Below are 241,347 nucleotides of genomic sequence, written 5' to 3'. Positions count from 1 at the left end.
TAAAAATTGTATACTCAATTTATATTTACCGATATAAAGACTGCATTTGATAAGTAATCTTGTAAATATTCCTACAGTCAATCTATAATTTTTGTGACTTGTAATGGTGCGCAAGATTATATTTGAATTTTTCAATAAATAATTTTAAAATTATTTTATATTAAAAGAATTTGAAATTTATTATTTAAACAAATATTTAATATAATTTACCTCCACGTGGTATTGCAAATAAATAAATTACCCTCTTATAAAAAAATTAATAGCAATTTACTCCCATGTGTTTTTTGAATAAAACAATTTATCCAAAAACTACAGGGAAATAAATTGCTATTTGTTTTCATAGGAAGTAATTTGCGCATTTGCAATATTATAAGGGGATTGTTTGTATTTTTTTCATTAAAATTTAGATGTGCAGGATTTGAATTTAAAGTATCCAAACAAATTCAAAAAATTTATGATCGGGAATTTGAAATTCATCGATTTAAAGGTAGATAGATGACACTCGAAATGAAAGTCATCTGTAACTTTTTTTTTTTTTGTTATAACAAGAAATGGTTATCATAGATTGAACAAAGCTTCCCAGTGGTGTCAACTTCTTGCATCATTAGAGTTATTGACCGGTGGCTCAAATGTGGGGAAGAGTCATGTTGCACTCAAAAATTAGGTCACGGAACAAAGCTACCTAGCCAAAAAAAATTAGGTATGCACATAAGTACAATTAAAATATGTAGTTGAATGGCCCATTGGAGACAAAAAATTAGGTCATTCAAAGGTAAGTGAACATTATAAAGTATTATTTTTTATTCTAAATTCTTTTGTTTCGTCTTACTTTGATTACCTCATTTAAAAATTTAAATATAATATCATATTTAATAATTTTAAATACATCTTTGAGTTTGTGTCACCTAGCAACATTAATTGTACTTTATGAAGATTTTCAAACAATATCTTTTTTATTTATTTTTTTTTTTGGTAAATGTAAATTTCATTAATAAAACAAAATCATACAGTATAACAATGCTCAACTAGTGATTTATTTTTATTTTTTTCTAAAGCATTTTGTGCTGTGAAAGGAGTCCAATTTTTTCTAAATATGGAGATTCACAAACGTGGAAGAACGGAAAGTTACATGATAAATAAAAAAATTAAAACAACAGAATAAAAATAGGTGAGACACTCAAAGACCCCTTTCTCTCTTAGTAATAGAGTACTGACAAAGGAAGATTCAACTGAAAGGGTAAATTACAATAGGCTCCCCTAAAATTTTTCATAATTATAAATATTCCCTCATTGTTTAAAAATTTATAAATACTTCTGAAATTAATGATTGTGTAACAACTACCCTCTGAAATTAATGATCGTATAATAAATATTCCATCATAACACAGGAGAAATATTTGTTAGACACTATTAATTCTACAGAAATATTTGATTTTCAAATAACGAAAAGATATATATAATTCAAGAAGCCCGTCGTAATTTATTCTAGATTGAATTATGATCTGCAAATGGCGTGAGAGTTTGAAGCATGAGTTGCATGGATTTATAACAATTAATTTATTATTGTCAGCTCTTTTAATTTCCACCAACTATTCTGCCTCATAGGCCCACTTTATTAATGATAAATGGATAAATGATACTTCTAAAAAATTAATATTTTGATCCCAATAATGGATTATATAATTATATATATATATGGGTCCAAAAGTGGCCTTGGGGCCAACTTATATTCTCCCATTTTGGACTCTTTTGTGACCTAATCAATTTGCTATTAATTAGCAGACATTGATGTTTTACCAAATTATTAATATATAATTTATATATGGTTTACCAATATTAGGGTTTCTTAATTTAATTCACCGCCCCAACCTAATCTAAAAGCGTGATTTAGATAGTAATCTGTAATATATTATATTTTTAAATGACGAATACGTTACTCATGTTTGACGCTCATGCACAAAATAAAAATTTATATGTCAACTTATTTTTTTATTTTTCTATGGAGAAGATGGATCAATGCACATCGATCTGTGGAGATGAGGGATCCCATGAATAAGTTCGAGGTTATGGGTTTGAGTTTCACCAAACGTGTGGGTATTTATCTCATTTTATGTGGGTTATTGTAATTTATTTATCATTATTAGTCATATTAATGTATTGATTGCAAAGATATTGACGTTATTAGTCGAAAAACATATGTTATTTTTATATTCAATTACAGATACATTAAGTAAGATAAAAAATGGTATTTACAATAAATATCAAATGCCGATAGAGACAGTATTGCGACCTTCCAAACGTCGGGGTCTCTTAAAGAAGTGGCAAATCCCACCCCAAAAAACTTAAATATATTTTTGGTCCGATAATTTAGGTTATTTGATATTTTTATTTTTTAACTTTCTATGATAGTATTTGATTTTTGCATCTTTTAATTTTCGTGATTTCAATTTTTTTTATTGGAGTTCATCCTTATCGCCGTGGAGGTGAACTCTAGCGAAATTAAGGACTGGATCATAAAAATTAAAAAGATTTAGGACTAAAATATTATTCTAAAAAACTAAAGGATAAAAACACCAAATAACTTAAATTACGAAACCAAAAAATTTAATCTAAAAAATAAAATTAATAAGATGATGTAGCTAGCTAGCATAGGTTTATCTTTAATTATGAGATATTAGGGGACCAATTTGCTATTTAAATGGCTCATAATTTCTCATCCATAAAAGGATGCAATTAAATCATTTTCAGCCCTTTGGACCACAATATTCAACAAGGTGATGGATCAATTCCACAAACAAACAGAGAAACACACACACACACACTATATATATATATAAATATATATGTATGTATATGTGCAAATAAGAAAGGTTTGGCATGAAGAGGGGAAAAAAATGACATTAAAGAAGCAAAAACAATAAAATAAAATAAAAAAATAAATCAAAGAACACCTGTCTTTTCATTTTCTGGAATCTGATCAAACTGGCATTAATTGTTATAAATATTGAAATTCTAGATGTTTCACTTATTATTTTTGTTTTTAATGAATTAATCATAATTATATTATGAATTTCCACAGGCAATTTATTTAGGGATGATGAGCGTAACGATCCTCTTTTATTGTAATTATAGAGATTTTCGGATTGATAATATAAAATATAATTTGAACCATAACTATTATTTAAAGCCTGAGATTTTACGACAGTCTATGAAATGCAAAGTGGATCAAAATTTATTATTTATAATCAAATAACGAGTCTACTACTATGGGCTAGGTCGTGTTTAAATTGATTTGATCTGCCAACATTGCTTTAGTCTAGTGGTTAAAATTAAGGCCTCATGTATAAGTTTGAGGTCATGGGTTCAGGTCCTACTTGATATGTGAGTATTTGTCTCGTTTTATATGGGTTTATTGTAATTTATTTCGTATTTCTTATCGATGTACTGATTGAATAATTTATTTCATAATTTTTTATTATATTAATGTATTGATCGAACTAATGTATTGTCCGACCACTCAATTATTGAAATATTGATCCAATCATATAATTACACTTCTATTAAAAAAACGAAAAAAATGATTTAATCCTATAACTTATCTTATGAGAAGGCGCAATCTACTAATATAGCGGTAGCAAAAGTTCATTCCATAACAATGATAAAATCATATAGTTGTTTCTTGATCCTCAATGGATTGTACGGAATGAGTTTGAAATCAATACTCTGGCGATCGAATTACTAATGATCTAAAGATCGTTTATAATGCAAGAGTAAAATAAAGTCTACTCTAAATTTTATACCTAAATACTTATGTCGGGATATTATTTATAAATTCTGTCAAACATACATCATGCATTAGACATTGCAGAATGTGGCACGTGGGCCCCATCTTATGACCTAGATTTTGGGTTGTTGGGTCGATCAAGACCCATTCCGTTGTAAAAAATTTGACTCGTTTGATAAGAAAATAATTTAAATATTTTATTCTTACAGTACTCAATATTATTATAGTGATAGCATAAGTTCATTGTACGTGGAGAAGATTTCAACACCTATGTAGAGGTCCACATATTTTTGCAACTTTGATTCTTCAACAAATTAGGTAAAAACTCCTTGCAAACTGCACTCCTACTTGTGTTCAGGCTATTGCAGTACTTAAAATTTAGAGAATAGTTTGAATTATTTTGTATTACGATAATTAGGAGCGATAAAATAAATATAACAGGAGTCAAATAAGATGAATTTTTAAAGGACAAAAATATCTCCACAGGAGCTCAAAACATCCAAATAGAACAGGAATCCATGCACTTTTCAATATTTTCACCCTGCAGCTCAGATGGCAGCCGATCCGATCCCGTAACCGGCAACCACAATAGCCGACTACCCAATACCCAAGAGGCTAAGATCACAATACATAGATTCAAATACAAATATTTGACCCCATAAATACTCTAGAACTATTTTTAGGTTGTAAGTAATTTATCCAGAGAATATTCTTCTTTTTTTTTTATCTTAATTTCGCACCCGACTAACTTAAGCATCGAATAATTTAAATTGAAAACCTTCCAATAAACTTGACGTACTTTTATTTTCTCAAAATACAAGCACTTATCTGATTGGACTATCCTTCATATCGTAGAGATCTTTTTGACTATTTTTTCAAAAGTCCCTGTGGAAAAGTATAAAAATAAATTTGTTGTGGACAATAATCTCTGGGGATGGGAGAAATGCCGGCAATAATATAATACGTTTCCCAAGTAATGAATCTGCAAAATAAAAATAGACTGCAACATTACGTGAATGTCTTCACAAATTAATGATCATTCCAGACGACTAAATTAAATACAATTAAACTTTAAAATTGTCAACAAAACGTAAACTATAAGTAAATTAATTTTGTTGAAAATTTTGGTACCTTCTAGCTATTTCAATTGAACATCTTATGGATTTCTATGTGCATAAACAAATATTAATCATTACTTTCTCATTTTGATCAACATTGAATATTTTTGACAAAATTATAAGTACTTTGTTTAAAATTGTATTGTAATTATAAATATACCACCTATTTAAGGACGGAATTCTACAAATACACTCTTAAGGTAAATTATATGATTTTTTTAGAAAGTGTATCTGTAATTTTATAAAGGTTATAAAGTGTTTGTATAATTACAGTAAACATAAAAACTGATACATTCATCCGCATAAAAATAATAAAGGTTATGAAGGTCATGAATAGAAATCGAACAACTGCTCGGGCATTGAGATATTTATCGCATCACACGTTTCATCATTTGGAGTTGCGTATGGGAACGAGGTCATGTACTCATCTTAAATCCTTCGTTTTGAGGGCTGATAATGTAGACATGTGTGTTGCATCAACCGACAAGAAGTTTGAGTGGCTTATAAGATCTAAGGGAGTGTTTGCAAAAATTTCTGCTTTTAGAGAAATGATTTTAGTAGAAAAAGTTGAAAATTGTAGTAGAATGAAAAGTGGGTAGTGTTTGTAAAAAAAAAATAAAAAGCAGATAAAAGGTAAATTGGATAGCGTTTGGAGAAATATCACTTCTGACATAAACTTAATTGATGAAAGACTGTTTTGTCCTCATACGTTGAAAATATACTAGTTTTTTGCTTATTATTTTAATTGTTGTTTATCACTAATAATTATTTTTTCACAAGAAAATCATTAATTTTATTTCGATTTGTATTTCATATTTATGTTTCTAAAAATACTAAAAAATATATTTAATTTAATAATGCTTCCGCTAAGTAATATTCATACACCATAGTTAAACTTACATGATTGCAAAAAAAAAAATTTATTTTATTAATTAATAATATAGTAATATATGAACAAAATAATATAATTAGATAATATAGCGCATAAAATATAAACTATTTAAAATATTAAATATATAAAAGTGTAAATTTAATTCTTGTTAAAATTTAAATTATTAGAAAACTTTAAATTTATAATTTTCAAAATAAATTAAAAATGGTAAAGTTGAATTAAGATTATTATAATAAGGGTAAAATAGTTAAAAATAAAGTTGTATTTATTTATGAAAAAGTCAAAGCAACTAAAAGTACCCCAAAGGTGCTTCTAATTTTTGGTCTAAAAGCACTATTTTTAGCCGTTTTTAAAACATAATCAGACATTTCGAATACTTTAAAAGTACTTTTAATGCGCTAAAAGCTGAAAGTGCTTTTCTCAAGCGCTCGCAAACATTCCCTAAGCCCTCCGAGAAGCTCTTTCAAATTGTCCTCTTTGATTTCATATATATGGGTCTTACTTTATTATTTTATTTTACAAAAGCACCTCAATAAGAAGAAAAGCACTCCAAATATATAAACCACTGTAAAACACGTGTCTACCTTAATAATGTCTACATGTATTGTAGCTTTGTCAGAGTAATTAATTAATACTTAGCTAAACCGTGTTTAATTTTTGCGAACAATAATAATACTATTCACCATTGGTCAAGTGCAAATTTAATAAATTATAATTATTACTTTCTTTATAAAATCAAAATTTATAATAATTACTTGACCTTTTTGTAGTGGGGGGGGGGGGGGGGGACGTAAAAAGCAACATGGGTCCCACGTTTCCAATGTCTTTTCCTTACGTTTGGGCAAGCAAGCTGTTTGAAAAGCGATTTTCAATGTTGAATTTTTGATAAGTGGGAAAAGAGCAAACTGTGGAGAAAAGCAGGGTCACATCTTACATAGTGAGTAGTGATAGTGCATATAAAGCTACGCTAGCAGAAAAGAAGAATGACATCTTTCCTCCCCTTCACATGCTTTTCAAGTCCAATGCAATTAAGCTCAATGGTTGATCCGGCTCTTTTCGTGTGATCACATCTTGCGACTGTGATCACTTACGTCAACACTCCGAATTTGATAATACTGAAGATAAGACAAAAAATTAGTCGGGTTTGTCTCCACGACAATACTCCGATGCTTAAGTCAGTTGAGGTCGAAGAAAAATTTGATGATTATATTTGCGAGTAAAGTGATAGAAATATGAAGTACATTTTCCTTTTGCAGATTGGAGTATTTATAGAGGAGATTTTGGGTTCCACTATTTGACATGTGTTGCTTCTAGGGTCATTCATGCAATGACTAAGCACCTTTTCTAGGCGATACCTATTTGGGCCGTTTTACGGGTCGGTCCGGGATTAACTTGACCCGATTATCATAATCTTAACCCCCAGCGACCAACGACTAAGCCTACGACCATAACACCTTTGCGACCTCACAATTTTTACAGAATCCTCATCAGTGGTTAAGGTTGAAATTATATTAATAAACCTGAGGCTATGTGTTTAAATTTTATTGGACGTGTTGATATTTATCTCATTTTATGTGAGTTTATTGTAATTTGTTTTATTATTCTTAGTCATATCGGTATATTAATGGATTATTGATGTGTTGATTTAATGATAGATTGTTCGATTTATTAAAATATATATATAATCATATAATTATTGTTCTTGTGCAACCCTATATTTTTCATTCCCAACTTATCGTACAATCCTAAGATTTTGCTAGCTTAGATCTCCAATTACACAAAATAATTTGAATTTTTGAAAAGAAAAAAAAAAACTTTTTTAGGTAAAATTGCCTGTTATTCTTGTAGCACCCCCTACTCGTTACATCTAATTATTACTATTTCATCCTTTCTTTAATCAGAACTCATTTTATAAGTAATTCTCTTTCAACCCGTAAAATAAATTTTAATTTATCAATATAATATATATATATATATATATATACCACAAAAGGTAATAGATACCTCCGAAAGTTTATATTCGCCCTCACTAGATGTCCTCATGTACATAACCTCAAGAAAAATCATACCACAACATAAAACACAAATCCCGATAAAAGACCAAAATATTTAACAACCCAACAATCAAAACTCTGGCTTCAGAAGTCACGGCTGACCCACCTAATAAAGACGACGGCACCACTCAAAGTCCAATGTGGCTAATTAGTGTAACCTATTTCCTGAAAAGTACATAGCAATGAATGAGCTGCCTACTCAATAAGTATAGCCAATCAGTTTATATATACACAGGCAACAATACACATACATGCAGTTACATTTACTAACAGTCATTAGTCATATAACAACATCAGATATAAGCATGTAATAATACATACTCATAACTATAAATCAATCTATGACACAATATTCGACATTATCGTTTATTAGTTAAGAGCCCCACTTACTCTAATTGGTATACATCAGTCAATGGTTTCGCCGGCCATCATCATATCATATACAGTACAGGATATCCGTTGTGTGATATTCCCACACTCTTTTACTCCAGCTGTGCAGCAATATAGCACAGGACATCACAAGAAATATGGTACCCCCACACCACCCCAGTGTGTAGCTAACAGCACAGGATATTCCCCGCTGCCCGGTATACCCCGGTACCCTACGCCCCATGGTACCTAGCTTAAATCATATATTTTTCATATCTCAATATCAATCACATTATCATCAATCACATTTTTATGAACCATTGACTGTGTTCCCAACTACGTAAGCATCATCTTTTATTTCAACTCACAATCGTCATTCTATTCTTTGTAATAATCTATTCCTCAATAACAACTCCCAATTTGATTTCATCAACAATCAATTATATGATTATTACATAATCATATCCCGCATATCTCTACATTACCATCACATATCACATAGTAACAATTTCACCAATATTATGGTAATCTAACAAATAATCCACAACTAATTATATAAACAATCAATATACGAAAGCCACACATAATAATATAAAGCCAAGTCACGTTCGCATCCAAGAAACCAACGTATATAATACAATACTACACATATAAATATATATAAATCCAATTAGCTATACTTACCTTATATCCCAAAATACTTCGATTCACGAGGGACTGCTCAACCCTTTACTTTGTCGTCACGTCCTATAATAGAATGTTATACGTATAATCAATATATTTAATTTACCAAATAATTCATAAGAATTCACTTAATCAAACCCCTTATATATTTATAACTATCATTTGTAATAACATTCGTAAATTATATTACCACTGAAACCTCCTTTTCCCTCATTAATAACATAATATTTCTAAAATATAACTTCCGAAATATTTCTATCAATTTATCGTTGCTATACAATTTAATTAAGCAATAATACATAGAATTACATATTTGGTTAATTATTCCGATGGAATTATGTAAATTAGCTATAATAATAATTAAATCTAACAAATCTAATATTTTAATTACCCAACAATATCATTTTTATATCAAATGTGATATTTAATTCGACACTAATTTAAATAGTCAAAATCATAAAATACTCCGATTAAATAGTACATTGCTCAATATAATCAACATTTAATAAATGATCCAATTAAATAAAATTATAATTATAATTTCATATCTCTGTTTTCTGGTTCGGCCGAGAGAGGAAATGCAATTTAGAATGTGTGTTGTGTGTGTAATTGTGCATGTGTGTGTGGTAATTGTAAAACAATTAACATATATATATATATATATATATATATATATATATGTTTAATTGGTGAGGCGGTGGCAGCACATGTCACTCCCCACCCCTTTTTTTTTTCTTTTTTTTTTAATAATTACTATTACATTCTTCTTAATTTTCTTAATTAACATGATTTGCTTTAAAATATTATAACAAACTCCAATTTACTCCGTTCAAATTTTAATATATCCCAAATTCAATCTATAATTTACTTACTAATTAAATTTAAATTCTTAATAATTACCAATTAGTCTTCCAATTACGTACAAAATTCTACGGATGTCACAATTTTAGTGGTTTTCTATTTCTTTTTTCTAGTTTTCCTTTTTAAAGATTTCTTTTTTTAACAAAAAAAAAAGAAAAAGTGTTGTGAACTTTGGTCGGAAAGATTTTTGTTTTTTAAACATCTTTGTTCGGAAAGTTGATTATCAACATTTGATGACTACGACAGAAGAAATTGCACGTAAAATGGTGGCAAGTTAGCTATTTCAAACCATTTTTTGACTTTATATTTTTGCATAAAATATTGGTGAAAACTACTCTAATTAATTGTACTTAATACGGCTGTTGCTGGACGAAATATAATTTTTTGTCATTATTAATTATCATTATTAAATAAGAAATTAATTCACCATGATTGCACAATAATTTTTTATTATTGTTTTTGCAGGCGAGGTTGAAAAATTAGTCATACTTAAATATTTCGATTATAGAATGTGGTTAAATTCAATTTTAATTTATCATGACTTTTAATAAATCATGATTAATTATAATATAGAAAAAAAAATTTAACTTTATTTGTGGTTATTATTATTTTGGTAGTTGGTTGATTTTTTAAAGGTTGAGTAAATGTCTAATAGATAAATACCAATTATAATGTTCAAACCCCCTCGTGATAAGAAAAATGAAAAAATAAATGTGACAAAAAAGCCCCCTCATATTAATTGTTGAAACAAACAAAAAACACTTAGTCCCAAACTGTCGAGACATCAACCAACAATGCCCACACAATGGCGAGAATCGACTAACAAGATGCCTTGCTCTATATGATTTATGTCATAATTAAAAATAAAAAATCATAAAAAAATATTAATTAATTGTTGTTGCGTACTGTCAGTTAGTTATTGTTTCTATAATTACAATTAGAGCATTAATTACAGTTGAAAAGCATGACAAATATTAATTAATTATATTAAATCTTAAATTTTCACATTAGTTTATTTGATCATTGATGGTATATAGTATAAATTTATTATGACTTTTAAGCTATGATCATTTATAATATAGAAAAAATTAATTTTTCTTTGCAGTGTCCGAAGATACTCGAGATCAATTTTTGTTAAGATAGGTTTTTGTGAAATATAATAAAAAAACACATAGAAACTATTTATATTAGGGCGCATGTAAAGTATTATAAAATTATAGTTTTACCCATAACAAATATATATATAATACTAAATTTAAGTGTAATATTGGGCCAAAATCAATAGTTTAATATTAAATACAACACCTAAGATCCGATACATAATGTTGCACTAATTATGGATCAGAAAGACATATAATTTTTTTTTTTTTTTGGTAAATGTAAGTTTTATTAATAAGACAAGATTGTGTAGTACAACAGTGCTCAACTGGTGGTTTCTCCCTCGACAGACGAAGGGATACCCTATAATTTATATAAAGCACATGAACTAACAGAACAAGATATAGAAAGACATATAATTAAAATACTAAACAAACTGCAGATTTAGATCTCATCAACAAATAATCTGTTTGTTTATAAGATCCCAATTAGTTTATGCTTACTACTTTAATTCAAATTTTTAATTAAAGATTCATTATATTTAAAGAACTTCAAACTTTTAGAGTAAAAACAAATGTAAAAGGTCATACATATATAAAATGAAGAAATATTCTAAAGACAATTGCATTTGCCTCCTATGCCTAATTTTATTCCAAAAAAAAAGAATATTTTTTTTGTGTTTTATATTTTTTGAATAAATTATATTAACGCGTTTGATGTTAGATTTAAATATATTTTTTATTTTTATTTTTGTAAAATTACAAGTACATTTCGATATGGGTGTTAGTATAATGTATTTTAAAAGGTGTTGGTATAAATTTTTATCTTAATAACGAGCGTGTACTTGCAATTACAACTATAATTTCAAATTGTATAATTATAATTTTATAAAAAAAATAGGAGGTGCATGTTTGTGTACTTGGACATAACTTCGAGGGGTTGTCAGGGTAATTTATTTATTTATTTTTTTTTTGAATATTTTCTTAATTCATTGCTCGATAAAATTTCATAAAGCAAAGAGCATAAATGGTGAATAAAAAAAATTAAAAATGTAAAAACACTGAACATGAATATCACACACTAAAAAAATATAATTATTTGATATGATTAATTATACCATGATTAGAAATAAAAAATTATAGAAAATACTAATTAACAGTGGATACTCGACCATTATTAGCTGTTGTTTTGGCAAGTGAAGTAAATAACTAGCCATAGTTAAAAAAATTATAGCCAATATTTTGGTAACAGCTAAAATTATGACAATTATTAATTAATGATTGTCAGAACATAAATTTTTTTGTTAATTTTATTTGATTATAATAGAAAGTATTGATGTATCTTGAATTTTAAACCGTTATTTATAATATAAAAAATAATTTATAATTTTATATAGCGACGACGCAACATTAGTATAATATAGATTCCATAAAATTTAATCTTTTTTCAATAAATACATTTATTTAAAAATTGAAGTAAATATGAAATGTCATTTTATATTATATATCATTACATCCAATGTAGGGTCATTGCATCTACTTATGTCTATTTTGGTGTAAACACATAAAATCAAACGACAAAAATCCGTAAAAGAAGTCATAATTGTACTATAAATCTACCTAATCAAATATGTTTGACGTTCAAACCATTGAAAAGCCACCCAAGTAATACTTAATTCCTTGTTCACATATATAAAATTGTACTACAAATCTAGGGTTCATGAATCCCATCACTTCTTCCTCTCTCAAAATCCTAAAAGTTTGCCGATAAGTCTTACTTGATTGATAAGGTTTAGGCCTCTTAATCACAAGATTGTGAAATTCGAGTCCTATGAATGTGAATGTATATATACTTTTATAGTAATTTATCTTGAACGTATTTTGTTAATTGGAATTATTGATGTATTGAATTATCTTTTTAATTTTGAATATATTGAATAATATAATGCATAGCACACTATCACCAGGGAAAAAAAAAAAGTTCAATAAGGTCTGGCTCAATTGGTGAACTTGAGACCCATTAGGGCTATAAGGTCTTGGGTTCGAACCCTATGACGTGTGGAATGTTATTTTACTTTAATACTAAATCTCATTCTACAGTAAAACATCTATAAATTAATACTCTATAAATTAATAAACTCTCTAAAATAATAAAATCTTCCGGTCCCGACTTGGGTCTTTGTAAAAAACATCAAATTCAATAAGATAATAATTTTTCGAAAAATTCCTTTATAAATATTAGGTCCCATTAAAATCTAAATTAATAATTCATAAATATTACAATTATAAATATTATGGTAATTTATTAAAATAGAAGTCTGTAATGCTTTACGCATTTGATCATTCATGGATGATTTTGCGATGCCTTTTAGATGAGAAGACATGAGTGGGTGTTATGAATTATTTTATTTTCATGTTGAGATTTATATAGTATATGTTTGATTCATCATGCATGAATATATTCAATTAATTATAATAGTTATTTAAGTACAACGAATTAATATAAACATGTATATTCAAGTAATTCCAATGAATTGATACATACGTCTGTGAATATAATAGTTAATTGTATACAATGAATTGATATTATACATGAGTATATTTAATTAGTTACAAAGAATTGATTGATGCATGAATTTAATCAATAAAACATATATGAATTCATTTATTTTCAATGTATATGTACTAAATTTGCTGAATTTAAAAAGTCTCTCTTTTAATTAATAAAATATTAATTTATTGATAAATTAATATCTCTCTAAATTAATAAAATTTCATGGTCCCGTGGTTATTAATTTATAGAGGTTTTACTGTACTTTAATAATAATTGTTGATTAGATATAATTATCTGATATTGATAATTAGTATATATGATTGTTATAGTTCTCGATAGTTGTTAGGTATAAATATTTGACATTGATAATTGTAATTAATTTATTAAAAAAAAATAGTTCAGTGCTTTCATTTTAAAAAAAATAAAAATTAGTTAATAGTATTTTGTTTTTAAATGGTTGCTCGGTACATTGAAATCGAGTTATTTCTGAAACACTGTATTCGTGATTAAAATTTCTTAATAATCTTTTTTCTTACATACAAAATAATTAGTATTTGCCCCGTACGAATTTTATGAGAAAAAAAATTATATAAAATCAATGTTATTTTAAATAAAAAAAATGAAATAAAACAATGTCATTTATCGAGAATTATTATATAAATCTCAATAACAAGTTTTTTCATATTTTTATTCTTAAATTGGGCAACGCATTACTAATGATGTCTTAACCTAGTGGTCGAGGTTAAGGTTGATATTTCATAAACAAGTTCGTGGTCATGGATTCGAGTTTTATCGAAATTGTAGATAATTGTCTCATACTATGTGAGAGTAGGTAATTTGTTTACGATCATATTAATATATTGGTCGAATCGAGAATTATTATAATTTTTTATTTATTGTTCTATATATATTGAATCGATATAATGCTAAAAAGAGAAAAAACAAAAACGGTCCGCACATTATAAGTGACACATGGTTTTACTCAATTCACTTTTTTAAATAATGAAAGTTAATTATATTATCTAATATATCAAAAAAAATGAGACGAATTAAATACATCAATAATTTTGTATCAAAGTGTAAATTACAAAATAATAATTAAAAATTATTAGTAAAATAGATAAATATCTATACATAAGTGAAACTCGGACACGGGACATTTTCATTAAATGAAAAGTCCTGCAGCCTCAATTAAATTTCTTAAATAGTTAATTATATAAAATCTAAAAGCCATAGTTTGAAATTTATTTAAGTGGAGACAAATAAAAGTACTAAATATATTTAAGATGTTTATTTAATTAATTATAGGCATGATCTCAATAAAAATAGCCTAAAACTTAGATGATTAATGATTAAAAAGACTTTCCACTTCTTTCACATCTTAGTTAATTTGCACTTTATTATTATTATTTCTTAAAGTAAAAGGGATCAACTATTATTTATTGAATAATATTCTCGAACATAGAACTAGGTCTTCCATTACGTCAATTAAATTAAATAGAACTATTCTAATTACTCATCAATATATCAATTTTAAACTTATATAGTTAAATTTTACTAGTCGTAGCTCATGAGTGTTAGGTAAAGATTATTTTTTTTTTCTTTTTAACATTACGTCGATTTAACCAATGTATTATTATACTAAGAACAATAATAATAAATTACAATAACTCTTAATTCTATCAATACATCAATATGACTGTAAATAAATTATAATAGTCCACATAAAATGGGATAAAACCTCACATAAAGCGACACAAATACCTACGCATCCGTTGGGACTTGAACCCATGAACTCGAATTCAGTCATGGGATCTCAGCCTTAGCCTCAACATCATTGGTAGGTAAAGATTTCTTTTTTTAAGTGAATCTGTTAAATTTACATCATGAATTTCAACGGTCAACAATCAATATATCAGTTGTCAATATATGCAACTGATCAATAACTACTATTACAGCATATCGAGACCTATATAATTTTTTTCTTTTATTTTTGTCGACTAAAATGGACCTCATTAATATTGAGACCAAGTCTCTCTCAATGAATCATAATTGATTTTCATACATGAATAGTAGTTGACTAGTCGCGATCAATTACTATTATTGATATCTTGATGTAAATAAATATTTTACTAAAAAAGTTTGAATAATTGGTAGTGTATATTTTGTATTGAGTAAGTCTAAATAGTCCCATTATTTTTCAAGATAGATATAAATTAGTTACAATTTTTTTTAAAAAATTTTAAATATATAGATCAGATAAAACTATACAACTCCAAATATGGTAAGAAACAACCAATAAATTTTGTTCAAATTTAATAACACAAGTCTCCATATTTGAAATTTTTTTTTGAAATAACTCCAAAATTATGAAATTTATTAGTATTCAACAAAATATAATTTAAAATTAAAATTAAAAATTTTAAATTTCCTTTAAAATTTTAGAATTGTGGAAACAAATATAAAAAAATTATTATAGGAATTCAAAATCCATAATTTTGAAGTTCTGAAAAATTTATAAACGGACAAAAACATGATAGGCCACAATGTTTTTATAAAATGTTGTCAAGAATTTATGAAAAGAGAAAAAGATGGCAAATTGAGTAAGGTGGTAAAGAATTCAGCGCTGTAACATTACAATTGCTAAACAAAGAAAAGAAAAAGGAAAAAAGAGCAGTAATTCTGAGCATCACTGTCATTACTCGGAAGGGTCAAACCACCTGGAAATTATTACAGTTTTAAATTATCAAGAATCGGAAAAATACTTTTCAATAATTCAAACCAAAGATCTATATCTTAATCACCTTATTGTCTGCTTGATTTCAGAGCACACGATTTATAAACTTGCTATGTGTTCTCTCTCTCTCTCCTCTCTCTTTTTCTTTCTCTGCTCTCTCTTTCTCTCTCTCTCTCTCACACACACACACAGAGTAAGCAACGAAACAAGTGGAATAATAGTATGCGGTGTGATATGTGAGATCAGCCCAAGAAATTTAACTAAACTCCAACAAAACGAAAATCACACACATACAAAGAAGCGTTCAGCAAGAAACGTAAAAGACTACCTACTCACATAAACCGTATCTCACTCACTTTCTTCAACAAAAATACATAAACTCTGAGTGTTTGGGAGTAATAAAAAGTGGGGACTCTCTCTTTTCACTGTCACAACCAAAATATTCCAGTCTTTATGCTCTGATTCCCAAGTGCCAGCCATTGTGTGTATTTTTTTTGGGTTATTACAGGACTTGTCTGAGTTTTTCGTGTTTGTTCAGTCTCTGTGGAGGTTGTTGACCTGCTGTTTGTGGCACATTTTAGGTACCGTCCCAATAAATTATCCATTTTCTGGGTTTATATAGTATGTTGCGTGTGTCAATATGTGTTTTTCTTGAGACTAGTTCTTTTCTTGGGTGGGCGGTTTGGCCAAAGGGTCATGGTTAAAATTCTTGAATTTGCAGTGGGCATGGTTTTCTTGTGTTTCTGAGGGCATTTTCAATGGATCTTGAAAGTGGGATTTATCAGAATCATGTAAAGGTGAGTTCTTTTCTGTGAGTATGTGTGTGTGTTTGGAGTTGTAATCTTTGGATAATTTAAGCATATTCTTGTGGGTTTTTATTTATTTTTTTCTTATGATTGGATTCTTTGTTGGAGTTCTGCAGCAGGAGTCTTGGAGAACAGTACTGACATTGGCTTATCAGAGTTTGGGTGTGGTGTATGGGGATTTGAGTACATCTCCTTTGTATGTCTACAAGAATACTTTTGCTGAAGACATTGATCATTCTGAGACTAATGAAGAAATCTTTGGGGTTCTGTCCTTTGTCTTTTGGACATTAACCTTGGTTCCTCTTCTCAAGTATGTGTTCATTGTGCTTAGAGCTGATGATAATGGTGAAGGGGGCACATTTGCTCTGTATTCACTCTTATGCAGACATGCCAAAGTGAATTCATTGCCTAGTTTCCAGTCAGCAGATGAGGATTTGTCAACTTACAAGAAGGATATTTCTAGTCCTGCGCCATCAACTTTTGGGGCAAGGCTTAAATCTACTCTTGAAAAATATAGAGTGTTGCAAAGATTTTTGCTTGTATTGGCTCTTCTTGGTGCTTGTATGGTGATTGGAGATGGTATATTGACTCCAGCAATTTCTGGTATGCTTCTACTTCTAGTTATATTTGGTCAAACTCTAAAACTTTTTGAGTTTCTGAGCTTCTATATGAGTAATCTTTCTGGTCTTGTTGCAGTTTTTTCCGCAGTTTCTGGTGTCGAACTTGCCATGGAAAAAGAGCATCACAAATGTAAGATTGTGAATTTCCCATCTGAGATTTTCTAGTGCATAGTCTTTCTGCTCTTGTATTTGTTGAAAAATTTTCAGCTTTCATTCCTGTTGAATATCTGAAAGTTCAATAGAATGCACTATCCTTTTCTGTTGTGCCACAGAAGTTAAGTGAATTAGTGCATATTCTTGAAAGAGTAATAACTTATCTCGAAAAACAGTTCCGGTTGCGTAAATTTTCAATCTAATCTTCCTTAACTGCTTGGTGAGGTTGATTCCTGTTTCAAATAGAGGCTTTCCTATTCTTTTACATGGGCTGGAGGAAGTGCTTTTATTGTTGCTCATAAATGGTCTAAAGCTATCTTTATTTTGTTCAAATTTCAGGTGTTATATTCGACAGATTGCTTGTGAAAGCAATATAGTCTAAAGTCGTTGCTTAATTTTCCATTTTGTCATTAATATAATGAGACGGTTCAATAAATATATTTGCAAAATAAGTTCTTCGAGAGCATCATATTATTCTTCATTAAATCTATGCCTGACTGTTTACTCATCAAAATTTGGCTGTATAAACACCCTTTTGCAGGCACTTCACACCATCATATTTTCCTCAATACTAGTGGTATTTACTTTGTATCGACTGCTCTTTGCCAATGACAATCATTTATAAAAAATTCTACTTAGCTTTGGTAGTAGGAGTCAGTGTCTTGACTGTACCTCAAGAAACCTTCATTGTTCTTTCTCTTGGCTTAACCTCTGAATACCTGTATATTCAGTTGAACATGTAGCTAGTCCGTCAAGATGAATCCTTGAGCTCTTTCTGTCACAAGTAATTTGGTAATTTCAGTTAAAACACGCCCTACAAATCGAACGAAGCATGCACTTGACCAAATCGGACAGTGGAATTATGGGATTAAATGATAGACATAAGTTGTTGCCTGTAAGATGCTTAATTGTTAGATCTGTTTAGCTGCATAAGCAATCAATGAAGTCTACTTGAAGGATTAACCGCTGAGCTATTTTTCGATTTGTTAACCTCCTGGCTCTTGTCTTACCTCATATGGTTATTGAATATATTTACCACTTAACTTGGAAACACTGTGTTGACGGGTTCCTATGCTACATAATCGAATAATCCTGCAGACGTAGAAGTCCCAGTTGCTTGTATCATACTGATAGCCTTGTTTGCCCTTCAACATTATGGCACCCACAGGGTCGGATTCTTGTTCGCACCTGTGGTCATAACATGGCTCTTCTGCATCAGTGCTATTGGTGTATACAATATTTTCCATTGGAATCCTCATGTATATCAAGCCCTATCTCCGCACCACATGTACAAATTTCTAAAGAAAACCCAACGAGGAGGTTGGATGTCCTTGGGAGGAATCCTACTGTGCATAACGGGTAAGTCGAAGCACTTGATTGACACGTGGAGGACATTGGGCTGTTTTCTACTGCATATAATAATAATTTTCTTTCCGTTACAAGATTCTCTCTAACGCTTGGTGTAACAATTCCAGGTTCAGAAGCAATGTTTGCTGACCTTGGGCACTTTTCGCAGCTATCGATAAAGGTATAGGACATTTCTTTTATCTGATTGACGCGCAGGAATTTTGATCTGATTTTAAGTTACACGTGCATTTATTTGAGATTTTTGCACAATGTGATTGCATATCCATGAACTACACTGGTGCTGGTGTTAGTTGATTGTTTGAAATTCTGGATTTCATCATCTATACATCTGAGCACTATGTCGCTCTACCTTGGAAAATTTTATCCTGCTAAATCTCATTCTTTTCCGTTTTCAGGAAGGACATCCCCGATGTCATTGTCTAGCTTATAGTCGAGATTATTTCTGATCTTGATCTTGACAGCTTTATTCTGAGAGGTGTAAAAACCCCGATGACTTATTCCGTTTGAGTTTGCTTTTATCTAATTGATGCTTCTCATGTGCCACAAGATCACTTTAGCAAATAAAGAGGTGATGTTACTGTCAAGAGATATCTTCAAGAAGGAAGAAAATGTCCTCTAGCAATTACCGAATGCTGTTCCAGGAATCTGTACAAAATAGATTAGAAGAAAAGTCTATTCAAATATAGATATGGTTTCCGACGTTACCCTAAAATTAGAGTTCACTCAAGATGAGTGGAATGATTTACTCTCGACAACTTTGCTTAACTTTTTAACATCTTGCTGTTAGTCTGTTTGCCTTCCTTCTGGGGTTCGAGATAGAGACTCCCGTTGGAGATCTTGTATTGTTCTTAATACTTGTATCACTTCTTGGGCTAATCGCAACAGAACCTTATAGATTCATTTCTTAATACAGAAAATATGTGGTCATCCCTAACATTTGCTTGTCATGGATTTGCAGATAGCCTTCACATCCATTGTTTATCCGTCGTTGATCCTTGCATATATGGGACAAGCTGCATATCTTTCTAAGCATCACGATATTCGAAATGATTACAGTGTCGGATTTTACGTTTCTGTACCTGGTATGCACCTTTAATTCTTGATCTTTAAAGTAAAAGAATATGCAGATTAAGTGAATTTCCTCCAATGGAAACTATATCTTGTATTCTTTGCGTCAGAGAAATTAAGATGGCCGGTTCTGGTGATCGCTATTATGGCCGCAGTGGTCGGTAGCCAAGCCATTATTACTGGAACCTTCTCTATCATAAAGCAGTGCTCTGCCTTGGGGTGCTTTCCAAGAGTGAAAATAGTGCACACGTCATCAAAATTTCATGGCCAGATATACATCCCTGAAATCAACTGGACTCTAATGCTCCTTTGTTTGGCCGTTACTATCGGTTTCAGAGACACCAAACGCATGGGCAATGCCTCAGGTATGACTCAAGTAAAATCACATGTAAAGAGAATAATTCTTACAACAGAAAGTTCTCAGTAGTTTTTTCTTATCTCTCGTAAAGAAATGCCGTAAAAATGCCATATATTGATCTACTTACCTTGACGTCTTAGACTATTTCTCATTTTCCATGGATACTATTTAAGTCCGACCATATAAAGTCTCGTTTGTCCATTCAGGTCTTGCAGTTATAACTGTCATGCTGGTCACTACTTGCTTGATGTCTCTCGTTATAGTTTTATGCTGGCACCGGAGCGTACTCCTGGCAATCTGCTTCGTCTTGTTTTTTGGAACCATAGAAGCATTATATTTCTCCGCTTCCCTTATCAAGTTTCTCGAAGGAGCTTGGGTGCCTATCGCCCTTTCGTTCATCTTCATGGTGGTGATGTGTGTGTGGCACTATGGCACATTAAAGAAGTATGAGTTTGACGTCCAAAACAAGGTCTCCGTCGACTGGCTACTAGGCATTGGCCCAAGTTTAGGCATCATTCGGGTCCGTGGAATGGGCCTCATCCACACCGAACTTGTCTCCGGGATCCCAGCAATCTTCTCCCACTTCGTCACCAATCTTCCGGCCTTCCACCAGGTTCTTGTTTTCCTTTGCGTCAAGTCTGTCCCGGTTCCCCACGTGAAGCACGAAGAACGATTCCTTGTCGGACACATCGGCCCAAGAGAGTATCGTATGTACCGATGCATTGTCCGGTACGGTTACCGTGATGCACACAAGGACGACCTCCAATTCGAGAACGACCTCGTGTGTAGTATAGCGGAGTATATACGCACGGGAACAAACAGTGCGGACAACGACTCGACAAAGCTAAGTGAAGACATGTTTGTGGTCGGAACACCTTCAACTCATCTAGACGGGATCCAAATGTGTGAGGACAACGGACCAGACGGGGAAACATCCGGGCCATCAGAGCTCAGAGAAATACGGTCTCCACCGGTCATTACTCCACGGAAACGGGTTAGGTTTGTGATCCCGGAGAGCCCAAAGATCGACAAAGGTGCACGAGAGGAGCTGCGAGAGCTGATGGAGGCTAGGGAAGCCGGAATAGCGTACATATTGGGACATTCTCATGTGAGAGCGAAGCAAGGGTCAAGTTTGATCAAGAAGGTGGTAATAAACTTGGGGTATGATTTCTTGAGAAGGAATTGTAGGGCTCCCACATATGCTTTGAGTGCCCCTCATGCTTCAACATTGGAGGTGGGAATGGTGTACCATGTATAATGATGTTGCAGAGGTTGTATGATCATGTGTTCCTGTACATGTGGCTTTTTTGTGATTTTGCAAAGATAGATTTAAAGTTCTTACAAAGGTTACTGATGAGGATGAGATTAGGTGTTGTAGTGATGACTGATAATGTTATATGTTCAGCTTCAGCTTAGTGAATTAACTGTAGCTCTCCATCTACATACAAGTTTTGGGCTTGCACCGTCCATTTAGGGTTTTTATGACCTATCTTGATACCTTAAAAATTTTAATATGTATGGACTCATCTTAACTGTTCGATCATTTTGGAGTCTGGAGTTACATGGAATCATCCAACTGCTGAAAATTTCTAAATAGTCGCCCTCTATGCCTCAGGTACAAGGTTTATTGCTCTAGTGTTCTTACAAACTTAAGTACTTTTCTCTCTATGACTTGTCTCATTTAGGTATCGGACGACTATTACCAAGGTCTTTTTGGTGTGGTTCTGACGGTGATTTTGTTTACTGGTTTCCTACTTGAGAGATTTGAGGTGTCCTTTGCTCATTAAATGCAGCACTCTTATAGATTCATTCTAAACATCCAAATTGAAAAAACAAAAACAATTGAGAAGATTTTATTGGCATGAAAAGCCCAACTAAATGTAATTGAGCCCAATTAGAATACAGTTATTGGGCTCAAGTAGTTGTGGGCCTGGGCATGTATAAGAAAGCCTATGAATTTTGTCTTGGGCCTGATCATTTTCAATTTAGCTTATTTTGGGGAGACTATAAAATGCAAGTATAAGAACAGTAAAAATTGATGTACATATAAGAAAACACAAGAAAAAAAAAAAAAAAGATAATATTTGGTTCAAAAGAATGAATGTAGAGAAAGTAAAATTCGATGTATGTGGAACTCCTTCAGGACTTAATTTTATTTTCGTCCCAAGTTAAATGAGAATGTGAAAGTACGGGGATAAAAGACAAATAGATATCAATTTTATTTATTTATTATATTATCTATAAACATACTTCTCCAAAAAAAAAAATTCATGTAATTGAGATCTTTATTTATATATATATATATATATACTCATGAACACACCTAAAATTCGAACATGAAATCTCCTATAGAGAAGTCTTGTATATGCACTATTAGGTTGTTCTAGGAGGTATTTATAATTTTTCAAACAACGTGAAGGTATTTATAATTATGTCAAATATCAAAGGAGGTACTTGTAATTTACCCCTAATAATATATTAATGAAGACAGAGAACCACACAGTAAAAAAAAAAAGAAAAGTGTCTAAATATACTAATAATACAGTACAAATTTTTAAATATTAATATATTTTTCAGGGTCAGTATAAATCATTTTCAATCGCTTTTTCGAGGGCATTTTAATGAAAGAAAAAATAATAAAATGGGTTTTGGGATTATAATCAAATTATAATTCAATCAAAGTTTGGGTCTTGTTTAACTATCACAGACTTTCACCTAAAAAACTAAATAATAAATGACTACTATATCCCACCCAATCACCCAAAATCAACATAGCTATGCATTAACATGCATACCAATATGTTTGTTTAAATGGAGGAATGTGCCATCCTACAAAGTGGACTGATTAAAATTTAAAGCCCCACTTTCATTTTCTTTAATTTTTTTTTTAAAGAAAAAGAAATTATAGCCCCACCACTTTTTCCTCAAATGGGAAAAAAGAATAAAAAAAACAGTGGTAGGAAATGACAGGCAATTTACAGTTAATAAGGTCAAGAAATGCGGCGGCTCTTCGCATTTACCAAACAATTTTAATTCTCAACCATCCAAATTCTGCCAATTACATCTTCCAAGCACTAAAATTGAGATTTCATTTTTGTTTTCTTTTAAAAATGTTATAGTCAAACTAAAACCCAATTTTTCCTAACAAAACTAATGATATGGTGGAATTATACGTAAATTTTTTATGATCCGAAAAATTCCATGTGGTATCCGAATATTTATTTTTATCTAACAAATAGATCCCTCTATTAGTAAGATTTCATCGAATTTGCTGATGTTAGCCAAAAATTGTATGGAAATTTAGATTTATCCTCGATTGACTTATTACTAACCTATTGTAGGTTAAATAAATATTTTATGATCAAACTATCATTATACATTTTCACACGTTAATATATGTGAGGAGGTATATCTTCACCCTTATAAGAGTATTTTGGTCAGATGAAAATTTGTTTAACCTACAATAAGTGAATCATAAGTCAGTTGAATCTTCACCCTTATAAGAGTATTTTGGTCAGATGAAAATTTGTTTAACCTATAATAAGTTAATCATAAGTCAGTTGGAGGTAAATATAAAATTTTATCCAAATTTTCTATTAATTTTACTTGACAGCGGGGTCTATTTTTTAGACAAAAAAATAAACTTTAGGGGTACTATAGCTAAATATAATTGTTCAAACTATACAAAATTTATATTACATCAAAATTAAAAAATAATAGTATAATTATTCCTAATATATATGTATATATATTTATTCCTGATTAATTTATTTTTGACTTATTGCATATTAAATAAATTTTTTTATAACCAAATATCCCTCATACGTCTTTACCAGTTAATGCATGTGAGGATGTATATTTTCACTGTTACAAGGGTAGTTTAGTTTGAAAAAAATTGTTTAACTTGCAATAAATCAGTAATTACTCCAAATTTCAGGGGACATGAATGTAATTATCCCTATTTTTTTATAAGCTCGAGATAAAATACAACATGATAGAAAAGAAATTAAAGAAAATGAAAGGTTGACATATACAAAAAATGAAGGTGTTGAGGAAAAAAATAAATTTAAGAGAAAAAGAAAGGTTGACATTATCAGAATAGAAAAATATTGAAGATTGAAGGAAATCAAAAGAAAAAAAAAAAAGAAATGTTGACTTACCAAATTAATTCGAATGTAGCAAATTACTAAAATGACCTTGGCTAATTAATTATACCTCATTCATCATTGATATAAGAAAAAAGAAAAAAAAACTTCTATGAAGCTCTAATGTAACGATGTTGGATTGCACCCCAATTAATAAAATTTAATTATCTTATTTTTTTATACCATCATATCGAGATTATAATCTGATTGTAATTCCGCTCAAGGAGGTGGGATTAATAATCTTCGAAATAGTTTAATATCTGAAAAATCGAATTACATTATTTAATATATTGCCGACACCTTTCTGGTTATTTTCGTATGAAATTTCTCTGTCCAAATAATCCTCATTTTCGTCCTTCCAAGTGAACGAAATATAAGAAAATCACTATTAATGTCACAAAAGGCAAAATTGATTAAATTTTATTATTGGGGTACGATTCGACACACTTACACAAAGATTTTGATATAAGCCTTTTCATAATCCTTTGCAAATGAAAATTGCAAGTGTATACTAATGCTATTTCATGCTAATTAAAGTAGATAAGATTAAAATACTACTTTATCCCTCACATACTCCTATTACACTGCTAAGATTGATTGGAGAAGGTTAACACAGTAATTCGCTCCATCCGCACTGATCTGGTATGTTGATCGTCTATCGTCTTCTTTTGAAAATATCAATTTTGTTCTTTTATTTTTCTTGATTTCTATTATCCATCCATTATTATGATCTATTTCTATTAATCCCATCTTAAAAAATAAAGTAGAGGTGAGTAATTATGGTGGAAACAAAATGAAGTCACATCATCTTTTCACAAATAAAGAGAAGGGTATAATTTAGATGTGATATTTATTGAGTGGATTTGGATAGTAAGTTGTGGGAGAGAAAAATGCTTTATTTTCCCACCAACCATTATTTAATGTGCCTATTTATTTGGTTGCAATTTGCATGTCTTTGTTTGTTGTGAAGCAAACCTAAAAACATGGAATGAAGATCAATTGTGGGGTAGAAAGAATCTCTGATATTTTGTTACAACACTTTGCAAATTGGGCATATTGAATGTAACAGGTCAATATGGTTCAACATTCATGCATCTATATGCATTATCAATGCCCTAACTTCTTTTTTTTTTTTTTTCTGTTTATTATTATTATTGTGGGTATATCCATTGGAATTTGGAATTTCATAACCATTGGATATATCTGAAAAGATAATAAAAAAAAATATTTTGAGAGGATAAGAATCTGCGTATTTTTTACTTGACTTTAAAGTATAAGTCTATAACAGTTGCTTGCTTAATGTTTGGAAGACTAAGGTCGCGTTACATGGATCCGCACCCGTACCAATAATTGACTTTATAAATCGTTTAAGTTGTTTCGGGCTAAAATACGTCATTCACCTTCCTCCTCGATTTTGCATCCAACTAAAGAATCAGAAGGTCCTAGTAGCAGTCCTTCCAGCAAGCTTGATGATATGTTAGTTTTTCTTAAGTTCCAAACATCTCTAGTTTGAACTACCCTCGAATTCATGAGCTCGACCTCCAACCCGAATCACATAGTTATTTAAAGAATATTGTTGTCGCTCCTCCTTTATATAATAGGCCTCAATTGTACTTCATTTTACACACACACACACATATATATATAAAAGGAAAAAAAGAAAGAAACAACATCTTCCTCTCTTGCTATGCTATCTTTCCTTTTAATTTTTCGAGTGATAAATCTTAATTCGTTGTTTCAAACTCTCTCCCACAACTCCACTTGTTAGAAAAAAGTACAATTCATGTGTTAACCTTTGGAACCTAACTATTTTTACTATTGCACATCGATAGTGCTTAAATTTTGCTTTTCGAACAATAACATTTTTTACGAAACAACTTTACAGATTCATATATTCAATAATTAACCCATAAATTAAAATATATATTTAGTTCCATCAAACACCTTAATAAAAATTTAAACTCAGATCATGAACACGACAACGTTTGGATGTGAAGGAGTGAGAGAGGAGAAAGGCAATGAACTTTGTATGCGTCCACAAGAAGATGACTTTTGCCCACCTTTTCATCACATTAAGTTTTATTCTCAGTTCATGCAAGTCAATGTCAAGTGTGTGTGTGTATATATACAAAGATGAAATTTCTTACTTTCTTTTCCAACCAATGAAAATTTCCATTAGAATAGCAGAAAATAAAATTATTAATAGTCTTTTCCTCGTCGGAGATCTAATGAAGTACGAATATATATTTGCAAATAATTTAAATATGTTACCTTCGCAAAAATATATATATATATATTTTTAAAAATATTAATGCATGCGATATTAATAACTTTTCAATCAGATGACACGTATAAAACTTTACCCATTTGTTTATCTTTTCATTTTTAGTTTTTCGATTTCAATTTTAAGTGAAAAGATATGTGTTTTTAATTTTATATGAATTTTTGTGTGAAAATAAAAATATATTTGGATTAATTAATGACGTTGTGGTTTATATTGGATTGTGTCGTTAAATCAATATATTTTCATATAAACAAATACTATTCACTATAACTATTATTTTAAAAATTAAAAATAAAAACGTAAAAAAATAACACTTGAAAATTATGAGAAAAAAAGTTAAGGAGATGAGATGAGATATTAAAAAACAAGAATTACATTCATATCCCATATTTTATGAATTATTTATATATATTATCCATATCTTTTTTATAATTATAAAATTCACCTTTATCAATCGAAAATGAATGATAGTTTGTATGATGATATTGATGTTTTGAAGAAGAGTAATTTTTGGAATGATTTGTAAATATCAATTTTTGAGATGGATGTCTAAATAATTTCTTTAAAAGAATTATATAAATAAATAGATTAGTGGGCATTAATGTAATTCTCCCCGGAGGAAAGAAAATATCAGCCCGAACTCCAAAAGTCACGTAGGAAGATGCGTTTGGAACATTCCACATTTAAAGAACCAAAAAACTTAAATTTTTTTTAAGAAAAAAAAGAAGGCGTGGGACCCACTAAATGAAGTTGGGGGTTTATGGATAGGGCCGGAGAAAACTCCGAATACATCAGCGCACACGCTATCTTTTCCTGGAACCTGCCGCAACATACGGTCTTTTAGGATAAAGTAGGGCCCACCATCCCATCATCTCACCACGTGCCTTTCACGTGCCGCCTCGGCTCTCGTAGACCGGATATTGGGTTTTGGAGCGGGTCCACCCCAGTGGGTACGTGGGGTAGGTCGATTGGGGCGGTTGGCAATGAAGTGGGCCCCATTGAGGTCGGCCCATAGCGACACGTAGTTGTGGGGCCGTCCGTACGATGGGGGTGGCTGGACGAGGAAAATGGAAATTGCCAAGTCAAATTTTTATCCAATGTGGGCCTCTCCATCATAACTATCCACTTTCAGCCAAATCAGGCCCCATAGTTCCCTTATTTACACTTATGCCACTAAATGTTTTTTTTTTCTTTTGTCTTTTTTGGATTTTTAATTATTTTAGTTTTTAAATTTTGGATTAGGTAACAGGATTAGAACCTTAATGACATATTCTTGGTGATGTCTCGTTCAAGCTTACTTGTGTTTTCGGCCGTTTCCTCCTTTGCGGATGATATATGCATGCCTTCAACATTCACGAATTTGGGTGGTGTATAAATTTTAAATTTTTTTTATAGTAAATTTTTTTTAAAATAAAATTATGAGACTCATATAAAATCAAAATAGATAATAACTCAAACAATGGGATACCAATTATGTTGCACGTCGCATCAATACGGCATTTGAAAACACTTGTAACAGTTCGCATGTTATTTGAATTCAATTCACATTTAATTAATAATGATTTTGTGCAACATCACATCAAATGTAAGTTATTTACACTCAACAAAATATAAATAAGTGAAGAGTCACTTGAACAAATTCGGGCTGGATTCAGAACTAAATATCGACATATACTAAGAACTTCCACAAACCCCCCCCCCCCCCAAAGTATAAAAAATAGGGATTATTACATTTATACCCCTAATTTATAATTTATTTACATAAATCATCGTATTTTTAGAAGTATATGTGTAATTTTTCAAAAAAATAGGTAGTTTACGTAAATGATATTGATACTTTTAATAGGTGTATGTATAATTTTTAAAAAAGTAAAAATAATTTATATCTCTGAGAGTATAAATATAAAAAAAAAATATATGTGTGCATGAAAAGATGTTTTGGTGAATAATAATAACTTATAAGCAAAGAAATGAATATATATAATAGTAAAAAGGAGTTGCATGCACTTCATCATGCACTCACCTTCACATGATTCCCTTTAAGTGCATGGCTCAAATTATTCAATAAATTAGATTTAAATTACAATTATTTTAATTGGTTAAAAAGCATTAACATTTGTAAATGCATCCCCAAAATCTTTATATTTGCAGCTTGTTTAGAGATAGACCTAACTTTTCGTCTGATTGATTTGATTAGATCGGATTAAATTTAAAATAAAAAGTAGCATATGATTATTAGTAATTACCAACCATATAATAATATAATTTTTTATGAATAAGTTTGAGGTTTTGAGTTCAAATTCAATCGAACTTATGGGTTTATAATAATTTATTTCATCATTCCTTATTATGTTGGTGTATCGATCGAACTAATAAACTGTTTGATATTTTGAAATTTTATTATAATCATATAATGTCTTGCAAAATTAATTGCAACGAGTTGCCATGTAATTTAGCATGATTATAAATATCTTCTTATTATTTGAAAAATTATTAATACTCTTGATGTTTATAAAATTATGTAATTCTTGAATGGATGCATGGGCTTGTCAACTTTACCCTAATTATATTTTTTTTATAAAAAAATTGAGAAAATATATAAAAAAAACAGACGAAGTGGATGGAAAATTTTGAATATTCGTAAAAAAAAGTATCCACTTAGTCGTTTAAAATATTTTTTATACAAGGAAATTTTGGTCAAGTCACCATAAAAAATTGATAGAAATCTAATAGAGACTAACGGATTGGACTAGTTCTTAGACAACTGATAGAATTAGGGGAAGTTTGATATTTTAAATAATAAGAGAATATTTATAATTATGATAAATTTTAAAAAGAATCTTTATCCTTGATTTTAACAGAACGTAGAGAAAAATAATATTTTGTAACATCGAAAAAAACATTAAATAAATAACATTTGATTTGATTCCAGTGAATAATAAAAAAATGGAAGCATCCTCATGTACTTGATTTTTCAATAAATGGATCTTCGTAATTTGACATAAATTTGGCTTCCAGATACTGAGTGATACCTAATTGGCCTAAACTATTTAAATTACGCAAATAATTCATTAATATTAAACGTAGTCTGTTCGTTTTAATATTTTAGTAATATATATGAGAATATCTGTAAAAAGTTAATTATGAAATATACTACTTGAAATGAAATCTATTATTTTTTAGGAAAAATAATTATTATTAACATACGACAAGTGCAGATTAAATATTAAGCAAGACTAATATCTTTTTAACATATGGGGACAAAAAGATTATTCGTAAATTAAGTTTTTTTTTAAGTGATTTTTCCTCAACCACTACTCAGTTTGGCTTTATCTGTTTTTATTTTTTTTACATACACTGCTCACTTTCGATTCTACTGCAAATTTCAATTTTTCTATTGTACAAAAATTACTTTTATAAAAGTAGAAGTTGTCGCAAACACTCTCCTAGTTTAGTTGATAAAATTAAGATCTCATAATCAAGAAATTATGAATTCGAGTCTGAGCAATTTGTGGGTATAGTTTACTTTAATAATAGTAGGTGGTCTCCTATGATAGCAGTTATTTGTTATTATACATATTTCATATTGGTAATTGATATATAATGGTTGTGTGAAATTCATTACGCAATTGTAACTGATTCATTAAAAAAAATTATAAAATGATGCCACATATTGTATTTTGTTTAATATATACATATTAGATATTGTGATTATAATTTTATTATTATTATTTTTATTTAAAAAGAACGATCAATCACATCATAAATGACATCAAAATACTCAACTACATCAATAATTTCATATCGAGCAAAGTACCAAAAATAATAAGCGCTCCATATTGTCGTTCTTACTATTGAATTGAAGGCCGAGTAAAATATTTTTTAAGTATATAGATAATATAACTTTTATACGTATCATATGCATGTGTTAAATAAAATTCCAGATGCAATATTATTTTATAATAAGTCGAACGCGATTTTGATTTTCTATTGCAAATCGTATTCCATCTCTTACTCCATTCAACATATACAAGTTATGTATAAAGATGATATTATGCATTTATACACATGGCTTGTGCATGTTAAATGGAGTAGGAGATAGAATATAATTTACAACAAAAAATCAATCCCAATTGAGCGACATCATGCCCAAGATGTGGGTTCGAATTCTTGCTAAGGGTTTAATAAGGCTAAACATACTCCGTGACATGTGCATCGATTTCCACGTGATCAAGCTTTGGCTCTTTGGAACAGTAGATCAGCTATAGAGCCTATGATCAACACACATGACACATGCACAATCTATCCTGCACGAATTCTATGGGGGCCCACCTTTGTTGTCCCATTTAATTTGAGATTTAATGCAATTTATCCCTTATATTTTTTAAAATGAAGCAATTTACCTCATTCCTGTCTAGGAAGGTAAATCACTTAATCTATACTATATAAAAAGAAAAAAGTCTTTTTTCTCTCATAAACGGCGGTTATGACACGACAATACCAATTTTATTACTATCCCAATAATATCCCTAAGTTGATTTTCTTTTTGTCTTTGTTGCTTTCTTTCTTTCTTTTTTTAGAAATATGGTGTTTTCGTATATATATATTTTTTATTATTTATAATATATTTTAAAATATAAAAATATGCGCACAGGGATGTCGTGCTAGAACGACCAGTTTTAAAAAACATATGAGGGTAAATTGGTGCATTTTAAAAAACACAGGAAGATAAATTACATATTTACAATATTACAAGGGGCTAAATTGTTTTTTTTTCATTTAATTTGTGGAACAAATAAATAAATAAATAATAAAATTTTCAAAATTCTAAGTGGAGTTGGATTTCAATAAACGATTTTTTCCAGAGATAAGTACAAACAACCCAATAAATGCGTGTGAATCATCATGAACAATAATTAATCAAAAGATTAGGATAAGTCCCTAATAATTAAATTTGTTATTAGACATAAACCCTACAAGACACTTGCTCCATTAACATACTGCATGCTATTTATTTAAATGTTAATGATCATCATCATCACTTTATTTTATTTTTTTTCTTTCAATTAATCCCTCCCTCCAACTTAAAATATTTCCGAAAATTATGCAATGATCATATGATAAATAGGATAATCTACGTAAATTTCTTCAGGTCTAATTTACACAAATATCTCTTATCTGTTATAAAATTGCAGGCACGTTTCTTAAGGTTATAGTCATAATTACAAGTATATCCCTATTAAGTAACGTACACTAATCACTAACACGTCCTCAGGAGGTGTACTTGTAATTTTACAAAGAGTAGGAAAAAATATTTGTGTAATTAGTCCTAATCTCGGAAAGCGTCGATGTAATTTATCATAATAAATATAACACGCTAGTCGTGGGTCTCGCCTCACTATACATTATTCCTCTATGCTGAAAACTTTTAATATTATTATTATTATTATTTTATCTCAAATTGAAAATAATCTTTTAGATGAAGAAGAAGAAACGATATTTTTTTCTTACTAATAACTCAGTTTTGATAGCAGTACCTCAATACAGTTATTGTATCAATAAGATCAATGATAAATAAATTACAATAATTTATATAAAGTGGGATACATACTCACATATTCGATGAGACACGATACATGATCTCGAATTTGTTGATGGGATCTCAATTTTATAACTATTAGATTAAGACATCTTTGAAAAAGAAAAAAAAAAGACGTTTTTATGGTCAAAAGAAATGCGACTAGTGTTTGTGGGAATTCTTATCCGATATTGGGAATTGCCAGGTAGGAATCGCAGATGACCTTTGGAGCAGCGGCGCGCTGTCTTAGCTTATCCCACCCCCACCCAACCCACACACAAACTCCAAAATATCTGTTTGGCCCCCTTTCTTTAATTTATTCATAATTGACCCCAAATAAATAATAATAATTCCTCCTTCTTTGTAATATAATGTTATGAGGTGGCAATGCCCAAGTTGACTAGTCCACCAATTGTGAGCTGTACTTTACCCAATTCAAGAATAAATAAATTAATTAATTAAGAGGGTGTTTATATGTGTTTATAATAATTAAAAGAAATATCATTAATAAGATTTTATAAATTTTATTTTATTTAAATATTTTAATAATTTTTTAAAAAATAACATCTGATATTTTATGAACTTTAAAATATCGTCTGAATTATATGATTTAGTCGCGTTCCCTCTAATCTGGTTTTTTCTTACAGACACTAACAGTGAATGCACTTATTAACGCACCGTATCGATCAAATGGCAATTGGTTCTTGAAAAAGTTTAATCATATCAGATTCAATAGAATCAAGTCAATCACATAATGAGTGAATTACAACACAATATAATCAGTGCACAATCTCTATAACTGGTATAGTCATTAGTCGATCCAGCTTGATTCCCAACAAAAGTCTTTGAAAAACTATATACTTTCTAATAAGGGTAAAATATATCAAGCTCCCATGAAATTTGGTACAATTACAAATACATAATCATTGTTTGAAAAATTACCGACCCTCCTGACAATAACGTACGTCCAATAATTGACATGTTCTGTTGGCTTTCATTAAGATTTCAAAATGCCCATTTAGACCCTAAATTCTTAATTTTTTTTAATCATAACGCCAATTCAATATCATTTTTTTCGGAAAAAAAAATTAAAATTTCAATAAGGACAAAATTGAAATTTCTACCTTATGGTCCGATTGTTATAAAATAATATCACATGTTACATGGTATCGAAATAATTTCTTATATAATTTATCAATATTGATAAATTTAGGCTTATAATAAAACGTAATTGCATTGAATGAATAGACAAACACATCAGTATTTGAGACATCCTCATTATACCAAGTTGAATTTGGTAGGTCTTATCCCAATCCACCTCATCAAATTTTACTACAAACAAATGTTGCCGACTGAGGTAGTGTCAGCCAACCAAACAGAGCATTGGGGGGGGGGGGGGGGGTGGGGGGGGGGGGAGGGTAGGACCATTATTTAATTGCTAGGATTGATATTGCCTATATTGTTGAAGGGAAATAAATAATTTTGACATGAGCCTAAATGCTTATAATTAATTAATTCCATAGGCAGCAATTAATTGATGAAAATGAGATATAAATGGTTTGATCAGAAAAAGCCATCCCATTTTAATGAAATCAACCACATGTTGTTCTTCACATTCCAACCCCCCCCCCCAACCACACCACATACTACTTCTAAAAATGTGAAATTACACATTTAAAAAAAAATAAAATTACACTTTTACCCCTTAAAAATTTGTACCTTTTATACTAGCATTTTATTTGAAATTTATCGATATCAATGAAAAATTAATAAATTTTAATTTTTACCACTTATTCAGTGTTTCGTATAATGTAATATATTTATATTAGTAAGGGCAAGATGTAATATTATGCATAAAGTTGAAGAGTGATTGTAATAAAATATTACTCGAATTATTGCAGAATATACAAAATATTGAACGAGGGGTAAAATTCGAAGTTTGTATTCCTCTTTCTTTTTTTAATTATTGAGTTAGCATTCTCTGTGAGAATTTTTAGAGGGGTTGACATTTTAATTTTATATTTTTTGAGATAGTTTAAGTGTAATTAACTTTATATATATTTAGGCTCCATTTACTTCAAGGATCGTATTAAGTGAATAATAGGATTATCCTTTACTAAATCAATAATAAAAAAGCTCTGTATAATTAGTCAAATGTTTACTTATATATATTACCAAAATAGGATACATTCTATCAATTATTTACTTTAATATATCCACATGCTCAGTATAAATAGTCAACTGGATATTACTATTTTACTCTTGTTAACTTTATTTTTCAAAATATTTGAGAAAATATAAAAAATGAAAATGAGGATAGGTAATTTTTTTCGATTGATTGACTCATTATTTTCTATTAAAAAAAATCCTTTAATAACTAAATGTAAAGTTATGAATATGAATAAAAAACAAATATATATATATATATGAATATCTTACTATCCTAAATTTTGTACCGCATTTAATATATTAAGTGGTGTGATAAAATGTAAGGGGCTGAAATGAAATTATCAAACAATACACGTAGTATGAAAAAATAATATAGATTAATTATTTGTCCGACATATATAAGAATATAATTTAGAATAAGCATAATTTTTAAAACCTCTAAAGAAAACAAATTATAATTTAATGTATGATAAAATTAACCTATATAAAACCATATAAGCGAAATTTGGCTTTTAGGACCACCAACCACTAAAGGATTTTTGCTTGAGTAGCACTATCATGTCTTATTCACAATAAACAAGTTTAAGGATGTCTTTATTTAGTATCTTAATTTAGCGATTAAAATTGATGTTTGAAAATAAATTAAAGGTTATGAGCCCGAGTCGATGTGCTGCTCAGTTTATTAAGATATTGATGTCATTATGTACCCACCACTTAAAAAAGAATATCTTTATTTGGATATCTTAGTAATATTAAGAAAATTGTGCTTTTTTATTTATTTACTCTAATTTCACCAATGATAATTGTTCAAGATTTTTGTTACTTACATAAGTAGGTACAATTATGGTAGCACCCCACAAACCCGTCAAAAAAACATGTTTTTACACCAACCAGACGTCAAAAATCAAAGTCTGTCCATGTGGAACTCATCATACACTGTCAAAACATACATTTAATTCCGCCAAGTACTCTAATAAGAATTCGAGCCCACATTATAAAGGTGATAACATTTGATTTTAACCATTAAAACTGCACGAATGATTGATGATTGTTGAAGATTGTGGGCAAAGGGTGTTGTTGTACACTTTTTTTTTTTTTTTATAATAATTAATTTCTTGTCTTGGAGTCAAATTGAATAAGAATTTGGAAACAATGAGTGATTTGCTTATCTAAATTTGACCTAAATTATCCAATTAAAATAATTGAAGGGACTACTTCCACACCTTCTTCAATAAAGGAGGTGTGATAATGAACTGCTTCAAGGATAACTTTTTTAATTAGTACCAATCAACTCTTTTTTTGTTTTTTTCTAATATTATATATTTATTTATTTAAGCAGCTAATTATATGGTGATTAGGTGACCTAAGTACCCTCACTTGTAGCTACATTTTACATTATTAGCTAATTGTCCAATATTTATTTGACAAATAAATACTTTTTGTTTCCTAATTATATATTTGGACAATTACTTTGTGTTTGAGTGAGGTTTAAACTCTTTAAAATATTTTATGAGATATCTGAAAATTTATAAAATATTGTAGAAATATTTGATATATTTAAAACAAATTATAAAATTAAGAAATAAAATATTAGCAATTCCTAAGCTCATCTGAAAAAAAAAATTCTAATTTATTTTTAAAATTTTAATAAATTTTTTCAATTTAAATATAAAATTATTACTATTTTATTTTTTATTCAAGTACTTTTAAAGAAAATTTAATATCTTATTAAATATATGGGTTCGTAAGATTTTAAAATAAGTTCAGCCAAATACAGCCTTAGATTATATTTAAAAAGAAAATTTTGAATTACTTCTTATTAAAAGAATTCGAAATTAATCAATATTAGATAAAATATAATTCCCCCCCCCCCCCAACAATAAATAAAATAACGTGGAAATAGAAAGGAAAAAAAACTTTTTTATTATTTTTTATTATTTTTAATATTTTGGTAAGTAGAAAGAAGACTTGTTTAGAGAAAAAGTAAAAAAAAAAAAAAACACATAATTACAAGAATGGCATTCTGGTAATAAAGTGTAGGGAGAGGGGCAGTTGTGAAAAGGAGGAAAGAGAAAGTGGAAGTTGAGATGCAAACCTTAACCAGGGTTAGTTCAAAGCTAACTTTAGTAAAGAGTAGAAAGTCCGCTCGTCTCTATCCTCTTCTTCTTACTGTATTTTCCACCTCATTTCTATTTATTTTTTATTTTCTTCATTTCAAAAGTCCATCCACGTTTCAGCCTCTTGTACTCTACCCCTCTTAGAGTTGTACCTTTTATCCATCTCGCTGCATTCATTAATTATCCTTATCTCTCTCTCTCTAGAAAACTATATCACTCTCTGCAAAATTCTCATTCGTATTCTCTCTCTCTCTCTCTCTCTTGTTCGGTGCTCTTTGTTATTTCTCTCTCTCTATAACTTCGCGGAGGAAGCAATTCTGGACCGGTCCGCCGGTGCTGACGTGGACGGCGTGTCCCGATCTCCGGTGAGTGGCTTTGTGCTTTGATTTGTGGAACGTTGGGGATTAATTGCGATGTAGAGGTGGAATGGAGATGGAATTAGATGGAAATGATTCGTTGTTGATGTTGTTTTTTATTTGTTTGTTTAGAGTAATATGTTTGAGAATTGGAGTTTGTTCTCCTTGTTCGCCTTGCTTTTTGGGTGTTTGTGTGTATTTTAAAGCGGTGGAGTGAGTTTTGGATTTCCTTTTGATGATTTAAGGTTTTGCTGTTGCCTGTTTATAGGAGTTGGAGGGTTTAAGCTTCGTCAGAGTCTCTCCAGGTTGATTAGTAATCGTTGTGATTTGTTGTTAAGGTAAAAGATATCTGGTCACTTTTTGGTGCAGTTTTAAAGCCATAAATGTTTGTTTGACTTGTTGATGAGTCTATGGTTTCTGGTAAATCTTGTCATAGAATTGTGAATCTGTCATTTTTGTATTGATTTATGCAAGGACTTTGGCGCAGAATCCGTGTTAGATACACACACGCACGCGTACAGTTGCATATAAATATATTGACACATACTATTATGTACTCTTTTCTAAATTTAGTTGGAACTTGGGGAAATGTAGCAGTATAACTTCTGATATAATCCATTTTCTGGCTAAAGCTTAAAGCTTTAGCTTCATTCCTGTGTTATAAATGTATGTGGAAGGCTCTTATGATTTTTGCTGATGTCTGAAGAAGAGAACACAAGATACTGCATGCTGATACGACCTTTTCATTTAAGTGTAAAAGTAGAAATGTTTAAGCACGTCATCAAAAAGATCATCCGTGCTGCTATGATTCTGTTACATGCTCGTGCATCTTTTGCGGCGATGGTTGGATTTTTGCTGCTAAGAAGATTGGGTACATGGATTACACGACAAAGCTTACGTAGTTATGACATTCTTTATTGGCTGAAAATCATTTGCTATTAATGATTGTGTGCCTATTGTTTGTTTCCAGGTATTATGTCAGTCCACTGACGACTTCTGAGTGTGCTTGATATGTTAATTTGAAAACTAAGATGCTGTTTTAATAATTTCCTAGTATGATTGCAGCTGCTGAAATATCAAATTACGAAAGTTAATAATCTATAGTTTGCTTTTTAAATTTACTTCAGCGAGTTTCATTGTCCTGAAGATCTTCAATTAGACAACTATATTGTGCATGGATAAAATAAATGTGGATTCACTGATAATCCAGGACAATATGATGGGGTTCAACTTCACAATGTTTTTAGTTCACTTTGGTTGAACTTACTGATGTTAGGGTGCAAATTTAAGAATTTCAGTGCTCAATTAACTTCTTATATAATAATTTCTCTAATATGGACAGGAGTAGATACACTAATGATAATCTAGGAAAGATCGGACGTCACACCTGTTGCACACTACTTGGAATTAGTCGTGCCCGTGCAATGCTCTTAAGCCAGAGGAGACTTGAGAGTCAAGTGCCTCTCTGGATATTGGTTATGCTGCACATTAGATGTGCATAATCTTACTTTGATACTTGAAACCTGTTTTTTCTCCCTGCGCGATACTTTTAACTTCTATATATTTTAATGAACCTCAGCTGTTACGGACCTGAACCCTTCATTGGGGTGGTTCATTTATTGGCTTTCATATATCATCTTCTCGTTCTTAAAAGTTCTGAGGCGTATCCGGCATTGTATTGGTTTAGCCCATTCACGTTTGTTCACATGTATGCTCCATGCTCCTCTTTGCGTTTCATTCCGTACTTGTGCATGTTTCATGACTTTCTGTGCATGACATCAAATGGCAACTTGTTTTTTCTCTCTACATCTTCATTTCATGCGAAAAGAACATGTTTCACAAGTTTAGCTGTTTTGATTTTTTCTTTTTTCACGAGTTTAGCTGTTGTTTAAAGTGCTTTAGAAAGAATCGTCTCTGTTTTCGTATCTTCTTTTCTTTTTCGTTTCTTTTTGTGCTGTCTCTGTGTCTGTTTTGTTGGTTCTTTATTGCTTCTAGTTCATTTCACACTCTCATCTGTAAATATGTGGTGGTAACTTTTGCAATTGAAATGGAAAGTCATTTGTGGTGACTCCATGCAACATCCAATTTTTTCTTCATTTTGTCATGTATGGTTTTTTTTCTGAATTCTCTTGCAGTGCATTTGCACTAATGAGATCAGTTGGATACTTGACTTTTATGTAACTCATTTTAATTATGATCTTACCTTCAGTGATCCAGACACTGGACCCCGTTTTGCTTTAGGCCTGTTGATACATTTATTCTGGCAGCTCTTTACTTTTTTCCTGGAAGTGCAGTTGCTTGGAGTCCAGTGCTTGAAGAATTTTAGTGAGAGTAACCCCTTATTATGATGGCATCAAGATCATGTGGAAATTTTTTGGACTTGGCTTCTGGCGGAATGCTGGATGTTTCCCAAACTCCTAGAGGTCTTCCAAGGGTCATGACTCTTCCTGGCATTATATCTGATGGTAATGGGAGCAGTGATGCAGACTCAGATAGCACATCGACTGTATGCCGGGAACGGAAAATCATAGTGGCAAACATGTTACCTTTGCAGGCCCAAAAGGATCCTGCAACTGGTAAATGGCGCTTTAGTTTGGATGAAGATTCGATATTGTTACAATCAAAGGATGGATTTTCACCTGAGACTGAGGTCATATATGTTGGATCTCTCAAAGTAGAAATAGACCCCAATGAGCAGGAAGAAGTTGCACAGAGACTTCTAGATGACTTCAACTGCGTACCCACTTTTCTTCCTCTTGATATCCAGAAGAAGTTCTATTATGGTTTTTGTAAGCAACAGCTCTGGCCTCTGTTCCATTACATGCTTCCTATGTGCACGGATCATGGAGATCGCTTTGACAGACAGCTCTGGCAGGCTTACGTGTCTGCAAATAAGGTTTTTGCTGATAAGGTCATGGAGATAGCCAATCCAGAGGATGATTTCATCTGGATTCATGATTACCATCTCATGGTACTCCCTACATTTCTAAGGAAGCGCTATAATAGAGTCAAGCTTGGGTTTTTTCTTCACAGCCCATTTCCTTCGTCAGAGATATACAGAACACTGCCCGTTAGAGATGAAATTCTGAAAGGATTATTGAATTCTGATTTAATAGGTTTCCATACATTTGACTATGCTCGTCATTTCCTGTCTTGTTGTGGTAGAATGCTAGGCCTGGACTATGAATCTAAGAGGGGGCATATTGGACTGGATTACTTTGGCCGTACAGTGTATATAAAGATTCTCCCAGTAGGTATTCACATGGGTAGACTGGAATCTGTGTTGAATCTGCCCTCTACATGCAATAAAGTCAAAGAGATCCAAGAACAGTTCAAGGGCAAGAAAGTGATTCTTGGAGTTGATGACATGGATATATTTAAAGGCATCAGTTTGAAGTTGCTAGCTTTTGAACAGCTCTTGGAGCAACAGAAGGAGTTGCAGGGAAAGCTAGTGTTGGTTCAAATAGTGAATCCGGCGAGGAGCTCTGGAAAAGATGTCCAAGAAGCCAAAAAGGAAACATACTTAACTGCTAAAAGAATTAATGAGGTTTATGGGTGTGATGATTATGAACCTGTGATTTTGATTGATCGTCCTGCACCTCGCGATGAGAAGACTGCCTATTATGCTATAGCAGAATGCTGCATAGTTAATGCAGTGAGGGACGGAATGAACTTGGTCCCGTATAAATATATAGTTTGCAGGCAGGGTTCGTCTAGTATGGATCAAGCTATGGGTATAAAACCAGATTGTCCAAGGACTAGCATGCTTGTTGTGTCGGAGTTTATTGGTTGCTCACCATCTTTAAGTGGGGCAATTAGGGTGAATCCGTGGGACATTGATGCTGTTGCTGAGGCCATGAACACAGCAATCACCATGCCTGATGCAGAAAAGCAATTGCGGCATGAGAAACACTACCGTTATGTTAGTTCTCATGATGTAGCTTATTGGGCTCGCAGCTTCATGCAGGACTTGGAGAGAGCTTGCAAGGATCACTATGATAAGCGTTGTTGGGGCATTGGCTTAGGCCTGGGTTTCAGAGTCCTATCACTTTCTCCAAGTTTTAGGAAGTTATCAGTTGATCACATTGTCTCAGCATATAAAAGGACAAGCAGAAGAGCGATATTTCTGGACTATGATGGTACTGTTGTATCTCAATCCTCCATGGTCAAATCCCCTAGCCCTGAAGTGGTGAATGTGCTCAATGCTCTGTGTAATGATCCTAATAACACAGTGTTCATTGTTAGTGGGAGAGGAAGGAGTTCATTAAGTGATTGGCTTGCTCCATGTGAAAAATTGGGACTGGCTGCTGAACATGGATTTTTTCTGAGGTAGTCAACACTTTCAAATTTTCTGCTTATATTAGCTTCTCTTTGTAGAATTCTTTTCTATCTTTTTGGGTTCTTTTTTTTTTTTAAAAAAAAATGTAACTCATGATCATCATGTCCTTTTATTTCAGGTGGGACAAAACTTCTGAATGGGAATCGTTAGCTGCTGATCTTGATTGGAAAGAAATTGTGGAGCCTATTATGAAACTGTACACAGAAGCAACTGATGGATCCAGTATGGAAGTTAAAGATAGTGCATTGGTGTGGCATCATCAGGATGCTGACCCTGACTTCGGCTCCTGTCAGGCCAAGGAACTCTTGGATCATTTGGAAAATGTTCTTGCAAATGAACCTGCTGTTGTTCGGAGGGGACAGCATATTGTAGAAGTAAAACCACAAGTATGTTCCTCCATCCCCCTCTCTCTCTCTCCCCTCTCTACCCCCCCGCGCCCCGCGTCCCCCTGCTCTCTCTCTCTCTCTCTCTCCCTCACACACACACACACATACACATATGTAGAGGCATGCTTAGATTTCCATTGATGCATCTTTATCTGTAGGGAGTGACCAAAGGCTCAGTTGCTGAGAAGGTTCTCTCAATGTTGGCCAGTAATGGGAAGGCACCAGATTTTGTTGTGTGTATTGGAGATGATAGATCGGACGAAGATATGTTCGAGAGCATACTGAATGCTGTCTCTAGTTCATCCCTTCCTGCTGTTCCAGAGATCTTTGCTTGCACTGTTGGGCAAAAGCCAAGCAAGGCGAAATATTATCTTGACGATACTGGCGATGTCGTGAGACTGCTTCGAGGTCTCGCCAATGCCTCGAACCCGAAGCCTCGAGACAGTGCCCAATTCCAGGTTTCATTTGACAGTGTCTTCTGACAAATGTAAGGTAGGTTTATGTAAATTGTTGTGCTTTTTGGGAGACTCCTCTTCTGCTGACCAGGAAAAAGAAAATTTGACCAAAATATTAACTTAAATAGGATGTGGAAACTGGACTACAGTTGTTTTTTGGTTCTCTCCAGGTCCTCGGTGGGCTGTGGATCTTTAGTATAGTGTCTTTAAAGTGTAGTTTTGCGGATATGTCCATATAGTGGCTGCCTTAATTTGATTAGTTGGCACCATTACATTGTATAGTCAACATTGCTTCTCTAATGTAATTCTAATTTGAGTCGTGATTTTGGCTTGTTTATATGCTAATTGTGATCGATAAAGTAGACCTATTTTGCACATTAGATGATGAGGATACCTTCTTAGTGCTGGTATATATATATATATATATATATGGATACTTATACCATAGAGAACTCGCTCTATGCTGCTAGATCATGTAATTATGATGTAAACCATAGCAGTGAAAAATAATCTGTGGTGTGCATCATTCCTTAACAATATAAAAACGGTCATTCAACTCTAAAAGGGGGTTAGGTGGATGTTCCAGGGTCGAGAAGTGAATGTATATGCATGATAGATCTTGCATGGATGATGGTTTTGCAGATTGATATATCTTGTTTTTGAGCGAGTAGATTGTGTAGTTAGATGAGTTAAGAGTGTAATAATTAATATTCATATTAGACAGCATAATGACCCATAGGGTCGGATGATTATGGTGCACTGAAATTTCAAGTGAGAATTACCTAAAAGTTGGAATCTGGTTGGATACAGCTGTGAGGACTGAGAACATGACTGCCCAACTGGGCATCGTTATCTCAAAATTACATATTGTTGATTTGAAATCCGTGATATGCAAGAACTGGAAGTGGGCGAGGGAGTCGCACGCACAATCATTCCACCCTATCTTCAGGGTTGAGATTTTCCGACCGGGATTGCATTGATTGATAATTATTTTTGAATTGCAAATTGATTGCAATCATTAATGTAAAATATCTGTATTTAATAACCATTAATGACCATAACAATTATAACACTTACTATTAAAATAGAATAATATTCTACATGTTGATGAGATTTGAATTGAGTCTCAACTTCGAACTAGCCATCATTGGTGAATTAATTGATAATTACATTCATGAAGTCTGTATATAGGACTCAGATGCACCAATAACAAATCATTAATTACAACGAAGAACCTTGTTGTATTGCTTATGTAATATATATAGTCTGTTAGAATAAGAGTACTACATTACTGATAATAAGTAACATACAATATACGAGACAAACAACCCTTTACACCACACGATCTCCTCAAATGTGTGTACGCTAACAAAATCAAGAAATGATCCACACTCACTGTTCACTCGTCCATTGGGAATGTATTTGGGAAAGATATGTAAGAAAATCTGCCAAGCACTACTATTCACTGGGAAAATCTTTTTTCGTAAAGTTACGAAGTTACCACATAATTGGTGGACAAGCTGACGAGGACAGCGGCGGGGGCAGACGGAGTGAACCGTTTCACGGCGCCCTGGCTGTCTTTCTCTCTTGTCTGAGAAAGGAAGAAGCTGGGAGGAGGTTACAGTGTGAGACAAAAACTATCATATTATGATGATCCCATCCATCACATGAAAAGGGGATGAAATAAGGGTGCAATGTTTCTTTGTTACTTAGATGTCCTTTTATAAAGCAAGTACTGCATCCGGACCACTACCACTACCACTACCACTACCAACCCGCATTCAGTACTTGTACTAGTTTGAGTTTTAAGTTTAGATATGCCATTTGTGTTTACGCAAAATTCTTATTCAAATAAAATTTGATCTAATCCAATTAATTATATACTTATTATATTATTATTCATTTTTCTTGAATTTTATATTAATTACATAATAAGTCTATTATACTTATCATATAATTAATTTTAATTTTGCTAAATTCGATCGAAATTAGAATTTTTTTATGTTCGAATGACTCTGCTAAGTCAACTCCCCTGTTACGTGTTCGTAACAAAATCGGAAAGTTTTAATTCGAATCAAGTCTGATCATACTATAGTTTATTATATGATAACATATTTCTTGTTTATTGTTTAGTATTCATATTATGTATATATATGAAAATAATGTGTATATTTCATGTGTATTCATATATAATTCTTAAATATAATATTTGTTTATAATTTAAATGATAATATAAGATGATTAAAACTTTTTTAATCTTTTTAAAAATTGAAACATGTAGATATAAAATTGTGAAGGCCCAATACAAAAAGTCGATGCTTTTAGTAGCACGTGAGTCCTCCATTATTTCACCAAATAAAAAACACGCAATCTTCCAAAAATAAAATTAATTTTGGATCTACATAATTGGACATTACCTCACCCTCCATCCCATATGACATTGACAACCAATAATTTCATGCCAACAACAAAATAACATGGACGAATTTCTCAAATTCCTTTGTTTTTATGTCGCATGTTTTTTCTAAAATTTGATGTAATTATATGCGGATCTATTGTAGTTTAAAAAATTATATTTAATATCCGTGAGTCTTTTTTTGCGTTCAGATAAATTTAGATCTCTCAAAATTTGCAAAAAAATTGAATAAAAATTCATAATTACCCCCCAGTTGACTTATTCAGATTTATTGCATGTCAAATAAGTATTTTATGACCAAAATATCCTTATTTCAACAAAAAAAGTTAAATGAAAATTCATTTTTACCTTGATTGACTTGTTCAGACTTATTGTAAGCCAAATAAATATTTTATGAAAAATTGCACTCATAAGGGTGAAGATACATCTCTTTGCATGCATTAGCGTATAAAAGATATATAAAAATAGTTTAGTTAGAAAAGATTTAGTTGACCTACAATAAATTGGTAATAAGCAATCGAGGGTAACATGAATTTTCATATAATTTTTTTGTTGATATTAGCAAATTCAGTAAATTTACTAATAGATGTACCTATTTGTTGGATGTAAACAAACGTCAAAAGTATTAAATATAATTTTTCAAATCACAATAAATTTACATATAATTACATCAAATCTCATAAAAAGACATGTACTATCCCAAAAAAAAAAAAATCATTTCTTTCTAATTTCTACTAAATTATTAACTTTCCAACCCATAATTTTGAACTTGTTTCTTTTGAGGCTTCCTACATTTGCCTATTTAGCAACAGAAAGCTAAAATAGGCAGTGAATGAGTAAAAATGGGCCTATCCTTGACCCAAACCAAAAGGTGAGATTGAGAATAAAGTAACTGGGCCACTGTCTGTAGGCCCACTTTCTTTCAATGTTACCTTGTCCCTCTCTTGGTGGGGGACTCCCTCAAATAATAATGCTCAATATTACTAAATTATTATGTTCACAATCAAAGTAAACTTTTTATTATTTTTTATAGAAACAATGGGTTGTTGAGAAATTATTGCATTATTCATAATATTAATTGAAAAAATTATTTGTTAAGTTGATTTAATTTTCCATATTCCATAACCTCTTAATTGTGAAGCAATTCGAATTTTCTACTAAATTATATTTCATGTTTTATTTAATATGTACACGTTGCATGTCCAATACTATGTCAATTGGTATATTTAAAGGAATATTTTTATATGCATAAATTTTATATCTATACTATTTATTAAGTAGCAAAGCTTTAAAATGACTTATTTTTTATAAGTGAAATGTGTGTTTACGTTCACTTGATTTTCTCAATAATTTTCTATTTACATGCACAGATCGAGTATATTTCAATCATTAATATTAAATATAATACGAGACATAACAGAAGATTGGGGCGAAGAAAGCGAGAGGAATTTTACCATTTAAGATTCTTGTAGATAATCATTGATTAAAGGCAAATTACTGATAATAGATCCTTGGAACTATTGCCCCACCTCATAATTATTGATTCTTGCATATTTCTTAAGGTAATAAATGATATTTTGGACAAACATAAATAAGCTGTATTTTTCCTTCTTTTTTTTTTTCACTTTGTTGGAATGTTAATAAAAGCACCTAAATTTGAGAATTTATTTGAAATTGCCAAAAAAGAAAAGTGGTGCTTACTGTATTTAGTATAGAATCTAGTCTACCTGATCACTGTACCACCACCCATGCCTTCCTATGATGTAATAACCACATTTTCTTTTTCTATTATTTCTTTAATTTGGTGGGATTTAAATTTAATTTAATAATTTTATACGCCAGTACATTAAAATAATAATGAATTATTTATTATCGAAAAAGTCGTGTTTTTGACTCACTCTTGCTGCATTAGTAGATAATTTGCAGGTATATATGGTTTCAAATGTTTTGCCCTGCATTTTTGTATTAATACGAAAATTGTATTGATGAATAATTTGTAAATAATATTATGTGTTCTGATTTATGATTATGAATGAAATCAAAATTACTTTTTTTTTTTTTGGAAAAAGTAAAAATATTATTTGCATTTTATGTTGCAAGATTTATAGTTCACCCACCAACCATTGTGTAAGATTACAACAATTTTCACACACATCACACACACTGTAGCAGCATATGATTCTGTTGGCTGTTAATCAGTGGCCCTCCACCACTCCACTCTCCACACCACCCAACCACTGTACTCCTTTATTTCTCTCTCTCTCTCTCTTGTCTCTTTCATTTCTCTCTCTCTCTCTTCTCAACCATTTCTCACTCACTCGCTTCTTCACTCCCTTCAAAAAAATCCATCACTTTTTTTTTTTTTTTTTTCTTTCCTTCGGTCTTCCCTTTTCTTTTGCTCTTTTTCATCAAGAATCTCAAAAACCCACGGAAACCTTTCACCCCTTCTTCCTTTTTCTCCTAGGGTTTTGATTTCGGGCAATGCTGAGCTCCAGCCTCCGTTTTTGAACTGGTTTTTTTTACTTCCATTTTTTTGCCTTGAAAAAGAATCTTGAAAATGGCATTTAAAATGGGGAAAAACGTTCTTGTGCTGCTCTTCAGTCTTCTTCTCCTTTTTGGTGGTGTTTGCTCTGTTTCTGTGCCGTCCTCACCTGCCAGTAAGTGTCTATACACATACACATTGTATGTTTGTATGCTCTTAACAGACGCTGTGTTTCTGAGTTCTTGAATCTTCTCCCATTTGATCTGTTCTGAAGATTGTTTGTATTTATGTTTTGGGCAGGAATTGTTAATGGGTTTTTCTCAAATGCATTTTCCATGCTGATGAAATGGGTTTTATCGCTCAGGGCCACAACCAAAACTGGTAAACATCTCATTTTCTCATCAACTGTTCTTGAAATTGTCTTTTTTTTGAAAAAAAAAATCCTGTCTTGTTCTTTGAATTTAATGGAAATGTGATTCATTGTGGTGGCGGCACACGTGATTCTGCAGCAATAACAGGGCGTCCAATGATGAAGTTTGAAGGTGGGTATAATGTAGAGACTGTGTTTGATGGCAGCAAGCTTGGGATTGAGCCTTACTCTCTTGAAGTTCTTCCTGATGGGGACCTTCTCATTCTGGATTCAGCTAACAGTAATCTTTACAAGATTTCCTCCTCTTTGTCCTTGTGTAAGTTTCTAGGACTTGTGTTCTACTTTTTGTTCTGTTTCCTGTCTGTGCTTCCTCAGATCATGTAGTTTTGGTTGTAGGATATTAAAAATTGAGTGGATTTTTGATGTGTTTGTCCAGAATTAGAGGTTCATCTGCTGATGCTGATACTAAGCTGGGCTATTCCGGAATCCCACGTTAATTATGTTACTTTTGGCTGCATGTTACTGAAAATGATGTATGATGATGAACTAACTTCAGTTCTAGTGACATCACTCGTGTATTTTTGGAATTCCTGAACTGAAAATGATTCTGTATTTGGCATTTTGTAATATGCAGATATATCCTTTTAGTCTCTTGGAGCCTGACTGCTTTCCAGTGTTGCTTCTTTGTGAAAACAAAGAACCAGCAACTCCATCATATGGAAAGGTGTTATAGGATAGAGTAAAAATTGGTGATGAATATAGGTTTACGCAGGGAACAGAGTAAAACTGGAGAATGGTTTGATTCTTGATTGTGAATTGCATGAATATATTGCCACAGATTGTCGTTTGGCATAGAAATCTCCTCTGTTTTGTAGTTCCAGTGTTTGAGATCTGGTGGTTGTATTTTCGGTGGAGTCATTTTTCTCCCTCTGTTTCGTTGCGTGTTATTGAGGTGGATGCTAACTTTAATAATACTTTGAAATTGTAGACAGCAGGCCGAGGTTGATTTCAGGGTCTGCAGATGGATACTCTGGACATGTGGATGGGAAATTGAGGGAAGCAAGGATGAACCATCCAAAGGGGCTCACAGTCGATGATAGAGGAAACATATACATTGCTGACACAGATAACATGGCAATCCGGAAGATTAGTGATACAGGTGATTCTTCTTCATTCATGTTTGAGCCGATATGGGAAGATAGTTCTTCAACTTGCTCATTTTGATACCAAGAACAACTTTGAACATTCTTGCATTCTTTTTTTTCCTTATCTTGTTGCCTTAATCATGATGCTGCGTATTCTTCAATTTTGGGTCTTGTGAAACCTTATCTTAGGGGTCACAACAATTGCTGGAGGCAAACGGGGTCGCGGAGGTGGGCATGTGGACGGACCAAGTGAAGATGCAAAGTTTTCAAGTGATTTTGATGTTGTATATCTTGGAAGCAGCTGCTCCCTCCTTGTTATTGATCGTGGAAACAAGGCAATTAGGGAGATTCAACTCCACTTCGATGATTGTGCTTATCAGTATGGAAGTGGTTTTCCCCTCGGTATGATAAGCAACACAATATTTCGTCTTCATTATGTTCTAGCACTCATACTCATTATCCTATGAATGTGCTGCAGGAATTGCTGTGCTTATAGCTGCTGGCTTCTTTGGCTATATGCTAGCTTTGCTTCAACGTCGGGTTGGCTCGATCATATCTCCTCAAGATGTGAGTTAATCCACTTTGCACTACAACCTACTGTAAAGTTCATCTGGGAGTTCTTTTTACCGATGGTTTGATGATCTGGTTTTTACCTCATCTTGTTTGTTCTGTAGGACCAGGAAGCAATGAAAGAGAGCGTTTCCCCGAGCCCGTATCAGAAGCCATTGAAGTCATCACTGCGGCCACCACTGATCCCAAACGAAGATGAGCAGGAAAAACAAGAAGAAAGCTTTCTGGGATCTTTAGGCCGGCTGGTCGCACAAGCCGGAGAATCTGCTGCAGAAATTTTGGGAGGAGTGTTTCCAATCTTCAAGAAGAAACCATCAAACCATCAATACCGAAGCCAAAATCACTATCAGCAACAGTCCAAGTATTCAAATACTTGGCCGGTTCAGGACAGTTTTGTTATACCAGACGAAGATGAACCTCCTTCCATCGAAACCAGGACTCCTACTCCCAAGAAAACCTACGCCTTCATGACCAAAGACTCTGAAAAAATGCAACAGCTTCGACAGAGTCGTGCTTTCTACTCTGGATGGGACGGTGAACTTCAAAAGCACCAACAAACCAAGAAACACCAACACCATCACCAGTATCATTCATCGCCACCACAAACTTACTACGAGCAAAGCTCTGAGAAAACCAACGAGATAGTGTTTGGAGCTGTGCAGGAGCAAGACAAACAGCGAGAAACTATGGTGATAAAGCCTCTGGACCACGGGATTCCTCTGTACGACCATCAAAAGCTTCGTTCTCGAGCCAGCTGCATGCATGGACGTTGATCCTTTGTGATTAAAAACAGTTCTTTAATCTCTCAAGATTACTTGTTGATGATGGCTTAAACTCAAGAATTGTGGGGTATAGCTAGCTGCAAATTATATAGTATTAATACATGTTTGGAGAGTGGAAATCCTGTTTTTTTTCCATTAGGACAGTGCCATATTCACCTTGTAGCTGTTGAAACATATTGTCACCAGTCCTACGAAAATGGGCAGAAACAACTTCAATTTTCCTCTCTCAAATTCTCTTTCTTACTTCATATCTTCTCTATTTACTTGAATCTCTTCTTCCCATTTTCCCATTTTCAAATATGGCTTTTAGACATCATCTGCAGCCACTGCTTCCTAGAAACTCCTTACCCAAAGACAAGAACCTTAAAAGCTGTTTATTTAAACACAACTTGCTGGAGAAGGTCAGCAGATCCAATGTTGCTACGCAATTCAATATTGGCTGCTAAGTAAATAAAAACTGCCTCTACAGCGTGGATACAGACATTCATATATTAAAAATATTGTTGTGCAAGAATGTCTGCAGATTTCAATTTCTGTTTGGTTTATTTGAGATGAGTGGAGTATCGTGTTGTACCAAAATGAGGATCCGAGGCACATGTGCACGTGACCATGTAACGGCAAATAAACTAACGGTAGAGACACACTAAGTGTACTGTATTATAATATAGTCCCGTTTGGTTGAGTTGATTACACTGTATATTACATACGTATTGTATAATCAATTAATCGCGCGGATTGTTTAATTTCTTGCAATTATATGTGGATGGCCGAGGACGGATCCTGCTTTCTGCTTCAACTTAAAAGTGATGAATTATTGATGGTTTTGGAAAACGTAATTATAATGACGATTTTTTCACACTCGTGTGCTTAAATCTTTGAAAACTAAAATTTAAAAAAAAAATTATAACAAGGTCTTTTGAAATTTAATATAATTATAAATATTTTTAATTATTTAAAAATCATTAATACTTCTGATGTTTGACGAAGCTATATAATTCTTGAATGAAAGAACGAACTTATCCACTTTGCCAAATTGTATATTTTTAAAATAAGAATAAGAAATTGTAAACAAGGCGAACGAGATGGACTTGAAACAAGTCCCGAAATAGTATCTCAAAATTGCAAAAACCAAGAAGCTGAGAAAGATTTTGATATGGTTTTTTCATCCTGCGTCTAATTTGGACTTGAAACATCAAGGACGAAGCAAGCTGCATAGAGATACATTAGAAACCATCAATTCTATTCATTACAAACAAGATAAATACTTACACGAATATGCAGCAGGAAATAAAAATGCTGACATCTTTTTTCATCTCCGCTTGACTAAGCCCAAGCCGGGCTGTGTCGACCGCGGTGAAAAAACTCTAGTCGCTTCCTCTTCGAAATTCATGAGATTTGCTAATATCATTTTGTCTATCTTTTCGGGCTTGCCTGAGGAAACATCAGTGGTTTCTTTTTCCTCCTCCTGCTCGACTAGTTCGTTAGCATTTACAAGTGAAAACACCCCTCCATCAAAAGTCAGTAAATCTTTTAATTGATCATCTGCCTCCGACGACATGATTACATTACTACTACTGCTGCTGCTTACTTCATCAAGGTCTAATAAAGATACTGATTTTTCACAGGTCCTACGAGATTCCATCAACATAGGTCTAACCATGAGAGATAAATAAGAGAGGACCAACAAAATGATCTGATGGAAAAGCAAGTACGCGGTTGATTTAACAACTGCGTTTCTGATGTCGGAGCAGAGCATCACTATTTGTCTCTCCAGACTCATTAGGCAAGGTGTCCATGTCCAGGTGGGATGATGAGGTGCGAGCCCTTCCTGTCTACAAAGTATCATTAGATGATGGTGGTTATTCATGTTGCATATTTGACAATAACATATTAGGCACACTTACATATGGGATAACATATGGGTGAATCACAAAACCAACAATTAGGCCAAATAAGCAAGAAAGTCCGAGACCAAGAAGCCAAGCCGAGGTGCTTCCCAGAACTGCATGAGGATAAGAATTACATATTACTTCACATAAAATCAATACCTTAAGGCAGAAACGAAAGTCTTTACGGGTTAGCGAGACTACACCACTAATAACAGTTTGGAAATGTGCATGTGTTAATCATGTACAGCACAGAAACAAGAGTTGGAGAACTTGTCTGTGTCATGTCGTTTGAGGAACAATTTAATAAACTCAGCAAAATTCTCCTCAAAAAGATTCCAATGCTTACCAGACCCAGAATGCCTTGTGCAATCTGCTGTTTTCAAATTTATTTGACGGACTAATCTGTTACCATGGTCAGAGATCATTAAAGCACATCTTTGGGCAATGAAGGTCAGCTCAAAATCATCCGAAAATGATGCATCCTTTCCAGGTCCATCCGTACGACCAGCTTTTTGTGAATAACCTCCAGCAATAGTGGACACACCTACCAATACGTCATCAATCAAGAAACAGAGTTTGAGAACGACTTGCAAGAGAATAATTCTAATAGTGCAGCAGTTTTTTTTATTTTAGAATGGAGTGGTGCTTGTTGGATGCTTGACAACAAGATATAGCAACAAGCATATCAATGAAACCTTATACAGACACCTACGCCTGGAGATGTGGTCCAATGTCCAATGCATGAGCGGTTATTGGGAGCTTTTCCCAAATAAAGAACCTTTCTCAATGATGGTAAACCAATGTACATTCAACAGCAAGATAATTAATTGGAGATGGGCAACGGTTAGAGAAAATCGAAGGACTTGACCCGGCGTGAGCACTCTAACACTCAAGTTAGATCGTTATATAAAGTAGGTTGTATATCTGAATGAATAGTAGAGATGAGCTTAGTGATTAATTAACTTAGCCATCTTAAATGCCGGGGTCTTTATACTTAGGACCAGTTTTACGGATCACACTGGTTTGTCAAGGCGATACTGCCATGTGTCCTTCATCCCTTATTTGCGTATGTGCCTGGTGGGCCTTTACCTCTGTAAGCCCACATCACCCCCAAAATATTTTGGGCTCAGTTTAATGTGTTGGGCCACGCTTATTTTATCCACATCATCTACTCCCCCAAGTTTAGATATTCTAGGTCGGGACATCGTCAGAATACAAGGTCCATGTATTTATAGACTTAAGAAGGAAGCAAAGAGTGACCTCAGCAAAAGGTACAAGACAAGACGTTTGAAATTCTGACTAGGTAAGCGAAAAGACGCCAGCCGCAAAACTTAAAAGTTCAAATATTCTGACAATGTCCCGATGTAGAATATCTTAACTTGGGAGTAGATGATATGGATAAAATAAGCGAGGCCCAACACATCAAACCAAGCCCAAAATATTTTGGGGGTGATATGGGCCTGCAGAGGTAAAGGCTAAGGAGGCCCACCAGGCATATAGACTAGCAGAAAAAAGGGTTGAAGGACACATGGCAACATCGCCTTGACAGACCAGTGTGAAGTGTGATCCGTATAACTGGTCCTAAGTATAAAAACTTTGGCATGTAAGATAGCTAAGGTAATTAATCCCTAAGCTCATATCTACTATTCACTCCAATATATGACCTACTTTATAACGACCTAACTTGAGCGTCGGAGTGCTCACGCCGGGTAAATCCGACTCGTGCTTCTCTGCGCAGGACCCAAGCTCGTTCCCCAAATCCCGAGCCCAGACGTCAGACACTAGCAGACCTCTGGAGATCGGCCCCGTCAGTAATTATCAAAACATAAATAGTTAGCAATGCCTCGTAAACTTGTAACAGTACTATGAAGTAAATGCTTGGATATCACGTGGAAAGCAGCTCTTTTTAACTAACAAGTAGGTTGAACTTTAATATGGGTGAAACTATGTACTGTTTGTTTAAATACGCTTCTGATATACTTACGTGACTTGGTGATCTTCCTGATTGCATGGTTACGCTGGTCCGCAACATAAACATTACCACTGAAATCCACCGCAAAACTCCTGGGCTTATTGAACCTTGCCAAACCCAACTCACCATCCGTATAACTATGCTCGCCATTTCCCACCAGCCTCTGCATCTCCGTCTCTAATCACAGGTAATATATACTGTGTAAAGTTCAACTTCTTTTTTAAGCACTCAGAACCCAGAAGCATAAAACTGATTATGACATAAAACTTCCTTATTCATCTATCACTATCACAAAACACCAGGACAGACCCCCACCACTCACCCCCCCCCCCCCCAAAAAAAAAAAATTATACATTAATATTACTTTTTATATATATTGGGCCCCAAATGTTGTAATTTTTTATTGTGATGTGAACCTAATGCATAAGCATAGTTTTTCAGCCCCTCAAACTTCTACTTCTAGATACGTGTCTCTGCAAAACACAGAACCAAACACACCAAGAACTCCAAACAAAACACGTACACTAATCTTTATGTTTCTCTCTATCTCACAAAAATAAAGAAAATTACTTTATAAATAAAACCAAACAAAACCTGAAGAACTCAACTTTACCACTTAAGCTTAAGTCCCAACCGCACCTTTCCCACATCTCACTGAACGCAAAATACAAATTTCCAACCTCAAAATTTCCCTGTAAGCTGACTCACTATGAAACCCTACTCTACTTCACTTACAACAAAACAAACATTAAAATTAAAAAGAAAAAAAAAAGAAAGAAATGTAAAGAGAAGTACATACTATTGGAGGTCGTGGGCAGTGATACAGTGTAGAAAGTGCTGGCAGCGGAGTCAAGAAGTACGAAGAGATCGGAGGGCGTAGATTGATGTAGGAGGGAGTGAGGGTTGACTTTGAGGTTAGACTTGTCGCCGTCAAGGACTGTGCTGACTGTGTAGCCGTCTTCGTAGACGAGTTCCCCACCTGCTGCAACTACCGCTGTAAATGCAACAAACAACAGATCATCAAATTCGCAATAATAAATTGAATTAGGTTAAAAAATTTACCCTTTTGTTTACCTTGATGGGCTGGGTTTAGGTGAAAGAGAAGAAGGAGAGAGAGGTAAAAGATGGGAGAAGCCATGGATGGTAGATTTGCAGACCGCGAAATGATCGCCCACTCGCCTACATCGCTTAGCACTGAAGTAAAGAGGAGGTGTGTTATTGTAATTTTCGTTTATTATTATTATTTGGGGTGAATATCAATTTATCCCCATGTGATATTAAAAATGAGCATATTACCCCTTATGAAAAAAATATAGCAATTTACCTCCCTATATTTTTTAAAATGAAGCAATTTACCTCCTTATATAGGGAGGTAGATTGCTTCATTTTAAAAATCATAGGGGGGTAAATTGTTGTATTTTAAAAAATATAGGGAGGTAAATCGCTATTTATTTTTTCACAAGAGGGTAATTTGCTCATTTGCGATATCACAAGGGGGTTGCTTGCATTTTTCCCTTATTATTTGTGTAAATATTTTCCTCAGTTTTAATTACAGTTAAAATTATATTTTTAGCCTAAAGTATTTAATATATTCATATTTGTTTTATAAAATTTTTAAGATATTTTTAAAATTAGAAAAACTTAAAATATTTAGTTTTTTACTTTACGCGAACTTAAAATAGTTCCAAAATTAAAAAAAAAAAACCGACATATTTAATGCTCTGTCTTACAAGATTTTTGTTCAATTTTAAAACCATTTTGAAAATTACGTCAAGCAAATAAGTAAAAGCGTTGAACTGTTGTCCTATGAGATTAAAACTGTAATTTCGCTTGTAAGCTTTTATTTCTGGATAGGGGATTACAGTTGGAAGTTTGCAAAGAGCAGGGATGTTTGGGTATTTGGACTCGACATTAGGGGCCATTAATGAATTTACACTATTTATTATTTGTGGTGTTTTTTTAGTTTCTGCAACTATTTAAAATATGTGTTTATCAATTTATTGATTAAAAATAAATTGAAGATAATATTTTGAGCTGATTTAAACAATTATTCCCTACTAATTTTCAGAATTTATTGATAAAATTATAAATATTAAATTATTTTTTAAGTATTTCAACTTCAATGTTTCTTTTCATTTTTTGTCAAACACTCACGAATTTCACTATTATTTAACATATAATTTTTTTATAATTTAGTCAGTACACAAAAACAAAAATTACATACAAACACCCCAGTTGGAATAACTAATTTTGATTGAAAATATATATTTTGATTAAGATATTACCGAATTATTTACTTATTTTTACATTGGAATAATCACTTTTTTAGTAATTTAATCGGCCAAAATAGAATTTTTTTCATCTATTTCAATTCTTAAATCCTCAACTAAAATCATATTCAATTTCTTCCCAAAATTCAAAGTTAAATGTCTTTTCTCCCTTCCCAAATATATGCAAATGAAGACGACTCCAATTGAGTTGATTATCATGTTACAAAATTATATTATATTTGGCTATTTTTAAATAATTATTTATCTATTTAGTCAAGATTTATGTTGAAAGTATGCACTTATTACGTTGAATTGAATGTATATTTATTTTAAATTTATTTTTATTTTTTTTCATCTTTTTGCTTAATTAATTGATATAATATATATATATATATACATATAATAGGGCCCTGGTCAACTGATTCTTGGACCAGTTCTTAAAACATTGGATTTATCAATAAATCAATTGAGGCATATTAAAATTAAAATGTTTTAATAATTTTGATAAATTATTTATTTCATTACATTTTATATTTAATATATTAAAATTTTAAATCATATAGGAATATCAAGTGTGTGAGGATTTTCATAAAAATGTAGAATTAAAAATAAGGACAAATACCAATAAAGTGCTCACCCCTTACCCTACACAAAACCCTAGTCCTTGTTTTACATTTTGTACATGATAGTAGTTTTTTTTTTTGTGTTAAGTGTCATTTGTGATTGATGTGACTTGTGATTCAATTGATGTTCTGTTGCGCAAAATATTATCTGATTTGACTTCGTATAAGTCTCACGCTTTTGTTTCGGAAAGGCATCTAGCTATAGAAATGAGGTATTAGAGTTTGAAGCCATTCAAATTCATTGTCTGCAATCCATGTGAGACAACTATTTACATCTTCACACCTGCAGACAAGAAGCTTGGGACGAGTATATGGCGCTATTCTCATAGACGCTGGGAAATGATACGATTTGCGACTTAATTGGTGCCTCGTTGCCTGAAGTAATGTCCACTCTAACTTCGTATGAACCTCATAGTTTTGTCTTGAAAAGACCCATCACTGTAAAGGGAAGACCTTAGGGCTTATAAGTGACTCAAACTCTTCATCTGTAATTAAGGTAGACATTTGTCTATGTCAGTAGTAGTTTTTATTCTGTAATGTGAATATTTTTGGACAAGATTGTAAAGTTAATAGTGAATAAAACTAAAATTGCAGGAAAATAAAAGTGAAGGGTTGTTCAAAAATAAAAGTTAAGTAGAAAAAAACTTGAAAATTAGAATATCTAAAAAATAATTTAAAATAAGTTGTAGAGATTGGTAAGGCGCTACGTATCATTCTTTTTCGTTGCTCAAATCAACTTACTTTATGAAATTTAAATTGTAAGCCAATTTCTTTTCCCTTTTATATTTAACAACTAACTGATAAACATTAATCTTGAACAATTTAATTTGAAATAAGAAGATAAAAAGACAAAGATTAAAAATTTTATTTTTTTTTCTTAGAACATCTTGTTATAGATACAATCTAATCTCATTCAAATTAAATTTATATCAAATGAATTCCAAGATAAATAAAATTCTTAACGTGAAATATTAATCTTTTGCAAACCGTACTTCCTCATCTGTTTTAATAACATACAATTTACTGTATCATTAAATACATTCAATTTATCTAATACATTAATAATTTCAAATCGAATCCAAACTAATACATACGTATAAATAATTCAAATTATTAATAGATTATGTTAACAAAAAAAAAAAAAAATCCACTACAAAAACATACATATAACCATATTCATGAAACTCGAACTTATAAAAATTTTGATTATAAAACTTAAGCTTCACCAATCTAGCAACAGAGCCGGGCAAGTTACAGTTTGTGTTTTCATTTTCTGTTTTCAATGAAAAATATATATTTTTTATTTTGCATAAGTTTTTACTTAAAGTGATAATACATTTGAATTAGTTAATTAAATTACATTTCATATTAAATTGTGAATATATTTGAATTAGTTAATTAAATTATATTTTATATAAAATTGTGTTATCAAATCAATACATTTTTAATGAGATACGTATAAATAAATATATTTTCACTCTAATTACTACTTTAAAAATTAGGATGCGCAAAGGAAAACACAATCATAATGTTTGGTTTCAATTTTACTTCATTTCTGAGATGGGCCAAAATATGGACAATGTTTGTCTTGATTTGTTTTGGAAATTTTGATGGTGTTTTGAGATGTTTTGAAATAGTGCCTCATTTGTGTTTTGTCAAAATAAGACTACATTAATTAGAGGCCCTACAACTAAAAAATTATATAAATACCGATACATATATAAATATATATAAAAGAGACATGATTTGACAATGAACAATAGTTTTTGTCTCCTACTAAACTTAATTTATATTATCTCAAAAAATAAATCCAAACATACACACTATTTCTAATATATACTTGTTTATATTTATTTTCTTTTCCTATCTTCACAAAACACATTAAAATAAATTAAAAATAAAACCAAATATAACGAATGGTCCCCTCAAAGAATTCCATAATCCCAATTATATGCCCCGAAAAAAAAAAAAAAAAGGAGAATCAACAACAAAGAAAAAACATTTGTCCAATGAGTTCATGTGGGCTGACACCACAATCCCACACCCGATCACTCCTCCCATGAAAGAAAAAATTTCTCACTTTGGGGCATTCCATTTTCCCCAATTTTCACTTCTTTACATTACTATCTCCCACCATTAAATTGACTTATATTTAGTTGATTTCACATACTATAATTCTCCTCCAAATCGAAACATTTTTCTCACTTCCCCAGTTCCAGATCCAATTTTTGATCTTCACCTCTCCAGATCTCTGCATCGGTTTTTTTCTGATCGTAGGCGTTCGGGGATTTTGCTTCTGCGGTTGAGCTGTTAGCGTGAGTGGAATTCCACAAGAATTACAGCTGGATCTGGTAGAGCTATCTCGGAGCTTCAAGACGGACCCAGTCATGAATCCCTTCTCCTCCGGCACCCGCCTGAGGTTAGTGATGAGTTTCTGTTTTCCCTCGTTCTCTCTCTCTCCTTTTCCTTTATTCGGATTTAATTTCATGACGCTTCTGCTTCAGTTTTGTTAGGTTTAATTGCTTTTTGTTGAATGTTTGGCAATGTCGCTCTCGAATGTAGCTTTTTCGCTGGATTTGTCAGGTTGCTAGTACTATGTTTAATTTCCTGCTGTGGATTATCGTCTAATTACTCAGAACAAGGATGGTTGATCTTTCTCTTGAGAACTTTCTAATTAACGGCTTAATGCTACAAATATTAGCTTATCTGGAAGTTGGCGGGGAAGAGAGGATAATTTTAGGGAGCATCGGCGAACTAATCAATAGAATGATAAAGGTTCATCAAAACTGACCGTAGTAAAGTAGCATTATGAGACATTGAGATTGATATAGAATTCACAGTTTGTGCAAGTACAACTTAATGAATTATTAATTTATATTGCTGTTGCCAGAAGTTCTTGTAGCCCTAGTTTACTTGGATTCTGAGATTAGAGAATTTTTTAGAGAGTAGTGTGTTATTATTGTGTACTGTTGTTTTGTATTTATGAAACCAGTTCAGGAAAGTTTGCTCTCATCTCCGAAATAGTCCAATCTGCATGAACCAATTTCATCAGCCAATAGCATTTCCTGCTAATGAATCATGGAAGATTTGAAAAGGCGATGTTGTGTGCTAAGTAATGCTAAGTGATGCTGAGAAATAGATTAATTTAATATGGAAAATGATCAATGTTCAAGGACTTTGGAGAAAAATGTTTTCATGCTATTTGGAGATATTTTTTGATTAGCGGTGAAAATTACATAATTCTTTTGGTAGATTGCATTCATAATACCACACTGAGTTGCTGACTACTATTTCTCTAAGGAGGAGGTTGAGGGGGTTTGTAGGGTGGCGCTCTATAGACTGTTTCTGAATGTTAAGGAAAGATGTGATGGTGAGTGGGTAGAGGAAGAGGAAGTTATTCTTGTCTTGAGAGAGATCTAATGTGCATAGCTGCAAATTCAGGGGATAAAATATGAGTAAAGGATGAGTCAAGGGATGGGAACAGACTTGGACATAACTTAAACAATTTTGGGGAATTTATTGGATAGCTTTCGATATTGATGAGTAAAGGGCAATGCAATTATGTTGGTTTATGTGAAAGAACAATATGATCCAGAAAACATTCAACTAAGAAAAAGATCTGTACTTAGCCAAGTTTCTGAACTTACGAATATCAGAAGCTCAATTAAAGAAACAGAGCCTGAGGGGAGATAAGGGTTTTGAACAAGCATCAAGAAGTTTTTCCTTGATATTTGTCTCTTTTTTTTTTTTTGAAAGGAATAAAATGTTATGATGCTCTTTTTTGGCATGTCAGTTTTTCGGCAGGTTGACACACAAATATAAACTGTTGTGCCCATTTCAGTAACTATGGCTAAAAGCTTTACTTAGGAAGAAGAAGAGGATCAATCTCAACTGTCAACTTTGTTAAAATTATTTGGTTCCTTAAATTTCTAGCAAAGACCTCAAGTTTGTTCCTGGAGCATGAGTGGTGTTGCTGGCTTCCAACAATTTCCATAAATTAAAGCCAGGTCTTTTATTTGGCATGTAAGGGAAAAACAAGAAGTTAAGAATCAATTTGCTTTTGGTATGTCAAAGTTTCTAGTTTGTTGACTGTTGGAACCTTGGTGGCTCTGTTCTACATCTATAGATGGGTGTTCCTCTTGAAAGTGACACAATGGTCTGCCAAAAGGTGTTCCATCAACTTTTTTGTTCCAAACAGAGTCTATATGCCCATCATCCACAACTGAGATGTTAAATCATATTCTTTTCTTTTTGCACTGTGTGTCCTCAGTAATATCCAACTAAGAGACATAGCATGGTCAAAGTCATTTAACCATTGCCTATCTTGTCAAATTTCTTGAAAGCTATCATTCTTTTTTGTGAAATCAGTATATTGGTCCTCACAAGGATATCATGTTGCTATCTGCCATGTTTTGGATTTCCCAAGAAAGGGAAATGCTCACTCTAATTGGATATGAATAGTACTCCTGTTAACAGTAATGAATGAAATATATTATGATTGTAAAACAATAATAATCTTCTGATGCTTGCTTGTTGGATTATCTTCTTCATAAAAAATTGCTTTCGGCTGACGGTTTTCTAATCCATTAGTCTCTGAAAGTTTCGGAACATCTTTCATGCATTTCCTTTAAACTTCTGAACTCTGAAGTATCCTCTTGGTTGTTAGAAATGTTGGTTATTTGTGGCTACAGAGCATCATACTCTGCAAGAACTCAGAAATAAAATTCTACCTGCATTTTCTTCTTTAAAATATTATTGAGCTCCTCTTTATCATTAAAATTCCAAGGTCAAGGCATGTTCCTTGTCATGCATCATATTCTGTTTTCTTTGTGCTGACTATTTGACTTGAGATTATAAGATTGCGTTATACTTCACTAAACTTGCTATTTTCTGCCAGGGACATGATTCGGGCTATTCGTGCTTGTAAAACTGCTGCAGAAGAGCGTGCTGTTGTAAGAAAAGAATGTGCTTCTATTCGTGCTGCTATTAGCGAGGACGACCCAGATTACAGGCATCGCAATTTGGCAAAGCTCATGTTCATTCACATGCTTGGTTACCCTACACATTTTGGTCAAATGGAATGCCTAAAGTTAATTGCATCTCCAGGATTCCCAGAGAAGAGAATAGGATATCTTGGCCTTATGTTGCTTCTTGATGAAAGACAGGAAGTTTTAATGCTTGTTACCAACTCAATTAAACAGTATCCTTTTGAAGCTTAATTATTTTTTTGTTATCGTATAACAAGTAAATTCTTGCATACCGTATCTGCATAACCAAAGAAGAAGAGTGAATTAGCATACAAAAGAAAGGGTTAACAATTCTGTGGTTTTATATGCTAGTGAAATCATTACTTGTGGTTCATTTATTTGCTAGAAAATGGTTTCTGAGTTTAGATACCTTAACATTTATACAGAGATTTAAATCAGACGAACCAGTATATTGTTGGACTTGCTCTATGTGCCTTGGGTAACATCTGTTCTGCAGAAATGGCTCGTGATCTTGCTCCAGAAGTTGAAAGATTACTTCAATTTAGGGATCCTAATGTCAGGAAGAAAGTAAGTCCTTCTCTTGAACACTGATCAAGAATTTTTCTGAGTTATAATATTAGGTTGAGTTTAGGGATCTATGTGTAGAGTTTAACACTATGTTATGCAATTCTATTTGTGTTTCACTATCTGAAATTATTCTTTGAACATTAAGTACGTAATACTATTGTTTATGATGCTGGACACGACCGTGAAAAGTTTGTAATATTTATTATTCAGAAAAAGTGACCAAAATTTCAAAAAGTAGGTGAATTTTTCTGTGGCAATATAGAATGTATTTTAATGCTCAAGCACTCTATCCACCTGGAAGAAAGAAAAGTTAGTTGTAATAGGAGAGACTGAAATTTCAATTTGCTAGGTTGCTGATTTTTGGAAGAGTTTTCAGTCACTTGGCTTGGCATTCTCAATATTGTACATTTTTTTGCCATTGATAGTACTAAATTCATAGCTTATAGCCATTCTAGAAAAGGTAAAGGGAAAACTTGCTCGCTGGATCCTTACTTTATGTGTTTATGAGAGGCTTGCAGTAAGACACCAGGAACTCTTAGTTGATACTGGACCACTGTAAACTTATGCAGATATACCTCATTTTATGCTGAGAAATTCCCTTGTAAGAATTACCACCTTATTCATCTTTCATTCATGCTGATTTAGCTCTAGAGCATTGAATCAATCAATAGCTTCAGGATAGCATTTGCTGGAATGATTCAAGGATAGGTGGAAAGGAAAAATGGGTGTCTTTTGCCACTAGTAAAACACTATAAATTGCATTTCTTTATTCTTTATTTTTGTTGCTTATGAATCTAGAGGCTGCAACAAAATTATTGAAGAATCTCAAGAATTGGTCATGTTGGCAGTCATAATACTATCTGCACGGAACAGAGGAGCATTTAGCTCTTCTAGCTGAGAGAGAATGATACTAGTAATTACCCTACTTTTGAACACAAGCATGTAAGTTATCTTATTTTTGAAGTAAAAGAGTGGTGAGACATCTGAGAAGTGATGTATGCTTCTGGCATTGATGTCCTTAAGTTATCAATGTTGCATTTTACATCAAAACTGACCAAATATGTGTTTCCTACCCATGCTTGGACTTGGGTATGGATGATTGCAACAACTATGGATCTAGGAGTAAGGATGAGCAATATGAACTTTCACAGGAATCTAGTAAAGATGATACTTGACTTCAGAATTGCCTGTGTACATACATTTCCAGATGCATTTAGAAGTTCAAAGGCGTTTACACAAGTAAATGTTTACTGATGCATTTTCAGTCAACAATGATGATTCATGGAGGAACCTTAAGAAGGCATAATATGTTTGTAAATTGTATTTGTAATTTACTGTATGTACTTGACTCAGATCTGAGAAAGTTTTGCCATTTTGGAAAGTTGTTTTCCACTTGTGTACTGCATTGCAAAGTGAAGTTGGTGCTGATGATGGGAGTTGTTCAATACTTCTAGTGGTTGCTTAATAAACATGTAAAGTTAAGAATTCTGCCTATTATTTTTAGAAGATCTGAAAATTTGTTTTCTTTAAGGGAAGATAAACTAAAAAGCTGTATGAGGCCTGCTGCAAAGCGCTGGATTTAATTTTCCTTTATAAACTTAGTTGACTCCAACATCTTCTCTTTGTTGTTTTCCTATAATGTGCATCAACTTGATTGGTCATTTGTAGTTTCAAGTGGTATCTCTGGATCAGTATTTCAAACTTTTATGTTTCTTTTGTGATTGTCTTTCGAAAGAAAACTGAAACTTATTTACTTCTGAGTCATTAAAATAGTAAATATGTACTTGGTGATTGTCATTTATTTTTGTTTAGCTTTATCTTAGAATACGAAAGACATGGGACGTTTCATTGCCTGTAGTAGACCTTACATTCTGTGTGACAATGTAGGCAGCATTATGCACAATAAGGATAATAAAGAAAGTTCCAGACTTGGCAGAGAACTTCATAAATCCTGCTGCTGCCTTACTGAAAGAAAAGCACCATGGAGTTTTACTAACTGGAGTCCAGCTATGTACAGAGATATGTAAAGTCAGTACAGAGGCTCTTGAATATCTAAGAAAGGTAATTTTGCTCTGCCAACTCTGGTGTGTTTCCTTGAGATTAGTCAACAGAAGTCAAAACATGAAGAAATCCTGTCAACTTGAAAATATTTTGATCTTTCATTTTTCTCTGTCATGTTCTAGAAATGCATAACTGGCTTGGTCAAAGTTCTAAGGGATCTTACAAACAGTCCATATGCACCTGAGTATGACATTTCTGGAATCACAGATCCTTTTCTTCATATTAGATTACTCAAGCTTTTTCATGTGTTGGGCCACGGAGATGCTGATGCTAGTGATACTATGAGTGATATTCTTGCCCAGGTAAGCTGTTACATTCTATGCCCTACCTTACTCTAAACCAAAAATGAGAAAGAAGCAAGAGTTGAATGTGATCTACTATCAGTCCTGGACTTTTCACAGTAATGCTCCCTTAAATAGACATTAGATATTGATGATTGGCTCTTGAAGTTTTCAATTCAATGCTCTAAAAGGGATATGATGTACGGTATAACAGAGTGTCAGTTATTCTGTTTCCCTGATGCATTTTAGGTGGCAACCAAAACTGAGACGAACAAAAACGCAGGCAATGCGATCCTCTATGAATGTGTTGCTACAATCCTGAGCATTGAAGATAATGGTGGGCTGAGGGTGCTTGCTGTCAATATTTTGGGAAGATTTTTGTCGAGTCGCGACAACAATATTAGGTGATTTCATTTATTGGTCTGACCACTTTGTGTACTCGTCAAAAACACGATCTCTCTGTTTATTTTTGGTTCTTTCGTTTGGCTTCTGAGGCTTGAACTTTTAGCAATTGCCAGATTGTTCCTAAAACAAAAAAAAATTGATCAATCTAAGAGTTTCTCTAGTTTCTTCATTCACTTTCCTGGTTAAACTGATGGTAATTCAGAGCCATATTTCTTGGCCTTTCAGCTACCAAATTTTCATTCCTTCACTAAATTAGATCAATAGTCAGTGACACCCTAACAACTAGTCCTTGGACCATGAAAAAGTCAAGCAAGCTGTCCAATTTGGTGCTTGTATCATGACATTTATCTGATGCGAAGGTTCGTTTTCTCAGAAGTTGATTTTTTGTTCTGCTGCATATTGATCTGTTCGAATATTATTATTTTTGCTTAAAGGTGTTTCTAAATTCTGCAACATTTCAGATTAAAGTACTGGTCAAAATCTGTTGAATTGAAGCAAATTGATTACGAATACTGCTGCTTCATACTGTCAATGAGGTCCTGTATGCCCACAGAACTGATTTCTTTAAGTGAAACATTCACCAAATAATGATAGATACTTACACTTTTTCTTCAATCCTGCTTAGGAAAATATTGTCCAACAGTGTCGGATCACTGTTTGTGTAAGACCCTTCCACTCAGGGCACCTCTAAGTGTTGTGACACTTAAGTTTGCCCCATGGACCAACAACATTTAAATATTTGCTCAAATGATGAAACTACTGCTGTTTTGTTCTCTCAGGGACATATATGTTCAACTCTTCTGTTCATACTGCATCTTTTAATTTACTTTGGTTGATCCAGTCTACTTGGTTCTAGATTGTGTCTGGATTTACTGCAGTTTCACATTATGTTTGCTTCACTGTGGCTGACATGGATTCATTTATTATAGATGGAATCTTAACTAACAGAATCATGTGTTCTTTGTATACAAAAGATGCTTTTGGTTCTTTTCATGATTTTACATGTTGACTCGAATCTAGTAAATAAATTGCACTTACTATTGTTAAACTGTGATTTCCTAAGGTTTTCATAAGTTGCACTGTTGTGTCATTAAACTATACCCTACCAAGATCCAGTAGACTAAATCATCTGTAATTATGTTTATTATAATCAGATTAGCCAGTATTGGATACCATGTACTATGGTAATGTTTTTGGAGCTTTGAGAGCAGAATCTTAATATTGTTTATTGTTCTGGAGTTTTGGATTTCATGTTAGTAGATCGTGCCCATAACCAGTTTATTTTTCCTTTCTACCTGATAATTTGAAATCCATTTTCTCAGATATGTAGCATTGAACATGCTGATGAAAGCTATTGCATTAGATAGTCAAGCTGTGCAGAGGCATCGTGCAACCATTCTGGAATGTGTAAAGGTACCATGTGGCTTCATTCTATTTTTTCTCCTGAACTTGATAATGTTTAGCTTGCTTTTCTAAGCTTCTATTGTTCTATTGGTTTCATATGTTCCAAATATGATACCATTTACTTCTGAGGAGTTATTAAGCACCTTATCATCTTAGTTATGGCTTTGGTTCTTCTAGATTTTAGTTCACTGGAAAACATGTTGTGTCCTGGTTGGACATCAGATATTAACCCAGAAAAGTAGACAATACAATTTTGGTCCTTTGTTGTTGTGCTTCTTTCCTTATTTGACAAAACCAGCACTGTTAACCAAATTTTGATGCAGACCCAACAATCTTGACATGTCGGTGTAGTTTTTTTAAAGTTCCTCATGTTTGTGGCTAGGGGGTTTAGATTAAAACCCAAGTGCTGTATTTTCTTTCTTTTTGTCTCTGATTATTTGCCTAACTACCTTCTGACAACATTTTTTTCTATAGTATAAGAATCATAGTAGTCAGTGGCGCACGGCGCACAATGGCGCCAAGGGCTCTAGAGTCATGGCGCATGGCACACGGTGCGGCGCGCGCCTTTTTGAAGGATGGCTCAAGTATAAGAAATAATCTATATATTTATATAATTAGTATTAATTTGACTAGATTAATGTATAAGGAGTTAAATAAGACATAAAACAACAAATTCAACATAACAAAACTTCATAAACTAACAATACATACAACCTTATAGTTGAATTATTGAAAGTCTGAAACTGAAATTTCATAGGATACTTATATCATTAAAACATATGAAAAACAGGTAATTTTAATTTATATTTATATTTAATTAAAGAAGTAAATAACATAATCATAGACTACTAGTCTACAAACAATTACATAATTAAAGCAAAATAGTAACAGTCTAAAATTAAGAAGAGAATCGAAGAAAGAAGAGGCAGGAATGAACAGGTTACTCATGCATGCAGAATACTTATTTCTGCTGAAATTCCCTTATTTATTAGGGTTTTTTTTTATTGATGGGCTGAGGCCGCCCAGGCCCGTCTTCATAAAGGTGCGCCTGGCACGTGCCTGGGCAATGCCTAAATGGCGCCCAGGTGCGCGCCATAGGCTGCGAATGGCGAGAGGGCTGCGCCTCTCGCGCGCGCCATTAACTACTATGATAAGAATAGAATTAGCTGCTTATGGATTCTTATTTGATGGCAGGATCCAGATGCTTCAATCCGTAAAAGGGCCCTCGAGCTTGTTTATCTTCTAGTAAATGAAAGCAATGTGAAGCCTTTGACAAAGGAGCTTGTTGATTATCTAGAAGTAAGTGAAGCGGAATTTAAGGGAGACCTCACGGCCAAAATTTGCTCAATTGTGGAGAAGTAAGTTGAATGATCTATAGTTTGTCTATAAGGTTTGCTCACTTTCTTGTCCAATTAGTTTTATAATATGATGTTTGATGCATGCTATGTTCATGACTTCATGTGAATGTGTGTCCATGTGTCTTGAAGCAGCTCATAAATATCGAGTACTTTACAAAATATCTTCTTGATTTGGTCTCTGGATGAGTTGTTTTCTCCAACTTTCAAGGTTTAAGAAAGTTTGGTTATTGATTGATTTTGCTTTGTCTGATATTCTGAACAATTGTTTCAGTTACAGGGCATTTAAAAGATCTTTCTTCTTTTTCCCTACTAGTGGCCCCTCTAGCTCCTCTACTGAAAATGTATTGCATGTCAAAGCCTTATTTTGCTCTCATTATTGTCTTTCACCGCCACATATTTCTCAGTTACCTCAATTCTATGCCGTCACATATTTTTTCTCTTCTTTTCCATGTTGTGCTGTGGCCTGTGATCACCCAAGTAGTAAAACATGCGTGACCTGCTATATAGGTTGACAATATAAATAAATTGGTTGAACTTGAATTATGATGTATCTTCCAGTTTATTGTAGTTATACATAATCTCATTCATCTTGCTGTTTGGTGCCAGGTTTTCCCCTGAAAAAATATGGTACATTGATCAGATGGTGAAGGTTCTAACACAGGTACAATTTGTACCTTTCTGGATTTCTTATTTCACTGATTTTCACTGTAAGGCAGAGATCTGCCATGATGATTGATGAATTAGCATCCATGTTAAGCTCGAGGCATGAAATCATATTTATACGCTTCTTATTTTATCATGTACCTAGGTATCAAGAAAAATATGCAACTCTAGCTTGTGATTTCATTCTCATGTATACTATATTTTTTAGGTTGAGGGGTGTAGAACAACCACCTTGGTGTGCACTATATGTATGGACTATGAACTAGATTAACCCTAGATCAATAGAAATGACAAGTCAATTTTTCCCTTCTCTCATTGCTCTCTCTCTCTCTCCTCTCCTCTCCATTGTATTATACTTTTTATCTATCTAAGTTTCCCAACCATTTTTGTAAAATACATTGCAGTATTCACGATAACTATCATTTTCATTTATTTATTTTTGAAAAAAAAATCATAATACATTATGTATAACAACAAATCACATTTATCCCTTCTAATTAATGTTATATACTTATATAGGTATTAAGTGAATTTCGATCCATTTTGCACGCACATTGAGTGTGCCACGATCACTAGTTGTAGTTAATATATTGGTGTGAATGCAGTATGTCAGAAAGTCAAGAAGTTGGTTACTTAGGAAGTGGTTGTCATGGATCACAGAGTTAAAATGATGATCACTTATCTAAATGAAATATAGCTCTTTCCCTAGTACTTTCTTGTGATTATTGCGTCAAATGCACAAGTTTGGTTGCATTATAATAAACCAGATTGACTTTTTGGTCCAGTTATGATACTTAACCTTTATAATTTTTGATTTTATTGTCTTGTCGTCATGAGCTTTTCGCCTGGTAACAGTAAATGATTTTGCCTTTAAGCAAAGATAGTTTAATTTTGATGGTAGTAAAATTTAGATTTTCAAGATTCTCTTATCGTCCATATATTATCCTATGACCAATGAGGTCTCGGAACATGATATTTTACAATTCTCTGTAGGCTTGGGCAGAGGGTGACCTGAGCATTTTATGTTGATCTTTTGTCTCACTGAAAAAGAGAGAATTGATTGTTGTGATAGTGTTGCAGGCTGGGAATTATGTGAAGGATGAAGTCTGGCATGCCCTTATCATTGTAATTACTAATGCTCCTAACCTCCATGGATATACTGTTAGAGCACTGTACAAGGCTGTACAAACAGCAGGCGGACAGGTATGTTATGGCAGCAGCAATGTAAATTCATTGTGAAATTTGATTAAGTTTTCTTGTATGCATGCACTCAAGTCCTAAATATATGCTATGTCTGCACCAGGAAACTCTTGTTCGAGTTGCTGTATGGTGCATTGGAGAATATGGGGAGATGTTGGTTGGTAATTCTGGCATGCTTGATGTGGAGGAAAGGATAAATGTATGTTCATGCTTTTTGAAAGTTTTCTTAATTTTCTTTTATCATCAGAATTCCAGACTTTTGTATTAATTGGGCATGTGGAATGTTAAAGTTGTCCACAAATTTGTGGTGGATGTAGGTAACCTTGTCCATTAGACACCAAGAACTAATAACTTTTTGACAATCATGATACTACGTGTTAAGCATTCAGTAAGGTTAAAAAATTGGGAAGGTGCTTTGCTGAAAAATGGAAGGTTCTGGCTTTGTCCGGTCAGGGTCAACTAACTCTCCTTGACAATGCGGAAGTCTTTACTCCGTCAAGGAAAAGATGCTTATCTCAATTGGAAAAGTTAAAGGCTGGCACTTCCCTCAATCTTATTCTTTTATGTGAGCAATAACCGAAGTGTTTCAAGTTATGGTTTGCAATACTTTTGTTTTAGATCCATTTTAACCTTCTGCTTCTTTTTTTGGGTCTAGAGAGGAGAGAACAATCTGAAATGCATCACAGTAACTTGGTTTACATACTTGATCTTGAGCAGGATGGAAATAGTATGTCTCATAATGAGCATGATGTTGGTACATGAGTTTAGGTTTTTGTCAGTCCCTTTTGGTAGGTACTTCATTTACATGTTCTCTGGCATGTCTTAAGTACTTCTCTTTACATGTCTTCGGGCATGCCTAGTTCATTAATTATAATGTGAAGTTGGTTGATATTATCTGTTAACTGACAAGGCTCTTTGCTGGATTATCAAACTTGATAAACATTGTACTGCGGTGGTTTTAAAGTAAAGCTAAATGTCTGGGCATTGGGATTGACAGTTTAGAAGATTTCTTCATGTTATTCTTGTTATAATCATCTCCATCACTGATCTTGTCACTCATGCTTCAAAGTGTTCATTTTCATAGACACCTTTGGTTACTTGTTATCTTGAGCAGGTAACTGAGGCTGATGCTGTGGATGTTATAGAAACTGCAATTAGATGCCATTCCTCAGATCTCACAACTCGAGCTATGTGTTTAATTGCGTTGTTAAAGCTATCAAGTCGTTATCCTTCCTGTACAAAGTATGTTGTCATCGCTTCTCTCATATTTCCTCGGGTTTGCCAATGTATAAAGTGACTACTGATTAGAACTATTTGCATATGTATGTGTAGTCTAAGTTCAATGTATCTTTTCATCTGTTTTACTGGTGTGAAGAAATACTTAAAAGTTTGTAATTGCCTGTACTTATCCTTATTACATTGATAATGTCATTTCGGATTTTAAATGTTTCTTGCTGCTTAATTGTTGTTGTCAAGTTAGGGATCATTTCTACTCTATTGCAGGAGGATCAATGATATCATCCTTCAGCAGAAAGGAAGCCTCGTGCTTGAGCTGCAACAAAGAGCCATAGAATTCAACTCTATTATTGAGAGGCATGAGAAAATCAGGTATAGATCCTGGATATTGACCTTTTTTAGTAAATTTTTGCATTCTTTTATTTGCTTCAATGTGATGTGGTTTTGAGAATGCTGTATGCTTTTGTTCAGGTCTGCATTGGTTGAAAGGATGCCAGTACTTGATGAGGCAACTTATAGTGGGAGGAGGGCTGGTTCCGTGCCAGCTGCTGTTTCAACATCACAAGGAGCTCTGCCAAAAATTCCAAATGGTGTTGTTAAACCGGCTTCAGCTGCTCTTGTTGATTTACTTGACCTTAGTTCAGATGCTGACCAAGCGCCCAGCTCGTCTGGTGGAGATTATCTTCAGGATCTTCTTGGGGTTGATTTGGCCCCAGCTTCACAAGGTTGATTTTTCTTGCTCATAGAAGTAGAAATATAATTAGCTTGGAATGCTTAACAATTGTCTTCATTCTGTGGCTGTTTGTATTATGCCAAAACTTGAAATACATGCCTTTCTGATACTGCTATTATGTTCTTTATTGAGCAGTGCTAAAAGTTAATGTGTTGTGACAGGTTGATTCTAGTACAAAAACCTGTTTTTTTGACAACTAAATTGCAGAGTTTTATGGTTGATTACTATTCTTACATGATAGAACAAAAACTGTTGAAATAACTAGGCTGGTTGTCTCTCTGTCTGCTAAAATCTGCATGTCTTCATTTGGAGGCTGTTGGTTTATTGAGCAGATATTAATATGGGATAAAACTCCTTCCTGGGGCAAAACGTGAGCTTCTAAGCAGTTTCCTTTAACATTTCAGGAACTAATCAGACCGATAAGCGTGGGGCAGATGTCTTACTTGACCTTCTGTCAATTGGAGCTCCTCCAGCTCAAAGTAGCTCATCTATGCTTGATATGTTGTCATCTGGTCAAGACAACAAAAGTGCAGTGGGCATGTTAGATAATTTAGCCTCCCCTTCTGCACCGTCAGCGCAAGCCTCTTCCCCTGGTGCAAGTTCTTCGATGATGGATTTGTTGGATGGTTTTGGACCCAGCCCCTCAGTGCCTGGTATGATCCATCCCCATCAATCTTATCTATCATGTTGTCATAATTACTTTATTCTTAGTACTTTTACTTGCTTTCAGTTGCAGAAACCAATGGTCCAACCTATCCATCAATTGTTGCATTCGAGAGCAACTCCTTAAAAATAACTTACAAGTTCTCAAAGGAGCCTGGAAATCCACAGACCACAATAATTGAGGCTCAATTTGTTAACAAGTCGCCTGATATCTACTCAAATTTCGTATTCCAGGCTGCTGTTCCCAAGGTAATTTAAGAGTGCAATGTCAACTTTCATCTTCTTCAAAGTTATGTCTGGGAGGTGTAAATCTATAGGTGATGAATTTAGGTCTTTGTCTGCTCAGAGTAACTTCAAGGACAAATTTATCTCCTTGCATGAACTGGAAATTTCATTACCCAATATTCATGCATGATGTTTTCTCATTTGTAACAACAATTTCTGATTTAATTGAAATGCTAATGAGAAAAACCTCGAAGAGGATCGTTAATTTTTTAGCCATTGCTGTCACTACCTATATGCATCCTGCAGAATTGCTGTTAACAGTATTTTATCATGTGATGGTTTCCTAGGTGAACCTTCTTACATTTTATTTATTGTGCTGGGGGGTTTCTTCTTATTCCAAAATGCTGCCTTGTCCGTGTGGCTTTAGATTTGGTCTGGCAGAATGTAGCACCTAATTTTTGTTCTTCAGTATATGGGCTCCATCATGCTATTTTAGTCATCATTCATGTCCTATCTGCAGTTTCTTCAACTGCACATGGATCCTGCTAGTGGGAATATACTTCCAGAGAGTGGCAATGGATCAATCACACAGAAGCTACGAGTTTCGAACAGCCAGCATGGCAAGGTAAAAAAATCTGTGTGCATGTATATTTTATCTCTTGAAATTCATTTTACTAAACAGTGCATATCATGCCTGCTGTTGCCCATAATAAACTATATAAGCCTCAGACAAACCAGCTATATCTGCCTGTCTTTCTCCATTCATGTATTTAGCATCTTGTAAGACAGAAACCAAGACTGTGATAGCAGGGGATTAGGATGACTCCCAGCCTGTTGTTAGTGACACACTCATTCTTAAATATTCTTAACGGATGTCAAGAATTGTTAGATGCAAAGTGTGTAGATATTGATGTGATGGCTCTTCTGGTTTTCCTCCTTCAATGGGACAATTTTGTTTTAAATATTTAGCCTCGTAGATTACCATCTCATCTGCATATTATGCATATTACACAATTATGCTATGGCTTCTAGAAATCCCTGGTCATGCGGATGAGGATAAGCTATAAGGCGAATGACAAAGACGTTTTGGAGGAAGGGCAAGTCAACAACTTCCCACGTGGTTTGTGAAGTGGACGGCGCTCTTATTATTCAGAGGATGTAGAAGCATCTTTCCCCCCTTGATTGTAGTTTTCAGGTGACATTTTATAATATTGGTTTTGATGATCCGGCGTGGCAATTGGTCTTGAGTAGCTTCAGCTAATACCATTTTGATATCGCTCTTTGCTTTCGGTTCCTTCCCTGAAAGGGCAGTTTATGTACATTATTACAAGAAAAATTCGTGTAAGCAGTCAAATTTTGCCTTTGAGGCACGTATAGAAGGAGCTTGCTTGTGTGTCGATTTTTCCTCGTTACTGAGTCTAGATCTTTAGTTTTGTAAGGCAAATTTGTTATACATCATTTTGTATTGGAATCAAAATGTTCATTTGTAATATAGATTTTCCTCTTGAATGTGTTAATCCCTCATTGACGTGATATTCGTAATAGATAGAATCCTATACTCGTTCCACTCTCCCTTCATGATTCACGGATGAATTTGTAGTGCAGCTGCAACATACATTTCTTGGTAATAAGAAAATGAGGAGTAATAGAAAAAGTGTTTGTGGTCCGCCAGTCAAGATGCAAACACATTTCTCCTCCTAACTTTATGCTTCTAGTGAACGTCAGAGTGTTGGTCAGGTTATGCTGTCATCTCATGTCCTATGAACCAACTCTCAATTAATATTTTTTCATTAATATTCTGTTGGGGATATATGAATTTTGAAGAAGTTGATTAAACTGAAATTTGCTGTGATTATAAGATTGTTGTGGGGTTAAACTAATTCACTTCTAAAATACGAAAAGACCAATCAATGCTTGCCTAACAATAATTTTCAGAAGACTTCTTCAAAAAATTAAAATATAAAGTGAAAAAACTTATAGTATATAATCTGGCATTTCATTTCATCTTTATATAGTCATTTTAACACCTTTTCAGAAAATATGCATTTATTCAATTGTATGTACCTATTTAATACAAAAATAGCAACATTTTAGAAAATTGTAAATGTTTTTCCTGATCAAATGCTTCTGGAGACCAGCTTTTTAATTTTTCAAAAAATACACATTCTTTCAGCAATGTTTTTTTTTTTTTTTGCAACTTTTTATAGGACTTAAATTCCATTATTTTCTTAATTATATCCCTCCAATTTTCATTTAAACTTTAGATTTGATAATACTTCATCTGTACTTAAAATTGAATGGATGTTTTCATATGTAACATAGAATATACAAGTGTAAGCTATTCCAACATATTCTTTATTTTCATATGGTGATATAGCATTATTATTTTTCGTTCATACGATCTCAACTTTAGATTTATAGTGGTATAGCATTATTTAGCTCAATTTCAGCTTGTGCATTTCTTTCCTTTTTTTTTTTTTGTTTTTTTGAGTCAATAAGTTACAATTAGATTATGAATTTTAAATATGTATAACTAGTCAATAGCTACTATTACAATAGGCCGACAATTATTATTAAAATAGATAAATATCCATATATTAATAGGACTCGAATTCACAATTTATGACCTCTTAATCATGAAACCCTAATTTTATCAACTAAACTAAACATGATTGGCTGAATAGCATTTTGTCTTTAGTAAGTTGAGATCAAGCAATTATGTACTACTATGCATATGAATACATACTACGTTGTTGTCCAAGATTTTTTTTTTTAATTAAAATCGCATATATATATATATAAGTTGAATGTCTAATATAATCAAATGCCATAATCGTTAAGTATGTCTGTATACGGCTGAAAGATCGAGTTCGTGTTCATCTTTTATTTTTGGTTTGACTGATTTTCGGTCTTTTCTGCCAACTCTTATTGCACAATAATTATAATTTCTTAATGTAGTTTTCTTGGAATTTAAAAAAAAATAATTTCTTAATTTGGGCAAATATAAGTATTGCCTGTCAGAACCTAGGATAAAAGCTGATTGGATTTTTGTCTGTCAATTTGTGTTGTATCTTGTATTGCATTTCATATATAAATTCCATGTATAATTTTTTAAAAAAAAAAAATAAATAGAGATATAATGTAATTTTTATTCATACCACGTCTATTATTAAAATACAAAACAATTCCTAAAAAAAAAAAAAACTAAATACGAACAAAATATGATAAAAATTGTAATAAAAAATATTTAAGCCATGTACAAAGGAAGGGAAGTGGTGGTTGGCCAACCTCCACATCCATTAATGTAGCTACGAGTACTTTTTTAAATATAAATTATTACATTTCCTATAGGTTTAATTGCATTTTAGTATTATAGTTATAGTCATTTAGCATTTTAATTTTGTATCTTGTTAGGTTATAAAATAGTTTTTTTCACATTTTTTAATTTTGTGATTTAGGACAAAATTGTGGAAATTTTCATTATAATTCTGGCCAACTTTAAAATTTTCAATCACTTTTCTCCCAAAATTGCAAATTAAGAAAATCATTTTACAACCTCAATAAATTAGAGGAGAAAGTGCTGAATGACTATAATTATAGGAAGAAAAAACAATTGGTAAGCCTTTCTTTTATAGTTAATTTCAAGAATAGAATTAAAACATGAATGTTAGAAATTTTAATAGATGGAAATATAATAATATTATTATTTAAGCCTTGAACCATAAATTGGGAGACTATTATTTTACTCTTTGACCATCACTACTACTGCAGTATAAAGGTATGTTAGCATAAAGTGATTGATTTTATATTTTTTATTTATTTTTAACCTTCCAAAGAAATTCTTTATCCTACACTTAATTGCCTATTTAAGAAAGCCCCTCGTTTTGGGATAAAGGGATGGGAATCTTTTCTCTTCATATGATGTATAATTTTTCTTTATAGTAGAAACGGTCGAATATATTAGATATATCAAAATACTTGAAATTTTATTACATACAGTGATAATTTCATAATAAATAAAATAATATATATATATAATAATTAAAAAAGAAACTATTATATATATATAAATCGACAAACAATATTCAGATAACGTGGAGTTCTCTCAATCAAACCTCTTTTAATGAAAGATTAATTAATTTATTGGAACAAATGGTATACAGCTTGAGTTATGTAAGTTTGAACAGATTTGATCCTGTTTATTTTATTTAATTAGTCCTGTAATTTGTTCAGTGTTAAGACATATATATATATAGTTGGAAAAGACAGGTGAGTTCCCAAAAGAAACCCTCTAGCTGCTAGCTGGAGAGAATTGCAAAAGAACAAGTTATGAATTGGAAGATGATCCTAGCTAGGTACAAGGATTCATTTCCACCTTTATTGCAACATTAACGAACAAATTAACATTCTTGCCCACAATTTCCCAGTTGAAAATCCCATCCTCATGCATTCATTCTCTCCATTATTAATTACTACAACATCATTCATCAAACAAAGTTTACACATCAAACCACTAAACCTCCAACCTTGTACTACATATAATACTATATATGCAAGAAGACACTCAACCCCACCAAATTCAACCCTACAACGTTAGATATATCATATATATAAACGATCAATTATATATATTAACTCTCTCTCTCTCTCTCTATATATATATATTAATTTAATGTCATCGATCATACACCAACAAAATAACAATAACTCATCAACACCCATTGTTGTTCATGCTGCTACTTACATTTAGATCATGATGATAAGCAAAATGCTGCTGCTGATGGTGGTGGTGGTGATAAGAAGGCCGCGGCGCCACGGAGCCGCTAGTCTCTCCGGCATCATTCTCATGCCCATCCTCCTCCTCATACTCTTCTTTAGCCACTTTCTCCTCCCCCATCAGCTCCATAGGCCTGGACGCTGACAAATAGTGGTTTTGAGCTTCAAAATGGGCGGCCGCCGGCACCACGGAGGGTAGTTTGGAGAGGAGGGCTTCAAGGCTGCTCATTGATGGGGTTATTTTCATGGGCTGGTGGGCAAAATGGTCATAGTAGTCATTCGGTGGGAGCAAATTGTTGTGGAAATTATGCCAGGCTTCTGGTGCTACTGCAGCACCATATGCATGATCAATCTTGAAAGGGTATGCTGATGAAGATGGATGTGGCAATAATACCCCTGGAATGCTTTCAATGTAGCTGAACTTCTTCCTCAGCAGCACAACATAGCTCAGATCCTCAATCACCTTTATAAATTCCTCGTATATATATATATACACACCCCAAGTTAGTTCATTAACTTCTTGTAAGAACAGTTAATCTAGCTACCTACATTAACGATAATGTTGTCTGTAAGAACATATATATATAAATTAATTAGTCATGTGTTGTACCTTATGAACAGCTCCTAACTGAATAACACCTTCTCTTACAGCAATCAAAGCAATTGTCTGAAGTGTAAATTTGAAAACAAAGTATAAACACATAGATACATAACAATTGGTGCAATATATATATATATATATATATATATATACAGTAGCAGTAGTAGTAGTAGTACCTTTATACCAGACTGAAACTGAGCTTCCCAGGTCCTGGGGTACTGTTGTGTGGTTCCAAGAATACATTATGTAATTAAATGATTTAATAAATCTACATAATATATAATTATTTATATATACTGTTAAAATTAATGAAATGAACTGATAATTGTATATATATATATATATATGACTTACAGAATCAGCTGAGTTATGCCATGCAGACAGGAAGTTGATTTCTTGATCATTTGGTTCTTTGTGGATCCATTTGTGGCTGTGATCAGCAGCTACTTTTCCAATCAATCTGAAAAATTAGATAATATTAATTAAATTAAAAGGGTATTTAAGATAAAATTTATGAAATCAAGAAACAGTGAAAGAGGGTAGATTTTTGTTTGCTCTTACATACCCTTCACCATAATTATAGATTTCATGGGACATTTTGAAGAAGAGCTCAGGCTGCAGGCCTTGATAGTGTTGATACTCACAGTTGCCATATACCGAGGACGAGGACGAGCCGGGGCATTCCCCGCCGTTTATCTCACTTGCTGACGCTGCAAAATTACAGAAACCATCCTCCCAAACTAGTATCCTGATCCATAATTCATGCAAAAAATAAATAAATAAAGTAAATTATGCTTGCGAGGATCGCTTGCGTGCGGCAACAGCTACTACTGTATGTAAATATGAACCCTAAAATCATACCAGTTTCTCCTGTTTCCTCTTGACCTGTCATATACTCCTCCTTGGCTATCCCACCTATACCATCATTGCGAAGAAACATCACATGAAATTAAGATATATGATTTCACCCCCCCCAAAACAAAACAAAAAGAATGGGTATATTTGCAGCAGCATAGTTGATTACTTGGGAGGTGGGTAATTTCTGGGCAAAATCCTCCAGAAAACAGCGTAGACCCAGTGAGAATTGTCATGAATGCAGAGGCTCCTGAGGGTGTGTTGAAGAAGATGAGTGATTGCCAGAGAGTTGAGCTGCAGCTGCTCTTCCATTGCTCTTTTCTTCTTTGATGATGGATTGGTCTGGACTCCCTCCCTCTCTCTCTCTCTACTCTTTTTCTCTCGCCAATTTCAAAACAAGTAAAACCCCAACATCGCTTTACTCACTTTATATAAAGCCACCACCAATCAAATCTCTTATACTCCTCTTTCTCTCTCTCTCTCATTTCATTTTTATTTTTTATTGCATTTTATATTTCATTTACAAAAATAATAATAAAAAAAATGTATGTGACACACACACAACCACCTTAATTAGGTGTATTTTTTATTTACCATTTTTAACAAATTCTGATTAGTATTGAGTGAAATATTAGAGTAAAAAATTGAAGGAAAAGAATATAGAGAGGGCCCACATATGTTTCGTTGGAACAAGTATTTTCAAAGTTGCATTAAAAACTACCCTATGGTCCTATATATGCTTTTCTTCCCCAATGCTGAATAATTATGAGGTGATGAGAAGGACCAAAAACCTTCATAATTCCACACACACAATGAGTAGATCCTCTGAGCTGAGGCTCCATCTGTTTCAAGACCCATATCTTTCTCTTTCTCCCCCAACCCCAACACCTTTTTTTCTTACCACACACACTACTGACACATTACCACTCCTTTCAGTCCCAGGATAATAATATATATATCTATATATCTATCTCCCCCATACTGATTTATTGGTCTTCTCACAGGAGATATATCGAATTTTTTAGATCGAGTATGAAAATATCAAACTGTAAAATTCAATTTTACATTATACTGATAGACCATATACAATTTATAATATATTTTTGGGTCGAGCACGTCATTGAATCAAACCAATCATATAGCATTACACGACTAATATATTATACTTATTATATAGTTGATTTAAATTTGACCAAACTATATAGGTGTGAGAAGATGCATGATTTAGTTACAATCAAAACCCTAATATATATATATATATATCAGTGATCAATCACAAAAAGCAAAACCTAAATAATTTTGCTAGAACAAGTCAAACTCAATGTGGGGATACACTCTATCATAGCTAATCAATGTTATGTGTATATATATGCATGATCATGGTATTGAATAGGGTAGAGGAATTGAGGTAGAGAATCACGTGATCTTGCCTCTTTCTCATTCAAATTCTTTCTTTTGTTGACCAATCCAAGCTTCTTGCAACCTAAATCCTGATGAATACAATTTTAGTCGAAAAAAACATAAGCAAATATTAATTTTTAACAGGAGCCCATGATTTCTTTTGTGGAAAAATAGCTTGAAAAATTAATTAAAAAAATTAAAGGGTGTGAATAAATACATATACATACACATAGATATATGTAAGAATTAGGGTAAAGTACGTAGGTAGTGTGTCTTTTATTACAGTTTATACATCACTCTCAATCACTGACCGGTCGTGTGTACAAACAAACACATCACAGTTTTAATGAGGAGTGGTCGAATTCCTCAGTGTACTTTTTTTGCTCAGTCTTGGTAACTTCTACTGTTTTTTTCCTATACACGTAGTAGTACTACTGCTGCATGATGATAACAGCTGATATATATATATATATATATGTACATATTGTGTGTCTGTGTATGTATATATTCACACACACACGCACGCACACATGTGTATGTGTGTGTGTGTTGGAAAGAAAGCTATATATGGTGTGAGTGGTTTTATATGTAGCAGGCTGACATACAAGGAAGTTTTGGCAGGCCATTAACAAGTCCTTTTGACCATTCATTAACAAGAAAATGCACTTCTTTACACTTCCCACTCATCGTACTTTTATGGGGTAGTAATACGTAAATTTTTTATAATTTAAAAAATTATATTTATTGTTTTTGAAATTTGGTTCTGTATAATAAATAAGTTCATTTGTTAGTCAAAATCTACTGAATTTGTTGATATAATTAAAAAAAATTGAATGAAAAATTAATATTTACCCCCAATTGACTTATTACTAACTTATTGCAGATCAAACAATATTTTCGAACTAAATTACCCTTATAATGGTGAAAATATACTTTTTCAAATGCATTAATATATGAAAATATATGAAGGTAATTTGATTGTAAAAAGATTTATATGACATGAAATAAGGTAATAATAAACAATCAGTGGTTAATATAACATTTTTTTTTCTGATTTTGATCCGGGTCGAATTATGCTATCTCGAGATTCGATCTCCACTAAGAATGCCAATTCGTCCAAGACCAGATTTTGGGTTCCCTGAGAATAAAACACGAACCGTGAGCTCGTCGGGCGCGTCCCCGACAATGACCCTCCGACGCTCAAGTTAGGTTGATCGAGAGAAATATATTCTATCTCAAAGTTCGATCTCAATAAATGTGTAAAAGGTACCTCAATAATGGCGTATCGGGGTCTATTTATAGAGCACAACTGGGTATCGGGTACTGGGCCACGTGGCCTTATCCTACTGGCTCATGTTCTGATCGAACGGCTTCCATTGCCGGGTCTTCAGTCGGTTTGTGCGACCCGGGTCGGGTCCTCCGCGACCCGCCCGTTACAAGAGGCGCGGATCCTGGTCGCGAAATGACTCTAATGCCCTTAATGAAGGGTAATCTAGTCTTATTGTAGGGGTTACAAGTGTATACCCATCATTACTCCCCCACTTTTTCAAAGTGCATGACCGTTGCCTTTGAAGAAGTCGAACAGTCGCGTCCGTCGATCGGTTACCCAGGCGGACATGTGGCGGCATCTCGACGGTTGATCTGCGGCGCGCATTCCAAGAGGGTTCTGCTCTCTTTCATGTAGATCGCGGTCTCTCCAACACCGGGTCGCACCTTTTTCAGGTCGCGTATTTGATGCTTCTTTTTCAAATGGCAAGACGAATGCATCTTTTTCAAATCGCATGTGTTGATGGTCTTTTTCAGACACCGGATCGCACCTTTTTCAGGTCGCGTGTTAGTTGATGGTCTCTCAGATACCTGATCGCGTCTTTTAGGTCGTGTGTTTGTTGATGGTCTTTTTCAGACACCGGGTCGCGCCTTTTGCAGGTCGCGTAGTTGACGGTCTTTTGCAGAAATACGGGGTCGCGCCTTTTCCAGGTCGCGTAGTTGACGGTCTTTTGCAGACAAGGGATCGCGCCTTTTGCAGGTCGCGTATTTGTTGATGGTCTTTTTCAGACACCGGGTCGCGCCTTTTTCAGGTCGCGTGTTTGTTGATGGTCTTTTTCAGACACCTGATCGCGCCTTTTTCAGGTCACGTGGTTGATGGTCTTTTGCAGACACAAGGGATCGCGCCTTTTGCAGGTCGCGTAGTTGACGGTCTTTTGCAGACACCGGATCGCGCCTTTTGCAGGTCGCGTAGTTGACGGTCTTTTGCAGACAAGGGATCGCGCCTTTTGCAGGTCGCGTATTTGTTGATGGTCTTTTTCAGACGCCGGGTCGCGCCTTTTTCAGGTCGCGTGTTTGTTGATGGTCTTTTTCAGACACCTGATCGCGCCTTTTTCAGGTCACGTGGTTGATGGTCTTTTGCAGACACAAGGGATCGCGCCTTTTGCAGGTCGCGTAGTTGACGGTCTTTTGCAGACACCGGATCGCGCCTTTTGCAGGTCGCGTATTTGTTGATGGTCTTTTTCAGACACCGGGTCGCGCCTTTTTCAGGTCGCGTGTTTGTTGATGGTCTTTTTCAGACACCTGATCGCGCCTTTTTCAGGTCACGTGGTTGATGGTCTTTTGCAGACACAAGGGATCGCGCCTTTTTCAGGTCACGTGGTTGATGGTCTTTTGCAGACACAAGGGATCGCGCCTTTTGCGGGTCGCGTAGTTGATGGTCTTTTGCAGACACACGGGGTCGCGCCTTTTGCGGGTCGCGTAGTTGATGGTCTTTTGCAGACACACGGGGTCGCGCCTTTTTCAGGTCGCGTAGTTGACGGTCTTTTGCAGACACACGGGGAAAGCTATCTATTTCACACGCACATTTATAGATGCAAATACTCCCAAATATGGTATTTATACACATGACCCATAATTCGTAATTGTAAGTACCATAATATTATTCCTGCAAAAGCTAAAATCCGCTATGAAAATAATAGAGGTACACGCATACCCTATCCTCCGAGTTGTTGCCCTCACTGAAAGCGTTGTTCTCCCTTTATTCTATCTAGCTCTTATTTCTTTCTGCTTGATGTCTTGGTTCACGATCTGCTTGGGGATATTCTATCTCGATGTCCTTTCCACTCTCTGTCCTTGATCGCATTCATTTCCTCCTCGTTGATATACTTGTGGGCTAAGAGCATCAATTGTTCTATATCACCGGGAGGATCTCTAGCTAATGCCGATGCGAATGGTCCTTTCTTTAACCCGTGTATTAATATACTCGTCATCATTTCGATCCGCAGATCCTGCACCTCCAATGTCTCGTTATTGAATCTACCCATAAAATTTTTAAGAGATTCATCACTTCCTTGCCGGATCGCGAACAAGTGGGTCGCTGATCTTTTTGATTTTCCTTTGTTGGCGAAGTGGTACGCGAACCTATGTATCAATTGCTCATACGATTCGATGGTCCCACTTGGCAAGCTGGTGAACCACTCTTGTGCCTTCCCTGTCAAAGTAGTTACAAACAACTTTGCGTTAATAGAATCCGTTTGCCTATATAGATTCATTACCATTTCGAACGCAGTGATATGCTCGCGTGGATCCTTCGACCCATCGTATTTGGGTAGGTCGGGTAATCGAAAGTTTGAACCAATAACTTCGGATAGAATTTCGTTAGTGAAGGGCGAGTTCATATTCCGCCTCGCCAAGTCGCCTCGCTTCTTCAGGTCGCTTCGCTTCTTCAGGTCGGCTCGCTTCTTCAGGTCGCCTCGCTTCTTCAGGTCGTCTAGTTGTTGTTTCAATTTTTCTATCTGCCTGCCTACGTTTTCCACTTCTGCTCGCGAAATCACGGGTTCTCTTCTCTTTGACCGAGCATGACTACTGGATCCCGCGTCTGATGAGACCAGTTTTTTAGTCCTGCGCTCTGGCTCGCCATGCACCCGCGACTCTCTTTGGGGCTCGGTATTCTCGAACAATTGCCTTCTTGCAGTTTCTTTGGCCACTGGGGTCGCAGTTCTTCTCTCGTACTCCACAATGGCATTCCGACTCGCTTCTTCTATCATTCTTTGGAGCTCCTCTTTTGTTATCTGGATTATCGTTCCTCCTTTTCTTGGTGTATCTTCTTCCCCGGCGTTCCTTCTCGATGAACCTTCCATGATGTAATTCTCAGATGTTCCCACAGACGGCGCCAACTGATCCGGGTCGAATTATGCTATCTCGAGATTCGATCTCCACTAAGAATGCCAATTCGTCCAAGACCAGATTTTGGGTTCCCTGAGAATAAAACACGAACCGTGAGCTCGTCGGGCGCGTCCCCGACAATGACCCTCCGACGCTCAAGTTAGGTTGATCGAGAGAAATATATTCTATCTCAAAGTTCGATCTCAATAAATGTGTAAAAGGTACCTCAATAATGGCGTATCGGGGTCTATTTATAGAGCACAACTGGGTATCGGGTACTGGGCCACGTGGTCTTATCCTACTGGCTCATGTTCTGATCGAACGGCTTCCATTGCCGGGTCTTCAGTCGGTTTGTGCGACCCGGGTCGGGTCCTCCGCGACCCGCCCGTTACAAGAGGCGCGGATCCTGGTCGCGAAATGACTCTAATGCCCTTAATGAAGGGTAATCTAGTCTTATTGTAGGGGTTACAAGTGTATACCCATCAGATTTTTTTTATTAATATCAATAAATTCGATGAATTTTGATTAATTGAGGAACTCATTTGTTACACATAAGCAAACTTTAGAGGTGTTAGGTATAATTTTTCAAATAACAGGAGATTTACGTAATTATACCAAATTTTCGAAGAAGAAATTATAATTATTCTTATATATATTCACCACACGCACTGCATACAGGGAGAGAGAGGGGAGAGAGAGAGAGAGGAGAGAATCATTTGTTTCTATTTTTAAGTTGTTTTTCTTTGTTTTTGCAAGATAATGAGAGAAAGATAATGTAGAGATTTTAGGTGGAAAAATTGCGTTCTATGTCCCACAAATTCGATCATTTACGATTTTGGTCCCATTTTAAATTGATTTTCACTACATTAATGCATCCCATAACTCAAAAAAAAAATATATATATATATATATAATTTCAGTCCCAAGCACTATTTCAGTTGATGGGAATATCGCTTGCAGGTCATGTCGAGCTTCGTCAATAATAGTACTATCAAAATCGAAAAAGAGTTAACTTGTGAAATATAAAATGTAGTTTTTCCAAATATTTTGTAAGGATATGGACAAAATTTTAAATATATATAGTTATTTTGTAGACAATTTAATGAAAAAGCAAACAAGGCCGGTTCTTGAAATCTTTGAAAATGTAATTGTACATATTCATATTGTCTTAGTGCATGAACGTAGGACTGCACAAACAGTGGAAAATGGGACAAAATCTGAGGAAATGATGTAATATGTAAGAAGGTTGGAAATAAATGGCAAGAATTAATTTCTTCTTCTTCTTCTTTTTCAAAAACAAATCGTGGATAGTGATGGTTCTTGGGTTTTCTTCTTATTTCCGTATTATTATTAATTATTAAATTTCTGAGGATTTTATTTATTGGTTGTTATTTTATGTATCTACAGATGATGATAAAATTGAAAGTTGTGGGGTGGGGTGGGGTGGGGTGGGGGGGAGGGGGTTGAGGCATGGAAGAGTGGGAGAGAAGTGTTGGGTGAAGATAACAAAGTGTGGGAATGGCCCATCCCTTTCGCCCATTAATGAAGTGGAATCTCTGCCCTCCCCATCCTTTTCAATGTTACTTGTCTCACATTTTTATATATTTAAATACTCATTCTCTTCTACCAATAATATCTCAGTCGTACTGACATTTTACGAATAAATTCGAAATCGTAAATTTTAGTTTCATCAAGTATTTGAGTATGTGTCTTATTAAATAAGGATAATCATATTTTTTAATCCTGAAGTTTGGTATAATTAGATATAGATTTTCTCTAGTTTGAAAATTATATTTAGTACTCATAAGGTTTAGTTTCGTCCAACAAATAAGTTCCTATGTTAGTCAAATTCACTGAATTTATTGATATTAACAAAAAAAAAAAAATTGAATGAAAGTTGATATTTATACTCGATTGACTCATTACTGACTTATTGTGGATCAAATAATTGTTTGGACTAAATTACCTTTATAATGGTGAAGGTATACATTTTCAAATGCATTAACATGTGAAGGCTATGAGGGTAATTTGATCGTAAAAAGATTTATATGACCAGCAATAAGTCAAGCACGAGTTTAATATAGATTATTTTTTTTTATTAATATCAGCAAATTTGATGAGTTTTGACTAACAGAGGGACTCATTTGTTAGATGAAAGCAAATATCAGATATACGAGATATAAATTTCCAAACCACAGAAAATTTATGTGTAATTACACAAATCTCAGGAGAAGATAGTGTAATTATCCCTATTTAATAAGAGTTCAATTATAATAAATATTTGTCCCACATACATAAATTTATTATAATATTAATTTATTAATTAAATAGATGTATTTATAAATTTATAAATAATAATATAATAATATATAATCACCGTTTCTATTTAAAAAAAACAAAATATTCATTCCCCTCCAACATATCCAACACTTCAAATCTACACCAAAAATCATTGTCATCCTGCACACAAATACCTCATTATTAACCACTCTTTCTTGTTATTTACTTATCAAGAATGAGTAGGTCGCGAAATCAGCTTTCATCTTCCTTAAACAAAGTAAAATTACTTGTTTGAGGCCCCACCAAAATCTGTTAGTGTTTTTCTATTATTATATGAAAGATTATTAAAAAAAATTATAAAATAAATTATTACGATAACAAAATATAATATTAACGACAAGATATTAAGTAATCATTTTAAAATTGCACTTAAAACATATATTAAATGATAATAATTTTGCTTTTGTCATTATATATAACTATTAGTAACATACATTATATATGTATAAAGTTATCATTATAAATAATGAGTTAAAAAATATACATAGAGCGATAATAAATATTTATCGTTGCTAGATTATCACTATACACGTGTCATTAATTATTTATAGTATCCAACCGTTTGTTATTAATTCTTACTAATTACAATTTTTATAAAATGGTTATTACAATAAAATCAAAATTATTTAATTATTACATTTAATTATATATAATTAGTAAAAATATTAAAATAATATCCATTTTTAACGTTAATTTTCTATATATTTCTTTCTTTTGTAGCGTTCACACATAACCAAAAAAAAAAAGCGATTTAAGACAGTCGTAGCTATAAGGTTGCATGTCATGGAAACGTCCAGGCTACCACAGAGGAGACAGATATTGCTCTTTTTCCTTGATTTCCGCTAGACTTCTTCCTAAAATTTAATTAATGATGATCGATGATCTGACATGTTGCTTATATATATATATATATATATATACTTTGCATAAGTTTCAAATAAATTATATATGATTTAGAATGTTCCGTAAACAATTGTGTTTTGCCCTTTCTGCTCTGACATTATTGGATTTTAAGGATTATTAATATGCATTTATCAATATGGATGTTGTATTGAAAATTCGGGACGAGGTCTTTAACAATGATAGAAGTTCGATGCAAAAGTCATACCTGTTGTATGAAAGACGACTATTTATAATTTTTTTTAATTGTACGATTCCATGTGAATCACGGACCAAAAAATATAAATCTAAAACTTGTCTAAAGATTTTGTTACGTACACTGTTGTAGGTTCTGATACGATCTTCAAAAAATATACCCCACATCAGATGTAAAGTTAAAGTTACGTTTACAATTAGGCGTCGTATTCATATATACTCGTTATTAAATTTTATTTTTGAAATAATGCAATTTTAAGAAACTTTTATTGGGCCAAATAATACAAAAAAAATAAATCTAAAACATCTTATCATATATTTTAAAAAAAATTATATGTACAACCAAACATCACATATATATTTTCAGAATGATCTACTATTTATACTTGGGATAAATCAAAGTTGTCCCATGATGTCATACATACATACATATATATATCTATATATATTAGGTATAATACAAAGATATAAAATTTAATGCTATGTTCCTAAATAAACCAAAGTTTGGAGGGAACTTAAAAAGGGAAATTAATGTTTGTTTGCTCAAAATTTGCCAATCATATCACGAGACCTTAAGAATAGGATTATGTTTTTATTACAAAAGATGGGAGGCCGACGTCCCATCAACAAATTCGAGGTCATGAGTATAAATTTTATTAAATGTGTAGGTATTTATCTTATTTTATGTCAATTTATTATAATTTAACAAAATGATTTGAAAATGATATTTGGGCATTTGTCTTATTATTTCGTGAAATTATAATAAATTCTTATAAAGTGAGATAAATATTACACATAATTAGTGAAATTCAAACTCATAATTTCAAACTTTTTAATGAAATTTCAAACTTAATCATTAAACTAAAACATCAATGATGAAAAATCAAAATCTAAAAGCCACGTTTTGATACATTATGTTATTCTTTTTTATTTCTTTTTTTCCCCTACTCATATTCGATATTCTAATTATGTAACAGTACTTTTTTTCCTCCTTTAATAAAGTTAATATTTAATACCCTCAATTATTAAAGAGAATGAGATTTTAATAATAGAAAAATAAACACTTCATTTATTGAAAAAGAAAAAGTACAACTCCCCACAGACAAAGGGTAATGTAGAGGATAAATTGTATTTTACGTACGTTCCACAAATTAATTTCTCTTTTTTTTTATATCATTATTTTTAATCATCAGATTGTATTTTATCATTTCTAAAAAGTTTATAATTTTAGTCTAAAGTCTAAATTTTATTAAATTTCTAAGAAAACAATCTTAATTATCTTAAAAACTTAACTTAAAACAATATAGCTTGTGTGACGTAAACTATAAATTTTAGGTGGTTACGTGGACGACAACAAATAGCTGGGAGAGCAGATGTAAGAGAGAAGGATTAGTTTATATGAATTTCAGTGTTATCTTGGAGTTATAAATTAGAAGGTAGACGCAGATAATTAATAAATAACTTGTACAATTTCCAATACCACTCTGTAAATTTTTAGACTTTCCAAAATCAGAAATCGCACTTCGCATTCAATTATGCGGCGCCCTTAATTTAACACTTTTAACCTATTTTCTAAGGCTACATATTATTCAATATATATATATATATATGTATATTATTTTCTTTTTTCAAATTATACAACTAGTTCGGCGTATATTTACTGGCAATGACCTTCAAACTCAGGATTGTTTGTTTGGTTTGGTTCTGTTACATGTGATTCGAATCGAGATTAGTAATGATTCGACGAATTGAATTAGATATGGTTTACTTGAGGTTTTTGAGCTGTATAATGAATTGGCTTACGACACAAATCTTTAAGTTTGTTTTGGCTTAGGGTATAACGGGATCGTAGAGCTAGACCTCACATTAGTACACATACCTTGTGAAATGGATCAACTGATACTTATATAGTCTTGTGTCGGAGTCTGTTCGCTTGGAGTGTTTGGAGTTTTCTTGTTAAATATGAGATTATTCATAATTAATATTTAATTTAAATTGATATCTTGACACTTGTTGAATAATTTATTGATATATTTTGTCCCACCATATATTGTACAATGTTTGCTTGATTCATTATTAGTGAGTTTTTAATTTCATTACAATTTTTAATAAAATGCTAATAAATACATATAATATATATAATTTAATACGTTCAAACTCAAGTATTAATTTTAATATGTTAATAATTTTAAATTAATAAATATATTAAAAAACAAGGAAACAAGAAACTACTATCATTTTGGAATATGGGTAGGTATTCCTTGAAAAAGCAACTATCATCTCATTTTGGGAATCAAGGTATGTGATTCCTTCATAATTATATGTATACACTGGAAATGTATTCTTCACTACATGTCGTCACACTAATATTTTATAGGGTTGAATGCAATTTTCCCTTCTAACATATTGTAAATCAATTAACTATCTTTTTATTAAAAAATTATAATAATTTATCGCTTCGTGTTTTTTAAAATGAAGCAATTTATCTCCCTGTCTAAGGAGGTACTTTTGCTTCATTTTGAAAAATACAGGGAGCATAAAATTGCTGCATTTTTAAAAATACGGGGAGATAAATTGCTAGTTTATTTTCTATAGGAGATAATTTACTTATTTATAATATCATAAGGGTTGCTTGCATTATTTTTCCATATTTATGCTACTATTATAGGAATATAAAAACCCACTAATTATCAGCACTAAATGTTTAAATATTAATTTGTCAAAAATCAATTCAAAACGAGGTACAAAAACTAATCCAAAATGAGGTAAAAAAATAAAAAAAGTTACAAAAACCTTTCCATAAAAAAGGTATAATTCCCATTTCAAAATGTGGTACATATTACGTTCCAAAAACGTTGAAGAATTTCACAATTTATGTTACAAAAATCATTCAAAAATGCGGAGCAAAATATTTAATTAATTTCATTTTAGGAGGTACAAAATGAATTTTGTGGACTGGTCAATATTTGTAACGGGGATTGTAAACCGCTACAAGAGCCTACTGTAACGGCTTTTGTAATGTCTCTGCAAGTTACGTATTTTTCTCCCATTACAAAAAATTGTTCTAAAAAAAATTCTAAATAATATTAAACCTGTCTCCAGAAATTATTCCAAAAAAATATATTTTTGGTAGTGATTTAGTAATCTGAAAACCCATCATTATGGAAAAATAATAATTAATGTCACTTACCCGTGACGTCGCACCCGAATGTAAGATGAAATGATGAGAGATAAGATATGAAATCATAAAAGATTAAGAAATTTCCTCGAAAAGCGATCAAAACACAACAGGACATAAGCAGTATATTTGGTTTTATTTTTAACTTGTTTTGATGTGTTTTATGGAGATAGAGAGAGAAAAATAAAGATAAATAAGTATGTGTTAGAGATAGTGTGTATGTTTGGATTTGTTTTTGGAGATAATATAAAATAAGTATGGTATGTTTGATGTTGTTTAGTAGGAGACAAAAACTACTGTTTATTGTCAAGTTATATCTCTTTTATATATATATATTTATATATATGTATGAGTATGTATATAATATTTTTAGTTGTAAGGCCTATAATTAGTGTAGATTTATTTTGACAAAAAAAAAAAATGAGGCACTGTTTCAAAACACCATCAAAATTTCCAAAACAAATCAAGACAAATATTGTCCATATTTGGCCCATATCAAAAATGAAGTAAAATTGAAACCAAACATTACGAAGACATCATCTTCTTATAGGGTGAGGTGGTATCTATACGTGCACTTACGATGACTAAAATGAAAATACAATCTTGTCCTCCAATTAATTAACATGTGATTGTTGTTTTGTTGTGATAATTTGCCTAACAGATAAAAGAATGTGTGGGCTTCTTTGATCCTTCTTAATTGGTGAAAAACCCATTTTACCCCTATAAGTTCTTTTTTTCATGCATCACTTATATATTTTTAATGATAATTTTTGTATATATTATCTTTATCATTGATGTAGAGTTGTCTAGAACTATTGGCCTTTTATGAATTTCTAATCCTTATATTAATTTATAAAATTGTTAGTTGGAAGAGGTAGAACACTGATCAGACAACATTAATGTTGCTAGTGAAAGTAAGATAGAGATCAGCAACTATGAATGAAGTGCGACATTAAATTCCCCGACTGTGTATGTGTCTTGCATTTTGAGCTTGCATTGTTGCATCTTGTCCTCAGCTTGTAAGGAAAGACCTGAATTAATTGCATGGTAAATATAATATATTTATTATGTGATTGATGTGTAGTTTAAAAAATATAATCAAACAGATTTTAAGTATACCTGATCCGGCTCGAATGTGCGAACTCGATCAACGAGCTTGATCTGACCATGTCACCTCCCCAAATTTGTGATTAGGGCCTGAGGATAAAATAAAGAAGTTAGGCTAGTCGGGTTCGTCCCCGACGAAAAACTCCGACGCCCAAGTTAGGCAGTGGTCGAGGTGGAAATATGCGACCTGCTAGCAAATATATGCGATCTGAAGATAAACGGTCAATGTAATAAATGTCCAGTTATCTCCATTTGGTCAGGTCTGAAGTATTTATAAGACACGTGTTGACACTATAGATCAGTCCACGTGTTATGATCTGAGCCTCCTCTACTTCGATAGTGCGGTGTTCAATCATCTTTCATATCCGGGTCAAGAATGCGGGGCGGGTCAAGGCGATCCGACTTGCGATGTCATGCGCGGATCCTGGAGAAATGACTTTTTTGTCCTTAATGAAGGGCTTTTTTATTTCAATAATTAAACCTCCATCAATACCATATTTATTTTATAATTGATTTTATTTAATCAAATTTAATTTAGATAAAAAAATTTCGTCTATAAATTGGCTGGTTCCGAATTAAGGAGCCACTTAAGTAAGCTAGTCAAAGTTTTTGTCTCTGCCAATTGCGCGTTATGGATGAGCAGCCCCCAGATCAGCTGCTTGCTTGCTGAAGCCGGCCCACGCATGAGCTGCCTCTTCATACGCGTGGAGCAAAATCGTCGGGAAAATAAGTGAAATTCTCCTATTACTTATAGATTTATTGTTAGTGTCAGATTCTCGACTCGCGTGTCAATTGGAGACGAAAATTGGCTATATTAATAAATCTTTGATTCCGTCAGGTGCATTTCACATCGATTTTTTATAATCGATAAGTTTGAGTGGCTTATAAGTCTAAAAATATTCTCCTCTTTCTTGTAACACAACTTTTTAGGATAAAATCGTAAAACTCATACGAGATTAGGTTGTGCAGACAATACTTTGTGTAATGGGACATCAATCACGTCGTACAACCGTACTATTTGGCATCGAATGTAGAAACAAGGCAATGTGCCCTTCTTAAAATCTCTTTTCTAGAGGGTTAATGATGTAGTATTTATCCCACACTGATTGCAAACAAGAAGTCTGAGTAACTCTTCCTATAAAAATGTATTTTTCGTATAAAATTGTGAGACTCATATGAAGTTAGATCAGATAATACCTCACAACAACTACAAGCAACGACGATTTCCTCCTAGGTTCATTTTCAATACACAATCACAAAAATATATATAAAATTAGAACGAACAATACCTCACACCAATCACGAATTCCACAGCTAATCATTTCTTGCCATCAAATCTTCAAAGTGATTGATTTATGAGATCCAATAAATTAGAGGCAATTAGACTACCCCCATGGTGCCTAGCAATGTACATGACATATATAAGAACCAATGGAGTCACATTGTGGGGGAAGGTTGGAAAGCACTAGCTAGCAATATAATTGTTGCAAGACACATTGCACTCTGCCCTAAATTCCTTGTTCCCATAATCCAATCAATACTCAAAATCTACATAAAAAATCACAAACACATATGGAATAAAGGACACATAGATATTAAATATATATAGTAAGTGGGAGGAGTTGAAATCTGGTGGTGAATATTTTGTCAAAGAGAGAAGAGAGAAAATTAAACTTGAAGGCCAGTGATGAAGGAGCTGGATGCCACGCATGTCTGCCCTTTCAAATCTGGCAAAATACTCACTCTCTCTAGTACTCCTCACCCATTCAAAAAGTTGCAACTCATGTACCTGCGTGCACCCTGTACCTTTACAATTATTGATCAAGTTTGGCAGCCCCGCCCTCTTTAGGCATGTCAGTGGTTGAGTCCGCATCGTTAGACATTTTTCATTTGAACGCTATGAGTTTCAATTTTATTGAAAACGTAAAAACACTTATATTTATAGTGCTTGATTCAGTAGAAATTATATGTGTTTCATTATTAATGTACTGGTAGAACTGCAGTGATCAAGTTACGCATGGATGTCCCACTACTCACGTGTTTTTTAACAGACAACAGAAAGGGATTTCACTACAAATGTTGAAAAATGAGCGTTGTCCGAAGCGAAAACCCTAATCTAATATGCATTTATATAGTATGGAGAGACATTTCAAATAAGGGCATGAATTGGTATGTTATGTAACTTAGATTGGTGAAAGGGGAAGAGGGGAAATTGAAGAGGTAAAGGGTAAAAGAAGTTGATCAAATGTACCACAACAATTTATTGCCATTTTGCTGAAGGAAAACTCTAAGCCATCACGTGAGTTGGGATCTTACTGTCTCTCTTCTCTGCTCTTCCTATATTTTTTCTGTTTTTCTTTTTCTTTTTTTTTAACATCACTCTTTTGAGGATGTTATGGTAATTTCACATTTTATGCCCGAGTTACGTAATTCATTTAATTATAACTTCAACTCAATTAATTAGGTAGTTATTAGTTCGAGTTTTATTCATTTACTACTGCTCATTTTTGTATTACGTATTGATTTTTAATTGAAGTAAAATCGACTGTACGGAAAAAATTAGGATTGATGAGGAGAAGGAAGAAAAACAAGAATGATTCGATTTATTCATGTTCTTTGTCGTACTTTTAGCGTACAACATCCCTTAATCTGTGATTATTGCTTCCTCGTTACCTTAAAGAGAACTCGAAAATCCTAGGATTGATTGGAGATTAAAGTTAGGACACCTCTAACTATATAGCATTAGTCATGACTTGATTAATGATCCCCTATGCTTAAAAGGGCTCTCATGAATCAAATGATTAAACCTTATTTCTTATACAGAATGTTGTAGCAAACATATATGATCACAAAAGAAAATGATATGATTGCATGAGCGTTGGTGGGGGCTATTGATGATGCTAGCTTCTTTAGCCAACAGAGTTTTTGAAAAGGACTCGCAATCATGGAGAGATGGAATAGGCATCTATGCTTTGTGATTGAGGGCATGACTGAGATATATGTGGGCCTCAAATGATGGAGACATTGGATCAATCTCACACAAAGTGCCCCCCTCTCCTTTTTCTTGTCAATCAGACACGTTCTGCGCTGAAGTCATCTATACTGTAGTAGAGTTGAACTGAAAAAATCTTAAAAAATAGAGTATTTTGGGCAATTCATTGTAAAAATTGGATGAAAACCTAATTAAATGTACATGTTGTTAGACGGACATTAAAATTAAGAGGGTATTTATAATTATATCAAATTTTGAAGAAAATTGATGTAGTTTATGGTGAAATGAAATGACGAAAATGTGACTTGTATTGAAAGACTCAAAAAAGGGGATGATGTTTATCACAAGGTTCTTGTATATTCCCCCAAACTACCAACCATGACAAGTCCAAAATCTCGCATATTTTGCACACACTTAAGAAGTTCCAACAAGGTCACTTCAATGTCACCAGCCAACACCTGTACTTTGGTTGTTTGAGTATCTCTTTACAGAAGAGAGTGCACATGGAGGCATGGTTATAGTGAATCTAAGATGCTCTTTGTTCTTTCTCTCTCTTTTCTTTTCAAAAAAAGATATTATTTTTATTAGTGGTTATGTCGTAATAATTAATTTTTTTAGGTTTTTAATGGTCAACCAAATACTTCATTCTACAAATAAAATTCTAAATTTAGATACATTGTTGTCAACAGATGCAAGAACATGGTGAGAGAAACATACGTATGTAAGTAGTCTTGTTTGATAAGTGTAAGTATCCGTTACGTCGTTCCGACTTATTTATTTAAATCATATGGGAGCTGCAGTTTCTCTCATATCTGTATCTAATTAAGTAAATTTGAATTAATTATATAACACACGTATATTATGCAATAACTTTCATGTTATGAAATCAAATTCGACACTGAACTACACTTTGAGTACAACTCTCAAGAAAAATAATGCAATGTAGCACATCAAATCTCCAAATTTTCATGACCAAACACTTATTAAAACATTTTATCATGGATTAGGCCCATCACATGAGATGAAAAGCTCATCACACAAGTTGCTAGCCAATATGGTTGGTAAATATTGTTGTTTTCTTGTGGGAACATGATTATGCCTTTGCCTCAACCAAAAATTAAAAAAAAAAAAGAAAATCACACCCATAATTATATTTACACCCTTTATTATTTATTTATTTATACAAATTACTCATAATTTTTATATATTACAAAAGCCATCCTTCACAGTCAATAAACAGGGTTAGTTTATACAATAATATTGATATTTTCTGGGATATATATAACAGTTTTTTAAAAAATAGAAATGATTTGTATAAATAATATTGATGTTTCTGATGTTGTATATATAATTATTCAAAAGGCGAAAATAATTTACGTAAATGACGGGGTTTAAATATAATTATCCGAAAATCATAATCCTTTATTACATTTTGGGATTGAATCTCACGTGTCATCATTAACACGATGTTCATACCATTGGGAACTTTTACATGTTAGATGTGACAGTTGTGGTTCAAAATTCAAATGGTGATGCTTATCAAGTTCAGCCACTTCGACTTTAACTGATGGGCCATTAGGCCCACTTAGCTTCGGACCCACAATCTTTGCGGCTTCAATTGCAGGCAATAGGTAAGTGGGCCGGATCCTTTTCAGTCTTGCCTAACCCGAACGTGGGTCGTACGTATGGTCTGTGGATCCAAGAATCAAACTTTTAATGATTTCTATATTTAAACAGAAAAGTCGATTTTTATGGGATCGTAAATGATTCGAGTTGAGTTGAACACATTATTGTTCAAGATTTTTTTTATTTATTATTGAGTTTGAAAATTAACTTTTAAATTTAATCTGATTATTAATCGAATTAAACTCAAACGATTTTTAATTCAATTAAATATGAATCAAATCTGAGTAATTTAATTTATTTTAAATACATTTTATAATTTCTGCATTAATTGAATTGAGTTCGTGCCTCAGCACAAATGTAAAAAATGTTTCTTTTTATTTTAAAAAAAAGAAACTTAGCAAACACACTCCAATTATTTGGGAGTTTATAAAGTCATCTTTAAATATTATACTATATATTTTGGCACCTTTTATGATTTTTCAATATTTTATAAAATATTATGAGGTTATAAGATGATCTGTATACACTCTTTTTTTTTTTAAAAAAAAAATAGTTAATTAGATTATGAGTCCAATCCAAATTCTTGTTGATTTAGTTCTAAATATTGTCAAATTTGAGCAAGTCTTTATTGTGGATCAAATAATTTATATATCTATTTGGGCCCAAATGAATTGGGCTTGGGCTCGGTTCATTAATTTCTCACTTAGTTCGAGTCAATTCATTGGACCACAATTGAGATACATGCCGTAAGGTGTGGTTCGCTTTAATTAAGTTCTATAGGTTGTTTTTAAGAAATTATTTTATTGAACTTTTGAAACTTACAAATTGTATGAGTCAATAACTATTATTACAGTAGAATAACACTCATATATTAGCAAGATTGAAAACCCATTATCTCATTTATTGTAAAATATCAACTTCGCCAACTACATGATGGTTGGTTTGGCCAACGCTTTTGTCAAATCTCACGTCTTTTTGTTTGAAATTCAATTTTTCGTTTTCAACATTCATATACCTAATACACGCTCACACCAAAAATGCAGAGACGGGACCTCCTATAGAGAAGTTTTGTATTCAAATTATTAGACTATGATGTGTAGACTTGTTTGAAACATGACGTAAGGTGTCATTTGCTTTGATTAAAGTCCTGTGGATTGTCTTTGAAATATTACTTTATTAAAGTCTTGAAGTTTATAAATCGTATGAATCGGCAACTACTATTAAAATAGACAAACACTCACATATAGCGGGACTCAAAATCTATTATTATTATTATTGATTTTTAAAATAAATATCATTGATTAAGTACGAGCTTCCGCCAATATAACGTCACAAAAAGAGTTAGGAGGCTCCACACCCTCTGTGATTTCACAACCAAATTGAGCTAAACGATGAGCTACTTCATTTGCATCTCTACGGACAAATTTGAAACTAACTGCTCCGGCATTGTTCAGGAGCATTTTAGTGTTTGATATGATTAAACTAATACCAGAAAGATCATCCTTCTTCGAATTAAGTCGTTGAATAACCGAGACAATTCCCCTCAATAATGCATTTTTCCCAGCCGAACTGAAGGCAAAGCTCCGCTGCCAATCGAGCTGCAAGAACCTCTCCATGCTCTGCATCCTTGACTCCATTGTGGCCCTCCGTCCGCCATGCTATGCATCTCCCTTCTAGTCTCACTTTTTTTTTTTGACTTCTTTTTTGTTTGAAATTCTTTATTTATTTCTTTTCAACAATCACAGACACATAGCAAAATTCGTAAACACGACGTCCATCACATTACTCATATTGGATGACTAAATAATTGGATGCACGTCCACCAACAAAATTAAGACTTCATTTACTTGTAAACCAAAATATTGGACTCACGTTTTATTTATTTATGGAAATAATTGAAATCATAGAAAATTAACAAACTAAGTTCTCGTACAAAGAAACGGGCAGTCCGTGTATATTGTTGATTAGTGATATAATTTTTAAATATTAATCCTTGTGGCACATTCTCTTTTCATATATATAATAAAAAAAAATTCACATTTTAAAATATATTATAAATAATAATAAAATATATAAATCAACATATCACACTTCACCAAAAAAAAAAAAAACCCAAATTTATGAGTAAATTAATATTATGGTGTCACAAATCGTTGTTTGTGAATAAAAAAATATATTTTTTTTTATATTAGGATAGACATAATGGACTTTCAAATATTAAATATGATCTAAAGTTTTCACATAACATGAAAATGCAATAATATAATTTAACTAACATAAGGGAAATATTTCATGTGAAATATCAATTAATCATTTGCCCTCACCTAACCTTCAAAAACTCTCCACCTACTCACACATCTCTTTTCTTTATGTTCCAACCCCCCCAAATAACATATTAATTATTAAATCATCCATTACAAGATTCATCTCTTGCTCAAAAAACGTAACATAACCAATTAAAAGGTAACGATGTATTCCCATTAATTACAAATAAGAAATTTGAAAGTATATATATTTCAAAATTTCATCTTCTTAATTAGATTTTTTTTAAAGAAAATTATGAAGTTTATATAAAATTAATGATCATAATAACTCGTACAATTGAACATCAATTGCACTACACCCCATATTAAGAGGGCATTAAAGGTTGGATTGGGTTTTCTATATTTGTTTATTTTTTGTATCTTTTATTTAATTTAAAATATATATGTGTCAAGCATTAAATCATACAATAAATATAAGTAGCTTATCTATATTAAATAGAAAAGATATTTAAGGTACATGTGCGAATGATCAATATTAGGGATAATTATACCGTCCTGTGCTGAGTTTAATTTGATTATATATAAATTTTTTGTGATTTTAAAAATTACATTTAGTATTTTATTGTGACCGTTAGTCAAAATTACATTTATTTTACCCTAATTCAAGAAGAAAGTTCTACTCCAACATGAACTTGCGAGTGTAACTACTCTATGAATTATGTTACCTACCAATTATCATCAAAATCTTCCTCCAACTCACTGCATCTTCACAACCCATTAGTGGCATAGCATTCTCCATCTCCCTACTGAATAAAAAAAGAAAAGAAAATTCTCCAGGCATACAATAAGTCTACCCCCTCAACAAATACTTCCTCTTGAGCTCAAACTTCACACACTTGAGGTGGGGAGAAGAAGGGGTTGTTTGATGGGGTGGTTTTCATGGATGGAAAGCTCACTGCCCTTCATGGGTATGGTGTTGGCAGTCACTGCATTAGCCACCAACATGATCATTAGCAAAATGGCTATGAATAATGGCACCAGCTTCTTCATTTTGTCTGTCTATTCCAATGCTTTGGCCACTCTTATTCTTTTTCCTTGTGGCTTCCTCTTCCACAGGTTTGTTTATCCTCCTTTTTCTTGTAAATTTTCTCCTCAAATTTGTTTCTTTTTGTATCCATTGATGAAAATGAGTATCTGGGCTGTGGTTTATTTGATTGTGTTTTGAATTCTTGGCAGGTCAAAGCGCCCTCCACTCACCTTCCCAATACTCTGCAGGATCTTCTTGCTTGCTTGCTTTGGGTTAGTAAAATTAGTTCCGGCTAACTTCTATTTATGTGTGTTTTTGCTCATAATCTAGATTTGAATTGCTTCTTTTGGTTTCGAAGAGGTGAGCTTAAACTGATTAATTGATATTCATTCATCCTGTCATGGTCAGAGAACTATGTTTTTTGAGCTGAATTCATCATTTTGAGAGTAACCATGTCAAGATTACATACTGTACCATAGGCCGGTTTTTTTTTTTTCAATTGATTTCTGCAACTTATTGGGAAAAATGGAAAGTAATCTAGAATAATTGAAGAATCTGTATGTGGCTCGTGAATAGTAATTTTTTCAGTTTAGTTTTGTATTTTGGTTCATTCATATGGATTTTATATCAGTTGTTTAGCAGATATCGGCAGCTATGCTGGCATAAATAACAGCTCCCCAACACTTGGAACAGAGTTGCTGAATCTTGTCCCAGGCTTTACTTACATACTTGCCATCATTTTCAGGTTACACTTTTCTTCTAGTGATGTAAAAGTCAATTTCTTGATCTTATACCTGTGCTCTTTCCTGCTAGGATCAAGTATATATTTACTTTAACTCATCTGGTATTTGAATCTTAAGCCAAACAGAACCTTAACTAGTTAGCTCAATCTGAATTTGGGTCACTTGTAGGAAAATCTTGTTGAGGTGATTTGATTCTCTTGGGTTCCCTGTCCTAAGGACCTAAGCTCTAACAAAACTAAAAGAACTTTTAGCTTAACTGATTAATATTAAGACAGTATCGAGCAGAAAAATTGAGTTAAAGTTGATCCGATACTTAATATTTTTGGCCGAAACCCTTGAATAATATAACTAGTCGGCATGTTTGTCAACGACTAAGACTGACATGACGGGAACCTAACATGGCTACGAGTGGTTAGAAATATGGTAATGAGAAAGATGTGGGGAAGGCATCAAAGAGAATCAGTCGTACTTATTTCACAAGATGTTGAAAGGAGAAGTAGCTAAAACAAGAACGAAAGCCAAAGTAGGAAGTTAAAAATATGGATAGGTATGTCAAGAATTGTGGCACCAAATGCTTTTCTGGTTATTCTTGTTAGCATAATTCAAATGCATCATTGTGAAGGTATGCAGATATGATAAAGCTGTGTATCGTCATGCTATACATTATTTTTGGGGAAAATGCAAGCAAACCCTGTGATATTGCAAATGAGCAAATTATCCCGGAAAAAAATATAGCAGATTGCTTTATTTTAAAAAGCACATGGGGGTAAATTGCTAATTTTTTATCGTAGGGGAATGATTGTTCATTTGCAATATCACATGTGGGTACATTGCATTAAGCCCCATTATTTTCCCTTTACGAGCCTGTGGTGATCCAAACTGGATTTATGTGTAGGATGGAAGGGTTAAATTTGAGAAGAACGAGCGACCTATCAAAATCATTGGGAACTCTGGTCTCCATTGCTGGGGCATCTATTGTGACTCTCTACAAGGGACCAGCAATCATGAATAAGACACTAACTTTAGGTTCTTCCGCGCTCTTTACGCCATCACAGCAAAATTGGGTCCTTGGAGGAATGCTGCTCGCTATTGCTGCTTTCTCAACTGCAGCATGGTCTATAGTTCAGGTTCGACTCTTTGAATTGTTTAACAAAATAGAGCAAGTTGTGCATGATTTGAAAATGAAAATCATATTATTCCTTCCTTGACCAGACTTGGATTCTTAAGATATACCCAGCGGAGATGATCATAGTGGCTGTTTATTGCCTGTTTGTGACTGCACAATCTACACTGGTTGCCCTGATTTCAGAAAAAGATGTAACAGCTTGGAAACTTCAAGCAGACATGGGTTTGGTTGCTGTAGTTTATGCGGTAAGTGAAAGATTTCGGAGTTTTCTAGTAGTGACGAATCAAGTATGAGCATCGTAATATCATCGTGAATTACAGCAATACAACGACACCCCTGAAAGTGAATTTTATTTTCAACCATACTTCTCCGCTTTTTGAAATCAGGAAAACCTCGTCTCTAAGTCTCCACCCTAAAAGAACCATAGAGTTACCTCCTTTTTGATCTTAGATACAAAAACTTGAACATTTATGTCTTCTCAGATTTCTGAACATCACTACGTATCTAAATGGAATCTGAAGGTACGTATATGGTATAAGCTGGAAGGATATTCTTGGTAATTTCAAATTGAGAGAGGCATAATTATAATCAGACAAACTTCTAAAGGAGGTAATTCTAATTAACCCCACAAATAGGGTGTATCGGCATCAAAAAACTCATAAACTTAGTGTAGATTGAAGATTTTACCAATGTGTTGAGTGTTCTCAACTAAGACATCAACAACTTTGTTTCTATAGGATTATGGAAAGTACCCAAAGATAAATTCTCTTGAAAAAATTGTAACTATACTCTGCATGCTACTGAATTTATTGAAATGATTGGAAATAATATCCTTCTGACATTTATTGCTCGTAATTGTGTTTTACCTCTTCGCTGCCCCTCAAAATTGTATATGACATTGAGGATATTGAATTGATGCTGTCGGTTCTCAACCAGATGAATTCTTTGTAGTCTTGTTTAACTCCATGACAGCGACTTTCTCTCTAACTCAAATCCAACACATTTCAATGCAGGGAATCATCAACATAACATTTCGACTCTACATGATGTCATGGTGCCTCTCAAGGACCGGCCCACTTTTCGTTTCTCTATTCAATCCTTTGACGATTGTTATTTCTGTTGTCATTGGCGTCGTCTTTTTTCATGAAGTGCTCTATTTTGGAAGGTATTGCCTAAATCTTGTTTCGCTCCACGTTTATAGTTTCTTGCAGTCTTGACATTTATACTATGATACATCCTACATGTCCTGGGCCGCTTCGAACAAACCATGTAAATCTTGTGTCCGTTCTAATGGTATTCGTGCAAGAATCCTAACACTTCACATGGACAATTCAACTCAATTTTCTTGCAGTGTGGCTGGTGCACTTATACTGGTTTGTGGGTTCTATGCTGTTATTTGGGGGAAGGCAAAGGAAAGCAAGACGAACATGTCTGCTGAAGCCTCTAACGTAGAATCAACAAGCCATGAGGTTCCTTTATTGCAAGACAATGTGTAAGAAGCCTAAGACTTCTTCAGGAGTTCATACTACACACAATGCTTTGTATACCAAATATTGAACTATTGTTATGCACCTTTTATTTTTAGAAAATTAAATATATATCAACTGTTCATTATATTGTTCATGACATCTTAGTCTATTAGTTAAGCTTGAGATTCCATAAATCAGTTCGGTCTATTCGTGTGTGTATTTGTTTCACTTTAAATGAGTTTATTATAATTTAGTTCATTATTCTTTATTATATTGTCGTATTCATTGAATCTGTTGTATTGTCAAATCGAAACAAATTACTCAATTTCTTGAAATATTAGTGTAATGTAATTATTGGTTTTTTGAATTCCAAAAAATTAAAAGAATTGCTCAATACACACTGCTCACAATATGTAACATGTTAAGGTATTTGTCTCACTTTACATAAATTTATTATAATTTATTTTATTATTTTTTGTTATATTTATATAACTAAATACATATGTATTGTCAAGTTGATGTTTGTCAATTCGACTTATTATTTAATTGTTTGAAAAATATAGGTATAATAATATAAATATTTTTTATTTATAATTCAAAAAAAGAAAAAAAAAATGCTGGATATACTGGGCACCAAGTGTAGCATCCCATCAATGCCGCTGGAAAAGGAAATAGCACAAAAAATCAGAACACTCCATCAATCAAAATCGGCGGGGACCAATTGGAGAAGATGAAGGATACACGCAAAAGCATTCAGACACAAAGTCTGAACCTTTTCTTCTAAACGTCATTGCAAGACTAGACTCCTCTTTCTGCCGAGTGCCGAGGGAAGTGGGAGGAGATGGAAACTAGGCAGTGGCCATGGATTCAAAGCTCACTGCCATTCATAGGCATGGTTTCGGCAATTGTAGCTTTAGCCACAAGCATGATTGTAAGCAAAATGGCCATGTCCAAGGGGATCAGCTTTTACATACTGTCCGTCTATTCTAATGGCGTCGCCACTCTTATCCTCTTTCCGACAGCATTTCTCCTGCACAGGTGCGTGTCTGAATCCGTCTGTTCTGTGTTCTATTTGGATCATTTGGGAAAAGGGAATGATAACGTGATTGTGAGCAGGTCAAAGCGGCCGCCATTATCATTCCATGTTCTCTGCAGGATTTTCTTGCTTGCTTCTTTTGGGTACGTGGAATTATTTTCAAAGCTTGTTGCTATGATGCCCCGATGGGATCCTCTACTCCCATCCTATGTTACATCTCCTGTTGATTCTTGAATTAATGCCACATGGACAATCTTAAAATTTAAGATGATGATAAGAGTTTTGGGAGAGAGAGAAAGTACATGTGGGCAAGAAAGAGAAAAAATAGAGGGTTTTTTCCAAACAAAACAAAGATAATCCACGCCAAGAAAGAGAGGCAATAGACAATCTTATTTTCTATTCTCTTTTCCCCCTTTTTCTTTAATTTTAAAGAAACAAAAATAGAAAATCCATTTGGCGTGCATGACTGACTGACATGCTTCGTAGAATACACTTGGATTTTTGCGACCGGTACAAAAGAAACACCAGCTATTGAGTTTGTGGATTGTTTTGCTAGATGTTCTGCGGACATTGTTGGTTATGCTGGCTTAAGCTATAGCTCCCCGACGCTGAGTTCAGCTATGGCGAATCTTATTCCAGCATTCACGTACATCCTTGCCATAATTTTCAGGTACTACTCTTTGATTCCATAGTCATGCCACTCACTCACTTAGCAAAAACAATTTATGCTGATTGGTTAACTTCTGCCAGCTGACATAGCAAAAATCTTCAAAGTTCGCCAGAAAATGTCAGTCTATGCCATTGCTACGCTGATAAATTCATCAGCAGCGGGCGGCAAAGTGGTTTTGTTACGTATTCTATGGTAACTCAAGTTCTGTTGATTGTAGTGCAGGGGTTGCATAAAAACAAACCAAACTGTATTTGATATTCAGTTGAACAAGTAATTAAGGTCAAATTCATCCAGAAAATAACAATAAAATGCTTCTTGTTTCTGGTTGAACTCACTGATCCCTGATTTTCATATGATGTAAATGTTTGTCTCCTCTAGTTGTAGACTCTATGGTCGCAGATATGGATATGAATGGATGTACCATGTTGTCACACATTTTCTCCTTCCTACTTCACCTCCATTGATGATTTAAATTGTTCCTTTCAGGATGGAAGAAGTACATTTGAGAAAATTAAGTACGATTTCTAAGGTTTTGGGTACTTTGGTATCCATCTCGGGAGCATTTATCGTGACTTTCTATAAAGGACCAGCTATTATTGGTAGAACATTAACGTCTGGATCTTCGACATTACTCTACTTGCAACAGACACGGAATTGGGTCCTGGGAGGACTTTTTACTGCTTGTGCTTGTCTTCTGACGGCATTATGGTGCATACTACAGGTTTGACTTCATGTTAAACAGCTCGTTAATAAGTAAAAGAAAATTCACTGAAATTGCTAATTATTGTAGCTCTAGTCAACTTCCTTGCATTAATAATGTTGCAGGCCTCAATACTGAACATGTATCCAGCCGAGATGATCGCAGTCGCCATTTACTGCTTTTTTGTGACAATCCAGTCTTTGGTGGTTAGTCTGATTGCAGAAAGAGATTCAACTGCTTGGACAATTGAAACGAAGATTGGACTAATTGCTGTTTTCTATGTGGTAAGCAATTGATATGACTACCATCACCATCTCAATCATCTTTATGTGTGTGTGTGTGTGAGAGAGAGAGAGAGAGAGAGTGAGAGAGAGTTTCTACTATCTTTGAAACAAAGCTCAATTTGCAAAATTCAGGCTACATTTGTTGTGAGAGAGGGAGCTCAAGGAATTATCAAGTTGAAACAAAAACACAATTGTTGGGAATTTATCTGAGCAATGATGAGGCTAAAATGAATCCTATCAAACTATTACAGAGATGATGATGGGTCGAAAACCCTTATACAAATATACTTATAAATTCACGAATAAATAAAGAATAAATAAACAGATATGAATATACAAAATATAAAAACAGTAAATCTCAGTAGAAAATTGACTCACTAGACAGATCCATCAAGGAGGAAGCCCAAACACCACCAATGGCCAGCGACCCCTTAATGGTTGCTAAAACCCACATTCACCAAGGTTCAGTCCACTAAGAAACACAATAAACCACTCAGAACCACCAAGAAAGCATCTACAAAGGACCACAAAGATTTCTTCTCAAGAATATTTACAAAGAACAAAAAAACACATAGAGTTCACAAAGAATAGAGAGAGAGGATGGAATGACAGAGATGAGGAGACGGGTTATTAGGGTTATGGATTCATCTGCAGAGGAGAGAAATAGAATCAAAGAGGAGCCGGATCGGGTAATGGGCTGGGTGGCTTGGAGTGGGCTGGATCGAGGAATGGGCCAAGACAGCAGATTTGGGCGAGCCATCCAAGGTATGGGCTTAGGGCCTACCAATTTTGATTCTGAGCCAAAATTTTGGAACAAGTAGGAGATGGAAAGGTTTCCAACCAAACACTAATGAAGAAATCAAACCAATAAATCGACTTTCTATAATTTGTCCATGCAGGCTATCATTAACATAGCATACAGGCTCTATGTTACAGCTTGGTGCCTTTGGAGGACTGGTCCGCTCTTTGTTTCCCTGTTTAAGCCACTGACGATCGTCATTACCGTTGCCATTGGCGTCATATTTATGAAAGATGACCTCTACCTTGGCAGGTACGTAGTTCTTGAAATTCCATTCTTAACATTCACAAATTTTTTCAGATAACTTGACGAAATAATTTCCATCTGGATATATTTTATTTTCAGTTTGGTTGGGGCATTGGTGTTGGTTATTGGTTTCTATGGTGTGATGTGGGGAAAAGCTAAAGAAGGGAGGTTATATAAGGGAACAGAATCATCAGACTTTGAGGTTCCTCTGTTGCAAGAAAATGTCCAAGTGTAGGTTGTCTGTAAACATCTATTTAAAAACTGAGCCATGCTACTTATACTCTGAAACTGTGAAAAATAGCAAATATAGTGTATAAAGATTTTGGAGAATGTAAAGTTACAGGCATGAATACGTTTGTATGGATGATATCAATTGGTGGAAGGTGCATTGATAATTATCCTCCACCCAATTTGGCAAATGATTCTTTGTTGTCGTGGGGTTTCCTTTTCAATCACCATTAAGGATCAGGACATGTCATTGATACTTACAAGTTAGCCGCCAAATTAGCGCCTCACTCTCACTTCAGCAACACACCAAATCCAAAATTTTCAACTATTTAATTTAAAGTCGTCCGTTTCTATTAACTACACGAATAGAACATGGTGCATTGTTGGATTTTTGTACTTTGAGCGACAGATTGTTTGCCCTTGAGAGTTTTATCGTCCCTCACATCATCTTTTTATCTGTTTATGCTCCACATGTTTTATAAAAAGACATTAATATTTAGTTGAGTTGACATAATATTTTTGGATAAAGGAGAGCATTGGGTTCAAATCTAAGTCCCCCACTCTTGTCTTTGTAACTTTTTGAAAAAAAGAAACCGCTTCATGGAAAAGTATTAAAAATAGGGATAGTCACATTCTCCTATTCTTATATTTGATGTAATTATATGAAAATTCCTGTGGTTTGAGAAATTATATTGAGTAAATTTGATATTTGTTTTTGTCTGATAAATATATTTTTTTGTTAATTAAAATTTACTGAATTTGTTGATATTAAAAAAAATTGAATGAAAACATCACGATTGACTTTGGTAGGCCCAAGCCCACACATTTGGATGGCTTGACCCATACCCATGCCTATTACCCGACCCATTCTCACTCGACTCGATTTCTCATTTAAATATTTGGGCCTCTATCTCTCTCTGGAGAATGAAAATCCCTAACCTTAATTCGTTGTCTCATCATCTTCTCTCCCTTCTCTGTTCTCAATTTTCTTGCCCCATCGTCTCCCTCTCTCTCTCTGATATCAATGCCTACATCCTATAAATATTCTGGTGATTTTTCTAATAAAAAAAATTGATCCTTTTGAGTGGTACAAATGTTCCTTAGTGGAAAACTAAGTGGATCTTTGTGACTGAGCCTTACTGGCAACTTTGAGTGGGTTTGTGATTGGCCTTGGTGGCGTGTGGTTTTGGGTATAGTAACCAGTGTAGTGGTTGCCGGCTTTGGTGGTTGTGAGCTGTTCCCATCGGATCTGGCTCCCTAAGACATTTATCTTCTTATTGTTCTTGTTCTTTCATTTACTATATTATTAAATCTGAAATATCTGGTTTGTATATTTTGTATTATCGATTCTTTGTAATAGTTGATTTGAGCGTTTGTTTATTTGGGCTCATCACTTGAGGGTTTTACACCCAACAGTGGTATCACAGCCTTCGGGTTCTGTCTCCAACGCCGATAACACCGTTCTTTTATTATTATGCTTTTTGCGAAATAATCCTCTTGATTTTTTTCACTTTGTGAGATTCTTTGTGAATATTGCTTAGTATGTTCTGTTTCTGCTTAGTGCTTACTTATGAAAAATCGCAATATTTTCTAAAATTATGTTCTTAAAATTATCTTTCTAGAAATATCTTGTTGAGTTCGCTTTGTACGAAGAACAGATAAGTGAATATTTTTCTGGAAAATCTAATTTTTGCTAAGTGCAACCTCTAAAATTATTTGTTGTGTCCAATAATTTCCTAACTGTTCTTACTGCATAATCTTATTCCTTTGTAGGTCTGAATTTATTTATTTCCTTAGTGCGAAAAACTAACTTAGTGTTGATTTTTTGAAAACTGATATTTTTGTTCCTTCTCCTATGTGGGAATATATAAATTGTTGCGTGCGAGTTTTTCCTCTAAAAATTGCTCAGTGCATAAATATTGCTTTCTAGTTTGAAATGCTTTATGCTTAGTGCAAATATTCATTGCTTACTGTTTATTCCTCCAAACCTAGACCAAATTTTTTGCTAATCCCTCACCTGGTTGTGCCTTTGAGGTTGTCGGATATCTGATTGAGGTTAAGTTAAGGCACCCTGATAATATTTTTTCTAAATTTATTAAGATTATTTATTCTATGTCCCGTTGGCACTTGATGCACTATTTTTCGTCATTTCTTTCTTAATCCTGCTGCGAATGGATGTCACGAGCTATTAATATGGTGCTATCCTATTTTGTGTTCCATTGCTGCATATGATAATATACTCATTATTATTGGTCTTTTCAATGGAAAGGTTTGGGATGTTGTTGACTGTGTAAGAATGTTGTTTATTGGCTAATTACTCTGTGTCTCTTGATATCTATCCTTATTTGTATGTTTCTGCATTTTTCGCTAATATCTCTATTTTGGAAGTACATATGGCAATGATGAATGTCAGATTCGATCTTGGACTAAGTTCCATCTTTTGGGTCCTCGTCTAAGGTGGAAAATATTGGAAAGTTATGGTCAATGACCAAAATTAATAGGCCCAAGTCCACACCCCTAGGCCCACACACTTGGGTGGCTTGGCTCATACCCATACCCATACCCATTACCCTCTCTCTCTCTCTCTCTCTCTCTCTCTCTCTCTCTCTCTCTCTCTCCGTGTGTGTGTGTGTGCAGAATGAAAATCCCTAACTCTAATTGTCTGTCTCATCATCTTCTTCCCCTTCTTTGTTCTCAGTTTTCTTGTCTGTCGTCTCCCTCCATACCCATTACCCTTTCTCTCTCTCTCTCTCTCTCTCTCTCTCTCTCTCTCTCTCTCTCTCTCTCTCTCTCCGTGTGTGTGTGTGTGCAGAATGAAAATCCCTAACTCTAATTGTCCGTCTCATCATCTTCTTCCCCTTCTTTGTTCTCAGTTTTCTTGTCTGTCGTCTCCCTCCATACCCATTACCCTCTCTCTCTCTCTCTCTCTCTCTCTCTCTCTCTCTCTCTCTCTCTCTCTCTCTCTCTCTCTCTCTCCGTGTGTGTGTGTGCAGAATGAATTTCCCTAACTCTAATTGTCCGTCTCATCATCTTCTTCCCCTTCTTTGTTCTCAGTTTTCTTGTCTGTCGTCTCCCTCTCTCTCGGATATCAATGCCTATATCCTATAAATACTCCGGTAGTTTTTTTGATGAAAGAAAAATGAATAAATTCCTAAGCGGAATTCTTCTGAGTGGTCCGAAGTGTTCCTTTGTGGAAAATGAAGTGGGTCTATATGACTGAACTTTGGTGGTGGTTTTTAATGGGTCTGTGTGACCGGCCTTGGTGGTATGTGGTTTTGGGTTCAGCAATCGCTCTATTGGTTGTCGATTTTGGTGGTTGTGGACTATTCCCATCGAATTTGGCTCCATAAGCCATTTAACTTCTTATTGTTCTTCTACTTTCATTTATTGTATTATAAATTTGAAATATTTGGTCTGCATATTTTGTATTATTTATTCTTTGTAATAGTTGATTTAGGTGTCTGTCTATTTGAAATAATCATTTAAGGGTTTTACACCCCACAAGGTGCGTATTACGAATACCCACTTACTTAAGCTATGTATGAAATAAAAATAATTGATGTGCCACGATTTTACCCATGTAACAAAATTAAAGCTAGTACCAAATTTACATTAACTATTATTTAAAAAAGCTGCCTAACTCAATGTACTTCTGTTCTAAATTTATCAATCTAATTCAATGTATAAATATTTCAATTTTTTCTTTCTAAGAAACATAATTTCTTTTAAATTAATAATTTAATACCAACCAATTTTCTTTGCACGTTTCAATTTGTGAACATTTTCTAAAATTTGGTGTAATCAAATTAGGAGAAAATCATAATATTAAGATGGAGAAAGAATTAACCAATCAAGTATTTATATTAGTTCGGACTGAATTTTTTATTTTAATCATAATACGTCTTGATTTCAATTTAATTATAATGATAAAATATATTTTTGTATAAAATAAAAAATATAAATTTTTTTCCACATAATAATTTATAAAAATAATAAAAAATTTGAAACGAAATATTAGCTGAGCCACACATATATTCGCTAACAAGGAATTCCGCAGTGTAGTATGAAAAGAAAAAGAAATGAAGAAATTGCAAGCCGCCTACTTCCCGCTGTATTAAATTGTCAACTACTGGCCTACAAGCAACAGCATCCAGACTCCAAGTTTGAAACTTTTCTGCAAATTAAAAAGGCCCAAGATTTCTGTTTCTGCAAGTAGGAGTAGGCAATTCTTGGAGGAGATGGCGACGAGGCAGTGGCCATGGATCCAGAGCTCACTGCCTTTCATAGGCATGGTTTCAGCTGTTGTAGCTTTAGCCATAAACATGATTATAAGCAAAATGGCCATGTCCAAGGGAATCAGCTTTTACATTTTGTCTGTTTACTCTAATGGCTTCGCCACTCTTATTCTATTTCCTACTGCATTTCTCTTCCATGGGTTTGTACCCTTTTCTCTGTTTTACTTCTACCTGTGCATCTCTAATTTAGTATGTGTTGTTGAAAGAATTTTCTGAGTTAATTGGGTGAATTTTGATTGTTGGCAGGTCAAAGAGACCCCCTTTATCATTCCCTGTTCTCTGGAGGATTTGCTTGCTTGCTTCTTTTGGGTTAGTGAAATCAATCTTCAAAATTTAGTACCACTGTTTAGTGTGTGTGTGTTTCTGAATTGAGTCCAAGATTGTGGTGCTTTAGAACTGTAGCGTGCAACTTTTGGGGGAAAATATTCGTTCATCTATGATGCTGGGTGATGGGTTTTGGCAATTATTGGTAAATTTCAAGAAACTATACTAAGAAAGAGATACACAAGAAATATGTGGTAATAGGTTCTTGATCAGTCCTGTTTTGGCAATGAGCTGATTGAATGTGTTCCAAGTTCAAATAAAAAATATAGAGATCAAATGATGTGGGCTGTGTTCGGATGCTGATGCTGGGATTGGTTCAAAGCTATATATAGTATACATATATGGTTGATTTCATCTGAGGTTTGAAGAATAATATGTTGTATCAAATGCATTGCGCTTAGCCCAACCACAGTTTATTTCTGGTAGACTCCTCTATCTGCCAATCAAATACTTTGATTCTGCACGGTCTAGTGCACTAGGTGTAGCATAGAATGAGTCAAGTTGAACACTTCGATTCTCAGATGGCATAGGGAGAATTTAATACTGACTTAATTCCACCTTAATTGATAGAGTATAACATGGAACTTGTCTGTAATAAGAAAATTTTGAGCGTAACTTCATACAGCCAGCATTTGTGAAACTGGAAAATAATTTTTTATGAAGTTTCTGCTGCAACTTCAAAGGTTCAATGTCTTTATTCTTGAAGAAATCATGACTAAAGCACCAAAATGGGATAGGATGTCTATCATCTTTTCATGCGAGAAAAGACATTGATGTGCTGTTTGTTAATGTTAACAATGACTTCGAAGTTTATTACTTGTTGCATAAGTGACTGAATTCTGACTTTGTGAAAATGAGGCCACAATCTCATATTGAGATATAACTTGGCTGTTTCATGCATGAATCTTGGACATGCTGAGTAGAATAAACTTGGATTCTGCTGCTTTTGAAGAGATCATGCTCATTACTTTCGTGGATTTTTCTTGCTAGATGTTTTGCAGAGATTGGTAGTTATGCTGGCATAAACTATAGCTCTCCAACACTTAGTACAGCCATGTTGAATCTTGTACCTGCATTCACATACATCCTCGCCATTATTTTCAGGTAAGATAATTCATTATTAATTGGTTAATTATGCTTGTGACCTGCTTAATACTTGGCATAACAACAAGGTTTGTTAGAGAATTAACAGACTAAGCAACTGCTAGGTAATATTTGCATCAGAAGATTTCATACTAATCCTGATTGCCTAATATAACTCATCCCTACAAAATCTCCGGAGATGTCAATGATTCTATTCATAATTAACCAGAAGAAAAAAAAAGAAAGTTGGCCTTTCTACACGTATATCCTTGTATTACACCAATACTTAACTGCATCAGATTTCATACATGTTAACAAGAGAAGATAGACAATGTTCTTACTTCTAGAAATTCTTAAGAGAGGGAACAATTTGGCGGTGGTTTTAGAATATGCAATGTCATATGCAGGCTATCAGCCTGTATCAATATATCAATTTCTTTAAAACGTCTGGTGCCAAGCATTACGACACTACTCTTCTATGGGATTGAAGGTGTGTCCTTGTTGCAAGTGATCCATGGTAACTCAAGCTCTCTTGATTGTGATGCAGAGATGCATTAAACAACTGAAGGAAGCAAGCTACCCTAAGGATGCTCCACTATTCAATAAGTATTCAGTGTTCATTTAAAACTAAGTAATGTCAAAATCATCCAAACATAACCCAAAAAAAAAAGGGGCTTCTTCTGGTTGACTCCAATGATCACTGATATGGATAAATGTAAATGTTTGTATTATGTAGTTAAACTGACACTCTATGCTTCTTTCTTGGCCTCGATGATCACAGATATGGATCGTGAATGTATGTTATCATGTTTTAGCGCATTTATCCTTCTTAATTCACCTCGATCTACATAAATTGTTTGTCTCAGGATGGAAGAAGTACATTTGAGAAAATTAAGTACCATTTCTAAGGTTTTCGGGACTTTGGTTTCCATCTCGGGAGCATTTATTGTGACTTTCTATAAGGGACCAGCTATCATCGGTGCTATAACTTCTGGATCTTCTACACAACTCCACTTGCCGCAGACACAAAATTGGGTTCTAGGAGGATTTTTGCTTGCTTGTGCCTCTTTTATGACGGCATCATGGTGCATACTACAGGTTTGACTTCATATTAAACAGCTCACTGGACAGAAAATGAAATGAAATTGCGGATGATGTGACTTTGAAAGGTTTTTTTTCCCCTTAACAATGTTGCAGGCCTCAATACTGAAGATGTATCGAGCCGAGATGATTGTAGTTGCTTTTTACTGCTGTTTCGTGACAATCCAATCGTCACTGGTTAGTCTAATTGCAGAAAGAGATTTAACTGCTTGGAGAATTGAGACAAAGATTGGACTGATTGCTGTTTTCTATTCGGTAAGCAAATGATATGACTACTATCACCATTCTCAATCATCTACACTTCTGTGTGTGTGTGTGTGTGTGAGAGAGAGAGAGAGAGAGAGAGAGAGAGAGAGAGAGAGTTTGGCTTATCATTCAGTTGAAACAACTTAGATTTCAAATTTCAGACAACATCTATATTTCTGGATCAAACTACCTGAACTGGCTTGCCTTTTTATCTAGTCTAATAACTGGCATAGATCTGTTAATCTACTAGTCTAATAACTGATATTAATCTATGCATCCTCTCGAGTTATCTCCACGTATGATAATTTCGTGTATCTTCACTATGACTACTTTCTAAGTTTCACCATCAGAGCCAAAAATAGATTCTTGACCGACCACTATTGAGAAACCCATCCAATAAGCTGGTGACGTCTCTATACCGGCTTTTTGTCTAAGTTTTGGCTATTCATTGCTTTCATTTCTATGCATCCTTTCAAAGTTTTCTCGAAATCCTGTAATGAAAGTCGACTCCCTAAGTTTCATTGTAAGAGTCAAAAGGAGATTTTTGCCAAACACTACTTGAGAAATCAATCTAATATACCAGATAGGTCTCAACATCAACTTCTTGTCTGAAACTAAAAATGAAAAAGTTTCCGATCAAAGTAAAACATAATGCACGAATTTGTCCATGCAGGCTATCATTAACATAGCATACAGGCTCTATGTTACTGCTTGGTGCCTTTGGAGGACAGGTCCGCTCTTTGTTGCCCTGTTTAAGCCTCTAACGATCGTCATTGCCGTTGTCATTGGTGTCATCTTTATGAAAGACATTCTCTACCTAGGAAGGTAAGTCTTGGAATTCTATTCTTAGCATTCACAATTTTCTTCTGGATAATGCAACGAAATATCTTCCGACCACATTTCATTTTTATTTTCAGTTTGATCGGAGCATTGGTGTTGATTATTGGTTTCTATGCCGTGATGTGGGGAAAGGCTAAAGAAGGTGAGTTAAACAAGGGAACAGAAGCATCAAGCTATGAAGCTCCTCTGTTGCAAGAAAACGTCGAAGAACCGTAAAATTATTTGTAATCATTTGCTGCAAGCAGAAAATTGAGTCATACTTGCAATTCTTGAACTGTAAAGATGGCAAAATAGTGTCTGAAGATGGTGAAGAATGTAAAATTACAGGCAGTGATCGTAGAAAGGTTGTTATAGGCTATAAATGAGAGCAGCCCCTTCTGAAGTGGGAGGCTGCACTGCGTGCATCCTTTTTGGGGCACTAATGTCCCAATTGTACAAGTAATCAAAGCATTTGAGGGTACCTTTGTCCCAATTGTACAAGTAATTAAAGCAAGTCCAGTTGCAGGTATTTTGCTTACTGGACATGACTAATGAAGAAAACTAAAACTAACTCAACCAGTCATATAAAAATTGGAATAACATAATAAGTTTTATGTGGTCCGAAAATGAACTCACTTGTAACATGTAATAACGATGTTCGTAGAGTATTGAGAAAATAAAATTCACTTCCGCGAAATCGGATCTCATAAAATTTATATGATAAACGTCGGATTCTATGAAAATTATATAATAAATGTTGAGTCAGACTACACGCTCTTATCAATATCCAATTTAACAAAAAGTGTTAGAGAGGAGTGAGTCTTGTCGGAAAGAGGAAGCATTTGCTGAAATTGAGTTTATAATTATGAGAATTTCGAAAATTTGGCTGCACAGATTCTGTAATTACAATTGTAAACGTTACTGTATATGACACGATCATCGCTTGTGATGTTCTTCTAATCTTGATTTTTTGTAAGTTAAATTATTCATTAGTATTTGACGCTTCTCGATGTTAGATTCAAATACACAAATACTACACTCTTTTTTATAAACTTACAGTTATAGTTCTTGAAGAGATGTTCGTATAATACACCTCAAAAAACATTCGTGTAAACTTTATTATTAAACAAAGGGTAGTTGTTTACAACTGTAATTTCAAGAGGTGTGCTTGTAATTTTATGGTAAATTATACTTTTAGTTCATATACTTGGGGCCAAAATTGATTTTTGTCCCTAAACATTTATAGGGATAATTTTGATCCGTAATCTTTTTAAATTGTAAAGATTTTGGTCCAATGGTTAGAACTGAAGTTAATGGAATTGGGAACACAGTCTTGTTACGAATTTCTTCGATCTTTGGACATGGACCAAAAGCGTAATTTATTATAATTTTTTTTTAAAAGAATTATGAGGTGTTTTTATATTTAAATTTAATTTCACGAGATATTAATGTAATTTATCTCAGACCGAGGCGCAGTTTCCCAAGTTTCAAGTCAAAATTGTCAGTAAAAATAATGTTTTGTGAAGGATTTCTTACTTAATTACATCCATAACACGACAAATTATCATTACATCATCATTACTATTATTAAGATAAATTACAATAATTTTTCTAAAGTTAATGTTTTGTGAAGGATTTCTTACTTAATTACATCCATAACACGACAAATTATCATTACATCATCATTACTATTATTAAGATAAATTACAATAATTTTTCTAAAGTTAATGTTTTGTGAAGGATTTCTTACTTAATTACATCCATAACACGACAAATTATCATTACATCATCATTACTATTATTAAGATAAATTACAATAATTTTTCTAAAGTTAAGTATAATTATGAATGCTTTCTTATTATTTAAAAAATTATCAATACCCCCTTAATTTTAATAACTGTCTAACAATTAACCCAATCTCTCAGGTTTTCATTTTTTTTTTGTGGCGAACTGACCAAAATGCTCTTATGATTAAAAATTATAATTTTATTTATTTTTTAAAATTTTTTATTTTTTTATGAATTAAGTAGATAATTTTATTATAATTTTTAAAAAAAATTATTTTTTTAGTTTTTTAAAGAAATAATAAGGGCAAAATTGATAATTTCATACGTCCATTAGAAAATTATATTATTTAATCAAATATCAATGGGTAATTTTAAATTTTTAAATAATTAAAAATTCATAATCGTGCTAAATTTTAGAAAATATCATTGTAATTTATGCTTATTATTATAATGAAGGAATGAGTACAAATTATTAAAAAAAATTGGATATGGTGGAGTAGGACACGTCAGCAGGTGGCAACTCATGATTAAATAATTTATGATATTTAAACACAGATCTGATAATCGTAAGGCTTTAGTTTAGTATGGCGGCTGTCTGTTTAGAATTAGCCACCAGTGTCTTTATTTTTTGAATATTTAAAATTATTAAAAAAAAGTGATTCCCATGTTTTGAAATTATGTAAATGTATATTATAATAAATTAAAAAATAACCTCATTTTTAAGGTTAATGGCAAAGTAAAGAAATTATTTAATTACATTACAATATGCTTCCTTAAAGGGAAAATCATAAATACCTCTAAAATTAATAGACGTTCAATGTATACTTCTTACACTGGACTATCACAAGAAATATTTATTAAGTGACTATTAACTTCAGTAGTATTTATAATTTTCAAATAATAAAGGGTAATTATAATTATGACTAATATAAGAAGAGTCGATTGTAATTTAATTTAATTATAATAAATATTTAGATAAAAAATAATCAACGTAGGATTAAGAGTTATACCTTACAACTTGTATCAAAGAATGATCAAACGACATAATAAATTATATTTACACTCGAAAATTGAATGATGCCATATGGACAGTAGATACATTTGTGAGATGACGAGAAACATGGTACAAGGTATACATAATCAAATCTGGGAGTTGAAAGATCTAATTACGTAGGTAGCTATCAAAATGATTCTGTCCATACAACAACAGCTGAATTCTTGGATTTCTCAGAAAACTAAAATCTTTATTCACTAATGACTAAACCATGTGAAACACCTTCAATATTTGTATCCCAAGAAACCAACCCCCCCCCCCCCCCCAAGGTTGGTGCCATTTTCTACTCGAATTCTCCTGTGTGTGTGTGTGTGACAGAGAGGAAGAGAGAGAGAGAGAGAGAGAGAGAGATGGGGATGGAGAAGGCAGTTCCATATGTGTTAATGGTGATAGTGCAGTTTGCGCAGGTGGGCTTAATGATAGCAGGGAAAGTAGCCATGTCTAACGGCATGACTACCTTAACATTCATCTCCTATTCAAATGGACTCGGTTCTCTCGTTCTTCTTCCATTCTCCATATTCATATACAGGTAAAACTTCTCCCCCCACTTTCATTCATTACTTCTAATCTCTGCTAATTCTTGCTCTACTACATGTAGATCCATTCGTCCCCCATTGTTCTTCACTTTCCTATGTGGGTTTTTCTTGCTTGGCGTTATCGGGTACGAATCTTGATTTTCTCTGTTCTAAGTAGCTAATTTAACTATGAGTTTTCCAGTTATTGGGCCATGATCTTGATGTTTTCTGATTACGTAACCATGATTTGGAAGGAAATGTGACTGATTTATGTAAAGGGTATAGGTTCTTGGTGCAGATCATAGGATATACTGGAATCAAGTTTGCCTCTGCATCACTCTCTACTTCAATCCTCAATCTCATCCCAGGTTTCACCTTCGTCCTGGCCGTCATTTTCAGGTTGATTGTCATCTCCTCTCCATGTTTTGCACAATGAAACAATAATCATCATCATCATAAGCAGCAGCAGCTGACTCTCTACTGATTACTTATATTTAGGCTGGAAAAGTTCAACTGCAGAAGTAAAACTACCTTGGCTAAGTCTGTTGGAACAGTGGTATCGATAACCGGTGCTGTCGTTGCAACTCTCTATCAAGGCCCTTCAATTTTGGGACCTTCATCTCATTCAAATGCAACTTTTCACACAATCACCAGTTCGTCGGCATGGATTTTGGGGGGATTTCTTCTTGTAATCGACTCGTTGGTGTCGGCATTTTTTATCATAGCACAGGTGAAGGGTTGGATTGAGTGTTTGTTTAGTTAGTAAGGTGAAAAAAGTGTTTATTGTGAAAAATCTAGTGTTATTGGTTAATGTTTTGCAGGCATTAGTTCTCAAGAAATGCCCTGTGGAGCTGGTTCTAATGTTTTTCTATAGCTGCTTCATTGCCATTGCATCTGCATCAGTCTCTTTGGTTGTGGAAAAAGACCTCAGCTCCTGGAGCCTGAGACCGAAGATGAGGTTGATTCCTGTTATATACTCGGTAATCCTTCTATACTGACTGAGACACCGTATACTCCTTGTTAGTCCATAATCAGCTGAGGGGTCAAATTCTATGCAGACGACTAAGACGTTAAACGTTTCAACTTGTCTCTATTGTTATTGATCTTAACACTACTGTCTTGTAAAAATGAGTGCAAAGTTTTTACGTGCGTTTTTGCTGTATCTTGTGAACAAACATGCAGGCTATTTTTGGCAATGCTTTCCAAGTATCCATTTCAATGTGGTGTGTGAGGAAAAGGGGGCCTCTGTTTGCATCCGTTTTCCATCCTCTAGGAGTCATCGTTGCGAATGCAATGGGTACCGTCATCTTGGGCGAACCACTCTATCTCGGAAGGTATCTCCATGAGTACAGATACTTCCTATGTTCTTCATTCCAATAGTAAAGGAAGTCCAAGTACTGATAATCATCATTCTGTCAAGAACCGCATGCAGTTAACCGTTAATCTTAATCTTTGACAGTGTGCTCGGATCAATTATTGTCGTGGTCGGCTTTTACTCTGTGATGTGGGGAAAAGCTAAAGAAGCAAAGACGGTTGAAGATGGCGGGGCGGAAATCTTGGAATCAAACGGCAAGACGACGCCTCTGTTGCAGAACAACACTGAGGATGGAGTGGTTAATGCATAATTTCAAGTAGTAGAAAGGCTTCTTATTCTTCTTCATTTTAGGCTCTCTTCTGTTCTATGAAGATGTTATACTCTTCTCCTTCATTTCTTTCAATGTTGATTGAGCAAAGGGGAAGGGACTCTGGTGAGATTTTCTGCGTGGTTCAATATCTGGGGACAGAAATGTAGGAGGTAAGATTCATTCTCTTTTTGGGTAAATTAAGAGGATCTGATTTTTGATATAATTATAAATACCTTGTTGTTTTAAAAAAAATTTCAATATTTTTGTAATCTTCAAATGGAGACTTGGAATTGTCAGCTTTGTCCTTGTTTTTTTTTTTTCAAAAAAAAAAAAAGAGAAAAATTATATTAAAGTAATTAAAAAATGGGTGAGGTGGATAAAATTTTTGAAAAATTACAAAAGAAATCATCTACTTAGTCAATTAAAAAGTTTTAATTTTTTTTAAAATACATAAAATTATAATTTATAGTCCAAATGGTATTTTGATAAATTTACTATAAAAGATGGATGAAAATTTAACGAACACTAACGAAATGAGCTAATTACTAGATAATAATATCAAACCTTAGGGGAGCTTACTGTAATTTACAATTCCTTTTTTGGTTAAATACGTATTATTTATAATTATGACAAATTTGAGAAGAACATACCTTAACCGCAAGGTGGGGGATGCCGAAAGCAGGGCTAGTGACTGGAGTGAACTTGTAACAAGGTAGTCAACTAGTCATACTGGAAAGTGCGGCTGGATCTCCTCCTTTTCAGGGAGAGCTAATGCTTGTTGAGCATTTTAGTTTGACACTGCTTCACACCCAAGACAAAAAGAAGGGAGCTACGTCTGAACTTGTTGTAGTTTACAAAAAAATGTATAAGCTTTGAACTTTGCCCACCATTCAGTGTTCTGAATAATTTATTGACAAATATACTCTAAAGATATTTTTATATTTTAAGAGGGTAAAAGTAATATACATAAAGTCAAAATAGTATAATCGTAATCAGATATTATTGTTGAATTAATTATCCCCTCCTAAATATCTAATCTAATTATATAAAGAAAAGTTGTATTCCAACATAATTGTAAGAAATTAAGAACGACACGCATATGTTTTTCCCCCTTTTATTGAAGAACCTTAGCCAAATGAAAATGCTAAGTAAATCCATAAAATCAGGGTCAACTAATGCAGATTTTAGGTTTAAAATGCCTTAATTTTAGGGTTCGTTTCGTTCAATGAGAAAAAAAAAAAAAAGAGAGAGAGAGAGAGAAATAATAGTAATTTTTATTTAAATTATTTGGTATGATTGAAAAATAAATAAATTTTAAATATTTATCCTTATTTGATGTGACAAATATTTTTGAATTTTTATTGATACATTTCTCTTCATTTTATACTAGAAATTAAATAAGTTAATAATATATTAAAATAAGTTTAAGTTGTTAAAAATTTAAAAATTGAGTTTAAAAACTTATTCATAAGAATTTAATTCAAACAAGAACAAAATACTTTAATGTGTTACATTTTCTCAAAGATTGTGTCGGGGTATCAATAGCTTGGAGCATAGGCAGGTGGAGGTGGATGGTGTTTGTGCGGTCTGTGGTGAAACGAAAGATAGCTTGGAGCATATCTTGGTTGATTGTTGGTGAGATTGGTGTGGGCGTTCTCTGGCATTCCTTGGCGTTGGGTGTAGCATGGGGGTGGAGGATTGGGTGCAGCATACTCATGGGGGATTGACACATTCGGAGCACCTCGTTCCTTACCTTGTACTGTCATTGTGGCATAATCGCAATAGATGTATGTTTGAGGGGATCGGGATGGATGCTCCGTCGTTAGTGTCTCAAATTTTCAAATGCTGCATGTTTGGGTTCGTGGCTCATGATTTAGGACTCTTTTTGCTTTTCGTTTTCTTTGTTGGCGAGTCTTTCTATTGTTCAAACTTTTTAGCCTTATGCTACTTTGGTTATTATACTTTGTAATTTCTTTTCGGGAAAAAAATTTACTGTAATTAATTCATATCTAATCAAACCTGATCTAAGTTAGATTTCTCATCCTTCCAAATATAAAGTAATTAAGTAAATATGGCTCCTCATACTTTAATTATTCTTTTCTTTTCTATTTTCATGGTATCCAGAAGCAATTACATGTGGTCTTTATGCAAATATATTCTCTTAATTAAGCTGATCTAGGGGAGTGTATGCATGATCTAGGCTACTTCATCACTCAACAATTCATTACAATACAAGACTACACATATACAACAAATCAAAAGATTGAAGTCCAAAAATTTCCTGGCACAATGAAATTCTACTACCGCGAAGGTTCTGCGACTTTTTTGGCCTCAATCTTCAAGTTCTGATAATCGGAGAAGATTATGCATCCGATTCAAGAACAAACTTCAAGCCAGTTATTAAATCGACATTCGAAGCAAAAAATCTAAGGATTATCTACTTAAGTATACAAAAATTGTAACCACTTTTTATTTGAAGTTATAAAATTTCATTTGTATATATATATATATATATATAAATATATGTATATAATCTCGTAATTTTTTTTACAAATTGGAAATTTGTGTGAACAAGAATAAACCAAGAATGGATAGTAGAGGGATGTCAGATCTGAGTGACTAGGCGCACTTTGTTCACGATAATGCATAAAGTTTGCATATAGGTCATAATTGCCTTAAAACCCTAGCACTTGCAACTTTCCATCAGACTATTAAGTTCATTTTTGAATGGACTTACATTTTTCATTTTTAGTAAATAAATAAAGTTAAATACACTTTGAATCCCTAATTATGCATAAAATGTATTTATATCCCTAAACTATAAACGGAATAAAATGACTTTTTATGATATATACTAATTTTTTTATAATGAAAATGCCCTTACTATTTACACCAATAAAATAACTCTATGGCCATCATTCTCCTAAATATAATTTAAATTATTATAATTTTTTTATTTAATATAAATAATACTTTAAATTTATAATTTTTATACTGAGTATAGAATCTGTATAAACTCCATAAATTTATAATGTGTATATTTTTTACACAACTAGTAAAGGCTTTACATAATTTTTGCCTGTATTGTTATATAATTGAAGTTTTTTAAAAAATAAATTATCAATATAAATTTAAAATATTACATCAAGCATATATATACTGTAAAATATGCAATTCCATGATATAATTAATATAGAATAATATTCTATATTTTTTAAGTAATTGATATGATATATTTTTATTTTATGGACATGTAGTTGAATAAAAATTTATATATAAGTTATATAACATACTTTTTCTATAGAATTATACGCATTATGTATTGGCACATATTTACATGTACTTTTTAACATAATCTATTTATTTTGTAAAATATATTTGTGTATATTGAGCTTATTATAAATAATTTTTGTGTTCCATAATTTATAAAAAAATATAATTTTAAAATCAAATGTGAGTAAAACTTTACATCACTAAAAATAATTTGGGGGAGATATTTTTATAAAACATATTTTAGGAAGTAGAATAAGAAAAGCATAGGGGTAAGTGAGAGTGGAATTTGTCTTATAAATGTCAAATTATTTTGTTAAGGGTGTTTTTGTTACCTTTTATATTTTAGAGGTATAAATAAGAGATAATACATAATTCAGGAGTGCAAAGCGTATTTAACCCTAAATTAAATTAAAGATTTCCAACTAATTTCAGTATTTGCCGAATTAATTCCTTCACAATGGCTGACAAAAATCCAAATTTATGCTGCAGGTGATAGAATTCAAAGATTAAAATAATTTAAATTAGTTATCCATAAGTTAAAATAATAAATAGATATAAATTTAAAATTCACACGACCATTCGAGTGCATGTAGGGCTGCACCACTCTATCATCTCTTGTATAAATCGAATGTAAACAATATAAGTTTTTTTTAAAAAAATTTGGTGTAATTATACATAATTTTTTTGTAATTTAGAGAATCACATATTGTATTTTTAATATTTATTTTTGTTTTAAAATAAATTCATATTCGTGTCTCCAAATTCACAAAAGTAGTTAATATCAACAACAAAAAATTAAAATATAATTACAACTAATTTTCTAAAAAAAAAAGAAAAGAAAAAACTCAAGGAGACAAGGGCTAACGTCACCAAAAAAGTTGACAAGGTTCCACGTACACGCACAGTATAATTAATGGGGAAGGACGTGACGAATTGTTAGGTCTTCCCCGTCAAGATCCCAAGAATTAATTCTGCTGATGCACCACAAAACGACACCGGATTACACAATCAAGAACTAAATTAATCATTCCCCTAATTACAAATTAAGAAGCTGTTTACTTAACCTAAGTGCGAATCAAACCACCAATTAATGCCCCGAAAAATATTCCCATTGCCTAATTACGACTCACCCTTCATTCATTAATTCAAAACGATATGGGAGTTGGTAGTTTTATACGTAATTAGAGGGGCCCAAGGGATTAATTAATATTTATGGTAGGCCCTTAATTCATACCAACCACCAAGATAATGCCCTCAATTCAATTATTTCAGGTTATGACCATAATACAATAAATATGCTCAAAGTTTATTGTATTTAAATTGTTAGACAGTATGGGATAAAAATTAAAATGGATTAGATTCGTGCTACATCCGGTGAGTCGAGCACTGAATGTACGAATAATTATTATTATATGACTTATTTTTAAAAATATAGTTGTGTATGAATTGAAAAAGAATTATAATTTTAGTACTGTAAATAAAGATGACAATTTTAATATTGTACAAATTTATTTTGATAATTTTATTCTGTATTTTTAAGAATTTGTAAATTGAGTACAAAAATTGCCGAATTTGTTAACATGGCCAAAAATGTGTATTCCAGACTCGGTCGATCAGATGGGGACAAGGTTTTCCATAAAAGGCGAAATATATATATATATATATATAAATTATGATGTATGTATATAGGCTTCCCTAGAGATGCATGGGACGTCATACGAGTTGCTAATTCCCCTCAAAGTAGCTTCACGTCTCCATGAAGGGTTACCCTCCTCTCTTCTTTTCTCTTCTCTCTCTCTCGTCCTATTTGAAAAACAGTAGGATTTGAACGTCAATAAATAGGTCAATTTGTTGGAACTTGATGATCATGCATTATACACATACAATCAAGAGAGAGAGAGAGGTAGAGAGAGATGGGTGGTGGAGTAAAGGCGGCGTTAAGAGAGGTGGTGCCGTGCGCGGCGATGGTGGTGGTGGAGGGTTGCATTATAGGATTGACTATAATGGCTAGCACCGCCATGTCTAAAGGGATGAGCCCTTATGTCTTTGTTGTCTACACCAATGCTCTTGGATCAATCATACTTCTGCCCTATTCCTTCTTTTTTGATAAGGATAGGTATATCTATAGCTATATATATAGATATATGTATATGTCTCACCTCTCTAGCTAGCTAGGGACATGAATACACACATGTCGCACTGCTCACTTCATTGATCATACGATAGCGACGGGCCTGGCAATGCCGCCCATGTAAGTTTACACCATTATAAGTTATTCATAGTTGGATTACATGATATCATCATCATGTATTTATCCAACAATTTATAGCTAGCTCATATAAATACATATTGATATGATCGACATCGAATTTCCCGTGTAGTAACTTTGACAAAGTTCCTAAGCATTTGCATGCACTAACACATGATGTTGCAGTACTCAGTTGAAGCTCTCTACTCTACTAATCAATTGATACTATCTATATATTTGTGAAATTTTCAGATCAGTATCGCCAAAATTGAGCTTGCCTTTTCTCGTGCGAGTCTTCTTCCTTGGACTGATAGGGTTAGTCCCCCCCCCCCCCCATTTCTGTACCCCCACCCCCCAAAATGAAGAATGAAAATTAGGGTTTAATTAAATGGAATGATGGAAATTTGCATGCAGGATAACAATAGCGCAGAACGTAGCATTTGTGGGTCTAAGTTACAGCTCTCCCATAGTTGCATGTGGGATGGCCAATCAGATTCCTGCTATGTCTTTCATTCTTGCAATCATCCTCAGGTACATATATAATTCTTGTAAGAAAAATTTTAATTCAAATCGAATTTGATCGAATCTAAATTAATTTTACTCTTATATATATATATATTTATTATTTTAATATTTTATAAATTCATCTTGATTTGTATAATATGTGGAAATAATTTTCTTTTTAAATATACATATAAAGTTCAATACTAAATATAGATGATGTACATGTAATTACGTCGTGTGATATAAAATACAAAATATGATGTAGAATTAAAAAAAATGTTTAGTATATATATATTACATTAGTGATATAAGTACCTTTTTTAATTAGCAACTCATATGAGCCAAATAAAAAGTTGAATTAAAGATTAACGGTGACATAATCTACAAGTAGAAGGGACAATTTTGTGGTCTGCGTATGGAAATCTATGAAAAAAATAATAATAATTAGGAATATGATGTATTAATTATTTGGGGTCTCTAAATTTCGCAATACAATAAAATATTTTTCTAAATCGTTATAATATATCATATCCCTTTTTTTTTACAATATATATATATATATATATATATAGTTATAGCTAGTAGCAATATCATAATGATAGGGTGCGTATTTTAGGAATTATATGTATTTGTATGTACGTAAAGGTGTCTTGAATTTTGTAGGATTTCAGATCTTATTTAAAATTGAATTATTGATTTATGTATTATAAAGAATTTTTTTGTTATAGTAAGAAACTTAGATCTAATTAGGAAAGTAATATGTACGTTGTTTATATGACGAAATCAAATATTTTGTGATAATTAATTATCATAGTTATGATAATTATATGTGCAACAATTATTAGTCGTGTCCTGCAGACAAGTTTAAAAAAATTTTCATAACAAAATATTAGTTAATTATAACTAAAAATTTATAACAAATATTTTGCACAGCTAAAAATCATGACAAATATCGATTAATTGTGGTAAAAATAATTAAATTTTAATATTATTTTATTTAATTGTGATTAAAAAAAATACTGATTTATCATTATTTTAAAACTGTAGTTATGTAAAATGTAGGAAACAAAATAAGGTTCCAACAATCACTTAATTAATTACTCGGAATGTCTACAATTATTACACCTTGGTTTCAACTGTTTTGATATAAGATGTATAAAGGAATAATTGAACTACCCTTTTAACTGGACAATCAAAATCTATATAATATTCTCATAAGTGTGAAAAATAAAAATAAAATACCTTCTCATAACATAATTTCTTTTACTTTATATTGTTTTTATGTTTCTGTTTTTTTTTTTTCTTTTTTACAGTATGCAATGATTACTTCATTTAAAATATTTAAATTGAAAGACTTAATTAATCAATCAATAGTTCGTATGAACAAAATATATGTTAAAAAAATAAAAAAACAGCAAACTACTAAATCTATAGACGGAAAAATTACACTTTTAATCTCATAAGATAGGAAATCTAATACTTTTAGTCATTTAATTTACAGAATTTTCAAAATTATCCTAATTAAAATTGAGAAAACTTGACATTACATTAGAGGATTTTAAAAAAATTATCCTGAAATTGAGAAAACTCGACACATTTAGTCTCATAAAAGCGGACGAAATGTGTTGAGTTTTTTAATTTTAGTATCATTTTAAAAATCACGTAAAATCAAACGACTTAAAGTATTGAACCCTATTCTATGAAATTAAAAAATTTACCAATAAACATATACAAATATTCCTATAACTTGAACTCACATCTCTTTTTTAAAATTTGTGTGTTTTAGGAGTACGAAGTTTGCGTGGAAAAGCTCAGGTAGCCAGGCAAGATTAATAGGTACGTTGATATCGGCGGCGGGAGCAATCTCAATCACTCTTTACAAAGGGCCTACGGTCAGAAGCCACTCATCATCATCTCCCTCACTGGCAGCCCCTTCACCTCCACGCCTTTTCGTCTTCACTTCAACCCATGAGAACTGGATTCTTGGCTGCATTCTCTTTGCTGCTTCTTCATTTACCCTAACCATCTGGAACACTGTCCAGGTCCATCCACCCCCCCACCCCCTATTTTTATTAATTATAATTCTAATATTATCATATATATATATATATATATATTTGAAAAAATTTCATCGACACCCCTGAGTCTAGGCCTAATTATATATATAACCTCTCTCGCCCTTTATGAAATTACAAATACAACCCTTGAGGTGGTATTTGTGTAAAGTTTGATAATTGAATAGGAGGTGTACTTGTAATTACAACAGCAATTTCAAAGGAAGTATTAATTTGTAATTTTACAAAGGACACAAAGTGTTTTGTGTGACTATACTTGAAATCAGGGGTGCATGTCGATATAATTTAATTACCCTATATATTTTATCTTTTGATTTTTGAAAAATCATTTGAATTTAAGCATTTTGCTAACACGGAATTATGAATTGTTTTGAGTGATGATCAGGTGGGAACTATCAAAATGTGTCCACAAGTGATGAAAATAATCTCATTTTATAGCTTATTTGGGACTCTCCAATCAGCTGTTGTTGCTCTCTTCATGGAGAGGGATCCTTCCGCATGGGCACTGCACCTTGACTTCCAACTCCTCGTCATCGTTTTAACAGTAAGACTACCATTACACATCCACAACTATTAATATTAGATAATTTTACTCTCTAACAGTTTAAATTTTTAAATAAAAAAAATCGTTCAACATAATTCTAGAGTCAGACCAAATAAAAGGTCATTGGTCCGAATTTCAATGCAAAATAATGTGCAATTTTGATGGAAATGTAAGGAATACAAATGTGTTATGCAGCCATCTTTAAAATTTAAAATATGAATTTATTGCAGTCAAACGATAAAATGAGCATGATACGTGTTGCAATGCCGTAATCGGCCCAGATAAAGTCGTATAATGTATTTTTTATTTTTGTTCACGACCCCAACTGTTCTTGCATTGAATTCGAAAGTATGATTCCAAATAGTAAGAACATTTTTTGTAAATTTATTTTTCACCAAAGTCGAAATAATTATAATTAACTTAAATTGAAAATATTGAGTGAGATGATCAAAGAGGGTGATCATGTGCAACCTCCAAAATGACAGGCAATTTTCAGCAGTTTGATCCGCAGCAGTGTTCAGATATGGTGCACGCGATTGAAAGGACCTTATTTCGTGCCCATATTCAAGCCATTCGGAATTGCGTACGCCAGCACCTTCGGATGTCTCCTCTTCCCCGACACCTTTCATTATGGAAGGTAAACATTTTCACTTCAATACACCCTAATGCTACGTGTGATAGGGCTCGATTGAATAAAATATAAAATAAAATAAAATAATATTTTTTTAAATATTTACCCATTTGAATAAAATTACGTAAGATGTGATCTGAATTAGTCATACATTTTATTCAAAGCCTGATGAATTATTAATGTATCACCGTATTTTATAGTCGCCTCCTAATAAATTACTAATCGTTTCAATCTACTTTTATCAGACTTTGTAAATGATTCTAAATATTTATACGACGTAGTTTCTAATGAATCAATATTTTGGTGTGTAGCATGATGGGAGCATTTGTGTGTGGAGTGGGGTACTACACCGTGTTGTGGGGACAAATGAAAGACGAAGCGATGCAAAAATCAGATGGTGGCAACAAGAATGATGTTCCTGATCAGAAGGTCCCTCTTCTTCAAGATGAATCTCAAGTGTGACCATCAAAGATTAATGATGCGGGTACATAGGATTTTGGAAGGGTTTGTTTTTCAGGATCCCTCCTCCAATTTAATTAAAAATAAGCATTATATTTAATTTTGCTTCTATATATGTAAAATAGTATTATTAAATTTCCTGTATAATTTTCTGCTGATAAGTACTTCAAATGTCCTCCGTCGAGGATACAAGTTGTAATATATATTTATATATATATATATATATATATATAAATCATGAGATTACTATTATGGCTTAGTATATAATTTCCTCTTGTATTGTAGTGTTTTTTTTTCTTTTTTTGGTTCACAAGGTTTGTGTATATTAGTGATTGTCACAAGAATAATTATGACTTCTTAATTTTTATGATTAAAAGTTAAAAATTCATAGTGAATATTAATTAATTACGATTATACAATGATTAGTAGTTGTTGTTGTCTGCAAGTGAAGTCAAAATATTAATTGTAGTAAAAAATTATAATAAATATTAATTAGTTATGATAAAAAAAAAAAACTTAAATTTTCGTATTTATTTTGTTTGAGTATAACAAATGATATTGGTTTACTATGACTTTGTTATCTCAACCTATAAACTAATCAAATTAATATTCTTTCAGGGATTACTCACTTCAACTTTTATAAGATACCCAAAACAAGAAATTGGAATTCCTCCTCCACTCCAACCACTTCATGTCAGAATTGGAAAAATTATATTTTTGGGCTTATATGATGGGGTTTTTTTGTTAATTTAATTTGATTTATTAGGGAGAATTATTATTTTGGTTTCTATATTTAATCATTTATTCAGTTTTGATCTTCAATTTTTTTAGTTTGACAATATTAATCCTCAAATTGACACTTTTTTTTTTATAATTTTGATCCTTGCCATTAGATTTTCCGTTAGAATTGACGGAGTCAGCATTGGAGGGGAAAAAAACCCTCTTTTTTTCCACTTTCAAGCTTGGATGCTTCATGAAATTGAATAGAAACATAAATTTTTACTCTTTTTTTTTTCAAGTTTGAAGGTGTACTTGAGAGATAAATGGGAAAAGAAAATTCCCCATTCTTAAATTCCTCAAAAGCCTAGTCTTTATTCTTTTGCAATTGTGGATTTTAACATTCATTTTTAACATCATGAACTCCTCGCAATTGAGGTAGAAAAATTCATGTTTGTCCAAATCATGATTACAGTTTGATGGTTTTTACACTTTGGGGATTTGGGCCTAAAAACTTAAAAATTTCAAATGAGTTTTGAAGAAAAATAAGGAAAATTAGTTTAATTTAGTGAATAACAAAAAGTTATTAGTGAATTTTGAGGAAATCAAGCTAAGGGTCCTTTGGGAAAGAATGGAACTTGAAAAAAAATGAGAGAATAAAGCACAAGTTGTTAAAAAATGATTAGATTGTGGACTACTATTGTCAAACCCGATAATTTGAGAACCAAAACTGAATAAGTGATTGAGTTTAGGGACCAAAATTATAATTCTTCCTATTTTTCCATATCATTTTTGCCTCACGTGCACATTACATGACATATTTCTGTCAATTCTAATGCCAAATCTAACTGTAGGGACCAAAACTGTTAAAAAAATGTCAATTTGGGAACTAATCTTATCAAGTCTGAAAGTTTAGGGACCAAAATTAAATAACTGATTAAGTATAGGGACCAAAATCTTTTTTTTTTTTTCAGATTTTTCAAATTATATTCTATAAATTGAAAATTTTCTAAATGCTAGCCCCACGTACATTTTTCGTCCAATAATTAATAGAAAATGCTAACGCCTTTGTTAATTATGTACTACAAAAAAGGCGAGATTTGGTGAGGGTTTGGGAACGATTTTTTCTTTTTTTGGTATTTGAAATGGTTTAGAGGATACCCAACTTATTTAGAACGAATTTTGGAATGATTTTGGAATGGTTCGAAAAACTTAGGAAGGGTTCAGGCAAAATCGTTCCTATTTGGGACGGGAACTGTAACACTCTATATAAATAATTCCTAATATTGAATTTGTCAATATATATATTTAGTGAATTGGAACAGTTTTCGAGGAATTTGCAACGGCTACATTGTTTTTGTTGGGAAACTTTTGGAATAATCTTTATAATACTCGTGCCTGAATTTTGAAACTATTTTTACTTGTATTGGTGATAAATATAGAAACCGTCTTTCTTAGTTTGGAACACGTATGTGAAACTGAAATAGCAATGGTATTTGGAACGATTAGTGCAATTTAGGAACAAGTGTTTAGAACTGTTTTAGTAACGGTATTTGGAATGGTCATTTATTTAAATATTTAACATTTTCATACCATTACTAAAATTGTTCCTAATTTTTTTACAATTTCTTTATAGTTTTATAATTTATTTATAATTTATACTTTAAAAATATATTTAATAAATTTGAATAAATAAATATTTAAATTAATTTAATCAATTTTTAATTAATTATATTTATAAATTTAATTAATTGAATAAATATAATATAATGAAATGTAATAAACATTATGAAACATGAATAATTAAGAAAAAATATTATGTTAATATGAAAAATTATCTAATTACAAATATGAAAAAAAAAATCTAAGACCTAATCTAACCCCTCATCGTCAGCGAGGACCATATCGTCCTGGTTTGAGGACGTGGATTTGTCGGAGGCGGTGTTGCGGTCGAGGAGAAGACCCACATCTCTCCCATCATGGTCATCATCGTTTTGAAGCAACTGAGGCGGTCCTCCATGGCCAGGTTTGGCGGTAGCGGTGGCGGTATCAATGGGGGTGACAATGGTGATGTGAAGATCCGGCTATAAACATAGGTCTCAGAACCAAGGCCGAATACTCGGTCCTCGTTCTTGCGCCCGACTGCAGCCAGCCATATCTGCTGCTCTGTCATTGCTACTGAAGTCTCTGAATTGGCAGGGGCATCATGGTCCTTGGTCGTAGGCTGAGGTTGATGATCCTTTGATAGCTTCTGGAACGTCTCCTGCAAAACAAATAAAATTATTAGTACTTTTCTCCAAGAATTAATTTTAATAAAAAAAAATATTAATAATCTAACTACTTACCGCCACCTCCTCCTCCCTCGGCCCGCTCCAGCTGCTATCCTCTTTTTTTTTGTAGCACCTCTCAATTAATCCCATCTTACTTGGCTTTAGGAACAATTTTTTTTATCGTTGAAATATAGCCGTTGTATTTCATTTGGAACAGTTTAGTTTACTAAATAAATAATACAAGAAAAATCATTTCAATTTGTACCGGGTTTTGGAACTGTTTTTGAAATACATTACTTCTTAAATAAAACAAATAATTTGGAATAATTTTTGGCATAATTGATTAAAAGTGTTCCAAATTCGTTCCAAATTATCATCTTTTGAACCTCAGTTTGGAATATATTTTCTTATTGTCATCTTTCGGATATCCATTGTCACACATATAGGAACGATCACCGCAAAACCATTCCTAATTCTAATATTTTCAAATAGAGTTCCAACCACTAACCATTACTATTTTGGAACGACTTTTGGGACAATTTTTGTAATTATTTTTTTGAAACTCATTTTGGAACGGTTTGACCATCCCAAAATTATAATCCAAGAAAAATATGGATCATGATGTCATTTATTAATATTCATTCTTTATGTATTCTAAAGTCCATTCCAATATGGAAGAGGATTTGGAATGATTGTCCTAACCGTGCCAAATCCCACCTTTTTTGTTTTAGTGATGGATGAAAATACACGTTAGGACTAAAACTAAAAAAAATAATTTAAGAATAAATAATGATGGATGAAAATACACGTGATGACTAAAATTAAAAAAAAAAAAATTCTGAATAATATGATAAAATCGTAACAAATGAGATTAAATTAAAAAGAAATATTAAAATATAAAACTAAAAATGCTATTTCTCCCAAGAATTACATATGTTCTCAATATTAAAAGAGCTGCGTGCAAAGGCTATAATTCCTAAAAAGCATTTTTATTGCAAGATAAAACCGCCCCCACATCGGTGACACTTTTTGGCTAGAAAACTGAACTGGGGTGCAAGTTGCACGGAGAGAGATTTTTTAGGGTGCAAAGTGCCATTTCTTTTATTTAGATAAATTTCATAAAGCCCCTAGTATTTTAAAAAATAACTAAAAATCCTTATATATTAAAAAAAATAGGAAAAACGGCTCATATTCTTCAAAATAATGCATATTATCCCCTTCTGTCAGTTGTCAACTTGTCATTAGGGTGCAGAGTACAACTAGCCTTTACGCATATCATATATTAGTAAATTGTGACACGTTTTATATGTGTGCAACTTCTATAAATATAATTTAAATAAAATATTTATAAAAATTTATTATTTAATAAAAAAATATATAAAATAATAAATTAATATTAAATTTATAAAAAATAGTGACAGAAAAATAAATGATAATTAAAAAAAAATAACTATTGAAAGATAGTTGGGGGTGTGGATAGTTAGATGGGTGAGTGGCAAGTTGAATAATAAATGAATTAATTAAATTAAATTTTAAAATTGACACATCAAAATAATTGAGATATCAATTCACTCATTTTTAATTATATATATAGTATAGATAACTCAAAATAAATACAATGATGCAACACACAATTAATCAACTAGTGAGGTCTGAACAAAAAATGGTACATGAATTTCAAATCTGAATTTTGCACTTGAATTTCAAACCAAAGATATTGAGCTTATAATATGCTCTATCCTTACTAACTTGGTTGGCCTAAAGAACAAGTAAGTCAGCCTACAATAAGAATGATACGTCACACAAGTTGCTGATGTATGTTATGACATGTTATACTAAAAAAGCTCCAACTAATTCCAAGTGACTCGGCCAAAATCAACTCTTCAAGCAGTAGGCAACTGATTTTCGCATTTTTAAATTGACCTCTTCAAAAGGTCATAGCTCTTTCCAGATAAGTCCAAATTCTGAACCAATTTTTTTGTTATTTAGCTAGCTTCTGCATATTGCTTAACGGTGTATGATTTTTTCCTAACCGCTTATCGAATCTTGCTTTATTGATGCCTATAAATTGACACTCTTTACAGTTATATTGGTACCACAACATCTCATACTCTCACTCTCCTCCACTCTCGATTTTAGCTACTTTGGAGGTCATTTTTTATACTCCACACGAACTTTAGCACTTCATCATCATATTCAATCATTATTTTCATATTATTCCAAGTTTTTTTATTTATTTATTCAGTAAAATTTTTATTAACTTGTGCATTAGAATACTAATATTTATTTTGCAAATTAGTCCCAATTTGATCTTAGAATTTCATCTATTTTTTTTTAACTATTATAGCGCTGCTGGACTTCAATAACATTAATTAATATATCAATTATTATAGTTGTCGGTGATAGAGACCAAGACATAATTGAAATTGACTTAAAGAAAAAAAAATAGTTAGATTTTAGGGGCAATTACATCTTACTCCTTTAAAGTTTGGTGTAATTAGACCCCCTATAGTTTAAAAAATTACATCTAGCAAACTTAACGTTTATTTTCTTCCAAAAAATAGATCCCTCTTTAGTCAAAATTTACCAAATTGACTTAATAATGACTTACTGCATGATAAATAAATATTTTGATCAAACACCATTATACATCTTTACTTTTATAAGGATAGTTTGGTTAGAAGAGATTTATTGGACTTACAATAAGTTTGTATAAGTCAATCGAAGGGTAAATATAATTTTTTTTCCATTTTTTTGTTAATTTCCCATAAATATTAATTAATGGAGAAATTTATTTGTTGGACATGCAATAAGTTAATAGTAAGTCAATCAAGATTAAATATGAATTTTGTTTCTTTCTTTATTATTAATATCCCATAAATGTCGATTAATAGAGAAATTTATTTATTAAATAAAAATAAATATTAAAAATACTAAATATAATTTCTCGAATTATAAGAAATATACTTTAACTTATCAAAACATATTGGAGAGCAGTGTAATCATTCCTAATTTTAAAAATTAGGGCCCCTTCAATCATTTGAAGCCCAGCTTTTGAGCAATGAATGGAATTCATGACCATAGAGTTATAAATTTGAATAAATAATAATTTTCGATATACATTGTAATATTAATTATTGATTAATATAGATAATTAATTATTAATGATTGAAAATCATGTAATTAAGAAAAGAAGGGAAAGAAAGAAGCATAGCCCAATTGGTAGTATTAAGGCCCAGAACTCAGGGGATCTATTGGGCTCCACTATTCGCTTCCTAGGTTTATAAACTGATTTCACTCCCTGAGAAGTGGTTGAAGCGGAAGGACTAACTGTTTTCCAAGCTCCACCACCGCCGCCGCCCTCTTCTCTCTTCCTCCGGTACGAATTTATCTTCGAAATTGAAAGTATTGAAAAGTCTGTTTTGATTTCATTGAGGAGAAAAAGGGGGTTTTGTTTTTCACTCTGTTTATTTTTCAGATTTATTTTGGTTACACGGATTGGAAAAAACGAAAACAATGGCGTACGCAGCGATGAAGCCGACGAAGCCGGGTTTAGAGGAGTCCCAGGAGCAGATTCACAAGATTCGTATCACACTGTCCTCAAAGAACGTGAAGAATTTGGAGAAAGGTAGGCTGATCTTGGATGCGCTTCCAGTATTTCATTGTGCTGTATTAACTGTTTACTTTCTGCAAGTTGTGCTTTTTATTGAGTATGGTATGTCTATGGTGTTTTCTTCGGCCGTTTCTAGTATGATGTGTTTGATCGTATTAGTGTGCGTTCGTTGTTTCACTTCTTTCAAGTTATTGACAGTTTTAAAAGGTATTCATCAAGTACCGATTATTGTTTACTGGTGCAAAATTGAACAAGTTAATAGGGAAAGTGCTCAAGTGTCTGCAACAGTTTAATTGGTGTTTTGCTACACAGATATGAAATCAGTTGGTTTCTACTTTGAGTTGCAGCTTAAGAATTCTAAGCCTATTCCCCTTAACTTTTACTGAACGTTTTTGCTTGTATAACTGTGGTGTGTGTGTGTGTGGAGTAACTATTGTTTGAATGGTTCTTGTTTTCTGTAAATCTCTTTTTTTTACTTCAGGCAACAAAGGAAGGGAAATCAGTTGAGTTTACACTAGAACACAGTACTTAAAATGTCACTTCCTTTAGACAATGTTCGTTGGAGTATTGGTTTCATTCTTGTGTGGTTGATGAAAAAGTTATTGCTTTCATTTTTTGGGTGTTTTATTAATCCAATGGGAAGCAGTGTTTCTATTGACTGTATGAGCTCTGATGCTTGAGGATCAATATATCCACTTTTTAGTCTTCATAGTTATATGGATTCAAGTGATTGTGATCTTCTCTTCTTTGGTAGGTTTTAGCCAATGTTGACTTGAGTGTTGTTTACAGTATGTGCTGACTTGGTTCGTGGTGCCAAGGACAAAAGGCTCAGGGTCAAGGGACCAGTGAGAATGCCAACTAAGGTTCTTCACATCACTACTAGGAAGTCTCCTTGTGGTGAAGGTAAGTTCTGTCACAAATGATGTAAATTTGTTTTTCATGCTTTTGGATTATGTGAATCTACAGGACGAGGTTCCTATGTATGGTTAGTGTAGTCGATTTGATAGTGATATTTCTCACATTGTCTTATTGTGTTTATCTTGTTTATTTGAAGTTCTGTCTGTTTTAATTCACTAGAATTTAGTATATGTTATCTTGTAGAGAGCGAAATCTCTTTATTGGTGAATTCTTAAGTTGAAATGATCAGTCCTCTGATGGGTCCATGATACTACTGTACCAATACGCTGTAGAGGCATCTTTTGTATATTTATTGAACAGCGACTTTTTTTCAAGTTTTTATTGCATCGTAGCTTGTATTATCTGAAATTACTAGGAAATTATCTAATGGTGTATGTGCTTGTATATGTAGTTCTGTGGGTAAATTGATTATTCATGCATTGTAATTGTGGTGCTACTATTACTGCTATAGAAATTTGTATATAAGATCCGGTGAATAATCTTAAGAAAGACAAAGTCTCTTGTGTTCCCTTATTTTGTTCCTAAAAGAAACTTGCCAATATTTTCAAATTTGCATGACAAGTGATATTCTTGGTATTAAACCATGTGTGCCTTAATATACACAAGTTTCATCTCTTTTGATTTTTTTTTCTTGGGAATATCTTTTCTGCACATGAGCTGCTTATTGATCCAAAATATTTTACCTTTTTGGATTTTGTTTCTTAGGTACAAATACTTGGGATAGGTTTGAACTCAGGGTTCACAAGCGCGTGATTGACCTTTTCAGTTCCCCAGATGTTGTTAAGCAGATCACTTCAATTACTATAGAACCTGGTGTGGAAGTTGAAGTTACCATAGCAGATTCTTAGACATCAATGATGGCACGCTATTTGAGCTTTTATTGATTGAGTTCAACCTCGAACTGATGAACCAAGACTTCTGCAGAGGTTCTCATAGGAGTTCCTTTTTTATATTTACAATTTTGGATGTCAAAGACTATTTTAGTAAGGAAATGTGGGTATTTGTTGATTTCTGTTGAAAGCATATTACTTTCGAATGTTGAGATATGAGCTTCATTTTATGTGATGACCATAGGTAATTAGGAGTCCACTGTTGCAGGGATCACTATGAAACTGCCAATATGTCTAAAACTTTGCCATCAGATACAGAGGTTTGCTATCCGAAATGGAGGACGTTAAATTAAAATCATTTATGGATATACAATTCTTGGATCGTTTTATTTGTTGAAATGTGTTTGGGTTAGTAGTCTATCCCAGTTCAGGTACCCCCATGTCACCGTGGTGTGGGGCTCAGAGGAAAGATCAGCATACATTTTTGAAATCCTTCTTACCTTCTATTCTAAATTATTTCCAAACATCTATTGCCTGGGCACCAGGTCGAGACAACCTCATTACGAGTCTATGATCAGAGGCAATTGTTCCCTTAAGGAAGTTAAACCTTAACTATGAGAGCGCCAAAATCAGATCAAGTGAGTACCATAATCATGACCAAGAATATGGTGATTGTACTGAATCACTTCCCTTTGAAATTAGATTTTTTTTTTTTGGTGGCAATAAAAATACGGAATCATTTCATAGTCACCATTTTTACAATTTATCTATTTGTATCTTTTACTATATAATAATGGGAAGACAAGTTTGCATAATACTTCTTCATTGGGAGTGGATGAACACACTAGTTGCTTTCTATTGACCGACCAAAAATCTCTGAATTTAAAAGAATAGGAGGTTAGATTTCTTGGTAGTACAAGATATACATGAAACTGGGCCATGACTGGGGTGAGTGAGTCTGGGCCTGAGCCCATTCTACGAAATTTAAAGGATATATCAGCAGCAGCCCAGAGTAGAGCTGTTTGTCATTTTTCGTTTGCATCCCCTCCTGCAATCTCCCAAGCGATCCCAAATTCTTGCAGAACCCTAAATTTCCAATTCCCGAGAAATGAAGAGGGCATCGGAGGACGTCGTAGACAAAGTGGATGGAGCTAAGAAGCCTGTATTTCTCACGAAAGAGGAACGTCAAAAGCTTGCCCTCCAACGCCGCCAGGAAGAAGTAGCCCAGCAGAAACGACGCGCCGAGCTTCTTCTCCAGGCTAATAATGGTCAGGATTCTAAACCCCACTCCTCGGCTGAAAGAGACCGTGAACGAGACAGAGACCGCGACCGGGACCGGGACCGGGACCGGGACCGCGATACTGAGCGTCGGAACCGGGACAGGGACAGGGAGCGGGAAAGGGAAAGGGAAAGGGAGAGGGAACGGGAGCGGGAGCGGGAGCGTGATTCCGAACGTCGGAACCGTGAGAAAGAACGTGAGGATGAGCAGAGGGCGCGGGATCGTGCCCGCGTGGAGAAACTGGCCGAGAGGGAGCGTGAAATTGAGCTTGCTGCTATAAAGGAGCAGTATTTGGGTTCCAAGAAACCTAAGAAGAGGGTGATTAAGCCAAGTGAGAAATTTCGATTCTCCTTTGATTGGGAGAATACTGAGGACACCTCTCGTGACATGAACTCCCTCTACCAAAACCCACACGAGGCTCGGCTCCTCTTTGGCCGAGGCTTCCGAGCTGGAATGGACCGTAGGGAGCAGAAAAAACTTGCTGCCAAGAATGAGAAGGAGCTTCGTGATGAGATTCGCAAGAAGGAAGGCGTCGAGGAGACTCACGAGGAAGCTGCTGCGCAGAAGAAGAAGGAGCAGGCGGCTGAAAAGTATGATACCTTTGATATGAGGGTGGATCGTCATTGGTCTGAGAAGAAGCTTGAGGAAATGACTGAGAGGGACTGGAGAATTTTCAGGGAAGATTTTAACATTTCTTACAAGGGTTCCAGGATTCCTCGCCCCATGAGGAGCTGGGCTGAGAGCAAGTTGGGTCCGGAGTTGCTGAAGGCTGTTGAGAGGGCTGGCTACAAGACTCCATCGCCCATTCAGATGGCTGCCATCCCTCTTGGCCTACAGCAGCGTGATGTGATTGGTATTGCCGAGACAGGTTCAGGTAAAACTGCTGCTTTTGTTCTTCCTATGTTGACTTACATAACTAGACTTCCTCCTATAAGTGAGGAGAATGAAGCTGAAGGCCCCTATGCTGTTGTGATGGCACCTACAAGAGAGCTTGCACAGCAGATTGAGGATGAGACTGTAAAATTTGCTCATTATTTGGGAATAAAGGTTGTGTCCATTGTTGGTGGGCAATCCATAGAAGAACAAGGCTTTAGGATTAGGCAGGGTTGTGAGGTTGTCATTGCTACACCAGGACGACTTCTTGATTGTTTGGAGAGGAGGTATGCGGTTCTTAACCAGTGCAATTATGTTGTTCTTGATGAGGCTGACCGTATGATTGATATGGGTTTTGAACCACAAGTTGTTGGTGTATTAGATGCAATGCCTTCGAGCAACTTGAAACCAGAGAATGAAGATGAAGAGCTTGATGAGAAAAGGATTTACAGAACCACTTATATGTTTAGTGCTACTATGCCGCCTGCTGTGGAGAGGTTGGCAAGGAAGTACTTGAGAAATCCAGTTGTCGTCAATATTGGCACTGCAGGAAAGGCAACTGATCTTATTACCCAACATGTTATTATGACGAAGGAGAATGATAAAATGGATAGATTGAAGAGATTGCTAGATGAACTAGGTGATAAGACAGCTATTGTGTTTGTTAACACTAAGAAAGTTGCTGACAATGTTGCTAAAACTTTGGATAAAGAGGGTTACCGTGTAACTACATTGCATGGTGGGAAGTCTCAAGAACAGAGAGAAATAAGCCTTGAAGGTTTTAGGACAAAGAGATATAATGTGTTGGTTGCAACTGATGTTGCTGGACGAGGTATTGATATACCTGATGTGGCACATGTCATCAACTATGACATGCCTGGTAACATTGAAGCATACACTCATCGTATTGGAAGAACAGGTCGTGCTGGGAAGACTGGTGTGGCTACAACATTCTTGACTCTGCATGATACAGAAGTCTTCTATGATCTCAAGCAAATGCTAATGCAAAGCAACAGTCCTGTCCCCCCAGAGCTTGCGAGACATGAGGCGTCAAAGTTTAAGCCCGGGTCAATTCCGGATAGACCACCCAGGCGGAATGACACAGTGTTTGCTCATTGATAATGAAAGATTGATGAATTTCTTCTTTGCAACATTTTGAGGGTCCCCAAATTAAGCAGGCCAAAAAGTGGTTGAAATTAGAGAGACAAGTGCTGAAAAGACCATCTTGGGTGTGGGAAATCGCTCTAGCAGTTAGATTTGGTGTAACTCCCATGCTTTTGAACCTCCTTAGTTTACAAGTGAATCCTTCCATCTTGTGTTGCATATGTGTAATTTGACCTGTCCTTATTGTACCTTTAGTCTGTCGCCTATTAGATGTTTCACTAAGGCCACTTTATTTGATGGATACAAAATGTATGAAGTTTATTTTATATGAATGGTCGATATTTTAGGTTATTACTGCACGGTATTTGGGAAGGTAGTCTTTCCAAATGTTCTTGATCAACTATTTTCTGTTACTCTGGACTAGCTGAACAATGATATAACTCAAGAATAGCTTTCTGATGCTTTTGTTTTGACCTTTGATTCATTTGGTGCTGCTTGTATGTTTGGTTTAAGATTTGGGTATTTGTTTTTATGGATGGGGATTGACATGTAATATGCATATGTAAGAGGATCTTAGTGCCATTCTACTTTCAATGTCTGAAAAGCAAGTGCCCAAAATTCGAAGTGGGTGTATATGCGCAAACTGCAGTTTGATGGTTCCAGATAACGGAGATAATATTTGCATGTAATTGATTTGCATCCTCAGTGATCATGTTTTCTGCATTCCAAAATCCCCAGCGACCAAGTATGTTGGTAGGCGAACTTCTTGCTGTTCATATGCCTATGCACTGTTTCTGCATTCTTGTACAGGTGTGCTCTGGAAGATAGATCTCTTTGTGATGTGTGCTTCATTTGAAGATTTTTATTGGTTATTTTTGTCGTGGGCACTATCAGGTGCTCGTAGCTAAAGTCACATTCAGTGCAGATATTAGTCATTTGATGAGATGTTTGATCGTCCTTTTTCTGGTTCTTTATATAAAGTGCTTTTCTTTGATTTTGGGGGATAGGGATAAGGGCGTGTATTTAGTTTTTAATATGTTCGGTTTTGTATCTGATATTAGTGTAAGATAAATCACACTGAACTATGTGTTCTATAAACATATTCCGGAAATGTTTTTGGTTGTTGGATAATGCAAAAATGAAAACCAACAGCCAATTTGTCTCTTCATTGCAAGTTGCGTTCTGTACGGATGGCAAAAATATCTAGTTTAGAGCGAATTTTTCAAGTCTTGAAACTTTTTTTTTTCTGTAGCGAGTCAAAAATTGAAACTTGTAATCTGCTTATATTGTGAAATGGGATATAATTTGGTTTGGAGTCCAATTTGCGGTATCAAATCCTGTGTCGGATTTAGGAAAAGTTGCTCTAGACCGATGTATGCTAACGGGGGAAGCCAGATTACTACGGGAATCGATCTATGCTAGTGGGGGCAGCAATCTGGCCACTAGAGGAATCGATGGATTACTCAATTCATTGAGATATTAATGTAATCCTGTTAAGAAAAAAGAAAAAAAGCTAGTTCATTGAGATATTAATGTAATCCTGGTAAGAAAAAGAAAAAAAGGACTAGCTGTTGGTTCTTGAGAAAACCTTCAATTCAGGAGTTTTTACAGTCAAATTATTCATATACTTGCAAAAACATATTGTACTAACTTCAAATTTTGAGCCATTAACACAGGCCATCTCTCCTCAAATACAATTATTAGCTAGTTAAGATTCCTTGATCTCTCAGAGATTAAGGATTTTCGTTTATTGAGGTAAGTAGATAAAAAGCAATTAACCACAAGTACATGTTCGCATTCAGACAGCTCCAAGTCCAAGAATGTAAGCATCCAAATCCTGGAAATTCTTGATGGCAAAATCCCGGACGAGGTCTGGATTGGGGACTTCTTCACTTGCCTTTTCAAACTCACATGACCATTTCACCCAACTTCCTTCATCCTTGGGGCTCACACTCAGATGGGCCTTGAAGTTCTTGTAGTATTTCAATATATCTCCACCTATCACACTGTAGCTCAGCATTTTCTTACCTTCATCCACCACTTCAATCTTCTCTTTTGTGCTTGAAATTGCTGACAATCCTGCATCAACCACCCATTTAAACTCCATCTCTTTTCACTACAAACAAAATGTAATGAGCCGTAGCATAATTGACGAAGCTCATCCCTACCACAAACGACGTTATAGGATCAAACGTAACATGATCTGTAGGGCATTTGAGGATATTACCATGACTATGTATCTTAATCCTCATAAAAAAATTCTTGTATTTTATTCTAATCAAGAAAAGAAATGCGTCATATATACAACAAATCTAATACAGTTGCAGCGTTTCTAGCATATCGTCTTATGCACAATTTCTTTATCATTAATTATTCTTAGTAGCAATAATTATCATTATACCAAAACGACGAAAATCATTAACAAAAATTCTCATCACTTGTTACACCCTTGTGTGTGTGTGTGTGTGAGTTAATGTGATTAGGTACCTGGAGGGTACTTAATGAGACGGACGGAAGCGACGGATTTTCCATCGCCTTCGAGGATCTCAATGCTCTCGTACTCCTTGGGCAAAGCTTTGGGGAAGAGAGTGGTGGATTCTCTTATGCTCTCCCACACCTTTTCTGGGCTGGATTTCATCTCAAACTCTACTTCAAGCTTTGACGCCATTGAGTGATGGTGGTTTAGAGCTCTCGCAGACCACCTATATTTATAGACCTATTTGCTTCGGTTTTTGGCTGACAGATAGCCGTCTCGTTTTGCCATGTAACATGTACGTGCCAACTACATTGTGCTGCAACATTAATGCCATCAAATACTGTAGTAGTTCAGTAATTAAAGTCGAACGTTGTGACATAAGATCATGTGAAGACGTTCAGCATTTACACTACATGTATGCTCATGTCCCACCAATTTAAGTTACCGTGTAATTGAATTGATTAATTTATATTTAAAAAAGTAATTTCAAATGATTTTGTATCAATGGATTTTAAAATCTATCATCATCCAACGAAATATAATTCAGAATTAGAATTAAAGGATTATAAATCCAAAATTATCCATCAATTCAAATAAAGCACCTTGCAAGAACCAATTAGTTGTCCAGATTCAGATGCAATTATCTTGATGGGGATTGGTGGGCATCAGTCTTGTTTTTCTATTTTAGGACGAAATAAAAGTTGGTATTTAATGAAAAGAATACTTGACATTTAGAAGTCATGGGTTCAAACTCCGCCTAATGCGTAGGATGTTGTTTCTACTTAATAGTGGGTGGTGTTTCTATTATAATAATAGTCTTTGGTTAGATTCAGTATAGTGTACTTGATATTATTGATTGGAGTACGATTATTGTAATAATTTGTTAGATATTAATATCCAACATGAATGATTGTAATCAATTTATTTCAATTAATAATAATTCATCGCTATTACTTCAAAAACCAACCAGACATTTAAAATATTTATTATGGTAGTAAGTTTTATGGGTGTTTATCTTAACTTTTCATTTAATGGAGGCCGAGCGCATATCTGCAATGCAATGGGTGCATTATATGTGCTCTTTGACTATTGGATTATAAATTACGGAAAATTCTTATTCAAATTAGTTTCTGAATCTTTTTATTGAACTGATTAAATCACATAATAAATATAATTATATTAACTATATCAGTTATTATTTTTTATGAATCATATATTAATAACATATTAAATATAATATATTTATTATAATTATATAATTAATTCAAATTTAATCTGAATTAAAATTTGTAGGGTGATATCACCTCATCAATGTATTCAAGTTGGTGTGAGAAATAGGTGGAATTAATTACCTCTGCTGGGCATTTAATATAAGCATGCATATATATTATCCATGGTGGAAAATGCAGAGATGTAGTTGGAAATCATAAAGGCTATTTGCCCATTTACTTTTTATTATTAGGACGGATAAGCGCCTTCGATTTTTTCATAGGGAGCCATCATCGCATCGATCAGTTATCCCAATATTTATTAATTTTATATTATGGGAGTTCAAAATTTTATCTCGATACAAATCACTATTTTTTTCCTTTTGAGTTATTCAACTCAGACAATTCACGTAAATATATTATAATTAATAGAGGGGTTTTTTCTTCTTTATTTTTTTTTAATTTTGACACCTAAATAAATTCACAAAGTAAATGGAGCCTCAAAAGATATTTAATCCGTTTGAAAATTTTTGTTATGATTCTGTATTTCATTTTATTTATCTTTGTCATTATTTTTTTTAAAAAATATTTTTTTTAATATATAGTTGGCCTTTTATTAAGTGAAAGAAATACAAAATTAAAAAGAAAGTACGTACTCTGTACTTTTAGTACGTATATCTATATCAAATATATAATTGAACACAAAATTAGAGTAAAAAATTTATACTGAATTTTACTATGTACCCCTCAGATACGGGTTTTTTTTTTTTTTTTAACTATAGAAATTATGGTCCCATGTTAGAGATAAAACTAATTTATTTAGAGACTGTCTACGGAGCTCTGGAAAAATACTTTTCAATTTTTTACTTTGAAAAAGAACTCCTGAGGTATTCAAAATGTCAATTTTTGTTTCTAGAACTACTACAAAAAGCACTTTTAAGTCGAAAAATTAGAAGCAGTTTGGAGGTACTTCAAGCAGCTTTAATTTATTTTTTAAATAAATTCAATTTTTTTAAATTACTTTTACCTCGTTATAATAGTTTTAATTTGATTCTGTTCATTTTAATTTATTTACATTTAAAATTTTTATATTTTATTTTTTGCATTATCTGATATTATTCATATATCATAAAAAAATATAAGTTAAATTTCTATGTTAATTAAGAAAATATATATCTTGTGCAATTATGCAAGTCTATTTATTATGTATCAACGAATAATTATCTATATGACATTATGGAGAGCACATCGTTGGTATCTCTCTTATTTTTTGTTTGCTTTTTTACTTTTTCCCCCACTCATTAATTTTTACATTTTCTCAACTATCTTCAAGTGGTAAAAACTATTTCTTAATTAGTTATTTATCTTTTAATTAATATTTTTTCTTTTTTCTACTTCTTAATATTTTTTATCATAATTATTTTATATAAATATTTTTTATGCAATAAATTTTTTTATTAAATAATTTTTAATTATTATAAATTTTTTGTGCACACACATCCGATGTGCTACATCTAACTAGTATTACATAATGAGAGCATTATTATTTTACATATGAGATATACTTATTGACATAAAATTTATTATTATTGAGAAAAAAATGATTATGTTATCAGAAGACAAGAAAAATATTAGTAAAAATAGTATATTTTTTAACGCATGGATAAAATAATTTTTAATCAACTAAACTTATTAAAAATATTTTTTTCCCCAAACGCCATCCAATTTGCTTTTATTTATTTTATTATCTTTTATAAATGCTACCCACTTTACTTCTGTTTACATTTTTCAAATTTTTCTACAAAAAAAACAAAAAAATGCTTCTTTGAAAGTAGAAGTTTTTACAAACACTGCGATATCACATTGCATCTCAAACTACCAAAAGTATATTTTTTAACTCCCTTTTAACAAAGAAAATAATATATTTTTTTAACTTACCCTTCTTTTATATATATATATTTGGAAAATCCATTTAAGTTTTATTTGCATATAATACTATAAAATAATTAATTTACACGTAAGCATTTAATCAAATTGCATATTCAATTTACTATACAAGCAATAATTCAAGAAATTAATTTCATTCCTAATTATCATATCATAAAACATAACAGACTAAAATGGAAACAGCTAAAATAACTTTGCCTTGTTTTATGCAAAAAAAAAACATAAATAAATTAGGTGGCTTCAACTCTAATCACTTGCAACAATCAACACAAATTTCAAACACGGTAATAAGTACCTTTTAAATTACTTAATAGAGTAAATTACAACGATTTTCTTTAAAATTTGGTATAATACAAAGACTCCTTATTGTTTGAAAATTTACTACTATTACCTTGATTTTAACGGGGTTCTAACAATTAGCTCAATTCATTAGTCTCCGTTTAGTTTTCATCTATTTTATGTGGTGAACTAATTAAAATGCGCTTCGGACTAAGAATTATAATTTTATTTATTTTTAATTTTTTTATGAACTAAGTGAATAATTTTTTTTATAATTTATCATCCACCTCATTCTATTTTTTTATAATATTTCTTTAAAAAAAAATACAGCAATGCTAAAATTGACAATTCTAAACCTCCATGCAGAGATTTCGTAATTTCATCAAATATGAGAAATATTTATAATTTTTAAAAAACGACATGACATTCATAATTTTACCAAACTTGAGGGGAGCGCGTCGCAATTTAGCCTACTTAATATACATCAACACAATCCTATCCATCCTTACCAATTGAGCCAAACGTGTATTTCCATGTGTTGCTTCTGTAAAGACATTGCACCACAAAATTTGCTATACAATCAGCTTACCGATACTATGAATCGAAACAGATATTATAATTATAAATTTAAAAAATTAAGCACAAGCATTGACTGTGCAGATGTCGCAATGGGCTAATTTTCCTGTTCTTCCCCCTGTTGATATTGCACAGTTTAGACTCCTGTATATCAACAAACTACACAGTGTTGAAAAATCAAGAATTACGTAACCAGCTCTTTACTTGGAAGATAACTAGCTATAATCATCATCTAGAGCAGCAGAATTGATGAACAAACATAAGTTTCTTTCAAGAACAACCACAGAAACAATGAAAATAACCCATCAACCCAACCCCCGTCGTTTCTCTATCAAAAATTATGCCACAAGAATGAGCAGATTGTCTTTCCTTTTCAAACATACAGAGAATATACCCCACAACCACAAGCTGCAGTGCATCTCATTAAAGGTAAGCAAGAAATACCACATACCACACCTACAACAGCTTTTTCTTATTCTTCAAGTGAGAAAAACTGGTTGTTGGAACTAAGTATGCATTAAGCTAACTTCCTCACTTGCTTTATACGTACTCCTATCAGGATTCTCCTTCTACTTACCATTATAATCTCCTTTCAGTTTATACTTATGCCAATCTCAAGTTTCTCCATATACTCCTATCAACTTTCGATAATTTTTCCGTTATTCTACCATCAGAGTAGGTTCTTGGAATACCCTGTAGTCTTTTTCATGCTGTGATATGTATAGAGATTGATATTCTGTCTGGTATTAATGATCCTATGTTGTAATCACAATCAATTTGGTTTACAAGAAAAGCAAGAACAATGCCTTTCGGGTTAGTCTCTGCCTGGAACAAACGAAGGAGAAGCAAGTCTGAGGATCAGATGAATCCTTGTATTTTTCTATTTCTTAATCTGATTCTCAAACTTTATGTTCCTTCTAGTTCTAAGATCTTATTTCTTGAAAAAAAAAAATTAAAAATATATACATCTGCTTTTCAGGGTTATACAAACCTGTGGAATGCTGGCAAATTGAGTACAGAGATCCACCAGCGAAGAGACGAAATGCATCAGCAGTATTTACACTGAAAGAAATGGAAGAGGCGACGTGTTCTTTCAGTGATGAAAATCTGCTTGGGAAGGGAGGATTTGGTCGAGTATATAAAGGCACCCTAAAGTCTGGGGAGGTATGTCTCTAACTTTAACAAGCACATTCTTCATTTTATCTCAAAAATCACTGCCACACATGGACTTCGTGAAGGTTGCTTTGCTTTCATGTTTATCCACAGAATAATGTTGTTTCAATGTTTAACTTCTATGTACCCCACAAACAAGAAGAGTACACTTGAACAATTTTGCACCAAATTTACAGGTTGTGGCAATCAAGAAAATGGAACTACCACCATTCAAAGAAGCAGAAGGAGAGAGAGAGTTTCGGGTGGAGGTTGATATATTGAGCAGGTTGGACCATCCAAACCTCGTAAACCTGATAGGATACTGTGCGGATAGGAAGCAAAGATTTCTGGTATATGAATATATGCACAAAGGGAACCTGCAAGATCACTTAAATGGTTGGTTATTTAACAGCCAATGTTTCTGAAAATTCTTTCATTTATTACATTTGATCCCCGGATGTCTAAAAATGATGTCTCAGGGATTGGAGAAGTAAAGATGGATTGGCAGTTGAGGCTCAAAGTGGCTCTTGGAGCAGCAAGAGGACTCGCATACCTCCATTCTAGTTCAGATGTTGGAATTCCTATCGTTCATAGAGACTTCAAATCCACAAACATTCTTCTTGATGATAACTATGAAGCAAAGGTAAGAAAAAGTAACTTACACTCCCAACATTTTTAGCACTGTAGCCAATATGAGAGCTGTTTCTATAAGCATATGAAAACATATCATGAGAAGCTCTACAAGCAGATATCAGACTTTGGACTAGCGAAGTTAATGCCAGAAGGTCAGGAAACTTGTATGACAGCAACAGTGCTTGGCACCTTTGGCTACTTCGATCCAGAGTATACCTTGGTAAGGCTCTTTCTGTGATTAAAGGACGAAATGCAATTTCCTCTAGAAATAAACATGGCTTGTTTCTTGTTTCCAAAATTGTAAAGCAGAAACTAAATGAAGAAGACAAATAATTTCCATGAATAGGAATCATAATATAAATTAGTTCTGCTGTATGTGCAACGACTCTTCAGATTAATACTGATAGCATATACATAGGGTAATAGAGATAAGAATTATGACTTGGATAATTGAGAAGATACGAGTATGAAGTAAGAATGCAAGAATCATCATAAGCAAATATATGTCAAGTACATCTTAGTGAAACTGTAAGGTTGCACTTTATGAAGGTAAACAACAGACAATTTACATAGATTTTATATTTGTCATGTTTCCTCCCTAATCCAATTCAAAAAATAAATACATCCATACAGAAAGAGAGAACCTACTAGAGTATTGAATTTATGTTAGCTGATTAACTGATTAGTCTAGGAACAGCCGCGGCTCTTGGTCAAAAGTAATATAAAGTTTTTAATTGGATGATAAAGTTGACATCACAGATTAACCAAGATAAGAATGAAGCTAGTATAGCCACAATATAATTACAGAGCACATAATCAAGGCATTCACAGTGCCAGAATCTACCCCTAGATGACTTCTTTGGCCTACAAAATTTATGGAACCTTTGTTAGATTAGAGTGCATTTTCAAAGATCAGATTCAGAGACAACAGAACTAGGATATCTTGCTTGCAACTTGTTCATTAAGCAAGAAGATGATGTAAATCACTTGAAATGGATCCTAAGTGGATTCTATAATTAAGTGGACTTTGTTGAACCCGCCATATTAATAGATCTATTGTGCCCATCTAGTAAATTCTTGGAGTTCGTTATTCTAACATAGACCTTCTATAAAAGACTGGAGGAGGACATTCCTCTTGCTTTCTTTTTATGTTCTTTTCTTGAGATAGGAATTTGAAAATAAGAAAGAGATGGTCAATTTCTAATTTTAATTTATTAAATGGCAAGAGGGACTGAGCAATGGATATGTCTACCTTGGCAACAGACTGGGAAACTCACTCTACAGAGTGATGTATATGCATTTGGAGTTGTTTTACTCGAGCTTTTGACTGGAAGAAGAGCGGTGGACCTGAACCAAGGACCAAATGATCAAAACTTAGTACTCCAGGTACTGAGAACACATTATTGTCCTAGAAAATTATAACATATAATCAGATCAATACTATGAACGACAAATGTTAATCCGTGTAAATGGAATTCCACAGGTCAGGCATATATTGAATGACAAGAAGAAATTAAAAAGGGTGATTGACCCTGAAATGGGCCGGAGTTCTTATACAATGGAGTCAATAGCCATGTTTGCAAACCTAGCATCACGCTGCGTCCGAATAGACAGTCAAGAGAGGCCCTCAATGATAGAATGCGTGAAAGAACTCCAACTGATCCTCTGCATCAATTCTAAAGGATTGGGGACGACAATGCATACACTCAGAATGATGTGAAACCACTGGGATTATTCTGTTCAAACAGAATAAGACATGCTACAGAGTGGTTAATCCCGACTAAGGAGCTTCTCGATTTTCCTAAAACTTCAAAATCTGAAACTTTTCAAAGTTTGGAAAAATTACCACTGAGGCACGTCAGAGATGTTGATGTGTTAATAGAGCCTACTGAAGGTTCAAGATGGCGTAGTTTTCCTGAGTAATTTAAAAGCATTTAACAAAACAATAATATGCAAGCTCAAGTCTCAAGAGAAGAGTAGTAAATCCTCCAAGAAGGATCTGTTATTCTTACAACAGTTGATTCTGTTAGTGTTTTAATGTTGTCTTTTTAAATTTGTGTGGCAATAGAACAGTTAATTCTCTACAGACTCTGTACAATAATCTGTTAGCACGACAATGAACCAAAAAGTACTGCCACATACAGGCTTGATAGAATAGCTAAACATAATCAAGTTTTCGAGCAAAACATGTACATCATTCATAAATACAAGAGTATAATGCAATGGAAGTTTTAACCTTTCACTTAACTGTCCCTACTTGCATGTATTGGTGCAATAAGACCCAAGATATGAAAGCAAGAGAAGCGAAAGTAATAATAATATTCTTTTTCACTTTCCGGCCCAAGAGAAGTTATAAAAGGAGAAGCCAATAGAAATAATATGTTCTCTGAATTTTCTGGATTTAACCATATTATCCTGAGTTGAGAAAAAAAGGACAAATAAGTTTAGGGTTGTTGAATAAGCCAAGGCCAGTTTTAAGTACCGAATTAGAAAAAGAACTCAAGACGGATTGAGTGAATGTAAAAGCAAACCTTCAGGAATATATATTGTACCATTGGAATGGACATGTATATGAATCTTTAACTTCAGTGATGATATAGCTTCAGAAATGATAGAGGGATGGGAATAGTTTGAGGTAAGGTGTTACAGAGATGAAAGAAGTGCTTACAGAGATTGGAGGCTCTTTATGAATTACTCACATGTTTTCAGGTAGCACTTTTTATCTAATAAATATTCTCTCTCAGAGTTGGGAGTCTGAGGACTAGAAGGATATCAAATAATTTAGCAGTTTACCAGGCATGTTAAAAAGAAGAAGAGAGAAGAAACAGAATTGATTAACCTGAGTAATGCAGAAATGAGATAAGTCATATAGGCACATTAAAAGCAGCAGCAGAGAACGACAACAATCAGCATATATACAAGCCTAGAATTAGTACAACTCCAGAACTTCTCTGATGCAATATCATGGTCAAGAGAGCAAAACAAACATCGTAAGGTATTTCTATTTCCTCGTGTATAGTGTACAACAATACAGAGCAGGTGCCGAAGCTAGTTGTGTAAGCTGTAGTAGGACCATCTAGACATAATCTTGTCTTTTTACCTCAAATAAGCCATTATCTATACTGATCAAGTAGGTTGCTCACTAGTAGTATCTAGTTCAGAAGCATTCTCAGAGACAGGAAGTTCTTTGCGCATCAAGTGCCTACGCCTCTGTAATGTTAACAAGGTCAAGATGCTATCTGTCTTAACAATGCTGTAACCTGCTTTTGTGTACATGTTGAATGGACCTTCATCAACAATTCTGCAATGCAGATAAACCTCTCTTGAGGAACTCATTTTTGTTATAAGTTCCTCTCCCGCTTTCAGTAGATGCCAGCCAATGCCTCTCCTGGAAGATGTTTTTTACATGGAGGCTCAGACACATAATTAAGAATCAACAATGTATCTAAAAAAATGAATTTTTGGAAAATTCAATTAACATACAATATTCATGCATTAAGGCTTAATATTTATCAAGATAAACAAACATTTCCAGCCAAACATTGTTAATCCTAGGATCTTCAGTGTTTTCATTAAATCGCAAGGATGCATATTTTTATAGGCAATATAAAGGGTTAAATGCAATTTACCCGCTTATGATATGTGAAATGAGCAAATACCCCTGTGAAAAAAAGAATTAGCAAATTACGCCTTGTGTTTCAAAAAATAAAGCAAATTACCCCCTCCCCCCTACCATGGTTTAGATAGGGGGTAATTTGCTTCATTTTCCAAAACATAGGGCGTAATTTGCTATTTATTTTCACAGGGTTTTTTTTTTCTCATTTTTAATTTCACAGTAAGTAAATTGCATTTTTCCGCAATTATAAACTCAATAGCTGAATTCTATCTCTAACTGCCAACACTCCAAAGAGGACAACTAAATGCAGCCTCCAAGAGCAAATTACTTAAAAGCACAAATGAAACCTCAAAATTTGCTGCTGCTAACAGATCAAGAATATAGCAGTTCAGAGAGGCAATGACATTTTTTAGTCAATCCAACAAGCATACACTTTGTTTTGTGACCAAGAACTTCATGTTTAGACCTAACTTAGATCTCGAACAACATATTTACCCAAAATGTACTCCACAAGATCAAGAAACACAAGAAAGTTACAGCAGAACCAATCGATTCGAAGAATAGATGAGTACCAAATTACAGAAATCGGGACTAAATACCTTCGAAGTGGCTTCCTCACTGCCATGTTACATATGTATGGTGAATTCTTGGGAGGAGTAGGTGTCGGAGGATTAGCATTTGCCCCCTTTTTATCAAAAGTCAATTCCACCGTTCCTGCCAACTCAAAATCCTCCTCCCCATTTTCCCTATAAATTCCAAGAAGCGTGGCACTGTAAGGCATCGTCGCTCTCCTCTCAATCAGGTAATTCTTGACCAAAAACTCCAGCAATTTCACATAACCTGTGGCCATCATCATGGATTCAGCGAAAGACTCCGACAGTAAGGTCACAGTCATGTCCATTTCCTCTTCCCTCATTAGACGAACCCAAAGAAGCCCAGATTCCAATTCTTGATGGTAGCTATAGTTTCCAAGAAACTCGAGATTCTCGAGCTCTTCATTCGTCAGAAAACGCCCAGTTTGAAGTGGGTTTGGGACTGACGAAGAGGAAGATGAAGAGGAAGAGTGGGAGGCTGAGACTGAGAGGGAGAGATTACAATGGTTACGTTTCGGAAACCTGAGAAAAGCATGGTGGTGGTGTTTTGCGACGGAGAGGAGGTGGCGGTGCCGATGGGGCTGGGACTGCAAGGAGATGGAGACGGAAACTGTCCTCGCCATTGGAAATGGAAGAGCTGAAGAAGAGATGCTACGAAGACACATGAGATAGATAGATTGACAGTTGTATACTGTTGATCAGTTCCTTCTATGCTATATTTTTGGGTTGTCTTTTCACATATTGGAAACTCATCAGTTAGAATTTCACAGTCTGTGTGTGTATTTATAAAATTTAATATGAATTTAGTATAATGCTTATATATTTTATTTAATATAAATTTATTGTGTTATTAATTTATTGTATTTATACATTTATAAATTAATTATATACATTATATTGATGTAATATATATTCGTCATTTTTATTAAAAAGAAAAAGAAAAACAACACATTCTTTAAAATTACGTTGGAATAAAACGATTAATATTTAAAAAAAGAATTTAGAGTAGGTATTTAAATAATTTTATATTAAATAAATTTGATCAAATACAACATAAACCTTGGGAATACGAGCAAGATTTTCATCTTAGCGTTTGTTCGCCATAACGTCTTCAAAAAGGATTGTGCATAAAAAATACTGAAACCTTGCTCTTCGATAGTATCCCGATCGTTATTTCATATTTTTTATAGTATAAAGTTACCCAAACGAGTTAGGAGAAATTATCATTATGGATTTAATTCCTTATCTTTTTTGAGAGAGAAGAGAGAATAACTTCAACTCCATCGATCTAAATACAACATTAATAAATAGATTTAATATACTTTATATGGTAAAATATTAAGAAAAAGAAATAAAGATTAAATACAATTATCATTTCTAAAATATTCACCCCACATCAATTACCCCCTAAAATATTAAAATTTTAAAAAAAAATCATGACCTTTACTTTGTAAGTATAAAAAATCTATTTTATCCTTACAAAAATTGCTTTGTGAAAAAAAAAATAAAGAGATTTTTAACATACCAAAATCACTATTTGTTTAATTTTAGTTTCACTTGTTCATCGAGCTTTTTTTATTTTGTAATTCTAAAGTACTTATAGCTCATTATATTTTAGTTTTACTTATTTGTCAAACCAAGTATTTAGAATTATAAAAATAAAATAAGCTTCAAATACTTTAGAATTTACGAAAAAATATGTTTCATTTCTGTCAGCAGACAACAATATAAAAATATATATTCATTGCAAATGCATAATAATAACAAAACAACAATGCACCATTTCTAGTACAAACCATAATATTCAAAAAATAACACATTACTTTCCCAGAAAGTACATGTGCCCCCAAACTCGTTTAGATTGTAGAAACATGCTCAGAAAAGAACCCACATAAGCATGCTCAACAACATCAAGAAATAAGCATCAATGTACTAAGCATACTTTGTTCGGGTCGAAATAAACGTAACTTTTTTGATCGGATGAACTGATCCTCCAAGCGGTTCAAGATCGCTACCTCTCGCAAACTGATGTAAAGGTTCTGAAAAAAAAAGAATCAGATAGTTAAGCTTGCTGGGGTAGCCCCCAACTAAGACCCTCCAATGTTTAAGTCTGTGCTTGGTATCAAGGTCGCGAATAAGTAGGTCGTCGTTGAACTAGCGAGCCTAGACGATCTAAATAGAGGAGTAAAAACGGCGTACCATAAATGCACTGAGCATAGAGTATTTATAATGTATAAAGGGGAGTTTCGTTGCCCGATTGACGCCTGCCACGTGTCCTGAATTATTGGAGGTGGGGCGCTGAACCTTGAGGGATAAAATAGTCTTTTTCAGACAAAATTAGGGTTATACCAATCACTTTGTGATTGCAATTTTTTTTCATTTGCAATTCTAATATGATTGCAATATATGTCGAGATGATTATAATATTTTGTGATTGCAATTACGGCAACATGTATGTTTTATTGCAATTTATGAGCTCTCGTTATATTTATGCATGCCTTGAAAATTTCATAATAATATGTATTTATTATAATTTTTGTTGAATATGTGCAATATGATTTTGAGTTATGAATTTTTGGATATTTACATTTGGGTGCTCGTGTATTATGTGGGCATTATATTATTTTTGTGGAGATAATTTATGGCAATGGTGGTAATTAATGCACTATCCCAATTTTTTTTAGATCGATGTATTCTTAGGCCAATTTTTGGAAAAAAGATCATCTATTATTTTTATTGGGGATATGGTTCGTTATTTACCACCAAAGGATCAAATTATCTCAACATGATTCACCAAATATTAGTGTAGCACATGGGGGGTTGATTTTATTTTGTTTAATTCATATTGCATATCGCATGTATGCGGCATTTAAATAGACATGGCGCTTTTTTATTCTTGATCAGTAAAAAGTTTATTATGACTTTACCTAATGGAAGATGATTATTAGCCGAGTTACAAAATTTTCAATTCCGCAGGGTATAAAAAATAATAAGTAATTTACTTGGATTGAGAATAAAAATATAAAGATCAGTACCAATTTTTTTAGGCAAATCTAGAGATCTTAGATTTATTAACTATTTTATTTAAGTTAATTAATGGTGAGATGGATAATTGGCTAACATTGTCACAATGTCGCGCTAACAATTAATGATGGACCAAGTAAAATTTGCACTTTTATACTTAAGCTACAAACTAGAAAATATGACGGGGGAGTTGTTAAGCTCTACTCTAAAATATGAGCTCACTCATCCTTAAGTTGCTAATTGAGCTAACTTATGGATATCTATTTTGTCTTCAACTAAAGAAATCACCAAACTTGGAGTTGATTTTTTAGAATTGAAAATACAAAATTGATGCACTTGTTGCTCATGTCGAATCAACTAAAGTGTTGTTGGATTAAACAAAGACTAGCATGAGATGTGCAGACTTGGTCCACAAAGTAATAATCATGTCACTTTTGTATGGGCAAGTGACACTAACAAATGTCAAAGTGCTATGAGAAAAATTAGTCACTTGTATAATTAAACTGAGAGGAAGTTTGACTCAGTAAATGTTGTCTTATTTGTTTTGTTAAAATCTCCAATTTTATGTGGTAAGACCTTGCACAAAATTGGAGATTGAGCAAAATAACTATTGTCAGTGTTGTGCACTAATAAACAAAATTGTGGCATAGCGAACAAGATGAGGCATTGACTGCCAACCCATGCTCATTGATTGATACGAGCTCTAGTCTTTAAGAGTCATGCAAAAGTTAAAGGAGCTACTCTAAAGAGTTGTGCAAAATGCACTAGTAACCTGATATAGTCTAATTAAGTTGACAACACTTTTACGACATTTGTTGTATGCTTTGACTTATCCATCCTAAATGCACTTTTTGACTTATTTGCATATATATTTCTTCTTTCATTTCATATGTGATGGCAAATGAGGTTTTTTGAATGACAATTTTAGCTAGAATAAGTCACTTGGTTAACTCGTTTAAGTCAACCTCCATGACAAAGATTATGTTGGTCAGAGGATATCACTTGGTTCACTAGCTAAAAAATTATTCTTCCATGAGATTGACCATGTTAGCTGGGTTCACCCACTAAAATCATACCTAAGGAAGATTATGTTAGCTAAAAGAGGCCATTTGGTTAACTCGCTAAAGGTTACTATCATTGAAATTCTTTCTAGCGAAAAGAGCTCACTGAAAAATAAAGTGGGCTATTGAAAACTTCTAAACCTTATCGACTAAATATATGCGGACTATGAGTATGAAACATTGCTTGATGCAATAGTATTTCTCATGTTGTTGATCAGTGCAATCCCATCTCATCAGTTAAAAATCGCTAATGTTAGCAATTTTTTACAAGGATAGAGAATTATAGGATGTGAACATTATGGTTCCATATACTGATAGGAAGCGAGAGTATCATGTCTGATTGTAGTAGACAAATACTGAGGAATTTAACACTGCAAATTAATCATGATTCTAAATATTTAGCAGCTATATGAGTTTGCAAAAAGAGAAAAATCAAATATCACTAAAAATGTTTGGTGCAAGATCATTTAGATGGAAATTTTTTAATGTAGCCTACAATATGGAAAAGTATCTCTACGAAGTTCTCCGATTTTGTTGATATGGTAGCAAGCATCTGGCATGTTCCTAATGAATTGATAAGATATGAATAAAAGTTCATAAAGAAATTAGTTATGCAATATGAATTTCTTAATAGGAACCTTTTTGAAATATGTGGGGTCATTGGGAATCTTAACTATGAGAATGAAAATTTTTAAAGGAGGCACTCATTTCTTTGTAATGAAGATATTTTATTCATCTCTAATAGTAGGAGATAATTAGGGGTGGCAGACGAGTCGAGCAGGCTCGTGAGCTTGATTTCGAGGTCGAGCTCCTTTGTTCATCAGATTCGCGAGCTCTTTCTTTTATATATATTTTTATTCTTAAAATTTTTCTATATTTAATTTCGTATTCCATACTTTATGATTTTTTACTCAAAATTGATCATATATTATAATTATTAATCAATATCATACATTTTATTTTGGATAATAATAAATTATGTATTTTTATTTATACATTTAATCTTTATACAAAAATATATTTAATCAACAACTTAGTAAATTATAATTTTTTATAAAATAATTATTTAATATGACACATATAAACTTTATGTTATATTTTAATATATATTTATATTGTGTCATACTTTTTTTAAATTGACAAGTAATTCACTTATGATTTTTTTTTTTATCTATTTCTGAGTTTTGAATTTATATCAAGATACATGCTTTACATTATGCAATCTATTTTATTACTTATAAATTTATATCGAAATTTAGTGATTTCTATGAATTAATCTAAAAATAATGATAATAATAATGATGGTTGAATAATTTTAATTATTTTAATTATTAGTTTATAATATATATATATATATAATAAAATAAAAAAATTAATCAGCAATCACGATATCTTAAAATTTGGGCACCCGATTCATAACAAATTTAAATATATATAAGAATGTCCATTAAATAATTGGTAACTCCCCGATGAGCGGATGTCTTTCTCTTTGAGCGCTTCCTTTCGACCTCATTTCATCCGCCGTCTGAACGAATCTCAAGCCGTCATTTGCAATAAGGAAGGTGTCTGCTATGGTGCCGGTCAAGCATGAAGCGAACAGGTTTCCATTGCATCTCTTTAGATCACTTATTTGATTTTGTTGCTCTTCAATCTTTTTCTATTTCTGTTTTGAATGAAGTTGACTCGAGCTCGAGCTTGACCTCGATGGAAACTGAGCTGATGAGCTCGAGCTCATTATACATAATTGGAGTAGAGCTCGAACCGTAAGAGCTCGTCGAGCTCAAGCCCATAGGAAAGAAATTTGAGCTCGAGCTCGAGCTAATAAAAAATGGTCGAGCTCGACTCGTTTACAGTCCTAGAAATAATTGAAGCAACTCAAAAGTCAGTTGGAGTGTTTGACTAGAACAATGATTCTCAAATCAACAAATAATGAGAGAACATTAAAAATGTTCTCTAGCAGAAATGTGAGATAGAACGAGTATCCTCCATAATTATTATATGAATGCTGATAAGTCAAGTTTGAGAATTAACTCACTTAACACTTCAAATGGACAATTGCTTAAAGGGGATTGATAACTCTAACGACTAAAAACGAGCTAAGACAGTAAGTTGATCTTCTATTTACATGTTAGATCATTGAAAACATATGGTTTTAGATATCAAGTGCAAAGTAGACAGTTTATTATGAGTATAAAGGTCAACTGAGGGCGAACTATTCGCACCTAATTGAGGGGTGTAGTTTTGAGACAATCTTTATGATGGTGATAATTGTCTAAATTCGTCATAGTCACTATCACCATTTTCATCTAGGTTGATGACAAGAAGTGAACATGACGATCAATGTGAATCTTCTAGTTAATTCAAGTAGTGTGGCAAGCGTAAGACTGATGCTTGAAAGTTCCATTTATAACTTGAATAATTATCCAAGTAGTGATGATATCAATTCCATCGAGCTTTCTTTGATAGGCTTAATGATGATCTCGATGATTACCAAGTATGTCAAGATAGTGAGAGAATCCAGATCTCACTGCCATGTGGGAGAGTTTGGCGGTTAGAAGTTATATGGAGATATCGCTAAATAGAGTGTGTCTTTCACATAGAAATAGGAGAAAGTATGTACATACTTAGTGTTCAGATACTAAGATTATATTTGTGTCTTCCTATATCCTTATTGATACTCCATAATTACGACGTTCTTAGTCAAATAAGATGCCTTAAGATTGAAAGAAGAAAAGAAATGCTAATGAGTATTAATGAGTAAGCGCTATAAAATATTAGATGCACAATAAGTGTGCTCAACTAATCTTGTGAGTATTAGAATGGTGAGTAGATACCAAATTTATCCTTCATGCACACTGTATGATCTAACTAAGTGATCGATAGGACATCTATGAATGTAACCTAATATCAACTGAAGACTATTTGGTCGTAATGCATGTTGCACTGCACATATACAAGACTATGTATTCTTCAGGCGCCAAGTATTATTGGAGGACCTAGTATACAAATACCAGATATTATTAATGAGACGTGATCATAATCAAGTTGTTCTCCAATATGTTTTACGAGCGGTATGATAACATATTCGTTTTACCTAGTATTGGAATGTATGAAGGCATGTTAGCAATAAAAGATCATGTAGAACTTAATCCTTGTGGCTTGTGAGAACATGTGATTGGTACTAAATCATGAAATATCACTCGGCCTTGATTGGCCCTCTCACACGGGTAATTGCCTTGGTCTTGTGATAACGAGTTGGATAAGATTTGAAAGATCATTTCTCATTAATAAGTCAAGTGATTGATCTCCGTCGCACTTGAAAAGTACGGAATGATAATTTATAATGAATAGTTGCTTAACTAGAGGAGGTAAGATGAGATATATATTTGATCGATTATGAAGAGTAGCTATATTTCATAAAAGGCCTAATTTTTAGCTGAACGTGCGAACTAGTAGAAGGCATTAAATGAGTGACTGACTGGCAGTGCACAAGTTAGGCGCTCGGATTAAAAGTGATGACATGCCCAAATTGAGTGGGAGATCCATCACAACATGTATTCATACTATATGTGCTTTGAGACAGCCTCTTATGAGAAGTGACTAAATGGGTCCCTGCTTTGTCACCGTGTGAAATCATATTGTTTCTTGTACCTTTTTAGACTTTGTACCATGTCATGAGGTGCAAGCTTGATACTTTTTCATGATATCCAATGGCCAAGCTAGATTCGATTTGTCGAAACATGTCGAGAAAAGCTGTCAAGACCAAGTTGATTGGCATGAGAGTTCGAGGAAGAACCAAGTTGGTAATGCACTAGTGTTCTATCGTTCATAGCCTGGACCACTATGTTGGATACTGTCCAACCAGTCATGAACATAGATACATATTTGAGTGGATTAAGCATCCTCTATTTATGTATTTAGGAAACAAATATGCTTGATTAAGTGCATTTACATAGTTTAGGGTACACAACAAATTGTTGAGTTGTAGGGGTATGTTAGTTCGACGATGACTTAATATAACTCTTTTCATTATTCTTTTTCGGTTGGTCGCACACCTCATTTTCGATATGAATGGATGAATGTGAGATTGAAAAACTAAGATGATGGATATCAATGGAGATTGAGTCAAATATGTTTGGGCGGGAGATGTTGAATATTGAGTTGGATTTGTGGACCCGTGCCACAATATGCATTCATATTTATTATATGAAGTCTCTTAACTTAATTTTGGAATAAGGACTCTAAGATAAATACTATATGAGAGAGTTGGAGTCTCCCAAATATATATTTTGATAAGGACTAATTTGGATAAACCTTATTTGAGATAGAGTTTGTAATTTCCAAATATATGTTGGGATTTGAGGTGTGTAAACAAGTGAATTATCTAGTCAATTTACTAACATGAGTAAGACATGTTTGTGGTTTGTACAAGATTTAAAGCAAGATCCAATTGGGGGGAGGGGGGGCTTTGAAAATGTTCGTAGGATGCTCTTTAAGGCAACGGAAAAGTTGATGTATTCGTGATCCAATCAAGACATAAACTTGTAGACGAGCTAAATTTGGATACATGAATTGACATACTTGTGTTGCTACAGGTGTCATCTATTCATGATCATTTTGATGTGACTATATATTTAGTATGCACATAAATTATTATTCTTGCACGATTATATATGTTATGAATTATACATCGTCAAATCTAATTATTTAAATGCACTATAACGAACTGCTTAAACACATAAATCCCATCAATAAATTTCTCAATCACAAAAAAAAAAAAAATACTATAACCAATATTATTATTTTTAAATATAATAATTGTGGTTTTATCGTAATAATATTCTAAAAGAATATCACGATTTTCTAATCATAAGAATATATATATTAAAAAAAAAATTGTATTTTATAACTTTATACGTGCATGTTTACTTTAAAAATAAAAAATTAAATGATTAGTATACTTTTAATTTTTATATATCGAAAGAATATTATTTTATTACCACATTTTACATGTAAGTTAACATACAATATATATATATATATATATATTCGAAATTTAAATAGAATTACATAAATTTATACATAATTTAATATAAGTATAATTGTATTTTAGGTCCCAAAAGATTAGAGAATTTGTACTTTTAATCTTCTTTTATGAAATTAATATCTTTTAATTGTTAATCACAGCAAGTGTGATCGCATGTACTAATTCTCTAGGATCAAATATGTTCAATTTTGGGATCATATCTACAATTTTCTTTTGACAAATTATAATTTTGGTCCTACAGTTTATGGGGCGGATCCTCACTTGACCCGCAGGCCATTCCTAAACCCTAGTCGTCCATACCCATTCAAGCTGCTTGCTCAAGCCTCAAACTTTAAATCACCTCCATTCCTCTCCGCGACGTCCGTCGCCGGTACCGCTTATATACCGGCGATCCGCGGAACTGTAACCGCTACCGTCTTAAAGTGGACGGCCAAAAAGCTCAAGTTTTCTCCAGCTATTTCATTGGGTAAGGGCAGTTTCTTTCCGTTTATATTAGGTTTTTTCAATTTTATAGCTCCTTTCTGTCCTTGAGTTTTGAGTTTGTATGATTTGTTTACGGTATGGTTATTTTTTACAGAATGATTGCGTGTTATTTGGTGATTTATTATTGGCTTGCTACGTTAGCTTTTGTGCTTTGCTGTTGTTTAGGAGCCTTTCCTCTCATAATATTATTGTCAAAATTGCGCTTGTGCAGCAAGAACTGCAGACTTCTGTATAATTTGAGTTCGATTTCTAGTAATTGAGCTGAATATTTTATCCATTTGCTGTAATCGATCATTGCTTACTTTTTAATTTGACTTTTATCTGTTGTTTAAGGCTCTAGTAGTATGTCTTCAATTATGGATTTAGAGCGGAAACTAGAATCGGTCTGTTACACGTTGTACTTCTTTTCTTTAAGTTCCAGTTTTGAAGCTTGAATATAATGTCAATTTTCCCCAAGTTGATTATTCTGTCTTTCAATGATATGCAGAAAGTTTTCCTCTTTACAACGGCTCATGGCCTGTGTATGATTGTTTGTTCTACATGCATATATTGCATATTTATGTTTTCATGAGGGTAGGATAGTTATGCAAATTTTTGTTGCGGTAAACCTGGCAATTATGTGGTTAATATTTGATTGCTATTTTTTATTCTATTCTTTTTAATAATTCTAATATTAAAAATCATATATAATAACAAAAATAACCTGTTCAATAAAAAAATACAAAAAAATATATAGTTTCACTAACCTGTTGCAGCCAGAACTCTATTTGGGGGAAAAAGAAGTAAAAATGTTTCTTTTCGACAAAGGCTTATTTATATTGATATAGGAGGGCATAAATGACATTGCCCCAAGCCCGAATTGACCAAAAAGCAAAAAATATGATCAATGTTCGCACTTCAACACGTGCAACACAACCACCGTAAAAAATACACAAGTAGGATTGTTTGCTGAGTTTTATAAAATACAGGATTTTAGCTTTTTTGTTGAGATAAGGGTGCTTTTTTGCATTTTACCCAATAAAATATGAGAACACCCAACAAAGATTTATGTTAAAGAAAAATAAAAAGAAAAAGGAAAGAAAGAAAATCAATTGCAGAGAGGCAGAGCGGAGCTATGGCGATGGAAGCTCAGGCCAGGGTGAAGAATTTGCTGTGGGCTGTATACTATCAATCAAGACCACCCTCGGGAGGAGTTGCAAGGCCAAGTTATCACCTTTTACCACCCATCCAACCTCCTCGTCCTTCATATCCTTCCAAAATCCAAATTTTGTGTAAATTTTATGTACAATGCTAACTTTAAATGAATATGCATGCAGGAAGAGAAATTGACGAAATGGACGAATAGAGGCACAGCTTAATGCAGGACCATGTAGTTGTTGTTTTGTATTTTGGTTCATTTCATGGGTTTCTGGATGACAACAATACAATTTGTTTTAGGAAAATCTGGAGAACAGGCGGGATAAAGTCTTGGAATGATCAGTCTGTTCCATGCATGTCGATCAACTGTGTTATCAAGGACTAGCCTGTCTGTTACAAAGAGTACGACTCGTAAATATATTTTGCCTTCATGGAGAAAAAGCTTGCACCATTCAGGTTCTAGAACAGTAAATTTGGAATTGTTGTTTACAAGATTTCAGCTTCGGTGCTATTCATCAAAAAAGTCTAGTGGAGGTAGTTCCCGTAAGCGGAAACTTGACCCCAAACCAGTAATGAAGGACGACAAGGAAGCATTTTTTGTTGTCCGCAAGGGTGATCTTGTGGGAGTTTATAAAAGCTTAAGTGATTGTCAAGCTCAAGTTGGAACATCGGTAATTACTAGTTCTCCAAACTTTGATGTGGATTTACTATGAATTCCTTTTTGATTTTATGGGCATTCTTGTGGTGATTCATAAAATTTGTAAGCCCCTTAAATCTGATTGTGCATGTGATCGTTCTCCAAATTGTTAATCTTTCCATTTTGTCTTCCTGTCCTATTAAGGATGCTTCACATTAATGGCTGCTTGCTCATAATATATCCCCTTTTCCCAACTTACGTCCATCTAACACGTAAATAAATAGTGTAGTCGTAAAGACCTACCATGTCTGTGACTATGTCTTGCTTGGTAAACCATCTCAAGTGAATCAGATACTGGACATAATACCTGAAATACATAAACAAATGCCAAAACTTTGCATGATCAACTTTTGGTTCATTCTGGGGTGCTTTATAAACTTATCTTTTATTTGCTTCCATTTTGCGAAACCATTTCTGCCAACTTGTGGATGTTTTATGGTTTACTCATTTTCTGGAATTGTCTTATGGAGATACTTCCTGAAAGCAGTCCTATTTTCATAATTTTCACTCTATTGTTCAAAAGCTATACATCATTGTCAGAAGATAAGACTTCATTTCTGGAGAACTTATTTCATCAGAAACAATTAACACAGTCATGTTCTCTTAAAATGAAATACCAAGTCGCCTATCAGCTCAATTGCTAAAGTTATGCCTCACTAGTCCAATTTCTGGTTTTCTACACATTCCCTAGTGAACATTGTGAAAACATTTTTATGAAGTATTTTTCAAGTGAAGATGAAATGAACCCAGAGATAGCATTAGAATCTTTGTAGTGAACATCCATTGATGCTGGAAATTCAGGTAGTAAAGCTACCTACCTTTTCAGTGTGCTGTTGAAATCCATTAATATATAAAACATATACTTGAATAGCGTCATAGTGAACTAAATAAGGTAACAGGCGAATATATACCCTGTAGTTGCTCCCGCAGAGTCTGAGAAACACAAGATCAACATTTAATCCCCATCTGATTTTATCTTTTTTCCCCCTAATACCATCAATGGTTAAACTGGGAGATTTGGTGTGGAATTTCAGAGACATTGCCATGAACTCCTAATACAGGCAATCCTACACCTCCTGTGGTGAACCATGTTCTGCATAACATTTTCTAGTATGGATGTTATAGGAGCAAGTTTATAAAGTCCGTTTAACTTGTCATCTTTATTGAATTTACACCGCTTATTTTCCTCATTCCTACCTAATGAGAACACAGTCTGTCAGTGCATTAAGACATAATAGTTATAGGGAATGAATGCATATTATTACCAATTTGATTAAGGGCCAAGCACTTACCATGACTATTTAGAAATCTGATATTGTGGACACTTTCAGAAACATTTACTTTTGTTTTTTTTATTTTGTCGAATCCATGATTCTTCCTTTTAGATTGTGCTGGTTTTATCAGTTGCAGGAACTGCATGTACGGGTTTGCGGATCCTTAACCTGTAGAATGTACGTTAAAACTAATAAAGAATAAACCAAGTTGAGAATCGTGTTTAATAGAGAATCTTTTCACATGCTCAGCTTAGTTACCTGATTGGTTTTTTTCCTTAAATTCATCCGTAGAACGGTAGAAGTTTCAAATAATACTTTTTGTATGAGTTGGCATTAACTCTCTGTCTCTTTCTCTACTTATCTCGAACTATCCAGAGAGTAAAACCTGTTGCATTGTTATAATATGTTAGCTAATTTAGATATCAAATTGTGGTTTATCTGATGTCACTTTGACATACTTGTCTCCTTCAAGTCTCTTTGAAGTAGTGGGTAATTGCTGTGTATTAATCAAGTTACTTGACTCTTCTCTTTATTTCCTGGCAGATATGCGACCCTGCTGTCAGTGTGTACAAAGGTTACTCCATGCCCAAGGACACTGAGAAGTATCTTATATCTTGTGGGCTTAAAAATGCTCTTTACTCAATCAGAGCTTCTGATCTTACTGAAGAACTTTTTGGCACTCTTGTCTCATGCCCTTTCCAGGTCAAGTGATCCATAAATATTTCTGACTATTTTTGTTAATCCTCCTATTTGGTAAAGTTATACTTTCTCGATGATTAAAACTGTGTAAAATGGATTGAACATGCTGCGGTGTGATTTTGATGTTCTTAATCTTCTTGGAGATGTTTATGGTGCATATGGTGCTTTATTGTGTCCTTTTAACATAGTGTTGACATTGGGCCTTGGTCTATCTGGAGGTCTGTTGGTGAAAATTCGTCATATCCTGCACTGGAGAGAAAGAGATATTGCTTGTTAATCATGATTGATCCCCCCATATGAATCATGCTATTCATTTCATTCACTTATTTTATTGCTGGGTCTTTCTCTAATAGAATCAAATGCTTTTGCCTTTACCAATAGTAGAAATTAAGTCATAGATTGTATGTTCCGCAAACTCAATGCTAGTTACATTCTCTATTGTGGCGGAGTCAACAAAATTTATGGCATATGTTTAAGAATCCTGTGTGGCCTTGTAACGAGGAAAATCTGGGTATGAAAACATAATATTGTGAATACTACTGTTTTTCAGTTACTTACATAATATTTCATAATTTTGCATGTTGCAGCCTTCTTCTTCTAGAGGTGAAACATCTAGTGAGCCCGTGACAAAGAAGAGGTCACAGGAAGCTCTGTGGTCGGAATATGGGGTAAGAGAGATCATTATCCAATGTCTGGTTGATTCTCAGTCACTAGATTGCACAAGGTGCAGCAAAATTCAAGATATGGAGTTCTTCCTTAACATGTATAAGCAGAAAAAAAGAATATCTGCAATCTTTCTTTTCCAGATACCTGTCATCATGGAGTGTGTCAGGCTGAAGATTTTCTAGTATAAATACAATATAGTGAATTAGCACATCTCCCACTTCCCAACTTCCATAGAAGGAAAAAGAGAAAATGAGAAAAAGAAATATTTGCTTTTAACGGGAGAAAAGAAGTGTCTTGTAGAACATCTTTACATGTGTGAGAAGTTATGGTGCATTAGTTTGTGTTTTGTTACTAATTCAAGTGTTCCGTTGGCTATAAATAATCTCTGGAGTCATGCAACTCTACACAAACTTACTAGTCCCTCTGTTTTCAATCATTTAGCATGGAGGACATGTTTGGTTTATAAACTTTATACTTTGCAGGAGGCTGTTGGACCTATGTTGACTTCAAATGATGCCTTAACAAAGCATTTCAAGTTAGAGCCTCATAGAGTCGACCAGAATCAATCAGTTTGTGTGAGTGGTCCATGATTGGGCATTTCATAATAAACGACGCTTTCCTCTTGTATTAGTTAGCTAAGAGCCCCTCTAAATGTTGCTGAACTCATGGTTAAAAAGAATCTTAGAAACCTTGTACAATTCAGGTAATAAGTATCTGAAAGAAATGAATCATCTTTCTATATTCTAAAAGGTGATCCTTGTACTCCTTAACAGCGGTCTTGCACTCTTGAGTTTGACGGAGCTTCGAAAGGAAATCCTGGACAAGCTGGGGCTGGAGCTGTACTACGATCGGATGATGGAAATTTGGTAAGTAAATGCTTGTTTGAGAGGTTGTGTGTCTTTATTGCTCTGGTGATAACATATAAATCTAACATTTTTTTCATGTTAGATTTGTAGGTTGCGTGAAGGCTTAGGCATCGCCACCAATAATGTTGCTGAATATCGTGGCTTTATATTAGGGTTGAAATATGCACTTGGAAAAGGTTTTACAAGTGTTCGAGTTCGAGGTGACTCCAAACTTGTTTGCATGCAGGTATATGTCCCCTTTACCCCGTTCAAGTGTTACTGCACGCAAGCTGATGGGATGGGGAAATGGTCATCAAGTGCTATATGTTAAATATGTTATCAACTATTGGTCTACAGATACATATTCCAATTCTCTTGTTCAATGCACACAATTGCCACACGAATTTTCCATGCCTCCAGCCTTTTGCTTTTCTTAATAAATGTCGCATCTAAGCAATGATTTCATGTACAGATTCAGGGACTATGGAAGGTCAAAAACCAAAATATCTCCAGCTTGTATGAAGAGGCAAAAAAATTGAAGGATAGGTTTCTTTCTTTCCAAATTATTCACATTCTAAGGGTAAGATCAGAAGCAAGACATTCTCTCTGCTTAGTTTAACTCAGTTTGTCCCGATTAATCCACCTTGCATATATCAGTCCCGTTATTGAAACTAACGTGTTACTTTTATCCTCTTGAAGGACTTAAATTCTGAGGCCGATGCCCAGGCTAACTTGGCTGTCGATCTTGCTGGTAAGAGCTTCTTCCCCTACCTGGCCTACCATATTCTTATTCTGTTATCAAACTCTATCCATCAATTCATTTGGATCTCTACATGACTGCAGAGGGACAGGTTCAGGAAGAGATTGATAAATAGCTCTTCCAAGTCAAGATCAAGAACGCTGAACCCGCATGGCTCTTCCTCTCCGAGGTCTTTAATTTTAGGTGTTGATTAGACTCCTCGGATCGTAATCCAACAGCTGCTAACACCAGTGCATAAAAAAGGAATTCTTTGTGTGAAGTTTCTTGTTTTATCTCCATATTTATTCGCTGGTTGTAACCACTTAATCTGCAGGCATTATTGATATTACCGCAATTTTGAACAGTTTAATTGGGCTGTAAAGTAGTATTAGGCTTTTGGCTCTTAGTTCTCTCGCATGATCTCATTCTCATCGTACATAGCCAATACAAAGTAGTCGGAAAACAGTGGGAAGATGTAACTTTCTTGGGTTATGCAATGGAACAATTGTGGCTGCCTGCTGCCGCTGCATTTTATGCATATTGTGCTTAATCTCATTTTCTTCCCCCAATGATAAATGCTTTTTCATGTGTGGATATATTAGAAATATGTATGTATATATATGTTATTTGTATAAAAATTATGTCATTATTTTATTTGAAAAGAATATGTTATGTATGGATTTAATATTTTTTTCTGATCTTGTACCCAACCAAATATGGCCCTTTGTGGAAGCAACAGATTGCTAAGTTAGTAATAAGCCAATTTGGGATGTATATAGATTTTTTCAGTTTTTTTTGTTAATATTAACAATTTAGATGAATTTTGATTCACGAAGGATTTTTTTGTTAGATAGAAGCAAAGTTTAGTGGTGTTAAATATAATTTTTCAAACTATAGAAAATTTATGTATAAGTATACCAAATTTTAAGGGAGGGAAATGTAATTATCCCTAAAATAAATAGGGGAAGGGTTCCACTTTTTTTTGGTTTATAAGGACTTCTTGCCCTACCAAAGTAATTCTGTCGGTTCATACTTAATTTAATATAGGAAAAGTTGCATTTTAGATCTTATTGGACAAGAGAATTTGCACCTTTGATCTTGTATGTATGGATTTAATATTTTTTGTTTCATATGATTAAAAATCGTTACAAATATGGTTTTCTGCACTAATTTTATAGAACCAAATATGTTAAGTTTTGTGATCATATCTTCAACTTTCTTTTGGCAATTTGTACTTTTGGTTCTACACTTGATGGGATTAACATTTTTTGTCCTACATAATTAAAAAATATTGCATAATTTTTTAATTTTGTGCGACAAAAATATTAAACTCATAAAGTATGAGATCAAAAAGTGCAAACTATAGTGTTCTATAGGACCAAAAATGCAAATTTACCACTATTATTTTTATCTTGCAGGACCAAAAATATTAAAATTCATAAAATACGGGACCAAAATACAATTTTGCTTTCGATATATAAGTTACAACTTCATACATGTTAACGGGTTGATGTCGGGGTCAAGTTCGAATACAAGACCCGCCCTACTTCTGAAACACCATGGGTACTTGGCCTGCAGGCCGTTCCTAAGCTAGTAAGCCCTAGTCGTCCACGACTTGAGCCCTTCAAACTGCTTGCTCAAGCCTCAAACTTTAAATCACCTCCATTCCTCTGCGCGACGTCTGTCGCCGGTACCACTTATATAGCGGCGATTCGCGGAACTATAACCGCCACCGTCTTACAGTGGACGGTCAAAAAGCTCAAGTTTTCTCCAGCTATTTCATTGGGTAAGGGCCGTTTCTTTCCGTTTATATTAGATTTTTTTTTTCCCCAAATTTGTAGCTCTTTATATATCTTTGAGTTTTGAGTTTGTCTGATTTGTTTACGGTATAGTGATGTTTTACAGAATGATAATTGCGTGTTATTTGGTGATTCATTGGCTTGCTACGTTAGCTTTTGTGCTTTGCTGTCCTGTTGTTTAGGAGCCTTTCTCTAATTTAAAAAAGTCATAAATAAATAATGAAAATAACATGTTTAATAAATAATTGCAGCCCCAGCCAGAACTCAATGTGAGGGAAAAAGAAGTAAAAATGCGTATTTTCAAAAAATGCTTATTTATATTGATATAAGACACGTAAGAAGTGGCCAAAAAGCAAAAAATAATCTTCACACTCCACATAACCCCAGAAGAAATACACAAAAACAAAATAGGATTTTTTGCGGAGTTCTATAAAATACAGGGTACTAATTAGGCTATTTTCATATCACAGGGGATTTTAGCAATTTCGTTGAAATAAAGGGGCTTTTTTGCGTTTTACCCGACAAAATATTATACACCAACAAAGATTTATATTAAAGAGAAAACAAAAAGAAAAAGGAAAGAAAGAAAATCAATTGCAGAGAGGCAGAGCGGAGCAACGGCAATGGAAGCTCAGGCGCAGGGTGAAGAATTTGCTGTGGGCTGTATGCTATCAATCAAGACCACCCTCGGAGAGGAGTTCCAAGGCCAAGTTATCACCTTTGACCGCCCATCCAACCTCCTCGTCCTTCATATCCTTCCAAAATCCCATTTTTGTGTAAATTTTATGTACAATGCTAACTTTAAATGAATATGCATGCAGGAACATTCATTATTTTGTTGTAATTCTTTCTGGGTTTCTTGAATTTAGTCCTCTTTTGGGTAATTCTTTAACTTTAGTTTGGAAGATTACAAGAGGGAGTGAAATCTGGGGCAGGACCAAAGAGGAATATAAGGCTACTCAAGGCTAATTATATCAAAGAATTCAGCTTTTTAGGTCAAGGGGAAGACCCACTTGATGTTAATAAGTGTTTTCTTGATCTCAACACTCTTCAAGCTAGGGAGGAGTCTGCTATTAGGTAAAAGTCTCCAATTTAGCAGATGCCCACTTTCAATTTTTTGTTTTTATTTTAATTCTTGGATAATCTTTAGTATTTATTTGTAAGTTCTGGCACTGCTGATGGTGTGCTTTAGTGTTTGATTGTTTGGTTATGTTTTTGCTGATTTGGAATTTCAGACAAGCTGAGGCTGATGCTGAGAGGATTGGAGTGGGCGTTACTGCTGAGGCGCAGAGTCTTTTTGATGCTTTATCTAAAACGTAATGTGCCTTTTTTGCTTCTCTTTAATTGTTTTATTGTTTATTAATTCTTGAACTTAATTCTTTAGAACGATATTTCATTATGCCGAATGCTTCTACTTGGTCAAAGCTGAGTTCTTGCATTGGTTATGTACATCTCCTTTGTGTGGATTTGAGGTGGTACACTTATGATTGTCGTATTCGTTTATTCTGACACTGCTAATTGGAAGAGGTTGCTCTTGGAAAAAGAAATATGATAATCTTATTACAAGAGGAGGTCTCTCAGTTCATGTTGAATAAAAGAAAATGCGGCTGCTGTCTTGCCATTGTTAAACAAATCAAATATAAGTTTATTGATGGCTGAATGTTACTGCTCTACTTGATCTTTCTAATGATCAGAAGAAACATTAGTGGGCAAATGATTCAACTTTACCTAATATTATTTTTTGGCACTTCAAACATTCTTGTCTCTTAGTTTCTTGATCTAGGTATGTTTTGATCTTCATCTTCTATGTTTACTGTTGCACCTTACACTTTGTCAAGCAACTGTCATAAGGTTTACTTTGATGTGATTTACTCATATTCATCTTTATATGCTTTATTGTGAAGTTCAGACTCCATAACTCTTTTGCTGAAAGATTCATTTCCTATGAAAGTAGCTTTATATGATATATAGCTTTTACCATCATTTGCATTCTAAACATAGCAAATGGATATGCGATGCTTCTTCTTTCCAGCAGCTATACTTTATGCCATTGACTATGTTTTAGTACTCTGCTTTTCTCCATGTGTTTTTATGCAGGCATATAATTGGAGATATTATCCAATGTGAACATGTAGGAAAATGTTTTGATATTTGAGGAACTATATGGAATGATGAATGTTTATGGCTGATTTCCCCAGATTGTTTAGTCAATAATATAAATAGTAACTCCTTAATATTCAAACCTCTTTGCTTGTAACAATCTGATAACTCCAATTTGATACTTTGTGAGACGCAGCAGTGATATAAAAACTTGTTAATGTTGTACCGCAAATGATTAGATTATATTCTCGACTGAAGTACGTTCATCTTGCAGATACCCTCTGCTTGATAGATGACCCTCCATGTCTGTTAACCATTAACTAGCATATCCCTGGCCTATCAGATGAATGTGATTTGGAAAAATGACTTCATCGCCTTGCTTGTATAGACAATATCCCTTTTAATGTATGAGGAAGAGCTTAATATGTGTCAGGATGATGAAAAAGTAGGAGAATTGGTTGAAATGAGCTTCTATAATTCATTAGCTTACAGGATGCTGGATTTTGTACCTAAGATAACTGGGAAATTGGTTACAGTAGTTGATAATTGCTTTAGTTTTGTATAATTCTGATTCTTGGAAGCCTAAAAAGTGAAGGGTTTCCTGACTTATTTTTAATATTTATTTCCATAAATTGAACGGATTGATTGTTGACGATCTATGACTCTGTCTCCTCATTAGTCCTTTCCTTATATATTGTTGATGAACTGTCTCCAATATTAACGCCAAGGTAATTTGACCAGGCTTCCTGTTCGCTGGGATAAGACCACCATAGTTGTGATGAATGAAGTGCGTGTTAGCAGCCCCTATCTCCCTGAGTCAGTTACTGGAGGAACTCCTGCTGCCAATGAACGAGTACGGAAAGTGGTATGATACCTGGGAACCTAAAAAATTCGAGTCTTCTTAGAAGCATTTTGTGTTTGCTTATTTCTTCCATTGATCTGATTTATTCCGTTTTATTTTATTCAGCTTGAATTTGAGAAAAAGAGGTTGCAATCTCGGAATCTTGGTCAATGATGGATTGAGCTTCACCACATTCAAGCCAAAGATTTCGCTTTCGAACCCTGAGACTGCTAAGGCAAAGAGTTTCAGATATTGGGCAATGGTGGCGTTTATTTTGGCAAACCTCACTCGACGAGTGGATCCGAGGGATGTTGAGTTTCATAAACTTGTGGAGATTTATTGCTAAATTAGTTTTCCATCAAATAAGCAAAACTAATTTTAGAATTAGACCAAGGTAAACATGAACACCGAGAAACTTTCAGCAACAGCTGATATCGTTCTTTACAGTATGCGAACCAAGTAAACTGCTTCCTTGCTTAATTTATCGGTGGCGGGGCAGGTGTTCTTCCCAAGTTTATTTCCTTGATTCTCGAACTCTTGGATGGATCTAGTGTATAATGCTTTGTTCATCCAACACCATTGGATTTGAGACGAGCCGGAGATGAAAGCCACCGGCCACCCTTAATTTTGCCCATCAAAGTGCCACTGCAGTTCATGGCCATATTTGGTGCACTCGTTTTGGCAAACTGGATATCCAAAAAAATGAGACAATTTCTTGGCCACGGCTATGACAATACGCTACACAAAATAGGTAGCATTCATCATCAAACATCCATTTGCAAATTGCTTCTTTCTAAAGAAATGATTAACTGATTAGACGGTGATACTTTGTTCCTGTGAAAGATATGCTACGTACGGTTTTGACTCCCAATACTGTGATTAGGAGTTGGAAATCAGTTGATCCTTGAGACGGAAAAAAAGAAAAGATTGCTTCTTTATGAACTGTGTTGACAGTGTGAAGTAAGTTTTCAAACTGCCAACCGAAAAGAGGATGCTGCATATATGTACCATTGGCAAAAGCTTTAAATGTCAGCTGTCTTTACAGCCAGTAATGTTTCTGAAATATTCTTCATACTTGGATTTCTTTCTTTATTTATTTTTTTTTGCGATTTTGTTCAAATTTTGCCTTTTCATGTAATTTAATTTATTTTCATCTAATTTAATTTATCCTGAACCTTAAATCATATTATTTTCAGAATTTTGAAAAGTCATTTCTCTGTTATCTGCTTTAAAACATGTCATCAATATTCCAAACAATAATCAAATTCGAACACATATCTCAAATTAGCACTTCTTTTTCAAGAAAATTAAGTCTTCTTAATCTCCTAGTGACAATTTTTATTTTTAATTAAACATTGATGCTGCAAAAACCAGTGTAAAGTGGATTTGCGTATAACTTTTCTGATAAGAATTTTTTGTCAGCCAACCCTTGTCTAGCTCTAGCGGCTGACATGGCTTGCCCCCCCCTTCCCCTCCCCCCCCCCCCCCCCAAAAAAAAAAATTGTAGTTTTTATAAATTTTTACTAATCATATTCATCATTATATATTACATTTCTGCATTTATTATTGTGCAAATTTAAAACTTACGATAAAAAATAAATATTAATAATAAAATATAAGTGATAATTTTAAAGTAGTCTATTAGTGTGAATAATTGTGCATGAAGTTATCACAACAGATAATTACTGATACTTCTATATTGACAACTAAATAAAAGTAAAATGCAATGACAAATTATTTATTGTCACAAGGTTCTCATTATATATGTGTCTAATTTCTTGTAGTGACAACTTTATACACCATTTTTTGTTATTAATTTCTACTAACAACAAACTAATTCTGAAAAATAATAATCATTGTTGAAATTATAAAATTAATTACTGATATAAAACAAAATTATTGTCACTAAATATACATAATTAGTAATATTACGATATCACTAACTTTTTCATGTCATCAAACTTCTCTTTTTTCTTTTTTTTTTATGATGACTTTTGAAGAATTTAATATTTTATTCAATAAATTAACTAATTAAATTATGATAGGACAAAACTGGTTTTTCTGACTTTCACGTGCGCCTCACTTTTAAATTATAATCTAATTTAAATATATTTTTTAATTTTAAAAAATACGTGTGAATCATTTATTTATGTGATATTAATATACGACATAAAAAATATAGTAAAAGATCCCGAAAAATGTTTATTCATGGATTCTATAATACAAGACTGAGGGCCAACTATACTTAGCCACGTGTCCATCTATGGTTGTAGGTTTTTTTTTTTTTCTTTTCTGAAGGCATCTGGTTGTACTTCATCACCAAGTTATTAAGTGGGCTGCGAACCTAATTCCTGGTCTAGGAAATGGAATTTGATTTTTTAGGGTTCTTCTAGTTCTTGATTTGCTCTGACTTTTATTATTCTAAGTTGAGTATTTCCACTGAAGCTACCACTTTTCAAAAGGGTTGTAGAAGTTGCCAGCCAACCTTGTACATCAAGTTTTTAACAAATTATAAGTTTGAATTTTTCCCTTTCTACTCATAGCTATATATATAGGTCCCTCATTATATGAATATATTATCCAATGATTATTTCTATTGATCCAAGTTGGGGTCGAAGGTGATCCGATGATTTGAGTCAGATGGGGTGCAATGTCCGATGCATCGGAGGACCTATGGAGGTGGGGTTTGACTCTTGGTTCTTTGAATTGGATGTTGGATTTGACTTGCAACACAAGTCGTAGGCCACTTAGCCTCCGGCTAAAATCTTCCAATACTTAAATTAGAGATTCGCTTAGGATTATTACGGGATTGGGGAGCTAACACTTAAAGTAATTAATGCATTTATTACTAAATAAAATTGACTGGTATTTATAAAAAGCCAGGAATTGTATGAAGCTACATATCCTCTTACGAGCCCTTAGATGATAAAAACATGAAAGGTCATTATTCTCGATATTCAAGTTCATCTCAGCTAAGTAGAACCCCATCCAATTTAAAAAGGAAAAAATACAATTTAACCCCTTGTGATATTGCAAATATATAAATTATTCCTCTATGAATTTAAAATTAAGCAAATTTACCTGCCTAGACGGGAGGGTAAAATATTTTATTTTAAAAAATACAAAAGGGTAAATTACAATTGTTTTTCTACAAGGGTAATTTGCTCATTTACAATATCACATGGGTAAATTGCATTAAACCCAATTTAAAAACATGCGAATCCTTATTGTGTTTTGTTATTCTTTGGTCTTTCACGACCAAAATCGTCAAGTGCAGATTTCATAGTATTTAACCCCCATCACCTGTGTTAGACACGAAAAATGTACATACTACTTATGGATTTTATGTTAGAAACAGCCGAGAAATGTTAGGATTCATAAGTCTTGGAACATCATCGTCGCACATCATGTGAGGATTTCATAGTTTCATCTTGGTCGGTTTTGGCATGTTACTCGCATGCATGCATGTTGCTTCTACGTATTCATCGATCAACAGCATATCTACATAAGTGATTGCATATACAATGAGTGCAATCACGCATACATGTTCATATACTTGCTAGAAAGAATATATGTAATGAACAATTGCATGCCCTTTTGTAGTAAAATGGAATATATAATGTATAAGTGATATGATTAAGAAAGTTGGCAGATGCTCATCAACTTTATCTTTTACGTGAGAGAAGAACAAAGTGCTTATGACTGAAAATGCAAAGTTGATAAAGCCCACAAATTCAAATTAATTCTTTCTTTTTTCTTTAAATTTTTTTTTTGCCATTTCAAATGCATGTAGGTGATGTGAGAGAGAGAGAGAGAGAGAGAGAGAGAGAGAGAGAGAGAGAGAGAGAGAGAGAGAGAGAGAGATTCTCTTGGAAGGTGTTGCAGAGAGGCAGAGAGGGGCATTTTGGTTTCTTTTGTTTGCTTTTTTGCTCTTTACTCCCTCTTTCCTTTTCCCTCTCTCTTCTCATCTCAGCTTGCCCTCATCAGGCCCATATTCACATTTGCTTTATGATTTTCTTGAAGAAGGGTTTTGGCCCTTTTTGGCTGTAACACACTACCTACTTGTCAAGTACTCTTCACTTTGTTTTCATTCATTCGTAGTAGAAATTAGTACACTACTACACTAGTAGCTTCTGTTTGCATGGTTTCTTTTATTTGATCATTCATAGTGTCAAAAGGGGATTGCTTGATTAGTTCTTGAGTAATTAAGTTGTGGTAAAGGTTAATTGTGGGTGGGTTCATAATTAATGTTTTCTGGATTGAGAATTCTAAACCTTAGTGATTCTTGGAAACCATTGTTGTTTGAGGTGTTGTAATAATTGGGATTTGGGTAAATAATAGGTCTGGGAGTGCTTTAGTTTTACAGTCTGTGAAAAAGAGCATTAGAGGAAGGAGAAATCATGGCCGGAGGTGGAGCGGCTGCGCCACCACCAAAACAAGAGGAATTAGTACCACACCCGGTCAAAGATCAGCTCCCCGGAGTTTCTTACTGCATTGCCAGCCCACCTCCCTGGCGTTAGTTCTCTTCTTATTCTTGCATGTTTTTTTCTAATTTATGTTGGTTTCTTGGTACTTGAGTTCTTGCATGGTTGTCTTTTTTTCAATAATTTTGTACCTAATGTTCGCAGTTCTATGTCTTCTCTTGAGTCTTGCTGAATGAAAAGTGAACCAAAAAATAGAAATGATTTAGACTCCAATTCTGATTTATTAATGTTTGGAAATGAAGCTGAGGCCATACTGCTTGGGTTCCAGCACTTTCTTGTGATGCTTGGGACAACTGTTCTCATACCCTCCTATCTGGTTCCCCAAATGGGAGGAGGAAAAGTAAGGCTCTTACCGAAACCACTGAAGTATTTTGTCGAATTATACTAGTGTTTCATTATTTTAATCAAACAAATGATTGGTTACCCCTGTAGGAAGAGAAAGCTCTAATGATTCAGACCCTACAGTTTGTAGCTGGTCTGAATACATTAACTCAGACATTGTTCGGGACTCGACTACCTGCTGTTATTGGAGGTTCCTACACCTTTGTCCCCACGACTTTGTCAATCGTCTTGGCTGGTCGATATAGTGGCATTTTGGATCCTGAGGAGGTGATTAATTGATGAGTCGTTATGTAGTTTCTTTCACCCCTCTGGAAAGGCTATTTGTTAACTTGATGCCTGAATTTTTCTCTGTTACAGAAGTTCAGGAGGACCATGAGAGGAATTCAGGGGGCTATGATTGTTGCCTCGACTCTTCAGATTATCATCGGCTTTAGTGGCCTGTGGAGGAACGTAACCAGGTGAAGTATGGAAGCAAGACATTATAGCGGGAAAGCAAAAAAGAATTTGGGTTAGAGTGTATGATATTAATGGTCAGCTACTTAAAATTTGCTAATATAGTTCTATGTTCGTTCTGAATTTCAGGTTCTTGAGCCCCCTTTCTACGGTTCCATTGGTAGCTCTCACAGGATTTGGACTGTATGAGTTAGGCTTTCCTCTGGTAACATTATATATGTGGATCTTTGGATAATTAAGAGGAAATGTGCGTGTTCTTTTTTAACATGAAGTGCTCACAGATGTTTGTCTTTCCAGCTCACAAAATGCGTGGAGATTGGACTGCCTCAGCTTATCATACTTGTGATCTTCTCACAGGTGAGATTCAATCACATATTTTTACTACAAGGCTATCCTTTAGAATGCTTCTTTCACAAAAACTTTTTCTTTATATGATAACTTAAATACTATATATCCTAACATTACTTTATGAACTCATTTTGCAGTACTTACCACATGTGATGAAAGGCGGGAGAAATGTCTTTGATCGCTTTGCTGTGTTATTCTCAGTGGTCATTGTCTGGATATACGCCCACTTACTGACCGTTGGGGGAGCGTATAGGAATGTTGCCCAAGCAACTCAAGTTAGCTGCAGAACTGACCGTGCTGGGATTATAAGTGCTGCTCCTTGGTATGTGTAACCATAAAATCAAGATCAGTTGCAACTGTGTGTTATTTAAGTCTGCACATTACCGCTAGCACATAACGTTGTGTGTGAAAGAGTGACTGATTCCTGATGTTTCTAAGCTGGATGGGAAAATGTTGGCTGCCTTTAGCTGGAAACTGATAATTCTAAATCGATCCTGTTGCAGGATCAGAGTCCCTTACCCGTTCCAATGGGGAGCTCCTACTTTCAATGCTGGAGAATCGTTTGCCATGATGGCTACTTCCTTCGTAGCTCTTGTTGAGGTACATTGTTTTCTTTTTTTCCCTCTCAAAATAGTGAAATGCACTTCTGAAAGTTCTTGCTGGTCTTCGTATTAATTACCAGTTCGTGACGGTTCTTTCTCTGAATTCTGTTGATAGTCAACTGGTGCTTTCATTGCTGTGTCAAGGTATGCCAGTGCAACTCCATTACCACATTCAGTTCTTAGCCGTGGTGTCGGTTGGCAGGTAAACAGACTTAGTCGTTTTTCATTCATTACTTCATTATCCATTTACACCTTTGAAAGAAACTAAAAATCTTGGAGAAGTTCTTGAATTCTTTAGCTCTAACATGATGAATTAACTCTGAGTACTGCTGTTTATTCAAGGGTGTTGGCATACTGTTCTCTGGAATTTTTGGAACAGGAAACGGATCATCAGTGTCTGTGTAAGATTCTTCTCTATGCTCTCCTCCTAACAGAAACTTCACCTCACTCAATAACATCTATTACTGTCTGAAACTATAAAATCTCTCTTTGAACAGTGAAAATGCTGGTTTGCTTGGGTTGACACGAGTTGGAAGCCGAAGAGTGATACAAATATCTGCTGGTTTTATGATATTCTTCTCAATACTTGGCAAGTAGTCCGTCTAATCTCCGTTTTCCAGCTAACTAACCAGAAGGATTTCTTTCTATCGTTTGAATGCTTACCAGTTATTGCACATCAGGAAAATTTGGAGCTGTCTTTGCCTCAATCCCCGCACCGATCATTGCTGCTCTCTACTGCCTTCTCTTTGCCTATGTTGGTATGTAGTGGCATTACATATAATTATATCAACACCCTCTAAACTATGTAGATTCAAAATGAGTCTTTCCTGATTATATTATCCCATTGATATTCAATTTATATATGAATGAGCAGGAGCGGGTGGCCTTGGTTTCCTCCAGTTCTGCAACCTGAATAGCTTCAGAACAAAGTTCATTCTTGCATTCTCCATCTTCATGGGCTTATCCATACCGCAGTACTTCAACGAGTACCTATCTGTGAAGGGCTACGGCCCCGTTCACACGAATGCAAGATGGGTAAGCAGCCATATCACATGAACTGCAATCTCAACTCTAATAACCATCCCTTCACTGTTTTTGTGTTTAACCACTCTTATGTCTGAATTTGTAACGTTTTCATGGCTCTTGCCAGTTCAATGACATGATCAACGTTCCTTTCTCGTCTGAGCCATTCGTTGCGGGAGTGTTGGCGCTGGTTCTGGATGTAACGCTGCCCCCCAAGGACAACACAACGAGGAAGGACAGAGGCATGCATTGGTGGGACAAGTTCCGGTCTTACAAGACCGATACGAGGAGTGAGGAGTTCTATTCTCTCCCTCTCAATCTCAACAAGTTCTTCCCATCTGTGTAGTTCAAAGTGATAGAATGCACATCTGAGTGTGTGTGTTTTTTGATGAATGGCTCATTTTGGCTTCTATGACAACTTTTTCCTCTTCATATCAACTTGTACTTTCTCTAATGCCTTCTAATCCTAGTATCAAATGTTTGACAAGTTCAACTTTTACTTATGTTTTTAACTCAAAATTCACAAGAGTTTGATCTTAAAAGATGCTGTCAGACCCGTCTCGTTGTTATCTCTAATTATGCTTAATCTGGCCCAGTTAGGAATCCATCAGCCCAATAATGGTCCAATTTCGGCTCTAGTGCCAAAAGTGAGCAATGTCTCTGAAATTGAGATAACCGGCCCACTAACAACTATGGCCCAATTGTGCAGCTTGTTGGGTGCTCAATTATCTATACTATTATATATAAAAAAAAATTTGTCCTACAAAATTTTCAATACCAAATTTACCCTTTATTTTAATTTTTTTCTTTAAATTTTTTTGATCAAATTAGTAATATCAATATTTTTTAAATAATTTTACATTATATTTTTTTTTCTTTTAACCACCCACTACTAATATTTTTCTCTCAACTTTTACTTTTTCACATTTATTATAATTTATTCTTTTCACAATTTTTTTTTTTATTATCTCACACCAAGATTTTTTTATATACTCATGAGAACCGTATGCGTTGAAAAACTAGTACTCCTTTAATGCGACCATGATTAATAAACTTTTGGTATTATTATGTCTTACTTTAATCAATTGTCAATCAAAAAATTTCAGATACTTTTTACACAATATCTCAAGCATTAAGGCATCAAAAGTTTGGATGGTTTCTGTTCTGATTGTCATCACGACTCAAAACATGCTTCTGAAACGTTGATTGCTTACAACAGTATTTACAGATTACTCACTTACCATTATATTATACAAAATAATCGAACCCACAATGATTCGACTAATAATAGTTCGATCTAACTACCAATAGAGTTGATAAAATACTGAATGTTGTAGGTACACAATGAAAAAGAAGATAAGTTTGTGACTGAATCATAACACTAATATTGCCACTCTCTTTGACACCAGTTATTGAAATCAAGTGCAAGTAATAGGGTTTGTGTTAAAAGATGATATAAAGTAGAACATAATGCATGTGTGCATAGACATTGGAGGGACTTTTGAGCAATGTTGGGTACAAGTTCACGTGCATTATGTACAACTCATGGGGACATCTAGGAACATTTTAGCAAAATAGAATGGTTTTTGAGGCATCCAAGCAATGAGTTTGCCCAACATTTTTCCCTAAATGACTTGTCCATCATTGCATTATTGGACTTCTGCCTCTTTACATATTTTTACATAGTTAAGGTATGGAAATTCTTTGTACCATTTGCCTTTGCATCACTGTCCAAATAACAAATTCAAAGATTTCCAAGAACATGAATTGAGGCAACTCAAATTTGGGCCTATATATGAACTTTGCAATTATGCAAACAATAATGTCACACTCTTACATTTTTTGGATTAAAATAAGAGTAAATTATAATGGGCTTTTTTAAAATTTATTGTAATTATAAATATTTTTTTTGTTTGAAAAATATAAATATTTTTCTGATTAGAGACCTTCCCCCTCGGATAGGAAGAATTTACCGAATTTATTGAACTATTGGATGGTTCCTATTCTATCACAAGACATAATAAGAGAATGTATATAAATGTAATTATTCTTAAAAAACATTAGGAAATCATTTGATAAATTATGAAACATAAGCAGAAATTTAAATGAAATAGAAAGGCAATTTGTAAATATTTTTTTCGTTCAATAATACTCCTAACTTCTCATTTTCTAGTAAAATTATCGACAATTATGTATAATGCCTAATAAAAAAAATAAAACAAAAAATAACACGATAAAGGGTTTTACCATGACCCGAATTCCTCTTTTTATTCAAAAAAAGAAAAGAAATTACCTTATTTTTCCTTTTCAAATGTTTTATAGATAAAAAAAAAAAAGTGTTTTTTAATGAATTTTCAGAATAATGTACACTATCCCCTGATTGCCAGCATGATTTTTTGTCAGTAGGCCAAAATACAAATTCCAGAAGGAAGAGGGGTCGAAATGAAATAAAATAGAAAGATAAAAGGCAATAGAACTTTGGTCGGTAAAAGTGAGTTAGATGGGCAACAACCATTTGCATGAAATGACAATATGGCCACTGTTTTTGCTTTTAGGGTAAATAAACAATCCCTCTTTTTGATACTTTACTGTCTGCATATGCTATGGCAAATTGACATCAATAACTCATCCTCCCCAAATATTAATTCAATTCGAGTTTGATTAAAATTAAATTAATTATATATTGAGTATAATATATTTACAATGTGATTGATGTATAATTTAAGAAAATTGATTTATTACATGACTGTAAATATATCATATTTACTTTATATAATTTGATAAAATTTGATTTGAGTAAGAATTTTCCGCTGTCTTCTCATTATTCAAGAGACAAGAAGACCACCTTGATTAATGTGTCCCTCTCCCATTGGTTGATTTCCTCCATTTGTTCCTGCCTAACCAGTAATTTAAGGGTAAGATCTCATAATAATTCTATAAATACAAAATTGTAAATTTAAAGTTCATTCGTTGTGTACCTCAATTTATGTGAGTTTTGTAATACTTTCTGATATTACTATTTTTGGCTTGGATTTTATAAACATTTCAACTAGGAAAAATACTTTTTAAAAAACGAATCAAATACACCTAGAGTCCTCCTATAAAAAGCCGACAAAGAATGAATTGTCAGAACCACAACGAAAAGACCTTTATTATAGTCCTTTGATGTCTAAGTTGTAGAAGTAGCAAGGATATACTTAAGATTGTAATAAATTTTAGGACGTGCAAAATAGTATTTGGGACATGGAGAATAAATATTTATTGATTTTTCTAACTATATGATTTCACGTGAATCACAAATATAAACATGCGGTTACCAAAGGATAAGCTACAATGGTTTGGAGTTGACCTTCAAGTCACCGACTGTTGGGGGCTTATCCTTTAGGAGGATAAAGCTTCCTCAGATTCTTAGATGAAGGTTAAAACAAATTCAATAATCTTTCTAGATCCTTAGACTTCCTATGTGGATAAACATTCCCTCCTAGCTAGTCGAATGAGCTTCAATCATGTATAAGCGAGAATGCGCTTATGTCCACATGGCCGCCAAGTCATCCTCTACCTAGGCCTTCCACGGCCTTTCTTGGGCCTTCTCAGGGTTCTTCGAATTATAGTCTCATCCAAGAATTTAGGTCTAGGATCCTTTTTTTCTTAAACTGTGCGCGACTTTATGTTTTCTTTGAACTTTTTTAGATTAGGGTCTATTTTAAGTTCTATATATTTTTGAAATATCAATATTAAATTATTAATTAATCTCTTAATATCAAAATATAATTATCATTCAAACTGGAAAAAAGAAAAAAAGGACTATCATAAGAGGGAAATTTTAGTTTTTTAAATCATTCATGCATTTTCCCTTGGGACAAATTGTTAGAAAAGTTAAATTCACTGTTAATGTTGTCGGTAAGTTGAATGATATTATTAGAGTGGGGGAAGAAAAAGGGTAAAGGATTGAAAATGTTTTGTTGAGTTGTCCCATACTTTGTACTATTTTCGTTTAAGTTGATATTGTCATCAATTATTAGGCTAAATTTCGTAGATACTTTCGGATATTATGTCAAAATTCACAAATACGTTATGCTTTTTTGTAAAATTTTAATTGTACAATTCCAAGTTATAATTATAATTACGATCACACCCCATATCCAAAGGCAAAACTTACAAAAATACTTATCGAAAAATATTACACTAACACTTTTTAAAGGTGTAGCTGTAATTTTGAGGATACCAGAAATCCTCTCTTCAATTAGAATCTATATACGGCACACTCAAATGAGTTCAAAATGCATTTTAAATTATAAAGATAAATTATTATATATATTAATTGGATAAATTAAAGAATATAAAAAAATAAAAAATATATGAGAAATTATTAAAAAGGATACGTTAAAATAAAAAATTCAATCGGTGTTTGCAAAGTTGACAAAGTAACCACACATATAATTATTATTTGTAAAACATAATCTTATTTAATTGGAAACAAAAGAAGCATTGAATACCATATAAAATTAAAGGGGTTGGCTCAATTTGCTTTATTAAAACACCTTAATTATTATCCCTTTTTTAAAAAAAATATTATTTTCTCCCAAATCTTAATTGTCACGCCAAAATATGTGAGGGCTTCCTTTTTCAGCCGGCTCCATCGCATTAATTAATTATTAAATAGAATAAATTACATCGACATCTTTAAATATAAATTTAATTACATAGACATCCCATATCTTTTATAAAATACATATAAAGCCCTTCGGGGGTTTCATGCAATTCATTGAGGAGGTATTGGAGTTTCACCATTGAATGGGGAGCGTACTTATAACTACATACAACTACAATTCAAGAGATGTAATTATAATTTTATAAAAAATATGAGGCGTTTGTGTAATTAATCTTAACGAGTGTCGATGTAATTTAGCATATAAAATATCAATTTCCTTTAGTTTTGGACAAGGAATATGCTGCATTAACTTTTCATTAAGAATCATTACTAAGTCCCATTAGTATTCCTTAAGATAGCTAAGAATTTAATGATGCCCTTTAAGTCTTTTTCATCAATAAAATGTAATAATTAAACAAGGATAATTAGAAGACAGACTGACAAACAAACCATCTCAATTATTAATTACAGCAAATTCTATCATAAATGTGAATTTTGTCAAATTAACATTTCATATATATATATATATATATATACGTACAATGAGATCGTAAATATTGCAAAAGATTTATTGAGGGAAAATTGTAATTTTTTATCCTATAAATATGGCGTAACAATTTTAGTCTTGTACGAAGTTATTTTTATAATTTTATTTTGTGATTTTAAAATTTTACCATATTGAGAAGAAAAATGGTCAGAATTTGTTAAAATAATCGGAAAAGTGCATGTGACATACACATTACTAATTTGAAATGGCCAAAAAATTGTGATATGCGTTGTTCTTATAGACGTGGCCAAAATGTTAGCCAAAGCTAAAAATCATGGGAAATGCTTTGACTATAGCTAAACATCATAGAGAATGTTGATTAATTATGGTCAAAACATAGGTATTCACTGTGGTATTATAGATAGTATTGATTTGGAGAAGATTAAGAAGATACCACACTTATAATCATCTGCTTTACGGAATTTTCGAAATAGTTCCAAAATTAGAAATCTCGACATACTTAGTCTTATGCTTTACCAAATTTACAAAATGGTTTCAAAATTGAGAAAACTCAATATATTTAGTCCTCTACTTTACGGAATTCGTGGAACTAAATATTTCTAGTTTTTTCAATTTCGAAACCATTTTGAGAATCTCGTAAAGCATAGGACTAACTGTGTAGAATTTTTTTAATTTTGAAATTATTTTAAAAATCCCGTAAAATAGAAGAAAGAAAATATTAAACGCCATATCCTATGGAACTAAAACTGTAATTTTGCCTATTGATTTGTTAGAGTTTTTAAATCGTAATCATTTTTATAAAGTAAGGAATAATCCATTTGTCGTAATACAATTTTTATGTTTTGCTTTATTGATTAATTAAATACCTACACAAAAGCATGATATCAAACTTCAAGAGCCATCTTCTGTCCTCTATTGTCTTTATAAACACATGATTTATTGTAATAATCCTCTTCCATTTGGACATATTTCTAAGATACACTGAACTAATGCTTGTGTTTGCCATTATTGAGAAAGAATGTAAGGAAAGCAACTTTGAAAACACATCTCTCACAAATTAATTATATATAGCTACACTTGCCCACATCAAGCTCCATTTTTGTGTAAACTAATAGCACAAACAAGCACACAAGTCCTAACAACATTGTTGCCCCACATAGTACCAAAACAAAGGGTTTTAATTTATATGCATATGATGTAGGTAGCACAAAATTCGGATCGAATCGCAGAAATGGTTCTAAGGTCGGGTCGCTAGATCCTTCTTTTGAGCTACCTGTTTGTGGATCCAGAGAACAAAGCAAACGTAAAACTAGTTATGCCTAAGCTAGAAATGTGGGGTCGAAAAATATGAGGTCGAAAGCACAGTGAGGTCGAATAAGACCAAAAAGTGGCGATAAATAGTAATAAATACATATTTGAATAATCATAAATGAAGATATTTATAGTAGTACGGCACCCTCTGCACTTGTGACATGTGGCGCCGGTAAGATCTTGCCACGTCATCCCACCCAAAGGGTGCTGCAATGGTTGACTTTGGCCTGGTCAAATGGGTCCCACTTTGTCAGTTATATAACATAAAAATACCATAAAATATAGGGGTATTTTGATAATTAAATAATCTCCCTCATCACCATCGTATGCAAAAATATCAAATACAACGCACAACATAAGTATGGCGTTGGTGACATGACATAACCATCGTCGAATCATTTGTTATTTTCACACTTGATTTATGTAAGAAAAATATCAATACAAACCCACAATAATTTCCCCAAATATTAAAAGCTGTCCCCATACAGTAGAAAACTGAGGTTTTCAGCATTTAACATGTATAGGTTAATTAATTTATGTTTGTAGTCCCCAACTTAGGTCATGTTTGAACAGGAAATAGTCCATTTCGACATTAATGTTTTTGGAACTAAGGTCCCAAACACCTCACATGGCTTACATAGACTGACAATCTAGTCTGAAATCTTTGAATTCTGACTCACAAGTTGGAACAAATTTTCAAACCTAGGGTTTCCAATAGTTTAATTCCTAACTTTGATTCACAAAAGTCAATGATCTTCACCAGGATTTAGGGTTTTCTGCAATAAGTACCCAAAGATCCTATAATTAATAGCCTTAATCACATCCACTACAAGAAAATAACACAACAACAATGGAAAAAAAAAAAATAGCGTCCAGCTAATTAGTAAAAGTGAAATTCTTGTTCCTAAGCTGCACTATTTAATACAATAAAATTACTTGATAACGAGTTTAATAACGAAAATGTACTTGCTAATTACTTTGACACTGATTTTAGCATTAATAATTTTCGTGGCCATTGACACTGATTTTAGCATTAATAGTTTACATCGTACCCCTTGAGATACATTATACTAACACCCCGTCAAAAAGTGTACCTATAACTTTACAAGAACATACGATATTTATGTAATTAAATCTAATTTAGAAACACGAACGTAATTTACCGTAATTAATTAATTAATATCATAAAGAAAAATCTTTCCACAAAGCACAAGAATTATTATGATTCTGTTTGAATTTGCTTTGGCTTTAAGTTCTCTTAACTAATATAAAATTATGGACTACGTATCAGAAAATGAGGAGAGAGAGATGTGAAAGTTGGCACCGGCAGCCGCCTTTAGAGATTATTCCCATTATTAACTAATTAATTAATCAAGATTAGTTTTAAATTAATAATTCTTCCACATCACTTCCCATGCTCTGCACTCTGCACATTAAAAGGAGTTTGTAATGTGAGCGTGTTATATAATAAATTAAGTGAAGCTTCTTAATTATGCTGAGCATCTTCACATATATATATATATATATATATACAATATGCCACTTTAATTAATGTTTATATTATCATGTTGGAGCATTTAAACAACTAAGATTATGATTATTAGTTGTTGTTTCTATAAGGCTAAAACATTAGCTACCGTTGAAAATTATAAAAAAAAATATTTTCATATAATACAAGAATTGATTTTTCCAATTAAAATGAAAACTATTTTCTTACAAAAGAAAAAGAGGGTAAAATTAATATATATACACTTGAATTCGTCGTACTTTACGTATTAGTAATGATAACACGTATCCCTCCTATACTTTTGAAAATGATGACTTGTCCCCTGAGTGAAGGATGAATGCAGTTGACCAATTAATACCATTAAGTTCCAAATAGCCATTTGTCCTCTGAAAAATCGTCCCATTTCCTTTAATTAATTAATACCTCCAACACGCGCCTGCTAATTTTGATGTTCCATGAAATGTCAAATCATCCTATTCTTTATTCAAATCATTATTAGGTAATATTTATCAAATATTTTTTAAATGACGTCTCAAGGACTATAAATAACACAAAATGTAAATTATTGAACGACTCAAAATAGAATGTATTTTCTCATATATCATATGAACGGATGTCAAATAGTTAATTTTCGATTCACATCCCCCTATTTTTCATGTTCCCATTCAAGACATTATTCGAGTAATTTTTTTAAAAATAAATTGTGGATGTTGAAAACTCGTGTAAGCATGAACAATGAATAGGAGAAAAGTTTGTCTGAATTTTTAAATATATATATATATATATATTATTTATTTAAAGATAGGAGACATGTTATAGTTATATAGCCGGCTCAGACAAAATAATAATATTAATCTATTTCATTTAAATTGAGTTCTTGAAACTAAGGTATAAATAAAAATAAAGGGCAGAGTGATAGTTACACCTAATCAAAAGTTGACCTAATTGCATGTTTTTAATGCAATGGATATGCCTAAAACTAACAATTCTTTAATTACGTGAACTGCAAATATATATATATTTATAAATTGATCAAAAGAATGTGAGATGGAGTCTCATAAATTAATATGGATAAGTTATTTTTATCGTAGTTTCTTACGTTTTTGTTCTTTAAATTTAATTAAACATATTAATTCTTTAATTTGAAATATAATTAAAAATATGGAGGTATCAAATGAAAAAATAAATAAATAGAGAAAAGACGTAGACAATAAAAATAAAATTAGGGTCCATGCTTGTGTAGTATGGGTCTATTTAAACTTGTCAACACCATGTTTGCTTCTCAGCTCTATATATAATATTTGTTTTTCTCCATTTCCAATTGTTGGTTGGTAATTTATAAATTAATTAAATAGAGAAAGAGTTAAAATAAGACAAGTGGTGGTTGGAAATAGCTTAGGGGGCATGCATAAGACACCACTGCTCCAAGAGATTTTATTAATTTCTTTGACTAAGTATATATATATATATATATATATATATGATAAATTATGACGGGCTTTTCAAAATTTTGATTATAATTATAAATATTTTTTTATAATTAAAAAATTATTAATACCTTCGTTATATTTGATGAAATTATGTAATTTTTGGATGAATGATTGAAATTGTTGATTTTACTCTTATTATATTTTGTTCATTTTTCAAAAAAAATTTAAAAATTGTAAAGAAATTAAACTAATTGAATGGAAAATTTTGAAAAATTATTATATTGACACTTGGTCCATAAAAGAATTTCAAAAAATTAAGTAAAATTATAATTTATAGTTTATAATGATATTTTGGTCAGTTCATGATCGTATAGTAATAAAATAAAATTTCTCGTTGCTAAATACATACTATTAGTGATAATATTTAATGCTGCCATGGTATATTTTTTCCACTAATAATTTTTTCTCACAAGTAATTGATCATTAGAAAGATGGGATAATTACACTGTTCTTTCTTGAAGTTTGAGAAATTATATGTGATGCTTTCAAAAAACGCATGGGTCCAACAGATATGAACTATTATTGAAAACTTGGATCTAAGCGAATATAAATAAAATTACTTTTCCAAACTAGAGACCATTTATATTAATTTCTCATTGTATATAATCAAATCCAAACTTCAAGATTTGGAACTCAAATTTTCCCAATATGAAATAAATTAATTAAATAATTATTATGAGGAATCAAATCAAGATAAAGGAATGGTGTAGATGGCTTATGATAAAGCCATCATTACCACAAATAAATCCAAATCTTGACGGTGGTGGGCGCCCCCACCTCCCCGTCTAAGTAAAAACTTTTACACAAATTAAATTTCGATCTATTTAAATCAATTGAATAACAAATATAATATATTTGAAGAATTTTTTATTTAAATTATATTTGATCAAATCAATTATAAAGTAAATGTAATAAACGTATTATGTGATTGATCACTTTTTCTAAATTGTACACCAATTACACGACAAATACATTATATTTGTTATATGATTAGTTCAAATATGTCGAACCAAGCCCGAACTCGAACTTTTCAATATGTTTATTATATGATTAATTACTTTTTAAAATTATATATTAATCATGCGACAACTGATATATAATTATTTTAAATTTAACTAAATTAGAGTAAAATAAAAAATTCTCAATCCCTCTAAGTTCGTCGCCCTTTGATGGCTCGCCACATGGCGGTTTCATCTCAATCTAAGTAAAACCCACTGCCGGCCCCAATCCAATCCATCGTGACGCTAATAATAATTCATAAACAAAAATATCATTCATGCCTACCAAAAATATATTATATATTATATATTAGTTAATAAAATCTAATTTAATTGACGAAATTAAGACCTCATGGCCTTAAAGGTTATATGTTCGAACTCCGTTATATGCATGGAATATTGTTTCTATTACACAATAGATGTTATTATTTACTGTAATAGTATGTATTGATTAGATAATTTAATTTATTAGATATTATTAATCAGGATATGATTGTTATAATAATCTTTGTTAAATATTATTATTCGATAGAAAAAATTATAATCGACTTATTTTAATTGAATTACTCTTACTTCTATAAATATATTATATATTACACTTACATACATTGTTATTATTAATTAAGCACCATGTATCCATTACACAATTACTCAAAGCCGTCTACATTAATTTAAATTCTTGTATTTTTTTTTAACAATTTAGTAATACTTAAAACTTAAATTCTTTAATTATATTTGTCTTAACTTTATTTAATATTTCCAATATAAAAAAAATTAAATTAGTTTGTCAACGACGTAACCATCTTTAACCTTTTTTATATTATTTTTAAATAAGGATTTAAGCTGATTTCTTAATTTGTCACTAAAATAATTCAGACTCATAATCAACACAAATATTAAATTATGTCATGTGTTTTACTGATTATTAAATTATCTTAACTCAACGCTAATTTGTAACTTGGTTAGAGTACGACAGAATACTCGCAATCAATATCACGTCAACGACACAATAAGTACACTTTAAAACAAAACATTTATGGAAAAAATATATATGTAAGTTAATGAGGTGTCGATATTGATCCTCTTTTTCAAATTAAAATTCGTAATTTGGTCAAATTCGTAATTTGGTCCCGTGACTTTAAAAATTATAGCAATTTTAACTTTTTCTGACCAATTGAATTGAAACATTATAAACCATGTCAAAAACTTAAATTGGTTCTCGCAGCAAATTTGATGACTCGGTTGTCTAACATGTGGAAAAATTCTTGTTCTGATCAGGCATGAAAAATCAAACCAATCACATATCATACTTTGTTATATAATTGATCATTTTTTTTTTAAATTATACACTAATTATACGATAAATTTATTATACTTATTATATAATTGATTTAAATTGAATGAAATCGAGTTCGAACTAAAATTTCCCCATACAAGTGAGTTAAAAGCTATATTTTAGCAAAGGGTGCATGGAGGTGGTGGTGGGTACTGCTTAGAAAAAGGGACCATCACTACCTCCCTCCTTCCCTTATCTATCCCATCTCATCTCACTCATTCCATCACCCTCGCCTTCTTCACAGACATTCCTAACAGAAATAAACACAACCAAATTTAAGTTTCTTGAGAGAGAAAGCTGAGAGAGAGAGAGAGAGAGGCATGGGGAATTGCCAGGCAGTGGATGCTGCGGCGCTGGTGATACAGCATCCAGACGGGAAGCTGGAGAGAATGTATTGGCCTGTCACCGCTAGTGAGGTCATGAAAGCCAACCCCGGCCACTATGTTTCTCTTATAATCCCCTTGCCGCCTCCTCCTGCCTCCGCCTCCGCCGCCCAGGAGACTTCAGACAACAAGAAGACGGCCGTTCGTTTTACACGTGTTAAGCTTCTCCGGCCGAGCGACACTTTGGTTCTTGGCCGGGCGTATCGGCTTGTCACCACCCAAGGTAATTAATTAGCTTATTCTTGTGAAAGGCAATACCTGAGAAGTCATGAGTCGTGTTTCTTGAATTGATTTCGATTGGGAGTTTTTACAACGTTTTTGGTTCTGTTTTTGTTGCAGAGGTTATGAAAGTGCTTAGAGCCAAGAAACATGCAAAGATGAAGAAAACCGTGTCGGAATCTGGTCATCTCGGTACTTCAGAAGACCAGATTGCGGCTTCTGAGAACGAGGCAGGAAAGCCTGCAGCCTCGGAGAAGAACGATCAGGTAATTTTCAGCCATTAGATAACATCCGACGAATTTGATTATTAATCTAGTCGAGTTGAGTTGGCAGTACATTCTCAAAAGACAGTAAAGTAATATCAAACAGGAAGTACTAATAAGATTCTTTGTTACTATGTCCAAAAAGAAAAAAAAAAATAGACACCTATATAAAACTAATAATTCTTTATTTTTTTTTCAAGATTTTCACATATAAGCAATAAAATTCAATAAGTTTAAGGTTGTATTATTTTTAAGGGTACTAACAGAAAAATTCACAATTTTCAGGCAACGAGACCTAACAGACAGCGCCAGAGGTCAGGATCGACAAATATTGCCACGGTTCGGCCCAAGTTGTGGCGGCCGTCTCTGCAAAGCATCTTAGAGTCTCCGAGCCGATTGTCATAGCAACGACACTTGTTCCTTGAACAATAAAATTCTTCAACTTGGTATTCAAATGTCGAGCAATAAATCCATTGTACAGTTAGTAGAATAGACTAGCACAAAAATACGAACTCTTGATTTCTTGACTAACTAATACAGTTAAGTATTAGTTAAATAGTGAAAATATACATCAATGTCCTAACACGATTTTCTTTTGATTGAGCCATGAAGATGATTGATACCGATTCGTTTGGTCACAAATTTTGCCACAAACGTTTGCAACACATAGTCATGAACTATTCTTTTCAAAGTCAATAAAAAATAAGGGCTAAATGCAATTTATCCCTGTAATATAAGAAACAAGCAAAAAAAATCCTACAAAAAGAATTTAACAAATTATTCTTTATATTTTAATTAAAAAATGAAGCAAATTACTATCTATCTAAACAGACACGACAGGTTACAAAATATTTATTTCTTTTTGTAATTGGTTGCTATATTCCTCAGAAAATTGGTGGCAAAATTTGCAATGGAATTGTTGGTAGCTAATTTTCCGCCATCAATGACCTGTTTTCTTGTATGTAAGTGGCCATTATTTGGATTTCCGAATAATTTTGAGCCCACGACAACGATGTTCGACCACTAGCGGACAAGCCATAGAGCGATATTTTTCTTCACCGTTTTAGTACATCTCAATGGATAATGTTAGAGGTTCTCTGTCATCTCCATGCAAGAATTCCACGGAAAATACTTACTTAAATTAATTAATTTTGATCGAATTAATTTAATCACAAAATAAATATAATTTATTTGTTATATAATTGATTATTTTTTTTAAACTTTAATTAATCACATACCAAAAATATTTCACTTACCATATAATTAATTTAGGTATGATCAAATGTGATCCAACTTAAAATTTTTCAAATTTCACTTAACTTTATATTATTACATAAAAATGATAATCACATGATTAACACGATTTAGCAGATAGTCTTTTTTTTTTTTTTTCCAGTCTGTCGGCACAAGAAAAATCAAGTATAATAGGGTAAAAACAGTCACCTGTAGACCAAAATTATGATTGTTATCATCACAGGCGTATCTTTATTGCTTTACATTCACTACTAAAAATTGAGTTTTCGCTCACTATAAACGATCACAATTTAAAAACTGTGGTAATAAATACTATTAACCATAATTAAACAAAATCAAAGTGAAAATATAATTCTTTAGCACGATTAATCAATGTTCGCCATAATTTCAGTCATATCCAAAACATTAGCCATGGTTTTAGCCATAGCTAATGTCTTGCCCACACTTGCAAAAACAACCGTTAATGACAACTGCGAGCCACGGTCAATTTATATTTGTCACGATTTTTATTCTAACTATATTAATTAATTATAGTAAAAAATTATATTTTTCTAGTAATTATTGAATTAAAACGACGATAGTTGTCGTAACAATAAGCAACATCGGGATAGAAGAATAGTTGTGTCTCATAAGTATCATGGTACGTTCCAATTGATTGGTCGTGAGCAACTAGTAATTACATCGTCTCTTCATGAGTTAAATGCTGACAATAAACTATCACCAAATGTTCCAAGAATTTGTCTGATCGTGTTATAGTATCAGGTAAGATGTTACAAGACTTATATTTATGAGACAACTTCAAGAAATGAAATCAAAATATTAAATACAATAATTCAAATTTTTTGTGCAGCTCGAGGATGTCATATTTTTACATTTAAGGCAGTTAGAGTTGTTTCTTACCGACATAGGATTCCATTACAATAGACGGTCACTCATTAATTATTTATATTAAATGTTTAAATGTATTTTTAGTCATGAAATTATATATTTTTAGTGTTTCGATTTTTTATTTTATTTGAATTGTAAAATAGTCACGGTATCTGTCTAAATTTCTTGTTTTAGGAACATGACTGATCAGAAAATTTAAAATCAGTGAAAAAGTGGGACGTGGATTACATGTGTCGGTTAAAAATTGAGACTTCTCACCTTATAAATTATCAGTCGTTCTTGAAAAGATGATAAGCCCCAATTTTTTAACGGGCACCTGCAGCCCACGTGCTACTTTCTAGCCGATTTTTTAATTTTTCCGACTAGGTTTGTTCGGGAGTATTTTGCAACTCCAAGAAAATAAAGAACTAAAACACTAAAAGTGAAAGGTAGGGAGGAATGAAGTCCTTAACGAGGTGAGGAGGTCATGATCAGACAGACAAGCTGCGGTGTTGAAGACAACGAAAGTATGACATGAGAAGAGCAATGGCGATGCATGTGAACGTGTCTGTACGTGTGAATTGTAGATGCAGGCAGCCTTCGCTTTGAGGGGCCATGGATCATCACCACCACATCCACATGCAATCTCTCTCCCACGTACGCTAATATCAAGTGACATCCTTTTTCAACTATTATCGCATTTGGTAATTCACGACAAAAGTTCCATACAAAATCCGCTTTCTTCTTCTTCTTCGCATGCATGCGTCACTTCGATTATTAGACTGTTGCAATAATTTATACAAAATGCTGAATGATCTGTATATGTATTTAAAAGTTTATTCAGTATTTTTTATTCAAATCCTAATTAATGTAAGTGGTGCAGATATAAACGGAGAATTCTCGAACGGGTTTACAATATATATAATTTTTTTCTGACTTGTAAAATCAATTTACCTTTATACCTTACATTTGATTGAATTTAGGTTTGCTTAGTAAATTCCTGCACCTATTGCTAAAGAATTGGGCCTAAAATAGTAAAGAATTGGGCTGGGCTGACAATCTCTGGTCCTTCTGATTTTTAAATCCACTTAACTATTTAGCCCAAAATCATTAGGGTTCGTTTACTTAATTACAATGTGATAGATTAATGTAGGTAATGTATGAGATAAGCTGTCATAGATTTATGTATTATTTTGTTCACATAATAGGACATTTGTTAATAAAATGTAGGAATTTAGGGATGACAATGAGGTCGGATTAGACCCGAACCCCGACCATCCCGATTGGGGTTGGTTTTGAAATTTTAATCGGGTCTTAGGGTGGATTATGAGTTTCAGTGGTTTGGACTCGAACCCAGTCTTTTTATTTTTTCGTTTTATTATTATTTTTGTATATTTTATATAATTATTAAAAAATATGTATAGTTTACTTATACTTACATATAATATATAAACTTCATATTTTTATAAATTTAAATATAAATAATTTATAATTAAATATCTTAATGTATATTAAGTAACACATTCAAAAATTTTAAATTTCAATGCCTAAAATATACATACATAAATTAAAAAAAAAAATCTTCCAATCATATTATTATCTCATATATATTTATAAAATTATGATAGTATTATTTTAACAAATATATAATTTTTTAATATTTTAAAAATATTAGCATGATCTAGGGGGGGTAAAGGGCCAACCTGATGGGGGTCTGGCACGCCCACCCCAGACCCGACCTGTTCCCATTTACATTGGAGTAGGCTAAGACAAAAGTATAAATCCACAATCCTAAATTGGGCCAAATATGGTTAGTGAGCGAGCCGTTATAGTATTGGACTAGACCGTCTGGAGTCCAACCTCAACCACAACAATTGATACCAAATTTTCACCACCACCAATGAATTATTATTGATAAATTACAAGGGATTTATCTATAGTTTATCATAATTACAAATATTTTTTTATAATTATAAATATTTAATAAATACTCTCCTACAATGAGCTATGATAAGAGATATTTGTTAAGATATTTATGATTTTAAAAAAATATGTGTAATTTTTCAAATAACAATAGGGTATTTATGATTATGAAAAATTTAAGAGAAACCCATTATAATTTTCTCAAAATATTAACTTTGGAGAAAATACTTACTGCACTTGTTTATTATTATTACATTTTATTGTTTTCATATTTTATCTGAATGTATTTTATTTTAAATAATGATTGTATTTAATTAATTTTTAGTTTCCAATAATAGAATAAAAATATATATATATATTATATGATCACAGAAAATAATATGATAAACGTGGTAGCATTAGAGTGGAAAAAAAAAGGTGGTCTAATTTAGTTGCTAAATTAGACTACCATGCTCCTGCCTAGCAAAACGTGCCTAATTACTCGATTCAGTCGGGAAAAGCAAATTCCAATTTTGGAAGATTTGAGATAATTATATATAAATTTTATATAGTTTGAATGTATACTCCTGGAGTTTGTTTTTCTCTAATAAATAAGTTTTTTCGTTAGTCAAATTTCACTGAATTTGCTGATATTAACGAAAAGACTAAATAAAAATTGATATTTACGATCGATTGACTTATTACTAACTTATTGCAAGTCAAATAATTTCTTTTGGACTAAAATGTTCCTTAGAACGGTGAAGATGTATGAGGGTAATTTGGGCATAAAAAATTTATTTGACTTGTAATGGGTCAGTAATAAGTCAATTAGAGATAAATATAGATTTTTTTTGTTAATATTAGCGATTTGGTGGATTTTGATTAACAGCTGGACTTATTTATTAGATGGAAGTAAACTTTATGAGTGATAAATATCATTTTTTAAACTACAAAAAATTTACGTGCAATTACAACAAATTTCAAAGGAGGAGAGTGGGATTATCCCAATAATTAACAACACAACTCGTTAAATTTGATAGGTCAGTCTCTGAATTGGAGTTCGTGAAGAGTAATTAACCAAATCGAAGATGTATATATATATTTAATGAATTGTAAATGGATTTTTTAAAAAGGGTCAATTATAACCACTATCAGATTATTTGATAAATATTATTACATTTATAATAGAGTAAATTACAACGATTTTTTTTTTAAACTTGATACAGTTACAAATATATTTTTATTATTTAAAAAATTACCAACACCCTCCCCCGATTTGAACCGTTATTTAGCAATTAATTCAATCCGTTAGTCTCTTTTAGGTTTTCATCCACGATCAGAATACCTCTGTAGACTGAACTCTAATTTTATTTATTTTCTAAAATTTTATGAATTAAGTGAATATTTTTTTTAAACAAATTTTAAAATTTTTTTATCCACCTCATTAAGTTTTTTTATAATTTTTTTAAAGAAAAATACAGTAAGAGCAAAGTTGACAATTTCACACATCCATTCAAGAATTACATGATTCGATCAAACATCATGATGTATTATAATTTTTAAAATAACAATAAAGTATTTATAATTGTGCCAAATTGTTGGAGGACTCGTTGTAACGTATCCTTTATAATCTGATTAATAGTTTTTCATAAACTACGAACCACAACAAAAAGTAACTTATATTAACTATGATTTGTTTGGGTGTGGCCAAAAACTCAATTGAATCTAAATTTTTTATTAGCATCAAAGTATTAAATATTATTTGAAATATCAATAATCATACAAATAAATAGATAGGAAAGGGGGAAAAAAAAAAAAAGAGAGACAACAATCAAGATTTATATATAAATGGGACAGTTGGCGATAATTGTGGAGAATTTGATTCAGTGCTACAAACAAGCCTGCAAAATTTGTGCTCCACTGTCCAACAAAGGAAAATAAAAAAATAAATAAGTAGAAAAATATTAGCTACAATAATTGCCCCATCCTTTTCAAAAAATCTTTTGCTTTCAGACACAACAAATTCTCCTGTTATTACAACTTCATCAAATTTTGACATTCCCTCCTTCTACTTCCCTAGTCTTTTCACCTTACACAACCTTTATCCATAAACTAAAAAATTTATTTATGTAATTAATTCATCAATCTTTCGCCAAAAACGGGTCGATGCGACCAATCCATTCCCGTCTCCGTTGACTGAAATGATAAAATTGTGGTTCGATTTTCTCAACCAATGTGATGTGGGCTGTGCTGTTAGGTAATGTACAAATACCTGATTCTGCAGATACCTGATTCTGATGTCCGTAGTGATGGGAGTTGAAGCTACTCAAAGATTGTAAGATTGAACTCTGGTAGAGTACACAAACAATTCATTGAATTATTCAAACTATTTGAGACACTTTTGTGAATGGGCTAAACCCCCCCATATCTGCAGCAATCATCACAATATAAAATCTCAGAAACTGCCAATTTTGAGCTATGAATTAGGCCTCCACGTCCTAAAAGTTCCTCTACTTGGCTTTTTCTGATTAAGACAAGAAAAAATAACAGGGGGTGGGGGGTTGTGATGATATTAAAATTTGATGATTAAAGAGATGAGTGTGTTTGTGAGCAGCCATTGGAAAATGGAGGTGCAGAGTCACTTTCACAAAGCGATAAAGAAAGAACATAAACACAACATTTTTAGACGCTCCTCTCCACAAACACACCTTAAAATACTGTCTTTCTTTCTTGCAGCTGCTTTTGTGAGTTGGAAAGGGTGGGGGTGGGGTGAAAATTTGAATGAAAATGCTGTCTTTCTCTTCTCCGGAAAATTCACATCTTTTAACAACTCTTTAATGTTCAAAGTCACATGTTGTAAAGTTTCACGTGTAATTTTGTCTTTTTTTCTTTTTTTTAAGCATGTCGGAAGTAGTCTCAAGAATCAAACTTTGTCATTCCTAATTTTTTTTTTAAAAAAAAACTCACACTTTTAGAAAAATATATGTTTTTGAATACTTTTATGATATTTTTAAATAAAGTGGTCGTTTAACAGGGCATTCGAATCAAACCGAATATCATTTTCTAAGTTCGAATTTCATCAATATCAATTAAGAATACTTTCTGCATGTATGAATTAAGATGTGTTAAAAATATTATATATTAAATAGTTATTTTCTCTATTGATTTAAATTTTCGGATGAGGCAGTGGTTAAATGTTACAAGTTAATAATGTCTCATAAGCATTGTAAACGAATGATATTTATAAAAAAAAAAAAAAAAAAATTCCTTTCGAGAAATGAAAAGTATTTTGGAATAATATGTGACCAATAAAAGAAATACAAAGGGATTGCACAATTTGTTATAGAAATAGCAAAATTAAATTTTCGGTCACTGTGACGACATTTGTGTTTGCAAACACTTATTTGAAGTGTTTATCAACTTATCGTTAAAAATAAATCAAAAAGAATATTTTATTTTACAGCTTCTGCGTTTGAATTGCTTAAATAAAGTTAATTTATGCTAAAAGTTTAAGCAATTTCCTATCAATTAATTTCTGTAGCTTATTAATGAAATTGTAAATATTAAATTATTTTTTCAAATACTTTATTTTTTAATATGTTTTTTACGTTTATTTTTTTTTCAAATATTCCAACTTTTACTATTATTTATAACTTTTTTAACTTATTAAATTTAACACAAAAATAAAAGTTCCTACGTTGATAAGACTTATAAGAGATCAAGATTTGATGCTAACAATTATTTCCCATTAATTTCCACAACAAAATGATTACCCTTAAGCAATCGATCATTCGACCAAATTACCTAAACTCCATTAATTCTCTCCTAAGTATCATTAGTGTACCATTTTATATATTTAGATTATTATTTTCGGACACATTTTTAATTAGCTCAAATGCATTTTTAATTGCGTATCTTGAACAATTTTGTATTTTACATGATTTAATTTTTTAGGGTAGATTTTGATCTTATAATTTTTGTGATTTTAGTCCCTTTTTCATCAGAGTTCACAATCTCGCTGGAAAAACACGTTTGTCTCTCACGTGACATTTTAAAATTAAAGCTTTTTTCCTATTGGTCCATTTCTGCCAGCATTTTTATCCTTTAAGGATAATATTTTGGATCTACATTTTTTTTATTTTCGCGATTTCGATCCCCTTTTTTTTGCGGAGTTCACGCTTCTCACTGGTGGAGATAAACTCCAACGAACAAAATGACTAACAAAAATGCAGGACCAAAATCCCATCCTAAAAAATTAAAAGATGAAAATATCAGATGATCTAAGTTATGAGACCAAAAATACATTTAATTCTTCAGTTACCGGAGTTTACAAATATTGTCAGAAAAAGCATGTGCCTCGTAAGTGGTTTTTTTTTTTTTATAATTTAGGATTTTTATTCCTATTTATCAAAATCATAAAAAAGTAAAGAATTACAACATTTATTTACTGCCTTAAAAAGTAATAAATAGTAAAAAATTAAAATACAAAAGATAATGGATGAAAATTACATTTAAATCGAAAAAGACAGAAGAACGCTCCCCTATACCCCTCCAACATTAACTCTCACTACGTGAAAACAAAAGGTCATTTTGGCTTTTGGGGGGATCACTACTTAGGATTCTCTTTCAACATTGTCACTATTTCTTTATTGTAATAATTTAGGGTTTTCGGAAATATATATATATATATATATATTTTCTTGTTCATATGTACAAAAATCTTTCCACAATTTTGTCACACGCACGCTTCTTCCCTTTTGGAACTTTTTCATCGTACGTACAAGAATCTTGTTATATGCGTATTATTACATTGTTGTATTTTATATTTTCTTAGAAATTCAAAAACTTCTATACATATATATATACGAATACAAAGTTAAAGTATGCGTGGTATGATGACTTTTATCTACGGTCTTCTAGCTAACTAGCTTTTAGGTCATGCTGGTTTTTCTCGTAGTGTATTATTATTATTATTATTATTATTTAATTTACAATTGGAATATGTGATATTTTATTAAAAAAATATTAAATTCGGACATCCTAGCTAGCTAGGTAAGATATTTTTGTGGATATTGGTAGACAAGTGTAGTGTAGGTAGCTATTATGATAGAATTATGGGTAGCTGGAAAAATTGCAAGTGATCAAACTTTTCCTATATATCATGTCACTCAGATCTTACATATAGTGGGAAATCTATTTCTTCAAATATTCACAAATTACTACCCACTTTTACCTATTTTGTATATATAATTATGAGCATTGCATCACGTCATTTATGACCCCATCCTTACCCAAATTAAGGAAAATAAATTATTTAGTCCTGTAATTTTAATTTTTTTTTATTAAATTGATCAAAAAATTGCATAAAACTTGTACACGACTTAATTAAATTAAAAATTCTAGAAGAAAATAATTAAAAATTATTAAAATTTTAAAGTTATTATACTAAATAACAAAATTAGATTCGTGCATAATTAAAAATTCCAGCCCTAATTACTGTATTAAAATTCCCTCCCCCCTCCCCAACAACAACCAAAAAAAAAAAAAAAAAAGCCCTCACCTTCCTCAGTCTCCAAGGTTTCCATATTCTTTGTCTTAAACAGATACTTTATTATTATATTGTTAATTATTTATACAAGTAAGAACTTTGTGATTGTATTATAGATGGGATTAGCAGAAAAATCAAAGCAACTATATCATATTCACTCTATTTTATATAATTATAGGTTTAGCTATATTTAATAACTTAGATATGTCTCAATATAATATTTATATAGATTAAAAAACAAGAGAAATTCTAGCTCAAAATCGGATTTGACCAAATTTGAACTAATCATATGACAAATATATGATTTGAAATGCTGTCTAATTAGTTACACGGGGTCAAAGATGATCTGAACATATTTAATTTTGAGTGAAATACCAAATTTGCCCTTGCAACATGTTCTTTGTCAAGGAAATATATAAAAGCAAGGTTAATTAATTAATCTTTTTAATTAGTTTATACTTAATTAATTAAGGATATCTTAAAGTCATTGTTGTATATATCCTTCCACCCTTGTCCTATTTATTATCCCATTGCTTTTAACACAAAGCTTTTTTTGTTTGATAATGTAAATATATATATATATACATATGTGTATATATAATTAAGTCGGACGTGGCATGCATGGTGGAGGGGCTGCTGAAATTATTATAATAGCTAATATTGCAATTGGTTGTGAATCACCTAACAACCCCACAAATCTATTTAATTTTAACCTAATTTCTAGAGGGCATTATTATATATAAATTTTAATTCCTCAAATGATCCAAAACTTTACAACTCCAAATTAATTCATATAATCTAATTGGCAGTTGCCACACTTCAAGCTATAAATAAATAAAGATGTATAATTAATAGCTATATATATTACATATAACATTAGGATTGAGGTAGGAAGCTAGGATCCATGATCATAACATGTTGAATTATTGTACATATATGGGAACCACTTAGCCAGAAATATATTTGAAGGGCTCTGTTTAAAGTTGTGCAATTCAAAAAGTCGTGGTCTATGTCAATGTCGATTACCTAAATTAATTTTCCTAAGTCGTATTTGAATTAATTACGGCCACATGGTCCCGATCGAATAGAACAATATAGTTGGTAGTTATATGATCAATAATCAATTACATCATATATATATATATATACGTATATCAAAAAATACATGAAAAACCTGTATTAGAAAGAGAGAGAGGCATATGAGAATAATTAGAAAAAGGGGAAGGAGAGGAAGTTGTCGGTATCCCCATATCCCCGACATACAATTTGTCCATTTTAGTTTTAAAAACATGGCTCGTGATCTTTACAATATGGTCTGTAAAAGGTAGTATGTGGTACATTGGAGACAGTGGTACTTTCGTAATCCATGCTATTTAAACATATCCCACAAAAACAAGGGTACTAAATCCTAAGTACTAAACCCCAAGGGGAACTTTTCTCTTCATATATATGTATGTATGTATGTTGCAATCAAACAGCTGGGTGTGGGTGGTCCACATTGAGAAAAAAATAAGGAGGCAGTGACAAATTTTTGGTTAGTACAAGTTATAGCTAGATTACCTCCTTGGACGGGCGTCTAAAAGTAAAGTTTGAAAACTTAGATACGATTCAGATTGAACCTAGCTATATGTGTCTATAGGTAGCTAGGTAATGCGGGCTTGACTAGATTCGTGTTTCGTTGTGTAAAATATTGTCTGTTTTGACTTTCTATGAGTCTCATTGTTTTGTTCTAAAAAGGCCCCTCATTAGGGAAAAGAAGTTTTAGGGTTTATAAGTCACTCAAGCTTTTTATCTGCAATCAATGTGAGATGCTTGTCTACATCATCAGCTTCCTAGAGGAGTGGCTTGGGAGGAGCACATGACCTCCATCCCACAGATGGCGGCCAAAGTTTGAAGAGAAAAAATGTGAAGTTTGAAATTTAAATACGTCATACTACTCTTGCACAAGCTAGAAAGTAGTTTTGAAGAAACTCAATCACAAGGTTTTATATATGCTCGTTCAGGAAAAGTTGAGAACAATTTCGTTGTATTACAAACTAAATATAGATGTGCGAGCATAAAAATTGATAAAGTGATAATAGTTTTTCTTTTTTTTTTTTTGTCAGACGGACAATATTGATATAAAATGAGAATCTCATGATAGAAAATTGAATTTGAATAAGAATTTTGGACATCACATAAATGTGTAGACATGTAAAGTGAAGGAAATTAAGGTGCATGGGGGATTCAAAAGTGGAAGTGTGAGGGGGTTGGATCGCTTTTTGTATCTATATATTGGGGTTTGCTACTTCGGATTCACATTGTCGTATTGTTGGTTCGGGGGGGGGGGGGGGGGCATTATCAAAATAATTGAAAGGGCCAGGCCAATGTGTAGTAATAACATCAAAATAAACATAACTCTAGAGGGAAATTAGAAAGTTTGGGGAGCTCGATCATGCCTTGGTCCCCATTATTGAGCACTTGAATTTGATTACATTTATAGATATATATATATGTGTGTGTATAAGGATTAAGACAAAGAGTAGGGTTTGGGAGGTTGGAGGTGGGGATGGGGGTTAGATAAGTGTGTGGAATGTGGGGGAGAAGAGACAGGAAATGGGTGATGAGGTCAGGAGAAGGGGGTTAAGGAGTCATATTCATTGATTGGATGAGTAGTATTGTAGTAGTAGTAGCAGCAGCAGTAGTGTATTAATGGCGGATGGACCCCCCCTCCCCCTTTCATTTACAACTCACACAAATTCCGATTTTCTTTAAACATATTTTACTCGGTAATACAAAACAAATTGCAAACCTACAAAAATCTTCACTGTCAATCACATGCAACAGCGCCCCCCCCCCCCCCCCCAACATATATGAGGGTGAGGGTGGGGGTAGAGTGGTGGGGGAGATAATTAAGAAATTTCAGTGTAAATAATGTTTCATCTTTATTACATCCATCCAAATACAACACCAACAAAAATAAAAGGCCCCAAAGACCTTAATTTGTGTAGTTCTGCCAACTTTCGGCCTACAAGAAAGAGACTTTCCTCTCCTTTTTACATATATATATATGAACAAAATTAACAAAAAAAAAAAATATTCGACATGCGTGCATCCATCACACACACATGCGATCGACACCCAAGAAAACAAAAAATTAAAAGTCCAGTATATGGTTAGGACAAGAAAATTAAGAAAAAAGGGAAAATTTCCCGCCAAAAAAGCACACATGCACATGTGTAGAACACACTATACGTGTGTATACACATCACTCAAAATCCAAAAAAAAGAAAAAATAAAAGTCTGATTTTGATGGAGCCATGAATGAACCTTATTTTCGTCCACCACCATGGTCTCTTTTTTCTTCATTTCTCTACCTGTAAAAGGAGTGCAATGATAGCTAGTAGCTAGCCTATATGAGAGAGGTCTTGACTTGCATTATTGTCTCACAAAGAGCTCAAACTTCAAAACTCACTCCATGAATAATCCCATATTTTTGCCAACTCCTTTGATTTTTTCACTCTCTTTTTGGTCCCACAAAACCTATTCAACAATCAACACAACACCACCTTTGATTTTCAGTCACTTCCCCCGCTCCATTCATTCATACTCCATCACTCCATTCCCCAATGTGCTAAGCAAATTTCTCCCTTTTCACACCAAAATAATTATACTATGTACCAAAACCCCAATTCCCTTGGGAATCAGCACTGCACACCCAAGAAAAGGGGTCATAATAAAATCTCCCAAACACTTACATACATTATATATCTACCACTTATCTACATCACTCATGTCAATTTTTATCTCATCACCCTCTGAGAAAAAAATATTGAGGATTCTAGACAAACTTTGGACCACATTTTTCTTTCTTTCTTTTTTCTTTTCTAGTTATTGTTTTTTTAGCTTTTTGACCCCCACTTAATCAGAGCTTCTCTTTGTCATCATCCGCCCATGAATCATTATTTAATTTCCTCCTTTTATAAGAGGATGAGGAAGACGAGGATGATGATGAATCGCTTAAGGTAATACTCGCCCGAGTCATGACTCGGAGCTGTGGTAGAACCTTGGGTTGCTTCTTCGACTTATTTTTTGACCCAATTTGCCGAATCAACTCATGGCAACTCATAATATTATCCTGCAAAAAGAGTGGATATTCCATCCAAAGTTGGAAAATGGTTTTGTGAAAACATAAGAATACACAAAAGCAAGTAGGATCATATTGTTCATACTTTTTGAAGTCCATCACTCCATGATTCGGCATGTTGAGCAGTAATGCAAGAGAAATTTGGCAGATCATTTGCTGCACGAAGTATGGCTGCAGCAGCAATGCATGATGGCCTGTACTCGAGGAAGCTAGCCTCTGTTGAAATAAAGAATCATTTAATTTCAACTCAATTTTTTAATTTTTCAACTTTTCTCTGTTATATATAATTCAACTACTAAATAAATAATTATATACAGCGCACGCATGCATGAACATGTACATGCATATACATAGATAACTAAATAAATAAGAATGATACTAATTAATACTATATTTAATTAATACATAGTATATAAATACAGACCTTGAATAGTTGAGAGAATAATTTCTTTTGCCCTTGATGTAAGAAATCCAGTATAAGTCCCAGATGGATCAATTTTGAGGGCGAAAAAACTGAGATAGCAGAACGGAGAAATAGATCGGAGTCTCCAATCCAAGACTCTTAGCACAAGAAGCTCCATTCTTTGGATATTTCTTGGTTCAAAAATAAATTTCGCACCCTCAACCTAATAAATTAAACAACAAATTATTTATTCAAAATTGAAAAAAGAAGAAGATGATATTCAATAAATTAAGCAATTAATTTTATGAAATTAGAGAAAATTAATTAAATTACCTGGAAATCTAAGAGAGAAGGAACCAGAGGTTCCTCCATCTTAGCTGCTAATGACAAGCATGCAACGGACAGTAGTTGCAATGGCCATCCGTTCATTTTCTGCAATTATTAGTGAAAAGAATTAATTAATACTGATTAGCATGAACAATCATAACAAACCAACAAAGGTTAGTTGTAATTAATTAATATTAAGAAAACAAATAGTAGTGATGGCCATTGGAATGAATTCCCAGGTTGTTAAAGATGCAAAGAGACAAATGGACCTTCCCAAGCTATACTTTTAGAGAAGATAATTTTGCTTTATAAATTATGATTAATTGACAAGCATGCTTGCAATTAAGTCATCGTTTGCATACTTTCATTCGTTCATATTATTAAATTAATCGTAAATTATAATTAGAACGTATCAGCAAAAGGGACCACAAACACACTTTTCACTTTCCTGCTACATCCAATAATTATTTGATTAGTGGTAAGTTTAGGTCTAAGTTGATGTTATCTGAAGCTTATTAATTGGACACGAGCCACACTAATTACCTTTTTCTTTTTATAAATAAAAAGATAAGCCCGTAAATTCATCGTGACTACCTTAATTAAGTCACGATTTCACTGAATCAAAAGTTACCAATAGACCTATAAATACATCATTATAAAACAATAAATTCTATATATTCAACGATGCTTGAGTTCATGACATACACAAGAACAATTGATAACCTTTACGGAGAGGTACTGTTTATTAATTATTTCAATAGAGTCCAAACGTGTGACACTTTTTTCTAATTATTACATAATTTAATTAGTGGGCAGACAATATGAATGTACATAGAGTTAAAAACACAAAGACAAAGGATGATATAATTAAAGTATATATATTTGTACTAAATAATACGGGCACCAGCGCAATTTCATAAAGTTTGTTAACTAATGGATACCAATTATCGACTACTTAAGGGTTATTTATGTCTTAGTTAATCGCAAGTTAAACCTAACTAAAGGTCCTTTTCATGAATTGGTACTAGAAGTCAATCTTTAATTATACTTAATTAGTGAAAATGGTCTTGAAATGAAAAGGGATGGAGAAAATGAGCAAAGGGGTAAAAAGAGAGGAATATATATATATACATGTAGAAAATACTTATATTTGTCCAAAATAATTAAATGGTAAAGCAAAAATCGTATTAGTATTAATAAAATACTTGACGGTGACGGAAGTCTTACGGGCAAGTGATGGGAGTGAAGAAAACGGTCGAAGTAGTTGATGGAGAGATACGCCGTTAATGGCTGGAAACCGTAATAACGTTGCACCTGCAACAGAACAAAAAAAAATCAGTCAACCCTCCGGAAACTGCGGTTCAAGTCTACAGTGCGCCGCTAGCAACTGTTTTATCGCGTTCTCGAATATTCATCTCGATCCGTCGAGGCTTAACCCCCACCGTCGGCGCATACTAGCAGTGCCAACCGTGATACAGCTAAATTGCACATCAGTATAATCAATCAATTCACAGAAGAGTGGAACAGCAATTAACTCCACATACAGAATATCGGTAGCACAGAGCATCATCACCAGTGTATTATAGCGTAACTAATCCTAATTTGGGCGTTGTCACTTTGGATGGATTATTTTAGTTAGATTCACCATCTGCGCATGATAGAGAAGAACAGTGAACCAAGAACCGGAATCTGGTAAGAAGAATATACCTTGAGAATCCATGCAACAGATTCTGCTCTATCAGAAGCATCAATCGATTGATGCAACGACGGACGAGAACTAATCACGGCGAGATCTCTCTCGTCTTCTAAGAGTCCGGCGATGGATTCCTCGACGTCCAGTTGGCGAGATTCGATGTCCGACGAATATTCCGGCAAGTCATCTCCTCCTCCGGAGAAAATGATACTCGAGTCCTCGCCGCAGAGAAGGTCGGAGAAGCAGTCGGAGCACGACAGCGACATGGCTAACGCGACCACCGATGATAGCTAGCTCGTCACTCTCCTCTGATCATTACAATGGAATTCTGCTCCGATTATAGTGGGAGATTCATCGGAATATACGCCGGAAAAAGTGGGCGGTGAGGAGGGTGTGTGTGTGTGTGTGTGTGGCGCGCGAGGGTGGGGACTGTGGTTTTGCTGAGTGTTTTGGTTTAGATTCTCTCCTGTTTCCGTTGGATATATAGATAGATAGATATGGCTATTTTTGTTTTTTCATTTATTTCTTGATTTTTATCTTTTTTCCATTTTTATTTTTGTTGCAATTTAATTTATTTTTCCCTTTTTCTCCCATTCATTAATGGCTTTCTATGTTTTCAAGATATTTGAGCAACGAATATTTTAAACTTTGAATTTTGTTTTATAGAAATAGAGTTTCGATTTTTTGATTCGACTTTTACAATGACATGTAATGTTGCAGTCGATTTTTGCACTGAATTTTTTATTGCAAAAGTTTATCGTTGTTTAGCCATAAAAAATTAAAAATCTTAAAATTTCGTTGCAATGCCGTGACAAATAGGTGGGAAAAAATAATATTTTTCTTTTTAGTGTTTTATTTATGAAAAAATGGCTTGAAAATATTATTTAAATTGTGTGCTTTTGTTTCTTACATGATATTGAGTAGATGGGGGCAAGATTGAACCTCTTAGTTTGTTTCATTGCTTCTCATGATGTGCCATGACCTTATAAAGTTTCGGACCACATTGTATTGTATTGTATGTTGTGTAATGACTTGATTGTTGACTTATTCTTGTACATTTAAAGAAGCATGTACAATGTAATAGGAATTATGAAAAGTGCATAATTGGTTATTGTTTTCACATTTTTATTGGTGGTCCAATTTATTTTTTCAAATATTTTTTATTAGATACTCGGAGAAGCTAAATAGTAATTTAAATTTTTGGGATAGTAAATGAAATTGAGCGAGTAGTATAAAATGCATACTTTGTATATTTGAAAGGCTGCTTAATCGATTGCTTCATAATTGCATAAAAGAATAGCCAATTACTCTTGAAAAATGATCTGAATATCATTTTAACGAATTGGTATCAAATTTTAGATGTTTTTCGATATTAAAATGTATAAAGTACGAGGGTTTAAAATAACTATTTGGGTAATGATATTTAATATATTGACTAAATTAACTCTATTAGAGACGAAAATACAAAGTATTAAGCTAGAAACCCCTAATTACAAAAAATGGTACAAAGTACATATTTATATTGGCTATCGGTGTATTGAACGTGCTATTTGTGCAATTTTTTATAATTTTATATTTCAAAAAATTTAAACACATACAAATATCAATAAAAAATAAATTTGATTTCCTATATACTATAGCGAATATTATATATTTATTTTGAAATAGAAAGAGTATTATATTCAATATGTAGCATATGTGTGTTGGTGTATATGTTAAATGTACTACACAAATATAAACATCTTACGCTATTTTTTTTCTAATTCAAAATAAATCCAAAGTATCATAATTTATTATGAAATTATCCAAGTGTAATTGATTGAAATTCTCTTTTTTTATGTGTTTATTATATTCAAAATAAAAGTATAAGGACCAATATGTCCTTCCTTTACTAGAATTTATCGCCCCTGTCAGTAAAAAATTCACTGTAAAAGTATCGAGTCAAACTGACCCGCCACCCAATTAACCCTAATGGAGAGCCATAAATTCTGGGACATTTGGCATGACTATGGGCACCTAGGATATAGACTTTACCTATTTGTCCGTAGCTATAAACATTATTTGCCCTATTCATTAAGTCCGATTTTATACCTTCTTTATGAGGTGTATTTATATGTATTAGACCTTGAAGACAAGCAACTTACTTAATCGTTGGAGAGTCCATGCTCGTCAACCCCCCAACATATTGATCAGTAACTAGCGACCTAGTGATTGTAACACAAAATCAATGTATCTAGTACCCTTCAATTGACTTCACACTCCATGACCTCTGTGTATGGGCAGCTCCTAAGGTGATGATGGGAGCGTGTGAACCAAATATGTAACTAGCGATCCGATCGGATTTCATCTTAATGACAATCTTTTTACAAGTTCGCCATTAATTTGATCATTTTTTTCAGAAGCCAATTTTAACAAAAATAAAAATTTTATATAGATTCAAATACTGGCATTATATAAAGAATTTAATTCAACTCCAAAATATCGACTTAACAAATAATTAAAAACATCCATGGATCTACTTTAATTTTTTGGAATTCACCACTTATCTTAAAAAAAATAATATTGCAAAAATTACATATTTTTTTATATATAAAAGGGTAAATTACAATGGGTTATGCTAAGATTTGCTATAATTATAAATACCCTATCATTGTTTGAAAATTTACATTTAGTAATCCCTTAGAATTAATCATCATCTAATAAATATCCCCTCGTGACAGCCCATTATAGGGGTGTATTTGTTAGCCGATTGTTAATTCCAAAAGAAAATTTTTAATTTTTTAAATAATAAAAAAATATTTATAATTATAAAAAATTTCATATAAGTCCATTATAATTTACCCTAAATAAAAAAGGTATGTGGGGGGAATATCATGAATTATGATTTGCAACAATGTTCATAAAGATGAGAGTTTATGAGATTCTAGCTAGTCATGACAAAAGGAAAATAACATTAATTATTTTAACACCCTTCAAATAATATTGGGGCCACACAAAACATAGAACTAATTAGGTATAACGATTTGTGAAATGAAGCGACCAAAACCACTATTTCCAGCTTGTGGGTTCTTGTAAATAGAGTTTGAGAGAATTATTTGTGCCCCAAATCAGGAACATTTACGATTCCATAAATTGATCGGACCAAATTAATTATAACTCAAAATTTGATATATATCAAAATTGAATCGAAAAATTCAGTTCAATATTTTTTCCCTTTTCGAAAATTTAGTATTCGATTCGATTTTTTATTTATTAAGAAGTATCATATATTGAAATGCTATTTTTATATTTAATTTATGTATATGTATTAATTATTTATATACTATTTTTGTTGTTAATTTTACTTATCAAAAATTAAATATACATAAGGAGTGCACTTATTATTTCTAATATTTAATAGTTAATTTATTTTATATTTTAATAAAAAAATAGTTTACCAAATCCCAAACAGAAATACTGAAAATATTATGATATAGTTTAATTTCCTATATTTTTTAATTAAACCCAATTTATGATGGTGCCCTTCCCACCAACAAATAATTTACACCAAAGAAATAATATCTCAAAAACAAGGCTACTATTTAAGACTGCCCCCACATGTAGGGACATGATCATGTACCCAATGAATTAAGACTCATGTCATATCTCAACTGTTGTTAACCTACTACCTACGATACCCCAGTCCGGATTTCTGTTGTAAATTTTATTTTATTTTTTATTTTATTCAATATTTACACGCTCTATATATAAATGGAATAGAATTCACAACAGAAAATTCAATCCGCTACTTACCCCACGTCCTACCTCATCTCAATCAATTCTTTTAATCTTACGATTCTTGATCTAATTTATCTCTCATTTTGAAAGAAAATTTACAGAAATAAATTCTGATTATTTTTTTCTGAAAAAGATTATTAATTATTGGGCGACGACATTGATTTATAGATTGACAATATTATTCATTTAATTTGGTGACGTTTTAGTATTGCTAATTTGAGATGATAAAATAATAGTAGTGTTAATTGTTCTTCACATAAAGATGGTAAAACTAAAATTGTACGAAATTCTATTTAAATTATTGGGTAAATTATATTGATATTTTTTTAAATTAGACCAAATTACAAGTTACAAATACACTCTTTAAGGTTATAATTATGATTACAAGTACACTCTCTATTCAAATACAAAGCTTACACAATACTTTCTGAAAAATATTAAATTGAGGGGTTTAGCTGTAATTTTGCAAAATGCAAATACTGCGTATGTATATTAAATTAACCTCAGATATGTGGATATAATTTATCCTGAATGATATGACTGTATGAAGAAAATAAGGGCATATATATATATATATTGAGCAAAGCATGAATAAAGAATTGTTTGGCCATACCCTGAGGATGAGATATGGGGTTGTGCTGGATGTGGGATATGCTTCTCCATCTATGGTTTTCTGTTCCTTTGGCCTCTTGCACACCTCCCTCCATAATTCTCTCTCTCTCTCTCTCTCTCTCTCTCTCTCTCTCTCACACACACACACACACACACAATTATACATGCATATATATATATATATATACACATTTTTAGTCTTTAAGTTAGAGGATAACAATTTTAGTCCTATAAATTAGAGGTGTGACAATATTGGTCCTATTCAAATTAAAATTTACAATTTGTTTCTAAAATTTTAAAAATTATGGTAATTTTAGTTTTTTTAGCCAATTTTGTTGAAAAGTTGGTGCTTCCAGCTTATTTGATGACTTGGCAATTCCATTATATTGGACTGTCATGTCATCATATTCACTAAAAGTCCCAAATTATGTGTTGACATGGCTGACAATATAAGATTTTCTAATCAAATTGACCAAAAGGAATTAAAATTACTATAATTTTTAAAATTATAGGGCCAAATTATAAATTTTAATTTGAATAAGATCAAAATTGCAGCCCCAACTAACAAAACTAAATTTACATTTTTCCCATAAACAAGCCCATTGTACTGTTAAGTAGGGGAAAGAATTTTCATAAGTCTCTTGCTGGTTCTTTTCTATTCCTCAACATTCCATTATTATAGTTTGAAAAAATCTTCACTGTGACTACTGTTTTTGGCTTGTGTTTTCTTCCATGTAATTACACTATTCTCTTTTTCCAATATATCGTGTAACTTAATTGTTTTTTTTTTTCTTATTATTATTAACTAGTATAAAACCTGTGCCAAAATATTTTCAATTTTGATCTTGACTAAATAATAAATACTCAAGATTGCATACTTTTAAGATTGAATAAAAATTATCTCTATCTATAGTAATGTAACAAGAAAAGTCCTTCCTCACACTCACAAACGGCTATTAATCACCGCCACATTATTTTTTTTAAGTAAAAAAATGCCCTTCACATAATAAAATAAATAAGTTATTAACTTTTTATAATTTATATTAATGATTATTTATTTATTTATTTCCTTTTATTAATATTTATGTATCTCATTCTTATTTATAATATATTTTAAAGCGTAAAAAAATATTTATTATATGTATGTATGAACGACTGTTGAAAAATTGGCTCAAGACCAAATTCGGTAGGCCCAAGCCCACAACCCCAACCCACCACCTGGAAGGCTTGACCCGACCCACTGACCCGATTCCCATTTTTAGATAACCGAAAACCTTTGCCTTCTTATTCTTTTTCCTTGGACAAATTTATTCACCCTCCTTGTATCTTCCCTCTTTCTTGCTGTTTGCTCTATTATTAATGGCTTCTCTATTTATTCTTTACCTTCGAGAAGAAAAAAAAAAAAAAAAGAAAGAAACAAGTGAGGGAAAAATAATAGAGATCGGTGAACCTGAGTGGTTAGATGGTGCCTTGGTGGCGTTGATTAGCCTTGGCGGTTGTCGTCTCTTGATGGGTTTGAGCAACCGGTGGTTAGGTTGCTGGCCTTTGTGGTTGTGGGCTTCCCTATTGGATCCAACTCCTTAAGCCGAAATTATTTGTCATTGCTGTTTTTTCTTACTGTTGTTATAGATCTGTAATCGTTATTATATTGTTTTGTATTCCGCTGTAATAATATATTTTTTTGTGGGCTTACTACGGGAATAAATTTTCAACAGTGGTATCAGAGCCACTTTTGGGTTCTGGTTCCTTTCTTCTGAGGAAATCTGGTAAGATCTTATCATTTTACTACAAAATTAAGCTTAGTGAAGCTTTTAAAGGTTATTGTATTTTTGGGGAGCAGTGTGAATATTTGTTGCTGTGTGAAACCTACGTTTATCTGCGATATTTTTCGAAAAATTATCCCTTGAAAAATTTTCGTGAGTTCCCTTTGTGCGAAAAATTCTGCTTAAGTATTAATCTCAGAAAATTTTTCAGTAAGTTATTCTCTGAAAAAAAAAATTAATATATTTTTCAAAAAATCATTGTCTGAAAATTATCTTCAGTGAAATATTTAATTTTGGTCTGAGCATAAAAACGGCTTTCTAAGTGAGATCTATTTTTCTGCCTAAAGTGCTTATTTACTAAATTATTTCCGCAAATATACTAAGACTACTTAGTGCGAGAAATTACTGTGTGAAAATATTTTATGTGTGCAATAATTTTCTGTCTAATATTATTGCTTTGTTGTTTGAAATAATTTTTCTGCTTAGTAAATCTGTGTTACTACTTTGTGGGGTTGTTAAATTTATGCTTAGTGTTATTATTTTTGCTTTGTGATATTGATCTGCTTTGTGCACCATAACTGTTGGTATTATTCTTTCAAAATTATTTATTCCCTTGTTAATACTTAAATCGTAATTTTTTTCCCGCTAATCCCTCACCCCAAACCCTTGAGGTCGTCGGGTATCTGGTCGAGATTTAGCCTGGGAGGGTTCGGTTTATAACTGTGAAATTGTGATATTGTATCTGTCATTTTTTTTAACTGATAAATTTTCTGTAAATTGTTGTGTATACTTCTGTCATAATGGCTGGGTATAATTTACATCCTTTTGATGGGAAATCTAATTTTAATATTTGGCAACAAAAAATGAAAGATATTCTTATTCAACAAAATTTTTTTGAGGCAATAAATGGAAAATATGTTGAAGGTGTTTCAGAAGAAAAGAAACTTGAAAATGACGAGTATGCTTATTCGCCTATAATTTTTTAAACTTATCTGATACAGTTCTTAAAAAAGTAGGAAAACAAAATTCTGCAAAAGAATTTATGGAATAAATTGGAAGAATTGCATATTGAAACTTCATTCTCTAGTAAATTATTTTTACTTGAGAAAATTTTTAGATACAAATTGGATTTATCTAAAAGTATTGAAGAAAATCTTGATGATTTTACAAAATTGATTCAAGATATTAAGTTGATTGGAGATAAAAATATTAATGACTATTTTCCAATAGTTTTAGTAAATACAATTCCAGAAGCTTATAGTGATGTAAAAGCTGCAATTAAATATGGAAGGGACAATATAAATCTAGAAACTGTGATTAATGGTTTAAAAAGCAAAGAAATAGATTTGAATGCTAATAAATCTAGTCAGGGCGAAAATGTGGTTAATTTTGTTAGAGGAAAAACAAAATATAGAAATTTTTTTCATAAAAGACATAGTAAAGAAAAGAATAAAAGCCACGGTGGTTCTGAATCAAGTGATGATGAGAAGGGAACTAGGGATGAAAAATATAAAGATAGAAGGTCCTACAATTATGGTAAAAAGGGTCATTTTATAAAGGATTTTAAAATGCTAAAAAGATATAATAAAATTAAAGAATAAGCGAACATAAGCTGAGGAAACTTCTAAAGAAGAATTGACGGTTTATTGATTTTGTATCAAACCATAATTCATTTGTTTTGTGATCGCCATGTGTAATTTTTATTAACAATGTCCCTTTGTGGATATAGTTCGTCTTTGTGTCATTAGTCTTGGTGGCTAAGTGTCTTCGTGATTGGTCCTAAGTAGCTGTATGTGTGTGTTTGTGATATGTGCTTAAATTGTTGGTTGAAGTTTTGTAAATAAGCCTCGGTGGCTATAGGCTATAGCTTAGTTATTACTTGAAAAATTAACTTAGTGTTATTTGCTGTATGCAAATGTTAAAGGTGCTTAGTGATAATTTGTTGTGTGCAAATGTTAAATATGCTTAGTGTTGTGTGCTATGCTTTGTGCCTTAGATATCATCTTTCAAATACTGTTACTAACATTATTTTTGTAAGAAAAATTAATGGCAATGATGTTTACCAGATCCAATCCTTTGGACCTAGTTCCTTATAATGGGTCCTAGTCTAAAGGGGAATATGTTGGAAATTATTCTGGCCCAGGACCAAAATGGTAGGCCCAAAATCCAGGCCCCAATCCCTCACTCACTTAGATGGCAGCCAGGTCCACCAACCCGACCCGTTGACTCGATCCACTTCCCCCCGACCCGACTTCCTAACTAGTTAACCCTAACCCTTATTCCTTTCCCCCCCTCTTTTTTTTGGCTGTTGTTTTCCATTCATCTTCCTCATCTCTCTCTCTCTCTCTCTCTCTCTCTCTCTCTCTCTCTCTCCTTTGTTTCTCTACACCACTGATACTCTCTCTCTCTCTCTCCTTTGTTTCTCTACACCACTGATATCCATGGCCTCGAAATCTCTCCACCACCATCGTCTTTAATGTTTTGATCACTATAAATTTCCACCCCCCCCCCTCTTACTGGTTTGTTCTAACTTAATTGAACAATATTAGTACACTAAAATCCCCCTTGTTCTTCGTGAACTTCTCTTCGATATTTTTCTGAGAAAATATCTAATTGGTATTCATTGGTTGTGGTTTTGGTCCTTAGTGGATCAGGTTACCTTTTGCAGTAAAACTTGTAACCGGTGAGTGAGGTTGCCGACCTGAGTGGCCACGGGAGACCCTTCACTGGATCTGGCCTCTGAGCCTAAAATACCATTTTTGGTAAATGTAAATTTTATTAATTAAATGGACAGTATAATACAACAATTCTCATAATTAGGTGGACTTCTCGACAGACCAAGGGATCCACCAGAAACGATATAGCGCACAAGTGCTAACAGAGTAAGAAAGATCAACACTCAATATTATCTACCTCACGTCCTTGATGATAATGGCACCAACGATGGATGCTTCCCGGTTACCCTCATCAAATTGTCAAAAGTTACATTCACGCCAAATATGATATACCAGCGCAAGCAGCAGAGTACGATATGAAGCCGAGATATAGTGTTTCCCCCTCTATCTACGCATTGCCCATATGATATCAGTCAACCAAGGTCGGTTAGGCCAGTCAAAGCGGAGGGTTTGTCGGATCACCCTCAAGCATTGCTTCGAGTATCTGCACTGAAATAATAAGTGGGTATGTGTTTTGGGAGTCCAGTCATCACATAAGACACAAGAAGTACCCCGGTGAGAGAGCGAAGACTTGTCCACGATGGACAGTTTGCCAAGGATAGCCAGCTAAAGAACAAAGGCATGTCTAGGTATCTTAAAGGAACCCAAGAGGAGTGAAGACCAACCTCCTTTGGGCACTAGAGTCCTAAGAGAGCGAATGATTAATGCAGTTGTCAGTGCACTCTATGATCCACATAAAAGACAATCAGTGCCGCCAATATTAGTGAGAAAATGCCAGAGCCAGTGACCATCCTCCATCACCATATTACCCTTGTCCATTATCACTGTGTTGGTAAGCTGTGGACCCCATAGGAAGCGATGAATAAGTGGCCCAAACACATGCCAAGGATCCTGCCATAAATAGAATGATATCTCAGCGCCAACACAGTAGTCTATAAGAGGTCGTAACAGAGGACGTAATCGAAGAAGTTTACGCCAGCCCCAAGAGCCCCTCACTCCGATACCATCCAAATGGACGTCTCTCGAAGGCAAGTGTGGTGTACCCAGTTGACCCATATGGACGCGCTGTCACCATGGATTACAATGCATAGTTTAAGACACATTAGTAAGCGGTTAAGTGTAGGAATGTCTCGAACCCCTTGGCCACCTTCGTCAACTAGTCGACAAACAAACTCCCATGCACCTTTGCATACCCGCTATTCAATGCTCTCTTCCATAGAAATGCCCGAAGTCGCTTCTCAATCTTCCTGATGATGCCTTTGGGCAAGATAAAAGTAGAGACCCAATAGACACTCAAAGGTAAGAACGGTCGTGATGATTTGCAATCATCCAACATAGGACAAAGATATGTTCTCCCATCCCTTAATACGCTGATCCATTTTGGCGAGTATCGGCTTAATAAGGCGTGAAGAGAGGAGGGGTAAACCTAAATATTTTATTGGCAAGTGTCCCTCCTGAAATTGGAGCACCACAAGTAAGTGCTCCCGGATCCCATGTGCTGAACGTGAGATGATCAAGTGGCTCTTTTGTAGACTAACTCGAAGCCCAGACAAATCACCAAAGGTATCTAGTCCACGTTTGAGCACCTGGACCAAATCAACTTCAACTTTGCAAAACAACAATAGCTCGTCTGCAAAACCTAACTGGAATAATCTCGTGGGCTCACCTTTCCAATGAAAGGCAAATCCCATGTCTTGATCAATCAACTGATGTAGGATGAGACTCAACACCTCCATGACCAAAACAAATAAGTAAGGCGACATTGTGTCTCCTTGTCCAAGGCCCCTTGCTCCCGCAAACAAACCATGTGGCTTTTTATTGATCCCAACAGAAAATGAAGTGGTAGTAATACATTCATCTATCCACTAGATGAATTAATTCGGAAATCAAAATAATTGAAGCACAGGGAGCAGAAAGTCCCATTCAACTGTGTCATAGGCCTTTCGTAGATCCACCTTAAGAGCACATGGAGGTGGTAATTGCTGCTGATTATAACCTATGAACAGTTCCTGTGCCAAGAGAATATTGTTATAAATAGAACGGCCAAGAACAAGTGTCGTCTAAGAGGGAATAATAATTTTCTCCAACATCAACCTCAATCGCTGCACTAGGATTTTGGTAATGGCCTTGTAGAGAATATTGCATCATGAAATAGGTTGAAAATCAGCCACGAGTGTAGGATTATGTACCTTAGGAATAAGGGCCAAGAACGTTGAGTTCACCTATTTCAAAAGTCACCGAGTAGTGAAGAATTCGATAATTGCCTGTGTGACTTCATCTCCCATAACAGGCCACTTTGCTTTATAGAATCCTGAGGTATAACCATCATGACAGGGTGCTTTATCATCAGTTGTGTCAAAAATAGCCATCATTACCTCATCAGAGCCTAAAATACTTATTGTTGTTGTTCTTATACATATCTATAAAATCATTCATTAGATCTATAATTTTTAGTATATCTGTTGTATTTTATAGTTTGTATATATAAGGGTTTTTGTAACCCACTTTTATTGTAATAATTGTTTTTTATTTATTAGACTCACTACAAGGATAAATTTCTAACAGTGGTATCAGAGCCTTAGTATTCAGTAACATGAGGGGCTAGAGTGAGATTTAAGGTTGATAAGAATAAAAAATAAAGATGAATAATTAAAATGTTTTCACCCACAAATTAATTAAGAGGGATCTATTTACGACATTTATGTACAGTTGTCTGTGTTTTTTCCTGAACATGCATCCAATACAAAGTCCAAAATGTCTTAATCATATGTGGAAGTGAATGATTATGTGCACTGTGTCCCCATATATATATATATATATATATATATATATATATACACGCTATCTCTCGATCGTTCAATTTCTCAAGATTTGGTCTGAAAATTGTTTTCAAACTTCAATCATCAATTCAGTAACATGATTGATGAAAATTATGAATTGAATCTGGTTTGGCCGAACTAATCCATAATTACTTAGATGGGTGGATATTTGTTTGAATTATTCCCATATTTGGCCTCAAACCCTAAACCACATAGCAATTATCTTTGCAATTTTTATGCAAAGTCACTTTTACATTGAATGCCTGTGGTGGATTAATTAATGATAATAATTAACTCTAGTGTTATTTATTCCTTTGCTCACATTCTAAGTGTTATTAGCTACATTATTTGAGATTTATTTTTTATTTGCAATAAATATAATAGATAATAATTAGACAATAAATAGGGTGGATAAATCGAGATTCATCTCCGGCGTCCCATTTGAACGAAATGGGTCAGATCTACTAAATTATTGGGGACGGATTTTAATTTTATGAACCCGATCAGGTTCGGGGTGGCTCTCGAATCTTGTACCTGACACGCTCTTTTAACAATATACATAAGTATTTTTAATACTTAAATCTTTTTGTGTAATATAAATATATTTTAACAACATAATAATTTATTAGGTATATATATTAAAAAATAATTTTTTTAAATGATATATCAAATTGATTAAAGAAAAAATAAAAAAATAATCGAGTTTTCCGAGTTAAACCTGTCGAGTGTAGAGTCAAGGTGGGTTTTTGATTCAGCTAGAACTTGAGCTGGATGGCCCAAAATCAGGGCTAAATTGAGTGTATATCGAGTCCAACTAAACTTGTTCACAGTATTTTTAGATTTGGCAAAACTCGCCAAACCCTCCGCTCCTAATTGAAAGATAAGTGCATTTATTAGCATGGACTTATTGTTAATTAACTAAATATTACACATATGGAACTTTAGTCAACAACAAATTTATTATAAGTAAACATGTCATTATCTTACATCAATTTGTTTTCTACATAAAAACTAGAGTACAAGAAAGATACTAAAATAGCATCATGATTGTAATTTGAGTTCCTCCACTATCACCATATTTTAAAAAAAAAATAAAAATTGAAAGTTATTAGGTAAAGATAGCAAATTTATCAAAATACCCCTAATAATAGAGAAGTTATATATATATTAAGATTCATGTACGTTTTATGCGGATCATGCCCGGCTCGGCCCAGCCCGACCCGTCCCTAACAAAGACCCAAAAAAGAAGCCACTAATAAAAAGACACGTGGCAACAAAAGTAGGAAATATGTATCATTCGTCCTACTAGATCCTCTTATCATATCAAAATATTAACTCAAGTAAATATTAGGGATAATTATATTTACGTCCTTTAACTTAGTACTTCTTTATACAAAATTATTTCTATTTTTTAAAAATTATAGGAATCACCCTAATAGATTTTAAAAAGCAAAAAATGCTTTTGTTGATCTGGTCATATTCTAATATATTAAATTATTCAATTAGTATATAATATATATACGTGCATGTATAATTTAGTGATTTTAGTAAATTTGTTATAATTTAGTGACTAATTTTTATTAATATATTATTGGAATAATTTAATATTTTAATTATTAAAGGTATAATTTTATATAAAGATTCAATAAGAAAAAAGTTAATAAAATAATATAAATTTTTATAAATAATAAAAAATATATATAAAGTCATATTATTCTTCATTATAAACAGTATTTTGACACCCCCTTTACTTTTTGGTGATTACAGAAATATTTTTTAGGGCATTTCTATTAATAAAAATAAAATTAAAGTTTAACTAGGTCAACAGGGTATTTTGGGGTTTTAAAGTTGTTAGGGGTGGTTTTTGTAATTTTTAAGAGATAGGGGTGGTTAAAAATCATGATAAATAACTATTATTAATACACATCCAAACTTCAAAATCTAATCTTTATAACCTCTTATTCTTTTCTCATTAAAAAAAAATACTATTGGCTACAATATTGATGTTATGGTTAAAAAAATATAATAAATAACTATTATTAGTTACGGTTTAATAAATCGAAGCAAGAAGCTAAGTTTTTCACTATGAAAAAAATTATTTGTTACAGCTAAGAACCATGGTAAAAAAAAATTCCATGACTTTTAGCAATAGCAAATATTTTAGCCATCCTCGTAAAAATCACGGCCAACAACTGTTGTGTGGTTATGGTCAATGACATTCTCTACAGCTATCTATTATTAATCGTGATTAAATGATATTTTTGTAGTGTCTATCAATAATATAGAAAATTATGTACATCCAATATTTTTATTGATTTTCATATTACTGATCATGTGATGTTCCGGAGGGACGATGACGTAGGACAAGTTGGGAGTGTACAGAAGAAGTTGAAGCTATAGTGTCTTAGTTGCGTGGTTGACGATAGAATTTCAAACGGTCATATTCATTATTCAGAAGGAGTTACAAGGAGATATCTACCTATCATATGATCTTCTTCTCGAGGAGAATCCAACCCTGCACCACTATTGTTGTGAGGGACCATCTTTTGCTGCAAAATTTCATTATTACGACCATCGGTCGGACATTCTTTTTATATTTTAGCCGATTATAATTATTTTTTATATTTTTTATGGTTATCATATATTTTTTTGAAATTGCTAGGATATGAGATTATTTTCTGGCTACATTACATGAATTTTTTGAGATATTCTAAAGTTTAGTTCGTTTTCTGCCTGTCTGACCTAAATTACAGCTCTTCTTTTTAAATAACTGCAAATTTCATTATGAGAGTGATTCATTAATAAAAATATTTTTACTTTAAATTTGAGTTCTCATGAAACAAATTATCATTCGATCCACAATTAACTTTTTTAATTATCAAGTGGTCGATAAAACTTATAAAATTATACATGTGCCAAATGTAGATGGACAATACAGAACTTTTGAAGAGAAGAAGCTAACCAATCATGTCTTTATCTGGAGGAGGATAAAGAGATCTATGTTGAGATGGTGTACATATGCATATGAACAAAAACCCTAAATATTAATTAGAAGAACGTTTATTGGATCATTAGGCCAACAACCACACATAATTCAACGTATTCAATGATGATCACAAACACTTGATGCTCAAATCTTCTGTTTCGACACAACCATGTTGTCTTTACTCCCAACTTTTAATGGAAAGTGTCATATCACGATTTTAAATTCCCATACAACATATATATATGGCCAATTTTGTGGGTCTTACCTCACTGGTTAAGACCAGGTTGTATGAAAGTTTGAAATTTTGGGTTCGAATATTCATCTTATTTTATGTGAGTTTATTGTAAATTATCTCAAACTTTTTTTACTGTATTGTTTTTTTGGGAAATATAAATTTTTCTTTTGATAATATAGATAAGCATTCAACATCAATTGCAGATGAAGAGTTTGAGTGACTTATAGGCGGCCTTAAGCCTTCCTCAGTTCTTACCTAACAAGATAACTTTTCAATACAAAATTGTGAGGTCATATAAAGGTAGAGTGGATAATATATATCTCATACAGCTGGACATGACCAATTGATTCGCAAACCGCAACATTTTTAATATAAATGATGTATATATGATTATTGAAATTAATGTAATAGTATTAACACCATGACGATTTCATGTCTTTGAATTGTTACAAGAACATTTCAATTGCTAAATCTTAAAAAAAAAAAAAAAAAAAGAACATTTCAATTGAACGTTAAATCAGTTCGGTGAACATAAAATTCTACCTTAATTATTACATTCAAACATGAATATTGACTATATATATAAAGTTAGAAGGTAGATCGAAAACGATATCTATTGAAAAAGTGAAGTTGATTGAGTTAGGTTTTAGACAAAGCCAACTAATCTTAAATATTGTCAGAAGACTTGCAAGAATTCTTTAGGACCAAACTTGTCTAATTTAATAAATAGCTTCTACGTCTTATAGAATTTGATACCTTATCGATATAAATGAAATTAAATTTAATTTCTATTAGTGGTTTAATTATTAGACCATCGTATAAAATGCGAGAGGGTCAAGATGATAAGTGGTTACTGATACTAATGGTCGAGACATACTTGATGTCGGTGTATACAGATTTTTATTGTATCTATTTAATTTAAAAAAAGAGAAATAAAATAAAAATAATAATTTATAAAAACTATTAAAATATTTTAACTTTAAATGTATATGTTAAAAAAATTATCAATCAAATAAATTAACAAAAAAATGTTATTTTATGAAAAAATAGAATAAATATATTTAAGTGTATTTTAGTTAATTCATATTCTATCAACCAACAAAAATTTACTCTAAACCCTTCAAATTTAATGCATAGTATATCTATATTTATACTAATATAAAAAGAAAGGAAAAAATTCAGAGACCCCCCTCTGTGATAATAGAAATGTTCAAAAATCCCCCTATGAAAATTAAAGTATCAAATACCCCCCCTATGATATAAAATAAAGTTCAAAAAACCCCCCTCCGTACAAAAATTGGGCCACACGCGCTTTGACTGCGATTTTTCTATAAAAATACTTTTTTTTTTGACATTTTTGCCCTTCTCTCACATTTAACATATAATATTATATATATGTATTTAAGAATTAAATATTATTTTATATAATAATTATTTAATTAAAATATGATATATTTCTATTAATAATAAAATATTTTTTTATATAATAATTACTTAATTATTTATATAATAAACTATTATTTTAATTAAATTAAAATTAATTATATATATAATTTAAAAAAAAAAAAAAAAGCAGCGGCGGCGGCTGAAGAGGAGGGCCGGCGCCCTCCTCACCATGGGCGACGGCCGTCGCCCATCCAGCAAGGGCGACCGCCTCGCCCTCCATTTCTGGGCGACGCCGGTCGCCCAGATCTGGGCGGCCGGCGTCGCCCAAATGTGCGCCGGGGGAGGGAAGGGGAGGGGGAGGTGTGCCGGGAGGATAGGGGAAGGGGGGGTTTGGAGGTGGAAGGGGTGGGGGAGGGGGGAAGAAGATGGAGGTGGGGGTGTGGCCCGGTGGGGGTTGGGGGTTGGGGGGGGTGGGGGTGGGGGTGGGGGGAATGGGGTATAATTGTTATTTTTTATTTTTTATAAATTATAATTATATGTATTATAAATATATGTTAAAAATTATAAATTAAAATAATTATATATTAATAAGCCTAGTTGGCCGGTTTGACTAGAAGGGTATTTTAGTCATTGTTTCTAAAAAAATAGATTCAAATTGACCAGGGGGCTGTGTGATTATTTATTGGTAACCTACGGGTGATTTTTGATATTAAAAATTTCATAAGGGAGTTTTTGATATTTTGTTATATCACAGGGGGGCAAAATGGATTTAACCCTAAAAAGAAAAGATCCTCCACACTGATAAATGATATGACACTATCGTATCAATTTTTTGTGAAGCCGAAAATATTCTTCAATTGATAGAATAACTCACTTATTCAACTTTCTAAATTTTATATTAATTGATAAATTAATTTTTTTTTAATTTAATATATTTTATTTTTATTTATAATATACTTTAAAATATAAAAAATTATTTATTATATACGCCCTGAAATCACATGTCCGACTGGTAGTATGGATAAAAATTAGAAGCCCACATTGAGGCAATTGGGCTTTCAGAATCAAGACACTATATGAATTGGGCCTCAAACATATATGAAGTGTGCCCCTAATTTCTTGTATTGCTGGGTTGAATTTCCCCTTTATTGGGCTCCAATTCCATAGTCCATTCTCTCAATTCATACAATCTCCATTGTTGCCCTGAGAAGCACATCAGTGTTCATTTGCTGCATCCCCGACTCTTATCTAAAATTTCAATCTTTCACAACTTCAAGATATCTTCACTGATAAAAGCAATTCATGTACCAGAATCAAGACTCTGTTTGATTGCTCTGAGGAATCGAGTAACAAAGAAATGCTGAGCCTTGGAAAATTCCCCACACAAGTACTGTACAGCACTCTTCTGCACAACTCTATCTCGCAATACTTTCAATTCCTCTCCAAACCCAACTTCTCAGTTTCATCTCGCCTTTATTGCGGAGCTGTTCTTGGGAAATCGGGAAATGGGTTGCGCTGTAACGCCCTTAAGACCAAGAAAAATGGCGACTTTAGTTTGACGGAAATGGAAGGTCCTGATGAATTCGAGGATGATTTTGATGATGAGTTTTTGGATATAGAAGATGATGGAGAATTTGAGGGGGACGAAGACGATGATGATGATGTTGTTGTTCCTTTACAGAATATGAAGAGGTGGCTGGAGAATAGGCCGCGTGGGTTTGGTGAAGGCAAAGTGTATGATACTTCGATTGAGGATAAGTTGATGGAAGAAATAGAGCAGAGTAGGAAAGCCCAGCTGGCCAACTTGAATAAGCTCAAAAACAGTCCTGTAAATCCCAGTACCAAGAAAGAAACAAGGGAGCAAGCTAAAGGTTGGTCATTTCTTGATTTGATTGTTTATTTACGTGTTGGGTTGCATTTCGTGTTTGTAATTCAGGTTTTTATACGCTTTAACGTTGCATTATATTATTTGTTGATGCTTCAAATGAACGTGCCTGTGTAAAGTTGATTTATTAACTTGTCTTGAGGATTGTTGACTAAGTTTGAAGTTGTTTTCTTGGAAAACTGTAGAAGTACTACGGGTTGGAAAGGTTTAGCTTTCTTGATTATGAGGTCATGAGAGAGAAGTTTTGGGGCAATCCTGGAGAGTGTGACTGGGCCATGATTATCTGCTTTTAGAATTATCACATTTTTCTTTGTGTAGAGTAAGTGAGATGTTTGTTTAGATGGCTCCCGGACATACTATCTGTTTCAACAATCTGACCTTCTTTTTCTGTCTTAAGTGTGTGCAGCAAAAGAAGTTGAGAGTGAAACAGTTATTGTCTGGGAATTTTATGCTAGTGTGGGATGCTCATACAGCTTATTTGTGTAGAAAGTTGATCGTAGCATCTAAAAGTATCTTTATGTATGATCTTTTCTTCATTGTTATCTGAGTTGCAGAGGCAAATGACATTCTTGAAATTTATTTTTCAATTTCTTTTACTGTTTACACACCTTTGATTTTTGAAATTAACTGTTCTCGCTCACTTCTTCATGATAGTTGGGTTACTGAAGTCATGTTGTGTCCCACATAGTATTCTAAGGTGTTCTTTAAACTGCCCAGCAGAGTCGGGTTGGAATCTTTCCCATTGTAAGCTGTTATAAGCCTATTTACTGAGACACGTTTCTTTAGCACCCTGAAAGAATTGGATCACGGGCTATGATTTAAAGGCCTTTTCTTTTGTTTTTGGTCCATCGAATCATCGACCACTATAAACATAAAATTAGAACCCGTGCATATAGGTCAGACTTTGGTGTAAATTGGTCATGATGAATATGTTTCCTTAGATTTCTCTTCTATTATTTCATGGAAAAGTTAAAAGCTTCAATTTCAATAGTTATATGGTGATATGATATTATAAGCGAAGAATCTAAAAAAGACAAAGTTGTCCAATCTAAAGCATATTGCTTATGAGAGTAACCCTCTCAGAGTCCTATTTGCTCTCTCCAAAATTGGTTTTGCTAAAATCCATGGTTTATTTAATAATACCAGACTCGTAAACCTGAGTTTTGTAAACTTAATCTTACTGGAATGCTTATTTTTTGTTATATGATTGCCGGTGGAGGCATCCTAAAGGTATGGTGTGAACCTATGAGGGTAGGGACCTCTTGCAGGTGGTGCTGGCACTGCCGGTTCCAGCTCCAACTCCAGTAGTCGGAGACACCCTCAGAGTTAAGTGTCTCATCTTGGTGGACGTCCGTTGGATGTATGTGCTCTTTCCTTCCACATTCCCACAAGAACAATGGGACTAAGGCTAAGATGCTGTGTGAAGAGGGGAAAAGTGACTGTTGAAAAGTGAAAAGTTACATTACCCAACTCCTATTCTAGAGTTAAGTCCATTCTTTGGTTGGCTTTTGGGTGAATTTTATCAGATTCCTAATTGCTGACAGAAGGCCAAGTATCCACGTTTAACTGAGAAGTGGGAGGATTCTGGTCAACAATGAAAGAAAATTTTCTTCTTTCATTAAAGCCCTTCGCTGTATGCTGCTTGGTTACAAAAGTTAGATTCTGTTGCATATCATCTTTGCTTATAACCAGCTACCTGCATACACGAATATCTATACATGGCAGTTTGAATCTTGGATATAACAGAACGTGGTACAATTTTGCAGTATCAAGCGAAATTCAGGATGGATTTCGGGTGCGTTTGCTCAACCTTCCTAAGAAAAAGAACATTCACAGGGATTTGAAGCTGGCCTTTAAAGAAGTTCCTGGAATACTAAACATAGTCCCAGTTGTTTCTGGAAATGAAAAGACCAGGGATCCAGTGTGCAAAGGACTTGCTTTCATTGACTTCAAATACCAGGATGAGGCACAGAGGTATATGTACCTGATGCCCATTATGAAATAGCACTTCCATTTTCTTTATGAAATATTGTCATTTCCTTTTGTTTTCCGCATCTTTATGATAATTATGCAACTTTTGTATTTCATCTCCAGAGGGTGATTGAGGATACTGTGTTTTGTACTTCAAAGCTTCTAATTTAATCAGTGCCAAAAGGAACAATGATAAGAAACTTGCAAACGTTTGTCTCTGTCATTGTTCTTCCATTTTTATGAAATCTTGAAATTGGAATGCATGATGGTCCTTCAAACATCCTCTTTAGAGAAAGGGTAGTGTAAGAGCATTGTTCTTGCAAACGTTTGTCTCTGTCATTGTTCTTCCTTTTTTATGAAATCTTGAAATTGGAATGCATGATGGTCTTTCAAACATCCTCTTTAGAGAAAAGGTAGTGTAAGAGCATTTATTTTGTTTCCCAATCATATTTGTCAGCATCTAAATCAATGAGATATTCAGTTCATCAAGCATGAATCTGACTTGTTATATCTTGGTAGATTTGTGCAAAACTTTACAGGTAAAAGCATAAGCTTCGGCAAGGTTCAAAAGCAGATAAAATGCGAAATGATGAGTTCAAAGTTGCCAATTCCTGCCTATGATCAGTCGGTTGATTATAGCACCGGCACTGATGAACAAGCCGTACTCAATTTTGACGAAAACCTGAATGCTAGTCTGGAAACTGATGTTTCACGATTTGATTCCTGGGAGGAAAGTATCCCTAGTGAACTTGATACTGCAGACGAGGGGCATGAAGAGACCAACGCAACTTCAACTTCCTCAGGCTCTAACTTGGGTGAAAAACCGGGAGAAGTACAAGATTCTGCAATCAATTCGTCACCCTCGAAGCAGGGAAAAAAACTCAGAATGAATGCGAAAAAGGGAACATCTAAAAGAAGCACAGACAAGATTCTGAAACTAAACATCCCAGGTTCTGCCAATAGGTACAGCATACGGAGTTCTTGTATAATCTCTAATATTATTCTTGTCCCGATCAGGTGTAGTCTGACAACTAGCTATGACACTCGTAATACTCAAAAATTGTTTCTTCATTATCGTGCAGATTAAAGATAAGAGAGAAGGAAATGCTCACGGGGGTGTTCTCCAAATACGGAGGAAATGCGAATTCAACTGCTAAAGAACAGAGTAGATAACTGATGGCTTCTTAGGAGAGTTGCAGTGGTTTTTGCAAGGGTGTATACTTTTCTCAAGAATGTCGATTGTTTACCTAATGATAAACGAGGAGCTGATTAGATAATCTTTGCCAATTCATGAACTATTCCTTGCATTCATGGTATCATTTTTGGGAAAGGTATTGCAATGATCATCCTCCTTGGATTAGTAGAAGATGCTCAGAATCAAGTGGGATCAACAAAGTATGTTTATTCTGTTTGATTCAACTGGGGAGAAGGCTCCCCAATCATCTCTTTGAAAATTCGAGAAGGCTCTTCAACTACCTTTTCTGAAAATTCAGGAAGGCATTTTATCTCCCAAAAAATACACAGCCCACTCCAATAGCCCTTTGAATCTTAAGGGGTTTCTCCAGTTGCCCCTCGAATCCGAGGTGATCCTCCAATTGCTTGGGCTATCCACCAAATTTGAAGGGAATTTAACTCATCCAATAATTTTGAGATCATGCTCCTTCAAATTAGTGGCTTTCTCCTACAACCTTGTGGTTGCTTATAAATAGAGAGGTCCTCAACACGAGAAAACAGGTTTTTTGATACGTTCTTCTCTTTGAACCCTCATACTACAAAGTGCAACTTTATGCTATCACTTTAACAAAGAAATGTTGTAATTTTGTACTAAGAACTTTGATTCAATATCAATCTCTATTTTACACAAAGATGAAGCAACAACACTCTCATTTCCATTCATTTATACGTTTTTATCTTTAGCATTTATTTTACACTTTTCACTTAAAGTAGGCCGAACATCATAATTTTTTTGCTCACATCAAAGGATAATATAGAAAAGTCACCGATTGAAAAAACTAATTTGAAGCATGTTCTTTTATCATAAACAGAAAGATAAGAATTATTTTGAAAATTGAAATCAAAATTCAGGAACAAAACTATTTTTACCCAATTCAAACAAATTATATGGATTTCAATTGTATATAAATATATATAATAATATAATATTTACTAAAATCTATCATTTTTTTATATATAATTAAATGTAATATATAAATATTTATTTAAAAATATATAATTCTTAAAAAGGAAATCAAACTGAAAAAACCCCTCCCCACCCCCACCCCACTAGCACCGATGCCACCGCGCTCTCCTTCCCCCATCGCCGCCCCTCCCCCCCATGGTCGCCCCTCCTTTCCCTAATTCCACCGCCGCCGCCTGTTTTCCCTATTCACCCCCTTCCCAGCTTTAGCAGGAGGAAGAAGAAGGTCTCACCACAACAAGATCATGATTTATCATGACCACGCGATCCAGGGTTCTAAATCCATAGGAAACGACGATGGTTGGGGAAAATGGGGCGAAATCAATTTAAGTGGTTGCGACGTTGTTTTGGGTCGTTGATGGATTTAAAATGGGTTGTTAATGGACCTAATATGGATTTTTAATTGGTTCAAGAACTAAATCAACCGAGAATCTTCTCATCTCAATTGGGTGCACTCACAACTCCCTTTCTCCACACACACAACCATCTTTCTCCACACACACAACCATCTTTCTCTACATATAAATTCACACACACACAACTCTCTTTCTTCATATATTTTCGGGATAATTGTCCTCTCTCCCATGAGTTTTGATGTAATTACACATAAATTCTTTGGTTTGAAAATTTACATCGAATACCCCTAAGATTTGTTTTCGTGTAAGAAATAAGTCCCTTCGTCAGTCAAAATTCACCGAAATTGTTGATATTAACAAAAAGATTGGAAAGAAATCGGTATTTACACCCAATTGACTTATTATTGACTTATTACAAGTCAAATAAATTATTTTATTATTAAATTGCCCCCATACGTATTCACGCGTTAATGCATGTGAGATGGTATATTTTCGTCGTTATAAGACAGTTTAGTCCGAAAAAATTATTTGACCTTCTATAAGTTAGTAATAAATCAATTGAGAGTAAATATCAATTTTCGTTCAGTTTTTTATTAATATCAATAAATTCAGTGAATTTTGACCAGTGGAATACTTATTTGTTAAACGAAAGCAAATATCAGGGGTACTAGATTCAATTTTCCAAACTATAAGGGATTTACGTGTAATAACACCAAACTATAGGGGTGAGAAGTGTAATTATCTCTTGTGGACTAAGAATTATTTTTTATTTTTTAAATTTTTAAAATTTTTTATTGACTAAATGAATAATTTTTTAAATTTTTTCATCCACCCTATTAGATTTTTTACAAATTTCTATTTTCTTTTTAATACAATAAGGGCATAGTAACAATTTCATTCATCAATTCATGAATTATATAATTTCATCAAATATCAGGATAGTATTTGTAATTTTCTAAATAACAAGAGGGTATTTGTAATTATGTCAAACTTTAAGAGATGTCGTTATAATTTATCCTTATATTTTTATGTGATTTTTTTAATATTCAAATTACAACTTGTGATTTTTGAAAGTGATGAATATGAAAATTGCCTCTTAACAAGTATAAAGAATTGGGTTGCACAACTTGGTGTTCATTCAAAACGAACATCCAAAATTTTGAATTATTATTATAAAATAGAGTATTTTGTTAGGTATTTAATAGATTTTTTTACTTCATGATTTAGTAAATGAATCTTAATGTACATGTCATTAGTCAAAAATGACGTGCGATACAAGTTTAATCGTATTGTATTACAAGTAGTAATTTTCCTTTTTAGTAGTTCAAATATTACCCTTTCTTCTTTTCATTGTATGATATTTTAAAATATTTAACTTCAAATTAATAAAATAATTTATACTAACCCGACCCATTTGAACCGACCAAAATTCAATCCAACTCGCCCATTTGCCACCCCTACATTTGGGCAATTCTCTTTTTGGCAACTTCTTTTACATTCTTTTCAATCTATTTCTTCTCTCTTACTTAGACTCTGATACCCCCACTTCTTTCCCCTTTGCCGTCATCGCCCTCCCTTTCCCCAGTTCCCCTCGTCGCCCCCCCCCCCCCCCATCCCTTTTCCTTTTCCCGTCGCCACCCCCTTTCTCCAATCCCTGTCCCTGCACCGCTTTCCCATCTCTTTGTCTCAGTCGTCGCTAGTCCCCGTTCTCCCCAATCCCGTAGTTGCGCTCCCCCTCCAATGTCGATTGTCGTCGCCGCCTTTCCCCTCCTTCTAGCACTCTCTCTCTCTCTGTATATATAGTTAAAATACATAATATAATTGTTTTTATATAAAAAATAATATATGTATTTTGAATTAAATTTTATATTTATCTATATCGTTGATTAAAATTATGTAAAATCTAGACCATTGATATGTCAATCAAATTTGGCCATAGTTCAAATCAAATCCAATGATTTTAAATAATGTAAAAATGTAATTTTATAAAAACGATATATTTAAAAAATATAGAAAAGCACGTGTAACTCAAGTAATCGAAAGAGGGGATTTTTTGCTTCATTTTTAAAAATACAAGAGAATAAATTGCACTTTAATCATGTACTTATAAGATTAATATTTTGACTCATCTATACTGTTATAATTTTTTTTTCTCGTACCAATTATTAAATACTCAAAAATCTATCCTTTAATTCATTTCTTTTCTTCAAAATAAATTTGGTTAAATAATAATTTTAAATTTTTGATCCCAATTTTACAATATTTTTTAAAAAATATTTAAAAAATAATCTCAAAACCTAATAAATTTGGTCCAAATGTTACTATATTTATAATATTTTTTAATCAAATGAAACTATGTTAAACTCGTAAAGTGCTTGACCAAAAAAATAAAACCACGCCGTCCTATGGGACACAAAATGGGGCGGATCCGCATCTGACCCGCCTCAAGACTTGCCAATACTTCTTAAACAATACGGGTATGGGGCGGATCCGCATGTGACCCGCATGCCATTCCTAAACCCTAGTCGTCCACTACTTAAGCCCTTCAAACTACTTGCTCAAGCCTCAAACTTTAAATCACCTCCATTCCTCTCCGCGACGTACGTCGCCGGCACCGCTTATATAGCGGCGATCCGCGGAACTGTAACCGCCACCGTCTAGAGTGGACGGCCAAAAAGCACTAGTTTTCTCCAGCTATTTCATTGGGTAAGGGCCGTTTCTTTCCGTTTCTATTAGGTTTTCTTAATTTTATTGCTCTTTTGTATCCTTAAATTTTGAGTTTGCCTGATTTGTTTACGGTATTAGTCTTTTTCTTTTTTTACAGAATGATTGCGTGTTATTTGGTAATTTATTGGCTTGCTACGTTAGCTTTTGTGCTTTGCTGTTGTTTAGGAGCCTTTCTCATAAATATATTATCAAAATTGCGCTTGTGCAGCAAGAACTGCAGACTTCTGTATAATTTGAATTCGATTTCTAGTCATTGAACTTAGTATTTTATCCGTTTGCTGTAATCGATCTTTGCTTACTTTTTAATTTGACTTTTATCTGTTGTTTAGGTTCTAGTTGTATGTCTTCACTTTGTACTTGTTTTCTTTAAGTTCTAGTTCTGAAGCTTGAATTTAATGTCAATTTTTTGGCCCAAGATATAATGGTTATTCTATCTTTCATTGATATGCAGTAAGTTTTTCTCTTTGCAACTATTGGTCGCCTGTGTATGATTGTTTGTTCTACATGCATATATTGCATATTTATGTTTTCATGAGTGATAGTTGCTGAAAATTTTTGTTGCACTAAACCTGTCAATTATGTGGTATTAATATTTGATTGCCATTTTTTATTCTATTATTTTTAATAATTCTAATTTACATTTGTCGTATAGTGGCAGATAAAGAGTAAAAATGGTGCAGTATAATTTCAAGAAGATTACTGTTGTGCCCACGGGGAAGGATTTTATTGACATAATTCTCTCTCGCACACAACGGCGAACACCTACCCAAGTTCACAAGGGATATGCCATTTCACGTCTTCGGCAGTTTTACATGCGCAAAGTGAAGTTTACCCAGCAGAATTTCCATGATAAGCTTTCCACCATTATCGAAGAGTTTCCCCGGCTTGATGATATCCATCCTTTCTATGGTGACCTGCTCCATGTTCTCTACAACAAAGACCATTACAAGCTTGCTTTGGGCCAAATTAACACGGCGAGGAACTTGATTGGTAAGATTGCTAAGGACTATGTCAAATTACTGAAGTATGGAGATTCTCTTTATCGATGCAAGTCACTGAAAGTCGCTGCTCTTGGGCGCATGTGTACTGTAATTAAACGAGTTAGCCCTAGTTTGGCTTATCTTGAACAGATTAGACAACACATGGCAAGATTACCTTCAATTGATCCAAATACTCGAACAATCTTGATCTGTGGGTACCCTAATGTTGGCAAGAGCTCATTCATCAACAAAATCACCAGGGCTGATGTTGACGTACAACCATATGCGTTCACCACAAAGTCATTGTTTGTTGGTCATACTGACTATAAGTATCTGAGGTATCAGGTGATTGACACGCCGGGAATTCTTGATAGGCCATTTGAGGATCGCAACATCATTGAGATGTGCAGCATTACAGCTCTTGCCCATCTCAGAGCAGCTGTGTTGTTTTTCCTCGATATCTCTGGTTCTTGTGGATATAGCATTGCACAGCAGGCAGCTCTTTTCCACAGCATCAAATCACTATTTATGAACAAACCACTAATCATAGTCTGTAATAAGACCGACTTGCAGCCACTGGAAGGGATCTCTGAAGACGATAGGAAGTTGGTCATGGAGATGAAGGCAGAAGCTATGAAAACTGTGATAGGTCAAGGCGGTGAACCAACAGATGATAATAGTGTCCTGTTGACAATGAGCACTCTAACTGAGGAGGGTGTAATTTCTGTAAAAAATGCTGCATGTGAGAGATTATTGGATCAGAGGGTGGAATTGAAAATGAAGTCAAAGAAATTAAATGACTGTCTGAACCGTTTCCATGTTGCGATGCCTAAGCCGCGTGACCAGAAGGAGAGGCCACCTTGTATACCTCAGGCTGTTTTGGAAGCCAAAGCTAAGAAAGCTGAGGAAACTGCAGAGAAAGAGAAGAGGAAATTGGAGAGAGATCTGGAAAATGAGAATGGAGGTGCAGGTGTCTACTCCGCGAGCTTGAAGAAGCACTATATTTTAGCGGACGATGAATGGAAAGAAGATGTCATGCCAGAAATTCTTGATGGACACAATGTATATGACTTCATTGACCCTGATATACTGATGAGGCTTGAGGAGTTGGAGCGAGAAGAAAGTGCTCTCCAGGGGCTGGAGGCAGATGATGATTTTGAGATGGATGGGGCTGAGCTGACGCCTGAAGAAAAAGCAGCACTTGCAGAGATCAGGAAGAAGAAAAGTTTGCTTATTCAGCAGCACAGAATTAAAAAGAGCACAGCTGAGAGCCGGCCAACTGTGCCTAGGAAATTTGATAAAGACAAACAATTTACAGCAGAAAGAATGGGGAGGCAACTATCATCTTTGGGGCTTGATCCAACCATGGCAATTAACCGTGCTCGTAGCAAGTCTAGGGGTCGTAAGAGGGAGAGATCCCCTGACAGGGGTGTCAATGATGGTCTTCATTCCATGGAAGTGGATGGTGACCAACAAAACAAGAAGCTCCGCTTGAGGTCGAGGTCTGCTTCTAGATCAAGGTCAAAATCACGGCCACCAGGTGAGGTGGTCCCAGGAGAGGGCTTCAAAGACACTGCTCAGAAGAAGAAGGCTATTAAAATGGCCAAGGGTTCTAGCAAGAAGAGGAACAAGGATGCTCGCAGAGGAGAGGCAGACAGAGTCATTCCTACTCTCAAACCAAAACACTTGTTCTCTGGCAAGCGCTCAACTGGAAAAACAGACAGACGTTAGTAAAATCAAGGTATTTTCTGCATACTTTCTGTCTGCCTTTGGTTTTCTGTGTTGCACTTGGCACTGAACAATGGAAACACATTTTAGCATCCAGAAATCCACCGCCTCAGCCTCTTCTGCTGTGTTTCTTTCGGTAAAAGATGGAGGGGGGGTGGATGGAGGGTGTGTTAATAAGCCATTATCTTGCAAGCCTCGAATCCTCAATGTTGTTTCATTTGTCATAATACTAAACTGATTCCATGTTTTTACTTAGAACTTATAACCTATGCACCTTATTGGACTCTTTATTTGAAAATAGATCAGTTAGCATAATTGAGGAATGGAGCAAAGACAATCTAGTGAATATGCTCAAGTCTTTCTCATCATCTTTCATTATCCAATATCTGATGTCATCCATTGCTTCTCCTGTAGCAGAGGAATTCCCTCTGTTATGGATTCATATACAACAGCCTGTGGAGTGCCATCTATGGGGGAGCTGTATCGGATATGCTGTACAACTGCAGCTTGCTATTGTGGAGAATCTCTTTGTTTGTTGATTAGATCATTCTGCCCCCTTTCTCTGATGTTAGTGCAATTTTGATCCTTAAAATGGTTTTGCTTAAGTTTTGTTTTACTTAAATATTTACAGATGCTTTGGTCACGATTTAGTTGAATACCAATTCGTACTGTAATCAGAGGTTGTTATCAAACTTGTTATAAAGAAGCGGAACTGCAGCCAGCATGGTGTATCTTTATGGTTCTTGCCTGTTTTATGCTGGCAAAAGATAACATGTCTGCTGACACTAATTGTTTGTTTATCTGTCTATCTATCTGCATTGGTGTATCTATCTACATTGTTGTAAGGTTCTAGTTGAGAGACGGCAGTAATGGTAGAGTGCATATGCAGCTGGCCGAGCTGATTGGCTCAAGTGTCGCCTCTCAGTAAGTCAAAACAGCTGCATATATTGAAAACATTGATGGTACAAATAACCAGCTCTTGCCTGCTCGAGTATTAGCGGCAAGATAGAGAGTGCCATACATCCATGAGCCTTGGACTATTCAGCTGGAGTTGATTGGAGCTTTTGCTTGTTTGTTTGTCATAGACCCATCATATGTTTTGTGTCAGTTTTGTTTTCTAAAATTCACTTCATATTTCTTTCTTTGTCTATGATTGCAGTTTACTTTCAGTGTTTCAAAGAAATGTGGGTGATTTTAATTTATTGCGACGAGTTAAAGTAGGTTAATGAGTCGTTTATATGGTATCTTCTTTTAAGATTTTTTTCAACTTTGTTTGCAAGTCTTTTAAACCCATCCCTATTTCTTGACCGTTGTGTTCTAACCCTTTCAAGAAGTAGATTTGGATTTTGGCTTTACCAATTTCACATGACAACTGTAAATTGTAAAAGAAAAGGTAAACCAGAAGTTATCCAGAGAGTAGAATGAAATGTGCAAACCGAGAAGAAGAAAAAGAAAAGAGATAAATTATCAAAACTAAGTACTAAAATGATATTTTGTTTGATTATAAAAGAGCATAGATGTTAAAATTTATCAAGTTTTGATGTATTCAAAAGTATTATGAAACTATTAGAATAAAAGAATAAGATTGAATTATGTCCACCAACACATTCTTGATTATAATAACATTTTTCATCAATGGCATGATTTATTAATAAAAAATTAAACATAACAGAGAACTTATTAGGACCCATACAAAATGCATAATGTAATTGTATGTGGAGATAATTACCTCCGTTCTTATGAGGTTTGGTGTAATTATACAAAAATTTCTTATGATTCGAAAAATTATATTTAATACATCTAAGATCTATTTTTGTCTAGTAAAAAATTCCTCAATTAGTCAAAATTCATTGAATTGCTGATATTAATAAAAATTTAATGAAAATTGATATTTACTTTTGTTTGATTGATTATTAACTTATATTTTTTTTTGAACTAAATTACTCTTATAACGGTGAAGATAAAACTTCTCATATGCATTAACGCGTGAAAACATACGAGGATAATTTGACTATAAAAAGATTTATTTGACCTGTAATAAGTCAATCAGGTGTTGATATAAATTTTTTTTAATTTTTTGTTAATAATAACAAATTCAATAAATTTTGACTAAATGAACTTATTTGTTAAAAGAAAGCAAATTTCAGGAATATTAGATGTATTTATCAAACTACAGAAAATCTATTTGAAATTATACCAAATCTCATAGAAAGATGGTGTAATCATCCCTTATATTTATTTAATAACCAACATCGGGCTCATGTTAAAATATTTAAAACTCAGATTAATTCAAAATTAGGTGAGTTCAAAATTGGGATTATGAGTTTCAATTCATATTGCCATCACTAATTATAATTAATATTTTAAAATTTAAATATAAATTTATTAAACGCGGTACTATGAAAATACAAGTTGACAGCTCTTGAACAATACGGCACATATCTTTAAGATTATGAATAATTATATATACATCCCTTGATTATGATTTGTTTGCATATATTATTTATATTTTTTGCACAAATAATTAGATCAATTAAAAATATCAACGTCATTTATATAATTATATAAGTAATTTTTATTTTTTAAAAAATTACACGCACCGTAAAACTCGTGATATCATTTATTTATTAGGTTTTGGCTAATAAGTGTGAGCTATATAATTTATTCAAGTGGTTTATATTGTAAATATAATTATCAATGAAAATTATTTAAAAAAAATATTATTTGAAGAAATTAATGAAAACCCTCACCAACTCAAGCAAA

The 241,347-nt window shown here is 33.1% G+C and overlaps 24 protein-coding genes and 2 long non-coding RNA genes across 54 annotated transcripts; 19 read left to right on the top strand and 7 right to left on the bottom strand.

The window, feature by feature from the left end:
- The first annotated feature begins 16,251 nt into the window (after positions 1-16,251).
- Positions 16,252-22,117, top strand: LOC105168238 (potassium transporter 6). Of its 4 annotated transcripts, none has more exons than XM_020695945.2 (9): positions 16,252-16,731; positions 16,872-16,947; positions 17,076-17,559; positions 17,653-17,706; positions 18,828-19,088; positions 19,205-19,257; positions 20,056-20,179; positions 20,276-20,530; positions 20,730-22,117. In XM_020695945.2, exons 2-9 carry the CDS (start codon positions 16,909-16,911, stop codon positions 21,779-21,781), a joined length of 2,322 nt encoding a protein of 773 aa, XP_020551604.1. In that variant the 5' UTR covers positions 16,252-16,731; positions 16,872-16,908; the 3' UTR covers positions 21,782-22,117. The 4 variants fall into 4 exon arrangements, with proteins under 4 accessions (XP_020551604.1, XP_011086541.1, XP_011086542.1 ...); XM_011088239.3 differs by having other exon boundaries at positions 17,073-17,559; XM_011088240.3 differs by lacking the exon at positions 16,252-16,731 and having other exon boundaries at positions 16,743-16,947.
- Positions 22,118-37,009: 14,892 nt separating this feature from the next.
- On the top strand, positions 37,010-42,675 carry LOC105168237 (putative alpha,alpha-trehalose-phosphate synthase [UDP-forming] 10). 5 transcript variants are annotated; one of them, XM_011088233.3, is made up of 5 exons: positions 37,010-37,181; positions 37,441-37,510; positions 39,467-41,501; positions 41,630-41,897; positions 42,056-42,675. In XM_011088233.3, the coding sequence occupies exons 3-5, from the start codon at positions 39,517-39,519 to the stop codon at positions 42,377-42,379; spliced, it is 2,577 nt and encodes an 858-aa protein (XP_011086535.1). In that variant the 5' UTR covers positions 37,010-37,181; positions 37,441-37,510; positions 39,467-39,516; the 3' UTR covers positions 42,380-42,675. The 5 variants fall into 5 exon arrangements, with proteins under 5 accessions (XP_011086535.1, XP_011086536.1, XP_011086538.1 ...); XM_011088234.3 differs by having other exon boundaries at positions 39,382-41,501; XM_011088236.3 differs by lacking the exon at positions 37,441-37,510.
- Positions 42,676-47,041: 4,366 nt separating this feature from the next.
- On the top strand, positions 47,042-50,348 carry LOC105168236 (uncharacterized). The gene is made up of 7 exons (XM_011088232.3): positions 47,042-47,425; positions 47,551-47,631; positions 47,760-47,936; positions 48,609-48,779; positions 48,955-49,167; positions 49,244-49,332; positions 49,440-50,348. The coding sequence occupies exons 1-7, from the start codon at positions 47,326-47,328 to the stop codon at positions 50,106-50,108; spliced, it is 1,500 nt and encodes a 499-aa protein (XP_011086534.1). The 5' UTR covers positions 47,042-47,325; the 3' UTR covers positions 50,109-50,348.
- A 961-nt stretch (positions 50,349-51,309) lies between these two features.
- Positions 51,310-55,187, bottom strand: LOC105168235 (NHL domain-containing protein). Its single transcript, XM_011088230.2, has 6 exons — positions 55,053-55,187; positions 54,778-54,972; positions 53,991-54,155; positions 52,353-52,550; positions 52,022-52,119; positions 51,310-51,945 (listed from the first exon to the last, which is right to left on the bottom strand). The coding sequence occupies exons 1-6, from the start codon at positions 55,114-55,116 to the stop codon at positions 51,427-51,429; spliced, it is 1,239 nt and encodes a 412-aa protein (XP_011086532.1). The 5' UTR covers positions 55,117-55,187; the 3' UTR covers positions 51,310-51,426.
- Positions 55,052-57,408, top strand: LOC148787299 (uncharacterized). Its single transcript, XR_016066985.1, has 2 exons — positions 55,052-55,188; positions 57,161-57,408. It is a non-coding gene; the product is annotated as an uncharacterized LOC148787299 (long non-coding RNA).
- Positions 57,409-58,888: 1,480 nt separating this feature from the next.
- On the top strand, positions 58,889-74,172 carry LOC105168234 (AP-1 complex subunit gamma-2). Of its 2 annotated transcripts, none has more exons than XM_020696083.2 (18): positions 58,889-59,290; positions 61,769-62,071; positions 62,285-62,426; positions 64,314-64,487; positions 64,610-64,789; positions 65,018-65,172; positions 66,496-66,586; positions 67,772-67,935; positions 68,542-68,596; positions 69,679-69,801; positions 69,902-69,997; positions 70,913-71,040; positions 71,302-71,406; positions 71,506-71,759; positions 72,172-72,420; positions 72,504-72,679; positions 73,176-73,280; positions 73,688-74,172. In XM_020696083.2, the coding sequence occupies exons 1-18, from the start codon at positions 59,259-59,261 to the stop codon at positions 73,781-73,783; spliced, it is 2,628 nt and encodes an 875-aa protein (XP_020551742.1). In that variant the 5' UTR covers positions 58,889-59,258; the 3' UTR covers positions 73,784-74,172. The 2 variants fall into 2 exon arrangements, with proteins under 2 accessions (XP_020551742.1, XP_011086531.1); XM_011088229.3 differs by having other exon boundaries at positions 58,891-59,290; positions 72,498-72,679.
- A 2,795-nt stretch (positions 74,173-76,967) lies between these two features.
- Positions 76,968-79,299, bottom strand: LOC105168232 (Serine/threonine-protein kinase WNK (With No Lysine)-like protein). Of its 2 annotated transcripts, none has more exons than XM_011088226.3 (7): positions 79,057-79,299; positions 78,894-78,947; positions 78,598-78,780; positions 78,387-78,492; positions 78,209-78,250; positions 78,042-78,098; positions 76,968-77,906 (listed from the first exon to the last, which is right to left on the bottom strand). In XM_011088226.3, exons 1-7 carry the CDS (start codon positions 79,197-79,199, stop codon positions 77,367-77,369), a joined length of 1,125 nt encoding a protein of 374 aa, XP_011086528.1. In that variant the 5' UTR covers positions 79,200-79,299; the 3' UTR covers positions 76,968-77,366. The 2 variants fall into 2 exon arrangements, with proteins under 2 accessions (XP_011086528.1, XP_011086529.1); XM_011088227.3 differs by having other exon boundaries at positions 76,968-77,894; positions 79,057-79,298.
- Positions 79,300-91,647: 12,348 nt separating this feature from the next.
- Positions 91,648-93,681, bottom strand: LOC148787298 (uncharacterized). The gene is made up of 3 exons (XR_016067006.1): positions 93,450-93,681; positions 92,173-92,250; positions 91,648-92,084 (listed from the first exon to the last, which is right to left on the bottom strand). It is a non-coding gene; the product is annotated as an uncharacterized LOC148787298 (long non-coding RNA).
- A 6,095-nt stretch (positions 93,682-99,776) lies between these two features.
- Positions 99,777-103,614, top strand: LOC105168649 (WAT1-related protein At3g28050). 2 transcript variants are annotated; one of them, XM_020695674.2, is made up of 7 exons: positions 99,777-100,158; positions 100,279-100,341; positions 100,712-100,814; positions 101,708-101,939; positions 102,025-102,183; positions 102,952-103,103; positions 103,290-103,614. In XM_020695674.2, the coding sequence occupies exons 1-7, from the start codon at positions 100,074-100,076 to the stop codon at positions 103,432-103,434; spliced, it is 939 nt and encodes a 312-aa protein (XP_020551333.2). In that variant the 5' UTR covers positions 99,777-100,073; the 3' UTR covers positions 103,435-103,614. The 2 variants fall into 2 exon arrangements, with proteins under 2 accessions (XP_020551333.2, XP_011087083.2); XM_011088781.3 differs by having other exon boundaries at positions 99,778-100,158; positions 100,701-100,814.
- Positions 103,615-104,060: 446 nt separating this feature from the next.
- LOC105168231 (WAT1-related protein At3g28050) lies at positions 104,061-107,594 on the top strand. 2 transcript variants are annotated; one of them, XM_011088224.3, is made up of 7 exons: positions 104,066-104,445; positions 104,524-104,586; positions 105,000-105,113; positions 105,600-105,834; positions 105,939-106,097; positions 106,997-107,148; positions 107,242-107,594. In XM_011088224.3, the coding sequence occupies exons 1-7, from the start codon at positions 104,249-104,251 to the stop codon at positions 107,375-107,377; spliced, it is 1,056 nt and encodes a 351-aa protein (XP_011086526.1). In that variant the 5' UTR covers positions 104,066-104,248; the 3' UTR covers positions 107,378-107,594. The 2 variants fall into 2 exon arrangements, with proteins under 2 accessions (XP_011086527.1, XP_011086526.1); XM_011088225.3 differs by lacking the exons at positions 106,997-107,148; positions 107,242-107,594 and adding an exon at positions 106,230-106,745 and having other exon boundaries at positions 104,061-104,445.
- Positions 107,595-111,431: 3,837 nt separating this feature from the next.
- LOC105168229 (WAT1-related protein At3g28050) lies at positions 111,432-115,719 on the top strand. Its single transcript, XM_011088222.3, has 7 exons — positions 111,432-111,805; positions 111,912-111,974; positions 112,980-113,093; positions 113,939-114,170; positions 114,270-114,428; positions 115,093-115,244; positions 115,337-115,719. Exons 1-7 carry the CDS (start codon positions 111,609-111,611, stop codon positions 115,473-115,475), a joined length of 1,056 nt encoding a protein of 351 aa, XP_011086524.1. The 5' UTR covers positions 111,432-111,608; the 3' UTR covers positions 115,476-115,719.
- Positions 115,720-118,203: 2,484 nt separating this feature from the next.
- On the top strand, positions 118,204-120,365 carry LOC105168230 (WAT1-related protein At4g15540). Of its 2 annotated transcripts, none has more exons than XM_088883781.1 (7): positions 118,204-118,608; positions 118,678-118,740; positions 118,893-118,993; positions 119,093-119,324; positions 119,416-119,574; positions 119,777-119,928; positions 120,054-120,365. In XM_088883781.1, the coding sequence occupies exons 2-7, from the start codon at positions 118,711-118,713 to the stop codon at positions 120,217-120,219; spliced, it is 840 nt and encodes a 279-aa protein (XP_088739907.1). In that variant the 5' UTR covers positions 118,204-118,608; positions 118,678-118,710; the 3' UTR covers positions 120,220-120,365. The 2 variants fall into 2 exon arrangements, with proteins under 2 accessions (XP_088739907.1, XP_011086525.2); XM_011088223.3 differs by having other exon boundaries at positions 118,208-118,608; positions 118,880-118,993.
- A 4,986-nt stretch (positions 120,366-125,351) lies between these two features.
- On the top strand, positions 125,352-130,205 carry LOC105168648 (WAT1-related protein At1g70260-like). Its single transcript, XM_011088780.3, has 7 exons — positions 125,352-125,608; positions 125,993-126,055; positions 126,155-126,271; positions 128,031-128,286; positions 128,705-128,863; positions 129,349-129,500; positions 129,806-130,205. Exons 1-7 carry the CDS (start codon positions 125,406-125,408, stop codon positions 129,954-129,956), a joined length of 1,101 nt encoding a protein of 366 aa, XP_011087082.2. The 5' UTR covers positions 125,352-125,405; the 3' UTR covers positions 129,957-130,205.
- Positions 130,206-136,172: 5,967 nt separating this feature from the next.
- On the top strand, positions 136,173-138,483 carry LOC105168228 (small ribosomal subunit protein uS10y). Its single transcript, XM_011088221.3, has 4 exons — positions 136,173-136,319; positions 136,419-136,568; positions 137,343-137,456; positions 138,177-138,483. Exons 2-4 carry the CDS (start codon positions 136,457-136,459, stop codon positions 138,317-138,319), a joined length of 369 nt encoding a protein of 122 aa, XP_011086523.1. The 5' UTR covers positions 136,173-136,319; positions 136,419-136,456; the 3' UTR covers positions 138,320-138,483.
- An 824-nt stretch (positions 138,484-139,307) lies between these two features.
- Positions 139,308-141,908, top strand: LOC105168227 (P-loop containing nucleoside triphosphate hydrolases superfamily protein). Its single transcript, XM_011088219.3, has one exon. It carries the CDS (start codon positions 139,410-139,412, stop codon positions 141,570-141,572), a length of 2,163 nt encoding a protein of 720 aa, XP_011086521.1. The 5' UTR covers positions 139,308-139,409; the 3' UTR covers positions 141,573-141,908.
- Positions 141,909-143,198: 1,290 nt separating this feature from the next.
- Positions 143,199-144,260, bottom strand: MLP423 (MLP-like protein 423). Its single transcript, XM_011088218.3, has 2 exons — positions 144,045-144,260; positions 143,199-143,636 (listed from the first exon to the last, which is right to left on the bottom strand). Exons 1-2 carry the CDS (start codon positions 144,223-144,225, stop codon positions 143,356-143,358), a joined length of 462 nt encoding a protein of 153 aa, XP_011086520.1. The 5' UTR covers positions 144,226-144,260; the 3' UTR covers positions 143,199-143,355.
- A 4,248-nt stretch (positions 144,261-148,508) lies between these two features.
- Positions 148,509-151,914, top strand: LOC105168225 (Protein kinase superfamily protein). 2 transcript variants are annotated; one of them, XM_088884256.1, is made up of 7 exons: positions 148,509-148,915; positions 149,023-149,207; positions 149,393-149,591; positions 149,675-149,838; positions 149,932-150,048; positions 151,092-151,214; positions 151,312-151,914. In XM_088884256.1, the coding sequence occupies exons 1-7, from the start codon at positions 148,846-148,848 to the stop codon at positions 151,546-151,548; spliced, it is 1,095 nt and encodes a 364-aa protein (XP_088740382.1). In that variant the 5' UTR covers positions 148,509-148,845; the 3' UTR covers positions 151,549-151,914. The 2 variants fall into 2 exon arrangements, with proteins under 2 accessions (XP_088740382.1, XP_088740383.1); XM_088884257.1 differs by having other exon boundaries at positions 148,512-148,915; positions 149,944-150,048.
- An 882-nt stretch (positions 151,915-152,796) lies between these two features.
- Positions 152,797-154,774, bottom strand: LOC105168224 (Acyl-CoA N-acyltransferases (NAT) superfamily protein). Its single transcript, XM_011088216.3, has 2 exons — positions 154,044-154,774; positions 152,797-153,216 (listed from the first exon to the last, which is right to left on the bottom strand). Exons 1-2 carry the CDS (start codon positions 154,700-154,702, stop codon positions 152,955-152,957), a joined length of 921 nt encoding a protein of 306 aa, XP_011086518.1. The 5' UTR covers positions 154,703-154,774; the 3' UTR covers positions 152,797-152,954.
- Positions 154,775-163,399: 8,625 nt separating this feature from the next.
- LOC105168222 (uncharacterized) lies at positions 163,400-170,247 on the top strand. Of its 14 annotated transcripts, none has more exons than XM_020695912.2 (12): positions 163,404-163,635; positions 164,969-165,021; positions 165,107-165,191; positions 165,290-165,460; positions 167,304-167,462; positions 168,047-168,127; positions 168,608-168,700; positions 168,899-168,991; positions 169,074-169,217; positions 169,443-169,550; positions 169,670-169,721; positions 169,814-170,247. In XM_020695912.2, the coding sequence occupies exons 3-12, from the start codon at positions 165,141-165,143 to the stop codon at positions 169,843-169,845; spliced, it is 984 nt and encodes a 327-aa protein (XP_020551571.1). In that variant the 5' UTR covers positions 163,404-163,635; positions 164,969-165,021; positions 165,107-165,140; the 3' UTR covers positions 169,846-170,247. The 14 variants fall into 14 exon arrangements, with proteins under 14 accessions (XP_020551567.1, XP_088739435.1, XP_088739434.1 ...); XM_020695911.2 differs by having other exon boundaries at positions 165,090-165,191; XM_020695910.2 differs by having other exon boundaries at positions 163,404-164,857.
- A 1,803-nt stretch (positions 170,248-172,050) lies between these two features.
- Positions 172,051-174,961, top strand: LOC105168221 (RNA-processing, Lsm domain-containing protein). The gene is made up of 5 exons (XM_088883304.1): positions 172,051-172,259; positions 172,421-172,585; positions 172,744-172,824; positions 174,350-174,473; positions 174,576-174,961. Exons 1-5 carry the CDS (start codon positions 172,132-172,134, stop codon positions 174,621-174,623), a joined length of 546 nt encoding a protein of 181 aa, XP_088739430.1. The 5' UTR covers positions 172,051-172,131; the 3' UTR covers positions 174,624-174,961.
- Positions 174,962-178,317: 3,356 nt separating this feature from the next.
- Positions 178,318-182,188, top strand: LOC105168220 (nucleobase-ascorbate transporter 7). The gene is made up of 15 exons (XM_011088203.3): positions 178,318-178,518; positions 178,791-178,964; positions 179,176-179,273; positions 179,366-179,542; positions 179,633-179,733; positions 179,858-179,933; positions 180,026-180,085; positions 180,214-180,398; positions 180,580-180,676; positions 180,794-180,880; positions 181,021-181,079; positions 181,176-181,267; positions 181,359-181,436; positions 181,553-181,713; positions 181,829-182,188. The coding sequence occupies exons 2-15, from the start codon at positions 178,850-178,852 to the stop codon at positions 182,045-182,047; spliced, it is 1,605 nt and encodes a 534-aa protein (XP_011086505.1). The 5' UTR covers positions 178,318-178,518; positions 178,791-178,849; the 3' UTR covers positions 182,048-182,188.
- Positions 182,189-193,632: 11,444 nt separating this feature from the next.
- On the top strand, positions 193,633-194,950 carry LOC105168219 (uncharacterized). The gene is made up of 3 exons (XM_011088201.3): positions 193,633-194,108; positions 194,225-194,370; positions 194,653-194,950. Exons 1-3 carry the CDS (start codon positions 193,823-193,825, stop codon positions 194,770-194,772), a joined length of 552 nt encoding a protein of 183 aa, XP_011086503.1. The 5' UTR covers positions 193,633-193,822; the 3' UTR covers positions 194,773-194,950.
- An 11,895-nt stretch (positions 194,951-206,845) lies between these two features.
- CYCD1;1 (CYCLIN D1;1) lies at positions 206,846-210,958 on the bottom strand. Its single transcript, XM_011088200.3, has 6 exons — positions 210,502-210,958; positions 210,022-210,108; positions 208,801-208,899; positions 208,489-208,690; positions 208,150-208,280; positions 206,846-208,055 (listed from the first exon to the last, which is right to left on the bottom strand). The coding sequence occupies exons 1-6, from the start codon at positions 210,751-210,753 to the stop codon at positions 207,843-207,845; spliced, it is 984 nt and encodes a 327-aa protein (XP_011086502.1). The 5' UTR covers positions 210,754-210,958; the 3' UTR covers positions 206,846-207,842.
- A 9,079-nt stretch (positions 210,959-220,037) lies between these two features.
- LOC105168647 (uncharacterized) lies at positions 220,038-221,683 on the bottom strand. The gene is made up of 6 exons (XM_011088779.1): positions 221,579-221,683; positions 221,504-221,536; positions 221,270-221,323; positions 220,684-221,179; positions 220,498-220,571; positions 220,038-220,379 (listed from the first exon to the last, which is right to left on the bottom strand). The coding sequence occupies exons 1-6, from the start codon at positions 221,681-221,683 to the stop codon at positions 220,038-220,040; spliced, it is 1,104 nt and encodes a 367-aa protein (XP_011087081.1).
- A 6,240-nt stretch (positions 221,684-227,923) lies between these two features.
- On the top strand, positions 227,924-231,903 carry LOC105168217 (RNA-binding (RRM/RBD/RNP motifs) family protein). Its single transcript, XM_011088199.3, has 4 exons — positions 227,924-228,611; positions 230,392-230,599; positions 231,116-231,559; positions 231,679-231,903. Exons 1-4 carry the CDS (start codon positions 228,098-228,100, stop codon positions 231,767-231,769), a joined length of 1,257 nt encoding a protein of 418 aa, XP_011086501.1. The 5' UTR covers positions 227,924-228,097; the 3' UTR covers positions 231,770-231,903.
- Positions 231,904-235,695: 3,792 nt separating this feature from the next.
- LOC105168216 (nucleolar GTP-binding protein 1) lies at positions 235,696-239,305 on the top strand. Of its 3 annotated transcripts, none has more exons than XM_011088195.3 (3): positions 235,696-235,855; positions 236,529-238,597; positions 239,002-239,305. In XM_011088195.3, the coding sequence occupies exon 2, from the start codon at positions 236,548-236,550 to the stop codon at positions 238,585-238,587; it is 2,040 nt and encodes a 679-aa protein (XP_011086497.1). In that variant the 5' UTR covers positions 235,696-235,855; positions 236,529-236,547; the 3' UTR covers positions 238,588-238,597; positions 239,002-239,305. The 3 variants fall into 3 exon arrangements, with proteins under 3 accessions (XP_011086497.1, XP_011086498.1, XP_011086499.1); XM_011088196.3 differs by having other exon boundaries at positions 238,999-239,305; XM_011088197.3 differs by having other exon boundaries at positions 238,886-239,305.
- Positions 239,306-241,347: the final 2,042 nt, after the last annotated feature.

This window comes from Sesamum indicum, linkage group LG8, assembly GCF_026168435.1.
Source record: "Sesamum indicum cultivar Baizhima isolate 11 linkage group LG8, ASM2616843v1, whole genome shotgun sequence".
Classification (NCBI taxonomy): domain Eukaryota; kingdom Viridiplantae; phylum Streptophyta; class Magnoliopsida; order Lamiales; family Pedaliaceae; genus Sesamum; species Sesamum indicum.
The sequence above is the reverse complement of the archived record's forward strand: the minus strand, read 5'-3'. Positions and strand labels throughout refer to the sequence as shown.

Excerpts from the sequence above, each read along its gene's own strand:
- LOC105168238 (XM_011088239.3), top strand. The coding sequence starts at position 16,909 with ATGGATCTTGAAAGTGGGATTTATCAGAATCATGTAAAG. Across the intron at positions 19,258-20,055 it reads TTTCGCAGCTATCGATAAAG|ATAGCCTTCACATCCATTGT; the intron begins GTATAGGACATT and ends ATGGATTTGCAG. Across the intron at positions 20,180-20,275 it reads ATTTTACGTTTCTGTACCTG|AGAAATTAAGATGGCCGGTT; the intron begins GTATGCACCTTT and ends TCTTTGCGTCAG.
- LOC105168237 (XM_011088236.3), top strand. The coding sequence starts at position 39,517 with ATGATGGCATCAAGATCATGTGGAAATTTTTTGGACTTGGCTTCTGGC. Across the intron at positions 41,502-41,629 it reads GAACATGGATTTTTTCTGAG|GTGGGACAAAACTTCTGAAT; the intron begins GTAGTCAACACT and ends CTTTTATTTCAG. Across the intron at positions 41,898-42,055 it reads TTGTAGAAGTAAAACCACAA|GGAGTGACCAAAGGCTCAGT; the intron begins GTATGTTCCTCC and ends CTTTATCTGTAG.
- LOC105168236 (XM_011088232.3), top strand. The coding sequence starts at position 47,326 with ATGGCATTTAAAATGGGGAAAAACGTTCTTGTGCTGCTCTTCAGTCTT. Across the intron at positions 47,937-48,608 it reads TTCCTCCTCTTTGTCCTTGT|ACAGCAGGCCGAGGTTGATT; the intron begins GTAAGTTTCTAG and ends TTGAAATTGTAG. Across the intron at positions 49,333-49,439 it reads CGATCATATCTCCTCAAGAT|GACCAGGAAGCAATGAAAGA; the intron begins GTGAGTTAATCC and ends TTTGTTCTGTAG.
- LOC105168235 (XM_011088230.2), bottom strand. The coding sequence starts at position 55,116 with ATGGCTTCTCCCATCTTTTACCTCTCTCTCCTTCTTCTCTTTCACCTA. Across the intron at positions 52,120-52,352 it reads CACAAGGCATTCTGGGTCTG|TTCTGGGAAGCACCTCGGCT; the intron begins GTAAGCATTGGA and ends ATCCTCATGCAG. Across the intron at positions 51,946-52,021 it reads ACCCATATGTTATCCCATAT|GAAGGGCTCGCACCTCATCA; the intron begins GTAAGTGTGCCT and ends CTTTGTAGACAG.
- LOC105168234 (XM_011088229.3), top strand. The coding sequence starts at position 59,259 with ATGAATCCCTTCTCCTCCGGCACCCGCCTGAG. Across the intron at positions 69,802-69,901 it reads TACAAACAGCAGGCGGACAG|GAAACTCTTGTTCGAGTTGC; the intron begins GTATGTTATGGC and ends TGTCTGCACCAG. Across the intron at positions 71,760-72,171 it reads TTTGGCCCCAGCTTCACAAG|GAACTAATCAGACCGATAAG; the intron begins GTTGATTTTTCT and ends TTAACATTTCAG.
- LOC105168232 (XM_011088226.3), bottom strand. The coding sequence starts at position 79,199 with ATGGAAGAGCAGCTGCAGCTCAACTCTCTGGCAATCACTCATCTTCTT. Across the intron at positions 78,948-79,056 it reads AGAAATTACCCACCTCCCAA|GTGGGATAGCCAAGGAGGAG; the intron begins GTAATCAACTAT and ends ATGATGGTATAG. Across the intron at positions 78,251-78,386 it reads GGCATAACTCAGCTGATTCT|TACCCCAGGACCTGGGAAGC; the intron begins GTAAGTCATATA and ends ACCACACAACAG.
- LOC105168649 (XM_011088781.3), top strand. The coding sequence starts at position 99,968 with ATGGGGTGGTTTTCATGGATGGAAAGCTCACTGCCCTTCATGGGTATG. Across the intron at positions 100,159-100,278 it reads TGTGGCTTCCTCTTCCACAG|GTCAAAGCGCCCTCCACTCA; the intron begins GTTTGTTTATCC and ends AATTCTTGGCAG. Across the intron at positions 101,940-102,024 it reads CAGCATGGTCTATAGTTCAG|ACTTGGATTCTTAAGATATA; the intron begins GTTCGACTCTTT and ends TTCCTTGACCAG.
- LOC105168231 (XM_011088224.3), top strand. The coding sequence starts at position 104,249 with ATGGAAACTAGGCAGTGGCCATGGATTCAAAGCTCACTGCCATTCATA. Across the intron at positions 104,587-104,999 it reads TTCTTGCTTGCTTCTTTTGG|ATGTTCTGCGGACATTGTTG; the intron begins GTACGTGGAATT and ends TTGTTTTGCTAG. Across the intron at positions 105,114-105,599 it reads ATCCTTGCCATAATTTTCAG|GATGGAAGAAGTACATTTGA; the intron begins GTACTACTCTTT and ends TGTTCCTTTCAG.
- LOC105168229 (XM_011088222.3), top strand. The coding sequence starts at position 111,609 with ATGGCGACGAGGCAGTGGCCATGGATCCAGAGCTCACTGCCTTTCATA. Across the intron at positions 111,975-112,979 it reads TGCTTGCTTGCTTCTTTTGG|ATGTTTTGCAGAGATTGGTA; the intron begins GTTAGTGAAATC and ends TTTTCTTGCTAG. Across the intron at positions 115,245-115,336 it reads GACATTCTCTACCTAGGAAG|TTTGATCGGAGCATTGGTGT; the intron begins GTAAGTCTTGGA and ends TTTTATTTTCAG.
- LOC105168230 (XM_011088223.3), top strand. The coding sequence starts at position 118,280 with ATGACTAAACCATGTGAAACACCTTCAATATTTGTATCCCAAGAAACC. Across the intron at positions 118,741-118,879 it reads TTCTTGCTTGGCGTTATCGG|GTTCTTGGTGCAGATCATAG; the intron begins GTACGAATCTTG and ends TAAAGGGTATAG. Across the intron at positions 119,575-119,776 it reads TGATTCCTGTTATATACTCG|GCTATTTTTGGCAATGCTTT; the intron begins GTAATCCTTCTA and ends ACAAACATGCAG.
- LOC105168648 (XM_011088780.3), top strand. The coding sequence starts at position 125,406 with ATGGGTGGTGGAGTAAAGGCGGCGTTAAGAGAGGTGGTGCCGTGCGCG. Across the intron at positions 125,609-125,992 it reads TTCTTTTTTGATAAGGATAG|ATCAGTATCGCCAAAATTGA; the intron begins GTATATCTATAG and ends TGAAATTTTCAG. Across the intron at positions 128,864-129,348 it reads TCCTCGTCATCGTTTTAACA|GCAATTTTCAGCAGTTTGAT; the intron begins GTAAGACTACCA and ends CCAAAATGACAG.
- LOC105168228 (XM_011088221.3), top strand. The coding sequence starts at position 136,457 with ATGGCGTACGCAGCGATGAAGCCGACGAAGCCGGGTTTAGAGGAGTCC. Across the intron at positions 136,569-137,342 it reads CGTGAAGAATTTGGAGAAAG|TATGTGCTGACTTGGTTCGT; the intron begins GTAGGCTGATCT and ends TGTTGTTTACAG. Across the intron at positions 137,457-138,176 it reads GAAGTCTCCTTGTGGTGAAG|GTACAAATACTTGGGATAGG; the intron begins GTAAGTTCTGTC and ends TTTGTTTCTTAG.
- LOC105168227 (XM_011088219.3), top strand. The coding sequence starts at position 139,410 with ATGAAGAGGGCATCGGAGGACGTCGTAGACAAAGTGGATGGAGCTAAG.
- MLP423 (XM_011088218.3), bottom strand. The coding sequence starts at position 144,225 with ATGGCGTCAAAGCTTGAAGTAGAGTTTGAGATGAAATCCAGCCCAGAA. Across the intron at positions 143,637-144,044 it reads TCTCATTAAGTACCCTCCAG|GATTGTCAGCAATTTCAAGC; the intron begins GTACCTAATCAC and ends TGGTTGATGCAG.
- LOC105168225 (XM_088884256.1), top strand. The coding sequence starts at position 148,846 with ATGCCTTTCGGGTTAGTCTCTGCCTGGAACAAACGAAGGAGAAGCAAG. Across the intron at positions 149,839-149,931 it reads ATGATAACTATGAAGCAAAG|CTCTACAAGCAGATATCAGA; the intron begins GTAAGAAAAAGT and ends TATCATGAGAAG. Across the intron at positions 151,215-151,311 it reads ATCAAAACTTAGTACTCCAG|GTCAGGCATATATTGAATGA; the intron begins GTACTGAGAACA and ends GGAATTCCACAG.
- LOC105168224 (XM_011088216.3), bottom strand. The coding sequence starts at position 154,702 with ATGTGTCTTCGTAGCATCTCTTCTTCAGCTCTTCCATTTCCAATGGCG. Across the intron at positions 153,217-154,043 it reads GTGAGGAAGCCACTTCGAAG|GAGAGGCATTGGCTGGCATC; the intron begins GTATTTAGTCCC and ends AACATCTTCCAG.
- LOC105168222 (XM_020695907.2), top strand. The coding sequence starts at position 165,125 with ATGATCAGTCTGTTCCATGCATGTCGATCAACTGTGTTATCAAGGACT. Across the intron at positions 169,551-169,669 it reads AAATTATTCACATTCTAAGG|GACTTAAATTCTGAGGCCGA; the intron begins GTAAGATCAGAA and ends ATCCTCTTGAAG. Across the intron at positions 169,722-169,813 it reads CTTGGCTGTCGATCTTGCTG|AGGGACAGGTTCAGGAAGAG; the intron begins GTAAGAGCTTCT and ends ACATGACTGCAG.
- LOC105168221 (XM_088883304.1), top strand. The coding sequence starts at position 172,132 with ATGGAAGCTCAGGCGCAGGGTGAAGAATTTGCTGTGGGCTGTATGCTA. Across the intron at positions 172,260-172,420 it reads TCCAACCTCCTCGTCCTTCA|AGAGGGAGTGAAATCTGGGG; the intron begins TATCCTTCCAAA and ends TGGAAGATTACA. Across the intron at positions 172,825-174,349 it reads TTTGATGCTTTATCTAAAAC|GCTTCCTGTTCGCTGGGATA; the intron begins GTAATGTGCCTT and ends TAATTTGACCAG.
- LOC105168220 (XM_011088203.3), top strand. The coding sequence starts at position 178,850 with ATGGCCGGAGGTGGAGCGGCTGCGCCACCACCAAAACAAGAGGAATTA. Across the intron at positions 179,274-179,365 it reads CCCAAATGGGAGGAGGAAAA|GAAGAGAAAGCTCTAATGAT; the intron begins GTAAGGCTCTTA and ends TTACCCCTGTAG. Across the intron at positions 180,677-180,793 it reads CCTTCGTAGCTCTTGTTGAG|TCAACTGGTGCTTTCATTGC; the intron begins GTACATTGTTTT and ends TTCTGTTGATAG.
- LOC105168219 (XM_011088201.3), top strand. The coding sequence starts at position 193,823 with ATGGGGAATTGCCAGGCAGTGGATGCTGCGGCGCTGGTGATACAGCAT. Across the intron at positions 194,109-194,224 it reads TCGGCTTGTCACCACCCAAG|AGGTTATGAAAGTGCTTAGA; the intron begins GTAATTAATTAG and ends TTTTTGTTGCAG. Across the intron at positions 194,371-194,652 it reads CCTCGGAGAAGAACGATCAG|GCAACGAGACCTAACAGACA; the intron begins GTAATTTTCAGC and ends CACAATTTTCAG.
- LOC105168647 (XM_011088779.1), bottom strand. The coding sequence starts at position 221,683 with ATGGCTATTTTTGACACAACTGATGATAAAGCACCCTGTCATGATGGT. Across the intron at positions 221,537-221,578 it reads TGGGAGATGAAGTCACACAG|GTGAACTCAACGTTCTTGGC; the intron begins GCAATTATCGAA and ends CTTTTGAAATAG. Across the intron at positions 220,572-220,683 it reads ACTCGCCAAAATGGATCAGC|GCATCATCAGGAAGATTGAG; the intron begins GTATTAAGGGAT and ends TCTTGCCCAAAG.
- LOC105168217 (XM_011088199.3), top strand. The coding sequence starts at position 228,098 with ATGCTGAGCCTTGGAAAATTCCCCACACAAGTACTGTACAGCACTCTT. Across the intron at positions 228,612-230,391 it reads AACAAGGGAGCAAGCTAAAG|TATCAAGCGAAATTCAGGAT; the intron begins GTTGGTCATTTC and ends ACAATTTTGCAG. Across the intron at positions 231,560-231,678 it reads ATCCCAGGTTCTGCCAATAG|ATTAAAGATAAGAGAGAAGG; the intron begins GTACAGCATACG and ends ATTATCGTGCAG.
- LOC105168216 (XM_011088195.3), top strand. The coding sequence starts at position 236,548 with ATGGTGCAGTATAATTTCAAGAAGATTACTGTTGTGCCCACGGGGAAG.